At 34.6% G+C, this 288,358-nt stretch overlaps 2 long non-coding RNA genes across 2 annotated transcripts in view; both read left to right on the forward strand.

Annotated features, from left to right (window-relative positions):
* Positions 1-2,811: 2,811 nt before the first annotated feature.
* Positions 2,812-182,325, forward strand: LOC141584740 (uncharacterized). The gene is made up of 4 exons (XR_012517943.1): positions 2,812-2,884; positions 5,778-5,817; positions 75,505-75,564; positions 182,253-182,325. It is a non-coding gene; the product is annotated as an uncharacterized LOC141584740 (long non-coding RNA).
* Positions 182,326-187,276: 4,951 nt separating this feature from the next.
* LOC141584741 (uncharacterized) overlaps positions 187,277-288,358 on the forward strand; it is a 138,220-nt gene continuing 37,138 nt past the window's right edge. The window contains exon 1 of the long non-coding RNA XR_012517944.1: positions 187,277-187,359. This is a non-coding gene — a long non-coding RNA (uncharacterized LOC141584741). The remainder of the gene's footprint in view (positions 187,360-288,358) is intronic.

The raw sequence follows: 288,358 nt of genomic DNA on the forward strand, positions 1-288,358 counted from the left end.
CAGATCTCAGTCTGAATCCTAAATGTTTCTCATGACTATCTTCTGTTTTCTGGGCAGCTTCAGAGCTTCCCTTCCAGGACTCTTTATCTGAGCCTGATTTAGCACTCCAGGAAGATTTTCCCAGCAAGAGATCTCATAAAATACTTCTGACCAGCATCTCTTCCCTAAACTTCTCTCTATTGTCAGCGTAAGTTAAACTCACCCTTAGCTCAAGCCACATTTACTTTACTTACTCAAAGTATCTCCCACTGTTTATTCCTTCTACCACATACTTAATGTGAAAATTTAAAATAATTTTCCTCAATGGAATTCAGAAAAAGCAAATGCTGACCTCTAATTCTTGTCACAGGGTACTTTTCCTTAAATAATTTATCATGTTACACTTGAAAATAATTATATGTTTCTTTTTAAAATTTGGACAGGGAAGGAGAAGAAATTCAATTTTATGTCTTTCTTCTCATCTACATTTGAAGGGCATGTAGTGTATACTCTAAGTGAACTCTTATGAATAAATTGCTACTGTCTCAACAGTTTGCCTCTCTACCACTTTCCATGTTAATTTACCTGCCATAATATATGTGATGTTGCATTATTTGCCCAATTGGCAGAACTTCTTTTCGCCTGGAGAGTCATTGATTATTCATTATATTCTAGAGTCTAGCCTACCTCCTGGCCCAGTGGAATTACTGATTAATATTTGTTGAACAACTTGTTTACTACCAACCCAGTCATTCAGTTCATTAATTAATGGAAGAAGATTATGGAGGAAGTAGTGACAGAAGAACTTTTTAAGAAGACTAATCGGCTTCTCCTTCCAGTGATTTTCAGGCCTTCGTCTTAATCTTCACATCATATCCCAGTATCTTGAAACCAAACTATGGGATGCAAGAGGGCAGAAGACAGCAACACTTCATTTTCTCAGCAGTGGGAGAAGAGAGCTTAAGGGTATAAAAAGAAGAAGAAGAAAATTCTTCACTGAATATGTGATAAGATTAGTACACTACATTATTTCACAGGGTACTCATGAGTTGTCTTGAGACTAACCAGGATTTCCTATAATACATTTTATTTATCTTTTAAATAAATGTTACATTCCCCTATAGAATATAATGCAATTATATTTTAATACTTACCTTTTTTTAATTATCAGTGAAACCATGGCTCTGGAACATTTTAGATTAGAAATAGAAGTAATAATTAATGTTTTCTAAATTATGATTATCCTCAACATGACATGCTTGTCAATACACTGTGGTAGAGGGTGGTGTGTAATATGCAGATAGATAGAAACTAGTCAAAAGTAATAGATCTCTCCAAGATGATAGCTTAATGTAATATTGAAGAACAATATTGTCAGATATGATGTACTCTGTAGTAGCAAAGTTCAGTAAAGGATAGGCATATACAAGAAGTATCAAGACATTTGATACAAGAAGTATCAAACATCTAGAAATTTGTAGTTCTAAGGCAGCTAAATGCAGAGATAGATGAGCAGATTTTCCTTTTAAAATGTTAGCCAACTTTCGTGCTTTTATTTTAAATCCAGGTTTCATACAGTTTTAAACCAGATGTTAAGCATGATGAAAACTCACTAACTTCCTGCTCATTTTTATAAATGGATTAATGCATTAAAGTATATTGTAGATGGAATTATTCTCATAGGGCTACAATAATATCTGTCCAAATTATGTGCAGTGCATTAAAATGACTGCTGTTTAACTTGCTTTAATTACTTGCACTTGGTCGAATTTGTCACATATAAATTTGTCACATGGAGATAAGTAAGACCTAGAGTAGATACTTTTCAGTCTCAGTTTTCTCATGTTAAGAAAGTTAATATGGAATGTCTACCTGGAAAAACCAAGCACAGGCTTGGGATAGCTGTCTTCTCTATTTCATCATCTTCTCTATTTTAATGTTTTGTCCCTTTAACCTTGGCTTGAAATGCAGCTGCTGGTTTTCATTTTGTGTCAAACTCTTCTGCCCCTGAGAAGTGAATTGCTTTGGATAGCTGAACTCTGAAAAAACTCAATCATTCCTCTCTTAATCAATTTATCATATACTGGGGCTGACAATCAGCAGTAACAAATGCAATTATATGCTCATTTAACAAATTGTTAATCCTTAGTATTTAAAATTGTATTTTTAAGCCTCTTTTTCTTATTTTTTTCTGCTTAGTTTCTTTTGAAAAAATTGCCTGTAAGACTCAATGTATATGATTTGTGTTTGTGTATGTTTGTGTGTGTATGTGCATTGATGTACATCAGGGCACAAGGTGGAACTGCATTATTCACTTAGATTTATTCCTTGGAATGATCCTGGTGGAAGTTTCTTAAATGTGTAGGAAAAGTCACTACAGGTAAACTTTAATGCGATGAACCAGGGGCACTCATCAATAATGTATTATTTCCTTTCCTTTTTAAGCACTGGTCTATTTCCTTCCCACTGTATGAGCTCAAAATTCGTTTGTTGAGTTGAAAACATATACCCTGGAAACAGAATATCACAACTTTTAGAAGCATCTAAGTACATATTATTTTATCTAATTTTACTCAATAGTTGTTTTGATAGATTAAATAACTAGTTCCTTTTTGAAAACTAGCAACTTAAAAATGGAGAAATCAGATTGTTTATTTGGGCTGGTAACTAACAGATTTTCTGGAAACTACTCTCAGGCAGTTTTTGAGAGCCTTTCTTCAAAGCCGTGATAGAAGGCAGCTGGCCTTTGAAAATGCACTATCTGAAGTGTGCTGAAAACTCACAGGCACCTGTAGGCACAGATGATCTTTCTGTAATGTGAATTGCTGGGGACAGACATTCTTGCATTTTTTTTAGTTCTGCGATTTACAAAAAAGGAAGCTCCCTTTGACCGGGAGCACACAAGGTCAGTACCCACTTCGAGTCTTATGTTTTAGGGACTATGCCACTGGTGAGAAAGTATTTAGGTGGGAAAAGTGCCTTTAAAAAGAAGAGATTTTGATAGCCTAACAGCCTTAGATTTTGCTCTGTGTATGTTTTTGTGTGATAGGTTCTTACTAAAAAAAAAATAATAATAATTACCATATTGCTTAAAATTTCTGTATTTTACTCAGAGTTCACATATCTGTGGTGTTTGATCTAACAGAACTCAGAGGTAGATGCTTGGGGAAATGTTTTCAGCAAATTCATATGAATAAGAAAAACTGGGTTTTGACAGGTTTACTGACAGAATATAAAAAGGGACCTGAAGGAGGTAACAGTTTTGACAGATTTTGATGGAAGGTTAAGGGGGTCAAAATTTTGAAAGTTTTGTGAAAAGTCAAATTTTTACCCCCTCAGTATTACCATAGCAACTGAGCTAGTATTAAATAACAGTGGGGTGTAATCCATGAGACTGGTATATTTCAGCACAATAGTAGATGTATTTAAAAAACAGGATTCCCATGCTGAGAGTATATAAAAAGCACAAAGTTTCAAACATGCATCATAATGTAAAACTGTTTTCATGAATATTTAATGTATTTATTTTAAAATAAAATAATGGTACTTGATTATTGAAAACATTAAAGCAATAAAATTTCAAGACCATACACTTCCCACCTCCCGGTCAGCTAAAGAAGTAAATGTTAATTTGTACATGTAATATTCCAGATTTTATTCTTAACCATATTAATATATTTCAGACAATATAATAGATTTTGTATTCCATTTTCACTGGACAAAATACTATTTGCTGCGATGTTGTCACCCTGTTTGGTTTGCTACATTTTACCTTTTCATTCCCAATCCCAGCGTTTTAAATTAATAGGTATTGAGAATCAAGCATAATGTCACTCTCTACAACTTTTGTCATAAATACACAATTTTAATCATGTGTATATACAAATATACCTGTATTGAGTTACTAATAAAAGTCTATTCTACTATTTAGGTTCCCAGCAACTCCCTTTTTATATTTAACTATAAGCTGTTGATAGAAACAAGAGACAACCAAATGGCACCCAGGCAATTGTGCACAGGAGGCTTGCTTAAACATGCCCACAGTGAAAAATTCTGTTCTTTAACACATGCACAGTAAGGGAAATAAATCAATGTGGAGTGGCTCAAACCAAGGACCCTCCTGCTCTCTGGAAGAATGGGGTGGAACCACCAGGAATTTGTGCCTTATGCAGTAGGGGAGAAGCCTGGCCTCTTCAGCTTGTGTGTGGCCTAGTATTCAGTCTATGAAGTGGGATCCTGTTGGCAGGACCTACTCTTTTTTGGCTGAGAGCTTTCTTTTAATAAATTCTGCTCTCTTCACCTTTCAGTGTGTCTTCATGACTAATTTTCCCTAGTCATGAGAAGAACCCAGATTTTAGCTGAGCTAAGGAGCAAAACATCCTGTATCATTATGAACATGCTTCTGAGCAAAAGAGAAAAGGATAATTCTCTTTATTAGATGTATCCTATTCCACAGTATATGTGTAATAACATATACTGAGATGGTTATTAAAGTCAATTGTTATTATTCTTTCATTGCCACTACAGACCCAATACCTATTGCCTTACATACTGTTGCTTTTAATTCTATAGGATAGATGTTTGGAGGGTAGGATTGTTATGATATAATTACATGATAATACATAGTCATATCATATCCCCAAACTATATACAATCATTAATCTCCTAGAAGAATAGAAGAGTTCTAACTTACATTCTCGCCAGATCTTGATATGGTTATATATAAATTTCACTCTCAAATGTGAAAATATGTCTTCTTATTCATCCTTATTCAGTGTCAATATATGTCCAATTAAGAAAAATCATTAGCATAAAAATATTGTTTGGTATTGGTTACATTAAACTATATAAGTTTGATTTAAAAATTAATTTGCTTCCTGTAGAAAACTTTACAGTATCTTTTGAAAAAGAAATGTATAAAGGTAAAACTAAGAATAAACAGTTTTACTATGAAATACTGAGGCTGATTTGTAAAATATATCATTTATGTGTATTGCAGTAATGCCCATTTCTTTCTTGAAAACTGCTCTAAGAAATTATTAGTCCCAGAAATATTTTCAGGTTAATTCTTCCGTTAATTTGATGATTTCAAGCTTTCCATTAGTCCTCATATTACACATTTTGACATCACTTAATTATTCTAGAAATTACTTGTAAATGCTTTTACTAAATTTTTATAGCAAGAGACTTCTAAATGGGGCAATTAGACTATTTTTTGGAGGATCACACCAAAAAGAATTTCTCTAGTGTTTAGATTGCATTTTCCAATCCTCACCATGCTAGCCTCATTAAAAATGCACATAATTTGTCAACTTTCTTAATAGCAACATTTATACTTAACAAGGTTTGGTAGAGATGATGCTTGATGTTCGTTCATAACACATCTTTTGCGGCATAAAAAATAAATTCCCAATCCTCTCTTGCAGTAATATCTGGAGCAAGTGAAGTAATACGGTATTGACTAGAAGGTGTACAGAAGCCATGAAACTAAGGCAGGCCACTTCTAGGCTTGGCTGTTAAACATCTTATAATAATCCAGCTTCCTTTCTCTTCTGTGTCTATCTTCAAGCCCTGTATTGCAGATGGCATAGGTATGAGAAGGAAGAGCACTCTCAGGTATATGAGAGTAAGGCGTATGTGAGAGATACATTTTTATTGTGTTAGTCTATTAAGATTTCGGGTTTTATATATTACTTTAGTACAGTTTATGTATCTATTTTGACTAAGACATATGGTTTGGATTATCTTTGATGGCCTGACTTGTTTTTGTCTCAAAACTCATGTCTTTAACTTCTCAGCCCACATCACCAGGACTTGAAGGACAGCAGCACATCTTTAGTGAGTACCTACTATGAGGTGTTCACCACCTCATACTTTGCTTCTTATGATAAGTTGCTGTCATGTATAACTGTGAGGTAATCACTGCCTCATACTTTGCTTCTCATGATAAGTTGCTGTCATGTATAACTACTTATAATGTTTTAAATTTCCATTTTTGTACAGGTTTTTCTGCACTGGTCTCTATCTGGAACATTCATATTCTCTTTCACTTCCTCTATAATTTTTATTCTTTTGCTGCTATCGCTTTTATTTATTACATACTGGGATAGGGTTGGGACAAACTAATAACCAAACCTAATACAACAATAATAACTAAACATAATAAAAAAATAACAAAACTGTTTTCCTGAGAATCTTACTGTAACACTATAGAATAAGTTCAGTACCCGTTTGGGGGCATTATGAAAAGCTCCAGAGTAGTACTCTTTACATCTGATTTAATTATCTGGGTTTCCATGAGGGCAGTGACCATGTCAATCTTGTGTATGTCTGTGGAAAATAGCTGGCAAAAAAACAGACTTTCAATAAAATGAGTTGATTCATAAATTAATTTTTATTTGCAAAGATATAAAACCTCAGCATGCAGTTGTTTTGGGGTAGTTAGCTTCTGTAAAATGATTCCATTGATGTATCACTTTCCAGAGAACAGTGATAAGAAATAAACTGATGAACAGGAAACTGTTTCTTCCTTTACAAACTGGCAGAGTTAAGCTTTTATATTTCTCTTTAGCACCTAAAATTATGTTTACAGTGATAGATTAATATGTTTACTCCCTATATTTTTTCAAGAAATATTTTATTCAAAAATCTGAAAATTCTTTTTATACTCATAAATTCTGCCTACATAATTTAAAATAACTAATTGGAAAGTATTGAGTGAATCATTAATTTAACTTTTATATACCGTGTCAAAAAGTTCTGATTTTCTTCATAATGCATTTTTCTACATAACCATATATATTTATAAATTTATATATATTTTTCTGAAAAAAATAATTTATCAAGGATATCTGTAAACTGTTGATTAAAGTGAAAACCTCTAAATTCTTGTAATCAAGACACTTGTAGAAAATAAGGACAAAGGGAAACACACAGGATACATACACCACATGTCCCCCCCTACACTCTCACCCACCATTTAATAGTTTACAATACCTTTTAGCTAGACTTCAGAGGCTAGAGAACTAGCTCAGAATATAATTAGGGCTTCAGAGTCCTTATCTAGGTTTTTCACAACATTCAGAGTAGATGTCCTTGCCAGATAAATTCTGTCTATGACAAACTAGTCGGAGACTAGAAAAGGTCTGCCTTTAACAACCATAAGAACAACAAAAAGCCAACCATGTATAATACAGCTAAATAGAAAAGCAAGCAACACTTTTCAAAGTGTGTGTATGTCACAGAACATCTTTTCTGAGACTTCTAAATGCTAAGACAGTTGCCCTTTCACCTGACTGCTCTGCCATGCCTGACAATTTACTGGATGACTATTTTAATAAGGATGCTAACTGGGCCGTTTCCCTGTTATTTGAATTTATTAAGAACAATTGACACTTGAGTCTGCAATTGACTTACTTCTTAGACTTCAATAGTTTTAAATCGCATAATTTAATTTGCATCTGGATAACCCACAGATGCACTGTAGGTGACTTATATGCAACTGAAACATATCTGCAGTTTTATATATTGGTATGTTTTTAAATATATGTTGTTTTGCTTAAAAACAAGATAGTTCTTGTTAGAGTTATTGCACTTGAGTTGTTATGAATACTCTACAAAATTTGTGACATAAAACATAGGCACTCAGATATTGCTTTAGAAATAGAGTTTTATATCATGGGGAATACATTTCAGAAACTTTGCTATGAGACTCTTTTAAGTAAAGATCCACATATTGAAGATTCCTTACTTTGACTCAGTGTGACAAAAAGCAATGGCAATGTAATATTCTAAAATAACTTTGGAATCAAGAAAAATTAAACTTGAGATAGAGTAATACTTCACAAAATAATCAAAACAGAAATAAAAATATAGGATAACAGACAGTGTCTGGAAGAAGATGCCATCAAATAAATCACCTTTTCTTTAATACAAATGTACTAGGTAATAACAGACATAAAAAACATAAAAACATATGACAAGTTTTCTTTGCTAAGGAGTAGGGTTTTAACTGAAGTGCAGGAAATGAAAAAAAATAACTGATAAAAGTCATGAAAGATGGATTGCCATAGAAAAGTAAGTATGGTTTTCTTGAACATTACCAGATAAAAAGGGCATTACCAATATGCTGTTGTAACATGATGTCCAGACTGCCTGCAAGACTCTGCCCTGTGAAAGAGAGCAGACAATCTGAAATGGGAGACAGATGGTGGAATACTGAACCAGAAAGTGATGCCAAGACTGAGGCATTAGTAACACATTGCTGAAGCCTGAGACATTGAAATAATCAAGTAGAGGAGATTAAACAAAGGTGTGTTAGCATAGAAAGAAAAGAAACTGAAGAGTGAAATAAAGAGTTGAAGGAAATGTGAGAGAGTAGTTATCACAGGCACAGTTATTGAAATATTAGGGTTGTTTGTTGGTGTGTTTCTAAAGGACCAATTTTAATGAAAAAGAGATTACTAACTCTGTGATATGGATTAAATCAATGAATCAAGAAGACTTATTTTTCTCATTATAAAGCAGAGGTTGTATTATATACCTTGCTGAGTTTTGTGAAAATTAGAATTTATTTATAGCTACTCAGTATTGATAGCTATTGTGAAGTGTATGATTTCATTGATCAAAATATTCACCAAAAACATTCATAAATATCTACCATCCATCAGACACTCTGTTAAGTGCTAGGGTTTGAAGATAAATAAGATGAAGGCCTACTTCTGATAGGGTCCTAGTCCAGCATACTACAATACAATACTAGGAGTCCATATTTGGTGCTATAAAGGTACAAAAGAATAGTCAACTTTACATTGGGCAATAGAGCTTTGGAATTAACCTTCAGTGCAGTCTTAACAAATTAATTGTAATGGAGAAGGTCTCTTTACAGTAGAATATGTGCAAGAAAACCCAAAAGCTTAGAGACATGCAATGACCTCGTAAATCTGGGAACTATAATCGGCATGATGAAGATGAAGAATGAGTGTGACTGAGTAAAGCAAAAGATAAAAAAAAGTAACTTAGGGCTAGGGGTCATATTATTCAGGTTTTTGTGTGATATATTAAATAGGGCTACATTTAAAACTAATCATGGGCCAGGATCTGCGGCTCATGTCTGTAATCCCAGCCCTTTGGAAGGCCAAGGGAGGTGGATCACAGATCAAGAGATCAAGATTATCCTGATCAACATGGTGAAACCCTGTCTCTACTAAAAAATACAAAAATTTACTGGGCCTGATGCTGTGCTTCTATAGTCAGCTACTCGGGAGGCTGAGGCAGGAGAATCACTTGAACCCGGGAGGCAGAAGTTGTAGTAAGCCGAGATTGTCCCACTGCACTCCAGCCTGGGTGACAGAGTGAGACTGAGTCTCAAAAAGAAACAGAAAAATGAATCATGGTTAGCAGTAAAGACTCAGTAAGGATAGAGAAGTAGATATGCATATACAGCAACTCTACTTTCCTAGGATAGCAACAGTTTCTTTGTTCCCGTCATTAGGGCACATCCATCCAAATGACACAGAATTTGTTGTGGCAGAAGTGACATTATGTGACATTTGCCGTCACTCTGGATTGATTTAACTAAATTCACACATCTCCTCTGACTTTGTATCAAATGCACCAAGAGGGCTTCCTTAAAATGACTCGATTAACTATAGACCTACGTTTCCTGGGCAGAGATAACTTTCAAAGGGACACGTCAATGTAATTAACCACTATAAACCTACCTTTAAACATTTAGGTAGTAAATATATAATACTTGACTACAGCAATCTGCTTTGGCCCCATTTGGACATTTTCTTAGAGTTAAGGATGTAGATAAAACTCAAAAGATAAAACTTAAAAAGGAAGTAAAGTAAAATGAGTAAAAGTTTTCTGAAAAATTATAGGATACATAAACTATGGAAATAATTTAGATACATTTTTAAACTGGAAATATTAGATATTTCTATGAGTAGGTATTTTGTTAATCTTAGAAGGATTCTAATCACTCACCTCTTCAAAACGTATTCATTATGCAGCTATCACTAAGTGCCAGATGTTGAGTCATACTGATTTGATAAAACATGAGCATGCTCCTGCCTTAGACCCTCTGCTTAAAATGTACTTTTCACATAGCTACATTTGTAAATCTCTTCAGAGATTTGTAAATCTCTTCAGAGATTTTGTATCTCTTCAGAGATTTTGTAATCTCGTATGTCACCTTCTCAGAGAGACTTTTCCTGGCTACTTACATACGGTAACTGTGACCTCCGTACATACCCAGCCCCATTACTCTCCAATTCCTCTTATCCTGCTTTGCTTTCCTTCATAGTAATCATCTGGTCTTCTATATATTTACTCATTTATTTTTATTATGTCTTTCCTCCCTGGAATTGACAGCATGGATATTATTTTCACTCTGTTCTTCTTTCCTTTCTTATAGCTAAAAGGACGACCTTGGCTTTCTCCTTTCTGAGACTAGTCGTTTGCTCTGGATCTTGGGTCCCATTTTCTTTCAGAAAGTAGGTCCCTCCCAAGAACAGGTGGTCAGCTGGCAAAAGAAGGGGCAAGGAATTAAAGTAACTAAAGAGTGACAATTTAAATATGTTGTGTCTGAAAAAAGACTAGGATCCACGTAGTTATAATGGAGGGGGAATCCGACATAAATAATTGAAGTACAAATATTTTTGTGAGACCTGTATGAATTAAAGTATAAGTGAAAGAATGACACTTCATTACATTCTCATAATTTTCTTATTTTGTATAAAAGATAAAATATTTTTGTTTTTATTTTGATTAACACTTTTCTTTACCTTGTTGCTGTCATGAAAGTGTGAGATTAAACTCTCTGCCTACTCCAGACTGAACTTTCAGAGCCGATTGTTTTTGTTTTTGAGACAGAGTCTCACTCTGTCACCCAGGCTGGAGTGTAGTGGCTCAATCTTGGCTCACTGCAGCCTCTGCCCCCTGGGTTCAAGCAATCTCTTGCCTCAGCCTTCCTCTTTTTCTGGTGTTAATTAAATCAACACTCAATTCCTTTATTGTTTCTGAAAATTTTGAGAGAAGCCTTACATGGGGCACAAAAGTACAAGACATTTGGTCTGTGACTCCTAGATAATTATTGTATTCGTTAAAGATAAAACAACTGATATAGAGGGTGGCATGCTGGTGTTAACTGAGTTATCTCATGAGTGTCTTTAGCCAACCTCAACCCATCTCAAGATATATTTGATCATGAGACGTGTTGGGAAATCATCCTAAATGCTTTATGTATAATGCATTGATGCCTTAAAGCATAAGGAAAATGGGGGAAATGTCAATTGGATTTGAAAAAAAAAATAAGATTCTTGGACACCATTACTGCCTTAAGAGTTCTGTATTCAGCAAGCTGATATCCTCTGTTCTGTTTCGTCACATTGTGATTATCAGTTTATCAAGGAGTTTTGTTGAATTCCAGTGGAGCAACTACTGGAGTTGGCTCACTACTTTTGCAAGTAGACTATTAAATTATTATCAGTCTAACTAGCTGCCTGGCCATGGAAGTTCCTACAGATACTCCCTGTAGGAGAAGGCCTGGATATAGTTTTCAGCTCTGGCAATCAACCTAATCTTATCTCTCTGTCAATGTAGTAGACAATTTTTTAATCTTTGTTGGAGCAATTGTCTTTCTTCCTTCTAATTTCTTTTAAATTGTCTTTCTTCTTTCTGATTTCTTTTCCTTTAAAAGAAATTAGCAGGAAGGATTATTTTCTTTTACAACTAAATGGAACAGAATATTTCTGGAATACTGGAATGGAATAACTGGAAGGGTATTTTCCTTTACAACTAAATGGAACAAAGTATTTCTGGAATACTTAAATCCTCTGCCAGATCAGTTCTGCCTTTTCTTTCGTTGGAAAAAAAAATGCATCTTCTCTTCAATAGGTGGCTTTCCTCCTCTAATTTCTCTCATAGATACGCACAAACCTTAGGATATTTTCTACTGTTACCTTTTACTTCCATTTTTTATTCAATGGAAATCTCATTTGACTCACCTCACATACTACTTTATCCTACTAAAAGGATTTCAAGCATTTAACACATAATGCTGGCATCAATGAGCTTCTTAGGGCTATATGTTGTAGATTTCAGTTATTTCTTGCTGTACAACAACTGTCCCAAACTTATAAACAATAAACAATCATTAATTTGCTAAGAAATCTTCAGTTCAGGCAGAGCTTAGTGAATGCATCACAGCTCCTGCTCAAAATAGTGTCATAAGAGGTAGTTTGAAGACTGGAAGCCTTGCTGAGGTTCTAGGGGTCAAGATTGTCAGCTGGGACCTCACCTGGAGCCATCATCCAGAACATTTATACGCAACCTCTCCTAAAAGCATGATGGCTAGGTTCAAAGGACAAACACCTGAAGATAGAGTAAATGGAAGCTATGAGTTTCTTAAAGCCTAGGCCCAGAAAATGTCAGTGTATCACTCTGTTTCTCACAGCCCAATAATTGTAGAGCCCAGCTTCCAGGGGAGTGGAATGACAGAAAATATTGAGTCCATGTATCATAACTGGTACTTACTCTAGTAACATATTATTAATATTCCTCTTACATGCTAAACACACTCATCCAATGACATGACAATACAGTAGTCCTCCTTATTCAGCCATGGTTTCACTTTCTGAGCTATCATTTATCCATGGTCCACTGTGGTTAGAATATAGGTGAGTATAGTATTATAAGATATTTTCAGAGTAGAGGTGGGGAAGCCACATTCACATGACTTTGATTATAATTTATTATTATAATTGTTCTTTTTTATCACTGGTTATCAATCTCATACTGTGCCTAATTTATAAATTACATTTCATCATAGGTATACATATCTAGAAATAAACATAATATGTGCAGTGTTTGGTTTGATATGTAGTTTCAGGTATCCACTAGGGGCTTGTGTTGTATCCCTCATGGATAAGGGGAGACTACCATATTCCCCAGAAGTTGCATTCTGTTAAAGTACTTGTCTCAGGCTTGAGTTTCAGAACTTTGTCATTTTTTCAGGTCCAGGTACAAATAAGACTCCTTCATATGTATTCTCTGGTATAACTGCTCAAAAACACTTTCTGTTGACACTGTGACCTCAGGATCAAAGAGACAAGTTATCTGCTCCCTACATACTCATTATACACTGACATTCAAAAAGAGAGAAACCCGAGGCATGGAGCATTCTCTGACCCATTCTGAAGTGAGTAATACACAGACGTATTTCCAATTTCTTGACTTAGGACCTGTGAATGATTCTTTCTTCTGCTGTTTACAGTCTTGGTTCTACCCTTTGAATCATCCCATTCTTTGATATGAAGAGGTTGCCTTTTCAGTCTACTCATAAGAAATTTGGCATCCAAAGGTCTCTTTTCACTTTGTACTGTCTCTGTCTCTTTTAATCCAAGCTGATCATGCTTCTATCAGTACAGTTTTCTTTAAAAAAGAAAGCTTGTGGGTCCATTATGAATCTTCACTGCATTAGGAAAAAAGATAACAACCATAGATCTCTGCAAGAGAGGACTTCTTCAACACCACACTCTCTGTGAAGCTGTAGCTCAGAACCCTTAAGATTCTAAGAAGCCCTATTGTTTAAGGTGAATATCTATGGGGCATGCTCCTAAGCTTTTTAGAAGACCTTTTATGTGTAAGGTCTATGAGGCACAGCCTTCGATCTTTCTGAAGCCTTAACAAAGAGTTTCACAGTCATGCCCTTAGCTTCATCTTTAGATCATGTTTTCCTAAAAGTGCATGGGCTTGATCTCTGCTCTGAGATCTTTTCTTATTTTGAGAATTTCCTGCTGGCTGTAGAGGCTGGGAATAACAATGAGTTTTATTTTCAAACCCAGCAAGCTTTGGCTCTTTTATACTTAACCATTCTGTTTTTGGCTTACATCTCTCCTATAGAATTTTAACATAGGCAACTAGAAGAAGCAGTGTGGCACTTTAATATTCTAACTGGAAATCTCCACTAGATCATCAGATTCATTAATTGTTGCTCCTACTTTCCACATTACTGGAGGTGACACTATTATCAAACTTTCTGCCACTACCTTAAAAGTGTCCCTTTTACTCCAGTTTGCAACAATATTCCCCTACTTTCTTTGACTACTCAATCACAACCTTCTCAAGTTTCTTTAGGCCTCCGGGAGACCTTTAACTTTTTAATAAAAGGCTCCCAAATGCCCTTTCATTTTCCATGTATAACTTGATGTCAAACTCAGTGTCTCATGTTTTAGGTTGTTGTTACAGAAACACCCCAGTTCCAATTTCCAAAGTCTGAGTTACCTAATACAGCATAAAACCACCCCAAAATTAATGCCTCTAAAACAGCCAATTATTATAGATTGTATAGGTTAGGAGTTGGAAAGGGTACATTAGAGGAAACTTGTCTCATCCCATGATATCTGGGGACTCAGCTGGGCGTATTGAAGACTTGAGGGGACTCCATGGCTGCAGCTAGAACCATCCAAAGTAGTGCTTCCCAGTAAAACTTTCTGTGATGACAGAAATATTCTACATCCACATGGCCCAATTCAGTAGCCTAGCTGCATGTGGCTATTGAACATGTGACTAGCACCACATTACATTTATTTTCAATAAAGTTTAAATAGTCATATGTGCCTAGTGGCTACTATCTTGGGCATCAAAAGACTGATGGCCGTGTTCTAATATATTTTGGGGTTGATTCTGGCTGTCCTCTAGCTTCTAACCTATATGTGACTTCACTTTATGTTCTCTCTCCTTCTTCATAGCACTGTGATAAGGTTCCAAGAGCAAGCATCTCAAAAGGATCATAGAAGATTGTATCACCTTTATCACTTAACCTCAGAAATCAGGCAGCATCATTTCTTACTCAATCACAGACCCACTCAAATTCAAGAGTAGGAAACATAGATTCCACTTCAACACCATGTTTTACATACAGCATTTGGCTGGGAGATCTTGTTGAGATCATCTTGGAAAATACATTCTGCTATACCATCCATCCTAGTAAAAGGGGAGGGTGTGTATTGTATGGCTTATCCTTACTTCTGCTTTTCCAGATTCTAATTTTTATTCCTTAAACCATGTAGCTAATTCATATAGCCTGGATTATTTTGTCAATTTTGGGATTCCTAGTAGACTTGAAAGTTATTAATTCAGCAGAAGTAAAATAAATCTCTTTTCATTAAAGCGAGCTGGTATATGTTTATCTTGGGCATTATTTCAACACTTTAGAGCAAAGTTAAAAATAGATCATAGAGCATACAGCCTTCCTCAGAGACCTCTATTCCTCTCAAACTGGTGCTCCTGAATCAGTGTTCATAGTCATGAGGGATAGAAATCAGGAGAGCACCAATATCTTTTCACAGGATACTTTCTCTCTTACCAACCAACAGATCATGTTGTTAATGTGTCACATTTTTTACGAATCATTTTTTCTTCATATCACTGGAAAAATAACCAATGTCCTGGATACTGAAATGTTCACAGAACCCAAGAATCTAACAAATCATAATATAAGGGTTTAGAAGCAATAGGAAATCTTCTGAGAGGATGATCAGTTCCTGGCCTACCACCATATTACATGAAAAATGCATTATATTATAACCTGATGATACTTACCTGGCACATAATAATCAAAATAACTCTTTCCCTGTGAATCATTTTTAACAAAATAAGGCATAATTTTTACTCTTTCTTCTATGTTGTATAATTACAGAGCACTTGGTTCATATTCAATATTTAGTTGTAACATATTCTATATGGCACAATTATAATTTTTAAAATCTGACTTTCTAGTTCACAGTGAAATCATGAGAAAAACGGATGGCATCATATTTAATGTAAATCCCCAGAATCCCCAAGGTGCCATATATAGAGTAGAAACACGATAAATCTGGATTGATGTGTTTGTATTAATGAATAAGCAAGTATATCGCAAACTTATGTTTATAGCAGAATAAAAGACACTGTTCATAGTTGCCGTCAAATTATTTGTTCCTGATATATAGTAATACACATTTACTTGAATTAAATTATCAAGCAATGCCTTTAGAAAGCTCCTCTAAAAGTTAGAAAAACATCTTAAAGCAATGACCAGAGCATTAGATCAAAATATTTGTATGAGGGGCTTTTATCTGGGGCTGTAATAAATCTACAAATAAGCATTTTTTCACATAAAAAATTATCAACAGACCATGGTTAAATTAATTAGCCTTTGCCTATCATGGAGACTTATAACATAATGTTTAAAATTGAGGAAATAGGCATGTATTTATTATGTATACAACTATATAAATACAACTATATAAAATGGTTGTGGTGTTTTTACTAATAAAATACTTGGCAGAGATAAATATAGTGAAATAAATTATTGATGATACACATTTTTAGTTATTTAAAAATTTTCTCTTACTAAAATTGCCTATGCTAATCAACAATATTATATTAATAGCAAAATTAATTCTATTAATATTGCAAAAATTTTCAGCTTTCAGAATTTGAATTCTTCCTTTACTAATTTTTTAAAGCTAGAAGAAAGTAACAATAGCATCCTAAAATCTCTTCTTATTTAAACTTCACAATGTTAATTAAGTTAATCCCAGGTTCCCCCAGTACTAAGAGTTCTCTGTAGTTTTAAGTTAAATAATTTACTGTGATGCATATTGATTTTAAGCTATTTCAATAACTTTTAAAATATTATACAGAAAATCATTTAGTAAATGTGAAAGTAAACCATGATTATTTTTAAAATATGCCTTTATAAGTCATAGCACTGTAAATTCAAATGTTTTTAGGGACAAAATACCAGTGAGTTGGAGAGTAATTAACTGAATGAGTGAAGTGAATATCTCAAATAACTCAAATTTTTTTTCTTTGAACAAAAAAAATATGCTTGGTAGTAGCTTTTATCCTGTAGGTTACCAGTTTATGTTTCCTTACTTGGCTTTAAAATTTTATGTTTTTAAAGAAATGTACCTTTGTGTACATTTATGTTTGTGCTAATATATTTGTACAAGTTTTCATTTACACATATCTTCCTTTATCATTAACTAATTATTGAATTCTGTAATAATTTCTGATTCTTACCTGTAGTGCCACAAATTAAATCTACTTAAAGAGCTTTTTGTCTTTAAAATTGTCTTTACAATTAATACATGTACATATTTAAGAAAACAAATAGCGCTAAAATATTTAACATTTTAAAAAATCAAGTGAAGCTACAGTCCTCCATATCTTTAATTCTTATTTGTTTTTGCTTTTTACCTTAAAAAAACATTAATATGTATTTCTAAATGATATATCTATGTTATTATTTATTTTCCAGGTTTATATAGTATATATCATTTTCTAATCAGGAAGACTATAATAAACAACTTGTCATCCCACACAAACTTTTTCTGCTTTATACCTGAAATATGAATTCATCACATATTTTCTGAATGAATATAAAGTGTTCATATCATGAAGGTCATTAAGATTAGAAAATATTGTTTATAGCTTGTATATTTTCTTTTTTCTAAGTAATTATTACATTATTGGTTAGTTTTATGTGTAGCACAACTTTGTTTTCAGCATTTTCAAGCAGTGAAATCAACATTTGTTTCTCTTTTTCCCTTTTTTATTGATATTTTTTAAGACATACCACCCTCTAGATCTCTTTTTTTCTGCTCCAGTTTCACTAATTTTGCTTTGTGCTTGCTGCATGCTATTTTCCTGAAATTACTTCTACAAATATCTTTTCCCTTTTTTGGACCCCATGTTTTCTAGGTCGCTTGTAATCTCCTGAATCCTCTTTTACCTGATGGGTTTACAAGTTACATCTTTAATTAGCTCCCTGAGTAAAACAAAATGGGAGGTCGTTTCTTCTTTGTTCATTTTTTTTTCTTAGAACTTGTGGTTCTAATTTTATATTTTGTACTTACCTTTGATTGACATAAAATTGGTTTATGATTCTAGTTGAAAGCCATTGCATTCAGCATATGCTCTTCTTGGAAAGTTTGTTGATTTTTGTTTGTTGATAGGCTTTGATTGCTCTTTCTTCAGTTTGCTCTTTGTCGATTTCTTTGTGTCACATGTTATTCTGATGGGTAATTGTTGATCATTTTTGAAATTTATTCAAATTTGTTTAATAGATTTATTTAATAAATATTCATGTTTAGTTTTGAGGCAGGGACTCGCTATATTGCCAGGCTGGAGTATGGTGGCTAATCACAAATATGATCAAGTGCACTGCAACCTCTAACTCCTGCACTCAAGCCATCCTCTATCTCAGCCTTTCAACTAGCTGGTACTATAGACATGCACCACCACAACTGACTTTCTTACTTGTTAAAATTATCTTATGCCTTAATATATTTTCTTCTTTGGCTATTTTATTTCTTCCATTGTCTCCATCATTGTTACATCGAGTTCATTTTTTAAAGGTTTTTTTGTTTTGTTTTGTTCTTTAATTTTCCTATTGGCAGCTGTATGGAATGTGTGGAACTTGTCAATTCATACAGCACTAGAAGAATTGAACTGGTAGAAACTTAACATTTCAACTTGGGATCTGTTATTTTCGTCACTATGAACCTAGAAATAAGTTTTACATATGTATAATATAAGAAATATATAACATATATACAAAACATATTATATACAAATTATATAGAATATATATATAGAATGTGTGTGTGTGTGTGTGTGTGTGTGTGTGTGTGTATGTGTGTGTGTGTGTATAATTTCACCTGGAGGCCATAATCCTGGTACCAGTGTTCTCATTGTTGATAGAGGAAGAATCTTTGAGAGAATTAGAAGTCTTTGAATAGTTAATATACAATCCTTTGCTTGAGCCTGTTTTCAGAACAGCATCACTCCTCCTGCTTTCAGCTGTATTTGGTATCTGAAAGTACAGAGACCTCTGTATCAACCTCACAAGAACACAATGTTCTGTTTTCCTTGGGATAGAGAAAGAGTAGTCACTCACTAGAAGCTTTGGAAGAAGGAATCTGAATGTCAAATTGCTTATTAAAATTGACTTTCAAAAGATCTTCCTGTTGAAAGCAGTACCTCAAATCCCATCTTCTCAATTTCCTAATCATTCTAGACTTCTATGCAAAACTTGACTTTTTTTCTGGTGAGCTGTGTAAGTTGTAAATACTGCATTTGCTCTACAACATTCATTTTTTGTTGCTGAAATTTTACAATTTAATTATTAGTTTTGCTTAATTTTTGTTCTTGGCAGTTAAAATATCATAACATTAGTTCTCAGTCTACCATATGGCTGAAACCAGTCTGCCAAAAATCATTAATAAATGACTGCCATTCATTAATGTTTTTTTCCTAAAAGGCTAAAGTACTAGCCAGTATTTTTAAATAAGAAAATACATATCCTTGACTATCCTAATTAACTGAGAAAATAGTTACCAACTCCCTTTTCCCAGCCCCCAAACATGAACAAATTTACAACAGAGAATGATGCAAAGATAGAGAAAATGCAGTGATTATTACTGGAGAGGAAAAAAAATTGGAGGAAAACTAAAGTAGGAATAGCTATTGCAATGTACAAACATCAGTTGTACCCAATGAATTATCTCTAATAAAGAGGAAAAGTGAGGACATATTTTGTGTTTGCTCACTTACATGACATCATTTTCTTATAGTATTTCAATTAAGAATGTGAGCATTGTAATTCTTCATAACATCTTCCTGGTCAAAAAGGCAGCAAAACCTTAAGCAAGATCTGGTATGCCTCCTTTCAACTTTCTACTAAGCTTTCCATAAATATACAGAAAATCAAAAAAGTACTACTCCCTTCTCAACAGGAAAGAAACAAGCCTCATCTGACTTCTGCTACATATATAAAATTTAGTGAACAATTAACAAACTTTTCTTGAAGGGAGAAGTTGGAGAGGCCTTAGAACACAGAAAACCTGAGAAAAAAATTAATCTAGGAAAAAAATAGACGAACAAAAAATAACAGTGATATTACATATAATCAATTCGTATTAGGAGCTGTTTTTACTTGATTAAGAATATTGTTCAGGCTACAAACTCACAGAGGTTACCAAATCTCATATAACGTTTTACATATCAAAGTTAAAGCAAAAACTCTGACCAACTTCCAGGCAGAGATTCCTCAAAAATTTAAAAACAGAACTACAATATGATCCAATAATCCCACTTCTGAGTATACAACCAGATGAAACAAAATCAGTATCTCAAAGAGATATCTCTACCACACGTTCATTGCATCATTATTAACAAAAAGCCAAGATAAGAATAAAACCTGTGTCCATCAACAGATGAATGGATTTTTAAAAGTTGGTATATATAAGCTAGCTCAGGTGACACATGCTTGTAATCCCAACTACTCAGGAGGCTGTGATGGGGGAGATTTCTTGACCCCAGGAGTTCGAGACCAGCCTAAGCAACGTAGTGAGACCCTATATGTTAAGAAGAAAAGAAGGAAGGGAAGGGAAGGGAAGGGAAGGGGAGGGGAGGGAGAAGGGAGTGGGAGAGGAAAGGAAAGAGAGAAGGAAGGGAGGGAAGGAGGGTGGAAAGGAAGGGAACGGGAGAGGGAAGGGAGGGGAGGAGAGGGGGAAGGAAGGGAAGAGGGAGGGAGAAGGAAGGTAAGAAAAGGGAGAAGGAAGGGAAGGGAAGAGAGAAGGAAGGGAAGGGAGAAGGAAGGGAGAAGAAGGGAGAAGGAAGGAAAGGAGAAAGAAGGAAAGAAGAAAGGAAGGAAAGAGGGAGGGAGGGAAGGAAGAGGTTAAAGGCTAGATGATAAAATGTAATTGTGTAATCTCACGCACAATGGGATATAATGCAGCCTTAAAAACAAAAGGAGACATTGGCATGTATTACAACATGATAACATAAGCCTAAAACACCATGATAGGTAAGCCTAAAAATCATTATGTTAAGTGAAATAAGCCAGACACAATGACAAATACTGTATGATTTCACTTTTGAGTGGAATCTAAAAATGTTGAACTATAGAATCAGAGAGTACCAGGTGCTGAGCAGGAGGAGCAAATGGAGAGCTTGTGGTTAGGATGGATATGGTTAGATTATAATTAAAGGGTACACATTTTCAGCTGTAAGATGAATAAAGGCCGAGCGCAGAGGCTCAAGCCTGTAATCTCATCACTTTGGGAGGCCGAAGTGGGGTATCACCTGAGGTTAGGAATTCAAGATCATCCTGGCCAACAGGGCAAAACACCGTATCTACTAAAAAATACAAAAATTAGCTGGGCATGGTGGTGGGCACCTGTAGTTCCAGCTACCTGGGAGGCTGAGGCAGGCAGAACTGCTTGAACCCAGGAAGTGGAAGTTGCAGTGAATGGTGATTGGCACCACTGCACTGCCAGCCTGGGTGACAGAGTGAGACTCTGTCTGGGAAAAAAAAAAAAAAAAGAATAAATTGTGGTGATCTAATATATAGCCTGGTGACTATAGTTAATAACATCATATTGCTAACTTGAAATGTGATAAGCTAGTATAAGTGTCTTCCTCACAGACACAGACACACACACACACACACACACACACACATACACACACACACACAATGGTAAGTATAAGCAATGTGGATGTGTTCATTTGACTGTGGTAATCATTACCTAATGCATGCATATATCGAATCATCACATTTTACACTTTGAATATGTACAATTTTTATTCATCAATAAAGCTAAAAACAAACACCTTTACCTAAGAGAAATACACTGACATCTTTTTAAAGGTACTTTATTTGGGACTGTTTTATTATGGGAGCTTAGCCTGTACCCTAAATATACAACCATTATAAAATATTAGTTATTAAAAGTGAGTCTGATAATATTGAGAACCACTGTTTTAAATAACTAAATATGCATACTCAAATGAGAACCATCTGTATTTTATTATACATGGTAACATTAAATGAGATAAACCAAGAAACCAAAAAGATAATACAGTTAACTCCGTTATCAATTGCTGTGGTTAAAAAAAATGATAATTAATATTTTTGTTTAATTGGGATTCTCTTTTTCCAGACTGCAAGTGTCTTTGTTTCAATTAAACTGCTTTTTATTTTTTATTAATTAAATTACATATATATATAATTGTAACAAAATGATTGTACCTATCTATGCGCCATGTGACATTTATGTACAGGGGATAGTGTGATGTTTCAATGCATGTATACATTGCATAATAATCAAGTCAGAGTAACTAATACATCCATCACTTTTAACATTTATCATTTCTTTGTGATAATAATCAATATTTTTTCGGCCTTAAAATATATGATATGTTGTTATTAACTGTAGCCACACTACTGTGCAATAGAACATCAGAACTTATTTTTCCTGTCTAACTATAACTTTGTTCCTATTGACTAACCTTTCCTGATTCCTCCCTCTTCACTACCCTCCCAGTGCCTGGTAACCCACTCTTGCACTCTCTTCTAGTAAATCAAATTTTTTAGTTTACACCTATGAGTGAAATGATGAGGTGTTTGTATTTCTGTGACTGGATTATTTCACTTAATATAATGTCTCCCAGATTCATTCATGTTGCCTTAATTGACAATTTCATTCTGTTTTATGGCTGAATAGTATGCCATTGTGTGTTTGTGTATATATGTATGTAAATGTATGTATATATATGTATATATACACACATAAAACAGGAGATATTGCCATTTGTTGCAACATGATAACATATTTATGTACAGGGGCAATGAGATGTTTCAATGCATATATATCATATAATATCACATTTGTTATCCATTCATTTGTAGATGAGCAGTTAGGCAGATTCCAATTTTGGCTTTGATAAGTGCTGCAACAAATGTAGGCATGCAGATATTTCAATATGACTGATTTTATTTCCATTGAATGTATGCCCAGTAATGGTATTCTTGGATCATATGATAGTTCTGTTTTTAATTTTCTGAGGAACTTAGATCCTGTTTTCTGTAATGGCTGTAACAGTTTATATTCCCACCACCAGTGCATATGAGTTCCCCTTTCTCCACATCCTCACCAGTACTGGTTATTTTTTGTCCTTTTGATAATAGCCATTCTAACACGGGTAAGGTGATATAACTTTGTGCTTTTAATCTGCATTTCCCTGATGATTAGAGATGGTGGATTTTTTTTCATATATCTGTGGTGACTATTTCTAGGTCTTCTTTTGAGAAAAATGCCTATTCACATCTTTTGTCTGTTAGTTGAATTATTTGCTTGTTTTTACTATTGAGCTTGAGTTTTTATGTATTTTGGTTATTTATGTATTTATGTATTTATTTATATTTTTTGAGACCAAGTCCTACTCTGTTGCCCAGGCTGGAGTGCAGTGCTGCCATCATGGCTCACTGCAACCTCTTCCTCCTAGGTTCAAGCCATTCTGTTGCCTCAGCCTCCCAAGGAGCTGGGATTACAGGCACACACTACCATGCCCAGCAATTTTTTTTGTATGTTTAGTAGAGACAGGGTTTTGTCATGTTGTCCAGGCTGATCTGGAACTCCTAATCTCAGGTGATGTGCCTGCCTCGGCATCCCTAAGTGCTGGGATTGCAGGCATGAACCACCACGCTCAGTCTGTATTTTGGATAATAACACCTTGTCAGACGCATAGTTTGCAAATACTTTCTCCTGTTCTGTATGGTGTCTCATCACTGAAAACAAAGGATATTTCCTTTGCTACGTTGAAGATTTTTAATTTGATATAATCTGATTTGTCTAATTTGCTTTTGTTGCCTGTCCTTTTGAAGTCTTACCCAAAAAACTTTGTCCAGTCCAATTTTATGAAACATTTCCACCATATTTTCTTCTAGCAGTTTATTGTTTTGAGTCCTACATTTACATCTTAATCCACTTAGAGTTGCTCTTTATATAATGCTGAGAGATAGAGGTCTAGTTTCATTCTTTCCCACGTGAATATTGTTTTTCCAGGACCATTTATTGAAAATACTTTCCTTTTTCCAATGTGTGTTCTTGATAGTTTTGTCAAAAATCAGTTGGATGCAAATGTGTAGATTTATTTTGGGGTTCTCAATTCTGTTCCATCAGCTTGTGTATCTCTTTTAATGCTAGTACCATGCTGTTTTTGTTACTATAGCACTGTAGTATGTGTTGAAGTCAAATCGTGAGATGTTTCTAGCTTTGTTCTTTCTGCTCAGGATTGCTTTTTCAATCCGGAGTCTTTTGCATTTCCATTCACAATCTTCCAGGATCCCATATGTTTTCAGGGTCCTTAATTTTAAATGACAGTATTTGTTAGGCTTTGTTCCTAGGCTCTCTCAAACTATGTTCATTAGACATGTATTGTTTATTGAATATTTAGTTAATGATGAGTTTTCTTTCCTTAAAGATGTTCTTGAAAAGATGGCTGTATCTTTTGCTTGTCAATAAAAGTGGTTACATCTGGTTGCTGCCCTATATTTTTAACTTGAGTGTTGTGTAGTTTCTTCTATAGCACATACTTAATCCAGGTATTTCCCTACTCCACATACACCATAATGAATGAAAGGAAGATGTTCTAAAACCCTGTTTCAGGAAAAGACAGTCAAATTACTAGTATCTGTTTAAAATGCAAGTTAAAAACTAGCTTCCATTGAGTAACATAATGACTGTCCCTGAGAATAATTTTTATATACACTCAAAGGGCAGAAGACAAAAAACATTCATTGTAAAATTCTCACATACAGTCACCAAGTAATCTAAAGAATAGTGAATATTTTGGGTCTAAAGAAGTTCTTAAATTACCATAAAAATAATTATCAGGCTAAGAATAATTAGCCTTGGAAGCAAGACAGAAATTTCCTCCAGAAGTTTGTGATTCTTAATTGTCTATAGTCTACCTTCAGCAGGTGCAAAAAGTCACAATTGCTTTGGGTCTTTTAAAATACATTTTATATTATAGTTATACATAGTTATTATATTTTCTTTACTAAACTTTGACTAAACAGAACAACCCTCAATATCTCATCAACCATGAATAGTAGGATCAGGATTTTAATCATGGGATAGACACACCTAACTTAAAGTAAATATGAATAATAAAATTCTTGGTATGGTAAAAAAAAATACAAAAAAATGGAAATAAAATATTCAGTTTACAAAATATCAAGAATTTGTTTTGAAGAAGCTATCACTCCAAGCAGATTTATTTGTGTGTTTCCTTGATACACAGCCCTTCTTATTCAATAGCTTGCTTTGAAAGCAATAGGCTTAAGCTAAGAAGATTATTAGTAAAGTCTGAAAATCTTAGTTTTACTGGAACAGTTCATATGTTTTTGGAATTTCTTTGTAGCACTAGAAAAACACCTTTTTTTAAAGAAAACAAATGGTAGATATTTGCTTAATGGATACAGAAGCAAATGGAAATTTTTAAATTCAAGAACAAATCTACAGTCTCTTAAAAGCTTTGAACAAAAGTTGACAGAATTTGAAAATTCTTTCTAAATAAATCAAAATTACTTCAGTGAAAGCCTATCCCATTATTAGGCAATTCATTGCATGCTTAATTATAGCATTCATATTCCAGTGACATCTATAAAATGGTAAAAAATTCAACAACAATAATTCCAGTGTTGTTTAGGTTTGATTGTGTATCACAGAAATAATTCTGCCACTCTCCATATGCATTTGAAGTAAATAACAGGACTTACGTAAATGCAATGTTGTGTTGCTTTGGAAATCAACCTTCCAGATATAGTTCATAGTAATCAGCCTCACCTACTGCTTTCTCACTATGGTGGTAAGTTTCTAACCAAAGTGTTTAAAGCTCTAGCTGTTATTGACTGCTTACTGTAAGAGATGGAAGTCAGTTTAACACTTAAAAAAAAGCTTCTGGATGAAAGATCAATGTAAACTGAATTTAATTTTGTTCCTTAAAAAATGAACAAAATTTGCTTGCTCATTTCTACTAATACACATACAGCTCTGTCAACACCACAGAAAGAAAAGTGACTGTTACATGTTTTATCATGAAATAAATACTCAATCTAATTGGGAAATTTTTAAAGTTTGCATTTATTATATCTATACTTAATTTGTGCTTGTAGTTGAACAAACTCTGTAACATGTTTAAATAGTTTAATTCAATAAAGACAATGAGAATGATCATAGCCCAGGGATGATTCTCAAAGGCTTCTGGGAAAGTGTATCCTAGGTGGTGGAGTTACAGGTTGGTTTTAGACATTTCAGGGAGATAGAAGTTAGAAGCAAAGCTGTAACTCAGTACATGTAAGATACATATTGGTTCAGCCTAAAGAGGCAATGTATCTTCAAGTGGGAGCTTACAGGTCATAGGTGGATTCAAAGATTTTCTAATTGCCAATTGATTGCAAGATTTAAGCTTTGTCTAAAGTCTTAAAGTGAGTAGAAATACATTCTTCAGTAATATATTGGCATCTGTGAAAGCCAAGGTTCTTTTTGTGTTGCTAAAACTTCCAGGTCCAACTTTCAGAAATAATACATAATACATATTTTTTTGTGGGGCCTTAAAGGGTGTTAGACTCTTAGTTAATTTCTCTGAGATTTGTGAAAGCCTTAGCTGCATTAATGGAGATTCTCTACAGATGCAAATGTCCCCCATGAAAGATGATTTTGCAAGGCCATTTCAAAATATGTCAAAGAGATACATTTTGGGATAAAATATTTTTATTTCCTTCAAGGTCTTCTCTCTGTCATGTGGTGATATACCACAGTCAGGTTGAAATTTGTTACCTTATTGCCACAAAGAGTCTGTTTTGTCAGTCTTATGCTTTCTATTTTAACAATAATGCTGGTCAGTTGTGCCTAAGCTCCAAAATGGAGGAAGTATGGTGTGTCTAACCTCCTGTATTAGTCCATTATCATGTGGCTAATAAAGGCATACCCAAGACTGGGTGATTTATAAAGGAAATAGTTTTAATTGACTCAGTTCAGCATGGCTGAGGTGACCTGAGGAGGAGGAAGGAGAGGCAAACACATCCTATTTCAAATGGTGGCAGCAAGGAGAAGAATGAGAGCTGAGCAAAGGGGGAAATAAAGCCATCAGCTATTGCTAGTACTTCCTCACTATTATGAGAATAGCATGGGGGAAACTGCCTCCATGATTCAATTAACCTCCCCTGGGTCCCTCCCACAACACCTAGGGATTATGGGAACTACAATTCAAGATGAGCTTTGGATGTGGACACAGCCACACCACATCACCTCCCTTCCTGTAATGGCTGGAAATTCAGCTTTTCCAGATTCTCTGGGGTCTGCTTGGTCAAGAGGGAGCCTGATCAATCATTTAGAGACCTTAGGATTTCTATTTTTGGTTTACATGCTTAAGAATATATTTCTCCAGGCCATTTATTTGAATAACAACAACAACCAAAACAATTAGGCTGCTGGCTCTTAAATGAATACAATGAGTCACGATGATGGGAAAATGTTTCCATTAGTGTTTCTTTCATAGCATATATTACACTTTGGAGACGTAAGTTTTACATTAAAAGTAAACATGCTTTGTAATTCTTAAAAAACATTGACTATTTTATTTAAAATTTTATAAACGTATTGAGAAAACAAATGTAGCTAAACTATTGGACTAATTTGTAGATAAGGAAAGGATTACAAAATATACATACTGTAAGTGTTTACATTTCTGTAGTTGTATAACTAGTAAAGGAAATCATCATCTAAGATAAACATCTTCAGAAATATGATTGCACTTGTTTCTTTAGAATGTCTTGTCATATGTGACCATATAAATAAATAAATACACCTTTCCTAACTGTAAAGACAACATAAAAAGATGAAAAAGTAAAAACAAATAAAAGCAAACAATTTAGAACCCAAGAAATCCCACTGTAACTGTAGAAAGGAAAAAAAAAAAAAGAAAATTGGACAGTGAAACATTTAGAACTTACAAAATTCTTAAATATCATTCAATAAATATGAATGACTAATATATTAACCAGTCACTGGTCAGGTTTCTGGGGAAATAAAAAAAAAGTCAAGTAAGATGTGGTTCTTGTTCTCAATGCTGGAATGGAAAATACGTTTTCCTGGTTGGGCTTCCTAGGGCTGCAAAAGATGCCACATTGAAATTGTTATTATTTTTAGTATACAGTAGGTATAAATTGTAGTTTAAATTGAAACAGACACCCCAAGCCAAGTAGACTTCTTTGGGGGTAAACTCACCTCCTGTATAAAAGTAAGTGAATGATGGCTACTGTTTTTTGAACACCTATAGCTTGCCATACTATAAATGTATATATATTTTTTGAAAATTACACTGTAATTAGGTTATTTTTATTATTTAGCAGGTGAAAAAAGTAATACTTAGAAAAATGTAGTAACTCATTGAAATGTACTGAAATAGTAAGTGTCCAAATCAGGACTTAACCTAATGTTCTTTAATAGTAAGACTTATTAGCTTACCATCAATGTGACCAGATATATCTATCACAGGAATGGATCATCATTTTTATAAAGTTGTTAAGTATTCCCACAGTATTCATAATTGGTTTGTATGAACATGTATGGGATGCTACAGGTTAATAGATCTATAATTTTTATATGTTAGGAAGAATAGAAAAATTGTATAAATGTTTTCAATTTATTGATACTGAAAATGGGTTCATTGGGAGGAAATTTTCACCCATGTAAATACCTGCAAAGTGAACAGAAGTCATCTGCCTTGATTTCAAATAAGAAGTCAGTAACTGTAACTAATGAGGAATGAAAGTAAAGACCAAATCACTAACTGACAAATAAACACACTGGTGCATTTAAAATAAATCATCTGGCAAAATTTTGGTATCATGTAAGTTGCTATTCTTCAGTTAATGTTTCTGTTTTATTTCTATATCTAGATGAAATTTAAGTTTGTTTTTTTGTTTGTAAATGTATTTACTACTATTACTGGCTGGATTGTCAGACAAAGCGAATGTCAAGGAAAGAAAAGTAATTTTTAAGATGTGAAAAATCTAAAGTTATATATGAAATCAACAAGCATATTACATTCAATTTAGTTGTCTTATGCAAATTAATGAAGAAACAGAAAATCAAATACTTTATGTTCACGCTAAAAAGTGGGAGCTAGACAATGTGTACACAAAGACATAATGATGGAAATAGTAGACACTGGAGACTTCAAAAGGGGGAAGGAAAGAAGACAAGACAAGGGTTGAAAAGCAACCTATTTTGTACTATGTTGACAATTTGAATGATGGGTTCACCAGAAGCCCAAACCACAACGAGATCCAATGTGCTTTTGTAACAAACCTGCACATTTACCCACGAATCTAAAATACAATTAAAAAAAAAAAAAAGAAAGTGGACATTTTGTTTAATTATTGAGAAAAAAATAAATGAATCACTTAGGTAATAGTGAAGTGGAAGTTTTGCCCAGGATTTTGTTAGCTCGTAATCAGCAACTTCCCTATTTTAAAACTGCCCCTGTTTTTCTGCAAATAACTGCCTCTTTCTGCTTCTGTACCTCAGCTTACTGCTTACTAGCTAGAAACCTTAAGGAAAACTGCAGCATCATCTAAAACCTGCTGTGCTGTCTAAAGTTCTGAGTTACTTCTCCTGTCCCTTCACCTATAAAAACTGTGAACTTTTCTTAGCCGGAGTCCAGACTTTTGGGTGTGAACCCTTCTGGGCCCGCCAGTGTAATAAAGTGTGTTCCTCGGTTCCCCTGAGTGCCACTTGGGTTTCTTGTCAGGTAAAATTTTCTGCAACAATAGTATTTCCAACATATTTTAAAATATATATTTGTGACTTGTCAAGTTCCCATACCAACTGACTTTTTGGAAAAAATCATTTACCTTCCTCCATAGTAACAAAAATTGTTGTCCTTGGTTTTTTTGGTTTTGTTTTTAATTTTGTCATTGACTTTTTTTTCTTACAGTTATTTTGATATCTGAAAATAATGATGAGTAAGAATTGTTCTTTATTGGACTTTAATGTACCAATTAAAATAATTTTCAATAACTTTTAAAATGCATATCACCTTAGCCATCCTGTATAATTCTGTATGATACTATCTGATGGAGAAGAAATATGTTCAAAATATGGAAAGATAAAGCCATTTTAGTAGTTAGCATAAATAACAATTATCATAGTACAATAACAAAATATTACAGATGGAATAGATTGACTCCTGCTTCTGGAAAGGCAAACATGCTAAGAAACAACTAGAAAAAATAGGCTAAATACAAAAATTGTTTTTGAAGTCATTATAGAGCTACCATTAGAGACATGAGATTATGTGGTGCTGAAATCTGGAAAGAAGAAAAGGCAGAGAATAGAGAACAGATTTAGCAGTGCTTCTGCCCCCAAGGAAATTGTCAATTCTGAAAGTTGCAAAGTTAAATAGAGCTCTTGTCAGTCTTAGAGGGCAGAGCGGGCACTGAAGTTCAGAACGCACACAAAAGGAAAGGCCATTCTACAGCCTCCAGGATGTTGGATGATGTCTTTGGGAGGCTGCACTCATAAATTAAGAATAAATGGGAAATAAACAAATCTTTACTTAAACCGAAGCCCAGGTTCAGATCATGTCCTGGTAGATGAAGCTAACTTGCCCCCACTGCAGTTGCCTTCAAGAGAAAAATAAAATACTCTCTGGAAGACAAGAACATCACAAAAAGTCTCCAGTTATGGATATAATTTTTGTCTGACTGTCACTCATTGAAAAATAACCAGGAAGCAAGCACACAAACAATCAAAAACTGATAAAGAAAATTTAGACTTAAAAAAATTAATATGCGGGGGATCAATTTAGCTCTAGATGATAAAGACCTGAATGTTAAAATACCTATGATCAATTTATTCAATTAAATTTAAAAAGGAGAATTTCTGTAAATTGAAAATTAACAGAAAAATTCATAGAGGAATCCCAGACTACATAATACAGTAACTGAATTTAAGACGTCAGAAGCATATTAAAGATAGGTTTTTTTAAAAAAAGAGTATTATTGTCCTAGAATTCAGAGCAAAATAAAATTTCCAGATTAACACACATAGAGAAAGATGGATAAATATATAGAAATATGAAGTGTGGTAAAAATGTTTACAATATTAAATTGGAACATGAAAAATGGGGTAGAGATAGACTTGTACCTAACCGATATTTGAAGAGATAAGAAAGCCATGAAAAAAACCAAAGATCCCAGGAAAAATTGCAATCCAGAACTACTCCAAGACACCTTATGTTAATCAAACACCAGCTACAATTTCAAAAGTAGCAGACACAGACACACACACACACACACACACACACACACACACACACACACACACAGGACACACATTACCTTTAATGAAACACATTACCTTTAATGAAATACTCTGTCAAATGATTTTCTCACTGAAAGTAAATGTAGCATTTTTAAAGTGTTACAAGAAATTATTTGCCAATGTAGAAGTCCAGTAAATATAAAAAGTCTAGTAAATATAGCATAAGTTAAATACAATAATTAAGTAAAATAGGAATTTAAAATAAATAGTAAATTAAATATGAAAGTCTAGGACATATATCTAATAAATTATCCAGTAAATATAAATGTGTAATAAAAGATCTAGTAAATATATAATTCAAACATTAAAACTGAAAAGTAAGACATTTTCAAAATAAAAACCAAAAATCATTAGGGAAATTTGTCATCAAACACACATTAATAGAAACACTAAAGAACTTGTTGTGTCATAAAGAAAATATTTTTTCTTATTAGAAGAAAGCTTTATTCAGAAAGGAAGAAGGAACAAGGAAATTAATATGCAGTTAAAGATAAATGAATTTGACCCAATAACAACAGTGTGTAGTTGATGTGTGTGTGTATATATTACATATACATATATATATATATAGATAATAATACAATGAAATAATTTATAAATAAAATCAATTAATGGTAAAAAATAAAACAATAAATAATAGAAAATTCAAAAAAGAGATAATTAAAAGCACAAGTCAAAAAATAAGGGAGCAATAAAATCCCTGGAAATACATGGGGCCAAATAAAGATTAGACAGTGAAATGACAAACTTAAATCATTAAGTACACTAAATATAAACTCAAATTAAATGTAGATTGACTATATTTAAAATGTTATCAGACTAGGCATGGTGGCTCACGCCTGTAATTCCAGCACTTTGGGAGGCTGAGGCGGGTGGATCACCTGAGGTCAGGAGTTAGAGACCAGCCTGCCCAACATGGTAAAACTCTGTCTCTACTTAAAATATAAAAATTAGCTGGGTGTGGTGTTGTGTGCCTGTAATCTCAGCTATTCAGTAGGCTGAGGCAGGAGAATCACTTGGACTTGGGAGCGAGACCTTGCAATAAGCTGAGACAGCACCACTGTGTTCCAGGCCGGGCAACAGAGCAAAACTGTGTCCCAAAAATAAATAAAAAAATAAAATGATATCAGCCATAACCTGCATACAGGTGACACAGTTTACATATAAGAAAAAGGGTTTTATGAAACAATGTAGAATAGATGTCTTAACCGTAGGAAAGTGTTAATAGTTATATCTTTATCATAGAAGTTTATGTATCATAAGATCAGGCAAGATCAAGATTTGTCTGATTTTCCCAGTAAAGGTACAATAAAACACTTTTAAAGAGTGTAATACACAGACAGCAAGAAAAAAAAAAAGTTTAAAAGCATAAATGGAAGATGTCAGCTTTCCCTGATCCTTATCCCACATAGCAAAGGGAGAACACTGACGAGTGCAAAGCATATTGTGAAAAGCACAGTTGCTGAGGCGTCAATTCTACACTGCAGCTAAGCAGTTTTATGTTCTGCACCTGTTATTTGAGAAGGATAGAGGAAAAGCCCTATATGTCACGAGAACACAGGAAATAATGAATAATGGTCACATAGCCTTTTAGAGGAGAAGATGAGATGACTAGGGGATAGTCAGTCTCATTGATGTTCCGTGTGAACCTCAGGCTTCCAGAGGATCTCGCAAGGCTATGCACTAAGATTCAGATAAGCTGTGGCTGCCTATACGGGTACATGCAACATCAATAGGGCACTGTGACAGAGTCATTTCTCTACAGATATGAAGAAGCATTACTAGTGAGAAATATGAATATTTCATAGTTATAAATTATTACCAACCATCAGAAAGAAAATAAAACATCCGTATTTCTATGTGCCTAATATTTGCCATTACTATACAAATTATTTAAAGCAAAGTTCAGAAAACTAAAGAACAAAATAGATCAACAATCATGGAGTGAGATTTTACTTCATTATCTCAGGAAATTATAGAAAAAGAAGACAAAATTAGTAAGGATATAGAAGCTTTAAGCAACACTGTAAACCATTTAACCTCACATATTTGGAAAATTTTACCCAAAAATAGCACACTGCTCATTATGTTTTCATTTATATTTAAAAATGATAAAAATTGACCATATACTGGGAATTACATCAAATCTTAATAAATTTCAGAGACTTTAATTCTTCAAAATATTTTCTAATCCTGTTAAAATTAGCTAGGAATTAAAATTGAAAATACAAACACACACATACACAGGCACAAATACCTAATTTTTTGGAAATACTTAAATCACACCTGTGCCTATAGGAGCTCACAAAGAAATTAATTCAAATGCACAGTTAGCATTTGAAGTTTATGTATCATCTAAATAGGTGAAAGGGTGGCAGAGAAGTTCACATATGGGAAAACAAATGAATTTATAGAAAAATAAATAGGCTCCTATAAGAATAGGTGGGAGATATGAGAGTTAGGTAGCGTTAGACAGCATTTCAGAAACACAAAGGCCTTCAGCTCAAAATAATTTTTATGGCATAATGGTGTATTCTGGACTCCTTCAAAAACATGTAATGGACTTCTAATAACTCTTGAATTAAAGAATAAGTTATAATAAAAATTGGAAAATATTTTGGCCTAAGTGGAGGTGAATATATAATATATTAAAATATGTGGAATACAGCCAGCTAAAGCATTGCTTGGAGGAGATAAAATATTATATCAATCATGTAAACATTAATTATGAGAGGTTTAGAAAGAATATCACATTAAATTCTGGAATGCAGAACAATGTGAATTTGAAATTTTGGATTAAAACAATGAGATGGTAAAACATACAATGGAGAGAATCAACAAGTCTAAATTTTGGTAGTCTGAAAAATAAAGAGCCAAGAAAATAAGAAGGTACATATAATGTGTATTAGTAATAACATATATTAGTAAAAAAACAAGGTACAAATGTTATGTATTAGTAACTTCAAATCCAAAAGATAATTTAAAAGTTAAGATAATTTAATAAATAATTTGATAAACACAAAAATTACAAAACTTAATGCAATGACTGATTTTTTAAAATAAAAGATGGAAAGGATAAGAAAATAATAACGTATCTATTTTTTTAAAAACAGAAACTTTTCCACAAAGAAGTGCCTCAGCTCAAATGTCATCGTTATCACATTACATAAAATACTTAATAAATAAGTGATTTTATTTAAATTATTCAGGAAAACAGAGAAAGAGGAAACATTTTCCCAATAATTTTGTGAATTTAATATAATCTTCATATTTTAAAAATTCAAAAATGATATATTAAGCAAGAGTTTACAGAGAAATATCCTCAAACACACTGATATAAATTCAGTACAAATATATGAAAAGATAATTACATGCATTATTCTCTTATGATTTCTTCAGAATTTCAACTTTGATTAAAATGATCAAAAATGATCAATGCAATTTACTATCTAACAAAATCAGCTAGAAAAACTCATATATTCTAATAGATTCAGGAAAAGTGCATTTATTAAAAAAACACTCATTTATGACTTTTACAAAAGCTCACAAAAATTTTTAAAAGGGAGATTTTTTTAATCCAGTAAAGAGTATTTATTTAGAAGACTGTAGTCATCTTATTAGTATAGGGAACAAGACAGGGACAGGTACTGCATCGGATAATAGTTGGTGTCACAAAATTCAAAAGTTGAAAGTCTAATCTTCAGTGTGATAGTATTTGGAGGTAGGGCCTTTGGGAAGTGATCAAGTCATGTGGGTGATTATGGTTGTGATTAGTAACCTTATGAAAGAGACCCTAGTGATATCCCTTACCTTGTCTAAGATGTGAGGTTACAGAGAGAAGATGGCTGGCTGGCTGTGAACCAGAAAGCAGGCCCTCACCAGACACTTCATCTGCCACCCTCCAGAATATTCATAGATTTCCCACTCTCCAAATATTGATTTTTAAAAAGTCTCTTTATAAGTCACTTCACCTATGATATTCTGTTATAGCAGCCATATTGGACTGAGACAAGAATGCCTGCGATTACCACTTCTATTTGTTTCTTAATAGAGTTCTTGGATCATATTAATAAAAGAAGAAAAAAGAGTGTAATTATTGAAAAGGAAGATAGAGAAGTCTCACTATAAACATAATTTCTAAAAAATTTTGTTGATACATTTACCTACCACAAAATTCACACATTTGTTTAAAGAGTATAATGTAGTGATTTTTAGCATATTCACAAAGTTGTGTAACCATCACCACAACTTATTAATAATTCAAAAATATCTTTATTACCACAAAAGGAATCCCAGGAACTGTTGGCAGTTACTGCCGTTCTCTAGACAATAGCAACCGTTAATTTACTTTGCGCCTCTGTGGGTTTGGCTATTGTACATATTTTATCTAAATGCAAATGCACAATAGTGATCTTCTGTGTTTGACTTCTGTCAAACAGTGCTTTCATGTTTCACACACATTGTAGCATATAATGGCACTTCATTCTTTCTATCTTTCTATGGTTAAATTATGATCAATTATGTAAAAGATTTTGTATAGACTTCCCCCACCTTTTTTTTTTTTTTTGATATGGAGTCTCATTCTGTCACCCAGGCTAGATTGCAGTGGCGAGTTATTGTCTCACTGCAACCTCCCAGGTTTTCTGGCCTCATCATCCCAAGTAGCTGGGACTACAGGCATGTGACACCACTCCTGGCTAATTTTTGTGTTCTTAGTAGAAACGGTGTTTTACTGTGTTAGCCATGATAGTCTCGATCTCCTGACCTCATTATCTGCCTGCCTCAGCCTCCCAAAGTGTTGGGGTTACAGGCGTGAGCTGCCGCGCCCACCCGGTATAGACATAATTTTAAGTCTCTTGTTATATACCTAGCAGTGGAATTACTGGGTCATGTGTTATCTCTGTGAATAACATGAGAAACTCAGTTTTCTACAAGACTCACTTCATTTTACATGAAGTGTATATGAGCATTCCAATCTTCCACATCCTCTCTAAAATTTATTAATTGGTGTGTGTTTTCCAGTTTAGTCATTATAGTGTTCCTCATAAGAAACATAGACGAGCACAGACAGAAGATAATGAAGCAATGGGAACACAGATGCTTGATTGGCATGATGCAGCCATAAACCAATAAATTCATGAAGCCAGTTGACAATGGAAGAGGCAGGGGACAGAATCTTTCCATGGCCCTGCAGAGGAAACATGGCCCTACTGACAACTTGATTTAGACATCTGTCTTCCAGAATTATGAGATAGTTTTTATTTCAAAGCACCCATTTTGTGGATCATTTATTCATTAGCAGTCATTGAAAACAAACACATTTGTTGTAGGAAAATGCATATGTTAAATTTGTTCTGCAGTCTGTTCAGTAGTTTGTGTCTTTCTAGGAAATTTTCTGTTTTACCTATGTGATCTTAATTTTTTTCATACAATTGTGAATAGTATTCCCTAATAATATTTTCTTCTATCTCAAAGCCCTGTAGTAGTCTCTATGCTTTTGTTTTTATTTAAGTTTTCTCTCTTTTTCTTGGTAAACCTAGCTAAAGGTTTGTGAATGTTACTGATCTTTTCAATGAACCAATTCTAGTTGCATTTGATTATTCTCTAATGTTTCTATTTCTATTTCATTTACTTCTGCTTTACTCATTTTTTCTTCCCTATGCTTGCTTTGAGTTAAATCGGCTTTTCCTTGTTGAGATTCTTAAGATAAAGAGTTAGTTTATCAAGCCTAGTTCATTTTGTTGTTGCTGTTACTGAGACATTTACAACTGTATCACAGTTATAAATTTAACTGTAGACTTAAAAAAAAATTAAATATGTTTTCTCCCTGCTTCTTACCTTTATTAACAGCTATATCACAGTTATAAACTCAACTGTATACTTTTGTTTTCAAATTTTGAATATCTGTTTTCTCTCTGCCTTTTACTTCCATGGTCCTGATGAGAAATCAGCTGTTCATCTAGTTGAGGACCACTTGTACGTAATAGACATAATAGCTTACTTTTCTCTTGCATCATTCAGGATTATTTTTGTAAATATTTGTCTTTTGAAAGTTTGACTCCAATGTGTTTAGATGCAGATTTCATTGAGTTTGTCATTGTCAGAGAATGCTAAGCTTCTTGGATGCACAGATGAATACTTTTCATCAAACTTGGGAAGTTGTCAACCAGTTTTTGTACATTAATCATTTCCATCCCTTTCTCTCTTCTTTCTCCTTTTGAGATTCCCATTACATACATACATGATGGTATGCTTGATGGTGTCCCCAGAGGTCATAGATAATCTAATTTATTCACTTAAAAAATTCTTTCTGTTCCTCAGATGAATAATTTCAACTGACTTATATTAAAAATTGCTCATTTATTTTCCTCCCAGTTCTTATCTGCTGTTGAATCTCTTTGATATATTTTTCATTGAACTTGTAGTTTTCAACTCCAAGATTTTTACTTGGCTCCTTATTAAAATTTCTGTTTCATTGTTCTTCATTTGGTGAGAATTTGTATGCATTTCCTTAATTTTTTTAAAATGATTTCTTTTGGTCCTTTGAATATAATTATATGAGCCAGTATGAAATCTTTGTCTGGAGAGTCCAGTCAATACCTGAGCTTCTCAGTAAGTTTCTATTGACTGTTTTTGCTTGTCATGTGTTTCTTATGAATGAAATAGATATTCCTCATTCTTTGCATGTTTCAAATTTTTTTAACTTTTGATATTTTAAATAATATGATGTGTAAATTCTGGAAATAATATCTTCCTTCCATCTCAGAGTTTCTTCAGGTGATGCTAGAGATAGTTGTTTATTTAATGACTTTCCTGGACCAATTACTAATGCCTATCTTCTTTGTAGTTTGAGGTCATTGAAGTCTTTATTTGGTTTCTTTGTTGTGGGCTAATAATTGAATAGAAATTTTCCTAAATTGATAAACTAATAAGGGTTTTTGCCTTTGCTGAAATGTTCAATGTATGTGTTTGAATTCACCTTCAATTATCCAATAAGAAGTATATGTTTATGCCAAATATAATTTGTATAAAATGCTTATACATTATATTAAAAAGATCAACTAGAAGTGCCATTAGAAAAAAATTGTAGAAACTTAACTAGAAATTTTATAAAATTGTAAAATGAGAAATGCAAGCAAATCACCATAATAATATTCTGCTATATCCATATGACATTGACTAAGTTAATTAGACTGGTGATTTGTTTATTTTCCTTTATCTACGTATTTCTCTATTTCTACTTGGTTTCACTTTTCACCTGGAATTGGTTACTCCTTGATTTTCATCTGTGCCTGCCTTAGCAAAGCTCACTCTGACATTGTGATGTAAATCCATGATGTTTCCATGATTTTTTATTAAAGATCTCCTAGAGTAAATGTTGGGTCTTTGAATAACCTCTATTGTGACTGCTGTGATTGGAGCTGCATAAATTTCAGTACCAATATAGGCATTAGTAGGATTCACAGAAGCCTGTACTGTAGAAACGTTATGGTTGGTGGTAACAACTACTAACACACAGTGGCATTATAATCACCACAAATTTCAGTTTTAGTTGATTTACAGGAGAAGCAGTTGAATACAAAACATTGGGTCATCAAGTGGCCACTGCAACAAATTAGTATGTAAACAATGACTGTTATGAAGGTTTTGCTACTAGATAGACACTTATAATGGTTTTAAGGACAAAATTATGGGGGAAAAAAGGATCTGATGCTCAGACCTGGACTTGGGTATGGAGACACTAACCTGATAATCTTGGAATCCAAATGTTTTGTGAGACATTCTGACTATGAGAGAGAGCCCTTTCTTCTTTGCCAGAAAGGAAAGACAAACCTAGCTTTTTCTGTGGACCATAGAATACTGCATTGAATTAGGCAAAGGATATTCCTAACTCTTTTCAAAAGTCCTCTGTGAGATACTGTGTTTTCAGTTGACAGTAATTACATTATAATTGATATGATTTTGCTCTGTGTCCCCACCCAAATCTCATCTTGAATTTTAATACCAATAATCCCCATGTGTCTAGGGAGAGACATGGCAGGAGGTGATTGGATCATGGGGCAGTTTCCCCCATGCTGTTCTTATGGTAGTGAGTAAGTTCTCATGAGATCTGATGGTTTTATAAAGGGCTGCTCCCCTTTCATTCCTCACTCTTATCTGTCACCTACTGCCATGTAAGATGGGCCTCTTCTCCTTCTGCCATGATTGTAAGTTTCCTGAGGCCTCCCTAGCCATGTGTAACTGTGAGCCAATTAAACCTCTTTTCTTTATAAATTATTCAGCCTCAGGTATATCTTTATAGCCATGTGAAAACAAACTCATACAATAATCTTCAGAGTGAGATTTACAAAGGTTGGGTAGGAAAAAAAAAAAGTTTGGACTTAAGCCCAGTGAGTCATGGATAATTCTGGTTATGTTCTTGGCTTTGATTTCAGAATTGGGATAGATCTAAATGGACATTGATAGACACTCATATTGGTTCCCTATATTTGGAGTAACAGGCAAATGAAAGTTTTTGAGTGGTCTCCACTGTCTTGTCCAACATTTTAACTCAAAAGGAATATTACATGTAAGGAGAATTGCAACATCAGAATCATCATCAAACATACAGGTGTAGTAGTCATAATATCCATGTTTAGTTCACCTTTTTGTTCTCCCCAGATATCTAATGGAATTTGGTTATTGAACTGCCTGAGAGAATAATGGTAATATAATTTTTTAAATCTTAAAGTTCCTTTGAGTTGACTTCCATAAACTTATCCAGTATGTGGTCACCATGGCAGTTGCTATGGCATAATAATGAAGAAGCTAAAGATTTCACACAGCAAAACTGAATCTGCTATTTCAAAACATGACATTGATCAAGATAAACTAAACGTTATGGAAGTATAAGATTCCATTTACATAATGTTCTAAAATAGGCAGAATTCTTTAGTGGTATTAGCAGGATAATCATCACTGATGAGAATCAAGGATGTTGAAATTGAGAGTGTACACAGAAGTGTTTCAAAGTTTCTGTTAATATGGTTTTGCCTGGGTGGTAGATAAATGGGTATGCTTATTTTGTTAAAATTAATATATTGCCATAATATACTTTTATAATGGGCATAAATTTATTAATGAATATTTTGCTACTATTAAAAACATGTGTATTAAAATGTACCTCAAGGATAAAATATTAGATTGTTCTAATTCTGTTACAGACCACAATTAAAAGATAAATCATTATTTTCTCATGTTACAGTTACTGATAATAAATCAAATTTAAGAATTTTGCTACACTTAAGATTTTTTGTCTTTTGTAAATTTATTTATAAGATAATCTTAAATTTAACGCTAAACTTAATACAGAAGTTTCAAAATACTGAGCAATCTTTCACAAGAGAGATGGAAAGCCAGTAAGCAGGTTACGGGCTTGGTATCAAATGAAAGTTTTTGTTTTTCCATTTTACTTTGAAATATATCTGAGGTGAAAGTAATTATTTTGTCTTAAGGATGAATTAAGTTTCTTTGAGTCAAAGTATACTTTTTTTGGTTAATTCATGGGTCTCCTGCCTATAAAACTATTTTATAGATGGACTTGACCTTGCAAATTACTATTTACACTCAGGAAGTGAAATCCTGCACAATTTATTTTTTTCCTAGAGATATTGATTACAATGGTGTATATTTTTTAGAAAGGAGTATAGCAAGTCTGTCACATAGGAAGATATTGTGTATGATATAAGTTATTTTCCAATGTCAGATTTTTAATACAGAAGAAGCAAATTAAGGGTGCTGGTGGAAGCATTTGTATTTACCACAAAATTGTAACATGCGAAACAGCTTTCATATCTGCTTTTCTGTAATCTTCACAATAACTTTATGAGATGGGTATAATTATTTACAGTTTACAAAAGCGGAATTTGACTTAGAAATTATACCACTTGATGTGAGAGGTTGAAACAATTTGAATCTAAATAGGTCCCTGGGTAAAGCATATATTCCTTCTATTATATATAGCAACAACTCCTTCAAACAAAAACATAGAAATCAAGTGTTTCATTTTAATAGACTTTATTTATTGGAGCAGTTTTATATTCACATCAAAATTGAGCTGAAGGTAGAGAGATTTCCTGTATAACCTCTTCCCTGAAACATACCTAGCCTTCTCCATTATCAATATCCCTTACCAGATGAGTGCATTTGTTATCATTGAGGAACCTACATTGACACATCGTTATTACCCAAAGTCCGTAATTTGCATTAGGGTTTTCACTTTTGGTGTTAGTCTGGCTAAAGGTTTGACATTTTGTTTGTATTTTCAAAATACCAAGTTTCTATTTTGTTGGTATTTTATTTTATTTTTTTCTGATTTCAATTTCATTTATTTCTGCTCTGATCTTAAATATTTGTTTTCTTCTACTAAATTTGGTTTTGGTTTGCTCTCGTTTCTAGTTCTTTAAGTTCAGTCTTTAAAGGTTGTTTAGTTGAAAGTTTTCTACTGTTCTGATGTAGGCACTTACCAAAATAAACTTCCCCTTACTACTGCTTTTGTGTATTTCATAGGTTTTGGAATGCTTTGTTTCCATTTTCATTTGTTTCAAGAAATCTCTTAATTTTCTTCTTGATTTCTTCATTGACCCTCTGGTCACTCAGGAGCATATTATTTCCTTTACATGTGCCTATATAGTTTCCAAAATTTCTCCTGTTACTGATTTCTAGATTTATTTCGTTGTGTTTAGAAAAGATGCTTGCTTTTACTTCAATTTTTGAAACGTTAAAGACTTCTTTTGTGGAGTAACATATACCCAATCTTTGGGAATGACCCATGGGCTGAGAATAATGCAGATTCTGTAGTGAGAAGATGAAATGTTCTGTAAATACCTAGGTTTATTTGTTCTTTAGTGCAGGTTAAGTACAATACGTCTTTGTTGATATCGTCTGGATGATCTGTCCAATGCGAAAGTGTGGTGTTGAATTCCCCTGCTATTTTTATATTGGCTTTTGTCTTTCTCTTTTGCTCTGATAGTATTTGCTTTATATATCTGGGTGCTCTGGTGTTGAGTGCATACATATTTATTCTTATTATATCCTCTTGCCAAACTGACCACTTTATACTTATATAATGACATTCTTTTTATGGTTTTTGTGTTGAAATCTATTTTATCTGGTATGTTTAGCTTTTCTGGCTCCTTTTTGCTTTCCAGGCTCCTTTTTGCTTTCCATTGACATACAATATCTTTTTCTATCCCTTTATTTTATCTTTATAGAGACAGTATATTTCTTATAAGCAACAGGTTATTGGAGCTTTTTTTTTTTAAGAAAAAAAAGTCTATTTAGCAACTCTGTCTTTTGATTGGAGAGTATAGTCCATTTACATTCAATGACATTGTTGTTAAGGACTTAGTCTATTCTAGACATATTGGAATGCTTTTGCATGTTGTTTGTTTTCCCTTGCTGCTTTTAGGATCTGTATTTATTCTTGACCTTTGGCAAGTAGTCCTACATGGGTTAAGTCTGCTTGGGGTTCTCTAACCTTCTTGTACTTGAATACTGATATGTTTCTCTAGGTTTGGGAAGTTCTTCATTGTTGCCCCTTTGACTAAATTTTCTACAACAATCTCTCTATGTCCTTTTTAAAGACAAAACTCTTAGATTTCCCCTTTTGAGGTATTTCCTAGATCTTCTAGGCATGCTTTATTCTCCTTTATTCCTTTTCTTTTGCCTCCTTTGACTGTGAATTTTCAGATAGCCAGCCTTCATACTTAATCTTTCTTCTGCTTGGTTAATTCTTCAGTTGAGACTCTGATGCATTCTTCAGTATGTCCTTAGCATTGCTCTACTCAAGAATTTCTCCTTGATTATTCTGAAGTATTTCAATCTCTTTGATAAATATTTTTAACACGATTCTGAATTTCTTCTCTGCATCACCTTGAATTTCACTTTCTCAGAAAAGCTATGTTGAATTATCTGTCTGAAAAGTCTCATGTCACTGTATACAGCCATATAAGCTTCAGAAGACACCCAAAGCCCAGTGATGCTGTGGCTCTTATAGACTCAGAAATACTACAATGGTGGTCTTCTGTATAATCTGAAAGAATTACCAGACAAAGACTCTTGTTCTGCTCCTTTACTTTTCCCAAAACAAAGAGAGTATATTTGTCTGTGCTGAGCTGCCTACAGCTGAGAAAAGGGTTAGAATAGCACCTGGGTGGCCGCCACCATTTAAACTGTGCTGAGTCAGACCCAAAGCCAGTACAGCACTGGGTCTTGCCAAAGGTCTGCAGCGACCAGTACCTTGCCATCATCTGTTTGTTGAAGGCCCCTACAATCAGTAGTTGACCAATGGAGACAGGCTCTTGTCCTTTCCTTCAGGATGGCAAGTTTCTTCAGCCCTGGATAGGTCCGGAGTTGCCTCCTAGAAGCCAGGGCCTAAAACTGGAAACCTTCAAACTCTACCTGGTACTGTCTTCTACTGCAGCTAAGCTGGCACTGATACCTTGAGACAAAGTCTTTCCCGCTCTTCTTTCCTCTTTCCTCAAGATGATTCTCTTCATATGAACACTTAACCCAGGCCCACATTTACCTCTCTGCTGCTATTCACTTAACACCCAGGGGCCCTTCAGTCAGCTTGAGGTGAATGCTGTCTATCCTGAGTCTCTCTCTCTTGAGGGCAGTAGGTTCCACTCTGGCCAGGGAAGGTCCAGTAATGCCATCTAGGAGCCAAGGCCTGGTATGAGGGACCTGAGGATCCCACTTCATATTCTGTCCCACTGTGGCCAAGCCAGTACCTGACCTGGAGATAATATCCCCTTTGCTTTTCCTTCTCTTTTCCTCAAACAGCAGAGGAGGTCTCTCCCTGTAACCATCTCAGGTGGGAATGTGCTGAGTTACACCTGAAGCCAGCATAGCTCTGAGTCTTGCCCAAGGCCTGCAGTGAGTACTACCTGGCTACCAGTACTGATTATTCAAGGGCCAAGGGCTCCTAAGTCAGCAGGTGATAACTGCTGCTAGAACTGGGTGCTTCCCTTCAAGACAGTGGCTTCCCTTATGATCCATAGTGTCTCTAGAAATTCCCTTATGGTCTGGGTGCTAGGGTCTGGAATGGGGGCCTCAGAGCTCTACCTGCTGTTTTCTTCTACTATGGCCGAACTGGCATCAAAGCTGCAAGACAGAGTCCTCTTTACTCAGCCTTCTCCCCTCCCCTCCCCTTCCCTTCCCTCCCCTCCCCTCCCCTCCCCTCACCTCTCCTCAAGCAGAAGAAATGAGTGTCTCCTGGTGCTGGGAGCTGCATTGCTGGAGTTAAGGGAGGGGCGATGCAGGCACACTATTGGCTGCCCTAGCTGGTACCTTACTAGGTTACATGCACCACAAGTCCACTGGCTTTGAGCGCAGCACAACATCACAACTTACCCAGGAATTGCAGTCCTTATAGCCTATACTGCCCTTCAAGTTTATTTAGGACTCAAGAGTACATTAGTCCACAGTTGTGGGGCTTACCAGAACTCAAGTTCAGACTACTAGGCTGGGCAATTCCTTATTGGCTAGGGCTGATCCAAATGCTTCTTCCATACCCTGGCTGAGTTCCTCTCTGTTTTACTTTCTGTTTTGACAGGGCAGCACTGAGTTTCAGGGCAATATCCTACAATCACTGTGCATTCCTTCTCCCAAGCACAGAGATTTCCTTTCAGTGCCACAGTGACAGGAATAGAGAATGGATGATGCAGATGATTCAGGACTATCTTTCCTATCCTCTTCATTGCCTCTTTTCTGAATATGATGTTAAAACCAGGTACTGTGATTGCTCACCTGATTTTTAATTCTTACAAAGTTGATTTTTGTGTGGATAGTAGTTCAGTTTGGTGTTCCTGAAGACAGGGTGATTACTGGTAGCTTCTATTTGGTCATCTTGCTCTGCTTGCAAACAAAAATTTTTAATTTTAGTGATGTCCAGTTTATCAACTTGTTCTTTCATGGATTATGCCTTTGGTGTTGTGTCTAAAGCCGTATCACCAAACCCAAGGTAACCTAGATTTTCTCTTATGTTATCTTCCAAAAGTTTTATTGTGTTTTTGTTTTACACTTAGGTTTATAATCTATTTTGAGTTAGTTTTTGTGAATGGTGTAACAGTAATATCTAGATCATTTTCTTTTTCCGTATGAATATCCACGGTTCCAGCACCATTTGTTGATAAGACATCCATTATGTTTCCTTTCCTCCTTTGCCAAAGATTAGTTGACTGTGTTTATGCGAATCTGCTTCTGTCCCATTAACCTATATGTCTTTTTGTTTTTTCAGACAACACACTCTCTTTTATAATAAGTCTTGGAGTTATGTAGTTGGAGTTATGTAGTATCAAGTATCTAACTTTGCTATTCTTCTTTAATAGTATTTGGTTATTCTGGGTATTTTTCTGCTCCAAAGAGAATTTACAGTTTGTTTGTTTATAGCCAAAATAATTTGCTGATAAAAAGTTGTTTTTGTTTTATTGTTGCGTAGTATTCTGTTCCTATTAAGTTATAAACTATATGTAATTAATTTCTTCACTATAAAGTGTTTTCTTGCTTTACTGAGTTTATTTTTATATTTTATACACCATAATGCCAATACCAAGAAAATTTATGATTTACATATTCATGTGTAAATTATATTCTATTGTTTAAATTAGTTTTGAATAATTTTGAATATGAGTCACAAAATAACAAGTGTTCAGGAAGTTTTTCTGATAAGGATAAGTTAAATGAGAAGCACAGAAATCCAACTGGACATACAGCAAATCTAGGGCATAGTAAAGGCACTGTGAGTCAAGTGAGAAACTGAAAGTAGAAAGAAAATGAGTTAAGTACACTAAAATTAACTCCAGATAGATTAAAGACTTAAACATAAAACCTAACACCATAAAAACCCTGGAAGAAAACCTAGGCAAAACCACTCAGGACATAGGCATAGGCAATGACTTCATGACTAAAATACCAGAAGCATTGGCAACAAAACCCAAAATAGACAAATGGGACCTAATTAAACTCCAGAGCTTCTGTACAGCAAAAGAAACAATCATTAGAGTGAACAGACAACCAACCGAATGGGAAAAATTTTTTGCAATCTACCCATCTGACAAAGGGCTAATATCTAGAATCTACAAAGAACTGAAACAAATTTATGAGAAAAAAACAAATAAACCCATTCAAAAGTGGGCAAAGGGCCGGGCGCAGTGGCTCACGCCTATAATCCCAGCACTTTGGGAGGCCGAGGCGGGTGGATCACGAGGTCAAGAGATGGAGACCATCCCGGTCAATGTGCTGAAACCCCGTCTCTACTAAAAATACAAAAAATTAGCTGGGCATGGTGGTGCGTGCCTGTAATCCCAGCTACTCAGGAGGCTGAGGCAGGAGAATTGCCTGAACCCGGGAGGTGGAGGTTACAGTGAGCCAGGATCACACCTTTGCACTTCAGCCTGGGTAACAAGAGTGAAACTCTTCAAAAAAACAAAACAAAACAAAACAAAAAAGAAAAAAGAAAAATAGGTATTGTGAAACGTGAGTCAAAACACCAAGAATCCATTGCTGTACCACTCATATAAATGTTCAGTTTTTTGACAATAAATTTTTACAGTGTAGACTCTTTTTCCTCACTGATAATTTAAATTCTGTGCTCCTATTTGTACAACCTACCTCTGAGATGTTTTGCTAATCAAATATGTAAAAACACTATGTGAAATACATTATAAATATAACAGCAGCATTTTTCTTGATAACCTGGAATAATCATTAACTATATGTGTTAAAGCCCAGTGTGACTATATTTGGAAGAAGGACATTGATGGGAGTGATTAAGGTAAAATGAGGCTCTAGGAGTAGGGCCCTGCATAGATAGAATTGTGTAATTATAAAAAGAGGAAGAAAGACCATAGTTCTCTCTCTCTCTCCATGTGTGTACACTGAGGAAAGGCTGTGAGAGGACACAGCAAGGACATCAAAACTGAATCAGCCAGGGTCTTGATCTTGGACTTCACACTCTTCCATATTGTGAGAAATAAATTTCTGATGTTTAAGGTAACCAGTTTATGGTATTTTGCTTTGGCTGCAAACAAAGACAGTAATTTAAAAAATTTTCCTTTGTCTCCTACCCAAGAGTGTGTTACTACATTGATCTTGTTAAGAAAAACACATTAAATCATTGCTACCTGGTGCTCTGGACTATGCTACCTATCTCCTGTTACTCCCACTGGCGTGGAAGGTGAACTCGTAAACACCATGATGCTTAAATTAAAGGTCATATTTTCTGAAATACATCTAATACATCTTCCATACAAGGCAAAAATCTGTCCCCCCTTTTCTATGATTCAATATCAAAAAATATGTTTATGTGTAGACTTGTAGCAACAAGATTCTCAATATCATGTATTCTTTCTTTTGCTAAATTTCCTAGTGTTAGGGGAACAATGAAGGATTTTAAGCCTCTATTTTTGTTGCTTTCAAGAAATAGAATTTTTTTCTGGTACACTTAAGTAAACAGAAATTCATGGAAAGATAACTGAGGAAGTTGATAAACTAATAAAAATCTAGGCATTTGGGAGACCAAGAAACAGGGAGTTCCAACATAATCTTACAGCATTAAGGCTTTGCAGGATGCTTTTATCTTTTCCAATGCCATTACTTATTATTTATTGATGTATTTAACAAGTATCTTTTGGGGAAATACTATACACTGGTGACTTTTCTTGGTACTAGGGATACATCAGTGAGGAAGGCATGCCGGTGTACTCATGGAACTTTTATACTAGTAAGGGAGTCCGAAATAAACAAATAAATGTGTAGTCTATACAGTTGCAGCTTATGGAGAAAGAGAATTATGGACAAATAAGGGAGTTTTAAATAAAATAGAAATGACATGCCAAAACTCCTCCATGTAGAGTATTTCTAACTAATCAGCATTAAGTCATGGGCCTGTTCCATAATAGGACAGCGGTGAGTAATGGAAGAACTGGCCTTTTCAGTTTCTGTACTTTGAGATTTTAATCTTTCACCAACGTTAACCACCAAATGAAACAGATAAGCATGTAGAAAATAAAAAAGAATATGCTCAACCAAATATATGTCAAATGTACATTATGCCTGGACAATCTGTTGCATTTCTTAGATATTAAATTGAGAGTAATATAATCAGCTTTTAGAAGCCATACAGTTTCTCAAAACCAGCTATAGAGACTGAAGGCAACTAATAGCAAGATACCCATGAGTATATTGCAGTAATTTTTGTTGGATATTTTTGTAAAGTCAATTTAACAAGAACTTATGGAACACTTTGTACAAAGTATTGGACATTTTGTACCACTCTGTTCAACAACTTCCAGAGAGGCAGGATATTTAGGTGTATTTAACATAATGAACATTGATGCTCAATTTTCTGAATAAGTCAATTCTGATGAAAATTTATAAATCTGGATAATACCACCTTACAGATCAAAATAACCGGTAAATACAAAACAAGGCTTGTTATGCATGCTGAATGAGTCTTACTTAAGTTTTTAAAATGGTACTGACATGCAACAGAGTTAGGCATTTATCTCAATAATCTTGTACCTTTTTCAAATAAATATTTGCACATAAATTGCTTTGAAGACTATCTTACCAACTAAGAAGGTAAGAAGACTGAATTAATTTTAATCCTACTTAAGCTTTGCAGGTCTAAAGTTTACTACTAAAACAGGATCTTTTGAAACTTTCAATTTTGTGAATATAATTATTCTCAGTTCTTAGGCTTTAAAACTTTTAGCAGGTTTAGTGCACAGAATAATATGCACCCTAAAGAACTTCATATTTATGTACTGCTCTCTTTCCCTGGAAAACATATTGCCATAAATTCTGATGTTTGGAGAGAAATAATACTCTGTTAATGTTTTCATTTAGGTCCGCCAAACTAAGTAAGAGTATTAATTGTAAAAAACTTGTATTAAATATAACAAACTAGCATTTTAAGATTGACCATTTGAAAATGAGTGACATTGCTAATAGTAATACAAGTTTTAAAATAGCTTGTTTTCTAAAACTCAAATTTTCTTAAGTCTTCATACTCTTCTGCATTACGTTGTAAAGTTTAAAATAAGACTATATTTCCTTTGCAGATACTAGTTCAAAAAATAAAAAAAAATTGCTTGAATTTTGTTTAAAATATATACTTCCTTTGGAATAAAAAGAATGAATTAATTTTATATCTTTAAGGCAAAAATTATATAAGAAATAGTAAGAATTAATGTTTTCACAGTACCCATACTTCCTAAAGTATTTCACATATTTTATCTTATTTGATCCTCACAGTAATCCTGTGAGGGAGTATTAAAGTGAGTCTCTATAATCCCAATAATACAGATTATCATATTAAGGATCATAAGTTAAATAATTTGTCAAGGTTCTCAAAGCTATTAACTGGTATTTTCCTTTTTATATTTTTCTTTCTGTTTAAAAATAATCTTACAATGTATTGCTTAGTCTTTGTGTTTTAAATTAATATTAACCTGGTTTATAGATGAAGGAAATACTGAATTCTCCCTTCAGAATCTGTACTTTTAACAATTTACTCTTTTATTGTGCATGTATAGTAAGACATCAAGACCAACTTTTGAAGACAAAATTCTCTATAAAATGTCAGGTGGTTTTCCTCAAGGTTCAAGCTCATTGCAATTGAATAACCCCAACCAAGTGATGCACATATACCCAGTGATCAAAATGCAAACTTTTCCTTATAATATATAGCATCTGCCCCTAAAGTAACATGAAATTAGTTATCAAGTATAAAATCATTTGTATTTCTGAATTTTGATATATTATTACTTAAAAATAAGCTTTATAATTTAAACAACACTATCTTTATCTCATGCATTCAATTAATACAGTAAATACAAATATAAGAACTATATATATTTGTGAATGTTTAGTCCAAATTTAGACTCACTTTACATTAAATCTAAAAGGAGCAGTAACCATGAGTAAGAATAGTGAATTGTTATAGAAAAATAATTAAATATTAGAAGAAAGATCAATGCATTGTGAGGTGAAAGTGAGCTTTGAGAATAATAGAATGAATAATCTTAAAAAATAATAATAATTGAAACTGAAAAGAGAAAAAAATACCCAAAAAGTATTGAATAGAAGTATCAGTACCAGTACTACTCAGCAAACTCTGATCACCAAAGAAAAGCCTGGCATAGGAAATGCATTTTACAGATGGTAGAACTACAATGCATGGGAAAGTGACTAAGATATAAGTGTATCAAATACATACAGAAATGTTGCTAAGGTTTTACTTAACCCATGAATGAGATTTCTGCTCCAATGCAAGAACCACTTTTTTCATGATAGAGAAAAAAGGTGACATGGAATATAAATAAAAAAACAAATCATTTAGTAAGTTTAGATCAACAGAAACCAAAATTATTTCAATTTTTCTGACTAAAAATTAGCATTTCTGATTAACATATCTAATATTTTTAAAATCCATTTTTTGGATTTTAAAATCCAAAAAATGGATTTTAAAAATATTAGATATGTTAAAATGTCTTTGAAAATTTTAAAAAGGCAATTGTTTTTCTAATATAATTTATAAATGAATGAATGAAATAGATATTTCAGTAATAATCTCTAGATTTACACATTACATAATGATAGCTACCGTTAAATAATGAAACATGTAGAATCAGCCAAAATATTTACTAGATAAGTTCTTATACCATTTTATTATTGCTTATGTATTTTAGAAGTGCTTTCATTGTTTTTACTTACTTAAAAAGTGTTTTGGAAAAAAAACTTCTTTCCCCTTTCCTTTCCCCTCCCCTCCCCACCCCCTCCTCTCCTTTCCTTTCCTTTCTTTGGCTCACTGGAACATCCACCTCCCAATTCAAGTGATTATCTTGCCTCAGCCTCCCATGTAGCTGGGATTACAGGAATCCACCACCACACCCAGCTGATTTTTGTATTTTTAGTAGACACAGCATTTCATCACGTTGGCCAGGCTGGTCCCGAACGTTCAACCTCAGGTGATCTGCCCACCTCGGCCTCCCAAAGTGCTAGGATTACTGGCATGAGCCACTGTGCCTAGCCAGGGTTCTCCTTTCTATAGCTTCATTTTCCATTATTTTATTCTGTCTGCCCAAGCTGCTTCTGAATGCCTATACTCTGTACCATAATTCCGTAAGCAAGTTATACTGTGACTTTATGCTTAAAGTCCAGTCCACAGTTTCACATGAAAAATGTCTCCAGGTGAAAAGCCATACACACAGGAACTTTATCTAGTAAAGTTTAGTATCTTCAGAAAATATAGAAACCTAAGCAAGGTAATTTAACTTAGATAGTATTAATATGTATCAAACTTTGCATATATAAATAGAAGTATCTGTTTCTCAAGAAAACATGGGATATTTCAACAAGTGATCAAATATTTGATCACAATGTAAGCATCAGTAAATTTAGAATTATTGCAAATTGTTTAAAATATTACAAACAGTATCCCTCACAATGCATAACATAGAAATTAGTAACAAAATCTAAAACCAAAAACTCTTCTAACTAGAAATTAAAAATAAAAATATTTTTATAGAAAACCTTGTAGTATAAGACACTTGAATACAAAAAAAAATAGAAGCCAATATTACAGAAGGTGTAAAATACAATTTTCACTAATCATGGAAATTATTTTCTATTTCATCATTAAGATTTTCCTTCTCAGTTAAATTATAAATATTTAAGGATAGAAAAAATATATACAATTATTTTGAAATTCCTTTCTCTACCTTACATTCATTCTATCTCAGGCTGGTATGTAATAAGTATTAAAATGAATCTATTAAATCCCAGGGGTTCCATTTGTAGATATTTCTTTAAATTTAATAGACAATTTTTAATTGATATTTTTTGTCAATTATATGTCAGTAGACCTGTAAAATAAGGAAATATCTCCAGTGAACAACTGATAACTACTGACCAGTCTTTTCTTAATTATTAGTTCTTAGCTAAGAACATTACTTTTTCTCAAAGATAGAATTGCATTTATTGTAAGAACTTTGTTTTCATTTTCTCATTCCCCAGTATGAATCTGCACAATTATATAACCTTTCAACCTCTTTTTGTTTTCTTTTTAATTTTTCAGAAACAGGTTTTCACTCTATTGCCCAGGCTGGAGTGCAGTGGTGTGATCATATCTCACTGCAGCCTCAGTCTCCTGGACTTAAGCAATCCTCCTGCCTCAGGCTCATAAGTAGCTAGAACTGCAGGCATGAGTCCAAATTTTTTAAATTATTTTTGGTATAGATGGGGGTCTTTCTGTGTTTCTCAGGATGATCTTGAACCCTTCAAGCCATCTTCCTGTTCCAGCCTCTGCAAAATACTTGCAAGTTCTTATTCTCTTTTCTTTCTTTTCTTCATATTTTACTAATCTGAATAACACTATATTCTTTGGGATTATCTGTATAACTTCTATATTAACTCAAATTCTAGTCCAAATTTTCTTTTATTTGTTTCCTTATCTGACAAGTATATATAATTTATTGTCTGAATAATTACTAATCTGCATATTATTCTTTATAATTTACAAATCATTAAAATCTTCAAAGTATTTTTATCTTTATTTTACAAAAAGTGAAGTATATTGAAATGTAATAACTGTTTAGGTGAAGTGACTACTTCACAATGATAGTGTGTTGCTGATCTGAGACATTAAGCTAGTTTTTCCCTGTCAGATTTAATGCTATATTTAACACAACACAGCATTACTTGGTGAATAAAGCTTTATACTTTGAATATATTTGTTTCCCAATATCATAATGGCAGATTAAAAAAATATTTCAGTACCAATAATGTTGATTTATTTCACTAGTCATGTGCAATAACAGGAATTCATAAAGCTGATCAGAATTGGGGGAACAATTGTGACCCTAAACTTTGCAACAGCCTAATGGAGACCATAGTCCTTATATCCTAGTTTAAAAAGAAGTCATTTCTAAGTTACAGAGATTATCGACTGTAAACCTGTTAAAGCTTTAAAATAAAATCAGAACCCATTTGTTTTCTCTCACGTTTCACAGCTCCTTCTACTTGATGTATTTCTTTTACACTAAGTTAATTAATTATAATATTCTTAATATTTATAATTATTTCTCTCATAGTGATATTATTGCTTCCATGTGAATTATTTGAAATATGATTCCTTAAAGAATACTTTAAATTACATATGTATTTCTAGTGATGTTACCTTTATGTAAGATAAGCAAGAATAATTAGGTCAAAATTTTTCACTTATGCTGCCACAAGTAGAATTAATAAATTTGCTTTTAATTAGATTGAGTGGCTCTAAGGTTATGTATGTTTTAATCACTCAAACATTACTTTGCAATTAAAATAAAAATTGTATCTGTGGACAGTTGCTGTTTGAAACAAAGAGGTAAGCTAGATAGAAAGGCAGAGAACTATGAAAATCCTCAGGGACTTCTCAGCTGACTTTTTTTCTTTAGTGGATAGGTGGTTATAATTTAAATTTTAGAACTATTCAAATTAAACAAAAAAATGTTACTTGTTTGCATATTTAGACTGCTTTTATGCTTCTAATAGGTATTTTCTTTCTTTAATGGTCTGGCTGGGTATATCAATTATAATCAGTTCCACTAGACCTAACTGGGAATTATATGGAATGACAGTCATTTGCAATTAGAGGTTTGCCAAACACTATTAATATTCATTTCACAAAAATCATCTTTAATTGTTGAAAGGTTTTCCTAAGAGATAGCCCTGCTCCTTTTCTGAACATGCATACCTACTCTTTTCATATGAGACTAAAGAGGAGCAGATAGATGAGAGAAACTGCCCCGAGTCTCAGTCACCCAGTGACTGGAAAACTTGGACACTGAATTGTATTTCATTACTGTTACACAATGTCTTTGAAACTTTTATTATAGAAGAGTGACTCTCACCCCCATTTGATGTAGAGGAAGCTTGCATAATAAGATAACTAATGATTTCTAGCAGACAAATTATAACAAAGAGAACAACAGAAAAAAAAAAACATAGAACACTAGAAATAAATAAATATACTTTAACCAATACCAAAGGAAAGGCATACTTTGGAATTGAGGGGGAAAGTCCTCATGGCTCACACAGGTGAAGGGGCATAAAATTGGAGAAGAGCAAACAAACAAAAGAAGAAAGCATGAAAGAAAATTCAAAGAAGAAGGATGGCAGAGTAAAAGACAGCCAACACTATTTCAAGGAAAACAAATCCCAAAAGCAAAGTGAATTAAAGTAACTGTGCACAGCAGGGAACAAAACATAAAGCCTTTATGAGGGGTACTTATGTTAAACATAGTGGAATTGGCAGCATTCATACTTGGCTTTCTGAGCTGATTGTGAAACACATTGAATAATAGTTTAATGAGTATGCTCCTTGGAATTTATAAGGAAGTGTGTCAACAGGAGTGCAAATATTATTAACCTGCTTAAATATGTTAGCATAAACCCAAGGATATCTGTGACTGACAGCCAGTGCCTAAATCTAAGATGGCTTCCCCTTCTAATGAGAGAGTTCAATTATAGATGGAAAGAATCTTTCTTTGTCTCACATGAGCAACACAAGTCTCTTTAACGAGTCATGCAATTGGAGTAGTAGCAAACCTGGGACGGGTCAAACGTGGTATATTTATTTTAGGTGACGTCTATTTAAACTTTTAAAAAAATCACACAATTACTACTAATTTAGTGCTTTTAGAAATGGGAGTACAAGCTTACAATAAGAATTCCATGGAAAAGCATGTAAAAAGTAGTGCTTGAAAAGGAGCTCATGTAATCAAATGGCATCATTTTTATAATGTAATATTTGAGAACCCTTGATTATAAAAATATACAGTACATAATGGTATATTAGTCTGTTCTTACACAGCTATAAAGAATCACCTGAGACTGGGTGATTTATAAAGAAAAGAGATTTAATTGACTCACAGTTCCAATGGCTATACAGGAGGCATGGCTGGGGAGGCCTCAGTAAACTTACAATCATAGTGGAAGGGAGAAGTGTAAGCAAGCAGATATTCAAATGGCAGCAGAAGAGGGAGGGAAAGAAAAGGAGGAAGGACCACACATATTTAAACCAACAGATCTCATGAGAACTTAATCAGCACCACAAGAACAGCGAGGGTATAAGGTCTGTGTCTTCCCTTCCCTTCTCTCCCCTCCCTCCTCTTCCCTTCCTCTTCTCTTCCCTCTCCCCTCTTCCCTCTTCTCTTCCCCCCTCCCTTCCCCTCCCTTCCCCTCCTGTCCTTTCCTTTCCCCTCCCTTTTCTTCCCTTCCCTTCCCTCCCGTTCCTTCTCTTACCCTGCTTCTCTCCCCTCCCCTTCTCTCCCCTCCCTTCCCATATCTTCCTTTCCCTCCCCTCTCCTCCCCTTCTGTCTCTTCCCCTCCCTTCCACTCCCCTCCCTTCCCTTCTCTTCTCTTCCCCTCCCTTATCCTTCCTATCACTCCTCTCCCCTCACCTTTCCCTTTTTCCCTTCCCTTCCCTCCTTCCCCTCCCCTCTTCCCTTTCTTCCCCTTCCCTTCCCTCCTTCCTTCATTATTTTCTTCTCTCCTTCCCTCCCTCCCTCCTTCCCTCCTCCCTCTCTTCCTCCCTCCTCTCTCCTTTCTTTCTTTTTTTTTGGTCATGTGGATGTCCTGTTGTTCTGGCACCATTTTTTTAAAAGACAGTGTTTTTTCCCAATCATTATGATTTTAAATTTTAAAATTTCTATTTGGCTTTTTCTTAAAACTTCAATTTCTTTGCTAAAGCTGGATATTTTTACTTTTAATTATTTATTTGTTTTTTATTATACTTCAAATTCTGGGGCACATTTACAGAATGTGCAGGTTTTTTACATAGGTATACACTTGCCATGGTGGTTTGCTGCACCCATCAACTCATCGTCTACATTAGGTATTTCTCCCAATGCTATCGCTCCTCTATCACCGAACCTCCGGACAGGCCCTAGTGTGTGATGTTCCTGTGTTTCTGTGTCCATGTGTTCTCACTCTTCACCTCCCACTTATGAGTAAGAATGCGCTGTGTTTGGTTTTCTTTTCTTGTGTTAGTTTGCTGAGAATGATGGTTTCCAGCTTCATCCATGTCCCTGCAAAGGACATGAACTCATCCTTTTATTTATGGCTGCATGGTATTTCTTGGTGTATATGTGCCATATTTTCTTTATCCAGTCCATCACTGATGGGCATTTGGGTTAGTTCCAAGTCTTTGTTATTGTGAATAGTGCCACAATAAACGTATGTATGCATGTGTCTTTATAGTAGAATGATTTCTAATCCTTTGAGTATATACCCAGTAATGAGATTGCTGAGTCAAAAGGTATTTCTAGTTCTAGATTCTTGAGAAATCACCACACTGTCTTCCACAATGGTTGAACTACTTTATACTCCCACCAACAGTACAAAAGCGTTCCTATTATATATTTACCTTTGTTTTAAGGGAATTCATAATTACCTATTGAAGCAGTTTTGTAATGTCTCCTTTAAAACATTTCTCAGAGACTTTCAATATTTGATTCATCTCAGTATTGGAATCTGTTGAATATCTTTCTAACTCAAGTTGTAATCTTACTTGTTCTTGGTATAATGAGTCATTTTTATTGTATTGTCTGTCATTTAGAATATTATGTTGGGAGTCTCCTCATACTGTTTAATTCTATTTTAGAGTCTAGCCTTCTTGTTTAGATTTAGATTGTGTGTTGTGACCTATTACTGTGGAGTGCAGTTACAATAAAAATAATAAGTTTTCTGAGCCTCTGAAATGCTATTCTGGTTTGCTTCATTCTTCCAACTCTGCTCAAATTCTTGATAGATCCGTGCTCCCTCCATCTACAAAGACAGAAGACAATTATTAGCCACCGAATATCATTAGGTGGGTTTGGGGATATGGGACCCATGGATGAAAAGCATTCACTCTAGCCTGTGTTTTGACCACCTGTTGTGGGGGTGTTCCCATTCTATGTCTGCTGGTGTCAACATGGTGGGAGAAGTGCCTGCTTAGGCCACCTTTTGCCACTAGGTAAAGGGCTACGATATGCTGATCCTGAGTTGCCTTCTACTATGTATCAAAGAACTGGGAAAATTCCTGGCCTTGATTTTTCGCCACTTCTAAGTGGAGAACGATATGTAGTCAAGTCTGGCTGGCTCTATGCTACTGGCTAAAAGACTGTGAAACTCAGGCCATAGATCTTCTGATCTTCTGCTGTTGTTTAGAGGACAGGTGCATGCAGGCTTGCCGGTGCCACCAGTGTATGCAGATGGGCTCCTCTTGCTTAGTAGGTTTGTGGGACAAAAGTTGGGTAAGGCTGTCTGGGTCCTGGTTGCCACTGCTGTGGGTGAATTGGAACTAGTTCAAGTGGTTGTGGGAAGGAAATGAGCTTGCTGCCCAGGTTACATTTATGCCATTGCTGTTGAGAAGGGAAACGTTTCCTTGTATCCCTCTCAGGACATGTGATAATGGTGTAGTTCACTTCTTTGATGTCCAGCTTCTTAAAATGCCTAGGGGATGCAGGCAGACAGGCAGGTCATGGGGAGCATGAGCTCTGACTCCACAGCGGCATCTAGGGTTGAGTGCTGACAGCTTTTGAAGCTCCATTAGGAATGTGTTACAGTGTGCTCTTTCAGTTTAGACATCCTCAGGGGGCTTGTGTTAATTAGCTCAATTAGACCCTCTTCCTTATGGCAAGGACAGAGGGCTTTCTGTATCGTGGGTTCTTGCCTTAGTGTACTGAAAAAATTGGATCATATGTGGGCTTGGAGAATTAAGCACAACGTTGGATTGAGTGGAAGTATCTGTCTGCAAGGTGAATGGGAGGCCAGAAAGGATATAGAATGGGAAGGTAGTTCCTTGGAGTCAGGCCGCCCATCAGCCAGACTCTCTTCAGACCACCCCTGGCTGAATTCCACATTGTTGTCATCATTCTGCCATGGATGGCCTGCCAGAGTCTGTAGGTATGTTCTTCTGTTGAGGTGTTCTTCCATTCCTCTCCTTCTGTCGATGTCCAGCTGCTTGTGTCTGCCTGCCAGGGCCTCAGGGTTTTTAAAGGTACGTTGTGGGGGTATGGTGGCCAGAGTGGTCTTGGGAAATGCAACATTTGGGAGTGAAAACAGGAGTGCCTGTCCTCATCTAGGTCTGTGGGAATGGATCTGAGGGTGGAGCCCTAGCCAAGGACCCCACCTTTCTCTACCCAGCACTTCCCTGCCCCCTCCTGTATCACTGTGAAAGACTGGCCTGCTGCAGCCTGTAGATGTGAGGGAGGGATGGGTTAGCACACATTACTCTACTAGCACTGCTGTGGCTTGGCTTTCCTTTTCCTAGGACTTTTAGCCAGAGAACATAGACATTTCTTCTCTCCCTCTCTCTCTTCCCCCTGCCTCTTTCTCTCTCTTTAGAGAAGTGTGTGTATGGGTGGGGGGTTGTCTATACCTACTAGTATTCTAGTATTTCTGGACTGTCATTCCCTTTCTTGCCTATATTGTCCAGCCTGGATATTTAGGAGATAAAGATAAAATCAAGAAAACTCATCATGATGTCTTTCTTCAAGTCCTGAAATCCTTAGACAGCAGACTTTTAAACCTTTCAGATTCCATTTATGATAGTCTATTAAATTAAGTAAAATTTTTCCAGAGTATTTAGTTGTACTTAGAAGGGAAAAACTGATAAATTTAAGTTTATGCTATTATATCCCAAAAGATAAGCTGGTATTTCTGTAAAATTGAAAAAAAAAATCATTCAATGCCTTTTATTACCTAATGTTTAAGGTATTAGAAATTTCTACTATATGAGATGTTAATGATACACAGTATGTGGTGTAAAATGTGCAAAATTAGTGAGCTTTTTCCTCCTTTTTAAAACTAAGAATATCTTTTTAGCCAGATGGTCTTAAAACAAAAGGTACTTGAGATTACCTTACCTTTCTTCAAGTTAATCTTTATATTTTCAATTTTTTCTTAATTCACAAAAGAAAAAAAAAACTTAGGGCATTTATTTTAAAATTAGGTTCAGTCATTTGAAATTAAATATATGTTGTAAATTAGTTGTAATAATTTGTGATAATAGAGAACACTGAAAAGGCTAAAACAAAAGATGTAATTTGGAGAAAAATACAGACTGAAATACAATTTTGCACAAGAGTTTTGAAAGAAAAACTTGCTGAATATCAAGTTTAATTACTGAGTAGTATGTCTATAACATTATCAATTACAGACATAGAAGTTAAAATTGTTACACACGTTTGTTTAAGGAGACTAAGAGAAATACAGTGTTATATCTAGGAAGTGTAAAAAGTATAGCAGAAAAGTGGAGAAACATAAGTGATACGTAAGGTTTAATTGGTAGTATTTGATCAATGTGTGATTGTGATATAAGATGGCAACATCAGAAGGGGGTAGGTACAGAGTAGATATGAAAGCACTCTGGACTATTTTGACTCTTTTTAATTTATAAAATTATTTCAAAATAAAGAGTTTAATAAATACTCCAAAAATCTTTAGTAGGATATTAGGTTCTTTCTTATTTATTTTATTTTGTATTATAAATCTTTAAAAAATGAATGAATAATTTCCAAGGTAGTGGGGATTACAGGTGTGTGCCACCACACCTGGCTAAGTTTTATAGTTTTTGTAGAGAAAGGGTTTGCAGTGTTACCCAGGCTGGTCTCAAACACCTGGGCTCAAGTAATCCACCCACCTCAGCATCTCCAGATGCCATGATTATGGGGATGAGTCACTGCACCCAACCATTCTGTTGATTTTTAAAGTTACATTTGGCTTGGCTTGGTTCTTCTAAAAGTTTCACTGAAAGTTTATTGGGAATATTAGTTCTATGTTGTTAGCAGAATTGAAACTATTTTCTGTTGCTTTTATGTACAGTTATGCATCACATAAGGGTGAGAATACATTCTGAGAAATGCATTGTCAGGTGATTTTTTTCTTTGTTCAAACATCACAGAGTGCACTTACACAAGCTTAGGTGGTCCAGCCTATTACACACCTGGGTTCCATGGTAGAGCCTACTACTTGTAGGCTACAGACCTGCATAGTATGTAACTGTACTGAATAGTATATGTAAACTGTAGTCTCAGCTACTCTGGAGGCTGAGGCATGGAAATCACTTGAAGCCAGGAGGAGGAGGTTGCAGTGAGCCAAGATTGTACCACGGCACTCCACCCTGGTGACAGAGTGAGACTCCGAACAAAAAAACGAAAAACAAACCAAAGCAACTAAGACAGGAACACACATATCAGGTTAGGGCTATATGGGGTCAGGATAATCAATATTGTTATCTTCCACCTCCACATCTTTCTCCCACTGGAAGGTCTTCAAGGATAATAACACCCATGAAGCTGTCATTTCCTGTGATAGCAATGCCGTCTTCTGGAATACTTCTTGAAAGACTGCCTGAGACTCTTTTACAGTTAACTTTTTCTGTAAGCAGGTGTAAACTCTAAATTAATGATGAGAAGTGTAGTATAGAAACTATATAAACCAGTAACATAGTTAACTGTATGTAATTTTATATGCTGTAATTTTGTATGACTGCTAGTACAATAAGTTTGTTTGCACGAACATTACCACAAACACATGTATCACTGTGCTATTATGGTAAAATGGCTAGGGTACCACAAGATAATACATATTTTTCAACTCCGTTATAATTGTATGTGCCTACTGTTGTATTCATACTCTGTTGGTGACTGAAACATTGTAATGCATTATATGACTATACTTACTAATGTATAAAATTCTTAGGTTACTTTTCTCTTCTCCCTGAGAAATTAAAAGAAACTGTTCCATTCTCTTGAGCTTTGACCATTGTTCCAGAGCAATGTCAGACCAGCATTCATTCTTTTTTTTTTTTTTTTTTTGAGACGGAGTTTCGCTCTTGTTACCCAGCCTGGAGTGCAATGGCACGATCTTGGCTCACCGCAACCTCCGCCTCCTGAGTTCAGTCAATTCTCCTGTCTCAGCCTCCTGAGTAGCTGGGATTATAGGCATGCACCAGCTAATTTTTTGTATTTTTAGTAGAGACGGGGTTTCACCTTGTTGACCAAGGTTGGTCTCGATCTCTTGACCTTGTCATCCACCCGCCTCGGCCTCCCGAAGTGCTGGGATTACAGGCTTGAGCATTCATTCTTTTAATTCTTTTTAAGTAAAATAGTATTCTTGCCTTGCAACATAGGTTTCTATTGATATGTCTTTGAAGCCAATTACCTTTAATTACCTTTACTGGCATGTTGCTTAGGTTTGACTCCTCTGGATCTTTGTACGTTCAAATTGTCTTTATTAAAGGAAGCCTTTTTTGGGAGGGTTAAATCTGCAAATATTTATTCTGCTTCTTACCTGAAGTTTTTAATAGGTTCTCCAATCATACAGTGATAGACTACTGGGGTCTCTACAATTATTCAGTGTATACAAACTGTAAAATCATGGTATTAATATATTTTATTGCCCTATTGCCATGCTACTATAAGGACATACCTGAGACTGAGTCATTTATAAAGGAAAGAGGTTTAATTGACTCAACAGCTCAGCATGACTGGGAAGGCTTCAGGAAACAGGATCATGGCAGAAGGGAAAGCAAACAGGTCTTTCTTCGTAGGGTGACAGGAAGCAGAATTTGAGAAAAGGTGGGAAGGTAATCCTTTTATAAAACTGGAACATCTGGTGAGAACTCACTCACTATCATGAGAACAGTGTGAGGGTAACCACTTTCATGATTTAATTACCTCCCACTTGGTCCCTCATATGGAGATTATGGGAACTACAATTCAAGATGAGATTTGTGTGGGGACACAACAAAGCCGTATCATATATCTAAATTTATCTAAAAATAGAAAAGATACCATAAAAACAGTATAAAATACATAGTATAAATGATATGTGTGCTTGCCTCTAAATTTCTTCATGCTACAGAGATTTATTTTTATCCTAAGTCATTATTTTTTAGGTCTTTGTTGTTCCCAAACTTAATGCTAACTGGTCAATTTCTATTATTCTCTTTACTTAAATATGATAGTTGTTTTCATAATGAACTATTTATTTTAATAGTTATTCAATATAACTGGCAGTGATAATTTATGAGACCATCAATTTACAGCAACATGTTTCAAGGATTTGTGAAGGACTGTTTCAGGAGAGGTTGAACTATTCTTATGATCCTAGGTTTTAGGTGTATGATTAGCCTTCATTCTAAACTTGAAGTTAGTGTTCAGGAAAAAAAAAAAAAAAAAAAAAAAGTATGACTTCATGTTTGTAAGTAAATGAGACCGATTTCCTCCCCTCTACCCCCACCCCACACTAAGAATGCTTCTTCCAGATAGGAATTTGCCATTTGATTAATCATTAACTTTACTTCCTTGGATTTTCAGTATCAGAGCCATGCTCAGCCCTCCTGTCATCTGTGTCTCCTTTTTACAATGACAACCAGAGGATTTAGGATGGGCGCAATAGACTTTATTCCTCTTGTCGAGGGTATGTGTTTCTCAGGCTCGGCCTGAACTTGGTAGTCACATTACCGTTTAATGTGGTTGAGAAAACATACTCCACTGGAACATAGTTGCCTTTTTCCTAAATTTGATGTCTTGGGTTTAGCTATTTCTTATTTTCATAAAAATAATTTTACTATTTCTGTTTTCTTATTTATTTACAAATTCCTTTCAGAAAATAAAGAGAGAACTGCTGATTTTTGTAGTCTTGATAAAAATTACAAGCTGAAAACTGCTACCAGAGTTGCTTTTACTTTAACTTGAGACCAGGAAAAACTATCATAGTAAACTAGATTATACTCTTTTCCTGAGTTTATGAAATAAATTTGGGATATACTTGACAAGATATTACATAATTCAGTTAATTATTTTTAAAAGACTTGTTTATTCTGTGTATGATTAACTTCTCAGCATACACAAAGCAATCTAGGACTTTCTTGCTAAGCTGATTAGATAAACTCTGGAAATGCAGATAGAAGAAAAGCCAACTGAACTCTACTGTTGGTTAGACTGTTGTTATTTCAAAGGAACTCTATTGGAAGACTCACCTTGTCAAAATAAATGCATGTTTCATTTACTTTTTACTCTCTTGATTGCTGTGTAAACAAGCAGCCTAATTTGACTAAATGCTACCTATATTTTAAGCATGAACTCTTTTATTTCTTGTATTTTCTCTATTATTCTGTATCACTTGATTTTAATTCTTTTTGTTGACCAAAATTTTGATAATTTTACTCAAAATTTTAATTTAATTAGTATTTTAAGACATTTCTGTATGACACAGTCTTGATCAAGACTTTGAGTCTTATTATAGTGAGAAACCCCCATTTTCTTAAGATCCCACCACATTCTTCCTGGGAATTCTCTCCTGTAAGAGAAATATGAAAATGCTTTTTATGATGAAAGGATGTTGCAAATGTGAGACATAATTATGATAATTGACATTTTCTCCAGCACTGGATAGTTTACAAAAATAAAAATGTATCTATCTTCTCTGTCATTATAGAAACATAAACAAGGAGATTTATTCATTCAGCAAATATATATTTATTATTTCCTATATGTGACTCACTGTGTTCAGGATTTATGATATACTGAAGAGGAGGCCCTTTCTCTCTCTTGATATAGTTCACCATTTGGTAAGAAAGAGAAACATTAGTCAGACAGTTATTTAAATTATTGGACATGTTTAATTCTGAAAAAATATGCAGAAAGACAATAAGTGAGAGGGCATTCACATATAAATTTGAGTTACTGTAGGGTTAAAGAAGATTCACTGAAGAAATTATTTTTGAGCTAAAATCATGTAGGTAATTAGATATTAGGTAAGATAAGAACATGGTGAGATGAAGAAAATCGCGTTTTATTATCCACACCTCTCTATCTTTCTGTAGATTCATGGACTCAGACATTCCTCTAAAACAATAAAATATCAATCAAATTTATTTGATTATTTTATACTTTATTGAGTATATTGATTCATTGATATTTTATTAAAAATTCAAAAACGATTTGTAACTTGGACCACAGTCATGGTGTTATTAGCCTTCAAATATGTTAAAACATGCAAATAATCCATGATTAATAATTGGTCATATCGCCAGAGACGTTTGAATCAGAGCAAGTCCATTCTGAATAGGGATTTGGTAAAATAAGGCTGAGACCTTTTGGGCTGTGTTTCCAGCAGGTTGAGGGATGCTTAGTCACAGATGAGATAGGAGATCAGCACAAGATACAGGCCATAAAGACCTTACTGATAAAACAGGTTGCAGTAAAGAAGCTGGCTAAAACCCACCAAAACCAAGATGGCAATATGAGTGACCTCTGGTCATCCTCACTACTGTGCTCTGGCCATGGCCATCACAGTTTAGAAATGCCATGACAACATCAAGAAGTCACCCTGTGTGATCTACACAGTGGAAGCATGAATAATTCACCCCTTGTTCAACATGTGATCAAGAAATAACCATAAAAGTCAGCAACCAGCAGCCCTCACAGCTGCCCTGACTAGAGAGTAGCAATTCTTTATTTCTTTGTTGTCTCAATAAACTTATTTTCACTCTATGGATACACCTCAAATGTTTGTGCAAGATCCGAGAGCCCTCTTTTAGGGTATGGATCTGGACCCCTTTTCTGTTAACATTTATCTCAGATACACGATTCCAAAAAATGAAAGAGAGAGAAAGAGAATGATTTTAAATTACACATTTAATGAAAGAAATTACTTCTAGCCCTTACTACATCAAACTCATAAAAGTAGTTCTAGGTATATCCCAGTAGCTTTGCTTTTGTTTAAGCATCTCTTTTCTTGTCTTCTCTTTGCCCTGAAAACTGATCAAGTGGTTCACTAGGTGAAAATGGAAGGTTCCCAAGAGTGTGATCAAAAAATGACTTTTGAAACTTCACTGTCTGAGGTCACCAAACAATAAAAGAGGAAGGAGTGTGGCAGATTGCTTTATTTTACCTTCTCATGTCACAGCAGTGCAGTTTTTTGGTGGGGCTGGGGGAAATCACTTTCAACGTTTACTCTGAGCAATTGATTTTATGTGTGACTTTTTGTCAGAAGATTCTCGTTTTATATATATTAGATTGGTACATGAGTATATATGAGGTTATTTTTTATATTCCAGGCAAGGAATCATTGAATATCTATCTATCTATTATCTATCTTTACATTTCTGTTCTCTAGCTACACAAAAATTTACGTCTTTCAACTTTGTGATAACATTTTGAAACAAGTAACTATAAATATATATATATATATATATATATATATGTATATATCTATCTTACCAAATAAAATGAGTTATACAAAATAAAATAAATAGTGGTTTTATATATTGAAATGGTTTAATAAAAGGATGAATTTCATACCAAATAATAAAAGTCAGCAATTTAAGTAAGTGCAATAGAATGAATTTTGTTCTGTATTTTGTTCCTTGTTCTCACTGTCTCTTCCAAAATTTGTACTCCAATAAGTATTTAATATAAATGTATTATGAGTATAATAACCTGTGCTGAATTATAAATTAGTACGTAAGTTTAAGAAATCATTGGTACTATTTCTGCTTCATATTTCTTGATTATGAAATGTTAAGTAATTCCTTAAAATTTCTTTTTATAATCTTCTGAATTTATCAGTTATTTTGTTACAAATATAAGTTATTATAATGTCTAGGAGAAAACACACTACAATATTAATAGACAATTATTTTCTTTATTGTTAGAGAACTATAATGTTAAGCTTACATTCCCTTCATAATTATGTGAACACTTTGCTATAATAAAATAAAATAAATTGATAACAGTTTATGAATGACATTGGCAAAGAAGGTTTTTTACGAAGTCAGTAAGTTCTGGAAATGTGACAGAAAATTAAAGATTAAAATAGGTAAGATTAAAATATTTTTTAAAATCTCAATTATAAGTTGATACAATAGATATTTCCTGGTACCTAAGAAATCTAGAAGAGTTTTACCAACACATGGATAAAGCATGTAATTAATTCTTCTCATTAATGCAGATTGTATGACCTCGCAGTTTTAGTCCTTGGTTTACTCTGTGTGTTTGTGTGTGTATGTGTGTGTGTGTGTGTGTGTGTGTGTACCTAAAAACAACTTTTTGAATGTTAATAGCAGTACTATTTGAAATAGTCACAAACTGGAAAATCTCAAAGGCTCATTAACAGTAAAATGGTTATAAATATTGCTGTACATTCACATAATAAAACAATATGTGTTAGTGATACAGTATATCAAAACTACATAGTAACAATGTTATTAAGTTTAATAAGCAAAAGTAAGGAAAGCTGAATACAAACATATAATACTCAGTATGTATAAGGTTGAATTCAGCAAATTTAGTCTATATTATTAGAGGTCAGAATATTATTTATCCTTGAGCCATGTGGGATAGTAACTGGAAAAGGATGCAAGAGAGATTTTTGGAAAATTGATATTTTGTTTCTTGACCATGATGCAGGTTTGTGGTATTCTTCCACTTGTGAAAATTTATTGAATTAAATATGATACTTGCATATATTTTATCTTCAATGAAATTTCTAAATAAAATGTGCTTTCCCACAGGTATGCTTTCAAGTATTATTTTTATTGATAAAACTCATTATGTATGTAAAATTCTCATTTTCCTTAAAGATGAAAACAGAAGAAAACACAGGAAAAGGTTCTAGTCAAGATCATTAAAACCATATTATTTTTATGATATTAGTGATTATTTAACTGTGAAAAGGAGCATAGAATATTTCTATTTTCATAAAAAGATTAAATTAAAATATCACAAAAATATCATGAGGAAATGACTACCTTAAGGCATTTTTGTGTCTTATTTTGTAATGAAAGATATTTCAAACTAAAAATCCATACTGGGTTCATTTTGTTTGATTTCCTCATCTCCATGGATTAAATAAACCAGACAAATGTAAAATCTGATTTTGTTTGATGCTAATGAATGTTACCTAAATGTCTAAATTACATTGCATCAGTGGAAGTAAGAATATATAAATGGATCTGGAAATGAGGTCATTAGCCTTCCAATTACCCCAGATGAATTACTCCTTATACATTTTTCTTGGCTGTCCATTGTGCTAAACTCACATGACTGACCAACATTAAAGTCTGTTTGTTTTATTTGAACCATTACCATAGTTTACCTGAACCTCTGATATAGTAGAGATCTCACTCTAGCTTCTGTTAGGGCTATTTTTGTATTGCTCATCTTCCTTGTTGTATTGGTAAGTTTTTGTGGTCAGGGACTGTGCTTTGCTTATCATTTTTATCTCTGTTAAGAGCTGACCTCAAAGCCTCATGTTTAGGAAGCATTCAACAATATTTATTAAATGAAGTTTGTTTTATTTTTTTCTGTAAATGAAGTATTTTTAATTCACACAAGAAAACCCAGATCTTATTGAAGACTTCAGAATTTATATTTGGAGTTTCCTGGGAGCTACAACCTAGTTGAAAAGGAGATTGGTCTTAAAGCTGCTGTGTTTATATTGCATTTTTATTAGAAGCAACTTTGGAGATGCTGATAGATATTTTTATGCTAAAATGTGATTCATAAGAAGCCCCTTGGCAATTCAAATTGACACCTATTGTCCTTTTTAAAAGCTTTTATTAAAAACACATATTTTGGCCTGGGGCTGTGGCTCAGGCAAGTAATCTCAGCACTTTGGGAGGACAAGGTATGCGGATCACTTGAGCTCAGATGTTTGAGGCCAGCCTGGTCAACATGGTGAAACCCTGCTTCGACTAAAAATACAAAAATTAGCCAGGCATAGTGACATATGTCTGTAATCCCAGCTACTGGGGAGGCTGAGGCAGGATAATTGCTTGAACCTGGGAAGTGGAGGTTGCAGTAGTCCAAGATTATGCCACTGCACTCCAGCCTGGGTAAGGAAGCGAGACTCCATCTCAAAAAACAAAAACAAAAACAAAACCCATAATTTTTCAGGGCAGACTAGCTCACACCCATAATCCCAAGTGCTTTGGCAGGCCAAGGTGGGAGGACAGCTTGAGAGTGAGAGTTCCAGACCAGCCTGTGCAACATAGCAAGAGCCTGTCTTTAAAAAATATTTTAAAAAGCTAGGCATGGTGGCATGTGCCTGTTGTCCCACCTGCTGGGGATGTTGAGGAAGAATCACTTGAGTCCAGGAGTTTGAGGTGGCAGTGAGCTGTGATTGCACTCCAGTTTGGGTGGCAGAGAACAGAGTGAGTCCCCAACTCAAAGAAACCAAGAACAAAAATGAAACACAAACACCACTTTCCCACATATCTATTTTTTGAAAAACAAATAAAAGCTCGAGGTCAAAATAATATGACCTTAAAATCTACATAGTAGATCAACAAATATAGGTGTCTCAGAAGACACTGCAACAATTCTGCAGATAACTGACAGTTGTCTTTGGAAGCTTCTGAGATGTATTTACCCCTGAGGATTCTGGTCAAGCTCAAGGACATAAATTATAGCTGGTGAAGAGAACCTGCATGACCAATTCTTGATATTCTGCCACTAGCCTAAACATTAGATAGCTTTCCTTGACAACAGAATGAGAGGGAAAACATGATTCTTTAACTGACACATTTGCTAGAAGTTAATCCACTCTGGGACTGAAATTTGGTGACAACTGAGTCAGCTAAAATTTTAGATAAAGCATTTGCTTATACATAATTTGCTAAACATGACCATATATTCAAGATACATGATCTTTAATCAAAAGCACCAGTGTTATCACCAAGGCAATATTAATCAAATTACCATTGATTATTGACCTAGTCTAGTCCTAATTTTAGTTTAAAAACTAATATTTTTTCAAAAATCTTGTGTAACTCATGAATGTTTGGCTATGTCTACATAGCCAGAAGAAGATCTGATTCATCAATTCTGAAAGCAGAGCCCTATGACTGTTTCTGAGGTTACTTGTAAGTAATCTTTGGCCTCCTGAAGTGCTGGGATTATAGGAATGAGCCACCACACCTGGCCCTGATTACAATCTGAAATGTTAATTATCTGTGCAGCCTTATCAGTCCTCTTAATTACCTTATCTGTGCAATCTTACATCTACTTATTGGTAAATGCAAATTTTTCCCATAACCAAAAAGGAGAGATATGCATCTATAGTCTATTTCATTTTTGGCAAACTTTGTGATCCATAGCACATCCACAAGTTCATTTGAACTGACTTAGGTCAGAAAACTCACAATGATACCAATTCAGTATGCAAATCATTTAAATTTATGGAAAGTCATGTTTTACCACCAAAAAGCTCTGTGAGATATATTGCCAAATTTTGTCTTGTTACAAGTTAGGGATTGTAAAGGAGATTAGATTCCTTTTCCTCCTCAGTTTTATAACAAATTCAAAATACACACATAAAATCTAAGTAAAAACCTTACCAAGCTTCTAGCCTCCCATTTCAGCTAGAATGCTGCTTCTAAGTCACCTGCCATGTAGAATTTATCACAACTGATAAACAAGGAATTTTCTGCTTTCCTCCATTAAAAACAAAGACTCAGGAAATTGAGGTAAATTTGTTAACATCACAAAGTAGTTGCCCAAACTCTTCTTTATATAACCTAACCAATGTAGATTCTCTAATGATAGCTTCCAATAAAAGCTTAATGAACATTAATGTTATTTTAACCTGCTATTCATGTTAAGAAGCTCATACATTGAAGTACTTGCATTTGATAAATAATATTTTTAATAACAGAAAGCATAATTAACTGGATATATTTAATAACTTAGTAATTCTGCAATTGAAAACTGGCTAGTTAATGAGTTCTGTGTTCAGTCTAAATTAGTAATAGTTACATGCACCTCATTTTCTTTTCAATTCGTTCCTCCCTAGTAAAGTTTGATTATTTATTTTCCTGAATTTTGTAATAGAATAGGTTCTATTTTATTTTTCTAGTATGTGAAATGATAGCTCAGGTGGAAAATTAAACAAGACACAAAATATTAAATATTAAATTGGTCTTAGTCTATTAAGAAAAATCAAGATAGAGGTATGAAAGAAATACCAATATTGCTACCTGAATTTTTAGCTTTTAATACACTCCACAATATCTGTCAGTAGTTTTTCAGGAGACGCCAGATTGACAGGTTAATTATAGAAGATGTAAAACTATATGTACAGATAGCAAATGAAACAAGTATTCATTCATTCACTTGGCACTCTACCAGAAAGCAGCAGACAACTTTTATTTGAAACTATTTGAGGATACAAATCATATAATGTATGACATTGAAGATTCCCATAACAAATGCATGGTGAGGCTGCCAGTATGATTACTGATTCACATCCAAACATAAATTTATGGGGAAGAAAAACACCTCAATTCACTTCAAAGTAAATGAATTCTTCTATTAGGGTGTACTGTACTGTAGTATGCTGCACAATATCCTTCATCCTGAATGAGATCACCTTCAAGTTTTACCATTACCACACTGATGTCTTGACATAACTTGAAAGTTATATTATTACCTTTGTCATTTTGCACTGAAAAGATGCAGACACACTGGGAAGGAATTTCTTGATACAGTACATTTGGACCAGTGAAAGTAATTTTTTATCCACATTTATACAGAGGCGTTCACCTAGCTTTGAAGGCAGTCTAAACTTCTGAAAGTAGATATAAGGAATACCTGCTTGAATATATCTATCTTGAAATGATAAACCTTCCAGAAGACATTTCAATATCAGATGATGATTTTCATATATGCCATGTGGAACTCCAAGCTGTGTTGCTTATTGGTCTGGGTAGATATAGCCTTGATATTTCATGTTATTTTGGCTATGAATAAGTTTTAAAGAAATGCAAAATATATTTCACAAGTGTGAGAATTGTTCTGCTCTTCTTCACCAAAATCATTCCTCTCTCCACTGTTGTGCCATATGTTCTGTGCAGATTGTCTATTTGGCTGCTGCTATCAGCCCTGGAAATGGCCTCATTTCAGTGGTGAAATGATCCCTGTATGAAAGAAGTTTGCAGGACACTCTGGGGACTCACAAAATGAGTGAATCTATGTCACTCTAAAATGCTTTAATTAGTATGTGATTGCTTTCATGTCTTTGGCAAATCCACAAGCAGGATAAATTAATGCATTCTAATATGGAATCCGTGGCAGAGACGTGGTTTGAATATCCTCTTCCTTTATTATATTGTTTAATTCTGAAACAGAAGAATCTGGGTAATTTTCTTTGGGGAACAAACAAATTAACCAAAAACTTTCCAATTCTTCTATTTGCCTAGCCTCCAAAGACATCAGTAACTAATAATTCATTGAGGATTGAGCCTGTTGCAGTCCCTTTCCTTAGCCTCTTTCATGTACTTATTTGTATTTGTCTCTCAATGTTTCAATGGAACATGTTATTTTGCTATTATTATTATTATTATTTAGTTTAATCTGAGGTTTAACTAACTTGAAATCATTTATTCAAACAAACATTTGAGTGCCTACCAAAGATGAACGTATTGGGCAGCTAATTAAGAGTATGCCTTATGGCCATTCACTTATAGGGACTTCTTTTAATACCTAGTTGGAGACTTAGGGTTGTGTTCATATTGTTGAACCTCATTAAGTATTTCCAATTTTGTATTATTTTTCTTAGGGTTACCCAATTTATATAAGATTCAGCTGGAACAAAATTTGTATCATTATTCTATAATCATCAGAAATAATTATAGAAAAAAATTTATTCACTTTGTATCTTACTCTGTTTGAGCCTCCATTAAAAAAAAAAAAATCAATCAACTGAGTAGTTTATAAACAACAGAAATTTATTGCTCAGAGTTTCAAAGACTAGGAAGTCCAAGATCAAGGTACTGAAAGATTTGGTATCTGGTGAAGGCCCACTTTCTGGCTAATAGATGCTGACTTCTTGTGTCCTCACATGGTGGAAGGGGCGAGGTGTCTGTCTTGGTTCTCTTTTATAAAAGCACTAATCCCACCCATGAATGCTCTGCCCCAATGATCTCATTACCCCTTAAAGACCCACCTTCTAATAACATCATGTTATGGGTGAGGATATCCAAATATGTATTTTGAGAAACATAAACATTCAGACCATGCCAATGGGAAAGTTCAATTGTTAAATGTTTTAGAAAACCTACAAACCTTAAAAAAAAAAAAAAAAATTAAATGGCATAAAATGTAGATCTTGCTGTCAAATAAATCATAATCACATCCGAAAGATATTACATACATATCTAGATACATGGCCATAGGAGGAACACAGTCTTATTGCCCATTACTTTCTAATTTTGGATCTCAAAGATGATAAACAGAGTGTTTCCAAATTCTTCCTGGAAGAGTTGTAGCTAGAGATGAGCTTTGAAGAATCAGTAAGCTTTGGATAAAGGAAAAAGACCTTTCAGGAAATGAAAGTTAGTTAATCACCAGATTTCTACCTCAGTGCTCAGGTTGCTGTCCTCACTACCCAAAACATTGTTCTATTATTCGTCAAAACCTTTTAGATTTAATTATTTTAGAATCATTAAAAATGTTTCATCTCCCAGCTATTTGGGAATGCCTGAGGCAAGGAAGATATTTTGAGCGTCCGTTTATCATGTCAGCAATCCTAAAAATTTGGAGCAGTCTCAGAATTTGGCACAAAGCTTGTTATATTTTAGGCTAATCTATGAGAAAAGGCATTACTCTTGCATCCTGCAGTGAACTCTTTCATTCCTTATGAGCACCAGCATACTGAAGTGTGTGTGTGCATGTGCATTTGTGGGTGTGTGTGTGTCTTACATTTCTTCAATTCAGAAGATGTGCTCTGGCCTTTTGGCCTTTTGAATTTAGGCCAAATTCAAAAATCACACAAGATATAAACCATAGTAAACAGATTTCTACTAAGCATTCTATATGGAAATTATGGTTTTGTTGTGTAATAACTGATTAATAATTATGTTAATGGCATAAGGCCTTACACATTCATAATAAAATTACCACTTCTATACTTAATTATTAAAGCCATGAGTGCATCAAATCCTTTTTTATGGAATGGTTGACTTCATTCTTTAAAAAAGCATCCATATAAATTTGTCAGCAAGTAAAACACTTTTGATTATCTGCTGTATGTAATGCGGTAACCAGCCTCCATTTGAGGTAGCCACCAAGGATTTCCAGCTTTTACAATCTATAACACTGTGTAATCCAGTGCTTCTCAAAAGCAGGTGATTTCCCTCACCCCCAGAAACATTTGAAAATATTTAAGGATAATTTTAGTTGTCTCAATGTGGGGAAGGGGGTGTTACCCTATAGTCTCTTGAACTGCCTGCTCTGAGAAAAGCTAATTGCCATGTTGTGAAGACATTAGCTATCTAGGGAGGCCTATGTGATAAGGAACTGAAACCTCTTGCAAGACATGTGAGTAATCCACATTGGAGGCAGATCCTGCAGCCAGTCAAACCTTCATGTGGTTGCATCCCTAACCATCCTGACTGCAAACTCCGGAAATACCTTGAGCTAGAACTACCTAACCACACCATTTCTGAATTTTTGAATCATAGAAACTGCGAGATATTGTTTATTGATTTAAGCCACTAAGACCTGGGATAATTTTTATACAGAAATAGATGACAAATGCATAAATTAATTTATGTATATCTGTGTATGTATTGTGGTTATTAAAGCTAAGTACAGCTATCCCATAATCTGTTCAGAGGTAGCAAAATTTTAAAATCATTTCTATAAAAATATGGCTCACGACAAAGAAAAATGGTACCACCTTAGAATTTGTTGGCAACACAGAATCTCAGACAATATTTCAGAAGTGCTAAATCAGAATTTGGAAATTTAAAAAAATCTTCAGGTTATTTCAAAGTCCTTTATACTTTAAATGCTATCTTAAAAGGCAAGAAAAAGAACTAAAATAAAAAACCAGGCATTGCTACTTGGTTGAAATAGAAAATTAGGTCAGATGGATGAAGTAGTGCTTTATATTAATAATTTAGGTTATGCCTTTGTAGAACTTTTTATGCATTTTGCAAAGATAAATGAGTTAAACAGTTATTTTATAATAGTATTAGATTTGTTTGTGACTGAATTTTTCTATGTCTTCAAACCAAATATGTTACATTACTAATTGTTTCTTTACAAAGAAGCTTATATCATGGGTGGATATATGTTATATGTTTGTGTTCTCACTGTATAAGGGAATTAAGACTAGCTCCATTGAAGGAATAAAGGATTATTTCTCAAAACAGTGAGTTTTTTAAAATGCCAGTTAATGTCATCAACTTGGCAATTCTAGTCCCTAAGAGGTGTTGGTAATTTGGTTCTGAGGGACTGTATTAAGGAACAAAAAACTTCTCTTCAGGAGTTCATAAGGGGCGTGGTTTTAAAGGCAGGAATTTCCCAGGCCAGGCCTCCATCCATGCCCCCATCCTGAAATGTAAAGTTCTTTGTCTGACCTAACCCTCAAGGCAGCTAGGAATTCCAGGTGAAGTTCTTTGTTCACAAAGACAACTGAAAGCTCTGGGAGGAGAAGCTATGATTGTGGGCCAAGCAGCCAAACTAGTATTGGAGTCAAGGATTAATCACTCCACAGGAAGTTTGAAAGAACTCCTCTCATTGGAGAAGAACATGAATGGGGCGGGAATAACTTCGGGGTTAAAAACCTGATGCTCCTTAACTATATGGATGCCTCCCATGGATCCACTGCTATGGCAGCATGGGAGCTCTCTGTCCTTCTCTCTCCCTCTCTGACTAATAAATCGTTTCTCTGCTAAAGTCTGGGTCCACGAGTGCCTCCAGGGACCCTTCCCCATTTCTGGGGTAAGAGAGGTCAAGGACATGGGCACATAGGAAGGGGAAACTGGGAATGTCTTCAGGACGCCCAGCTCCCCTCCCCTCCGCCCACAGTTCTGTGCAGGTGATATCTTAAAAACTTGTGCCTAGTAACAAAATTGAAATTTCCTTTTATCTATAAGCAAAAATTACTGAGAAGTACTAAATTAAGAAATATGTTTTAAGTAAAACTCTATTTGTGTTTTTGAAATGGTTCCTTTTTCTGGTTCAAATATCTACCCTCTCCCGAACTCCTGCTGAAATTTAATTGCCACAACTTCATACTTAATATAAGTATTAAGAAGTAGTACCTTTTAGAGGTGATTAGGTCATGAGGGTTCTGGCCTCATGAATGGATTAATGCTGTTATCATGGGAGTAGATTTTTTTTTTTTTCAATAAACAGACTAGTTTTGCTCACTTTTCTCTCTCACCCTCTTTTTGTCCTTTTGCATGGATCAGTGCAAGAAGTCACTAGCCAGATGCCAGCCCCTCAACCTTGGATTCCCAGACTTCAGGACCGTAAGTCAATGCATTTCTGTTTGTTGTACAGTCTGTGGCATTTTGTTAGGGCAGCACAAAAAGACAGGTGCCTTTACTATTTTTTGATATCAACCATATCCTTTTTTTCTTGCATTTCTAAACGTAACCCATTCCTTTTATCATTCTGCCTTGCTAACTGATACTTTTTTACTTACCGTGCAAGGGTTTTTCTCCTCTACTATACCTCTAATGTTGGACTTTCCTGGGCTGTGCTGTCAGTTTTCTTCCCTGTACGATTTACCCTAAGTAGTTACCATTTATATGCTGATAATGCCCTGCTGTAAATCTCCAGTTTAGACCTCTCCTCCAGTTCCAGATAAATTTTGTCTACTTTCATCTATTTAAAAACCTCATCAATATCTGACATTAAACATAGTCAAAATGTAATTTTAAGTCCCTTTTCATCAACAAATATCTGTTGTTTCTCTAGTGTTCCACATCTCAGTGAACAGTAACATTATCTTAAGCCAGAAAGCCAGTTCACATATTTTCTTTTATTTTCCTCTGCTCAAATCCATATGTGTGCTGCAGTGAGGACTTACTGGTTCTGATTTGGAAATACATTTATAATCTATGTATATATTTTTATACTGGCTTACAACACTGTAATTACTCACCTGCACTAGCCTCATAAATGACCCGCTACTTGCACTAATGAAGGGTTACATGATGACCTTATGGAAACACATATAATATAGTATAATTTCATATCATATCATATAATGTAATATAATAAATGTCCCTCTTTGAATTCTTCGTGAGTGGCATCTCTTCACACTATAGTTGAATTCAAACCATATGGGATTAGCTACTTAACCTCATGTCAGCCTCTTTCTAGCTTTTTCCTCTGCTTCAAACTATGATATTGTTTCCTCACTAAATGAAATAATACGCACCTATCTTCTAAACAAATTATTTCTTGAACGGTGCAAACATATTATTCTACTTTGGTATTTATTTTCAAATACAAGACAATAATTGATCTCGTGAATTAAAAAGTACTTCATGTACAACTAAAAATATACATCATGCATAGTGAATATTATTGAGACTCCTATTTGTCAAGTCAAAGTGTTGTTTTTAACTGGAATGCTTAGTCCTCAGTGATTTATTTTAGGGAAAAAAATCATGTCAGTGTTATTTTGGAAATTCCTTTTTTGCCAAACTCAACATCTGTCTTTATTTGAAATCGTTAGCATAGTTCTTGGGTTGAGTTGAAGATCCCTAGTTCTGGATAGGCCATGTTCTCCCTTTTATGAGAAAGGCTTCCCAGGATGTATATGCCAACCTTCTCTCCATTAAACTTCCCAACTGTGTACATGGAGGGAAGATTAGTTCTGTGTCAGCAGGATGAAATGCCAGTAGTTGCTTATTCTCTAGGCCGCTGCCTAAAAATTATAAATGCTGTGGCTATGCTCCTTTTACCAAGTTTGTTATAAGGCTTCCATCAGTCTAAGCACAGACAATCTCATCCACTTCTTATAAGGGTACGATTTAGGAGGAGAAATATATCGCTAGAAGAAACTTTATTTCAACTGATATTTCTGAGTATTTTGAGGTAGAAATGTTGGATGGGACATGCCTCTGGCCATGTTTTGTGTTGTTTTTCACGTAAATTCAGTCATTGCTTTGGCCAAACTAGAAGAAAACTCAAGACTAATGTTTTTCAGTTTCCAATATACTTAGGAATAGTGAATGATTTTGACAAGGAGTCTAAAAGAACAAACTTTTAAAAAATGTCAGTAAGGCTAATAATGGAGAACTATAAAACATACTGTCTAAATTTCCTGTTGCTTCTTTAACATGCCACATAACTACTACCTCAATTTTACAGAGAACTTAGTTTAAAAAAAATGAAAATATTTCTTAAATCTAGGTTTCTAATTTTTCTTTTTGCAAAATAGCCACAGTTCTCTAAATCCATTTTGTGTTAAATTCTTTAGGCACTCTCTTATTATAACCAATAATTCATTATCATCATTATCATTATCACAAAACAGTCATTGAACAAGAAGAGTGTACTGGTTTCAGATGCCTTTTTAGTTATTTTAATCTTATTAGTATAATAATGTATAAATCATAAGTTTAAAAAATTACTCTCTATTGATATGAATGTTTAGTCTTTACACGATTCCTAGAAATTATGGTTTATAAAGTAACCAATTAAGCATTAAAATGAAAATTATCTCTGTACCACATCTCACAAATTCAAGCAATGTCCATGCTAGTTACAGTTTGATGTTGAGTCACTTGAAGGGGTGTGGCATGTACTTACTTATACTTTCAGCATTAGAACTTTTGACAATACCCAAGTTTATGTGAAGAGAGTAAAAAACTGAGGAAAGCAGACAATGGAAAAATTTAAACCAGGATGTGGTGGCTCATGCCTATAATCCCAGCACTTTGGGAGGTTGAGGTGGATCACCTGAGGTTAGGAGTTCGAGACCAGCCTGGCCAACATGATGAAACCCCATCTGTACTAAAATTACAAAAATTAGCTGGGCTTGGTGGCAGGTGACTGTAACCTCAGCTATTCAGGAGGCTGAGGCAAGAGAATCACTTGTACTGAGAAGGAAAGGTTGCAGTAAGCTGAGATCATGCCATTGCCCTCCAGCCTGGGCAACAAGAGAGAAACTCTGTCTAAAAAAATAATTAATAATCAGCAATAGAGTCCTGAAACCAAATATATTTTTCTAATAGCCACTTATTACTTTTTCTAATATAGTAATACTTTGTTTTAGAAGCTATCTCAGAACATATAGCTAACTACATATATGATGTCACTCAATTGATCTGTAATTAAATTCCGTAAGATTCAGTAACTCTAGGAAAAAAATAGTTTTGTGATACCCTGTTCTCTATCCAGTTATGAAGATTGGAGAATGTGGCTTTCTGCATACCAATTGCATATAATCTATTTTACATATAATAACTATTAGATAAGAGAAGAATATCTATTTCTGATTTTCAGGGCAACAAATTTGCTCTACATAGATTTGAGTTGAATGCTATGGAATACATTAAACAAATTAAGAGTGTAGCAGCTCCAGGAAAACCTATGAACTCTCAGGAATGGAGATTTCTGGTTTGGGAGTCTCAGAAGGCAAGTTAAGATGTGATGTTTGAGCTGCTCTCCAGCCTGCCCAGTCACGTTAGCATGTAGTTATAAAGACAGGCCAGAGTATTGGCAGAAGTGAAAGGGAGAGAAGTTTCCATATTTTTTGTCTGTTCATTTTCTCTACCTAAGGAGAGGGTCTGTCTCCTCACATACTTTCCAATGTCAAATGTTGCTAATTTAGATTCATTATTTATGCTTTTTTTTTTTTTTTTTTTTTGAGACGGAGTTTCGCTCTTGTTACCCAGGCTGGAGTGCAATGGCGCGATCTCAGCTCACCGCAACCTCCGCCTCCTGGGTTCAGGGAATTCTCCTGCCTCAGCCTCCGGAGTAGCTGGGATTACAGACATGCACCACCATGCCCAGCTACTTTTTGTATTTTTTTGTAGAGATGGGGTTTCACCATGTTGACCAGGATGGTCTCGATCTGTTGACCTCGTGATCCACCCGCCTCGGCCTCCCAAAGTGCTGGGATTACAGGCTTGAGCCACCGTGCCCGGCCCATTATTTATGCTTTTAAATTTTCCCTCAGTGAATTCTTTTAACCTTTACTCTGTACACTTTAAGCTTTTTATCAGATTTTATATGGAGATCAGTAGCATCACACCACCTCCCGGCAAAACATTTCAAATGTTATATAATAGAAACAGAATTAAATTGAAGGCAGCTAGGTTCTTTACAGGATCTTTGAGCTAAGAATTCAGAGTTGGTGTATGGACTGAAAACTACAAATGGGCAGAATAAAAGCCATAACCATTGTTTATTTTTACCCTGTGATTTGCCAGCCTTTCTCAGTTCCCTGTCTAGTCCCTGTTGTAAGACATGTCCTAATTTTTGATTACTGAAGTGTCTATGACAAGTATAGAAACAAGTAGAGTTACTTCCATTATTTTTTAGCACTGGCTTTTCCTTCAAGGAGCTTACAACTAATCCAGTGGTGGAGATACTTGACAAGGTTGTATGGTAACACAAATCCAACTCTGGAGTAAAAAATGATTTCTTGTATGAGGTGGCATAATTAGAAGTTTTGAAAGAAGATAAGGCTAAAATTAAAGAGAAGTTTATTCTAGGCACAGGACTCACAAGGCAGGAGGATATATAATGAATGAAATATTTTAGGAAGAAATGTAGGGTGGTAAATGGAACTTTTTAGAGAGAAAAGTGGGGATAAATATATTAAAGGGCACTATGTATTATGCTAATAGGTTTGAATATTGTTTTGAATATTGGGAGGAGACTTGGGAGAATGTTAGGCAAAGATGAATATATCAAATGTGGAATTCACAAAATTTTCCTAGGATTAAAGTAGAAGGTGTACTGCAAGTGAGCAAAAGGTAAGAATAGCAAGAGTGAAACCAGTTATTCATATTCATGGACATTGAAGCTTAGATTTGACAGATAGTAAGGGCTGTTCCTTTTCAATGTCATAAAAGGTTCTTCTTGAAATGGCTTTCCCATTTCCCAAAATGTCGCCCAGAATGTTTCTTCGTTGTGTCTGATCTAAGTCCAAATTTGTGAATTGCCTCCCAGGAAAATTAGGATTATTTTATATTTGAATTACCGTGTAAAGTACCTGTAGAAACATTTTCCCTGCTAAATTATTTCAGCCTAGATTTACTGACCACCTGTGTAGGCAAGATTGTATTAATAGATTTGTAGTAAAAAAAAAAAAATCATAAGCCATGACAGGATGAAATGCTTGTTTGCACTTGTAAGCCTTAAAATATAAGAAAGAGATGTGAGGCACATAGAAAACATGTTTCACATGTATGGAACAGATTTAAGAAGAAAATTCAGAAGAGAAGTGATCTCTATCAAGGAATCCATCCTAGATGCTCTGTTTTAACATGACTTAAAAAGTAAACCAGATACAAAGAAGCGAAGAAAATCAAGTGTTCTGTAAACAGACAGAAACAAAAAATGTGCAGGGGAAAACAAAGTACTGGTAGAAAAATTAATTGATTAGGTATACAGTTGTGATGCCTCACAACTCATTTCCTTCTGAAAAACTACACAAAGATCTATGTGTACTACTGTATATGCAATGATACACTAGTAAGGTCAAATTCAAGTTTTGCAAAAGCATGTGGGAGTGACCATTTAAAAAAATGCTATCACCAGGCATAGTGGCTCATGCCTGCAATCTCAGCACTTTGGGAGCCCGAGAGGAGTGGAACATGAGGTCAGGAGATCATGACCAACCTGGCTACCTTGGTGAAACCCCATCTCTACTAAAAATACAAAAATTAGCTGGGTGTGGTGGCGTGTGCCTGTAGTCTCAGCTACTTGGGAGGCTGGGGCAGGAGAATTGGTTGCACCTGGGAGGTGGAGGTTGCAGTGAGCTGAGATTGGGCCACCACATTCCAGCCTGGGTGACAGAGTGAGACTCCATCTCAATAAACAAACATAAATAAATGAAGCTAAGAACATCTTTTTGTTCCATAAATTTCTGATGGAATCTTTTTTTTTTTTAATTAGCATTTTCCCTCTAGCCAAGACAGTACCTACACAGTAGTAAAAACACTTAATGAAGGATGAGAAGAAAGTACTAGCTAAACCACTGTATGTCTGTCTAGGCTTCTACAGTAGTGAGTTATTCCACTGTCCTAAACAAAACAGCATCACTATGTCAATAGCTTTAGTCTGTAAATTTATGCATTTATACACTTTCACAAATATCCCTATTTTGGGTTAGGAAATGAGCACTTCAGGGTCATCTAGAGGACACAGTGTTCCTTAACTCCAGCTATACAGGTTAATATGTAAGATAGAAGACAGAAAGAAATATGGTGATTATTTTGACTTCCTTGCCAAAGGATATTTAAGCCCAAGGGAGAAAGAAATTGGGATTTCACTATGTTGTTTATATATCATTTAAATTCTTCTCAGGAAAAAAATGCATTAAGAAACCAATTTCTTTGCATCTCATTCATGTTTAAATACTCTGCCAACCATTTACCTCATATTTCATTTAAGGTGAAGTTGAATATCTAAAAGAAAATCACTTCAGCATGGGTTTGATGCGAATTAACATCATTTTGTTTCCTTCCTTTTTTCCTTTAGCTAAAATGATCAGAGGTACTAGGTGCATACCAAGTCAGTCATATACAAAAACATCCTTTGTTTTTGAACAACAATTTACTCTAGCTTTAAAAAAGAACATACTGTTAATAGGCTTTGCCAGTACTGCTTCAGATGTCATTAGGTTTACATGGGTAATGGCAACATGGATAATGGCAAAGTATATTTGGATTAAAATAGCAAATCGAGTGTGTATCATTATTTCTCTACATCCATGTTTCTAACTTAATTTTTTTCCTTTACTGTAACAACAAATTGACAATGCATTAATTTAAATGTTCAATTTAAAAACCAGCCTTGGAGTTAATGCACTTACATTGGTAAAAGCATAGATAACAGCAGGCTAAAAGCTTTGTGTAAATTGAAAAGCTATCAACCCAATTTAAATAATTTTGGTTCTACCATGATTTGTCTTCCTTATTCTAAAAAAAGACTTACCTGCTTTAAGTGTTGCAGATTTAGAAAGTATAATGGTTCTCTTATGATGTTATGGAGAAGGCTTGGAGAGGTTCCCAAAATTTGTTAGCCATAAGTTTAATATCCCCCAAAAGAAAATATGTCTATATTCTTTTTGAATCAGAGATTCAAGTTATGCTTTAACAGTTTTAGATGATTATTTTTATAGGAAATTTCAAATATGATAATTTATGTTGTTAAGAGATTTATGAAAAATATATAATATGCAAATATATGTGATAAGTAAACTTATAATAAGAACAAAGCCTTTTATATAAATGATATATTCTTAGTAGAACACAAAGTGTGGAAACTCCTTAGTTATAGGTGTATTTTTTAAATCAAAACAATGAGAGGGAAATCCATTGGTAAAAATCACTTAACCTGATATGACTTCTTTCACACTTCAACTCAAGCTCCTATTAAATAGGTACTCTAAAATATGATACCTACTACACATCACTAAAGTAGTTCATTATGGTCCCCCCAGCTTCCATAGTCCTGAGAACACAGACCGTTCTTTTGTTATATTAAAATAAATAAATACTAACAAGAGAGTCAAGCTAATTTAGAGATACATTATAGCCGTTTAATTTGAACCTTAAAGATTGCTTAAAATCTCTCCCAATATAGAAGAAGTTAGGCTTTCTGGCTTTGGGATCACTGTTCTTTTCACTCCTTATAGAATTAGCATTTCTTTTTTCTTTCTTTTGTGTCTCTGTCTTAACTGTTTTGACTGTATACCCGCTCTATTTCCCGTACACATTCTTTACCTCAAACACTTAAACGATTTTATTACCCCTTCCTATGAAAATGTACTCTTAGGAAAAGAGTACATATCCTTTATTTCTATAAAAATACCACATCCTAGTTTTTCTTCTGAAATAATTCCTTAAGAGAAAAATTAAAGAAGAGTTCTGATTACCAGTAAGATAGAATAAGTAGCTGAAGATTTTGTAAAAGTAAAAATAGGTGGATTGACAATGAAGACCAGAAATCAATGTGTCACTAAACTGACACGGTGTTTCTTCACCCCTCTCCCCTCTACTATACTCTGGGCAGAAGCACCTGGAAATGGACAGTAGGGTGCAGATAGGGCACTAAGAGAAGCCCTCTAGTTTTGGCTTGAAGAGCAGAAAAGAAAACTTCCATTCTAAGGGAGAATAAAGACTCTCTTTTATCCCCACATACTTTTTTTTTCCTTCTGTTCTCTCACTCTAGCTCCAAAGCAATCTTGTGGAAAAAGTAGCAATGACTTGGATGTCTCTGTCTCTAAATTTCTTCATCTTGTAAGGATGACAGTCACATTGGATAGGCATACACTAATAACCTCATTTTAACTTAATTACTTCTTTAAAGGCCCCATGATTAAGAGGAGTCCCATTCTAAGATACTGGAAGTTAGGACTTCAACATATGAATTTTCTGGCAGCATAATTCAGCCTATGACAATCATAAATTGCTAGATGTAATTTAAGATAAATAGATAATCTGTATAGTACAATAACTATAAAAGAAATGAAGTTTGTAATTAAACATCTGAATAAATAAATCTCAAGGCCCAGATAATATATATGATGGATTTTATTAAAGATTCGAAAAAGAAAAACAATTTAATACAGTCTCTTCTGGGAATTATTAATAGAAACAGAGGGACTACTTTATAACTAGAACTGTAAGGTCAGGATTAGCCTAATATTAAAATTAGAAAATACAACCAAAAAAAGATAGGTAAAGATCAGACTTCCTATTAAACACAGATGTTAAAATCCTGAACAAACATATTTGCAAATTATATCCAGCAATATACATACAAATAATAATGTTCCACCACCAAATATGTTTTGGTCGAACAGTGTAAGACTACTTTTATAATAGAAAAAGCAATCAATATAATCTACCATATCAACAGTCTAAAGATAAAAATCTTCACAATCTTAACAATTAATAAAAAAGAGAAAATTGACATAATTAAATATTCATTCCTGGTTAAAAATAAAAAACCTCTTAGGAAACTAGCAAACTAGGTAAATTCCTGAAGCTGGCAATAGGCATCTAATAAACAAACAAAAACTATAGGTAAGACTATACTTAATGGTGAGAGAGCATGAATGCTTTGTCTCTAAGATCTGGAACAAGGCAAAGATACCCACACTATCCACTATTATTCAACATCATAATGGAAATCCTAGTAATGAAATAAGTCAAGAAAAATGAATAAAACATACAGATTGCAAAGGAAGAATTAAACTTCTACCTATTTATAGACAAGATTGTCTGCTTAGAACACTTCACAGAATCTATAGAGAAGCTCCTAGAAGTAATACGTAATTTTACCAACGTTGCAGGATATAAAGTTATCCCCCAAATTAAATTTTTATATACTAACAATAAACTGTTATAATCAAATAAAAAAATTACCATTTAAAATTGTTTCAAAATTAGAACACATAGCTATAAAGCTAGTTAAACAGGATCTGTGTCTGAAAACTGCCAAACACTGACTTAGAAAACTGAAAGATCTAAATAATTAGAGATATACTCTTTTTATGGAATTATACCCCCGAAATATTAACCAAACCAATTATCCCCTAGTGTGATATGTAGAATTCATATAATTCTTATCAAAATTCTACAGTAAATATTTTAGATGTGGACAATCTTACTCTAAAATTTATATAAAAAGGCAAAGGAACTAAAATATCTCAAAGCTTTTTTAAAGAACAAGTAAATGGAACTACTCTCAGATTTTAAGACTTACCATTAAGCTTCAATAATTGAGTTAGGGTGGTTTTGGCAAAATGCTATACTCATAGATCAATGGAACATAATAGAGAGTTCAGAAATAGACTAGTAGAAATATGGTCAATTTATTTTTGAAAAATTTGCAGAAGCATCGATGTAGACATAATTTTTTTAGGAAATTAGGATGTAGTAATTGGACATTCTTGTACAAATAAAAGTACCATGACCTAGAAATTGTTAACCAATGTATTTTTATATGAATATTAACCAAAATGGCTAGTATTTCTAAATATAACCTATAAATCTGTAAAACTTTTAGAAGAGAATCTTTGTGACCTAGTGTTAGGCAAATAATTTTTAAACACTATTCCTAAAGTAAAATCTATTAAAGAATAGAAAAAAATTGAACATCAGAAAAATTAAGAACATTTGTTCCTTTAAAGACACATTAAACTTATGAAAAGATAACCCATGGCATGTGATAAAATGTCGGCAAATCACATCTGCAACAAAATTATTTTATCCCAAGTCTGTAAATAATTCTGAAACCTCAACTGTTAGAAAACAACTAATTTCAAAAAAGACACAGGGCTTGGACACTCCACCAAAGCAGATACAAGGTTGGCACATAAGCACATGAAAAGATATTAAAATAGCCTTTAAAAGTACAAATTGAAAGCTTGATGAGATATCACTACATATTTATTAGATGGGCTAAAATATAAAATGCTGGCAATACAAAGTGCTAGCTATATGAAGATATGCGAACTCTTACAAATTCCTTGTGCAAAAACAAAATGTTATTCACGCTAGAAAACAGTCTTACAATTTCTAATAAAGATAACCATACATTATGTGTCCTAGTAATCCCACTCCTAAGTATTTACCCTAGAGAAACACAAATTTATATTTACACAAAATCCTACAGCAATGTTTGTTGTAGCTCTATTCATAATCCCTACAACTGGAAGCAGTAATATCTTCAACAGATAAGGGAACTCAACAAATTATGCTATATCCATATAATGGAGTGCTACTCAGTAATTGAAAGAAACACACTATTGATACATACAGTAACTTAACTTGAACTGTAAAGGTTGTCTGCTGAATGAAAGAAGCCAGTCTCAAACGATTGCATTTCATATGATTTTATTGCTAAAGCAGTCTTGAAAGAACAAAATGATCTGATAGAGCACAGGTCAGCAGATGTCCGAAGGTTATGGAAATGTGTACTGAAAATGAGATAGCATGAGGGAGCTTTGGGATGATTGAACTCCTCAATTCTGATTGTAGTGGTCATTACACAAATCTTTATGTGTTAAAATACATCAAGCTGAATCATCAAGCAGTATCCATTTTACTGTATGTAACTTAAAAATATGGGAAAAATTTGATTTAGAGCATCACATTCCAAAATAGTAAAACGTAACTTAGATATGTTAAATTAATGCAATTTTCCAGGCCAAAATGTAACATACCAAGTCATTAATAAAAATTAAGTTAATGTGAGTTGTTCAAAAAAGATTGGCATTAAATAAAAAAGGTCCCAAGGTTTTGAATTGAATGCATACAGTAATGATAATTATAGATTGTTAAGCTTGATATTAATGCTCCATGTAATTTGAGGAGCAAAATTAAAGAGAAACCTGATTACAAATTATTACAAAATGCATTATCAGTGGATGATTTTATTTAGTTTAAATACATGTCACACCAGAATATTTTTAATTTATTTTTTGATCAGATTTCTAGGCTAGTAGATCTGAGAAATGTAGTAGATAAAGTATGTATGTTTAATGTTCATTAATAGAAGTGACTGTGAGAAATCTACAGTATTCTATTAGTACAGGAATTCCTGGATTATAAAATCCTGTCTCAACACCACATTTCGACAGAAAAATAATACCAAGTGTGAATTTAAAGTAATGACTTTAGAAAGCTATCAACTAATTAAAAAACCTGATAGCAATAAGCAATTCAAGTATTGTCAGAAGCAAATTTGCTACCAGATGTAAAGTGTATAGTTCGGCATATGAGTATTGTATTGCTGAATGCTTTGTTCATATGCTGAAATCCTAATCCCTGATGTGATCTCATTAGGAGTTGGGGCCATTTGGAAGGTGATTAGGCCATGAGGAAGAAACCTTCATGAATAGGATTAGTTCCCTTATAAAATAGATCCCAGGGAGCTTGTTTACCCCATCCACCATGTGAATACACAGCAGGAAGTTGTCATTTATGAACCAGAAAATGATTCTCAACAGGCGCCAAATCTTCTGGTGCCTTCATCTTGGACTTTTTAGACTTCATAACTGTGAGAAATACATTTCTGTTGTTTATAAGTTTCCCAGTTTATGATATTTTGTTGTAGCAACATTTTGAGAAATGTTTAATGAGTTGCTGTAGGTTATGCTTGATTTACAAGTTGGACTAAAGCCTGATTTCAATGTGCTTTCTGTTAAGGCCTGCTTACATATAATGATGATTAAAAAAACAGGTATATTTAAACCAGAAGGTGGAAATACGATTCATAGGGAGAGTCGGGCACATAAAAGCTGTTTTAAGATATTTGCAGAAACTAAACATTTAAAAAAAGATTTAGTCAGATGAGTACTGATTCATTCAAAGAATGATATTAAGTACCTTCAGGTACTAGACTTGTGGGAGACTTTAGGAACTAGGAATGAAATAATAAATAAGGCAGCTGCCATTTCCCAAGGTGCAGAAATAGGAAATAAAAATTAATGTTTCTGGAAGAGTTTTTTTAGTTGATATTAAGGTTTACCTCTAAAAAATTGATTACACAACAATAAATATTTACCTTTTAAAGTTACTAAATTACCTATATGATCTACTAGAAATTTAAGTTCAAAGGAAATAACATATAGTCTTGCTCATTCCTTTTGAAGATGAGAAAAAAATCGTGTTGTGCAGTTTTAAAACGATGCTGTCTGTGAAAGAGTGATCACACAAGTTTCAATCCAGCTAGAATAAAACTTCAAGTATTTTCTTTCATATGTATTAATAATTTCAGCACATACTTCTAAGGGACTTATGTCTGTTAAACTTAGTTAAATACTATGGAGATGATACCAATGACTTAAATAAATTGAAACATTTAATATAAGTTAACTGGCATAGCCTTTAACAGAACAAAAAGTTTTCAATAGTCATGTGCCCTTTCAGTCAAGGAGAGACCACATATAAAATGGTGGTCCCCTAAAATTATAATATTGCATTTTTAATAGACCTTTGCTGCTTAGATGTGTTTAGATACGCAGATACTTACCATTGTGTCATAATTCCCTACATATTCCGGACAGTAAGATACTGTGTATGTCTGTGGCCTATGGGATATATAGGCTATGCAATATGGCCTAGGTTTGTAGTAGGTAATACCCTCTGGGCTTGTGTAAGTATGCTCTGTGATGTCTACAAAATGACAACACCACCTAATGACACATTTCTCAGAATTTATCCCCATTGCCAAAGATCACATGACTGCATATTGAACTGGCTATTACCATTGTTATTATTTATTTTCAGAAACTGAGAGGCAAACCTAATAATAAAACCACTACAACTAAATATACAGAAATCCTGTATTATCTTTGAATTTTTGTAATATACTGAGGTAATAAAAAGTATGAGATTATGAGTTCAAATGATCAATATATTGACAACTTGGAATTAAAATAATTAATTAAAGTAATACTGGTCTTCAAAAAAACACCTTTTTCAAAAGTATGAAGGCTCCTGAAATAGATAAAAAATAAGTATTTGCATAATTTGAAGAAGTATATTGATTTATTACATTTCTGGAGCATTCCTGGAACCTTCCCAGGAGTCTATTTAATGACACCAATTGCTTCTCCTCTCCGTCAAGGCACACTCCATAAACTGCGTGGATTAATATGTTTGCTCAAGGTCTAAATATCTAAAGTTAAGCTTAAATTTTGCTATTATTCATATAGCTCTAAGGCTGCTTGAAGTTAACTGTGATAAACTGTCCATTTTAGTGAATAATCTGAACAGTATTCTCAGCAGTATTGGGTGCAAATTTATTCAAATTGACACTAAGGAAGTCATAGATCTCTGATTTGAAACACACTATAGTATTTTTTTGTGTGCCAAGAAAGTTAAAGAAGATAAAGATTTGTCTAGCAAGCCAGCATGAATGCAAAAATCAACAGCAAAGCAGCAATTTATGAGCTGTGCTTGCATGATGTAGGATGGGTATATCTAAATTTTCAGAAGACTGGTTTCTTGTAATGGATTTGAAGTAATCTGAGAGTCTATGGCCCATAAAAGGAAATGAAACGAGGAGAAAAACTTTGAGGAGACAAACAGAAAAAGCAGTATAATATGAAATGAAATAAGGAAAACTGACAGAAATGACTTGAGAAGAGCAACATTGTCAATGCTGACACATGAATTATCTCAATAATCACTGCAGCCCTTGGAGTAGGTTTTCTATTATCTCCATTTTATAGAGGAAGTGAGGAAGCTACTTAAGAAGTAATTTGCTCAAGTTGCAGATTTAGCAAATTATAGACATAGAGTTTAAGCCAGTCATGTTTCTGGATTAAAAATCATTTGATGAAAAAACATCATGTCACCCCCTTTATTATAGGTTAATTGGACAGCCAGCTCCAGAAAGTGCCCCTGGAAAATGGAGATTCTTGTTTTGGAATGTAGAGAAAGAGATATTGCTGTTTACTGTCTTTTTATTTTATAAATATAAAATTAAATACTGCTGTTTATTAAATGAGGGACATCTACGTTTTAGCAGCCTCCTGCTCTTATCATTTAGGTTAAGCCTGAAGGTAACCAGGAGAACTACTGGTTGAATGAGAAAAAAGAAAAACACTTCCAACAAGGAGGTAGTTCAGATGACTGCTCTGATTGCAGTTAGACACTGGAATCCTACAGCAAAATGCAATAATTCAGATGTTTCAGGGAAACATAAAATAAAAATGATAACACCGTTTTATATCTTGGGATAATGGATTGTGTTGACAGTGTTTATTAGTTATCAATCACCAAAGCAAAACGAAAGCAAAAGAACAACGAAAAGGGCATAGCAGAGGAAGGCACTTAGGAAGCATTTGTTTAAAGCACCACAAGTTGGGATTCCCTAACAAAACATGTGTAGGTCAAAAACATGGTTTTGTTGTTTTTTTTGTTTGTTTGTTTGTTTTGTTTTTAATTACCAACTGGATAAAAGGAAGGCTCTTACCCAATAATAAAAGATCTCCATTATTTCGTATGATTTTCCACTGAAATCATGTTTCATTAGCTCTTTATTCTATATCATATTGGGCCAAACATACCTAATTTGCCCTTTCCCTTAATTTTGTTTCTTCCTTATTTGTCTTTTCCATCCCTTCCGGTCACCTACCCACACACCTGAATATGTGCTTACACTATATAGTCCGCTTCTTTCAGTGCCTATATTGGGGATGTTCCTTTCATCCAATTTGCATGTTGACTTCTCTCCTTTTCCAACTATTTCTGATGCTCTCACACTTCCCAGTATATCTATAAACTTACGTCTTTAAAAAACGACTCTCTGAATTGATCTGAAGGAATTAATTTTATACGTATTCTACTAAAGGGTTATAAAGACAAGATAAACTAGGCCAGTTAGATATAGTGCATTTTTTCTGCTTTCGTTAGAATTTCAGCCTAAGAAAATTTATGTATCAGGGTACAGGTTCGCATATGAACACACACACAAGCACACATTGACACATTTATAACACACACATGCAAATACCAAACAGACATAGATACAAGCACATTCAAGCTAGAGACAAGCAGTCTATTTTATTACATCATTTGTTGTTTTTAAAGCAAGAACCAATTAACTATTAAGTGTGAAAAATGTTTCATTAATGTTTTAACCCAACCAACAGTTATTGAGATTCTGGTAAACCAGTAGTGAAATAAACATGGAAACTTATCCTTCAAGGAACCAGTAGCAAAAGGCTAGTTTGAAATAACAAACAAAATTAACTTTTGATAGAAGTTAAAATATTGATTACCTCTGGGAGTTAAGGAGTAACTGTGAATACTGGATTTATTATGCATCTTTACACTGATGGTGATTGTATGCCTGTAAATTTAATAGTTTTATGTACTTATGATATGTGAACATTATGTAAATTATTCTTAAAGACATGTTTTAAAGTAAAAAAAAAAAAAAGATGGATCCATAGAATGTGCATACTATCAGGTATTAATTTCCAAAAGTATCCAAGTAATTTATACAATTTTCCCAAGTCTCTTGATTTCCTTGAAATGTATAGCTTGCCCTCTTCTTTTATTTATTTATTTATTTATTTTTATTTACTTTTTGAGATGGAGTCTCACTCTGTCACCCAGGCTGGAGTGAAGTCACAGTCTCGCTAACTGTAACCTCTGCCTCCCAGGTTCAAAGGATTCTTCTGCCTTAGCCTCCCAAGTAGCTGGGACAACAGGCATGTGCCACCACAGCAGGCTAATTATTGTATTTTTAGGAGAGATGGGATTTCACCATATTGACCAGACTGGTCTCAAACACCCGACCTTGTGATCCACCCACCTCAGCCTTCCAAAGTGCTGGAATTACAGTTGTGAGCCACTGTGTGCAGCCTTCTTCTTTTAAGGAAAGTCATTGTAACACAGCAATTTTATAAAGCTGACATAGAGCTATATAATATTTATAATGTTAGAAAATCTCAAAATTGAAATCATAGTTAACAGTTCAACAATTAGTCTACTATTAAGTATTGCCAACAGAAATCATATTCATCAATTTATTTCATTTCCGTCTTGTTTCTACAGCCTGTCACACAAGTTGAGAGCAATATATTCTTTTCTAAGTAGAAAACAAGCTACTTTAATATAGTGTATATTCAAATAATCATTGAATAGTTATTATGAGTAGAGGCAAATTCAAATTTGGAACTAGACATAGAAATGTGAAGGGAAGGATTATTTTAAAATGAGGATATTTATAAATATTTACAAAAACATGTATTTATAATGGAGAAATTATATCAAATTTCACATTTTAAAAAAGTTAATAGCAAAATCACAAATCTGAAAAAAATGTAATTATCTGACACAACTCTAAAAATACATATTTATCTTGACTTCTGTCTACATCCTCTTTGACTAATCATTGAGTCTTTAATGATTAGCATATGCTTTACATACTATGGTATCATCTTTTTTAGAATGAAAAGAAACTTCTTGTCTCTAGTGCAGTTTATGGAATGGTTTTTTGTTTCTTTAAAAATGCTCTTTTCATTTTCACTACTTATTGGCAACTTCAGTTACATTCATAGGATTGTCAAACTGGGAAACTGCTCTAAAGTATGTTTTCAGATAAACTAAAATTTTAAAATTTTCAAATTTTTTCATGTATTTGCTTAAGTTTTTTTGAATTATTACTTATTAGACAGTTTGTTGTCGTGTACATAACATATGGTAGTATTTGAGTTTTATCTTACCTTTGTCAGTTTGTCAGTTCTACTATTTTGTTTCATATAAGTCTCTTTGTTTTATCAAGAGATTTAAAATGTTTCTGGTGTCCATGTGGTCCATTCCTCTTAGTTGACATTGTTATCAACCATGCAAAAACACATCCATTCATTCAAATTTACTTTAATGAGTTGCTGGACTGATAGTATCTATTATTTTGGTTAAAATTTATATATAGATGTCAAAATAATTATTGATTGTTTCTACTTATTTGTAATATTTATTTCATAATCATAGAAATCTGAATTTTCTGTTATTTAATTATTTAATGAATACTTAACTGCTTAATACATTATCTAATAGAGTTATTTTTAAAAACTGCTTAATACATTATCTAATAGAGTTATTTTTAAAAGTTTCCTTCTTATGTCCAAATCAGACATCAGTAATTTCTCACTCGTTTTATTGAAATGCATCAAAACATCTTTCCAAATTGCAATTGAAATGGCTTATCAATAAGCTTAATAAATAATACACTTCTATCAAAAACAAATAAATATTTAGTACGTGTTATAACTGGATGTGCTACATGATCAAGTACATTTATCAAAGGTGGAAATTTCCATGTTAATATCATCAATGAATATTAACTCTACTGCTTACACTTTTACACATCTGAAAATAGAAAGAATTTCCATAGACTGTCTTCCAGGACCATGCATTTCAAATACTTTATTCTTTTACATCCTACAATTTCCAAAGAGCATGTTTGAATCATACATCTGTCTTTGCATTTCTCCATCTTAATGTTGCTTGAATCAGCAGAGTGGGAGCTACATGTAATCCTAGAAGCCATTTTAATACCAGGATGAGTAGGAATCCCTTAATTATACAGGAAACTGACAGCAAAGCAAAAGAATATATCCTATACAATTTAAACGAAATATTTCAGCAAGTGAACTTCTCCATAGCTAGATCATAAAAATGCCTGCAGCCACTTGATGTTACCCAACATGTTTGATAAAATGAGAGTCAGAAAGGAAAGCGGCAGCAGTCTTAACTGAGTGTGATTAAAATATCTCACTTAAAAAAAATTTACAAAAACATATGATTTGGGGAACAACTTTCTGGGTCCTCTCTTAAGAAATCAAAAGAAGCCCCCTTTTTTTCAGTATTTCTGAAGCATAAGCTTCACTACTTTCATGGTTAATCTGCCTGTGACTATAAAACAGACACAATAAAACCATTTACCTCTTTTCTGTTAACCTCTGGATTTATGTTCATTTACATTTTGACTGTTCCTTTATACTTGCATACCACACCCAACCATTTGTCAGTGATGCACATTTTGTAACTGAAATATATTTTAAACTGATACCTATCTTCTGTGTTCTTCTAATTTTAACTATGCTGATCTGAGACATTTGATTGTCACCTATTCTATTATAATATTTTTCTGATTCACGGCTGCAACTCCTATTCCTTCTCTGGCCAATTTTGTTTTATCACATTGAGCTTCTAAAAGAGCAGTGCATATATTTCTTCCTTCCTTTCATTGTCCTTTAATGCTCCTCATTGTCTGCTAAATTAGGTACAAACTTCTGAGCCAGAATTCAAGACACTCTTTTATTTGACTTTATTCTGTCTTTGCAAAATAAGTAATCACAAAGAATAGATATTTCTAAAGCTATAAATAGTTTACACTTTCTCAGAGACCAGAGATTGCTATTTACTCAGTGAATCTTTAATGATTAGCATAGTGCTTTACATATTCAGTTTTTATATTTTGTTTTGCTTTGTTTTGTTTTTTGAGATAGAGTTTCACTCTTGTTGCCCAGTCTGGAGTGCAATGATGCAATCTCCGCTTACCACAACCTTCGCCTCCCCATGTTCAAATGATTCTCATGCCTCAGCCTCCCGAGTAGCTGGGATTACAGGGATGCACAACCACACCTGGCTAATTTTGTATATTTAGTAGAGATGGGGTTTCTCCTTGTTGATTAGGCTGGTCTTAAACTCCTGACCTCAGGTGATCCACCCATCTCAGCCTCCCAAAGTGCTGGGATTACAGGTGTGAGCAACCACACCTGGCCTTACATACATACCCAGTTTTTATTGTTGTGGTTGTTGAATTGAAGTTACAGCATAGGGGAGAAAAAATAATTTCTTACACCTTATGAGTTCTTAATTAGAAAAAAAAAACAGTAAATTTTTAGAGAAGTGACAAGGAAAAGAAAAAGGAGAGTGAGTTTCTCTTGGCGCAGCAAATTGTGACAGCTAAATGGCAGATAAAGGCTTGTTAGTGAATATTGTTAATGTAGATTCCTCTGGGTCATCTTCAGGCTTATGGGGGTCTGAAGTTGCCTTGAGTGGTTAACCTTCTTCCTCCTTGTAGGAGGTGGGTAATACCTTTTGTCTGTGTAAATTCATGTCTTGATTTTAGGCAAATGAAGGTCAGAGAGCTTTTTTGCATCTGCTTTTTCTTAATTGCTTTCAGCTCAAAACAGTCTTCATGCAAAAGAGGCATATTTCGGGGTAGCATATTCTGGTCTCCTACACTAGCAATATACTGAATTGATATACTGACAATAAATTTTCAAAGGTATGTCTCCCTGAAAATTGTATTTTATATCACCCAAGTGTCTAGACATTTGCAGATAAAAAACATGCTAATCCCAGTTCAAAAGTGATGAACACTTTACCAGTGTTCACTTAAGAACATCAAAAAGTATTCAGAAATATTCAGACCTTACACATAATTATATCTTACTCAGGGAATACCTCAGAAAATAATTAATGTTCAATGTAAAGATTACTTTTGGATTATTATAAATGATTTGACTTCCATCATTACATCTTATTGATCCTCTTTATTTTCTATTTGCTCTGATTCATCTCTCCATAGCTACAGTCCCTCCATTTAAAGGAATCATTAAATATTTTCTAGAATAATGCCAAAGCAGCACATACCACTATCGCTAGTTTCTTCCATGTCTAATACATACTTTTCATTATTGTTGTGGTAGTTGTTCACAAATAATCCTTTATCATCCATGCTCAAAAATGTTTAAAACCTTCCTATTGTAAATTGGTTCCAAAACATACCTGTAATACAGATTACTTGCTTATTTCTTGAGATTCTGATACAGTAGGCCTAAAATAGAACCAAAATGATAAATATATTAATGTGTTTCCCAGGTGTTTTCTATTATTAGTTTTTGAGTACCACTGTGTCTTATGTCAGGTTCAGATAATGTATAACGTATTATATCACATATTGAATAACCCTTATCATACTTGGGAACAGAAATGTTTCAAATTTTGCGTTCCTTTGGATTTTTGAAATATTTGCATATACATGGGGTATCTTGGGGATCATACCCCAGTCTAAAGAAAAAACTTATGTTTTATATTGCTCTTATACACATAGCCTAAAGGTAATTGTATATAATACTAATAATTATGTGTATTAGGCCAGGTGCAGTGGCTCATGTCTGTAATCTCAGCACTTTGGGAGGCCAAGGCGGGAGGATCACTTGAGGTCAGTAGTTCAAGACCAGCCCAGCCAATATGGCGAAACCCTGTCTTTATTAAAAATACAATAATTATCCCAGCGTGGTATAGCAATCATCTATACTCCCAGTTACTCTGGAGGCTGAGGCAGGAGAATTTATTGAGACTGGAAAGTGGAGGTTGCAGTCAGCCAAGATCTCAGTGAGCCAAAATTGAGCCACTGCACTCCAGCCCGGGTGACAGAGCAAAACTGTCTAAAAAATATTAAAATAAATAATTATGTGCATTAAACTAAGTTTGTATACATTGAGCCATCGGAAGGCAAAGGTATCATCTCAGCTACTGATTAGGACAAACTGGTTTTTTTGACATCACCATCATTCCTGATTCTGAATTTATATGCTACTGATAAGCAATTACTTTCTTATTCACTCGTAAGTACTTAATTTTAAAAAATATGACATAGCATTCTTAAAATAAAAAAAAATGTGTTCAGGATTACTTGTGGCATCATGTCAGAACTTATATATTTTTGAAGATATGTATTTAAATATATATTATGTACATATGTATATGCATATATAATATTTAAATATATATATCAAATTTGGGAGGCCAAGGTGGGTGGATTGCTTGAGCTCAGGAGTTAGACCAGCCTGGGCAACATGGTGAAACCTCATCTGTTACAAAAAAAAAAAAAAAAAATCAGCTGAGTGTGGTTTTATGTGTCTGTAGTCTCAGCTACTTGGGAGGCTGATGTGGGAGAATGGCTTGAGCCCAGGAGGAGGAGGTTGCAGTGAACTGAGATTGTGCCACTGTACTCCAGCCTGGGTGACAGACACAGACCCTGTCTCAAAACTAAATAAATAAATAAAATGCAGAAGTTGATTATATGTTTATATATCTGTACTACATTTATCCATCCATCAGTAATCTATTATTCTATATATGCATATCATCTCTCTATCAATCTATCTGTCTATCTATCTATCTATCTATGTATCTTTCTTTCTTTCTTCAAATATACACCAGAAATTGCACCACTTTCAGTGGTCCGTAACCGTGAATTATTAATTAAGGTCCATTGTGTTGGCACACATTGAGCCTTTTCAATCTGGATATCTGTATCTCTCAGGATTGGGCTATTGTCTTACATTATCTTATTTATATAATAATCAGTGAGCGTGTGCTTGTGCATGGTATTTCCTATCTCTCTTTCTAAAATTCTTCTCTATTGTAATCAGATTGTATAAACTCTATTTTCTAAGGGAACTATTAATCTCAGAGAGATTTAAAAATTATTTGAATTTAGCTTTTTTAATTAATCTCATTCTTTTTTCACCAAGTAACACATCTTTGAAGTTATTTTACAAGTTTTTTTAAACTGAGTTTTATAAATTTGTTTCAGAGAAAAGAAATATACTCATTTGACAACCAAAGCAATTTAGTAACCAGCAGGAAGCACTCATGTGCTTACTTAATATACATGAATTTTAACTGTATAGTTTATAAGTTGAATAATTTGATTCAGAACACATCTGGTTAATTGAGGTTTCTAAAAAATTCTGTCCTTTCAAACATACTTTGAATGATACGTATCTAGCAGTTAATAGTGTCTTCTAAAACACTATTCAAAATCACGTTTTGTTTGAGATGTTCATTTTATTTTCATTTTAAATATAAATTTTCCTTTAAATATATATGGCTCCTTAAGTGATCTATCATGTTTTTTTCTGGGTTGCTGTCATTGACTTATCCATAGAGCCATCCAGATTCCCATTTGTTTTTCATTTATTCAAAATCTATGTTTTGCTTAGTCATTATTTGCCAGACATTGAACTAAGTACTCAGGAAGCAGAAATGAAATATATAAATCTTACTCTTTAGAAGTTCTCTAGCAATAAAATGAGGTGTTACTGTCAATTTTAATATGGTGTGATAAATAGTATAAAATACATAGAGCCTAAATGACTGAAATGTGGGAATAATAATGAAATTTTGTATTGTAAATCCATGATAATTGAGGCCTGAAAGTTCTGTTTGGAAAAAAATATTTGGCAGCATAATGATACATGTACTGCTGCATTGTTCAGTACTTACCAGTCAGATCTCTGCTTTCATGATTTTGTAGTAAAATTATTTGTATCTCTGTTGCGCTCATCTTTCAATATTTTAAAAAATAATTTTGTCATGAAACTTCAAAAATGATATTCCAGATTTTTGATAAGCAAATCATCAAACCCTTGCAATCTAAGGAGTCACAGTTTGGAGACCATATTCTTTCTTTGACAATTACCTCATATGGATTTTCTCTGTCCTCTGTTTCTAAAAGCTCTATTAATGACATAAAGAAAGTTGAATTGACCAACCCTGAAAAATGAGGAAGTGGGATAAGGATTTTTTAAATCTTTATGCTCTAAAAATATATTTTGTAGTAAGAAGCTAAAATTGCAGAGTGCAATAAAAAAATTCACAATTATCACTAAAGGAAAGAGAGTAAATAAAGATTATGAATGCTGTTATGCACATGTACCTTACATGTGGTAGGTCATTTAATTCCAACAACAGCCTCATAAGCTTTGCATCACTAAAATTTGCTGGATGGACAGTTATTCCTCAGTTTTAATTGTGTGTGTTCAATCTTAAATTGAAAGAAAAATACGGTGCTGAAAATCAATTTCTTGTCACTAGATACAGGATTATGTTTGAAATTGAATTTAAATTACTGCATTTGTATTCATTTAACTTAATGTTTTCTTCCCTTCTCCCTCTAACACACACACATGCACACATACACATACATACATACACACACAATTAACAATTAAGGACTCACATGTATGATCAATGTGCTAAGCACATTAGTTCTACTAATATAATCATCCTTTAAATTTCTCTAGGAACTGTCCTCTGAGCCCACTATACAAACAGGGCCAACTACATAGTTTGTGTAACCCAGTGCAAAATAAAAATGTGAGCCTCCTTGGTTAAAAAAAAAAAAATTGAAAATTTAAGATAGTGACAGCAAAGCACCACACAAATCCCAGGACCCATCTAAAAACAAAGCTTTGATTGCAATGACAGCATGTTTATAAAGCTGCCTCTATGTCCTCTAACTATCCCTTTTTGTTCAGCCTATGGCACTCTGTATTTTACCTAGCATAGCAAATATCACATTCTATATACTTGTATTATTTTTCTAGGGCTGCCATACTAAGATTCAAGAGAATCTACTGTTTATGCCACAGTATTTCTACTAAACACTAGAAATTCAATTTCTCATAGTTTTGGAGACCAGAAGTTTTAGATCAGGGTGTTAGGAGGGTTGGTCTCTTCTGGGACCTCTCTTCTTGGCTCATAGATGGCTGTCTTCTCCCGTTATCTTTTCTCTACCTGTCTGTGTACAACTTTCCTTATCTTTTAAAGGACACCAGTCATATTGGATTAGGGTACACCTTAATAAAGTCATTTTAAATTATTACCTCTTAAAAGACTCCATTTCTAAATATAGTTACATTCTGAGGTACTGGAAGTTAGGACTCCAATGTACCTTCAGCCAATAATGCCCTGTTATAAATAAAGGATATCTTGGTCATGAAATTCAGCATTTGTTGGTCACTACAGTAAGTGCAGCATCTATCACATTCCAATAATTACAGTAAATGTCTACTGATTAAATAAATATATACAGGCATCTTGTTTTTATTGTGCTTTATTTTGTTTCACAGATACTGAAGTTTTTACAAATTAAACGTTTGTGACAACCTTGCATCAAGCAAGTGTAAGGGTGCTGTTTTCCTAACAGCATTTGCTCACTTTCTGTCTCTGTGTCATGTTTAGAAAATTCTTTCAATATTTTAAATTATGATTAGATCAACAATAAATTATTATTGTATCTGTTATGTTTATCTGTGGTCAGTGATCTTTGATGATACTATTGTAATTGTCTTGTGATGCCATGAACTGCCCCCATAAAAGACAGCAAACAGAATCTATAAATGCGTGTGTTCTGGCTGCTCCACTCACAAGCCATTCCCTTATCTCTCTGCCTCCCCTTGACCTTCCCTATTCCCTGAGACACAACAGTGTTGTCATTAGGCCAGTTGCTAACCCTACAATGGCCTCTAAGGTTTCAAATGAAAGAAAAAGTTGCACGTCTCTCACTTCACATCAAAAGCTAGAAATAATAAAACAGTGAGAAAGAAATGTCAAAAGCTGAGGTAGGCTGAAACTGAAGCCTCTTCTGTCAAACAGTTATCCAGGCTGCAATTGCAAAGCAAAAGTTCTGAAGGGAAATTAAAACTGCTACTCCAGTGAACACACAAATAATAAAAATTCAAATAGTCTTACTGTTGATATGGAGAAAATTTTAGTGTTTTGGGAAGATGAAGCCTGCCACAACATTCCATTTAGTCAAAGCCTAATCCAGAGCAAGGCCTTTATTGTCATCAGTTATGAAAACTGAGGCAGGTAAAGAAGCTGCAGAAGAAAAGGTGGAACCTAGCAGACGTTGGCTCATGAGGTTTAAGGAAAGAAGTTGCTCCTATAGCATAAAAGTGCAGGGTGAAACAGCAGGTGCTCATGTAGAAGTTACAGCGAGTTATGCAGAAGATCTAGCTCGGATCATTGATGAAAGTGGCCACACTAACAGATTTTTGAGTGTAAACAAGACAGCCTATTATAGTAAGAAGATGACATCCAGGACTTTCCTAGCAGGAGAGGGGAAATTAATGCCTGGCTTCAAAGCTTCAAAGGAAAGCCTGTCTTGTTTGTTAGGGGTTAATGTATTTGGTGATTTTAAGTTGAAGCCAATACTCATTTACCATTCTGAAAATCCTAGGGTCCTCAAGTATTGGTCAAGTCTATTCTGCCTGTGCTTTAGAAATGGAACAATAAAATTTAGAAGATAACTGTTTACAGCATGATTTCCTGAATATTTTAAGCTCACTGTTGGGATTACAGGCACAGGCCACTATGCTTGGCTAGTTTTTGTATTTTTAGTAGAGACAGGGTTTCACCATGTTGGCCAGGCTGGTCTCACACTCTTGACCTCAAGTAACCCGCCCACCTTGACCTCCCTAAATGCTGAGATTACAGAGGCGAGCCACTGCGCCCAGGCCTAGCTGCTCTTTCTCCTGGCCCAGTGGTCATTTGGGGATACAGCCTATCTAAGCAAGATGGGGAGACCAGGGGAATGGACCATTGTGGCCTACTTTTCCAGAGCCACCCTGAGCACAAAAGCTCCTGGACTCTCCTGGCCAAAGCTGTTTTTGCCTACATCCCAGGAAGATGCTCCTTATGGCTCACAGGTCTGTGAGTGGGGTGTGGGAAAACCTGCAGCTAGGATCCCAGAGGTCCATGGCGAGAGTGGGCTGCTCCTTAGTGCCCTCACACATCTCTTCCCAGGATCCATTCAGGGCCAGGAACTAGACTTAGCATTCAGATATTTCATGCAGGGTTCCCAGAAACCTCTCTTTTGCTGTGGTGTCAGTGGTGTCATCTCTCCTTGCACTCTGTTTTCTCTCTGAAGATCTGCCCAGATAGTGTTGGTGTACTCAGTAATTCGGTCTTTCTTGGTGGGAGCTATACTTTTTTTTTTTTTTTTTTTTTTTTTCAGATGGAGTTTCGCTCTTGTTACCCAGGCTGGAGTGCAATGGCGCGATCTCGGCTCACCGCAACATCCGCCTCCTGGGTTCAGGCAATTCTCCTACCTCAGCCTCCTGAGTAGCTGGGATTACAGGCACACGCCACCATGCCCAGCTAATTTTTAGTATTCTTAGTAGAGACGGGGTTTCACCATGTGACCAGGATGGTCTCGATCTCTTGACCTCGTGATCCACCCGCCTCGGCCTCCCAAAGTGGTGGGTTTACAGACTTGAGCCACCGCGCCCGGCGGGAGCTATACTTTTTCGTTGCATGTAGTTGGACATATTTTCAGAAAATGCATTTGGTTTTTAACTTGCTTCTGTATAAACAAATAAAATATAATTATCTTAAATATTCACTCTGTGTACAGCAGAAGCAAAATACATATTTTAGATAATATCATTAATTTGTTCCAATAAATAGTAATAATTATCAAAGGCCACCATTATTCATTTCAAGTAGTAGACATAGAAATAGTTTTGAGGTGGTCAATGAACTTTTAAAAAATAATGTAACAGTGACTTAGACATAATACAAGATTGTTTCTCCCTGTTAACTGGTAATCCTTACTGGAAAGCCCCTAGAGATTTTATTTTAGAATACGATACATTTTCAGATACACTTAAGATGTGTAAGTTGATTAAACTAACTCATTATTATATTGTTATTGAAATTGTTGCTTCTGTTAAGCTCATGTTAAACGTGTGAATAATGTATTTAGCATTCTGACAGCCTTTCACATGAAATTCTAAGAATATGGATCTTCAAACTATTGCATAATTCACTAAAGATAGCTATTTTCTACTAAAATGATAAACTCTTCCACCATTTGGCTTCTGAAAGCTATTATTCTTATAACAGAGTGATTGCAATAGATAATAAATATAATTTTTTAAACTACAGTTCAGAATTAAAATCAATGGTACATAATTTTATACATTTTTAACAAAGAGCCTGATAAATTAATTTGGGCTAGAACATTACAGCTGAAGTATATAATATACAATATTTTATATTTTTGCTCAATACTATTGAAGAGATTTTATGATTCTAATTATTCTAAATCTAAAACATCTGGTAAATTATCATTTTTTTCATTAGGAAACACTAGGAAGAATTCTCGTTATACTGGCTTTTGGCATGTTTTAAAACAGTTAAATTTTATATTCACTTTTCATACTCACTGGGACCATATGCTGTAATTATCCAAGTGAGGTCACCAAAAGGCGAAGAAAAGTAAAATTTCACAGCAAAATATTTCATTAGAACTTTTTGCACAATGGTTAGATTGTTAATAAGAATTGGGAAAATCAGCATCCATATGTAACCTTACTTGCATTAGTTATTTCAACAGTTTTTGCAAATAGATAAGTGTGCATTTTCCTTACTAATATAAGATGTGAAAAGGAGGAAAATAACAGAACAGAGGGCAAATATCAGAAACAAGGTGAATAACCTTCAAGGCACTGTAGGTTGCCTCTATAGAAATAAACAACTGTATGCAATTAAGGGATTATCTCCTTGGTAAAAAAGGATACACAGTCAACATTTGGGAGGGCACAACTGCTTTGAAAGGCTGCCTTTTGAGATTTTAGAGAGTAATCTTAGAAATGCATCAGAAAACTAAAGATCTTTGCTTTTCCTACTCCCTAGTTTTCTCATTTGATCCTAAATATTAACTATGCCACAGAACTCTGAAATATTTTGGAGATATCTAAAATGCTAGGGATCCTAATGAACAGTAAACAGTTCTGAAAAGTCATCTATAAGAAATAGCAAAACACAGTTCTGTTAAAATTAATAATCTATGCTTAATTATATTTTCTATAAATAAATAACTTGAGGATTTCAAGTGCAAAACAGCTTTGCTGCAGTATTGAGTTTTAAATGTATGAAATTAGGTTGCTTAATTTTAAAAAACATTTTCACAAAACTTAGAGTAACTATTATATTTATTCTAATGTACTTTTTCTCTAATTTCGGCCATTTTAGTAATACATATCTGGCAATGCAATTTGATTTTTACATTAAGAGAGAATATGTTTTGTTTTAGGTACTCAAATCATTTAATTTCTGACTCCATTCCATTTCTTTCTGCCTTAATTGTTTTTACTGCTGTTCCTTCCTTATATTAGGCATTATGAGCACAAAGTTGAATAAATATGGACATTTTACAATAAGTTTAAAATTCGGTAGATCAAAAATAAGATTTAAGTATGAGTTGGAGTTGGTTATTCAACAAACTTCAAAGTAGAATTTATCATGATTATGTAAATATAATAAAGCAGCATATGTAAATTATGTAAATTCATCATGCTTTTCATTTTCTTAAAAATATTTATACCAAGATAGCTCATCAAAACCTTTGCTCATCTCTCTCAGGCTCTTTATCATAATTAAGTTCAAGTGTTCATCTACAAAAAGTGATAATCAAAAAAGCTATACAGTGGATGACTTCATTTTCTCTTTTTTATTTTTAATTTGTGTGTATATAGTATGTAATTATGTGTTGCATGGGCTATTTTGATATAAGCATGCAATGTGCAATTACCACATCAGGGTAAATGAGGTATCCATCCCCTCAAGCATTTATCCTTTGTATTACCATCAATTACAAACAATAAATTATACTTTTATACGTATTTCAATGTGCAATTGAATTGTATTTTACTTCAGTCACTTTGTTGTGCTAACAATGTGAGGTCTTATTCATTCTTTCTAACTGTATTTTTGTACACATTAACCATATGAATTTCCTCCTCACACCCACCTCACTACCCTTCCTAGCCTCTGGTAACCACCCTCTGTCTCCATGAGTTCAATTGTTTTAATTTTTAGCTCTCACAAAATAGTGAGAACAGGCAAAGTTTATCTTTCTGTGCCTGGCTTATTTTGCTTAACATAATGACCTCGAGTTCCATCCATGTTGTTACAGATGACAGGTTCTCATTATTTATATGAAGGAAGAGTATCCTATTGTGTATATGTACCACATTTTCTTTATCCATTCATCTGTTGATGGACACCTAGGTTGCTTCCAAATTTTTGTTATTGTGAATAATGCTGCAGTAACCATGGGAATATAGGTCTCTTCAATATATTGATATCCTTTCTTTTATGTATATACCTAGCAATGAAATGTAGATCATATGGTCACTCTATTTTTAGCTTTTTCAGGAACCTCTGAATTGTTCTCCATAGTGGTTGTACTAATGTACATTCCCACATATCAAGTCATTCTAATTAAAATGGCTTTTATCCGAAAGACAGGTAATGGCCATAGTGTACGAAGGTTCCCATTTCTCCCCTTCCTCACCAGCATTTGTCATTATCTTTTTAACTGGGATAAGTTGAACTCACTGTAGTTTTGATATGTTTTTAACTAATGATCGATGATGTTGTGTACCTTTTCATATATGCCTGTGCCATTTCTATGCTTCTTCTGAGAAATGTCTGTTGAGATTTTTTTGCCCAGTTTTAAACCACATTGTTATTTTTTTCCTCTTGAGTTATTTGAGTTTCTTGTAAATTCTAGTTACCAGTTTCTTGTCAGAAGGGCAGTTTCTAAATATTTTCTTTTATTCTATGGATTGTCACTTCACTTTGTTAATTGTTTCTTTTGCTGTGCAAAGCATTTTAACTTAATAGAATCCAATTTTTCCAGTGTTTTCTTTTAGTAGTTCCAGAGATTGAAGTCTTAGATTTAAGGAGTCAATCCATTTTGATTTGATTTTTATATATGGCAGGAGATAAGGGATCTGGTTTCTTCTGCATATGGATATCCAGTTTTTCCAGCATCATTTATTTATCAGACTACTTTTCCCCAGTGTATGCCCTTAATACCTTTGTCATAAATAAAGACAGAAAGGAATGAAGGAAAAGTAGTCAGCAAAACAACCAGAAAACAAATAACAAAAGGTAAGGAATAAGTCTTGATTAGTAATATCATTGAATGAAAATGGACTAAACTCTCCAATCAAAAGACAAAGAGTGGCTGAAGGAATAACATAAACAAGAACCACTCATCTATTGTCTACTGCCTGCAAGACACTAATTTCACCTGTAAAGACACATGTAGACTGAATACAAAAGATTTGAAGAAGATATTACATGCCAATGGAAATGAAAAAAGAGCAAGAATAGCTACACCTGCTATCAGGCAAAATAGATTTCAAGGCAAAAACCCTGAAAAGAGACAAAGAAGGTCAATATATAATGATAAAGGGGTCAATTCAGCATGAGGATATCATGATTAGAAATATGCATGCACTGAACCCTAGAACACATAGATACATAAAGCAAATTTTATTAGAACTAAAGATAGAGATAGACTACAGTATAATAGCTGGAAATTTCAAATCCCACTTTCAGCATTGGGCAAAATTTCCAGAGAGAAAATCAATAAAGAAACATTACAATTAATCCGTGTTTCTTTTAGTCAAGGTAATTTTGTCTACTTAATTTCTTGCTTTTTATTTTTTGTGTATCCATTGTTTGCCTTTTGATTTGAGGTTACCATGAGGCTTCCAAATACCCTCTTATAATGTATTATCTTAAGCTGATAACAACGTGGTTTGCAGTAACAAACAAGCAAGCAAAAGAAAACTAATAAAAACTCTACATCTCAATATCCTCAACCTGCTTTTTAACTTTGTGTTGTTTCTATTCATATCTTTAATGTACAGCCTATGTCTTGAAAAGTTACTGTAGTTATTTTTGTTTGAGTCAACATTTAGTCTTTGTATTTAAGAGAATAATAGTTTATCCACCACATTTACAGTGTTATAATATTGTTTTTTTCTGTGTGCTTATTATTGCCAGTGAGTTTTGTATCTTCCGATGATTTTGTTCTTGATCTTAAATCCTTTTGTTTTGATAAAAGTACTCCCTTTAGCATTTCTTGTAGAACAGATCTGGTATTGATGAAATTCCTCAGCTTTTGTTTGCCTGGGAAAGTCTTTAGTTCTCCTTCATTTTTGAAGACTATTTTCACTATATATACTATTCTATGGTAAAAGTTCTTTTTTTCTTTAGCACTTCAAATGTGCTAAAAGCCACTCTCTCCTGGACTGTAAGATAGCCACTGAAAAGTCTGCTGCCAGACATACTGGAGCTCCTTGTATGTGATTTCTTTCTTTTCTCTTGCTGCTTTTAGGATCCTATCTTTATCCCTGACCTTTGGGAGTTTGATTATTAAATATCTTGAGATAGTCTTCTCTGGGTTCAGTCAGCTTGGTGTTCTTGTACTTGATTATTAATATGTTTCTCTAGGTTTGGTAAGTTTCCTTTTTTAAAAAAAATCCCTATCAATAAACCTTCTATCCATATCTCTTTCTCTACCTCCTTTTTATGTTTAATGACTCGTAGATTTGCCCATTGAGGTTATTTTCCGGATCTTATATATATGTTTCACTGTTTTTTTGTTCTTTTTTATTTTGTCTCCTCTGCCTTATATATTCAAATAGCCTTTATCCAAGCTTACTAATGCTTTCATCTGTTTAATCAATTCTGCTTTTAAAAGACTCTGATGCATTATTCACTATGTCAACTGCATTTCTTAACTCCAAAAATTCTGCTTCATTCTTGTGAATTGTTTCAATGTCTTTGTTAAATTTATCTCTTAGTATTCTGAATTATTTTTCTTTATTATCTTGGATTTCCTTGAGTTTCCTTAAAACAGCTATTTTGAATTCTCTGAAAAGTCATGTATCTCTGTTTCTCCAGGACTGGTCCCTGGTGCCTTGCTCAGTTCGTTAGATGAGGTCATGTTTTTCTGGAAGATTTTGATGTTTATGGATGTTTGTCAGTGTCTGGGCATTGAAGAGTCATGTATTTATTGTCATCTTTGCAGTCTGGTCTATTTTGTACCAGACTTTTTTGGGAAGGCTTTCCAGGAATTTGAAAGGACTCGACTGAATTAATCTGAGCGATATCTGCATGAGAGTTCACTTCAAACCTAGTAACACTATTGTTCTTGCAGACTTGTAGACATTCTGCCTTGGATGGTCTTTGATAAGATCTGGAAGAATTATATGGATTACCAGGCAGAGACTTTTGTTCTCTTCTTTTACTAATGGGATCTCTCTCTCTCTCTCTCTCTCTCTCTCTCACACACACACACACACACACACACTCTCTCTCTCTCTCTCTCTCTCTCTCTCTCATTCTCTCTCTTTTGGTTCTGAGCCACCTGGAGGTAGGAGTGGGGTGACATAAGAAACCCTCTTGCCACCACCACTGGGACTGTACTGGGTCAGACCTGAAGCCAGCACAGTACTGGGTCTCATGCAAAGCTGGCTGTATCCTCACCCTGAATATTGACTGTGATTCTTCATGGCCCTTTGAGTCTATAATCATCACATGGTAAATCCAGCCAGTCTTGTGTCTTTTCCCTTAATGTGGTGGGTTATGCCATTGCCCTGGGCAGGTCCAGAGGTACAGTCCAGGAGCTAAAGACTGGAATTAAAAAAAAAAAAAAAAAACGTAGAAATCTATATAATTTTCTTTTTTTTTTTTTTTTTTTTTTTTTGAGACGGAGTTTCACTCTTGTTACCCAGGCTGGAGTGCAATGGCGCGATCTCGGCTCACTGCAACCTCCGCCTCCTGGGTTCAGGCAATTCTCCTGCCTCAGCCTCCTGAGTAGCTGGGATTATAGGCACGTGCCACCATGCCCAGCTAATTTTTTGTATTTTTAGTAGAGACGGGGTTTCACCATGTTGACCAGGTTGGTCTCGATCTCTCGACCTTGTGATCCACCCGCCTCGGCCTCCCAAAGTGCTGGGATTACAGGCTTGAGCCACCGCGCCCGGCTGAAATCTATATAATTTTCTAATGTAATTCAACTGAGCCTTGACTCAAACCATTAGATGCATTCCTTCCTACTGTTTCCTACTCTTTACACAGAAGACAAGCTTCTCATAGCTAATACCACCACCGGACCAGAAGGAGTAGTGCCTGCCTGCCACAATGATGTTTCCTTAAGGCTCAAGGACACTTAAGCCAGCTCGTGGTAAATGCTACTTGGCCTTAGACTCACTATTCATGGCAGTGGGCTCCCTTCTGGCTGAGGGCAGGTCCAGAAATGCCATAGAAGTACCACGTCTTAGAATTGGGGATCCCAAGGGCCTTCTGGTAGTTAAAGTGTAGGACAAAGTCTCCTTCACCTTTTCCTCCACTTTTCTCAAGCATAAGGCATCTCTCCCCAAAGCCACCTCAGCTGGGGATGTGTTGACTCACCTGAAGCCAGCAAGTCTGTGTTTCATCCAAGACCCAAGTTATGCTCTGGGTGTCACTCCTGGTTATTTAGGGCCCGAGAGCTCTTTAGTCATCTGGCAATGGGTCCTGCCAGGACTGGATTCTTCCCTTTGTGGCAGTAGATTCTCTTCTGGCCAAAGATTTGTCTAGAAATGAGGTAGGTCCTAGAAAGGGGGCTTCATGAGTCTAACTGATGCCCTATTCTATAATTGCTGAGCTTGTATCCAAGATTCAAGACAATGTCCTCTAACTCTCCCTTCTCTTCTCCTTAAGGGAAAGGTAGGGGTGTTCTTGGGAGGCATGTAAAGTGCAGCTTGTGTTTGGGGTGGAGGGATGCAAACACTCTCTTAACTGGTTGGTGTCTCAGTTAATTGAATGCCCCCTAAGCCCACTGACTCGGAATCTACTTCTGAACTACAGCTCTCCCAGTAGTTGAAGACCTTCTGGACTAAACTGCCTTTCAAATTTATGTAAGAAGCCAGAGTCCTTTAGTCCACAGATGTAAGCCTTGTAGGGACTCCTATTCCCACCAGTGGAATGCGTGATTCCTTTCTGGGTAGGGCTGAATTAAATTCTCCCTTGGTGCATGGGTGTCAGCTGAATTCATACCACTTTTGCTTTTTGGTGTGACAGAGGAGAACTTGAGTTCAATGCAATATCTGACAATTGCTTTGATCTCACTCTCTCCTACATGCAGCCAAGTCCAGGAGGTGGTAGAAGGGTGATATTGGTCAGACAAAACAGGCAGAGGCTGGAAGAGTTTGGAGGGATCAGAAGAAGACAGGAAAATATGGGAACGTTTGAAACTCCCTAGAGATTTTTTAAATGGCTTTGACCAAAATGCTGATAATGATAGGGGCAATGAAATTCAGGCTGAGGTAGAATCAGATGGAGATGAGGAACTTTTTGGGAACTGAGCAAAGGGATTCTTGTTATGTTTTAGCAAAGAGGCTGGCAGCATTTTGCCCCAACTCTAGAGATTTGTGGAACTTTGAATTTGAGAGAGATGATATAGTATCTGATGGAAGGAATTTCTAAGCAGCAAAACATTCAAGAGGTGACTTGTGTGTTGTTAAAGGCATTCAGTTTGAAAAGGGAAAAAGAGCATAAAAGTTTGGAAAATTTGTATCCTGGAAAGAAAAAAATCCCATTTTCTGAGGAGAAATTCATGCTGGCTATAGAAATGTGCATAAGTAACTAGAAGCTGAATGTTAGTCACCAAGACAAAGGGGAAAATGTCTGTAGGGTATGTCAGAGGTCTTTACAGTAGCTCCTCTCATTAGGAGCCTGGAGATCTCGGAGGAAAAAATGGTTTTGTGGGCCAGGCCTAGGGTCCCTCTGCTGTGTGCAGTCTATGGACTTGGTGCCCTGCGTCCCAGCCACTCCAGCTATGACTTAAAGGGACCAAGGTACAGCTCAGGCTCTTGCTTCCCAGGGTGGAAGCCCCCTTTGAAACTTCCATGTGGTGTTGAGCCTGCAGGTACATGGACGTCAAGAATTGAGGTTTGGGAACCTCTACCTAGATTTCAGAGGATGTATTGAAATGCCTGGATGCCCAGGCAGAAGTTTGCTGCAGGAGTGAGGCCCTCATGGAGAACCTCTGCTAGGGCAATGCAGAAGGAAAACATAGTGTCAGAGCCCCCACACAGAGTTCCTAATGGGGTGCCACCTAGTGGAGCTTTGAGACGGTGGCCACTGCCCTCTAGACTTCAGAGTGGTAGATCCACTAAGAACTTGCACGGTGCATCTGGAAAAGCTGCAAACTCTCAGCCCATGAAAGCAGCCAGGAGGGGTGCTATACCCTGCAGAGCTACCGGGTCAGAGCTGCTCAAGGCTGTGGGAGCCCACCTGTTGTATCAGCATGACCTGGATATGAGACATGGAGTCAAAGGAGATCATTTTGGAACTTTAAGATTTGACTGCCCCCCTGGATTTCAGAATTGCATGAGGCCCATTATCCCTTTGTTTGGGCCAAATTCTCCCATTTGGAATGGCTGTATTTACCAAATGCCTGTACCCACACTGTATCTAGAAAGTAGCAAAGTTGCTTTTAAATTTACAGACTTATAGGCAGAAGGGACTTGCCTTGTCTCAGATGAGATGTTGAACTATGGACTTTTGAGTTAATGCTGAAATGAGTTAAGACTTTGGGGTCTGTTGGGAAGACATAATTGGTTTTGAAATGTGAGGACATGAGGTTTGGGAGGGGCTGGGGTGGAATGATACAGTTTGGCTTTGTCCCCACCCAAACATCATCTTGAATTCCCCCATGTTGTGGGAGGGACCTGGTGGTAGGTAATTGAATAATGGGGGCAGATCTTTCCCGTGCTGTTCTCCTGATAGTGAATAAGTCTCATGAGATCTCATGGCTCTATAAGGGGGAGTTTCCTGCACAAGCTCTCTCTTTTTTTCCTGCTGCCATCCATGGAAGTTGTGGTCTCCTTGTCTTCCATCATAATTGTGAGGCCTTCCCAGCCGTGTGGAACTATAAGGCCATTAAATCTTTTTCCTGTATAAATTACCCAGTCTCATGTATGTCTTTTTAAGCAGCGTGAAAACAGACTAACACAGTGTGATGTAAGAATAAGCTAAACATTATATTAAACAAAGGAACCTGCAATCTCTGTGTAGTAAACATCCCAAAAAGAAAAATTTAGTTAAGCAGAAAAAGAGCTAAGAAGAATGTTAATGTAAATAGAGTCTAGGGTTGAACAACAAGAATTGGGATTCAGTGCCTTCCCAGAGAAAGGATACGAAAAAACAATGTAAAATTAAAGAAAATACTAAGTTTTAAGCTAGAACTCCAGAAGAGCTATATTTTACTTTAGGAGTAAGGCAAATGAGAAATAGAAGTTTTTATACTTTTTCATTTTTTAAATTATATTTTAAGTTCTGGGATACATGTACAGCATCAAATCAGCTTAATATTATTGGAAATTATGTGGTTTGCCCTGATTTTTACTGATTTATAGAAATAAAAATAAATTCATCAATCGCGAATAAATATTCATCTTTAACAGGAGTCAGAAAATGTTTTCTATAAAGGAAAATGTTATATGTAAACTTTTATGTATAATATAAGTAAATATATAATGTTCTGTGGGTCAATCTCTGTTGGAACTATTCACCTCTGCTTTGTACACAAAAGCAGCCACAGATATAGGTAAAAAGTAACATGCTATGTTTTAATAAACTCTTTTTACATAAACAGGTGGTGGCTTGCAGGCCGTAGCTTTTCAATCTATGATCTTAACCCTCACATTGTCCCTGTGGTTTTCATGAAGAATGTTTGTTATTTAACCAAAATTATTTGGCATAAAGTAAAGGAGAAAAACCCAGATATCAAAAAACATTCCCACTGGAAATACAGATTAAAGAGTTACACAGTATTAGAGAAATGAGAAACAAATCGGCAGAAGTTTACTGTAACTTTACAGAAAGGAGTAGAATAGAAACATGTAAGAATGTGTGTATTAAAGGTCCTATCATATATATCATTGTTGAATATATGCGGAGAAAGAGTAGATAAAAATAAGGCAAAAATATTTTTCAGTGGCGAAAATTCTGAGAATATAGAAAGAATAAGGAAGGTTGGCAAATCAGTTTGAGTAGTTATTATAAGTCTACAGTGGAACTAGTATACCTTTGTATATTTTTTTAGTTTCATTGAGATCAAAAAATTTGTTTTTTTTTTTTTCCTGAGTTAGAAGGCAGCCATTATGCAATAAATAGACATTCAGCTTCTCTAAATCTCAGTTTTCTTTATTTCTATATTTTGAATAAAAATACACATCTATCTTAAGTTGTAGGATAAATTCAATAATTGTCGTAAGAGAAATTTCAAGCATATAAGATTTTAAAATGTATAATCAGGTTTTATGTGATTTAAATTAATGTTAAACACATAAATATTAGAAAAAGACTAATCAGAAGATTTTTAAAAATAATTCCATATATTAGTGCACATTTTATAAATTAAAATAAATATGTATTTAAAAAACGTTTAATTTTTTTTTCCAGAATCACTATTTAACTTTCTTAATGTCTGCACATTCGTTTTCTAAATTAATTTAATATTTTAAATGGAAAGTAATTTTTTTTTGAGACAGATTCCTGCTTTGTCACCTAGGCTGGAGTGCAGTCGTGCTATCTTGGCTCACTGCAAACTCTGCCTTGTAGGTTCAAGCAATTCTCCTGCCTCAACCCCACCGAGTAGCTGGGATTATAGGCACATGCCACCATGCCCAGCTATTTTTTTCTTTTTTTTGTATTTTTAATAGAGACAAGTTTTCACAGTGTTGGCCAGGCTGGTCTCAAACACCTGACTTTGTGATCCACCCACCTCGGCCTCCCAAAGTGCTGGGATTAAAAATAATGTAATCTTTGTTAGCCACTGTGCCTGGCCAACAAATAATAATTTTATACATTTCTGGGTTAAAATTTGATTTCATATATGTATATACTGTAGAGAGGTTAAATCAAATGAATCAGTGAGTGTATTAATCATCTCACCCAATGTTTTGCATTTGTGTGTGTGTGTGTGTGTGTGTGTGTGTGTGTGTATGTGTGTAGTGAGAATGTTACAAACCTACTCTTTCAGCAATTTTTAAATATATAATACACCATTGTTAACTGTGGTCACCAGGCAGTGCATTAGATCACAAAAACATATTTCTTTAGTCCACTTTAAACTTTGTACCCTTTAATCTCCTCTTTCCCCATTCCTACCTTCAGCCTCTAGACACCAGCTTTCTACTTTCTGTGTTTATGAGATGAACTTTTCAAGATTCTACACTTAAGTGAGACAATGCAATATATGTCTTTCTGTGTCTGGCATATGTCATTTATCATAATGCTCCAGGTCCATTCATATTATCAAAATGAGAAAATTTCGTTTTTCTTAAAAATAGAGAATGTATGTCTATCCCTAATATTTTTAGCTGCTCATCCATTGATGGTCACTAAGGGTGGTTTCATATCTTGGCTATTGTGAATAATGCTGCAGTGAACATGAATGTGTAGATATCTCTTTGGCACATTACTTTCTATTCCTTTAACTAAATACCCAGATGCAGCATTGCTGAGTCAAATGGAAATACTCTTGTAGGTTTTTTGAGAACCTCCGTATCCTTTCCCATATGGCTATACTAATTTTTGTTCTAATCAACAGTGTACAAGTGTTTCCTTTTCTCCACATCTTCAACACTTGTTATCTTTCATTGTTTTTAAAATAGTCATTCTAACAGGTGCAAAGTGATATCACATTGGGGTTTTAATTTGCACTTCACTGATAATTAGACATGTTGAACATTTTTTACCTGTAAATTTAACTTTTAGGTACCTGTCAAATGGCATAATTTTGTGGAACCATATGAGGAATAGAGGAGCCTTATCATTTGTCAGAAAATAATGGTATTAAATAATCATGTAAGATGTTTACCATCTTTTGTCTTAGCAGATTGTGCACCTGTCTGTGTGTGTATGTGTGTGTATCTCCCTCAAAAGAAGCAATAAAACAGAACATGTGATTGCCCTGTGGATGAAATATTCTAGGTAGACCAAAGATGTAGAAGTATTTATTTAGGTATATAGTGGTACATGTACCCGAGAACATCAGTGTGAGCTAAAATTTAAGATAGAATTAGAGTAGTATTCCTGAGGTGTTTATAAAAACAGGATCCCGGTCTTCTGCAGTAGGAACACATTAGTAAAGATGTAAAATGTGGACAACTAGGAGAGATTAGGTATTAATAATGAGTAGCTACTCACAAATTAAAATGGTCTGTACTAATTCTATAAACTCAGGCCAATACCTTTAGCTGATTTCAACGTATGTCTTTCTTGATGCTTCATTTCTATTTATGAGAAGAACGAGAAGGACAAGACAAAACAAAAACAATTCGAAAGCAGAAGAATTCACATTTATTTTTTGAGACTTCATGAAAATTCCTTGAATGAATCAAGGACACTGAATTCTGCCTCTAAGTTTGACATGGAATAAATGGTCTCATGAATTTAGGGAATTTACTCATCAGATATGGAAAATAAAATTTATATCTAGCCTACTAGGTCTTTGTTACCCTGATAATCAAATGAGGCAACATCTACATGATTGACAGGCCCTATTTCAATTTTTAAAGTTTTGCTTTGCTTCTTAGAAGATTACCTACTAATTTTCATAGAAAAATTTTCAAAGGCTATGCTCTGTGCTTGCTTATGTTAATTTTGAAAAACTCTAGACATTTAAATAGTTAATAGTTATATTTGTTTGTGTAAATTTTCTTCTATTTAATTGATGTTGTTTTTCTTTTAAAGAAGAAACCAGTGAAGGAGTTCAGAGTATGCTATCTGAAAACATGCCACTTTAGCACAAGAATTATTTTGAGCTAAAAGACAATTAAGAAACAAGTACAACAAAACCTCTCTGTCCCCCTCTATGTACCAGGAGGGCAAGATGAATCTTAATCACTGCAGAAAACTCTGGGCCTTATCATTCCAGAGAAGACACCAGAAGAGACTATAACAAACCTTACCAACCAGGCCTTTCTTCTGTTAGTTTCCCCATGTATTTGCTTTCCTGCTGCTTGCCACTCCTAAAAGTCTTTTCCTTTGTTTTTTCACTTCTCTATAAATATATTGTTCTTTTGTTAAGATGTAATATAAACCGAGTCATAACCTCTCCTTTGAGTTACTTATTATTGAATACTCCTGTGAGTATACTGGATGTAGTCATTAATAAACTTTGGTTTGTTTTTCTCCCATTAATACCTTTTTTGTAAGTCTAGTTCACAGTGCTCCAGCCAGTGATCCCAAAATGTGTAGAGAATAGAGCTTTTTTCCTCCCCTATATTAGTAAGACAAACTATTGGTTTTCATCTTGATATTTAGGGAATACTAACTATATATTGGTACAGTGCCTCAACCTGTCATTTGTGAGTTCCTTCTGTAAGTCATCTTATTAAATGCCTCCTTATCCTCATCATTCTATTTTTCCTTAGCACTTAGAGTTTGATATCCATAAGATGAACTCTATCAGATCACCTTCTCTTCCATCAGTGCACTAAATAGCACATTTTGGATTTTAAAGATTAATCGTCTAGTGTAACGCCACAGATAAAATTTAAACAATGAAATAATTTTATAAAGAGCCTATCTTCATCCTTAGAGAGAAACTTGATGTTATATAATGCCGTAGAGCATTATTTCATGCAATAACTGAGCTCTTTTATCATATGGTGAATGTGCTTGCCTAGGCTATTTTGGTACACATAATCAATATTCTATTTATTTCATAAGCCAATGGGTAGATTTGAAAATGATACAATTTGAAGATAGAATGTATAGATACCTCAGAAATATAAAATATAGTTCTTTATTTTAGAAATTAGAAATCTGATTTATGGGAAAACTGTAACATACAAATATATACACAGAGAGATAACTACAGTATAGTATTTAGTAAAAACTTGTTATACTTCTGTTTTTCAGATAAACTGAAATTCAATGTAAACTAAATCTCACAAGTAAGAATTCAATAGTTAGTAGATGAATGGCTTATAAATGGGAACAGGCATGAAATATTCATAGATAGTAAGAATATACACCTCATTCTACATAAGGGAAGATGCTAACAAGTAAGTTGTAATGTTGATTTTTTTTCTTTTTTTTCTTTTCTTTTTTTTTTTTTTGAGATGGAGTTTTGCTCTTGTTACCCAGGCTGGAGTGCAATGGAGTGATCTCAGCTCACTGCATCCTCCACCTCCTGGGTTCAGGCAATTCTCCTGCCTCAGCCTCCTGAGTAGCTGGGACTACAGGCATGTGCCACCATGCCCAGTTAACTTATTTTGTATTTTTAGTAGAGATGGGGTTTCACTATGTTGACCAGGATGGTCTCGATCTCTTGACCTTGTGATCTACCCACCTCGGCCTCCCAAATTGCTAGGATTACAGGCGTGAGCCACCGTGCCCGGCCCGATTTTTAACTATTAGTGGATAATACCTGTCTAATCTGGGAGTCAGTACTACTATGTTGGTGCAAAACTATTCCAGTTTTTGCCATTAGGATTTATGGCCAAGAAACACAATTACTTTTGCACCAGCCAAATATAAGATTCAGATGCAAACAAATATAAGTCACAAGCTCTGATATCCACTTTGTTAAAATAAAATGATAATTTGATTTTCCAGAGTCTTAAAAATCTTTCTCTCAAATAATACGGTTCCCAAGTAGAAAAAATAATCAGTTATTGTTTTTTTTTTTTAATACACCAACATGTGACAAATTGGCAGTTTCTGAAAAAACAGAGTTTAGAGAGCAAATTAATATTTAAGCAATGAACCTTTTTTGGGGAAGTCCTAAAGGATTTTTTTTTTTTTTTTTTGAGACGGAGTTTCGCTCTTGTTACCCAGGCTGGAGTGCAATGGTGCGATCTCGGCTCACTGCAACCTCCGCCTCCTGGGTTCAGGCAATTCTGCTGCCTCAGCCCCCTGAGTAGCTGGGATTACAGGCACGTGCCACCATGCCCAGCTAATTTTTTGTATTTTTAGTAGAGACGGGGTTTCATCATGTTGACCAGGATGGTCTCGATCTTTTGACCTCGTGATCCACCCGCCTCGGCCTCCCAAAGTGCTGGGATTACAGGCTTGAGCCACCGCGCCCAGCATCCTAAAGGATCTTGACCAAGATGATTCACAGTACCACTTTATTTCACAGTGCAGCTATGAGTTAACCAGTGAGTTATTATTGTTGTTGTTTTATAGTTTTATTTTTCCTTTAATTTGCTGTTCTCTGAGTGTTGAAGTTTTCAGTTTTTGACACCATAGTGTTTTCACCTTAGTGATCAGAGTGGATGGTATTTTTAATGCAATTTTTATAGATAACTTTTCTTAAATGTTTATGACGACCATACCAAAGAAGCATGCCTTGAGGACCTTAACAAATTTAAGGCTTCAGAGTGAGGTTATTGCAGCTTGACCTTGAACTACACAGACACACTTAACTTTGAATTGTGGGGTAGGCTGATGCAGAATTAGATTGTTGTAACCAAGATGGATAAAACAATATTTGCTGTGTTTGAACTGTAAGACATCTATGTTCAGTATGTTTATAGAGCATTAATGAATTTATGGTTTGAATTACATCAAGTCTAGGTGGGCAGTATATGTAAGCTTGCCCAAATTCAAGTTTTGATTATTTAATGGCAATAAAGATGTGTAAGTAAAAACTAATTTGAAATTTGAGTGATTTAACTGTAAAATAAATTTTCAGCCAACTCAAGGTGGTCTTAAATTCAATCGTTCTTTAAAGATGTGAATTCTAATCATTGTTTTAGAATACTGAGATGTTTTTGGTACTGAGATAACTTTTTGATTCTAGAAGAATGATGTATTTTTTAATAAGCTAATAATAATGAATATTTAAACTTATTATTAAACAGAGTGGGCAACATACTTGGGTAAAAGAAAGTAAATTCATAATATTGCTGATACAAATCCTAGAAACACAAATAAAACCGCATATAAGAATTAATTTGCTCTGAAAGTCAAGAATTTACTAGATTTGTAAAACAACAACAACAACAACAACATGTTTTTGTTTTATTTTAAACAGAGAAACAAAAAATATAATAATTTTTTTTCATAAATATTTCATCTTACTCAAGGATGAAAATAGTGTTTTCATCCTCCTAAAGAGGGAGATTAAACTTTTAGAAGATATAAACTTAACAGAAATTAAAGAAAAGTAAATTCTAAAAACATATATATATGTATATATACATATACATATATATATGAGAAAAATTGATCCAGGTTTAACTCATATTAAGAAAATATAAAAAACAAACATAAATATCTTATTGTTTCGAATAACAAAACCCAGACCAAGCCTGATGGAATCTAATAGAGGGAAATTAACAAGATATCTGGGAATGCTGGAATTATCTCAGAAGAAAAACTAGCATTCAAGAACTATTTAAAAGTACCATAATAAAATCTGAAAAAAATAAGTTCATATTAACATATTAGAGACAAAGTTGGGCTAGTAATATCAAGTCATTGTAAAAATTCATACCTTTTTAAGAATACCAAGAAGACTAGCATATATTATTAAAATAATAAATGAAAGAGTTCTTTGGTAATACAGGATTTTTTAAAATAAGGATCATAGTATTGTGAGTGAATTTAGGGGGATGCTTAAGAAAATTTCAGGATTAAACTCTAAGGAATGCTAAGCAAAGATGCAATACACTAAAAGGGATTGAGGAAAGAGTATTGCTTATGGGTACGTCAAGTAAGATTTTTTTTAATTGACTAGTTTTCAGATAACAATTGTAAACTATAAATGAAAAACAAAAATACTTGAATGTTCAATAAAGTGAACAAAGTAAAGCAAGTTTCTTAGGGGGTCATGTCATGAACCATTATTGCATAAATCCTCTATTTGTGCAATTCGACCCCAGGATGAGCTCTGTTCATGGTATATGTAAGGCAGTTAAAGATCTAAAAACAAAAACAAAACTGTGATCTTTCTGGTCTCAGAAATGAGATGACCCAAGATTATCACAGTTCAAAGAAACTGAAGTGGGAGTTACAAAAGCATGGGTTTGGAGATTTCAAAGCCTCCATTCATGTCTCTCATTTCTAGATCACACATGGAGGTAGGCTAAAGCACATTACAGATAAGGCTAAAAGAACTCAACTGAGAATTTAGCTGTCATCCTCTAAAGGCTGAGTTTAATGTTTAAATCTAACCAAGGTAATTGCCTGATAAAACCAAAACATTCACACTCTGTTAAGGAATGCAATAGAATCCACAGTCTGTAAAAGATAATACACACAGTATCTGAGATACATAAAAAGTTAGTAGGCCAGGCACAGTGGCACATGCCTGTAATCCCAGCACTTTGGGAGGCCGAGGTAGGCAGATCACCAGGTCAAGAGTTTTAGAGCAGCCTGGCCAACATAGTGAAACCTCGTCTCTACTAGAAATACAAAAATTAACCAGTCATGGTGGTACGTGCCTATAGTCCCAGCTTCTCAGGAGGCTGAGGCAGGAGAATATCACTTGAACCTTAGAGGCTGAGGTTGTGGTGAGCTGAGATTGCGTCACTGTACTCCAGCCTGGGTGACATAATGATACTCCATCTCAAAAAATAAAATAAAATAAATAAAATGAAAAAAATGGTAAACCTGGCTGGCACAGTGTCTCAAACCTGTAATGCTAGCACTTTGGGCGGCCAAGGCAAGTGTATCACCTGAGGTCAGGAGTTTGAGATTAACCTGGCCAACATGGCAAAACCCATCTCTACTAAAAATACAACAGTTAGCCGGGCGTGGGGGTGCACACCTGTAGTCCCAGTTACTTGGGAGACTGAGAAAGGAGAATTGCTTGAACCTGGGCTGAGATCACAACACTGTACTCCAGCCTGAATGACAGGAGCAAGATTCCATCTCAAATTAAAAAAAAAAAAAAATCAGTAAACATACAAAGAACAAATTAAGTGTGTTAGGGTCCTGTAGAAGGACAGAACTAATAGGACATATGTATATGTGAAAGAGAGTTTGTTAAGGAGAATTGACTCACATGAGAAATGCCTAAGCAAGAAGCAGCAGAGGCAGTCACTGTAGCTGAAAAAAAAAAAAAAAAAAAAAAAAAAAGCTATTTATAGTAAACGGTAGGTATTATGTCTCTAGATTTTGAAGCAGGAAGAGTGCCAGATACATGGGGTCAAAGCGAAATGTAAACTGAGAGGTTTTGAATATCCTGGGTAACAGAGAAATAAGCAGTTACGTTATAGCTGGTGAGTAGGACTGTCATCATGGAAACATATTTATAATTTGCAAGAAGGCATATTTTATCCAGTGCACCTCTGACAACTGTTCCCCAGATATAATCATTCCAATGATCACACTCCACACTGAATCTCTGAATCAAGTTGAAGTTCACTAGTTATAGAATAAGGATAACTGCAAATACTGATGAGGTTTCTCATGAACTTAAAATCAAGATTTTTTTTTTTCCATCTGAACATTTTTTCACATACCATGTTATTTCTGTTGTAAACATTAATATATGTTCTGGGGATGTAATCTTGACCAGGTAACTACATTAAGGGTTTGGAATGGCTTGTATTCCAAACTGGGCAGGGCTGTAATAATTCCACTGTTGTCTTAGTCCTTAGCACTCATAAGGTGAGGCACATGAGAGTACCTAAGATGTTCCATCTCTTTGAAAAATTCAAACCATATCTACTGCAGGACTCGATATAGACATTGAAAAACCCATCTGGCTGAAAGCCAGATTAATAAGCAATTAGAGAGGATAACTTAATGATTCTGGTCTTTGATATTCTCAACCTTTTATTTATTGCGAATAATTTTTTTGATTTAATAATTTAAATTTTGTGGGGTTTGGACTTTTTAAAAATATCAATTTTCTAAGAATTTTAAAATTTGAACTTTATCTTTTCTGGAGAAGTTAATTAAAGGGAATTATTTATTAAACTTTGAGACATTATTTTGGTAATTTTGTTATTGGACTACCTTACAATTTTTGATTGAACTTCATTGTATATCTCCTAATAATCTGTCTGGGATAATGTGGTTGAGTAAAGAGATCTGTAAGTCTAAATGTTGAGAGATCTGGGCTGGAGAGATAAATATTAAAATTGTTGACATTTACAATGTGTTTACAACCAAGAGCTCAGGATCAAGAGTTGTATAGGGAAACATAAGGGAGCACTAAACTCATGACTTTTCCAACATTAGTGATGAGAAAAGGAGAGTGAGAAATGGCAAACAGTAAGAACAAGGCAGGGAAGAGAGGTGATAGAGTTTTGGGAAAAATTAAGAAATTATGAACTTTCTATCTAGGAACATGAAAGAATAAGTAAAGAATAAGTAGGTAAGGAAAGAAGAGCATAATTGTTGTGCTCACTTTACGTTACTTGTTATGAATTTAAAAGGAGACATTGTGCTAGCATGATTTTTCCTAGGTGTTAAGTTGAAAGAAAAATAAATTGTATTGAAACCTGAACAAGTTGAATTGAAGATTTAATATGAAGAAATCGAGTTTGGGGAAAGAAGATATTTTTAAAAATCATTTTTATTATATTCACAGATATGTGCAACCGTCACCACAGTATATTTTAGAACATTTTCATCAGTTCAAAAAGAATATGATTCCACTTACATATGGTATTTAAAATAGTCAACGTCTTAGAAGCAGAACGTAGAATGGTGGCCCTCCAGGGGTTTGGAAGGAAGGGAAATGGAGAGTTGATATTCAATGGCTATAGAGTTTGAGGTTTGCAAAATGAATAAGTTCTAGAGAACAGTTATACAAGAATGGAATACTTAACACTACTGAACTCTACACTTAAAAATGGTTAAGATGTTAAATTTTGTGTTAATCATTCTTACCATAATTAAATAAAAAAGAATTCCATATTCTTCAGCTCTAAACAACCACTAATCTACTTTCTCTTTATAGATACTCTTATTCTAGATATATGAATGGAGTCATATAATAAGTGATATTTCTTGACTCTCTTTTCTCACTTAGCAGTTGTTTTCAGTGTGTATCTACATTGTAGCATGTATTGGCACTTTATTTTTGTGGCTAAATAATATTTCATGGTATGTATGGGCCATATTTTATTTATCTATTCCTCAATTGATAGACATTTGTGTTGTTTCCACTTTCGGGGTGTTACAAATAATGATGCCATAACGAATCACATGCAAGTTTTTGACTGTATGTTTGTTTCCATTCCCTTGAGTGTTTAGCTAAGTGTGGAGTTGTTGGGTCATTTGGTAGCTATGTTTAATCAGTAGAGGAAATGACATATTGTTTTCTAAAGTGGCTACACCATTTTACATCTTACCAGAATTGTTTGCAGATTTTAGTTTCTATACATCTTCATCAATCCTTTTTGTTATCTGACCTTTTCGATTATAGCAATCCTAGAGGTTATAAAGTGGAATCTCACTGTGCTTTGATTGGCATTTCTCTGATGACAAATCATGAGCATCTTATCATTTGCTTAATGGCAATATATGTATATTGCCATTAAAAACAATGCTTTAAAAATATTGATATTGTATTCTACAACCTTGCCAATTTTATTTATTAGCCCTAATAGTTTTTTTAGTGTGTTCTTTAGAGTTTTCTATGAAAATAATTATATATAGATAGATAGATAGATAGATAGATAGATAGATAGTTTTGAAGAAATGTCTATTCAGATTATTTATGGATTTTTTGAGTGATTTGTGTTTTTATTGTTGATTTGTAGAAGTTCTTTATACATTCTGAATAGAAGTTCTTCATCAGGCACATGACTTGCAAATATTTTCTCTCTTTCTGTGAGTTGTCTTTTCACTTTCTTGACTGTATTCTTTAATGCACAACATTTTTAATATGAAGAATTTAAATTACATATTCTTTCTATTGTTACTTATACTTTTGACATCACATCCAACAATCCTTTACCAAATTCAATGTCATGAAGATTTATCCACATATTTTCTTCTAAGAGTTTTATAATTTTAGCTCTGGCATTTAGATCTTCTTGATCCATTTGAGTTAAATTCTTGAAACTATGTGAGGTAAGGATTCAATTTCATTTTTTTCCCATATGCTGTCTAATGGTCCCAACACCATTTATTGAAGCAAGTCTTCTTTTCACATTGAATAGCTTTGGTATGCTTGTCAAAAATCAGTTGACTATAGACATATGGTTGCATTTCTGGATTCTCAAATACATTTCATTGATCTCCCTGTCTATCTAGACAGTATGACATTGTCTTTATAAATGTTACTTTTTACCAACTTTTATATTTGGAAGTGTAAACTGTTACTACCTTATTCTTTTGCAAAATTGTTTTTACTTGTCTGGGTTCCTTACAATTTTATATATATTTTATCATTAGCTTGTCAATTTCAACAAAGAAAGCTATAGTTATGAAGGTGATTGTTGAAAGTGTTGAATCTGTACATTAATTTGGGGAGTATTGCTATCCAAAAATATAAGTCTTTTAATCTATTAAGATGAATTTTTTTCTACCTATTTAGAACTTCTTTAATTATTTCAATGATTTATAGTTTTCACAAAATATTTTACCTTTTTTGTTAAATTTATTTTTGTTACTTCATTCTTGTTGATATTGTAAATGATATTGTTTTTTCTTATTTTTTTAAGTTATTTGTTGACAGCATATAGAAAAACAATGCTTTAAAAATATTGATATTGTATTCTACAACCTTGCCAATTTTATTTATTAGCCCTAATAGTTTTTTTAGTGTGTTCTTTAGGGTATTCAATGAAAATAATTATTTGTTAATAGTGATAGTTTTACTTGTTCTATTCAGCTGGATGGGTTTTACTTCTTTTTCTGGCATACTTGTTCTGGCTAGAACTTTCAGTACAATTTTGAATAGAATTGGCAAGAGTGGACATACTTGTTTGCTTCTGATCTTAAGAGTGAAAACATCCATTCTTTTACTATTAAGAAACACGTTAGGTGTGGTTTTTTTGTAGATTTTCTTTATCAAGTTGATAGAGTTCTTTTCTGTTTCTAGTTTGTTGGATGTTTTTATCATTAAAAAAATACAGGATTTTTCTAATTTCATGTCTTTGTTTATTGAGATAACTATATCCTTTTTTGTTTTTTAAAAATGATCTATTCATAGAATGTGTTACATTAATTGATTTTCAGATGAGAAGTCAACCTTGCTTTTGTGAGATCAATGACACTGATCCTGGCATATAATTATCTTTATGTTGTTTTGGATCTTGTTTTCGAGTACTATGTAATAAGTTGGAGAGTTTTGCCTTCATATCACATGAAATTGTGATCTGTGGTTTCCTTTCCTTGCAAGGTCTTTGTTTCTTTGTTTAAAATCACTAAATACAGGCCTCATAAAATGAGTTGGCAATTATTCCCTTTTCTATTTTTTGGAAGCATTTATGAATGATGAATATTAATTTTTCTTCAAAATTTGCTAAAATTCAGTAACAGATTTTTACTCTGTTGATCTTTCCAAAAAACCAGATATTATGGTTGTATTTCTACTTTCTTTTTTTTTTTCTGGTTTTTCATTATTATTCACTCAAATCCTTATTCTTCTTTCTCCTTCATTTCGTTTGCTTTTAGTTTGCTCTTTTTCAGCATCTTCAGCTATATTTTATGGTTACTGATTTTAGATCTTTAATAAAGGAATTTGTAGCTGTAAACTTCCCTAAGAGCACTATTGAAACAGTATTACATACATTTTAATGTGTTTTCATTTCATTTTCCCTCTTCTCAGAGTATGATCTGCATTTTCTTTATTTTTTCTTTGACCCATTTTTTTTTAGAAGTATGTAGATTTTTCCACAAAGTTTTCCAATTTTTATTTCTTTTAAGCTCCTACTGACAAATATATTTCAAATATATTACATTTCTCTATGTAATAAGCCTAATAGTATGTTCTACAGATACTATTTTATACAATTGCTTTCTGAATCAGTTAAGATAATAAATGATTAAAATATTGATTATACCATGCTTTATAAATTAGTTACCAGTTCTCTTTGTTTTCTTAATGTGGATTTAAATAACCATTTTTGGTTACTTGTGCTCAGCCTGGGGAACTTTCTTTAGTATTTCTTGTAAGTTAGGTCTGCTAGACACGAATTCTGTCACTGCTGTTGGTGCTCAGACAAGATTTGAGCTTTGGGAGCTTCTGTCTAGATTTCAGAGGATGTATGAAAAAGCCTGGTGTCTACCGTCTTTTTTGAAATAACTTTATTGGATATGAGATTCCTGGTTGACAATTTTCATTTTCATTTTATTTTCCTGTGAGGATTTTGAGTCTGTTATCCTACTGACTCTGAGACCTCCATTGACTTTACTGAGAAGCCATCTATTGGTGTTTTCTAATAAGTGCCTTTTTGTGTGTGTGTGGCTTTCAAAGTTTTCTCCTGGCGTGATTTTTAGCATTTGACTATGACATATTGCTTTGTGAATTCCTTTGTATTTACCCTAATTGGAATTTGTTGAATTTCCTGGATATATTTTTCAATAAATTTAGGACATTTCAGCCATTATTGCTTCAATTATTTTTTCTCTTCTCTCTTCATTTTTTGGTACACCCATTAGGCATATTAATTTTGTGATTAATGTCTCGCATTTCTCTTGAGGCTTTGTTCACATTCTTCATTCTTTTTTTGTACATTCTTCAGATTACATAGTTATTCTATCTATCTTCTGGTTCCCTAATTCTTTCTTCTGTCAGTCAAATCTACTGTTGAGATCTTATAGTGAATGTTATTTCACTTATGTACTTATCAATTCCATAATTTCTATTTCATTATTTGTAAAAAAAAAATCTCTTTATTGATATTCTCTGTTTGGTGTCACATTGTTATAATTCCTTATTTTACATGTGTATTCATGTTTTTCTTTAGTTCTTTATATATATTTGTAATGATTTTGTAATGGTTATACTGAGTTTTATGTTTTGTTGAAACTGTTACCTGATTACTCTCACAGGCACTGTCTTTTGTCTACATTTTTTCCAGATTAATGGTCATACTTTCTTACATTTTGCATAACTCACATAATTCTTATTGTTATTGTTTGAAGCTGGGCATTGTAGGAAATATATTGTAGCAACAGTAGTTACTTCTTTTTTTCTCAAGGATTTGTTATTTTTATTCCTTTTATAATTTGTTTAATCCTTAGCTGTAATATGTTTAAGAAGTTTATCCCAGTCCCCTTCCCCTGTAAAGTTAAGTCTGTAATGTTGCCCCTCAAAGAGACACAGCTTTGGGTATGGGCATGGTCGTGCTTGCATGACAATGAATTTAGCAAGGCTCTCTTTTATCTTTTTCTGGTCTATAACCAGCTGAGAACTTTTATTAATTGCTAGCTGATTTATCTTTTTAAAAAAATAACAACAACAGCAATGCTTTAGGAAATAAATTACAAACAAATTCAATCAAATTCAGGGAATCAGAGGTCAGTGTTTGATATTAATTTTGACTTTATAAGAGTCTCTGTCAGCTGCTACTCATCTTGTTTTATCCTGCAAACAAGTTGGCTTACAATTTAGCCTGTATCTTTCTTGAATCTACAACTCTACTCCTAATTGCCTTTCAATACTACCTCCACTATTTTTGAGATCACCCTTGGGTTTGAACTCTCCTACACTCCATTGCAAGTACAGTGAGATATATTAGGAAAAAATTAGGAACTATGTATTTTACAGCATATTTTTTCCTTTAGGCAAAATGTCAAACCAGAGTTCTGGTTAGACCCTAGTTAAAAACATTAACATGCTTCTCTTGAAATGAGACTTTTACATTAGGAGCTGAACTCTCAGAGGTAAGTGATATGATATGGTTTGACTCTGTGTCCCTACCTAAATCTTATCTCAAATTGTAGTCCCCATACATTGAGGGAAGAACCTGGTGAAAGGTGATGGATCATGGGGGCAGTTTCCCCCGTGCTTTCTCACAGTAGTGAGAAATGATATTAAATGGTTTTAAAGGTAGCAGTTTCCCCTGTGCTCTCTCTCCTGCCACCTTGTAAAGAAGGTGACTGCTTTTCGTTCTGCCATGATTGTAAGTTTCCTAAGACCTCCCCAGCCATATGGAACTATGAGTGAATTTAAACTCTTTGCTTTATAAATTACCCAGTCTTAGTATCTGTATAGCAATGTGAAAATGAACTAGTACAGATAACTGGATTGGCATAGTGGGGGCACTGATAGGAAGATAACCTGAAAATGTGGAAGTGACTTTGGAGCTGGGTAACAGGCAGAGGTTAGGGCAGTTTGGAAGGCTCAGAATAAGACAAAACGATGAGGGAAAATTTGGAACTTCCTAGAGACTTTTTGGTTGAATGGTTTTGACCAAAATAGTGATAGGGACAATAATGTTGAGGCTAAGGTGGTCTCAGATGGAGATAAGAAACACATTGAAAACTAGAGCAAAGGTCACTCTTGCTATGCTTTAGCAAAGAGACTGGTGGCATTTTTTCCTTGCCCTAGAGAGCTGTGAAACTTTGAACTTGTGTGTATCTGGCAGGAAAAATATTCCTAAGCAGCAAAGCATTCAAGAGGTGGCCTACCTTGTCCCAACAGTATACAGTTATATGAATTTACAGAGATAATTTCAAATTGGAACTTATGTTTAAAATGGAAGCAGAACATAATAGTTTGGACAATTTCCAGCTTGACTGTGGGCAGTAAAGGAAACCCCATTTTCTGGGAAGAGATTCAAGACTGCTGCAGAAACTTACATACATAATAAGGAGCTGAATGTTAGTAGATAAGACAATGAGGACAGTGTCTTCAGGGCACTTCAGAGATCCTTGTAGCAGCCCCTCCTATCACAGGCCTGGAGACCTAGGAGGGAAAAATTGTTTTGTGGGCCTGGCCAAGGGCCCTGTTGCTTTCTGTGCAGCCTCAGGACTTGATGCCCTGTGTACCAGCCACTCCAGCTTCAGCTGTAGCTGAAAAGGACTTAGGTGCAGCTCAGGCTGTTGCTTCATAAGGTGCAGTTGGTGCTCAGAAAACAAGAGTTGAGCTTTGGGAGCCTTTGCCTAGATTTCAGAGGATGTATGAAAATGCCTCAGTGTCTAGGCAGAGGTCTGCTGCAGGAGTGGAGCTTTTATGGAGAACCTCTACAAGAGCAATGCAGAGGGAGAATATGGGGTTGAGTCCCACACGGGGTCTTAAGTGAACATCCTTCCAACGCAAGAATGGCAGATCCACCAACAGCTTGCACTGTGCACCTGGAAAATCTGCAGGCATTCAATTTCAGCCTGTGAAAATAGTCATGGGCTGTAACCTGCAGAGCCAAAAGGGTAGAGCTGCCCAAAGCTGTGTGAACCCACCCCTTGCATCAGCATGCCCTGGATGTGAGAAATAGGGTCAAAAGAATTTTGGAGCTTAAAGATTTAATGACTTCCTGGTTGGATTTCAGATATGCATGGGGCTTGTGGGCCCTTTGTTTTGGCCAATTTCTGACATTTGGAATGGGAAGATTTGCCCAATGACTGTACCCGCTTGTTTCTTGGAAGTAACTTCCTTGCTTTTTATTTTACAGGCTCATAGGTGTAAGGGACTTGCTTTGTCTCAGATGAGACTTTGGACTTGGACTTTTGGGCTATTGCTGGAATGAGTTAAGACTTTGGGGGACTGTTGTAAAGGCATGACTGGTTTTGAAATGTGAGAAAAACATGAGATTTGAGAGGGGCCAGGGCAGAATTATATGGTTTGGCTCTGTGATCTCACTCAAATCTCATTTCAAATTGCAATCCTCACGTGTTGAGGGAGGGACATGATAGGATAATTGGATCATGGGAGAAGTTTTCCCCCCTTGCTCTTCTCATAATGGTGAGGGAATTCTCATGAGATTTGATGGTTTTATAAGTGGCAGCTTCTCCTTCACTCACTGTCTCTCCTGCCATCTTGTGAAGACAATGCCTGCTTCCTCTTTGCCTTCTGCCATCATTGTCATTTTCCTGAGGTCTCCCTAGCCGTGCAGAACTGTGAGTCAATTCAGCTGCACTCCTTTATAAATTACCCAGTCTCTGGTGGTATCTTTACAGCTGTGTGAGAACAGACTAATGCATGGTAGTAGCCTTATTTCCTCTCAACTTGCCTCTCCTAGCTAAAACTTAATCAAGGGCAATCAGGATTTTAGTATTCTCAATAGTACAGTTTCTTAGGTAGAACCTTCACTCTGAGCAAAAGATAGGCAGACAAAGGGATTTCTCATTTAATCCCACACTTGCCTGGAACTTATGCTTAGCAATATGTAGCTAGGGATAAGATGATGAGTCTTGACATTCTGCTTCTTCCAGGAAAAAGACCTCAAACTTGGAGCTGGGGGGATAAACTGTCATATGTTATTTTTTATACCAGTCTCAAGTGGAAATTGGACTTCACTAAGATGGAATGATGGAGGCAGGGAAGGAGTGTGCTCAGTTCAAATATCACAGGCACAATTTTCTCATCAAATATTAATAGACAGTTTTCTTCAGATGATTCCTCATTTGCTGTATGTCCTCAGGACCATTTCAAAAGATTTCTATGAATTTTTTTTACATCTGCAAAGCTTCTCACACTATCATGTGAGTAGTCTCTCTCAGCAAACACTTAACGCTATGAGAAAAAAGATTATTTTTATTTACTGATATATGTGCATATATGTGTGTATATATGCATACACGTGTGTGTGTGTGTGTGTGTGTGTGTGTGTGTGTGTGTATACATATATAAAAGAAGTTTGGTTTTGGTCTAAGAACAGACCAAAAGACCAATGATTCCCTATAGAAAGCTCTGAAACAGACCCTAGTGTATATGAAAGCACCCTCTGTAAAGGTATAATATTATATTATAAAGTAATGATGAAATGAGTTAGTAATTAACTGTTGTAGCCTGGTAGCAAAACATATTTAACAATATTGTTAGAAGTCTTTCTTGCAAAGCAAACTCTCAAATACTTTGGGTTAATCTTAAGGCTAAAATAGTAATAATAAAAATTACCAAAAGTGAATATAAACATAGAAAAAGGCACCACAGAGCAAGAAAATCTATCTGTAACACAGCCAAGAGTCAAAATAGTTAGACTTAACAATATACAAAAGAAAAACTGTAAATCTATATGACAACTCTAGAATATACATAGGAAAATTATAGGAACAGGTAATACACATAATAAAAAATCAAGTGTAAATTATTCTGTGAAACCTTCCAAATATTACTACTGAATACAATCCAAATTTTTTAAATGGATAATGTGTATGTTTTTGTGTATGTGTATGCCTATTAAATCTTATAACTATGAAAAATATTAATATATTTTGTTGGTGGTGAGAATTTGGTGAGGCTTACATATTCTTGGTTTAAGAATGAATTGGTAAAACCTGATTTACAATGAGCTTTTGTTACATGTCAGCACATAAAACATTTAAATAACATTTATTTTTAAAGATTATGTCTTATAACATTGCCAGCATTCATAAGTAAAGACATTTGGGCTCTGATGTTAATAGACGATATTTGGGCTCTGCTGTTAATACGCACTATTTTGCAAAGGTAGAAAAATCAGAAGATTTATAAATGGCTTATACCTTCTTTGTAGGGAAATTAGAATATGATAAATGCATATAATGAGATGGAATTTAACAATTATAAAATTATGAAGTACAATATATACACTATTCTAGAATATATTTATCACATATCATTATGTAAATTATATACAACAATTCAGTTTTTGTTTAAAATATGTATTTGAACACACACTATATATATATATATATATATATATATATATATATATAATAGTTTTTCTTTAATGACATATATTTTCTGGAATAATATGAATAAGTCAATAAAAGTCATTAGGGAATAAAAATTGATTGCCACAGTGTAGTACTAGTTGACTGGTTTCTACTGTAAACTCATTCATCTCTTTTAGAGAAGACTGGCTCTTGGTTTTAATAAGAGGCAATCAAAAAAATGTATTCAAAGACATTTACCAGGTTTTTATGTCAGGCAATTAGGCTTATGATGTTGATATTCACTGAAAGAGAAAATATAATAAGAAAAACATTCTAAAGGGAGAGCTGATTAATTTAGTTTTAAACCATTTTTAGCTTGAATTATCTTTGTAACATTTAGGTCTTGAAGTTTACCACATCCATTGGACAAGGAATTTAGGCTTGATAATAATTATATACAGATTAAGATAGGACTTCTGGAGTCATGAGCCATTCAGAAAAATCTTACAGGGCAATGTTTACAAAAATGGAATTATTGATGCGTTGGGGACAATATTCATCATTGTAAAGTACTATCCCAAATGTTTTAGGGAAATTACTATCTTAATTCCCTGATCAGTAAATATCAATAGTCTTCCAAGTTAATTTTAAGCACCAAAACTTACTGCAAACACATTTGCAAGTAACTCATAGGTTATATTTCTTTCTTTGGTTACCAATTACTTGGGTCAAGAGAGAAGAGTGATGTGGATTTCTGGAAATTATATATATATATATATACACACACATACATATACACACACACCATATATGTACCACTCATATATAATATATAGAGAATATATAATAGAATATATAATATAGAATTATAGAATATAATAGAATAATATACAATGTTACATATTCTATGTTATATAGAATATAGAATATATATATTATGGCACACCTTATATATCATATATAATGTTTTATATATGTATATGAGTGATATATATATATATATATATATATATATAGTAGAAAAATAGACCATGAAGGAGACTGAGAATGATTTATCCAGGGGAATCATAGAAAGTTAAAAGCCACAGTAACAAAAGGAAAAAAAAATCTATGGAAAATAAAACAGAATTGGCAGTAGTATGTAAAAATTACAAAATATATAAATAAAGTCTGAAAAGTATTGATTCATTTCAGTAACAAAAATTATTGTATACGTAGGTAGGACTTTTATGGCTCATTAGATAATGAAGAATGAATAAGTGTTATAACTCTGTCAAGAATATAACATTCTCGAGAAGATGTGACAGGGCAATAGGTGAAGTAAAGCTCAAAAACATAAAAGTTTACAAATGACATTGTTGTTGTTTTGAAGTGATGGGAAAAACTTACAAACTCAAGAATAGAGAAATTGCCAGTAAATAAATATTTTTGAAGTTACAAGATAAATGGATCATATTTTAATTTTCATATTTTATAGATATTTTCTCTATAGTCATCATGGAAATTACATATAACAATGCAAAATTATAACAATCTGCTTTGCTTAGATAGCAACTTAACTTTAATTGCATGCAAAAAATTTACTTCTATATAGTAGTGCCTCCCTCATTTTATATTACTAACGTCACCGTTTCCATATTTTATGTTGTGTACCCATTAACATAGCCCTATAATTATTTCATACATTGGTCTTTAAGTTCTGTCTTTGCCAGGACTGCTCTCCTTTTTACAGTTAGATGCCTGAGGCTTTTCCAGGCTGAGGTGGCATGCTTTCCCTGGCTTATAATTCTGGTGTCTGAAGGGCAGCAACCCTGAACCCAGGTTTTCACCATGCACTCCCCTAGTGGAGAGTCTCTCCAGTGAGCCTGTCCTTGTGAAAAGGTTATTTCTAGACAACCAGGCTTTCCAATACATCCTCTGAAATCTAGGTCAAAGTGGCCAAGCCTCCACCACTCTTGAATTCTGAGTGTCTACAGACTTACCAAGGGATGGAAACCACCAATGCTTACCTCCAATGCTTTTACTCTTCAGAACTGTGGCTTTAACAGTACTTGAGGTCCTTTAAACCCTCACTGGAACTACAGTGGCTAGTCAGGATGCATTGAGTAACATCCCAAGGTGGTATGGGGCAACAGTGCTTGTTTCTAGCCCCCAGAAAACATTCTGTCCTCCCAGGCCTCTGGATTCTAATGGGAAGTGTAACCTTGAAGATTACTAAAATGTCTTTGACACCTGTTTCCCATTATCTTCACTATTAGCATCTAGCTTTCTTTTGGTCATGCTGATCTCTCCAGCAAGTATTTTTGCTGTAGTACTCTTGGATTTTTCTCCTAAAAAGATGTTCTTTCATTCTTTACCACATAAGCAGGTCACAAAATTTCAAATTTCTACATTTTTCTTTTCCTTTAATTATAAAGTATACCTATAGGTTATTCCTCTGCTGCCCTATCTGATATTAAGCTGTTAAAAACAGCCATACCACCTCTTGAAGGCTTTGGTGTAGGGATTTCTTTTATTTGATAACCTAGGTCATCACTCTTAAATTCAGCCTTCTGCTAAGCCCTAGGGCAGGCGTCCCCAAACTTTTTATACAGGGGGCCAGTTCACTGTCCCTCAGACCGTTGGAGGGCTGCCACATACTGTGCTCCTCTCACTGACCAGCAATGAAAGAGGTGCCCCTTCCTGAAGTGCAGCGGGTGGCCGGATAAATGGCCTCAGGGGGCCACATGCGGCAGGCCGTAGTTTGGGGACGCCTGCCCTAGGGCTAGACAACATAGGCAAAGTGCTTCCAAGCTCTTTGCTTAGTTGTTACTGGGTGACTTTTTCTCGAGTTTTCAGGAAGTTCCTCATTTTCATCTGAGACCACATCAACATGGCCTTGACTCTCTATATTTCTATTCGCATTTTGGTCACAACCACTTTGTCTCTGAAAATTTCCATACTTTATCTCATGCTTATATAATTTTTTTAACCCTCCTGACTCTTCCAATGTCTTCCCATTCCCAAGTTCCAAAGCCACTCCTACATTTTCAGTTATTCTTATAGCAACACACAATACTCAGTACCAAGGAATACCTAAGGCTGGGTAATGTTTTTTTTCCCCCTTTTTTTTAATTGCATTTTAGGTTTGGGGGTATATGTGAAGAACATGCAAGATTGTTGCATAGGTATACACATGGCAGTGTGGTTTGCTGCCTTCCTTCCCCTCACCTGTATCTGTCATTTCTCCCCATGCTACCTCTTCCCACCTCCCCACCTCCCCGTCCCTCCCCTATTTCCCCCCAACGGACCCCAGTGTGTAGTGCTCCCCTCCCTGTGTCCATGTGTTCTCATTGTTCAACACCCACCTATGAGTGAGAACAAAGGCTGGGTAATTTATAAACAAAAGAGGTTTATTTAGTCAATGATTCTACTGCCTGGAAGATTGGCCATGTGGTTGGTGAAAGCCTCAGGCTACTTCCACTCATGGCAGAAATAGAGGGGAGCTGACAAGTGCAGAGGTCACATGGCAAGGGTAGAAACAAGAGAAAGAAGGGGATGGTGCCAGATTCTTTTAACCCAGTTCTTGTGGGAACTAATAGAATGAGAAAGCACTCACCCCATATAGAGGGAGGCTATTAATGTATCCCTGAGGGATCTGCCTCCATGACTAAACACTTCCAATTAGACTCCACCTGGAGCACTGGGGATCAAATTTTATCAGGAAATTTTAAGGAGACAAACATCCAAATCATAGCAGTGGGCTTTTGCATTTCCCAGTATGCAAGGCTACTTTTAAACATTATAATTTGCCGAAAAGTTATGAACTTCTCCTCTGGACCTTAGATTGTCTATTGTAAGTCTCTACCAGTAATCTCTTCTGGCAGACATCTGTGGGTTTGTAGTGTCCCTGTAGATTTCCTGAGCAGCAGATACTGTTTCTCCCTGTCCAAGATGTGAGTTAAGAAAAGCAGTCTTTCCACCAGCCCCAGACAGGTTAAAACACAGCAAAGAAAGTCAACTCTGCCCTTCTTTTCATCAGAGAATAAATTAAGAATTGGGCTGTTTCCTCCTCCAGACCAAAACCGCATCGTGCCATCGATAAGACAAGGCAACAATGAAGAAAACCACTGTAAAACCACTGTAAAATTTCCTGCCATTTTAAATGTTGCTTTTTTCTGATGTGGTGTTCTCTTGATTGCTATAGTCCTTTGAATGTTTTCCAGAGTTCATATGAGGTTACTTCAGTTGATTTTTATGGATGTTTCAAAATCTTCGTAGGAAACAAATATTTGAAACTTTCTAGTCAGCTATTTTGCCAATTAGACTACACCATTCAACTTTAAGTGTCATTCTATTATTCCATTTTGAAAAAACATTAGGAGAGCAATACTTAATGTTTTCAACAATATTTGTATTACCTGGCTTCCCTGTATACATTCTTTTATTGATATTCTGAATTTCTACATAGATTTTGTACATCAGTTTCCAACAGAACACTTTTATTTTGTATTCTTGTATGTATTCTGCAAAATAAAATGTGTATTGATATTGAAATGTTGAAGCAGACTATGCATTTCAGCATTCAGTAGCCATTTTACCTAACAATACACTAACTCACAGTGATAGTTCGGTCACTTTCCAGTGTGGGTGAATATTTATTTTCTCATAAAATAATCATGATATGTTAGTAGTTAATGAAAACTTTTCAAAAACATTTGTGTTTTAAAATACCATATCTTACACACTTTTTATATATATCAAGTAGAAGTAAATTACCTACTTAGCCAGTTCAAACATCATTTTGTTTGATGTATCCTTATACGAAAACTTTCTAAAGCTTTTATTAATCTGTTTGTCTCTAAAAATACATTGGCATTTGCAAAATATCAGAATTTATTGCATACCAGTTTTTAATATGTCACTAAATATTTAACACAAGATATTTATGTCTTCTAATTATGCAACATTCTCTGGAATCATTGGTGCCCATTGACATGTAAAACCTTCCAGAACGTTTAAGTAAATTTGAAAAAAGCAAAATGATGTCTTTTTATTTATTTTTCTTTCTAAGCAATATTTTATTCATGATGGGTAAAATAAGTATACAATATGTTAAGCCTAAAGACACTGATATATTGCAGAGATTAAACACAGTAATTTTAAATCTCAATCAAAATACCTAGTACCAAACTACCACTCCTTGGATAGTAATTGCTTAAGGTGAAAAGCATTTTTAGGCTGTCTTTCATATGCAGAAACGAGTGTGAGTAATTTAGTGAGAATATGAGGTCCAATAACTTGACTCTGTGGCTGACAGGGACATTGTTTTACCTTTAGCAAGTTTACCCTTCTTATGTGTTTATCACCTTCTCCAATTTTTTAGTTACAGGGAAAATTATACCTTTCCTTTGTGTGCAGTTTGACATAAGATTTATGTCAGTGCCTCTTGTGAATAATTTCTGTAGTTCATTTTGTCTTCTTTCATTTAAATAAACTTTGGGATTTTGCCTGTCAAATAGCACATGACATCTGTACAGGTATTACATTGTTAATAAATTAACAGAAAAGGCATTTCTAGCTAAACTAATCTACTTAGCAATTAAGAAACTACATTGATTCGGACAATCAATGAGATTCCTATTTGCTGATACAAATTCACTGTGTCTTCAACCTCCAGTAAAGATGTCCTGCCAGTATCTTCTTTCTCCATTGAAAAATAATATTTATTTATTTTAGTAAAAGAGGAAGAAAGCTGTTTTAATAAAATAGTCTCAAGAGAACTGAGTAAATATATATTGTGTTTATTTGATATTCAATCAAACTCAGGTTAATATTTCCACTCCCCAATCTCTTACTTAATTTCCCTCTGACCCTCACTTGCACTATACTATATATTTCATTTCAAACTCGGTTAAATAAATAAGTCAAATTTTCTAAGCCCATGAATTTCATAGCTATTCTTTGTTGCCAGTAAATCTTACCTTTTATTTTCGCTTGTCAGATCAGGGCCATAATCAGGAACTGGGACACAGGGCTCTGCCCCTTTTCAGGATCATCAGTAATCTTTCACCCACACTTACATATGAATTATTAAGATAACCCTTGGTTAAAAAAGGAAAACTATTTCAAGTGTAATGCTGCAAATGGTTGAAACAATTGAATTTCCTATTTAGCAAATACAGAATTGTTTCTAGCTCTCAAGTGAACTTCAATGACAATGAAAATGAGAAAACAAGTTGATGCAAAATAGGAAGTTGTCATCTTAATGTAGAGCCAAATTAGAAGAAAAGTGCCAGGTATACTTGAAACCATATACAGAAGAAGGCCAAGTCAGATCAGTGACTTAGTGTGCTGAAGAGACATCATGAGTATTCATGCTAGATCTGTAAGGTATCTGTAGACTTATGGGTCAGAGAGTGGAAGAAATCTTTGATAAATCATGTAACCACTGTACAATGTTGTGTTTCACATTCCAAGTAGACGCGTGTATGTCTTGTTTTAAATATATGATTCTAAAAGAACTTCAGAATTAGCTTCTGTTCATTTTAAGCCTTTCATTTGAATATTCTAAAGTCATAATTTAATATTTGCCTGTAGACAGTTACCAGATATTTCTTTTAACCATCATTCTTTTCTCTCCATTCAGTTTATCAAATATTGAATATTAATTCAGTATCATCATGCACTGAAACAAGCTCCCACCAGGAATAAAAACATAAAAATGTATATTATTTAAGTAAAATTAATATTTGAGTATAATATACTATATTACTTTAAATGTTAATTATATAAAAGCCAATATATATTTTCTCCAAATTATATATATATTTATATATAAATATATGTGTTTATACATCTAATATATAAACAGATGTATTGAACTGATCACTAAATAAAAAATCAAACAGTACAGTTTCAAAGAACACCGTCTTTTCTATTGAGATATACTGCCTTTTTAAAAAATATGAAAAATATCTCCAAAGAGATATTTATGTTTTAAATATACGATTGTTTTATATATTTACATATTTTAATTTTAACATGTGTACACATATCACAGTTTGCATGTGAATGTGTTTTGTGTGTGTCTTTATTCAGGCCTCTCAGAATAAATAACTGACACCTTCATCTTAGACTTCTAGCCTCTAGAAATATGAGAAAATATATATTTTGGTGTTTAAGCCACCCAGTCTATGGTATATTTGTATATATTTGTCTATGGTGTATTTGTATGCTATATATACATGCACACACATTCAAGATCTTTATACATATGTTATGGGCTGAATTGTGTCCCTGAAAATTTATATGTTGAAGTCTTAACTTTTAATATTACAGGAGATGACTGCATTTGGAAATAGAGCCTTTAGAAGGGGTTTTGATAAAATGAGATCAAATTGGTGGGCCTTAATTCTGTATGTTTGATGTCCTTATAAGAAGTGAAAATTAGAGGTATCAGGAATACATCCGCACAGAGAAAATACCTTCTGGTGACACAGTGAGAAGTTGGCCTGCGGCCAGCTAGGAGAGAGACCTCAGAATACACCAATCTTACTGACACATTGATCTTGGACTTCTAGCCTCTAGAATGTGAGAAAATATATTTTTGTTGTTTAAGCCACCCAGTCTATCATATATTTGTTATGGTAGTCCTAGCAAATTGTGGAACATATGTCTGCTAACATTTTCTCTATGGAAAAATACACACATATACAAGCACAACGACTTCTGCTATCCTGTGGAAAACAGGGCTTCACATTGCATGAATTAATCATCTTACTAATAACTTGCTACTGAAAAATAAAATTTTGTTATTTAAGTGGCTGCTATGTAAAATATCCCTAACCTGGAACAAGGGCTCTGAGATTAAGTTTTGAGTGATCTATTGCTACTCAGTAAAAATAAATGAAAATTAAATAATTTGCAGGCCTAATGTCAATGACTCACAATCTTAGACATCAACACTCCCCTCTTACAGAAAACATAGATATTTTATTTGGATTTATCAACTAATAATAAATCTAAAAACACAAAAAGGACTATTAAAAACTTTGGGCAAGTATGGAGAAAATAATCCACCATATGTACTCCTTATATATGATTATTAAGAGAATAAATGGTATTTGAATGTAAAGCTGGGCAAAACAATGAATCTTGACATCATTTGTCCAAATTTAAGACATCTGATTTTTAGTGAGTGCTCAGTATACAGCAGCTAATGCACTGATGTTTTATACACATTTTCTCATTTATTCTTCAGCAAAGGCAAATGGAATTGGTATTATTGTTATTTTCATGTTTTATGTTTTCTCTATTTCTCAAAAGTCTAAATATATTAAATCTATATTCTCCCTGTGGTTATCTGATGCTTTGAAGGTTTTAGATGTTATATAAAAGAAATATGCTAGCAAACATATTCAGTCCTTAGAACTAGGCAAAAGAGATTACTTTGGGTTCTTTCACTGAAGGACAGGACTTGATATTTTCTGGGTTATTTTACAATTCTATAGACAGAGAGTTTAATTTCTATAATTTTAGAAAAATTCACTTTTAAGGATTTTATTAAATATTATACTTTAAGTTTGGGGGTACATGTGCAGAATGTGCAGGTTTGTTACATAGGTATACATGTGCCACGGTGGTTTGCTGCATCTATCACCCCATCATCTACATTAGGTATTTCTCCTAATGCTATTTCTCCCCTAGTCCCCACCCCTGCTAACACTCTTCTACCCCTCTACCCCCTGACAGACCCCAGTGTGTGATGTTCCCCTCCCTGTGTGCATGTGTTATCATTGTTCAATACCCATTTATGAGTAAGAATATGTGGTGTTTGGTTTTTTGTTCTTGTGTCAGTTTGCTGAGAATGATGGTTTCCATCTTCATCTATGTCCCTGCAAAGGACGTTAATTCATCCTTTTTATGGCTGTATAGTACTCCATGGTATATATGTGCCACATTTTCTTTATCCAGTCCATCACTGATGGGCATTTGGGTTGGTTCCAAGTCTTTGTTATTGTGAACAGTGCCACGATAAACATACGTGTGCATGTGTTTTTATAGCAGAATCATTTCTAATTCTTTGAGTATATACCCAGTTATGGGATTCCTGGGTCAAATGTTATTTCTAGATCTAGATCCTTGAGGAATCACCACACTGTCGTCCACAATGGTTGAACTAATTTACACTTCAACCAATAGTGTAAGAGCATTCCTATTTCTCCACATCCTCTCCAGCATCTGTTGTCTCCTCATTTTTATACTTTTGTCCAACAGAGATGCACAAAGTTCTATTCAATGGAGCAGAACACCCCAAAAAGCAAATTTATGGTACTATGAACATTAATCAATTTTGTCTCAAATTCAGGAATTTATTAGTAATCCACACTAATTATTTTCCTTATTATTAAGTTGAATTGAATCTTTAGTAGTTACTCATTTTTATTTGCATGAGAATCATGGTTTTGCCTTTTGGAGAATTATAATTTTAGCAGTAGTAATTTTATGATAATTGATTTGAGAAAAGGTTGTTATGTGATGATCATAATCTATAGCCATTATTTTGATTTTTACCTAAAGATACACTGTTTAGTTTTCATAAAACATTTAGACTAATTTCCTAATTTAGAAAATTAAAAAATAGAATGTCAAGCCCTATTAATCTTAACCTAGGAATATTTGGGCAGAAAAGACACACAGAAGATGATTGCTCAAAATCAATTCTTATTTTAAAGAAGGATTCCTTTACATTATAAGCTATTCAGTGCAATTGAATCCTCAAAATTAAAATATCAATCATGTATATTTTTTAAGAAATATTATTCCTCATTCAAAGAAGAAAACAGAAAAAGGATGAAGTATTGAATGGAAGTTTCTATTTATATGGAAATATAGTAAGATTTTCTCATCCTAAACTGTCCAGGGTTAACAATTTAAGCACCCTACCTACTTAGAGTCACTAATCAAGGCGAGAGATTAGCTTCTAAGGAGAATTATAACAATTTGCTTTGTGTCTACAGTAGACATTAAAACATAATGAGAGCAGCCAACAGCATCAGTTGTAGCCATGGAACATAAATTCTTCCCCTAGAGCTAAGGATTAATTGGATCTTGGAATGAAAGCTGCATTATCCTCCTCACCAAAGACCTCCACCCCTCACCTCTTGAAACTTTCTGTTTAAAGGAAATAACTACTCCCTTTTCACAGTGGGGAGGGTTGCCAGGGGGAGAACAAGCAGAGCTGAAATATTAGTACTCTGCTGCTTAAGAAATAATCAGATGTCAAATATCATATTCTTAATTTCATCAGTATCATCAGATAAAAACTGAGAGTAAGCCAGCCATGGTGATTCACACCTATAATCCCAACACTTTGGGAGGCTGTGGCAGGCAGATCACGAGGTCAAGAATTGGAGATCATCCTGCCCAACATGGTGAAACCCTGTCTTTACTAAAAATACAAAAATTAGGTGGGTACAGTGGGGCGTGCCTGTAATCCCAGCTACTCAAGTGGCTGAGGCAGAAGAATTGCTTGAATCTGAAAGGTGGAGGTTGCAGTGAACCGAGATTGCACCACTGCACTCCTGCCTGGCAACAGAGTGAGACCCTGTGTCAAAAACAAAAACAAACAAAAACAGTACAATTGGTTTGAAAATAATGAATTATTTTTTTCACGATGAATGAGAAAAGGCTTTGTTTTGATTTAGGTTTCCGGCGTATGAGACCCTATGTGGCTTTTCCATGCCTCTAAGAAACCACTGGTATCTAAGATTAAAATAAAAAGATGCCACTGTTTAAACAAACATTTAAGACCTAAGCAAATAAAAGTTGCTTAAAAGAGGTGTAGTTTGCATAGTGGGATGATTGTTGAGTGACCTGGTCATGAACCACACTATCTTGTTCCTCTTTATACTTCATACAACTTCTACTTCATATTGGCTTTAAGAAGTTGTTCTTAGTCACAGTAGGAGTGAACTTCCACAGTATTCTTCTGTTCAAGCGCCTGTGCTTAAATAATACTTAACATTAGCAAATGAGACCCAATTTCTTGATTCATTAAAACCTGAAATAGATGACTAATGGATATTTTAACAAAATTGTTGGAAATGGAATTATTTCTTATTAGAAGGACAAAATGCTATTAATATGAACTAATATGGGCAACTTGCTTTCATTCTAAAACTATAGGAAATTATGTTTTCTATTCTTTCAAAAATGTTGGAAATGATCAATTATATGTATGCTTAAATAAATGTGTACTTCTTCAGTGTATAATGACTGAAACTTTTTGGATTTTGAATTGGTCATTTTGTTCCTGGGAGATAGGTGAAGAAAAAATGAGAAAAAGGAAACTAAGACAAGAATATATTATAAAAGGTTTACAAGTTGTAAGATTTAATCATCTCCCCAAAAGTTTTAGAAATAATGAGATGAAGGCACTATGGTTGCCTTGTATTTTTTTTTAATTCATAAAACAGATGGTCTCATTTTGAAATAATTATAAATTAGAGTATATTTGACCAATTAACAAAACAGTTCAAACTACAGTCGTCAGACGGTTGGCACAAAATTTATCTTCAGATATTCATTTACAAATTTCACTTGATTGCAATTGGTTTATTTACCAAATTCCATAAGGGATGAACAACAGGACAGAGTGGGATATAGACATAGAATCAAACAAATTTGGCTTTGAATTCTATCTCGAAAATTACATGCCTCGGTGAATGTGAGGTCTGGTTGTGATTTTAAAGATCATCAAGCTAAAATCTACATTTTACAGATAGAGGAACCAAGATGCAAAGATGTGAAATGCAATGCACAACATTCCACAAGGGTATTAATGCTCCTCCTACAACAATAAAATAATTCGAAGTTTAGACCTGCACCTCCTGGGACAAACTATCTTATACTGTGCTGTACTGAAGCTTATGTTTACTTGGCCCCATGAGGAAGGATCAGTAAAGGAGAAAATAAATTTGATTTAACTACTTAAACTCACACATTTAAGAGCCTTTACCCCTAAATTTTTCTTTTAAGAAAAGCTTTAAAAATGTATCAGTACCACATTTTCCCTATCCAGTCTATCATCAATGGGCATTTGGGTTGGCTCCAGGTCTTTGCTATTGTAAACAGTGCTTCAACGAACATTCGTGTACATGTGTCCTTATAGTAGAATGATTTATAATCCTTTGGATATATACCCAGTAATGGGATTGCTGGGTCAAATGGGATTTCTATTTTTAGGTCATTGAGGAATCACTACATTGTCTTCCACAATGGTTGAATTAATTTACACTCCCACCAGCAGTGTAAAAGTGTTCCTATTTCTCCACATCCTCTCCAGCATCTGTTGTTTCCAGATTTTTTAATGATTGCCATTCTAACTGGTGTGAGATAATATCTCTTATGACCAGTGATGATGAGCATTTTTTCATATGTTTGTTGGCCTCCTGTGTGTCTTCTTTTGTAAAGTGTCTGTTCATATCCTTCGCCCATTATTGAATGGGCTTGTTTGTTTTTTTCTTGTAGATCTGTTTTAGTTCTTTGTAAATTCTGGATATCAGCCCCTTGTCGGATGGGTAGACTGCAAAAATTTTTTCCCATTCTGTTGGTTGCCGATTCACTCTACTCACTGTTTCTTTTGCAGTGCAGAAGCTGTGGAGTTTGATTAGGTCCCATTTGTCTATTTTGGCTTTTGTTGCCATTGCTTTTGGCGTTTTGGTCATGAAGTCCTTGCCTACGCCTATGTCCTGAATGGTTTTGCCTAGATTTTCTTCTAGGGTTTTTATGGTGTTAGGTCTGATGTGGTACATATACACCATGGAATATTATGCAGCCATCAAAAACGATGAGTTCACGTCCTTTGTAGGGACATGGATGAACCTGTAAACCATCATTCTAAGCAAACTGACACAGGAGCAGAAAATCAAACACCACATGTTCTCACTCATAGACGGGTGTTGAACAATGAGAACACATGGACACAGGTAGGGGAGCACTACACACTGGGCTCCGTAGGGGAGAAATGGGGGAGGGACGGGGGGTGGGGAGGTGGGAAGAGATAGCATGGGGAGAAATGACAGATACAGGTGAGGGGAAGGAAGGCAGCAAAGCACACTGCCATGTGTGTACCTATGCAACAATCTTGCATGTTCTTCACATGTACCCCAAAACCTGAAATGCAATAAAAAAGCCCCCCCCAAAAAAATGTATCAGTAAGGTGGAAATATCCCTATCAGTATTCATAACCAAATATATAATGACCATCATTTTTCTTTCTTTCTTTTTTTTTTTTTTTTTTAATAGAGACAGATTCTAGCTCTATCACCCAGGCTGGAGTGCAGTGACGTTATCTCGGCTCACTGCAACCTCCACTTCTCACCTCTCCAGTTCAAGTGATTCACCAGCCTAAGTTTCCCATGTAGCTGGGATTACAGGTGCCCATCACCATGCCCAGCTAATTTTTATATTTTCAGTAGAGATGTGGTTTCACTGTGTTGGCCAGGCTTGTCTCAAACTCCTGACCTCATGAGCTGCCTGCCTTGGCCTCCCAAAGTGCTGGGATTACAACCATGAGCCACCGTGCCTGGCCAACCCTCATTTTTCAGGAAATTTAAGACATGGGCCTGAAATTGTTACCTGAAAATCACCACAAGAAAAGAAAAGCCCTACCAGAGAGTAAGTAGAAGGGACATTCACTGTAATTCTGTGAAAACCCTCAGGCTGAAATCAGCAAGGGCTACAAAAAAAGGCCACAGGTTCCAGTCATGCTCTGATTATCAATTGTATAAATCTGCATATTGGTATCCTTCTTTCTCATCTTTCCTCTGTTTTTTTTTTTTAAAGATATGATATCTGTCCATCTGTGTAAAGACAACTCCTTCATTCCTTCATTTTTGATTTGTATACCGTTTTCTTTCAGACCCAACCAAGATAACTGCCATTCAGTTACCCTCATTCCTGCATCATATATTATTCTTTTTTAAAAAGTGTTTTTAACTGCAGGAATGTAAAGAAATTCACTGGAAGCCAAAAATAAGAAACAAAAAAATCCCTGTGGAGTTACCTAGTGTTGAAGCCAGTTTTCTGTGTGTTTCTCTTTGGACTGTCTAACAGTCTTTCTTGGCCCAGAGCTGTGGTTTTAACTAGCTAAGTATTTGGCCATGCTATAAAGAGTAGGCCTGAGATTTGGAAGGCAGCTAAGTGACCTAAAGCTGAGATCCTAGAAATTCAATATACATGCATTTCTATATTGTTAATGAAAATAAATTTTAAACCTGCCCTTACTTGCATATTGTATGATCCTACAGATACAGAAAAGCAAAGGGGATATAAGATCAAGTTATAACTAATGACAAATCTTAGCAAATTTTAATGAAATTTCTGTATTTCTATGCCCTGATAACAAACAAGAAACGTCTACATACACACACACACACACACACACACACACACACACACTCACACACGCACACATGCACACACATCTACATATATGCCTTTCCAGTAGAAAGTGGGTGCATCATACACATACACAGATACACACATACGTATATAAAATTCAAAATATCAAAATGAAATGAATGGTAGATAGGCATACCTGGAAACCTAGCAAATATGTGTGAAACAGTATAAATGACTTATAATTACAAAACCTTAAAAAATCAGAGATGTATGATATTCATAGAGTAGAAAATGCAACATCATAAAAATCGAATTGCTATTTGCCTATATGTCAAAATAATGTACAGATTTAATGCAGTTTAAAAGAAACTACCATTGTATTTTGTATGGACTTAGATAATTAGATTTTAAATTGCTATGGAGTATCAAAGGATTATAAAATTTCAAAGTATTCCTCCCAAAAATGAACCAGGAGGGGAAAATAGTTCTATTAGGTATAAATGTTTATTATATAGGGTCATTTTAATTAGGATAATGTGCTATTAATGAAGCAATAAAAAGATAAGTACAATAGATCTAAATTCTGGAAGTTTTGTGTGTATGTGTGTTTGTGTGTGATACATATTTTGATACATTTAAATCAGAGACAGTCATAGTGCAATAGTGGAAAAAGGCAAGGTGTCAAATTATAGTGGGTTTTTTTAAACTTATATGGAAAAATTTAAAAAGAATAATGACCATTATAACTTCAATCAAGATACAAAAATAAATTCTTGAATGACCACATTCTTACATGTGGGTAGCAACATTTTTAAATATTTAGAAAAATTCTAGAGAATGTCTTTTAATTTTAATGTAAGGAAACATTTTTAAGAAGACAAAAATATGCATGTTAAAGAGTCTGCTAAATATATATATATATAAAATAAATATAAAAATTTATTACACTAACAGATATCATAAACAGAGTAAAGAATAAAGGTGCAAACCAGGAGAAGATATTTGCAAAAGGTAATACTCTTCAAGAACTTTCATCAAACCCACAGACTGGGAGAAAATATTTGCTAACTAATCTGATAAGGGATTAGTAACCCAAATATATAAGGATAACAAACAACTGTATAGGAAAAAAATACATAAAAATCTGATCAAAAATGGGTGAAATATTTGAATAGACATTTCTCAAAAGAAGACATACTAATGGAAAACAGGTATATGAAAAGGTCCTCAACATCGTTTGTCATCATAGTTATACAACTCAAAACTGCAATGAGATATCATCGCATTCCAGTTAAAATGATTTATATCCAAAAGACAGATAATAACAAAACCTCAAACACTGATGATGGAAATGTAAATTCATACAACCACTATAAAGAACAGCATGGAGGTTTCCCCCAACAATTAAAAAAAAAAATGTAGAGCTAACAGATGATCCAGGGATGTTACTGCTAGGTATATGCCCAAAAGAAAGAAAATCAGTGTATCAAAGAAGTGTCTGCACTCCTGTTTACTGCAACACTATTCACAATAGTGAAGATTTGAAAGCAACTCAGGTGTCAATCAACAGCTTCCCCTTTATAATCAATACATACATCACAGATGTTCTCATCATGTCACATTGCTTAAAGGCTATTGTAGGCCAGGAATGGTGGCTCATGCCTATAATTGTAACACTTTGGGAGGCCAAGGTGGGCAGATCACAAGGTCAAGATATCAAAACCATCCTGATCAAAATGGTAAAACTCCATCTCTACTAAAAATACAAAAATTAGCCAGTTGTGGTGATGCATGCCTGTAATCCCAGCTACTCAGAAGCCTGAGGCAGGAGAATCACTTGAACCCAGGAGGCAAAGGTTACCATGAGCCAAGATCATGCCACTGCACTCCAGCCTGGTGACAGAGTGAGACTCCATCTCAAAAAAAAAAAAAAAAAGGTTATTGTATTAGTGTGTTCTCACACAGCTATGTGACCAAACCGTGGCCTGGATAATTAATAAAGGAAAGAGGTTTAATGGACTCATAGTTTAGCATGGCTGTGGAAGCCTCAGGAAACTTAAAATCATGATGGAAGATGAAGCAAACACATTCTTCTTTATAGGACAACAAGAAGGAGGAGAATGAGAGATGAGCAAAGGGGACAACCCCTCATAAAACCAAATATCTCATGATAACTTGCTCACAATTGTGAGAATAGCATGGGGAAAACTGCCCTCATGATTCAGTTCCATCCCACTGGGTTCCCTTTAACAACATATGGGGATTGTGGGAACTACCATTCAGGATGAGATTTGGGTAAGGACACCGCCAAACCATATTGTTTCACTTCTGGCCCCTCCCAAATCTCCTATCCTCACATTTCATAACATAATCATGTCCTTCCAACAGTCCCCAAAAGTCTTAACTCATTTCAACATTAACTCAAATGTCCAAGTCCAAAATATTATCTGAGACAAGGCAGGTCCCTTCTGCCTATGACCTATAAAATCAAAAGCAAGTTTGTTACTTCCTAGATACAATGGAGGTACAGGCATTGGGTAAATAACTCTTTACAAATGGAATAATTTGGCCAAAACAAAGGGGCTACAATCCCCATGCACATCTAAAATCAAATAGGGCAGGCATTAAACCTTAAAGTTCCAAATTATCTCCTTTGACTCCAGTCTTACATCCAGGTCATGCTGATGCAAGACATGGGGCAGAGCTACCCCAAACCTCTGGGTAGCTCTGCCCTTTGGCTTTGTAGCATACTGCCCTATTCACAACTGCTTTCACAAACTGGCTTTGGGTGCCTTTGTCTTTTCCAGGTGCACAGGGTAAGCTGTGGGTAGATATATCATTCTGGGGTCTGAAGGATGTTGGCCGTCTTCTCACAGCTCCACTGGCAGTGCCCCAGTGGGGACTCTAAACCCACATTTCCCTTTTGCACTGCCCTAGCAGAGGTTCTTCATAAGGCTGTGCTCCTGCAGGGAACTTTGGCTAGGTATTTACATACATCCTCTAAAATCTAGAGAGAGGTTCCCCAATGTTAATTTTTGACTTCTGTGTAGCCACAGGCCCAATACCACATGCAGGCCATCAAGGCTTTGGACTTGCACCCTCTGAAGCAATGGCCCAAGCTGTGCATTGGCCCCTTTTAGCCACAGCTGAAACTGAAGCAGCTGGAATGCAGGGCACCATGTCCTGAGGCTGTGTAGGGCAGGGGTTTCCTGGGCCATGCCCAGAAAACCATTTTTCCTCCTAGGCCTTCCAACCTGTGGTGGGAGGGGCTGCTGTGAAAGTATCTCACAATGCCCTGGAGACATTTTCTCCATTGTATTGGTGATTAACGTTGGGCTTCTTGTTACTTAGGTAAATTTCTGCATCAGGCTTGAATTTCTCCACAGAAAATGGTATTGTTTTGTTTTCTATCATGTTGTCAGTCTCCAAATTTTGAAAACTTTCATTCTCTGCTTCCTCTTGAATGGTTTGGCACTTAGAAATTTATTTTGACAAATACCCTAAATCGTTTCTCTCAAGTTCAAAGTTCCACAGATCTGTAGGGCAGTGCTGAAATGTTGCGAGTCCCTTTGCATAGTAAGGGTGAACTTTACCTCAGTTCCCAACAAGTTCTCATCTCCATTCGAGGCACCTCAGCCTGGACTTCATTGTCCACATCACTTAACCTTTTGGTCAAAGCCATTCTACAAGTATCTTGGAAGTTTCAACCTTTCCCATATTTTCTGTATTTTTCTGAGCCCTCCAAACTGTCCCTATCTATGCCTGTTACCCAGTTCCAAAGTCCCTTCCAAATTTTCAGGTATCTTTATAATAGTGCCCCACTCTCTGTAATACCAACTTATTTTATTAGTTCATTCTCACACTGCTATAAGAACATATCCCAAGACTGGGTAATTTATAAAGAAAACAGCTTTAATGGACTCACAGTTCAGCATGGGTGGGGAGACCTCAAGAAACTTACAGTCATGGCAGAAGGGGCAGCAAACATGTCCTTCACAAGGTGGCAGGAAGGAGAATGAGAGGTAAGTGATGCAGAAAGCCTCTTATAAAACTATCAGATCTTGTGAGAAGTTAATATAAGAAATAGCATGGGGGAACTACACCCATGATTCAGTTACCTCTCATCGGATCCCTCCCATGACCTGTGAGGACAATGGGAACTGCAATTCAAGATGATATTTGGGTGGGGACACAACCAAACTATATTAGCTACTGGATTAATAATTAATATGTATGTTCTTAAACTAACTCTGACCTCTGGATTTGCATGCCTACTGATTAGCCAATTAGTCAACATCTCTGTTTTGCTGTCTAATAGGCATCCTAAAATTACTTTATTTAAAAAAAAAAGTTTTGCTGTTTCCCTCTTTAATAACTAACACACACATAAACACTAACTCCGATAGTGCATCAGGAAATGCCCTTTTATACTTTCAAAATGTTTCTAAAATCCAATCATTTCTCCTCATCTCCCTCATTTTCACCCTCTCAGTCACCATTATCTCTCTGATACACTATTTCAGTAGCCTTCTTGCGAATCTCTGCTGAGTATTTATTCTGTTTGTGATAGATAAAATAATGCTTCCCCCAAATAACTTCACATCCTAAATCTCAGAATCTATGAACTGTTAGATTACTTGTTAAAGAAATTAAGAATTAAGATAGTAGGTAAAATTGAGGTTTATAATTAGCTGACCTTAACATAGAGTAGGACCTTTCAAGGGTGGACCCAATGTAATCACAAGGGACCTTAAAAATAAAACAGAAAAAGGTAAGAGAAACTGAGAAAGATGGCAATGTGAGAAAGAGTTGGTCCAACATTACTTACTTTGAAGATTGGGGCAAGATTCCATTAAAAAAGAAATGTAGGCAGTCTCTTGAACCTGGAAAAGGTAAGTAAGCAAAACAGAATCTTCCTTAGAGCTTCCAGAAAAAAAAAAAATCATTCTAGCAACATCTTGATATCAGCCCAGTGAAATTAGTGTTAAATTTTTATGGTTCTGCAGAACTATAAAATGAGAAACATCTTTGGTTTTAAGCCAACGAATTCACAGTAATTTGTTACAGCAGCATAAAAAACTAAAACTAATACGGTGTCCTACAGTTGTCTCTCAGCATTTTAGTCTAACATTAGTTTTTAAAAATTTTTTTATCATGTTATTTCTTGCTCAATATCTTTCAATGACTGTTCATCTTTTATTTTTTCAAATTAAAAGGCGGTTTTCAAGATGTTTAGAAATTCCTGCATAGTCTGCCCCCACCTTTCCCCACTGTTACTCTGAGCTCACTTCTTTCCCTGTACTTCTCGTTAACTCCACTCTCCCTTGACCTCTTAAGTGTTTGGAAAACAGAAGTCAGGATCCCATTTTGGTCTTTTTCAGTTGCTACCTATACTGCCAGCCTTCCTCTGAAGCCGTGCATTTCCCCCTCCTGTTCTTTAGTTCTCTTCTCAGAGATCATTTTATCAGAGAAATCCTCTCTTACCACCCAGATAAAATCCCAACTCCTCCAAATGTACTATAAATCCCCTTAGCCTAGTTTCCCTCCACACAAAATTTTTTACCACTGACATAAGGTTTACATATTTTTTTACTTATCTTCTCTTTCTCCACTCCCTTCTCTTCTTCATTGTAAGATCCGTGATGGAGATTATCTGATACGTTCACTGCTAGGTCACCAGTTCTTAGGAAGATTACTGGTGTAACAGATTTATAATGAATATTAAAACAATGAATTAATAAATGAACAGTAGTTTTGATCCTGAGAAATACCCAAGGTGTATTTAATAGGATTCATGACCCAGCATTCAATTTTATCAAATGACTTCATCTGGAAAGTGGGTACATTGGTAGTGTTTACCATTAGCATTTGAAATCCTTACACTCAAAAAGGGGTTTACTGTAACGGTCAATGTCAGGCTGTGTTCAAAAACATAAAACACCAGTGGATGCCCATAACAATTGTAACAGTGATATATTAAAGTTGTGAATCTCTACATTCTAGCTTCCTGTTCTGCCTTCTCCCTATAAATGCAGGACAACTTTATATTTCATTTATGTTTATCTATGACAAGGAAAACAAAACTTTAACAATTTTAAAGAGTGCCAGTATTTCTTACCTGTCTCTGAAAATGTTGAAACAAAACTCCTTTTAATTTCTCATTAAACTCAGCTCAACCCCCAATATTAAGAATAGTTTTGGAAATAGGTAGTCAACAGTAAGAATGAAAAATATTACTGGACATGTAAAAATGCTTACTACAGAATATCAAAGATTAATCTGAACAAGTGTAAATATCTTCCAATGTAACAGACTTTACAAAAAAGAACTCCAACAATTTTATAAATATCTCATTTATATATCAATGATATTATAGATCATGTTGTATTTATGAATATTTTATAATTCTAAAATCACTTCATGGTTGTAAAAATGGTCAAATTTTTATACAACTTGTGACATCAAAAATGGCAAGCTGTTAACTTTAAAATCCTCCTTTTTTTCCTAAAAAAGTAATGTTTAAAAAATAAAGGTTTACATATAAAAGGTATTATGTCATAGTATGTTTAGATTATTTCATTTATTTTACCCCTAGAAAATAAACATTGTAATTCACTAAACATATGAGCTCCTCAAAATTATATATTTTATATTGTAGAAATCAGTTTATAATATGTGTAAATGAATAATTAAGATAAAATAATATCAATATCATTGTCCCTTTTCCTGGAAAATGAATATTCATAAAAGTATATTGGATGAATGAATCTGAAACTGAAATTTCTACTTTTTGATGAGAGAAAGAAGAAATTACTTTTTATCAGAAAATCAACAAAGCTCAGAAAAAGGATAAAAATAGCTTGATGTATATATAAAATCTTTTTTAGATGATACAATTTGCATATCTAATCAAGGAATATGGAAATATATACATGATACATGATAAAACATAAAAGCTGGAAAGCAAAGCATTGCCATATTTATGTAACTTTTTTTTTTTTTTTGAGACAAAGTTTTACTCTGTCACCAGGCGGCAGGCTGGAGGGCAGTGGTACAATCTCGGCTCACTGCAACCTCCCCCTCCTGGGTTCAAGCAATTCTCCTGCCTCAGCCTCCTGGGTAGCTGGGAATACAGGTGCGCACCACCATGCCCAGCTAATTTTTTTATTTTTTTAGTAGAGACGGGGTTTCACCATATTGTTCAGGATGGTCTTGATCTCTTGACCTCGTGATCTGCCTGCCTCAGCCTCCCAAAGTGCTGGGATTACAGACGTGAGCCACTGCACCCAGCCTATGTAAAATATTTTTAAGAAAATAAACATTTGTAGTTTGTATAACTCTTAAGCATAGAGCAAAATTTTTTATATGTAGTCAGTTAACTCCCACAGTACTTTTTAAATTAACTTTATAAATACACTCCTTATTCTCTGGGTGATAATTTCTAATTTTGTTAGGCTTTGCCTATGAAGAGTTTTTCTAAAAAGTAATAGTATTTAACAAACAAAATACTACTACTACTACTATAGAGTCCTATCTATATTGCTGGGAATAACTAATGACAATTTTATTTACCCATAAATAATAAGAAAGCAAAGCTAAAAATAAGAGGACAAAACCTAAACAGTATTGTCAGACTACTTCATAAAACCAAAATTAATTGAATATTATATTCGAAGCATTTTCAAATATTAATTCTCACCCTCAGAAATAACCTTACATGTTAAATATTATTTTTCCCATTTTATAGTTAATAACACTTGCTGAAGGAATTTCATAAGGGCAATTAATCCAGAAAATAATATATCCAGGGTTTTTATTTTATTTTACTTTCAGTTCCAGGATACAAGTGCAGAATGTGTAAGTTTGTTACTTGGGTGTATTTATGCCATGGTGGTTTGCTGCATCTATCAACCCATCATCTAGGTTTAGAACCCCACATGCATTAGCTAATTGTCCTAATGATCTCCCTTCCCCCACCCCCTACCCCCTGATGGGCACCAGTGTATGCTGTTCCCCTCCATGTGTTCTCATTTTTCAACTCCTACTTATGAATGAGTACATGCAGCATTTGGCTTTCTGTTCTTGTGTTAGTTTGCTGAAGATGATGGCTTCCAGTTTCATCCATGTCCCTGCAAAGGACATGATCCCCTTCCTTTTTTAGACTGCTTAGTATTCCATGGTATATATGTACTACATTTTCTTTATCTAGTCTATCATTGATGGGCATTTGAGTTGGTTCCATGTCTTTGCTACTGTTAATAATGCTACAATAAATAAACATATGTGTGCATATACCCAGTGTATATACCCCCCTCCCCAAAATATAAATCATTTTACTACAAAGATTATAATCTTTGTAGTAAAATGATTTATATTTTGGGGAGGGGGGGGTATATACCCAGTAAAGCAATTGCTGGGTCAAATGGTATTTCTGGTTCTAGATACTGGAGGAATTGCCATGCTGTCTTCCACAATGGTTGAACTACTTTATATTTCCACCAACAGTATGAAATCAATCCGATTTCTCCACATCCTCTTCAGGATCTATTGTTTCTTGACTTTTTAATAATTGCCATTCTGTCTGACGTAAGATGGTATCTCGTGGTTTTGTTTTATTTCTCTAATGATTAGTGATGTTGAACTTTTTTTCATAGGTTTGTTGGCCACATAAATGTCTACTTTTGAGAAGTGTCTGTTCATATACTTTGCCCACTTTTTGATTTTTTTTTCTTATAAATTTGTTTACGTTTCTTGTAGATTCTGGATATTAAATCTTTGTCAAATGGATACATGGCAAAAATTTTCTCCCATTCTGTAAGTTGCCTGTTCATTCTGATGATAGTTTCTTTCGCTGAGCAGAAGCTCTTGAGTTTGTTTACATCCCATTTGTCAGTTTTGGCTTTTGTTGCTATTGCTTTTGGTGTTTTATTCATGAATTCTTTGCCCATGCCTATGTCAGGAATAGTATTGCCTAGGTTTTTGTCTAGGGTTTTCATGGTTTGGGGTTTTACATTTAAGTATTTAATCCATCTTGAATTAATTTCATATAAGATGTAAGGAAGGGATCCGGTTTCAGCTTTCTGAATATGGCTAGCCAGTTTTCCCAGCACCATTTATTAAACAGGGAATCCTTTCCCCATTACTTGTTTTTGTTCAGTTTGTCAAAGATCAGATGGTTGTAGATGGGTGGTGCCATTTCTGAAGACTCTATTCTGTTCCATTGATCTATATAACTGTTTGGCACCAGTACCATGCTGTTTTGGTTACTACAGACTTGTAGTATAGTTTGAAGTAAGGTAGCATGACACCTCCAGCTTTGTTCTTTTTACATAGGATTGTGTTCTCTATATGAGCTTTTTTTTTTTTTTATATGAAATTTAAAATAGATTTTTTTTCTAATTATTTGAGGAATGTCAATGATAGTTTGTTGGGAATAGCATTAAATATATAAATTACTTTGGGCAGTATGACCATTTTCAAGATATTGATTCTTCTTATCCATGAAGATGGAATGTTTTCCATTTGTTTGTGATCTCTTATTTCCTTGAGCAGTGGTTTCTAGTTCTCCTTGAAGAGGTCCTTCACATCCCTGGTTATCTGTATTTCTAGGTATTTTATTCTCTTAGTAGCAAGTGTGAATGGGAGCTCATTTATGATTTGGCTCTCTGCTTGTCTATTATTGCGGTATATGAATGCTTGTAAATTTGGACATTGATTTTGTATTCTGAGACTATGCTAAAGTTGCTTATCAGCTTAAAGAGTTTTGGGGCTGAGACAATTGGATTTTCTAATAATAGAATAATGTCATCTGCAAACAGAGACAATTTGAATTCTTCTCTTCTTATTTGAATACCCATTATTTCTTTCTCTTGCCTGATTGCCCTGGTCAGAACTTCCAATACTACGTTTTATAGGGGCAGCAAGATAAGGCATCCTTGTCTTGTGCCATTTTTCAAAGGAAATGCTTCCAGCTTTTGCCATTTTAGTAGGATAGTGGCTGTCCATTTGTCATAAATAGTTTTTATTATTTTGACATATAATCTATCAGTACCTAGTTTATTGAGAGATTTTAACATTAAGGGATGTTGAATTTTATTGAAAGTCTTTTCTCCATCTCTTGAGATAGTCATATGGTTTTTGTAATTGATTCTGTTTATGTGATGGATTATGTTTATTGATTTATTTATGTTGAACCAACCTTGGCTCCCAGGGATGAAGCTGACTTAATTGTAGTGGATTAGCTTTTTGATGTGTTGTATTTGGCTTGCCAGTGTTTTATTTAGGACTTTTATATCCATGTTTATCAGAAACTTTGACCTGAGGTTTTTTTGCTTTGCCTTTGCCAAGTTTTTGTATCAGGATAATGCTAGCCTCATAAAATAAATTAGAAAGGATTCTCTCCTTTTAAATTGTTTGGAATAGTTTCAGAAGGAATGGTACTAGCTCCTCTTTGTACCTCTGGTAGAATTTGGCTGTGAATTCACCTGATCCTTGTCTCTTTTTGTTGGTGGGCTATTAATTACTGCCTCAATTTTTAGAACTAGATAGTGGTCTATTCAGAGATTCCATTTCTTCTTGATGTAGTCTTGGGAGGGTGTATGTGTCCAGGAATTTATCCATTACTTCTAGATTTTTTAGTTTATTTGAATTGAGGTGTTTATAGTATTCTCTGACTGCAGTTTGTGTTTCTGTGGGGTCATTAATAATATCTCCATTAGCATTTTTTTTGTTGTATCTATTTGATTCTTTTCTCTTTTCTTCTTTATTAGTCTAGCTAGCAGTCTATCTGTTTTGTTAAATTTTTTTCAAAAAACCAGTTCCTGAATTCATTGATATTTTGGAGGAGTTTCATGTCTTCATGTCCTTCAGTTCTACTCTGATCTTAGTTATTTCTTGTCTTCTGCTAGTTTTTGTATTTGTTTGTTCTTGCTTCTCTAGCTCTTTTAATTGTGAGTTAGGGTGTCCATATGAAATCTTTCTACCTTTCTGATGTGAAAATTTAGCCAGTATTTTAAATATAACCTGGGTCCCCTGGATTTTTTATTCATCTGAAAGTAAAGCTTGCAACTCAGTTAACACTTTTTGAAATATCAGTGTCATTGAATATCTTATAAATATCTTAGACTCCAGGTTCAAAATTATTTTATTATTTTATTTTATGTTACGCTAGTAGATAAGTATATTATATATTGCTTAATCTGTTTTGAAGACCTAATCCAAGAAAATGATACAATTTTTTTAGCAAAACTGGAATCAATATTTTTCCTAACAGTTGAGGAAGACGTGAAATTCAGTATTCTTAATGAGGAAAAATACAATCGTTAACCAGAAGCCATCAGATAAAATCTTGTCAATTTATGGAAATTTATATCTAAATATTTTACACTTGCCTTGGTTGGGGGAAAATTCTACTTTTGTAAGAAAAGTTTGCAGTGTTTATAGAAATTTTTGGAGTTTCCTGCATATCCATAAAAGTTTTGTTGTTGTTGTTTTCTTTGACTTTATGTTAATTTTAAGAAAATCAATGTAAGAAAATGGAAATATCTATAGTTTGGCTACAAAAATGCCTCTTTTCAATAAATGCTTTCCTAGAAGAAATAAGAAAAAAAGAAATAAATAAATAAAAATAAAAGAAAGAAAGGTATGTAGGTTATTTGCAGTTGTACAAAATTGTTCCTTTTTGCATTATTTATATTAGTATAATTGCAAACACACATTAATGTATGCAAACTAATAGAAAGTGACATTCTTTTACAACCTTCCCTAGTTTCACAAACAGAATCTTTAAAGAAATAATAAAATACTTTTTCTATAATATGATAACAATCATTGCATGCATAGAAAGAAAAGGATATTAGTAAAATTAATGGTTGGTAAACATATTTCAGTGGCCTACATTAAAGATAAAGTTTATTAGCCAAAGGATACTTGAAGAGAAAGAACACAAGGTAAAGATAAACTTTTGAAGAATGAAGATTATAGAATAAATAGAAAAATTTTATTCAGTAAAGCTTTATTAAACTTGTCAATGTAAACAGCAGAATTTGAAAAACTCGGTTTAACTGTTAACTAAATATATTTCAATATTTTAACAAAATATTTAAATAGTCTGGAAGTGATTGAGTCAATGCATCCTTTTTTCCATATTTTGTATTTCAAAGTAATAAGGTTTCATTTTATGATTCTGATAAGGGCAAGAACAACAAATACAATCTTTGAAATATTAAAAAAATGAGTGCAGAAAATGTCTAATAAAAATTCCAATTGAAAATTATGCCCTAGAATATAAACTAATGGACTATTCAGTGAACATAACTGAAAGCAGCATGCCAGAGAATGAAGTGTATTTTCATAATCTTTGATCATGTTTTTCAGTATAGTTTGTTACCTATTAACATACCAATTATTTTTTCCCTTTTCATGTGACATATAACCTGAGAGATTAATTATATTTAATGTCTCTGTTGTCATCTTGAAAAACTGTTCATTTAAACAAGGTTTAGTGAATAATCATCAAATGCCTATAACCAAAAAGTTCCTCTATTCTGTGCATAGAAAGAGTCTGCTTTGCTTTTGATGGTGGTTTCTATCTTTGCTGAAAAATATATTGGAACTGATAGCAGGAGTGTAGCTAATAAAAGCTACAGACTTACATGATTAATGGCTGAGGATTAAAATACTTCAACTTCAGGGGCCATTTAAAGCATGAGGAAGACCTAATGAATTTTTATAATTTTTAAAAGTGTATTTTTATTATTTAAATTTAAGGTGTACCACACGGTTATACACATACGTAGTAAATAAATCACTGCTCTCAAGCAAATTAGCATATGCATCACCTCTGTAGGTGCGTGCCTGTGTGTGCGTCTGTGTGTGTGTGTGTATGCATGTGTGTGGGTGGTAAGAGCTTCCAAAATCCACACTCAAATAAAACTTCCTGTATATAATGCAATATTATTGACTATAATTTTTATGGTACATATTAGATTTCTGGATTTATTTGACTTACATAAATGTAAGTTCATACCACTTGGCCTACTCTTCTTCTCTCTCCTTATCTGTGGTTACCACTGTTCTACTTTCTATGTTTTCAATTTCTTGTTTTCTGTTTTTTTTTTTTTTTTTTTTTTTTTTTTAAGATTTCACATGTAAGTGACATTATGCAATATTATTCTTTTTTTTTTAATTTCACATGTAAGTGACATTATGCAGTATTATGTTTTTACAGGACAGTATTTTTTTTCTCTAATGGCTGAATAATATTTCATATTATATATATTATAATTTTGTATCCATAAATTCATCAAGTAACCATTGTTTTTATATCTTGACTATTTGTATAACACTGCAATAAACATGGGAATGCAGATACTTCTATGAGGAGCTGATTTCATTTTCTTTTAGTATATACTAAGAAAATTTATTTCTGGATCATATGATGGTTGTATTTTTAATCTTTTGTGGAGTTTTCATACTATTTTTTATAATGTTTGTACCAATTTTTATTCCCACCAGTAGTGTGCAAGGATTGCTTTTCCTCCATATCCTTATTAGAACTTCTTTTTTCTTAACTTTTTCATAACAGCTGACTTAGACCATGTGCCATGGCTCATACCTGCAATCTCAGCACTTTGGGAGGCTGATGTGGGTGGATTGCTTGAACCCAGGAGTTCAAGACCAGCTGGGCAACAAGGCGACACCCTGCCATATTAGTCAGCGTTTTCCAAAGGGAGGAATTAATAGGATAGATGAATATATGAAGGGGAGTTTGTTAGAATTGACTCATATGATTACAAGGTGAAGTCCCATAATAGACCATCTGCAAGCCGAGGAGCAAAGATGCCAGTCCAAGTCACAAAATCTCAAAAGTAGGGAAGCCACCATTGCAGCTGTCAGCCTGTGGCTGAATGCCTGAGAGTCCCTAGTGGTCCAAGAGTCAAAAAGCTGAAGAACTTGGCGTCTGATGTTCAAGGGTAGAAAGCATCCAGCATGGAAGAAAGATGGCAACCAGAAGACTCAGCAAGTTCCTCTGCCTACTTTTATCCTAACTAAACTGGCAGCTGATTAGATGTTGCCCACTCAGATTGAGGGTGGGTCTGCCTCTTCCAGTCCACTGACTCAAATGTTAATCTCCTTTGCCAACACCCTCACAGACACACCCAGAAACAATACTTTGCATGCTTCATTCCAATCAAGTTGATGCTCAATATTAACTATCACATTATCTCTATAAAAATTCAAAAATTAGCCAGGCATGGTGGTGTGCACCTATATCCCAGATACTTGGAAGTCTGAGGTGGAAGGATCACTTAAACATGGGAGGCAGAGTTTAAAGTAAGCCAACATTGTATCACTACACTCCAGCCTGGACAACAGAGCACGAACCTGTCGTAATTAACAATGATAATAAAATAATGATAATGTCTGATCTAATAGGTGTGAGATGATATATCATTGTGATTTTGATTTGCATTTTCCCAATGATTATTGATATTAAAGAAATTTTCATATACCTTTTAGTTATTTGTGTGTCTTCTTTGGAAAAAACAAATCTAATCACTTCATTTTTCATTTTGTAGGATTGTTTCTTTCCTGCTGTGAGTTGTATGAGTTTCTGATATATTGTACATATTAACCCCTTATCAAATATATAGTCTCCCCACTTCTATTCCACATACTACTAGCAAGAGCAATCAGACAAGAAAAAAATAACTTTTAAATTGAAAAGAAAAAAATTAAATCTATTTCTGTTTGCAGACAACTTAACCTTATGTGGAAAAAACCTTAACAATTTCAGACAAGACTGCTAGTACTGATGAATGAACTCAATAAAGTCATGGGATACAGTATCAACATATAAAAATCAGTCATTAATTTACCAATCAAGATTTATGAAAAAAAGAAATAAAACAATTCAATTTATAATAGAATCAGAATTAAATACCCAAGAATAAATTTAACCATTAAGTACAAGATATGTACACTTAAAACAATAAAACAATGAAATAAATTGAAACACCCAAATGAATAGAAAGATATCACATGTTGTGAATTTGAAGTTAATGTTATCAATATGTCCATTTTACTCAAAGTAATCTACAAATTCAACAAAATCCCTATCAAAATTCCAATGACATTTTTTTTTACAAAAATTAGAAATAAAACTAATTCTGAAATTTGTATGGAACTACAAAACATCAGCTATAGCCAAAACAATTTTGAAAAAGAAAACAAAGTTTGTTGCATCACATTTCCTGATGTTAAATTGTATTGCAAAGTTATAGTAATCAAAAGAGTGTGGTACTGGCATTAAAACACACATGTGGCCCAATGGAACATAATAGAAAGTTCAGAAATAGGTAACAAAATATACAGCAGCTAATTTTTCACAAGGCCACCAAGAAGACACAAAGTGGAAAAGACAATCTCTCTAACAAATAGTATTGGGAAAACATGATATTCACATGTAAAAGAATGAAACTGAGTCCTTGTTTTACACTATATACAAAAATAACTGAAAAAGGACTGGAGACTTCAACCTAAGATAGGAAACCATAAAACTCCCAGAAGAATACATGGAAATAAAACCCATTGATACCGGTCTTGAAAATGACTGTTTTGTATATCACATCAAAAATTCAGGCAACAAAGGCAAAAATAAACAAATTTGACTAAGTCGAATTAATAAAGACCTTCTGCACAACAAAGGAAACAATCAACAAAATAAAAGGCATCCTGCATACTGGGAGAACATATCTGAAAACCCCATATCTGTTAAGAAGTCAATATCCTAATGTATATTTTTCTTTTAGTTCACTATTTTGAATATTATGCAGTTCCGATGTCTTGGTAAGATATTACCATCTAATGACTAAACATTATGAGACTGGACACATCCTAACAGCAATGGCAATGTATGACAAATAGCATGAGTAGTCCCAAATTTTTGGTATTCACGCACATTTGATGTATCTGTGAACGTGAGGTATGGTGAACCTCATGACATTACAATTTAAAAAATTAAGGTTAGACATAAGGTAGCAAAACATAAATGAGTTAGTAACAGAAATAACTAGTACTGAAATTCTGAAAACCTAGTGGAGACCATTAAACAACTGGTGGTTCCCAAGTCTTAAGCTGAAGAGTAAAAGAAACCTCTTTTTTTTTTTAAAAATTGCATTTTAGGTTTTGGGGTACATGTGATGAACATGCAAGATTGTTGCATAGGTACACACATGGCAGTGTGCTTTGCTGCCTTCTGTCCCCTCACCTGTATCTGTCATTTCTCCCCATGCTATCTCTTCCCACCTCCCCACTCCCCGCCCCTCCCCCATTTCCCCCCAACGGACCCCAGTGTGTAGTGCTCCCCTCCCTGTGTCCATGTGTTCTCATTGTTCAACACCCGCCTATGAGTGAGAATATACGGTGTTTGATTTTCTGCTCTTGTGTCAGTTTGCTGAGAATGATGGTTTCCAGGTTCATCCATGTCCCTACAAAGGACGTGAACTCCTCGTTTTTGATGGCTGCGTAATATTCCATGGTGTATATGTACCACATTTTCCCTATCCAGTCTATCATCGTTGGGCATTTGGGTTGGTTCCAGGTCTTTGCTATTGTAAACAGTGCTGCAATGAACATTCGTGTGCACGTGTCCTTGTAGTAGAATGATTTATAATCCTTTGGATATATACCCAGTAATGGGATTGCTGGGTCAAATGGGATTTCTATTTTTAGGTCCTTGAGGAATCGCCACACTGTCTTCCACAATGGTTGAACTAATTTACATTCCCACCAACAGTGTAAAAGTGTTCCTATTTCTCCACATCCTCTCCAGCATCTGTTGTTTCCCGATTTTTTAATGATCGCCATTCTAACTGGTGTGAGATGGTATCTCAATGTGGTTTTGATTTCCATTTCTCTGATGACCAGTGATGACGAGCATTTTTCCATATGTTTGTTGGCCTCCTGTATGTCTTCTTTTGGAAAGTATCTGTTCATATCCTTTGCCCATTTTCGAATGGGCTTGTTTGTTTTTTTCTTGTAGATCTGCTTTAGTTCTTTGTAAATTCTGGATATCAGGCCCTTGTCAGATTGGTAGGCTACAAAATTTTTTTCCCATTCTGTTGGTTGCCAATTCACTCTACTGACTGTTTCTTTTGCCGTGCAGAAGCTGTGGAGTTTGATTAGGTCCCATTTGTCTATTTTGGCTTTTGTTGCCATTGCTTTTGGCGTTTTGGTCATGAAGTCCTTGCCTACACCTATGTCCTGAATGGTTTTGCCTAGATTTTCTTCTAAGGTTTTTATGGTATTAGGTCTGATGTTTAAGTCTTTAATCCATCTGGAGTTAATTTTGGTGTAAGGTGTCAGGAAGGGGTCCTGTTTCTGCTTTCTGCACATGGCTAGCCAGTTTTCCCAGCACCATTTATTAAACAGGGAGTCCTTTCCCCATTGCTTGTTTTTGTCAGGTTTGTCGAAGATCAGATGGTTGTGGGTATGTTGTATTTCCTCTGAGGCCTCTGTTCTGTGCCATTGGTCTATATCTCTGTTTTGGTACTAGTACCATGCTGTTTTGATTACTGTAGCCTTGTAGTATAGTTTGAAGTCCGGTAGTGTGATGCCTCCTGCTTTATTCTTTTTGCTTAGAATTGACTTGGCTATGCGGGCTCTCTTTTGGTTCCATATGAAGTTTAAGGTGTTTTTTTCCAGTTCTGTGAAGAAGGTCATTGGTAGCTTGATGGGAATAGCGTTGAATCTGTAAATTACTTTGGGCAGTATGGCCATTTTCACGACGTTGATTCTTCCTAACCATGAACATGGAATGTTTCTCCATCTGTTTGTATGCTCTCTTATTTCATTGAGTAATGGCTTGTAGTTCTCCTTGAAGAGGTGCTTTACGTTCCTTGTTAGTTGTATTCCTAGGTACTTTATTCTCTTTGTAGCAATTGTGAATGGCAGTTCATTCTTGATTTGGCTCTCTTGAAGTCTATTACTGGTGTATAGGAATGCTTGTGATTTTTGCACGTTGATTTTGTATCCTGAGACTTTGCTGAAGTTGTTTATCAGTTTCAGGAGATTTTGGGCTGAGATGATGGGGTCTTCCAGATATACAATCATGTCATCTGCAAATAGAGACAATTTGATTTCCTCCTTTCCAATTTGGATACCCTTTATTTCTTTTTCTTGCCTGATTGCTCTGGCTAGAACTTCCAGTACTATATTGAATAGGAGTGGTGAGAGAGGGCATCCTTGTCTAGTGCCAGATTTCAAAGGGAATGCTTCCAGTTTTTGCCCATTCAGTATGATATTGGCTGTTGGTTTGTCGTAAATAGCTTTTATTGTTTTGAGATACGTTCCGTCAATACCTAGTTTATTGAGGGTTTTTAGCATAAAGGGTTGTTGAATTTTGTCAAAAGCCTTCTCTGCATCAATCGAGATAATCATGTGGTTTTTGTCTTTGTTCTGTTTATGTAGTGAATTACGTTTATGGACTTGCGTATGTTGAACCAGCCTTGCATCCCCGGGATGAATCCTACCTGATCATGGTGGATGAGCTTTTTGATATGCTGTTGCAATCGGTTTGCCAGTATTTTATTGAAGATTTTTGCATCTATGTTCATCATGGATATTGGCCTGAAATTTTCTTTTCTTGTTGAGTCTCTGCCGGGTTTTGGTATCAGGATGATGGTTGTCTCGTAAAATGATTTGGGAAGGAGTCCCTCTTTTTGGATTGTCTGGAATAGTTTCAGAAGGAATGGTATCAGCTCCTCCTTGTATGTCTGGTAGAATTCAGCTGTGAACCCATCTGGACCTGGGCTTTTTTTTGGGTGGTAGGCTCTTTATTGCTGCCTCGACTTCAGACCATGTTATTGGTCTATTCAGGGTTTCGGCTTCTTCCAGGTTTAGGCTTGGGAGGATGCAGGTGTCCAGGAATTTATCCAATTCTTCCAGGTTTGCTAGTTTATGTGCTTAGAATTGTTTGTAATAATCTCTGATGATGGTTTGGATTTCTGTGGAATCTGTGGTGATATCCCCTTTATCGTTTTTTATTGTATCAATTTGGTTATTCTCTCTTTTCTTTTTTATTAATCTGGCTAGTGGTCTGTCTATTTTGTTGATCTTTTCAAAGAACCAGCTCCTGGATTTATTGATTTTTGGAAGAGTTTTTTGTGTCTCTATTTCCTTCAGTTCTGCTCTGATCTTAGTTATTTCCTGTCTTCTGCTAGGTTTTGAGTTTTTTTGATCTTGCTCCTCTAGCTCTTTCAATTTTGATGATAGTGTGTCAATTTTAGATCTCTCCTTTCTTCTCATGTGGGCACTCATTGCTATATATTTTCCTCTAGAGACTGCTTTAAATGTGTCCCAGAGATTCTGGTATGTTGTGTCTTCGTTCTCATTGGTTTCAAAGAACATCTTTATTTCTGCCTTCATTTCATTGTTTATCCAGTCAACATTCAAGAGCAAGTTATTCAGTTTCCATGAAGCTGTGCGGTTCTGAGTTAGTTTCTGCATTCTGAGTTCTAACTCGATTGCACTGTGGTCTGAGAGACTGTTTGTTATGATTTCTGTTCTTTTGCATTTGCTGAGGAGTGATTTATTGCCAATTATGTGGTCAATTTTAGAGTAGGTGTGATGTGGTGCTGAGAAGAATGTATATTCTGTGGATTTGGGGTGGAGAGTTCTGTAAATGTCTATTAGGTTTGCTTGTTCCAGGTCTGTATTCAGGTCCTGGATACCCTTGTTGATTTTCTGTCTGGTTGATCTGTCTAATATTGACAACGGGGTGTTAAAGTCTCCCACTATTATTGTGTGGGAGTCTAAGTCTCTTTGTAAGTCATTAAGAACTTGCCTTATGTATCTGGGTGCTCCTGTATTGGGTGCGTATATATTTAGGATCGTTAGCTCTTCTTGTTGCAGTGATCCTTTTACCATTATTTAATGTCCTTCTTTGTCTCTTTTGATCTTTGTTGCTTTAAAGTCTATTTTATCAGAGATGAGAATTGCAACTCCTGCGTTTTTTTGCTCTCCATTTGCTTGGTAGACCTTCCTCCATCCCTTTATTTTGAGCCTTTGTGTATCCTTGCATGTAAGATGGGTTTCCTGGATACAGCACACTGATGGGTTTTGGCTTTTTATCCAATTTGCCAGTCTGTGTCTTTTGATTGGGGCATTTAGTCCATTGACATTTAGGGATAGTATTGTTATGTGTGAATTTGATGCTGTCATTTTGATACTACCTGGCTGTTTTGTTGGTTAGTTGATGCAGCTTCTTGATTGTGTTGATGCTCTTTTACCATTTGGTGTGTTTTTGGAGTGGCTGGTACTGGTTGTTCCTTTATATGTGTAGAGCCTCTTTCAGGAGTTCTTGTAGAGCAGGTTTGGTGGTGATGAAATCTCTGAGTGCTTGCTTGTTCACAAAGGATTTTATTTTTCCTTCACTTATGAAGCTTAGTTTGGCTTGATAGGAGATTCTGGGTTGAAAGTTCTTTTCTTTAAGGATGTTGAATATTGGCCCCCAATCTCTTCTGGCTTGTAGGGTTTCTGCTGAGAGATCTGCTGTGAGTCTAATGGGCTTCCCTTTGTGGGTAACCCGACCTTTGTCTCTGGCTGCCCTTAGCATTTTCTCTTTCATTTCAACCCTGGTGAATCTGACGATTATGTGCCTTGGGGTTGCTCTTCTTGAGGAATATCTTTGTGGTGTTCTCTGTATTTCCTGGATTTGAATATTGGTCTGCCTTGCTAGGTTGGGGAAGTTTTCCTGGATAATATCCTGAAGAGTATTTTCCAGCTTGGATTCATTCTCTTCATCACATTCAGGTACAGCTATCAGACGTAGATTAGGTCTTTTCACATAGTCCCACATTTCTTGAAGATTTTGTTCATTCCTTTTTGCACTTTTTTTCTGTTCTTGCCTTCTCTTTTTATTTCATTGAGTTGATCTTCAACCTCTGATATCCTTTCTTCTGCTTGGTCAATTCGGCTGTTGAAGCTTGTGCATGCTTCATGAAGTTCTTGTGTTGCGTTTTTCAGCTCCATCAATTCACTTATACTCCTCTCTATGCTGTCCATTCTCGTCAGCAGTTCGTCCAATCTTTTTTCAAGGTTCCTTTTTTCTTTGCGTTCGGTTAGAACATGTTCTTTTAGCTCACTGTAGTTTCTTACTACCCACCTTCTGAAGTCTGATTCTGTCATTTCATCACCCTCCTTCTCCATCCGGTCTGGATCCCTTGCTGGTGAGGAGTTGTGATCCCTTTTAGGAGGAGAGGTGTTCTGGTTTCGGGAATTTTCATCCTTTTTGTGCTGGTTTCTTCCCATTTTTGTGGGTTTATCCACCTGTTGTCTGTCTGTGTCCCAGGGAGTTGGAGCTTTATGAGTTTCCCTTGCACTACTGCCTTTTTTGATTTTTCTTTCAGGTCGGACCCGCCCAGCTAGCAGCACGCCTAGCCACTGCCTGCCCGCAGGGGCTTTGCTGAGCTGCTGTGGGCTCCGCCCAGCTGCCCTGAGCTCTTCCCAGTAGTCCTTTTTATATGGGCGTAGTTAGAACTGTCTCGGCAATGGTGGCCCCGCCTCTGTTATGGCGGACTCTCTCTGTTGTGGCAGGTTGCCTCGGCAGCCTGCCTCCCTAGCGGTGGAGAGTCTCAGTAATGGCGGAAGCCCCTCCCCCACCGAGCTGGACCGTCCAGGTTCAGCTGTGCTTGGTTTGAAGGGCTCAACCCAGAGGGTTTCCAATTACTGTTTTTGTTTTCGTTGTTGTTGGGGGTGGAGGGGTGGGACCTACTGAGCCTGATCACCTGGCTCCCTGACTCAGAGTCTTTTAATTTGAAGGACCCTGCGTTCCGGTCGCTTGTTGAAAAGGCACCGGGATCTCCCGTGCTGCGACTCACGGAGTCGGCTCGAATTGCAGCGCTGGGTCCTGGCGCATTTTTTGCCTAGGATTCTCCTGGCCTGGCTCGCTATTTCAGATGAATGGGCAACGCTGCCGTCTCAGGGCTCTGCTCGCCAGCTAAGAGGGCTCCCAGACCAGTGGCTTTTGTACGGAGAATGGCAGCAACAGGGAGTGGTCACAGCAGCCGCGTGGGCGGAATCAGCCCCGCGGGTGCCAAAACAGCCGCACCGGCTGGGACTGCGACGCTGGCGACCCCTCTGCCTGGGTGTCTCCTGGTTTGTGGGCAATAAGAGTTCGTCTGGAAATGCGGCGTCCACTCACCCTCTGCACTTTCACTGGGAGCTGAAGTCCTGAGCTGTTCTTGGGCTGCCATCTTCCCAGCATCCAAAGAAACCTCTTTTTTATACCATCCAAAATTTTCTTCCCATGGCATAATATAAGGTGAAAATAAACACATTCATCCATATCTATTCAAATATATATGGGATTAACAGATTTAGAAATGTTTTTAACCAGATAAAGTTAATTATTTATCAGTGATATGTCCAATTGAATTCAGAAGATATTGTTGAACACTTAAAATACACTGAGATAAAATAGTAATAGAATAAGTATTGGAATACTAATTAGAATACTAGAGTTACTAACTTTAGTATTCTAATTAGAATTACAAGTATTAGAATGCTGAGTATTACTAAGTATTACTTAGAATACCAATAGAATAAGTATTTTATTAGTAAGACTCAAGCCTCAGGAATCAAAAAGTTCATATATTAAATAAAAATATGAAACAACTCCATGAAAAATTGGTAATTCTGTTAATAAATCTTATAATGCACTAAGGACATTTTAAAAAATAGCCGTGATTTATTAGCAGATTAGCAGATCAGGAGATATAATAATATCTATATCCTCTCAATTACAAAGCAAATGATAACTTGCTAATTTTGTGCCTTATCTGTGGCTTCTTTAATCATGATTGAAAGTTATTTAGTATGGATCTCAACAATTTCTCATGGAATATTATTGTTCCAGCACAAGTAAGCAGCCAACATGGGAAAAATACATTCAAACCTATTCTAACGAAAAAGGATGAGCTATACATTAACACAGCCACAACCAATTTTAAATCATGCCTCAAGATTGAAAGAAATTGAAAGCCATGAATATTTCGTTACAGTGTCTAATTTTCACTGTTATTTTCGTTGCTATTGTTTTCAATCCAGAATCAGATTAGTTCTCAATACTAAATTGCTATGAATCCTAAGAAAAAAAGTTATATTCATTGTACCAATACAAGTGTCAATAATTTTTCTTAGGAATATGTATTTTTAGAAAATAAGTGACAGTTTGTTTGAATTCAAGTTTCTGATGAGCTTTAAGCAAATGAAAGACCATGAGCTTCACACACTTTTTCCTAGTGATCATTTCCTAAGTGAAAGTTTCACATTCGACCTGATGATCACCTTGTAAAGAACAATTAGCAAATGAGTCACACGGAAAGAGGTAGGAAAGAATGAAACTAGGGTTTACACTACCCAGTCACATGTTATACTGGTTAGAGACTAATTTTGGAAACTTGAAACTGTCAACTTGAAAAGGTCAGAAAGCATACATGTATTTATGTGAATCTGTCTTAGGTTTAATACCCTCTCATTCAGTAGTTTAATAAAAAGTTCACAAAGCTTTTATATGATCTCATCTGGCATTCTTACTATGTATATATATATATATATATGCATATATATGTGTGGTATTATATATGCATGCCTTTATTTCTGTGCATGTACATGCTTGTGTGTTTCCTTAAATGACACAGGCAGAGTGATCTTCTTAAGAAAGCATATCTCATATATTCTCACCAAACTCACACGGTACAAAAAATTATTCCATGGCTTCCAAATTACAGTAAAGTTGTCTTCCAAGGCCCTTCATGACCCTTACTTAGGTCATTAGTTCTATTTTGACACAATTTTTTCCATCTTCCTTTTTAAAGAATCAATCAAGCCTTTTTCCTCAAAGAGCAAGTGGAATGATGTTTTGAGATTAACTTGAGACTTGGGGAGGAGTCAGCTCAAGTATGTGGGACCAATTCTTTTGGTCTTGTTAATTTCTGACCATCTGCATTATCCTACTCATGTTTATGCTCTAGAACTGGTTCAAGCATTACTTCAGAAATGTCTCTCTTTAGCCTCAGTCTTGTTCAGATTGCTTTATTAAATTTTTCATTCTTTCCCAGATAATTTCACAATTTTAAATTGTACATTCTCTTGTGAGATTATTTATTTATTTGTTCCCTAATAAACTATAGTGTGCACTCATTGAAAGGAGAAAGCTTAAATCATTTTGCTCACCATTAAATCCCCAGTAATATTTATGGACAAAAAGCAGGTACCAAAAAACTATTTATTTAGTTAACGGTTGAACAGCATATATATATATGAATAGCATATAAATATACATATATATGCAGAGAGAGAGAGAAAGAGAGAGAGGGGGAGGGAGTTTCCTTCTGTCACTCAGTCATGGTTGGAGTGCAATGGCATGATCTTGGCTCGCTGCAAACTCTACCTCCTGAGTTCAAGCTATGTTCATGGCTCAGGCTCCCGAGTAGCTGGGATTACAGGTGGATGCCACCATGCCTGCCTAGTTCTTTTGTATTTTTAGTAAAGACAGAGTTTTACCTTGTTGGCCAGGCTAGACTTGAACTCCTGAGCCCATATGATCCACCTGCCCTGGCCTCCCAAAGTCCTGGGTTTACAGGCATGAGCCACTGCACCTGGCCTTGAATAGCATATAATATCGCTTCCTCTGTTCTCCAATCCTCATTATTTTTTCCTTTTTATGCATCTTTAGGCTTTCTAAATCTATATGATAGATTAGTTGCTCAAGCAGTATTGTTCACTGAGTTAGCAAACAGTATTCATAAGCATTAATATCTGCCTGAATATTAAAAAATTTTATTAAAATGAAATTATGGTGATGATATACCCAACTTTTCCTAAGCAGTAAGGATAGTCTTTCATATATTTTAACAGCTTTACGTTGTCTCCGATTTGCATGAGAAAAAATCATCTTGAAACAGATAATAAACGTGGTATTTTTATTCATGATGGCCTTTACATTATTTTCCAGCTCTGAGATTCCATGAATCTGCAATCCACCTTAGGTTCATGATGTGCTCTTCCTTCATTCCTTGACAGTTTTGATTTTAATTTGCCCCGAAACTAAAATGTCATCATCTTTCACAACTTGATTCAACAGCCACTCGAAAACTCTAGGCTCATGTCAAGACCTATAAACCAGAGTAGGAATCAGCTGAATCAAGTTAAGCAATGGGATGTATTGGAGATTAAGTTCTTTCCTCTTCTGGTAGTTTATCCAAATATCTTGTTAAAGAATTATTTAAGCTGTTGAGGCTTTTAAAAATATGTAGTATTACCACACTTTGAGTGTGCCCTCTCAACTATTTGAAGATGTTGAGAGCACAGCAGGCAGCCAAATGCCTAGGCAGATATTGCTGGGTCCCCGATGAAACCCCACCTCCAAGCCAAAGGCAGGTTAGACCCTGAAAGTCAAGCTACAAGTTAAAACCTCAGACCAAATTGAGAATTTATCTTCCTGTTTGGCACGCTTTCCTCTGATGGGTCCTCACCTTTCACCTGTTTTACATGTACCTCCCCTTTCCTAATTGGTTTTTCTACACTGTTGTGCCTACCTTTGAGTGGTGTCTTTGCTTTAACTCTTTTATGCAAACTCGCAAATCAATCAGCATGCACTACCCATTCTGATTCCTTAAAAGACCCCAGACCCAGGTACATGGGGGACTTTCCCGCCTTCACATAGGGGAACTAATCCCTGTATCCCATCTCTGCTTAGAGCTGTACCGTTCTCAATAAAATTCTTTTCTGCCCTCCTCACCCTTCAATGTCCAGTGTATCCTCATTCTTCTTGGGGGTGATATAAGAGCTCAGGAACCATCAAATGTGGGTACAAGCTGTAACACAGGCAAGCTGGGGTACGCCAATGTGGTCAAGTGGGGCCTCAGTGGAGCATCAGTGGCTGGAGGTCCCCAGCCTGTAAAGTGACTGAGAAGAAAAATCCTACATCAATGTAACTTTTTGTGTGTGAATGACTATAGGATTTTATATGCAGAAATTTCTAGCAGATACAGAAGCATGAAGGGGTATTTACAAGCAGATTTGGATTTTCAAATGACAAACTTTTGATATTCTGTGTCTTGTGAGACATCGTTAATATACTTCGTTTTTATTCTTTAGATTTGGTTTCCTTTGGTTTTTATAAACATGTTTATAATAGCTATTTTATAGTCTTTTTTCTACTAAGTTCAACATCTGGCCCCTTGGTATGTTTGTTTTGGCTAAATTTTTAATATGTTACATACTTTTTTGTTACTTTCCAGGTTTCATAAGTTTTTTTTAATTACAGTATGGCATTTTAATTAATTATTGTAACAATTCTGATATTAGGGATCCCCACCCTCCCACTACCTGGCCAGTGATTGTTGTTTCTGTTGTGTTCTTGACTGTTGCTTTTTGTTAATTTTGCAACTTTGCTGGACTATTTTGTAGATTATACATTCCTTGCAGTTTGAGGCTGCTACATTCTCTGCTAGCGTTTTTTGTTTTGTTTTGTTTTCAAGCTCTTATTCTTTAAGCCTGACATCCTTTGCATAAAGATCAGTATAATTTAGTGGTCCTCTAGTAGCAGGTTAGATGATCTTCTTAGATCCCTTAAGTGTGTAACTTCCACCCTTTACTCTAAGGTTATGTGTGAAAAGGCATACCTTCAAGCTTCAGGTAATTTATGATACAGTTTTAGCTTTCATTTCCTGCTTGCACAAGGCCTCTATGTCAGTCAGAAGTGAGTGACTGATGACTTCACCATTTATAAATCTTGGGCATGAAACTAGCCTTGAGCATGTACACAGATTTTTCTATCTCTAAGAATGTCAAAACTTTTCAAAGCTTCTTATGATTGCTGAGTTTACCAGGATGTCATTTTAAATAAGATTTTGCCAGAATCTTATTTCTCCCAAATGAAACTGCAGCCTAAAGCAGCTGTGATATTGTCAACATATTAACAACAGTATATGGTAATACCCTGAAGGTAGGCTTTTTTGTTTGTTCATTTGTTGCCTGTTGTTTTTTGTTTGCCTGAACTGAGCACTGAGTCAAAATAAATAACCAAAAAATCTTGCATGTGGAAATTTTCCTGAGACCTTAAAATATGGACTAAGTATTGATTATTTCTGGTCATGGAGCTTTTAACAGAGCTCCACAATAGGTTATTTTTTTCTATTAGGTGCAAAGCTATCACTTTTTCATAGCTACCACACCACTGACCTGGGCAAACATCATAAACCCTGCTTTCTTACTGAGGCTCCATAGTTTCTCTTGGTAGAAGATTTTCAACTCCTTCTGTGGCATTAATTAATAGAGTCCTGAAAGAGTTTGTTTTAATTGTTTTGCCAGTATTTTCTTATTTTTGCAGGAGAGAATGGTTCACTGATATCTTTAACATTTCTGAGGTTAATTTCATCTTTTTCATTGTGTTTCATTTATCAAGTTATTCCTTGTAGGCAGAACATACTTATGTCTGTCTTTCTCAATGTGAATTAACAATCTCAAACTTTTAATCAGGATGTTTAGACCATTTGTATATAATAAGAACCCTGAGTGATTAGGATTAATTCTAGCTTCTCATTACTTGTATTTCATTTATTGCATCTTTATTTTCTTCCATCAGGCATAAAATAAAATTTATTTTATTTCCTTTTCTTTCCTTATTGCACCAACTAATTTTTTTTTTAATACTGTGTTGAATAAAATGGAGAGAGTGGGCATCCTTGTCTTATTTTACTGAGGAAATATCCAGTCATTCATCATTATTATTTTAGTTGAGATATTTTTTAGATGTTCCTTATCAAGCTGAAGAAGTTGTCTCTAATCCTAATTTGCTGAGAGTTTTTAAACCATGAATGGGTATTGATTTTTTAAACATATTTTTATTAATTGATATGAAAATATGATTTTTTTCTCTTTAGTCTTTTAATATTCTAGAGCATTCAATTTCTCAGTATTCAACCAAAGGCAGAACCAGTAAGATGTTGCAATGGCAAATTACCATTTAGAGCATTGTATTCTGCTTAATTCATTCATTAAAAATTTATTGATTTCTTTTTCTATTATGCCGTAAGCACTTAAGTGTTAATACATGACCTCTGTTTTTGGTTATATAGTTGTATTTGTATATATGTATGTGTGTGTATATATATATATACACACACACATACATATATATAAATATATATATATATATATGTATATATATATATGTTTCCCTCTTGTTGCCCAGGCTGGAGTGTAGGTACTTTATTAATGTGTACTTTCTAGGAGTCCACTTAAAAAAAAAAACTCTATTGGCTTATAATCTATATTGCGACTATAATATATAATTGTGACTGTAACAAGGTTCATTGTCACATGGCAAGTAAATACACCAAGACATTGAATTGCAACAGATAAAGAGGTTTAATGATATAATTCCCAAATGGTATAACCAGCCAAGACAGAAATGAAAAGAAATCTCAAATCTGCCTTCTTGAGAAGATTTGAAGTGGGACCAAGTGTGGAAACTTGATTGGTCAAAGACTGCAGGATGAAGTCATGGAACGGGGAGATGAAGAAATGGTATACTCATGCTGATTTGGTCGCTCTCTGGCGGTCTTCAAACTGGTTGGGGCATCAGCTGTTCCATTAGAATCCAGAATCTGAAAAACATTTTAAACAATTCATAAACAAAAGCCTTATGATTCTAATGTCAGAAAATCCTATTTATAGGAAAAACGGGATGCAAATGGTCAGTATCAAATGCTATGTGACTTTAATTACAAGGAAGTGGGGCAAAATGCAGCCTGATTAATGTTTAATTATAACTATGTTCCTGTCCAGAAATATTGTTAACCTTGTGAGGAGAACTTCATTGTTTATATTATATTTATTATTTTAGCTATTATCATTCTTATTATACAACTTTAATCATAGTTTACCTTAAAGTGTTATTATACCCTTTATGTATATCATAAACACCTTACATTAGTATATTCCCTCATTCAACCTCCATTATGGTATTACTTTTTACACAAATATTATAGAACCCATATAACCTTGTTCTTATTTTGGGCTTATCCAGTACAAAGTCTTTGGAAGACATTTAAATAAATAGAAGAAAATATCTGTATATTTAACCACATTACTATCGTTTCTGGTGCTTACTGTTATATAGCTTTGTTTAACATCATTTTTTTTTCTGCCTGAAGAACTTACTGTAGCATTTCTTTCAGGGAATAATTCCTTCAGTTTTGGGTCCCATACAAAAATCTTTAAACTTTATCTTTGAAAGCTTCTCTCTGAATATAAAATTTTAGGTTAACAAGTTTTGAGTGATTTCAAATGCTATTGTGTTTTTAATTTTAGTATTCATGCATAGAAATACAAATAATTTCTGTGTGTTTATCTTGTATCCTGCAACTTTTTGAACTCACTTAGATTTTCTAGCTTTTTACAGAATTCTTTAATTTTCTACATAGACTATCATGTTACTTCCACATAGGGAGTTTTTAATTCCTTGCTTTGTAATTAGAATGTATTTTATTTCCCTTTCTTTCTTTATTGCACTGACTAAATTTTTTAAAATACTGTATTGAATAAAATTGAGAAAGAGGGCATCCTTGTCTTATTTTACTGGGGAAATTTCCAGTCATTTACCATTATTATTTTAGTTAAGGTATTTTGTATATGTTCCTTATCAAGTTGAAGAAGTTTACCTCTAATCCTAGTTTGCTGAGAGTTTTAAACCATGAATGGGTATTAATGTTTAAAAAATATTTTTATTCATTGATGTGAAAATGTGTTTTCTTTTTCCTCTTTAGCCTGTTAATATAGTAGAGCATTCGATTTTTCAGTGTTCAACCAAAGACAACCAGTAAGACATTTTTCACTGGCAAATAACCATTTATAGCATTGTATTCCGCTTAATTCATTCAGTAAAAATTTATTGGTTTCTTTTTTTTATTATGCTGTGAGTACTTAAGTATTAATTAAGACATGACCTCTGTTTTGATTGTATGATTGTATGTTGTTTTTTGTTTGTTTGTTTGTTTTTGAAATGGAATTTCACTGTTGTTGCCCAGGCTGAAGTGCAATGGCATGATCTTAGCTCACTGCAACCTCTGCCTCCCAGATTCAAGCGATTCTCCTGTCTCAGCCTCCTGAGTACCTGGGATTACAGGCATGCACCACCACTCCCAGCTGACTTTGTATTTTCAGTAGAGTTGGGGTTTCTCCATGTTGGTCAGGCTGGTCTCAATCTCCCAACCTCAGGTGATCTGCCTGCCTTGACCTCCCAAAGTGCTGGGATTACAGGTGTGAGCCATCATGCCCAGCCAATTGTATTATAATAACATATGAAAATACTATAATAGAAACACATAAGAGAAGCTGTCATCAGAGGGTTTCTTAAATTGCATTCCAAAGATTTTGTTGTCATCAGAATCATCAGTGACTTTTTAAAGAATTGCAGATTCATGATCTCTACCTGGCCTGTCAAACATAACCTTTCAAAAAGTAAGGAACTGGCATGTTTAGTAAAAACTACTGAACTATAAAAGATAATAAAACAAGTATTATTTCTTGTAAATCTAAGAAGTTGGAAAATGATGAGAATAAAAAGAAAATAAATAACAAGAAGAGTTATTTATTTGCTGGAGTGGATGTGTGCATTACTGGAAGAGATCTTTCTTCGTAAAGCACACTGTTACGAAAGTGCAAGGGAACCTCTGAAATCCCCATTAAATCCCCGTGGCAGATGTTGGTAACTCATTTTACAAATGAGAAGGCTCAGAAACAGGTATTTCTAAATTACTCTAGTAAGCTTGCATGGCCACTTACAGGTGACTTAAAACGAAAACCACTTCTCACAAATCAAGTAATGCTACAGTCTCTCCAACATTTTTATTGCTTGGTAGCATTTGAGCAGCAGCATCATTGTCAAAAACACCTTCATTTCCCCAAAAGGTTGACATAAAATGGAATGTAATGATTTGTAAGGTACTGTGACTTCTGGCAGGTAACAAGGAGTACCACATTACTTGACACTTATATTTTACATCTTCAGTCCAACCTGATGTGAAATGGAAAGCCACTAATAAAAGAGTTATTTTATACTAAAACAATTTTGAAAAATGTCTTTATTGGCTCTATGTGCCTCTATAAGTCTGAGATGCATGATGAAGTTGTGCTACTACCAAATGCACAAGTAGTCTAAGGAAAAGCTCTTCTAGTTTAAAAAAAAAAATGGCATCTTGGCATTTCCTCAAATTTCTCCTCTCAAATGTATTATTTCCTGGTTTCTTTTTATTATGCATCTGCCAAGGTGTTTTCATTAGCATTCCTGCTTCTGACAAGCCTAAGGACGGCTGGGAGCCTGCTGGCTTCGGGTTGATGTGGAGACATTTTCACAGAGTGTCATCTCTAGACCTCAGTGCTGTAAATCTCAGCATTTCATGATCCCTCCTCCCTGAATTCAAAATGAGCATGGAGAGCAGCAGAAAGCACTCCTGGCGTGGAAATACAGTTGAAGTTCCTGGGAGGAGAAGCAGTTACAAGAAAGAGAAGTGAAAGTTGCCAATGTGTAATTACAGCCTTTGAATAAGAACCTGTTCAAAACACAAGATTATCACCCTTCCTTTTCAAAAAGGTTGCTCCTGTGATTGAGGGCCTTGGCACGGTACGTTGCTGGCAGCAGATTACTCGCTGGAGTAATCAGGGGAGAATCGACTTTTAAATGAGGCTCTAATTTCTGTAATATCTTACTTTTCACTTTTATTTGTTCCCTGAGCTCTACCAGTTTACGTCTCGTCTCCTTCTGTGTTGTTATAATCTTCTCTTTGAAACCTAGCCTTTCATTTTTGTCTTATAGTTTGGGATACACCATTATTTTCTTTGATAAAATAAAACTCATTTTTAAAGAAATATGTTCTGATCCTTTATAGAATTTATAGTTAAGTATTAAGAGACATTGGTTGTAAATAAGAATTCCCATGCTAGTTTCCTTCTAATGTAACCTATTTTGAAATGGGGACCTTTTTTTTTTAATGTTGCAATTTTCAAAAAAAGTGCTTGAGGGGAGGACCTGCAGGAATGAAGCAGGGTCATCATTACAGGGCTCCAATAGGAGATGCATTCGTGATCAAGGTAAATTTATTCCACTTTTGTTAATGTGCATTTTCACCTTTGTCAGTTACTTTTCTTTTATATGATGACTTAAGTATTACCAAGTAAGGGTAGACTTTGCAAACCTAACTGGTTAAAGAGCTTACTGGTTTGCAGGCTTACAGCATAGTAATGCATGAAAGTTCATTTCTTTTACTGAAATGTTAAAGCTATTGGAAATGTAGGATCAGGTATTACTTGCAAATACTCTCAGATTTAGATTAACTGTAAAATTAGGAACCGTCAATTATATTAATTGATTATCAATTTAATGAACATTTATTACAAATCATTCTTTACCAAATATAAGCAGCATATAGACTTTTTGTCTTAAAAATGCAGTAACTATTTCATTGTGTACAAGAAGGATGTTTTAGAGATGTGCATGTTATCTTAAAAGTAGTAATAAAATATATTTCAGCTTCTAATGTTTTATTCAAGAAAATATTAACTCACCTTGAATCCAGGCATGAATTGCTCTCAGTAGGGAACGAATATTAATTAGGAAGCACATAGCAAATAATCTGTTTCATATTTCAAGGCATTTTAAAGAAGGAGGAAATAATTACAATTTAAGTGATTTATAAGAAATAAGTGGGTAATATATGTAATAATAACAAGAAATATATGTTTGGCCTAAGAATTTCATAGCCTCACCTCACACAAATAGATGTTTCATTTCTGATTTGGTGAGGTGGCCCATTTTGGGGTTCTGGGTCACTGTCTGATGCATGATTCTGATCCTGGATTATGCACAACTCCAGAAACATTAATTTCTGTGCCATGGTAAAAGTATGGCTCTGGCTCACATCCTTATTTCTGTGGTCCAATTTGAATTCCAAAACCTTAGACAAGGCTGGACGCCATGGCTTACACCTGTAATCGCAGCATGTTGGAAGACTGAGGCAAGAGGATTGCTTGAGGCCATGATTTCAAGACCAGCCTGAACAACATAATGAGACTCTCTCTACCCAAAACATATATAAACATCAAAATAGCCACATTGTTTCTGCCTGTGCCCAGTTACTCAGGAGACTGAGGTGACCTTTGCCGGGGAAGTAGAGGATACAGTAGCTATAATCATGCCAGCCACCGTGCTGCAGTCTGGGAGATAAAGTAAGAAACTATCTCAAAACAAAACAAAACAGCTCAAAACCTTAGACAATAGGGTGAGGCATTATCTGTAACTGTAAATTGCCAATTGTTTCCTTTCTTTAGCATTTCAACACTATTTCTGGCCTACAGCTTTCTGTGTCTAAAGTTAATATATAGTATAATTATGAATTGATTAATATTTAAAATGATCCATGCAATTTCTAAAATCAGTGTGCGTATAGACGTGTGTGTGCATGTGCATGTGTGCATTGGTTGGGGGATGGTCTCACATATATGCAGTCTACAATCTAGCAGCTAAAAGATACATTATTTCTTAAAAATATTAAATGTAAAAATCACATTAAATTTAAAATCCCAGAAATTGTTGAATTAAATTGTTTGTAAAATGCTATGATTTTTAACCATCCCACAGGTTTACAGTGTATTTTGATGAGAGTCTTTTTGAGAAAGAATATCACTTTCAAGGCCTCAATGGGATGTTGCCAATGCCTTTGGGTCTTCCAGTCCTCAAGTATTCAATAAATTGTATTTAAAAGCTACTGGTCCTTTAAGTTGAAGAACAATAGGCTTAGAAAGGCTTACAAATCTTCACTGAATTTTCCAGATCAAAAATATCTGGGTTATAATTTGTATAGGATGAAGAGAAATCATTTATTACATTTCTTCACCTTCAAGTTGATTTTTTTATCTTTAAGTACAAGTTTATAATTGTAAAATATCCCAGTAAGTTTCAGTTTGAATGTATTAATTCCTGAATGTCAGATATGAAATACATAGTACAAATTTAGTTAGGTTCAAAATCGTTCTTGCCACATTTCTTTTGTTGTTGTTGTTGTTGTTATTGCAGAAAGGTTGAGAAAAGAGAAGGAAAGGAGAAGAGAAGGACTTCCACGAAGAGTGTGGAAGGGGATTCCAGAGGGGAAGTCCCGGAGAGAGCTCCCACCATGTGGGAGGGAATTCCAGAAAGCTGGAAATCCCCATGCCACATTTCTATCATGAAGATCTTTATGTTTAAAATCATCTCTATCTCTATAACCATGGTTTACATTACTTTAAATAGTATGAAAGTAACGTATGCTTTAGAAATGCTATAGGTGATGTGGGTTTGCTATTAAAATATTCTACTTAAAATATCAATATTTCAAAATCATATTTTTAGAAAGCTATTGCGTACATTTTATTCTTTCAAAAATGATCCACAAAACAAATCTCTAATTATGTCTAAATATTATCTACCTTAGAAATTCTGTCCAATGCAAGTCAAATTTTATGAATATTATGCAGAAAATGGTTACACAGCAGTTGTATGCAACTGCTACAGAGAAATATTCTAATAAAGAAAATGAGCTAGTCAAATAACCTTGTAAGCATGCTAATGTCAGACCTCCTAGAAAACAAATAGTGTTTACTGCAGAAGATTCCTTATCTATAGAATACTTTTAGAAAGCTGTACCTAATTTGTCTAGTTATTTTCATAATAGACAAATCTGGAATCTATGGATTTCTTGAATACAGCTTTCTGCAACATTATCACATATGCTCTATAACTCAGCATAAAATGGAAGGGTTTATTGATCAAAACAGATCACCTTTTGTGTGAAATGTAGCTGCATTGCAATAATCTGGGGACTTCATATACAAAGTAGCAAAAAAGATAGATAAGCTGACAGTTCCTGACATCTCTTAGCTGCATTTGCCTCAGGGTTATATGTGTATCCTCTAATTTGTAGTAAACCTTGCTGTTTTATAAGCTCTTTGATTTGTGCGATTTGTATGAGTATGAGTTGAGCCTTTGCTTTTAAAGATAATGCTGTTAGAACCTTTGTTTTCTAAACATTTAAATATATTTAAATTAAATGCTTCTAAAGAGGCATACCACATTAACTTTTAAGTCTTGTCTTCACTTGGAAATATATTTCGGAAACAATTTGGTTTAGTTTCCTGTTTTCAAAATTTGTAATAGTGCATAATGTTCTTTCCTACGAGTTCCTCTTGCATTTTGATAACATCAGTTTAATTTCACATTATTTTCTAATGTTACATAAGTATCTTTTTAAATTTTTTTTCAGCATAATGAATGGCAAGATTGTAGTTGAGGTGAAAGGGCTTCTTGCAGACCTAAGGATTTTGAAGTGCTCTTTTGAAACAAAAATATTGGGGCAGTTGAACCATGGTTTATAAGCTGAATTTAGTTTTTGGAATTTTGATATATTAATTCAAAATTTGAATTTACTTTTACATTGCTAACAAATGAATGGAAGCTTATACCTATGTGTGGGCCCCATAATAAAAGAAACTGCTATCTCATTTAACAAAAGTATCATGTGATCTTCTAATTATACAGCGAATTCCATTTTCCTTTATGAAAATGGAATGAATACTACTTTTCTGTTGTTTTATTCTTCTCTCATTATTATTCTGTTGTCTCTTATATCCCTATTATGTATGTGTGGGTCTTATAATTTTAAAACGCTATTTCATTTAATAGAAGTATCATGTGATATACTTTCTGATTACTCCATTATATAAAATCATCCTGTTTCTCTCCAGTGCTTTCCAAACATGCTTTTGCCAATCTAGCATATTAAACACTAAGGAAAATTAACAAATTATAGCTATAAATAACAATTAATTAGTAACAAAGATAAGCAAAACCAGTCATAAACATGCATGGACACCCACATATGCATACACACGCATGTAACAAAGGAGTAATTCCAGGTAACTAAAGACAAAAAAATTATTTGATAAATGTTTCTAGGACAACTTTTTTGTTGTCCATATTGGGAAAAAACGATGTTTTATCCCTATGCCATATCATAAACATAAAGCAATTATAAATAAAAAAAGACATAAAAATGAAAAGCAAATGCTAAATTGATTAATTATCCTGGCAATTACACTTCTAAATATCTTAAGGAAAAATATGTTCATGTTGATCAGAAGATACACACAAAAATGTTCATCACAGATTATTTGTAATAGCAATAAAAACGAAAGGAAAACAAACCTGAAGACAATCAATAGAAGAGTGAATATATAATGATCTATTCACCCAAGTAGCAGTTCACAATAGGTAGAAATGAATGAAGCAGTGCAACACTTAGCAATGTAAGGCATATAGTTAGATTCAATGTTATTAATAAAAATCTATTTGACAAGTGGAGTACAAAACCCATAGGTGCTTTTTTTGTTTTACAACCCTCATTTGGTTAGATTTTTTTTATATGCATATAAAATTTTATTTTAAAAAGAAAGAGCTAAAAGAAAATTTAGGCACTGAGTTTAAATAACCCAATACATTTTGCTAAGAAATGGGCAGAGGAATGAACATTTCTTGAAAGGGAATGAGGAGTCAATGGTCCAGTGCAATTCTCAGGGTGGCCTTGGACTAACCCAGTTTGCCTTCCTTTCTTGCTCAGGGCTCTCAAGAATTACTACATAATTTCTTGAAAATGCAACATCTTGAGATAAGGAAGAGCTGGCTAGAGCAGGTAAGGCTCTGTTCCAGGTACCTCCACATCAACTCTATGGCCCAGTAACTCGTGCGACCTTGTAGTCTGTAACCTGGGGCAGACTGCCTTCAGCGTCCCTTAGAAGGTTGGTTCTGCACAATCAATACTCCCAACACCCAGGTCAGCTTTTCTGTACCTTGACAATCTGGCTCATAATGAACCCTAGATTTCTGTTTTCCTTTGTTCTCTATCTGTAAGTTAAAAAAAAAAAATCATGTCAGTTACTTGTCGCATATAGAGTTCTGTCTCTGTCTCACTGGACTCAGATATGTTGGTAACCAGTACATAGTGAACTTGCTTCACAAATGGTTTTCTTTTACAAAGATGATAGACATCACTACATACAGTAATCTGATGGAAATCGTCAAATAGAAAGGGAAGATAGATGACATGCTATGCTTTACTTTGACATGAGAGAGTAAAGGACTAAATACTGAAGTGATTTATTTTAGCAGAGTGGAGAGGAGGACCTCATAGTGAGGCACAGTGTTAGACTTCTCTTACTGGCTCCATGAAGGGCATGGTCCCATGAAGGGAACCCAGAAGCCCAACAGTGGCAAAAGGGTAAAGTTTTTTAACCTATTGGGATTTCGCCCTCCCTCTCCCTTTGCATACTGGTAGGAGGCCTCAGAATTTTCGAGCTGTCCTTAGTCCTCCCTTTTTTCATTTTGATACAGATTTTCTAATGACTTGGTTTGTCTGTTCTTGTCTTCAGGCCATCAAACTTCTTAAGGTCATGCAACCAGATCCTCTGAGGATGGCCCCTTCTGCTGGGCTTCTGAGGGAGCTTTGGCTGCAGTTTCCCCAAAACAGTGCTCCCTGTCAGCAGGAAGCAGTTAATATTGGTGTTTATCCTTATCCTTAATCTAAAGACAGATGTACTTCTTTAGAGTGGGCAGTGAGACAGCCAGGTGGGAGGGGGTCCCTGGAGGAACTCCAACCAGCCTGCCCACTGAGTTGGAGCCTCAGAACATTCACAACACTTGCAACAGGAAAGAACCTGGCCCTTTCTCTTCTCCTGTGGAATCTGGGATTCAAGCTCGGGGAGGGAAGTGCCCTAGCACAGAGACTCTGGCTTTGCAGAAGTCCCTGTTTCCCAGTTTTCTTCTTTTTCACCCAATAAAACCCTGCTTTATTCACCTTCTCCAATTGTCTGTGAGCCTAAATTTTCAAGGCCATGGGATAGACAAGTACCTCGTCTTTAGCTGAACTAAGGGAAAGTCCTGCAACATAAAAAAAAAAAAATCCAGACGCACAGATATGTAGTTAAAAAATAGATATATATTTAGATAGCCCTTTTTTAGAGCATGATGGATGTTGTACTTTTATACTACACCAAAATTCAACAAGTTTGTCAGTAGTGGTTTCTTAAAAATTAGGTAAGATGTAGAATCTGGTATCTGAAATTTTTGTACTATGTCTTTCTTAGGAAGCTGTCAAATTCATTATGACAAAGATAATTGTTTTAAATTACAGCTTTTTCTCAGAAGCTGTAATTTAATCTTTAGTCACTATACTATCAGTGTGTGTATGTGTGTGTGTAAAGACAAGTTTACTTCATTTGTTTTCAAGAACATTTCAGCTGATTACCCAAATCTGAATAATTGTGGTTTGACTCTTAGTCATTATTTCAAATAAAAATGTTATTGTATGAAAAAAGCAACTAGTTTATCCCACAACTCAATCAAACAATTATTGGGGAATAATATTGTACTCTGGTTTGCAACAGATGTGCTTCCTCTGCATAGATTTCCCGTTTTTCACACAGAATGTTAAAAAAGAAGTGCTCAAGGGTCAGTAGTTGATATAATTAATACATTTTTCTTGCTTTATCAGCTTATGCAAATTACAAGTTGCTTTTGCTTGTTTAGTTAGCTGTTTATTGATTTATTGGTTATTAATATTATTTTTACTGTTAGCATGTAGAGGTAAGGAATGCAATGATATATAGTTTGATGGTACCGTCTAAGGCACCAATCGTTTTTTCTACAATGCTTTTGTACCATTACGCAAATGCTAGCACAGTGAGAAAGACTAGTAATGTCTTACTGTTATTTTGAAAAAAATTTCTGACAAAGCGTTTCTCTGAAAGTTTCTCTGAAATCCCTGGAAGTCTGCTGAACATACTTTGAAAACCACTTGTCTAGTGGAACCATACTAAGTTATTTTTGATTGAAAAAAAGCACATTGAAGAAATACGCACTTTGACTAAATGCTGAGAAGCTTACACTACTACCAGAAAGATAGTGTAGTAGATGATACATTTACAGTGAGAAAACCAAGGTCTGATTTCCAGCCATGTAACTTATTATCTGTAGGTATATAGATTAGTAACCTTGTTGTTGCTATTCTTTCATCACTAAAATCTTTTGGTGTGAGTGTAAGAATGAAATGAGTACACACAAATGCATGCATGCACATACAATGCCTGGAATATATAACAATTTATACTAGTTTTTATTGCAAACTAGGCGTATGATTACTGGTATACTATAACTTTTGATCCTTTTACCCCACATTTAGTAAGATTAATTATAAATGACTATAGTAGCTTGCAGTAAAAGAGCCAATTTTAACATATTGGCCTTGACAAGTGATTCATTCTAAATACAATAGCACTGGAAAATTAATGCAGATAAGATTATATTGTTCGACTGAAAAAAAAAGAATATTATCATATTTCATCATTGACGATCCTTTTTGGGCATCACCATTTCAGTCACTGACTTTCATGTGTGAGTCACTGTGACTTAAGTCAGAGTAAAATGTCCCAGGAGTTGGGAAAGCTAATTAGCAAGTCTTTGACACCACAAAAGAGTAATGAAAGAAATGGGCACTTGTTTCTTATTTTAGGATAGTATTCTTCACATATAAAAATGACTCAACTGTTGCAAAAATTCAAGAAAAATTGAATTTTTATCTCTGTCCTACATAAGAACCTGAAGTGTGAAAATGAGAATAGTACAGATGTATCAAGATCAGGCTTCCATTCTGCTTAGACCTATTTCAGTTGCTATTAGAATTAAAAGAAGAATGTAGAAGATAAGGAACATTTGAAGGTATAGTGAAAAGGTCATTAACTTTAGAGTCATGTAGGCTGGATTCATGTTTCAGCCATGTTACTTAATCTGTATAACTGTAGACAGTTCCTTAACTTCCTTGAAACCTGATTTCCTCAATTGTAAAAGGATTATAAGATAATTACCACATAGCAATTCTGAAGAATTAATGAGATAAATTACTTAAAAGTATATAATATTTCTACATGACATGATTGTTCACTAAATAGTAACTTACTTTCTGCTTATTATTGTTAATTATTAAGTTGATGGGAAATTCAGATATATTTATAAGTAAGTAATTATTAAGTTGATAGAAAGTTTAGCTTGTCCCTCCTTGTCTATTCCCTCACAGAGTTGATTGTGGGATATGACGTTTTCAATACTATTTAAAAGGGTTAGTTGATTCGATCAATTCAACCAACATATATCTCATTTAAAAAGCTCAAAAAATTTAATAATAAAAGCAGTTATTTTATTCTCTACATACATATGGAAGTACAGAATTGAGTTCTGATTAAGATAGCTTTAATATTTTAGAAAAAAACTTAGCAAGGTAATGATTGTGATTTTGTGTATAGTAAATATTGTCAACCAAAGCAGCACAAAAACACCCACAGATTTTATATTGCAACCTGTTCCACCCCACCAGCTTCATTCCTAGTAATTGCTCCTACTCTGCTCTTCATTTTCATATATCCCATAGTTTTATTACTATTCTTATGCTTCATGTAATTTACTAATGTGTATGTTTATTGATAAAACTCTTTTTGCTAGAATGTGACTTCTTTAAGAAAGATCTTAGGGATTTTGTTTCTTGATACACTATGAGAGGAGCATCTGACTCATGATGAGTTCTCAGTAAATGATTTGTGAGTGAATGCTTTGAATGAAATGGTAGTAAAAACCATATGGAATAAGATTAATGCTTTATGCCTATTCTCTTTTAAGAATGTTATTTACTATTATTTAAAAAAATCATTATATTTTAACAATAATAAAAGCTGCACTGTATTGCATATTTAACAATTAAACTAAACAAAATTTGCCAAACACGTAATCTGTACTAGGCAATATGCTTAAGGCACATCAAGTTTTCTTATATAGAGGCTATATGAGGATATACAAGTAAATATGTAATATAAATACTTGTCAGGACTCATTCTTTCTATGTTATTTAGAATAGAAGAAATATATTTTATTCCTATTCCTCAGTTGAATAAAATTGGAGAATGTGTGCCATACTTTGGAGAGACCACTTATATAGGGCACTAAACTTTCAACCTCCGCATATGTGGAAAAAAAAAAACTTTTATAGCCTAAAATCACTTTTGTATAGATTAGGCAACTATTGTCACTCTACTTTTGAAAGAGAATCTAAGTAAAGAATGTTGAAACTGAATTAATCTGAAAATTTTACGTTAGTATAGGTATCATTCAAGTTGTAATTAGGACTCAATACAAAGTTGTCTGCTAGATTTGATGTCTATCCCACCCCAAGGTGACACTATATACATTGAGAGACAGTGACTATCCTAGTGAAGTTTTCATCCCCTAGTGCCTGTCTTGTTCTGTAATATTCTGAAAGGATTTTGCCTTCCTATTATGTATTAATTCTGCAAATATTTATTGAATGCTTCTTGAATAAATAGTCTGTTTGGAAATGAAAGTATTACCAAACCGTCAGGGTTTGGTCTAGGTCCTGCTGTTCACCATACAGAAAGCCAACCACTGAGATGACAAATATTGCCAAGGAGGAAGGCATTAATCAGATGCTATCGCTGAGGAAATGGGAGCTCAGTCTCAGATCCTTTTCCCTGCCAACTAATATTAGGGGTTTATATAGTGGGGAAGAAATGTAACAATGTGTAGGAAAACAGGAACTCTGGAGGCCTAAGAAAGCAATCATGATGAATGATGGGCCTGGTGTCTCACTGTCTGGATGAAATGATCTGGTGAGTTTCAGTTCTTTGTTACTTTTCGAGAGACTTGGGGGTCCTTTTCTGAGGAAGAAACTCAGATAAAACAAATATAAATTTCAAGTCTTAAGAACAGAAGAGTTAGTTTCTATGTTTATACAAAAAATTGATCTATTGGACTATTAAGTCAATTTCAAAGGGAAAAATAATAATATTCTTAACGTCTAGGAGCTTGAATTCTATGGAGCAGACAACCATAAAACATTAGCACAGATGTAAGATAATTCCTGCGATAGTGGGGAGGTGGGAAGAGATAACATGGGGAGAAATGACAGATACAGGTGAGGGGAAGGAAGGCAGCAAACCACACTGCCGTGTGTGTACCTATGCAACAATCTTGCATGTTCTTCACATGTACCCCAAAACCTAAAATACAATAAAAAAATAAAAAAGAAATTATGTTCAAGCACAGACACTTCAAACTATATAGGGGAAGTAAGCAACACTTAATTCAAAGCAGAGATCCATTCGGAGCAAAGATTCAAGTGACAATCATAGTATTTTCAGATTTCCAGAAATTCTAGTGAGGATAAAACATTTCAAATGGAGAAAGTAGTGTGTAATTAGGTATACAAATATACACAAATAGACAACCGCAAAGCATATGTGTACTTTTGTCATGTGTGACTAAGTGGAAGATGAACTGGGATATTGAGGTAAGGATCAGACTGTGAAGGGCATTGAGTGTCATAAAAAGGAAAATAATAATGAAAGTGTCTCAACAGATTCCACTGATTCTCAGATACTTGCTAAGTACATGAAAACCTGATGAGACTATATAATCAAAGTAACTGAGCTGTAATAAGATTTTTTTTTTTACGTGTTCTGTAAGAGTTCAGTCATTTTAATCCAAGTTTAAATTGAATTAATTTATTTTGGGAAATGAAGCTCTGCTAATTAGGTTTAGCCCTCAGGCCTATGGTAAGTTGTCAATACGGATTTTGGTGTAGAAAGCAAGGGACTCCTTATTCTACTAACCTATGGGAAATCTTGCCTTAACTGCTGAATTGCAGAAAAGTTAGCCAAAACTTCCACCAGCCTTTGGTGGACAATTAGCAAGAAGGGAACTGTGTTAAAAGAAGCAGATTTTGTAACGTACTAGCAATTTACATTTCCAGATGTTTTACTATAAAAGAAGAATCTCAAAATATTTTTAAGCCATAGAGAAAACATTTTAACTAAATTGTCAATGTACTCAACAGTTTTTAAACATGGTTTTTAAATTTTTTAAAAAAAATATTGTATAACAAATATGTGAATTAACACTAAAAATTATTAATTTTAAAGATATATGTAAGATGTTCTGCTAAAACGTAGGTATTCACTATGTACTTTGCATCTTTAAAAATGATTTATAACATTCCAAAATAAAAACTGTGTCCATAGAACTCAAATGCAGATGTCAGGAACTATCTTCCCTCTCTGTCCTATTATTTTATTTCAACTAGGTGTTTTTAATTACTCAAGCTGTACACTTTAATCAAGTCATTCTTGGATATTGCCCAGTTATCTTTCCAAGAAGAAACTGATCTATGAAACTCTGTGGCCTTAGTTAAATGTATTTCATTGTCATTGAGGCCTAAAACATAATCCCACAATTCTTGAAGATTATTTGGTCCCAGAGTGTTTATATACATTTTTACCACTATATTAGATTTCTCCTGGTTTTTGTATATCTGGCTTTTGACCCACTGATATGGTTTGGTTCTGTGTCCCCACCCAAATTTCATGACAAATTGTAATCTTCATTGTTGGAGCAGGGACCCGCTGGGAGGTGATTAAATCATGGGGATGAACCGTCCCCCTTGCTGTTCTTCTGTTAGAGTTCTCAGGAGATCTGTCCTCCTGGTTGTTTGAATGTGTGTAGCACCTCCCACTTTGTGCTGTCTTTCTTGCTGGCCATGCAAAGTTGTGCTTTCTTCCCCTTCTGCCATGATTTGAAGTTGCCTGAGCTCTCCCCAGAAGCAGAAGCCTGTACAGACTGCAGAACCATGAGCTTATTAAACTTCTTTTCTTTATGAATTACCCAGTTTCAGGTATGTCTTTAGAGCAGGGTAAGAATGAACTAAGGCACCCACTCTTTTGAATTAATACTTGTTTATATTTTATCCTGAATTTCTCATACTTTCCTAGCCAGATCTTATTTATAACTATTATTCTATATATAGCATATATATATATATATATATATATATATAATATAAAACTGTGGGGTGCTTCCTGACTTCAGATAATTTCCAGGTGGCCTTAACTAGCTGTTCCTATGCTAGGATAGCATGCCAAGCTAACCTAGCATAGGTTTGTTTATTTGTTTTCCACCTAAGTATTGAAGAGAGGTTAAGTCCAGATTTATATGTAAATCAGATTTGCTATAAATCAGCTTCAGCAAAGGTCATTAAATAAATCACCTGGAACACTTAAGAAAATTGTTCAATAGTTTGTGAGTCAAGCTGTGAGGAAGGCTCCACTGGGCATTACTTTTTCTTATTCATGTAGAGACAGCTGTTGCTGGATAATTTTCTTCCAATGGCTTACTTCACCCTCTAGCCTTTCTTGTGTCTTGGCATAGCATCTCATTCTTCAGTGCCTTTCCAGGTAGCTTGGCTTTACACAGCATGGAGGTCTCAGGTGGCCTGACTTTAAATATGACAGAAATTTTCCATGTGGCCCATGAAGAAGCTGCAAGTTTTCTGTAAATTAACCTTGAAAATGGCAAAATATTCCTTCCAGTGCATTTTGTTGGTTTCTAAGGCCAGCCCAGATTCAAGGAAACAAACACATAGAATTGATCTCTAGATGGAAAAGTGACATAGACATACTAACAGTAAAAAATAAATGATGTGTGATGAGCAGTCTGAAGGTGAGAAAATAAACTGGGGGAAAAAAGGCTGTATAAACTTCTTTGTTGAGGACCTTGACTATTAAAGAATAAAATATCAAACAATAATAGTAACTAAAAGGAATTGTTGGATTGAGGGAGGCTTTTTGTTTGTTTGTTATCCCACACCCACTCTCTATGTAGAAGATTCTGGGAAGTCTCAAGGCATAAGAAGTATTAAAAAATCTTCATAGCTAGTACAGTATGAATAAATGAACGAACAAATGAAACATGGAATAACAGACAAACCAATGTTTTGAGTATGAAATAGTTCATATGAATAACAAATATTTTAAAATTCCAAAGACTCAGGATAACCAATGCAATATTAAAGGAGAATAACAAAGTTAAAGGACTAACATTAACTTTAAAGCTTACTATAAAGCTCCAGTAATCAACACAGTATGGTATTGGGGAAAGAGTAGAAAAATGGATCAGTAGAACAGGATAGACAGCCCAGCAGATGAACACAAATGTTGTCAACTAATCTTTTCACAATGGAGCAAAGAAAATTCAGTGAGGAAAGGATAGTCTTTTCATTAAATGTTGCTGGAACAACTGGACATTCATATTTAAAAAATAAATATAGACTAGGACCTTATACCTTTTATGAAAATTATGTCAAAATGGATAAAGGGCCTAAATGTAAAATACGAAACTATAAATTATGTCTTATCCAAAAAACACGGAAAAGAAACTGGATGATCTTGTGTTTGGTGATGACTTTTAAAATATAACACCAAAGCACAAAGCATACAAAATTTGTAAATTGGATTCATAAATTAATTAACATTAAAAACCTTTCTGAGAAAGACACTGTTAAAATGATAAAAAGATAAAACACAGAATAAGAAAAATCTTTGCAAAATACAGTGAATTTACAATACAAAAAGTAAATCTAAGTCAATAATAATGTATTGATATCAGCTTATAAATTCAAAAAATGTGTAAACTAATGCAAGGTGTTAATAATATGGAAAGTACGTTGGAGTCAGTAAGGAATCATATGGTTGCTCTATGATTTCTGCTCATTTTTTCTGCACACCTGTAAATTCTATAAGAAGTAAAGACTATTATTTATATTAAAAAGAAATCTCTAGCAAACAAGTAATTAGAAAATTGCCCAACTTGTTGGAACTCATACAATTTATTTCCAATAAATTGAAATAAGAAATCAATGTGGCATTTTGAAAATGTTTGAACCAGAATAAAATAAAAGTTGACATCTTTACATTTTATCAATGCTGCCAAAACAATGTTTAGAGAGAAATATATATCTATGACTTCATATAATAAAAAGAAAAAAGTGGAAAATAAATTATCTAAACTTTCACATGAAGAATCTTAAACAAATTTAGAACTGTAAAAAGGAATAATAAAAATGTTAAACACAGAATAAAAAAAAATAATAAAATAGAATTTTTACCCACATTTAAGAAATCAATTTACTTTTTAAAATGTTTATTGTTTTAAATTTAAAAAAATTAAATTTATCAAGATTGATAAATATACAAAACAAGAGTTTTATATATTGACACAGAGAGAAAGAGCATGGAGAATTACGAGGTTGATGAAATACAGCAACCTGATGATACACAGACTCGAAGAATATATGCTACTTTTTTTTTTTTTTTCTGAGACAGGGTCTCACTCTTGGTTAGGCTGGAGTACACTGGTGCAGTCTTGGCTCACTGTAACCTCTACCTCCTGGGTTCAAGTGATTCTCCAGCCTCAGCCTCCTGAGTAGCTGGGATTATAGGCACCTGCCACCACTCCTGACTAATTTTTGTATTTTTAGTAGAGATGGGGCTTTGCCATGTTGGCTAGGCTGGTCTTGAACTCCTGATCTGAGATGATCCACCTGCCACCTGCCTCAGCCTCCCAAAGTGCTGGTGTTAACAGGTGTGAGCCACCGTGCCTGGTCCTTCTTTATTTTTATACACACTCACGGAGGACTCCAGTGGACAGCAGCAGGGCAGCACTTCTGGGAAACACCTGAATCAACTTGTTTTTGTCTGTGTATGTCACAGGTAACAAATACAATTACAGTGATTTAACCAAAACTGGGTTAACTTTTTAAAATAATAATAAAATAAAGCTTAGCAGTTGTCTTTATCTGGCATTATTATCCTTAGAACTATCTAACAATAAAGAAAGTTGTATTGGGATATGGCTATTAGATGTAATTCTACTTTTAATATGCTTAAACACCTGCTTGAAAAGAAGCAGTGTGAGTTTTTTGTTTTGTTTCGTTTTTTCCACTAAGGATATAAACAACAGCTTGTTAATTCCCTTCTGTAGAAACCAGAAATGCACCTAAGAAGGCTGTTACCATCATTTAGTCCTGTTAAAATTTTAACGAAATAAAATCTTTGCCACTATAGTTTTGTTGTAGCTAGAGGTTATTTTCTAAAAATGCATTTAAAGAAAAATTAAACAGGATGAGAAGTGAACATTTTTAAATGCCTATTAAATTTGGAAACAAAACAAAATGCATTAAGGTTGTTATAATAGAGTTTTTCTTTCTTTGAGAGGACGAGGTTAGTACATTCTATTTTACTCTGAGCATTTGGAAGCTATGCTATATGATTGTTTCTATGGGACACAGTCACCTTCTTAATTTGAATTTTTATTTCTTACTGTGTAATTTTATGGTTTGACTGCTAGTTACCACAGGCATGGAATTGTTCACTAATTCTAGGCTCTCCTCTAGGCTCGTACCCTGGTATGAACTGGTAAGCCACACAAACTTTCTGCTATAGTTTGGCCATTTCTTTGCTAAGATATCTCGTGTCTTTGATCCAGTACTAAAGTCCCTGTCCGAACCCATGACAGCTTTGTCAAGACAAAGGAACCCGGGAGACTTCTTATGGTCTACTGATTTAACTTAGTGAATAAATGCTTTAGTGAAGAGATGAAAACCAGCTAGTGATAAAAACTAATTTTGTGGTAGTTCTGAATGCAAGTCACAGAAATTACTGTAATTTCATTAAAAATCGTGATTCTTATGGTTCAGTAAGTCAAGTAAATCTCACTATTGAAAGAAATTTGTCTGTAAGTGATAAATTACAGGTGAGAAATGATTTTGTAAATCAACTCTTTGAAATAATGCTATTAGTGAAAAGAAAAGTTGAACTTTTTCTGTCTTTCCCTGCTAAGATTTTGGTTTGACGACAGTATGTAAAGGTGTATGGGAGGTTAAGTCAAAAACTTAACTACCAAAGACTCCTGTTCTTTAAAATACCCACAACTGCAACCTTACTCACTCTTTAAAGAGAAATACCCTGGAAAATTATGGAAAACATGTAGGTGCTGGAAAACATTTAGATAGCCGAAACAGAGACTGTAAATGTAGTCAACAGTGGACTCATGAACTTTTATTGTCCTGAAAACGTATTTCCCCTGACTGTATTTTTGCTCTTTTACCTAACCTGAAGTTGTTTTTAAAGCTCAATGGCAGGTGTGTTCCTTAATATTTGTGTGTGCATGCATGTGTGTGTATGTCTGTGTGTGTATGTTTTCATGTAATTCATTGGGGGGAGTTTCTGCTGACAGTCTCAAATATTTTTGCTAAAATCATTTTTACAGCAAATTAATTATAATTTTAGGTCTTTGATGATTTAAGTTAAGCAATCTGAACAGGTAAGATCATGAAATCACATGTAGGTGTCTATGTTCATTTGGTTTCTAGAATACTATGACAGACTGTGGCTGCTTCATAAATGAGAGACTTTCTGTCTCACATACTGCACCATCAAGGCTCCATTTCTCTAACAGCAAAATTTTGCTTCATGTTGCTCTATTTCTATTATTGTATTCACAATGAAAAATCTCTTCAACCTTTGAAAAATGCTTCTCTAAAGACGATTATCTAAGTCAGAAGGAGCTGAATCATGCTTTGTTTTACATCTGTAAATGAGAAAACACTATAATATTTCAAAAAAAAAAAGTACCAAAGGACAAAGGAACTTAGATACTGACATGCTAAGAAATATTATGCTGTTAAAAACTTTAAAAATCTTATGTCTCCTGAAAATGATCATTCCATTGGTGACCATGCTATAAAATATCATGGGTAGTGCCCCAATTTTCATTTTCCATGTGCATTTAATAGTTGTTTAGTCCATCATGAAAAGAAATTTAAAGTGGGATTGAAGTAGCCACCTAAGACAGGCTACTAAAATTAGCTGAAATTATTGGTGGTATCTAACCAGCGTGCTTCCCAATTCTCATCAGAACATATATTTTTACACTGCAGTTTCAGGTTAATTATACAAATTCATTACCAATTCTACAATAGTAGAAAGTTTACTTGAAAATGACCAGTGGCACCATGCTGTGGTATAAATAAGTAAAAAGAAAGCATAAAATGTTAAAGACACTCTCATTATTATACAGCACAAAGGAAGAGAAGTCTTTATGGACAAATAGAGTGAGAATGACAGATTGAAGGGGATCTAATTGGGCCTAACAGTATAAGAAGATACATCAGTGAAGAGAAAATAGTCTGAAGTACTAGATATACAAAATTTCATGTTTTCTCATATCATGAGTTTGGCAGATTTACAGACTATTTTAGTAATGTTTGTTTAATTCCAAAAAAGCACAAACTTTCGCAGATGATGCTACATCTAAAGAGATACAAGAACAAAGTGAGAAGAAACAGTTAATTTTTGCAATGTCATACTTCTGAATCAAGTCTTTTATGAAAGTTTAATTTATTAGCTGGCAAAATTGATATTAAACCAACTGAAAGGGAGAGTGATAATACAAAGATGATAGTGTTTCACCTCCCTAACAAATAGTTTATAGTGGATAAGGCAGTGAAAGTCTTAATCTCGAAACATTGAATTGATTACAGAGGGTAGGTATTTGTGCATGACTTTCCCAGTGTCTGCTGAGAAAGCATAGTGTGTGTAGTGCTCAGCAGTTTCCTTTCTGGAAGCATTCTGTGGATTCATTTGTTTCCTGACTTGCTACAAGCTGTGAAATCATTGGCAAATTATTTAACCATTTCATAGCACACATAGTTTTCTCACATGTAATATTTATATAATCATAGTACTTATCTATTTTTGTTTACTGTCAAAATAAATGAAGCAGTAAATCTATAGTACTTAGAATAGTAACTGGTCTATCATAATAACATAATAAATGTTAGCTATGACTGAGGTTTTCTAAAAAGACTCTGTGCCATCTGTCACCCATCCCACTTCATAAACATATTCTATTGTCTGTACCATAGTTGCAAGCTAATATATACTAAGTAAAATATTGCTGTCATTTTTTGTACCTTGGATGTATCAAGTGTTTTATACACTCTAAATGTTATCATTTCAATAACACTGCAACAGAGATATGTGCACCCACATTTTAAAGATTAAAAAAAAACCTGAGGCACTAAAAACAATTACTTTCTTCTAGATCTCACAGCTATTGCATGGCATTTTCTTTGACTGAATTAGGAGTTACAAATAGAAAGTTTGAGTCCAAGTATTGCAATTACAACCAGCGATATGGCTTTATGCAAATCATTCACATTTGTGAACCTCAGATTCATCATATAAAACAAGATTATATTTCATGATAAAAAACATTCAAAAGCTAAGTATAGAAGGACTGTATCTTCCTACAAAAAGGTCCGTATGCAACAAAGCCACAGTTAACACCATGCTTAGGGAAAAGTTGAAATCATTTTCTCTAAGTTCTAAAACAAGAAAAACATGCCCACTCTCTCCACTTTTCAAAATAGTACTGGAAATCCAAGCCAGAGCAATTAAGCAAGAGGAGAAAAAAAAGCATCCAAGTTGGAAACGAATACGTTGAATTGCCACCATTTGCAGGAGACATTATCTTATACAAAGAAATCAGTAAAAATGCTAAAAAAACTATTGAAAATAACAAACTAAAAGTGCAGGATATGAAATGAACATAAAAAATTAGTAGTGTTTCTGTACACTGAAAACCTTCTAAAAATTTTTTTAAAATTCTATTATGCAGCCATCAAAAACGAGGAGTTCGTGTCCTTTGTAGGGACATGGATGAACCTGGAAACCATCATTCTCAGCAAACTGACACAAGAACAGAAAATCAAACACTGCATGTTCTCACTCATAGGTGGGTGTTGAACAATGAGAACACATGGACACGGGGAGGGGAGCACTACACACTGGGGTCCTTTAGGGGGAAATGGGGGAGGGACGGGGGTGGGGAGGTGGGGAGAGATAGCATGGGGAGAAATGACAGATATAGCTGAGGGGAAGGAAGGCAGCAAATCACACTGCCACGTGTGTACCTATGCAACAATCTTGCATGTTCTTCACATGTACCCCAAAACCTAAAATGCAATTAAAAAAAGTAAATTCCTATAATAAAAAAAATTCTATTTCTGAAGCTATCAGAAAAAAATAAGAATAAATTTAGCAACAAAAATGCTACACATTTATGGTCAATTGATTTTTGACAAAAAGGCTGAGAACACACCATGAGAAAAGTATGGTCTCATCAGTGAATGATGTTGGGACAACTGGATATTCACATGCAGGAGAATGAAACAAGACTTACGTCACACCATATGCAAAAAAATATAAAAATAGATTTAATACTTAAATGGAAGACCTGAAATCATAAAATGACAAGAAGAAAGCAAAGAAGAAAAACTCTATGACATTGGTCTGGGCAATAATTTTTTGGATACAAACCTAAAAACATAGGCAACAAAAGTAAAAATGAACAAATGTACTAAATTTGATTAAAAAGCTTCTGCACAGCCAAAAAAGTCAATCAAGAGTGAAGAGATGGCCTAACAGATTGTGATAAAATGTTTGAAAACTATATATCTAGGTTTTAGATATAAGCAGTTAATGAAATAAGGAATTCAATAACAAGAAAATAAGTTACTTGATTATAAAATGGGCAAAAACATGAGTAAACAGTTCTCAAAAGAAGACATATGAATGGCCAACAGATATATAAAATAAAATGCTCAAAATCCCAAATTATCAGATAAATGCAAATTATAACCATGGCAAAATACCGCCTCAAACCTATTATATTTGTTATTATAAAAAAAGATGAAAGCTAAATGTTGGATAGGATGTGGAGAAAAGGGAACCGTAGGATATTATTGGCAAGAATATACAGTACCAGCATTATGGAAAATGATGTAGTGGCTTCCAAAAAAAAAAAAAAAAACTAAAAATGCAACTACAATATAATCCAGTGATTCCGCTTCTGGATATATATCACAAGAAATTGAAATCAATATGTCAAAGGGATGTCTACATTCCTATGTTCATTGCAGCATTATTCACAATAACCAATATATGAGATCAGCCTAAGTGCTGATTAATGGATGAGTGGATGAAGAAAATGTGGTATGCATACCGGGGAATACTATTCACTGTGAAGTGGGAGCATGGGAAGATGTTGCCCAGAACATACAAAAATTCAGTTAGATAGGAGGAATAAACTTAAAAGACCTATTGTATAATATGGTGACCAAAGTTAATAACAATGCATTATATTCCTGAAAATTACAGAAAGAGTCGATTTTATGTGTTGTCACAACAAAAAATGATACATATTTGAGGTAATGTATGTATTAATTAGCTTGTTTTAGGCATTCAACAACGTGAACACATTTCAACTCAACATATTTTACTTGATAAATATATACAATTAAAAATAAGATTATTGTCAGAAAATATATTTTAAATATAAGATAATTATAACTTATACACTGCCTACATGAAATTTAGTGTATTATAGCATGCCATATTGCCTTATATAGTGTGTTATAACTGAATAGCAATTGCATTGCTTTGTACTTCTGTCTAAAAGATGATTCAGAAAATGAGCATGCCTTCTTATCAAATATGCTAGCTTCAATATTGTATCAAGTCAAATAGCAATATAAAATGGACTTTATTTACTTACCCCCCTATTCAAAGTAGACACATCGTTTTGCTGTAATATGGGGAAAAATCCATATTTGATACGTGCTTCTTTACTAACACTTAGTGTTTAACATATTCCATGCTTTGTTATAATCATTTCACTGATACTAACTCATTTAATCCTTGTAACAATCCTATGAGATAGGTACTATTATTTTCCACATTTCAGATAAGGAGAAATGAGGTATAAATGGGTCAAGTAATTTGCTCACGTTCCAGTGGCAGGAGAATGGCAGAGCCAGGATTCAGGTCCAGAAAATCTCAATCCAGACTCACAGAGTTGTCACTGTGGCAACACTGCTAGCAAAGCTCTCAGAGATAATGCTTTTCCAGTGGAAATAATTACATTTTTTTTTTTTTCAGATTTGAAGCACAGTTTACCTGCATACTTTCTATGGCGCCCTATGCAAGTTTTATTAAAGTAATAGTAGTGCTCAGTACATACCATCACACCATTAATATTTGCTATCAGTTTTTATTGCTCCAATATTTTATTTTTTTAGTGCAGTTCATGTCTATTTAAGGTGAAGGTAAGACTAAGAAGTTATAATGAAGCTTAACTAGGAGGCAAAGTTACTTTATAAAAACTGTTACAGGAGATAAGAAAGATCATTATTCAATAGATTTAGTTTTGTAATCTGTCACTTGGTTGAAACCACTATGCATATACCAGGTGAGTCATGCTATTTTCCCACTATTCAATATGGATTATTACAATCAATTATTAGTACACCTATAAGAAAAATGAATGGTTTTTACATCATTATTCTCAAAGATACATTATTTATTGAGACTAAACAACAAAAAAGAATAAATATACTACAAAATTAGATATAAAGCACATTTACATGATTTCTATAAATCTTCCACTTAGTTTTAAATTTTTAAAATATCCTTTCTCGAATGTTAAAAAAAAATAAAACCTATTGATTATTGTGGCAAAATGGACAATGCTTTTTGTTAAGGTTTATGCAATTATCATATTGGTTCAGTGCAAGATGGATATTAACTGCTAGGTACAAATTTTTATAATTGTGTCTAAGGAATAAACATATTGAGATAATTTCTCATCCTTTTTCTCCATCCAGTTTTTGTGGGTCAAAAATTTTCTGCTGTCAACAAGCCCCTGTAAATTTAAAAAAGCACAAGCTAAGTGATGTGTATATAGGCTACTTTAAGGAATATATAGAAAGTGAAAAAAAGTGTATGGGTAGGTCAGGGTAGCTGTGGAATCAGCAGTTTCCCAGGTACTCACTGAAGGAAGAAAACATGATGCACACATTTATTGTGTCCATTATATACTCAGTACCCAATTATTATGAAGAGTTAGGCAATACCATTGGTTTAATGAACTTCTTTGAGATCAGTTCTCACATTGTTACCTGCTTTACTTTGTATTCTTGTTAAACTATTAAACAGTGCAACTTTTTAGCATTTCCAGAGTGTTCCACAAGCCATCTGCTCTTTCCTTACCAAAATATGGAAATATAAATACTTTCCTTTTAGCTTTTGCATCTAATTTGCTTCTTTTATTTTAAATCTCCCAGGACCAATATGAATTTCATGTCAGCTGCCAAATGTTCAAGGATCCTCTGAAATTGGGTGACTTTTAGCAATGGTAGTTACATTTTTGAAACCCTATTCTGTTTCATTTGGGGAAAAAAAGGAGCTCAGCAAAGCCATCAGATTTTGCCAAATCCCCCTTTAAAGTTTACATGCAAAGAGAGGATAATATCTGTAGTAAACTTTACTATAAAAAGTGAACCAAAAAGATGAGAGTTTCAGAGAGTAATGTAACAAAAGGAAATCTAGTATTTGGGAGGTATAAGCTAATTGGATCCCAATGGCTGTATTAAATAAAGTGATTTCACATATATTGGAGTGTTGAAAAACAACTATAATTTTTGCTTCATGTATATATATTTATGACTATGCAGAAAAAAAAAATCTTTCCACAGTTAGACACCCAATGGTCATCAATCACAGAATGACCAATCAAAATCGTTTAATTCATTACAGAAACATGCTTAGATTCTACACTTGAAGTCCATATACCTATAATTTTCATTGTATGAGTGAGTTGGATCCAGGCCTGTTTAGAAACATTACTACTTTGGCTGCTATATTTGTATGGACTCAAAGATAAATCTCTTGAAGGGTGTTTTACCCAAATATTCAGCGTTACAAAGTTTCAGGATATTAGGAAACTCCACTAGTCCTGTGATTTCTTTCAACTTTTAAAATGAAAATTTTAAATCTTGTTACATGTCTTTGATCATTGAATCACCTCCTGCCCCCAAACCTGAATTTAATGAAGGATTTTGAGTTCCGTTGAGAGGTTTATCTACTTTCAAGCTCTTTTGTGTTGAGAGCGCAATTTGCAGTTAGAAAAGTCCTACTTTTCACCAGCTTGCCCTATCAATAAACTAATTTTCCACTTAATGGAAAGAATTGTGATGACTTAACTGTTTCATGAGGCTAAAAATTTAGACCAAACTGATGTTAAATCTCATTTTCAGAGAAAAGTGATTATGACCTAAAAATTGGTTTTAAAAGTAAACCCAGTTTTTAAAGCCATGTTTAACAAAACTGAAAAATAGAGATTTGTTTTGTAGTTTCCTGGTTGGTGATGAAAAGAACAGTCATGCCATCATATGAATCGTTTTCCATGGTTTGTGCACTGAGAGATTGATGCTAAAGTCAAAATTCATCTATCACTGAACTCACATGAAGAATAGGCACTTAAATTTTGTTGTGAATTTATCCCATGATAACATGCAACTCACTATGCAATTTAAAACTAATTCTAGCTTCTAAACGGTTATCTTTAGCTCAACTGTACCTAAATAATCAGAGGCAATAGTAAACACAAGTGTGCTTCTACTTTGTAACACGATGTCATTGAGAATAACAAGAGAGTAATAATTTATTATTTAAAAATATGTTCACTCTTACCTGTATATACATAATTTATTTTGAATTACATTTGTAATCCCTTTAAATAGATATTTATGATAATTATTCCTTATAGTGATATTTAAACCAACCTCACTTTAAAATAATTGATTTCCAGTTGGACAGTAGTGGGACAGTAAGTAACCACAGTGTGTTAAGTCTTTTTTTTTTTTCAAAATATTTTTTAACAGGACAAATTGTAATAGCAGTATGTGCATTGACTACTTAAATACGGTCATACTGGGCCTATATTAAATGATGTTCATTCCAAGAAATTCAGGCAAGAAGTTATAAATATATATTTTGGGGACATACTTTTAACAGCGTTATTTAAATATATATGTGGGGAGAAAGTATGTTACCAGAATAAGTCCAGCACTTCTTACTGTTTTTCTAAGCAAATCCTTACTTTGAGATAAGGTAAAAACAAACACACAAAAAACACAATCAACCTTCAACTTTAATCCAGAAGAGCATGATATAATATACACAATAGTCTAGCAGTGGCAAAAACTCTACAACTCCGTTGTTACTACTTTTTCATTCTCCAGTTGTTATGTAACAAGTGTTACGTGAATCTTTTGCCGTTGTTATGTAACAAGTGTTACGTGAATCTTTTGCCGTTTATCATTTGCGTGACCCTGGTAAGATTTTTAACATCATGTATCCCCTTATCTGTATCAGGAAACTAGATATCACAAAGATTAATTCATTTGTAAGTATTAAAGAAGAAATGTACATGAAAGTGCCTGAAATATGTACTCAATATAAGTATGAAGTCTGGTAGAATCAACATATCTCAGGCCATAAATGTTTATTTGCTCTTTTCTCTCACATTAGAACCTAGTTTAGTCTGCATTTATGAAAATAAGCTGCAACAACAACAACAAAAACACAGTGCTCATGTGACGTAAAAAATATACAAAAAAAAGGCAAAAGAAAAAAGCTATATTACATTTGTGTATTTCATTTATAGGAAATTTTATGTAATTTTACCTCTAAAACTAACTCGCAACTCGTATTCTTTGTAGATAATCTGAAGTGTAAACAGAATTATAATAGGTATATAAACAAATGTAGTCTGCTATAAACATACAGTCTAGATCAAATCCATACTAGTAGAATTTCAAAGGCTTCATGTGGGTCATATTTGTGCAGGGCTTTGGAATATAAATAGAGTTTTAATTATCAGAGAAGGAGATTTAAAATTTTCATACAGAGGGAGAACCATGAGCAAAATTATAGAAACATATGGATAGGCTCGCCACATTTAAAAAAGAAGGCATAATAGATTAAGCTTAGATTTGATGGTATAGAGTGACAATAAAAAGCCATGTAAGTAAGATGTTAGCATTTCCATACGTTGATATGTTATGTATCCACAAAAACATGTAATAGAACATCCAATAGTTAATTAAATGAATTACTTTTGTTTTATAACAAATTAGAATTAAATAGCTTTGAGTTTTTAGCTTACACTTGTTTATAATACATTAAAGATATTAATATCCACCAATATGAATCCAAGGGAGGATATAAACACACATTGGCATGGAAGAAACAATAGTCACTATTTTTAAGAATTCAATTTTAGGACATCTGGCAGGAATTTAGTTTGATTCCTTATTAACAGTATTTGAATAAATGATCTGCAAACTTAATAAGCTTATGCCAGTGTAGATATGGAATGGTATCCCATTGTTTATAGTGAAATAGTAATTAGTAAGAACTTAAAAAATATTAGATAACTAGATTTTGTAATTAGAATTTAATTAAAGCACTGGGTCAAATAGCAGATGAAAATAAGAGATTTTTCACTTCAGATTCACCTCAGCCCAATCAAATTCAAATTATTATTATGTTGGCCCTCAGTGAAAATTATATTTCTAGAAATTATTGAAGAAGGAAATGTGCAATTAAAAGCAAGCAACCTAGTTCCAGGGAGCATCCACAGAATTGTCTTTTTGTGGCATGCATTATAAATACAATTTATGTTCATTTAAACGGAACCGTTTTTGTTAAGCTTTGCTTACAGACAAATAGGAAGTATCTTATGTTACTGTGATTCTACAAAATTGAGCTAGTTGAAGTTTTCCATTACAGTCATTACTAGCCTCAAGTGTCACCACTACTCATTTTCGTAGTCTAACAGATCAAATTCACCTTGAAGTTCTTCTCTTTGGAGAAATATCTCTAGATAAGACAATTCTTTTCTACTGTTAAGAAAAACTGGCCTGCCCAGACAAAGTATGATAGTTAGTAGAAGATTGAAGTAAAGTGTTCTTATTTAATTTTATTTGTTTTATATATTTTTTTGGCTTTCCTTGGTACTCATTATTATATCAATATTTTTCTTTGTGGATCTGAAGATTAATGAACAACATAGTATTTTAATTAAATAAATGCAAATGAGAGTTTGAAACAGATACTAAAAATCATTTTTCAATGAGTAGAAATATCTGTTAATGATCCCCAGAATTGTCCTTAGATATAATGATTATAATGTGCTTACTCTAATGCTATAATGATCTGTTTAAATTTTCATAGATCTCTTAAGTTTTGTTCTTCTTGGGTCTAGATGAATATTCACATTAAGTTGTACACATGTGCACACACATACCTGAGCTCATATATTAAAGTATATTTTACATATGCACAGGCAAGTATATAAGAATACATATGCATGTATTGAAATGGATATAACATTTGTAATGTATTTTACATTATATATGACATTTTAATGTTATATACATGTTCATATAAAATGTTAATGTATTATTCAACTAATTTCATCCAATATTAATACAAACAAGTCTTTTTATTCTAATATTCATGAAAATACTGGAGAAGCAATCTTTCCAGAAAGATGTAAGAATTGGCAGCATTGAGCATTTAGATAGGGCCCAAGGTTCCAAGGTTAGTACGTGGCTCGAAATTTTTGCCAGGTCAAAATCTCTGTCTATAGATATATTTCCATAGCTAGAGGCAGGCGTATCTTCTTGGCAATATAACCAAAGATCTTAGTATTGGCCATCATTTGCAATTTATCTGGGAACCACAGATGATACATCTTTATTTTCTGTATTCAGTCATCAACAATACAAATTTGTCCTTCGACTATTTGTATATTTTTATTTCTTTTCTTCTTAAAATTTCATTTTAGGTTTAGGGTTACATGGGCAGGTTTGTTACATGAGTAAATTGCATGTTACTAAGCTTTGGTGTATGAATGATCCTGTTATCCAGGCAGTGAATTTAGTACCTGATAAGTAGTTTTTCAGCCCTCACCTCCCCGATATCAGTAGTTCTCAGTGGATACTGTTCTTATCTTAATGTCCAAGTATATTCAAATGTTTAGCTTCCACTTATAAGTGAGAACATATAGTAGTTGGTTTTTCTGTATTTATTTACTTCTTGCATTTATTTGTTTAGGATAATGGCTTCCAGCTACATCCATGTTTGCTTCAAAGGACATGGTTTTGTTCTTTCTTATGTCTGCATAGTTTTCCATGATGTATATGTACAACATTTTCTTTAATCCACCCTTGATGGAAATCTAGTTTGATTCCAAATTTTTGTTGTTGGAAACAGTACTGTGGTAAACATACAAGTGCATGTGCCTTTTTGGTAAAACACTTTATTTTCCTTTGTTTTATACCTAGTAATGGTATTGCTAGTGTAAATGGAAGTTCTATTCTAAGTTCTTTGAGACATCTCTATTTCCAATTTGCCCTCCACAGGGGCTAAAATAATTTACATTCCCACCAACAGTGTATAAGCATTTGTTTCTTCTCACAACCTTTTCAATATCTTGTTATTTTTTAACTTTTTAGTAATACCCATTCTGACTGGATTGACAAGGTATATCATTGTGGTTTTGTTTTGCATTTCTCTAATGATTAGGGATTTGAGTATTTTTGAATGTATTTGTTGGCTGTATGTATTTCTTCTTTTCAGAAGTGTCTGTGCATGTCCTTTGCCCACTTTTTAATGGGGTTACTTGTTTGCTGCTTGTTCAATTGTTTATGTTCCTTATAGAATCTGGATATTAGACCTTATTGGATATATATAGTTTGTGAATATTTTCTCCCATTTTTTAGGTCATCTGTTTTCTCTGTTGATAGTTTATTTTGCAGTGAAGAAGCTATTTTGTTTAATTAGGTCCCATGCTTCAATTTTTGTTTTGTTGAAATTGCTTTTGGATACTTAGTCATAAATTCTTTGTGACAGCTGGTGTCCAGAGTATATTTCCTAAGTTTTTTTTTCCCTTAGATTTTTCTAGTTTTAAGTTTTACATTTAAGTCTTTAATTCATCTTGCATTCATCGTTGTATATGCCGAAAGGTAAGAGTTCAGTGTCATTCTTCCGCTTATGACTAACACGTTATCCCAGAACTGTTTATTGAAAAGGGAGTCCTTTCCTCATGCATGTTACTTGAGAGTCGGTAGCTGTGCAGCTTTATTTCTGGGTTCTCCACCCAGTTGCATTGGTCTATGCATTTGTTTGTTTGTTTGTTTCTACCAGTACCATGCTGTTTTAATCATCTCAATAAATGTAGAAAAAGCTTTGAATAAAATTCAGCATGCATGATAAAACCCTCAACAAAATAGCCATCAAAGGAAGATACTTCAAAATAATGGGAACTGTTTAGGACAGATCCATAGCCAGTGTCATACTGAATGAGCAAAAGCTCAAAGCATTTCATTTAAGAACTAGAACAAGACAAGGATTCCCACACTCACCACTCCTAATTAGCATAGTACTAGAAGTGCTACCCAGAGCAATCAGGCAAAAGAAAGAAATAAAAGGCATCCAAAGAGGAAAAGGAGAAAAATTATCTCTCTTTATTGATGATATGATTCTATACTTACAAAACCCCAAAGACTGCAAAAACACTTACAGCATTGATAAACAAACTTCAGTAAAGTTTCAGGATACAAAATCAATGTACAAAAATTAGTAACATTTCTATACACCAATAACATTCAAGCTGAAAACCAAATAAAGAATGAAGTTTTATTTACAGTAGACACACACACACACACACACACACACACACACACAAATACCCAGGAATCAGGAATACATCTAACCAAGGATGTGAAAGTTCTCTATTAGAAGAACTACAAAATACTGCTTAAAGAAATCATAGACAACATAAACAAATGGAAAAAGAAAACACCCCATGCTCATGGATTGTAGGAATCAATCTTGTTAAAATGGCCATACTGGCCAAAGAAATATAAAGATTCAGTGCAATTTTGATCAACCAATTTATTTTTTCATAGAATTAGCAAAAACAAAATACAAAAACTAAAATTAACGTGGAACCAAAAGAAAGCCTGAGTATCCAAAGCAATCCTAAGCAAAATGAATAAAGCCAGAGGCATCACACTACATGACTTCAAAATATACTGCAAGGTTACAATCATCGCTTCTAAATATTCAAGCTGGGTCAGGTGATACCTATCTAATTGGAAGGCTAAGACTGGAGGAACTCTAGTGTACAATGATCATGCCTGTGAATAGCCCCTGCACTGCAGAATTCCATTCCAGGCAACATAGTGAGAGCACTTCTTCAGAAAAATAAAAAATAAAAATAAAATAAAAATAAAAAGAACTATCCATAGACAAAAAGTACAAGGAAACTAGTTTTTTTTAAATGTTGTTATTGTTTGTGTATGTATATGTGTGTGTGTATGTGTGTGTGTGTGTGTGTGTGTGTGTGTGTGTATGTTTTTAACTTTTCCCTACCTTGATGTTTATTGTGTAATATTTACCTGGAAATTTTTCTCAATCTACCTCTACTAATTGGCAGCTATTTTGGTTGATTTCGTGCTACTCAGTGTGACATTTCCCTTACCTATAGCCTTTAAAAAACATTATTAATGTTTTTCTTGCCTATCTCTAATGTTTGAACATGTATAAAGTAACCATCGACTTTTCTCGCTTTTGACAGGCTACATATAGAATATCCTTTCTATACCACACCTTTTGCTTAAACCTTCAAAAATCAATGTATACATTTTTTTTTTCATGGCATATTTCTCTATGAGATTCATGACGTTAAGTATGGCTACTTTTTATGTTAACTATACCCTGCATATTCCTCTAATTTAGAAGATACAGCAAAATTTAAAACTTACTTTCTTTCTTAAGACAGTTTTATGAACCAAGCTATATATTTCAAAATGCACTATGTATATTGTTTTACACACACACACACACGCACACACACAACACACACACACACACACAAATACAAATCCATCTCCTCAGTCAAGATGGTGAACATATACACCATCTTCTGGTGTTCCCTGTGATCTTTGGAAACCGTTTCTTGCCCCCTTAGTGCCCAGTCTGTACTACCCCCAGGCAAAACTTGATTATTACACATTAGCTAATAATTTCTATAATTGTATATAAATAGAATTATAGTGTAAGTTCTGACCGTGCAGTGAATGGCATGGTAATCTCTGTGGCCTGCAAGTACACCCCAGATGAGTACCCGGAAGAAACCATGAACCCCTGCGGCGCCTAACTAACTTGAGACATTCTTCTATTGTTTCTTATTCCCACCTCAATTGACAAGGACATTGGACTTTGTAACCTAGCCTACAACCCCCTCCAAGCTTGGCCAACCTCATGACTCCACACCCTACGACCCCCTCCCAACTTGAAAGCCTATGACCCCCTCCCAGCTTACAAAAAAATTGCCAACTGTAACTTTTGTAACATTCCACTACCTTCCCCAAAACCTATAAAACCAACTTCTATCCCATCACCCCTTGGCTGACGTCCTTTTTGTCTTCAGTCTGCCTGCACCCAGGTGAATAAACAGTCATGTTGCTTATACAAAGACTGTTTGGGAGTCTTTTCATTCAGAGCATGTGTTTTAACATATAGAGCATGTCCTCTTTTTTTTTTTTTTTTTTTTTTTACTTTGTTTTATTTCTGTGCCCGAGGACAATGATTTTGAGATCCACCACAGTGTTTTCTGTACCAATAGCTCCTTTCTTTGTATTGTTGAACAATAGTCCATTAGATGAATAGCCACAATCTGTTTGTTTATTCACTTGCTGATGGCCATTTGTATTGTTTGCAATTTGGGGCCACTGCAAGTAAAGCTGTTAATAATATTTATGTGCCTGTCTTTCAAGTGTTTGCATGGGCATGTGCTTATGTGCTTTTATTTTTTTTTAATCTTGAGAAATCCCTGGATCTTATGGTAGACATATTTATAACTTTTAACAAAAGTAATAAACTATTTTCCAAAGTAGTTTTTCTGTTTGATCATGATGGCTCATGCCTGTAATCCCAGCACTTTGGGAGCCCAAGGCAGCCAAATCACGAGGTCAGGAGTTTCAGACCACCTGGCAAACATGGTGAAATCTCATCTTTACCAAAAATACCAAAAAAAGAAAAAAAAGCCAGGCGTGGTGACACACACCTGTAATCTCAGCTACTAGAGAGGCTGAGGCAGGAGAATTGCTTATATCTAGGAGGCAGAGGTTGCAGTGAGCCAAGACTGCACCACCACACTCCAGCCTGGGTAACAGAGCAAGACCACAAACAAAAAAGAAACAAAGTAGTTTTTTCCAGTTTCTATTCTGATCAAAAATCTATGAGTATGTTTGTCCCTTCACATCCTCAGATTACTGATAGTTTTTTCCTTTGGTTGCTTTTTCAACTCATATGCTATTTAAAAAGCTTTATATTTAGTTTGATAATATTCAAATTTTGTAGAGATACTTCTGAACTTATAATTTAATACCATTTTGGTCAAATAACATACTTTGTATGATTTGAATCCTTTTTAACTATATCAATAATTGTTTTATGTCCCAAAATATGGCCTATATTGATAAATGTTTTGAATGTACTTGAAATGAATGTGTATTCTGCCGTTTGGTGGGTAGAGATGCATGAATATATAAACGTCAATTAACTAAAATTACTTCATTATGCAGTTCAACTTTTCTATGTACAGACAGTCCTCACATTGCAAACTAGTCTAGAACCGTTAAAAGCACGATGCAAGCTGAAATTTCTGAAATGAAGAAGCCAGCCTTTATTGGAAGTGAAATTTTCTTCTTCATTCTTCTTGTAGCTACCATTTTCTTCAATATGACAACTAGAACATTTCTATCTGAATTCTAGCCAAACTGAGTAGGAGACATCTGAAGCTGCACTGAAACTAGAAGTTTATCACAGACTACTCATGTAATGAAGATAGTACTAGCTACATTAGATTTTCTTGTCATGTGAGTGTACCTAGAATTTCTTTTTCCTGCTAAATGAATCTTGAATCCTCTAAACTTGCTTCATATACCAACATGAGGTGATCTACTGTGACTTATAAATATATATAGATTAATATTTAACTTTCCCTTAGCTTATAATAATAAAATTTACTGTAATCTTTAAATCTTTCTACTCATTTCTCATATCAGTGCTATACATATCCTGACACCTATACCACTGAATCTGAATTATACTAACTCCCAGATACTCTCGTCATCTTTTTTTGTATTTAAGCCCTCTAAATATATATTTTTTTGCATTTAAAATATCGTATATACTATTCATACTAGAAATAATAAAGTATAGAACAGATCATTAGATAGGCAGACTTTGTGTGTGTGTATACACACACACACACACACACACACACACACATATATATATATATATATATATATATATATATATATATATATAAAATACTCATGTGTATTTGAGACTGAGTGGCCTACGGGGTGTAGACAATGGGTTGGTTGTGGCAACAGTGTAGGGCTATTTGTTTTATTTTGATGTAGATTTCTTGAGGATTAATAAAATAATATACTCGACTTACAGTCAGTATAATTACTAAAAATTGATGTTAGAAATAATCAGAAGTTAATAATCTTATTTAAGATATAACCTTCCTCTCCATAATTCTATTTACTTATTTTCTTATCAGAAGTTACAGACACAAGAAGAAAATCTGATTTGTTTATTTCCCAGTATTTCTCTGTACAATCTTCAAAGAAACATGGAAAAAGTAAAAATTTGAAAAAAATGAAGAAATGCAAAAGTATTTCAAATGAGGTATTTTTCAAACTAATTATGCTAAAGAAATCTTCAATACCTGAAAAAGAGGCAAAAGTAGTACTATAAATCTTAAAAACTCTTATTATTTTAATCATTAAGCCTTGCTATTGCAATGCTATGCCTAGTAGAATTAAATTCGGGTAATATGCTGCCAGAGGAAGGAAAAGAACAAAAAAGTGTTACCCTTTAATCAGTATCATTATTTATACTTTTGTAATTATCAACTCTTAACACCCATGTCATTATTTGACCATTAAAAACAAAAAAATAATGGACCATGGAACCAAGAGAGATTTCCTTTGGCGGAGAAAAGGTAAGCTGAAGATCCCCAGTAGACTACCTTTCTTCCATAGGTGCCTATAATTATAGCTACAGGATATCCCCACAGCCCTCACAGGCCCTGAGTTTACTATGGGCAGTTGCCTATAGTCAATGGGAGTGTATCTTTCTAGAGAGAGAATTCATACTGAGTGTCCCCCACACCCAGGACCCAAGTTGCTGTAGCATAGTGCCACAATAAGAGCAAAGCCAACAGCAAACTATCTATTTCCATGGACCTCAATGTCTCTTGCAACTTCACCTTCCTAGGGCAATGCTGAGGTGATCTCACATCAACCCAGAGGGCTGGAGTATCTTGCAGCAGCTAGACTAGGCAGTGCAGTCATATTCCTAGTACCCTAACCCATGTGGCATCCTGGAATCCTAGGAACAGGCAGTAGAGTAATTAGGAAAGCTTCCCCTAGGACAAAATAGTTGAAGCATGTACTTCCCAGAGCATGAGTGCCACATGCATGGGCCCATCACTACCAATGATTACTTTGCTTCCTCCAGCAGTGGGCTACTGAAGGCCCACACACCATATAGAAACTCAAGTACCAACCTGTGCCAGGTATACTGCCACAAGAAATAGAATGTTATATTCAAAGTACTCAAAGGAAAAATATGCCAGCCAAGAATATTTTACCCAGAAAAGCTATCCTTCGGAAATGAAGAAAAAACACAGTCTTTCTCAGACTTGAGCAAAAACTGAGGAATTTAATTACTGCTAGACTGGTCCTACAAGAAATGCTTAAAGGATCCTGCATCTGAGAGAGGACAATATCTACAATTGTGTAAACACATGAAGTTAAAAAACTTAATGGCACAGCAGATATGTAAAAGATAAAGAAAACAAATGTTATTATTTTATAAAACCACCAAACCACAAAGATAAAGAATAAGAGAGAAAGAAAGGAACAAAGGCTATCAAAACAATAAGAAAAAAAAAGCAAAATGACAGGAGTTAAGTTCTTACTTATGAATGGCAATCTTGAATCTAAATGGTTAAAATTTGCAATTAAAAGATAAAGACCCACTGAACAGACTAAAAAAAAAAAAAGGACTTAAGCATATGCTCACTATAAGAAACTTCCACAGTAAAACTACAGGCAGGGATAGGTGAATCATGTAAAAAAAAAAAAATATTCCTTCCAAATGTAGACCAAAAGAGAGCAAGAGAGGCTATGCTTACATCAGATAAAATATAGACCTCAAATCAAAAGTTGTACAAAGAGTCAAGGCAGGATATTACATAATGATAATGATAAAGGAACAATTCAGTAAGATGATATAATGATCATAAGTATATACACAGCCAACACTGGAGAACCCAGTTATATAAAGCAATATTGGAGACCCTTGCTCTATGGGAAAAAATGGATTCAAAAGAAAGCAAGCCGTATATTGAAGAGATGCCTGAACACTCATGTCTCTTGGAGCTCTGTTCACATTAGCAAAGATATGAAATCAACCTGTTTATTAACATGAATGTTTAAGGACAATATGGTATAAATACACAGAATACTGTTCAGCTATAAGGGTAATGAAATCCTTTTGAATGGGATTGTTTGTGTTTTTTCTTGTAAATCTGTTTTAGTGCTTTGCAGATTGTACTTTTCAAAAGAAGACATATATGAGGCCAAAAAATATGAAAAAAATGCTCATCATCACTGGTCATTAGAGAAATGCAAATCAAAACTACATTGAGATACCAACTCACGCCACTTAGGATGGCCATCATTAAAAAATCCGGAGACAACAGATGGTGGAGAGGATGTGGAGAAATAGGAACACTTTTACACTGTTGGTGGGAGTGTAAATTAGTTCAATTATTGTGGAAGACAGCGTAGTGATTCCTAAAGGACCTAGAAATAGAAATTCCATTTGACCTAACAATTCTATTACTGGATATATCCAAAGGATTATAAATCTTTCTATTATAAAGACACTTGCACATGTATGTTCATTGTGGCACTGTTTACAATAGCAAAGACCTGGAACCAACCCAAATGCCCATCGATGATGAACTCGGTAAGGCAAATGTGGCACATATACATGGAATACTATGCAGCCATTAAAAATGATGAGTTTGGGTCCTTTATAGGGACATGGATGAATCTGGAAACCATCATTCTCAGCAAAGTGACACAATAACAGAAAATCAAACATCACATGTTCTTGCTCATAGGCTGGTGTTAAACAATGAGAACACATGGACATGAGGAGGGGAGCATGACACACTGGGGTCTGTTGGCGGGGAGTAGGGGAGGGACATTGCAGGGTAGGGAGGTTGGGAAGGGATGACATGGATGCCAGATATAGGTGAGGGGGCGGGAGGCAGCAAACCACATTCCCGTGTATGTACCTATGCAACAATCCTGCATGTTCTTCACAGGTACCCCAGAACCTAAAGTGCAGTGAAATATATGTATTTAAAAAAATGAAATTCTGTAATTCATAGCAACTTGGATGAACCTCTAGGATATTATGTTAAGTGAAAAAGTCAGGTACCGTAAAATAAATGCTGCATGTTCTCACTCATGTGGGAGCTAAAAGGAATTAAGCTCAATAAAGTAGTGAGGAGAATTAAGGTTATTAGATGCTGAGAAGGGTAAAAGGGAGGGGAGGATAGGGAGAGATTGGTTAATAGATACAAAAATACAGCTACCTAAAAGGAATAAATTGTAGTGTTTTATAGCCCTGTAGGATAAATATAGTTAATAGTAAGTTACTGTATATGTTCATAATGCTAAAAGGGAGGATTTTGTTCTCAACAGAAATAAATAGTAAATGTTTGAAGTGATCGATATCTGGATTACCATGATTTGATCATTACACATTTTGTACATGTATTAATATATCACTCTGTAGCGCATAAATCTGTGCAACTATTATGTGTCAACTAAAAATGGGAAAAACCCTCAGAAAATGAAAATATTGATAATGACAGTGATAGTAATAAATAGAATAATAAAAGTGATATAAACTTTATAAAACTATTTACAAACATTAAAAAATCTGTTCTCATTTTTACATGCCAAAACTCATACAGCTAGTATTGATTGTCTGCTGCTTGTATTGACAATTAATTTTGTAAAATAAAGTAGACCTCAAGGAATCAAAATAGCAAGAGTCAAAAAGTTTTTTGAAAATGTCAATTTGTATTCCCAATGGGACAACATTATTTGTCAAATACAAGGAGGATATTAGGAAGAATTTTCTATTTTCCCATGGAAAATGCTGAGGTTATAATAAGCAGTCTCACCAAACCCTTGCATTCAGGTCATGCCAGAGTTCAGTTCCAAAGTTGCTTTTTATGTATAAAATATATCAGTACAGTCTTCCTTCTCAATGATTACATCACATCTGACTGAATAATACGGTGCCATTATTCTTAGTGAATTAAGCACCTGCTTCCTCAAAAGTCTATGGTTATAATTGCATACTTGCCTGAGAACACAAGCAAAAGAAATCTAAAGCCTATGTGAAAAATATTTCTCTAATTCAGACAAAGTGTTTTTTTGGATACTTACCAAATTTATTAAATAGTTAAATTATTTCATTAATTTTTTTCTTCATTTATTAATTTCTTTACACTCATAACTTCTTGAAATTTTTCTTCCCTTCATTATTTTTCTCCTTGCAGACTTTCTCCTTTGATCAAGATATGAAGAAATTAGAAATTGCAACTCTTTTGGCACAATGCTAGTTTTTTCTGACACATATAGTTTGAATTAACAAACTATAAAGCTGTCGAATTTTATTCTGACTAATGTATTCTTAGGTCAAATGCTGGGACATATAGCGGTATTCTCTCAGACAGGCTATTTTGGAAAGTAAAGACCTCTGGATTTTATGTCCAGTGAGATTTAGTGTACATTAAATTTTGATAACTGCCCTCTCAATTATAGGATATGCTTAGAAATGGTAAGTTTCAAGGACATATGGTGGTGTTTAAGAATTGCAGACCCCAGAGAATATTTTCCAGAGGTCAGCACTATCCAACAGAAATATAATGTATGACACATGCATAATTTAAAATTTTCTAGGAATCACATACAAAAAGTAAAATTCGAGGCAAATTTAACTTTAAACGTTTTACCTTATCTAATGTATACAAAATATTGTCTGTATGATTAATATAAAATATGTGTTGAGGTATTTCCTTATTTTATGTACCATATTTTTCATTAGTCTTTGAAACTAGTATAGTCTTACACTTACATTACATATCATTTTATACACAGAAACATACCAATTTAAACACAGAATTTTCACTGACTATAATATAATCTTACCAAACATTACACTTTGATTTATAAGAAAAATATTATATACGGCTTCACTTTATAAATTTAAATTTTAAATTATGTTTTCAAATTATTAGTTGCACTAGCAACATTTTAGGTGCTTGGTTGTTTAGGGGACACATGACTAGTGACACAAGTATAGATGCTTTCACAACCTTTTTCATGAATGTGCAATCCCATAGTGCTCTCCCTTTAGAAAGGTGCTCCAGTTTAGTTTAATGCTCTGCTTTATCTGTCCTCAAATTCATAGCCATTTTAAATCAGATGCCCTAAATTTTTATCTTACACTGGGTTCCACAAATTATCTATGTGGTCCTGTCCCAAGCAAGTATCTGATGATCTTATACTTTAACCAGCAACTAAATCTAACAGTCTACTTTATAAAAACAACAACAAAAAAAAAACACCCAAAAATACATGTAATTTTTATGTGAAAACTGCTTCAAGAGGACTCAGTTCAGGTTTCTGACAAATGGATCTGAGAAGTATAACTTCCAAAGAAATTATCCTGTGAAGGTAGTACATAGTAGTTTTAAGGGCTTAGCATACAAAAGTAGAATAATGATTAGCGAAGGAATTCTGCATTTAGGAAAAGAAAATGCTCAATTTTATTTCAATGAGAATGCTATTTTCTTTCTCTCCTCTTCTATTCTTTAAGTAACCTCTTTTTAGTAATGAGCAGAGTTAGAAATATTCTATTTTTTTTTTCTTCTGAATTGCCTTTCTCTTTCTTCCTGTGGCTGTTTACTTCAACAACCTTCTAAATCGTTATCTGAAATAGTTAATCTCTTCCAAAGGCATGATGCTCTCTGATAAATTTGTCCTCTTAATCCGTAAGATCATTGAGAGTATTACCAAATTTTTCAAGTTTTGTTATGATTTGGCTTTTGTAACATTCTACCAATAGTGGTTAAATGCTCTCTGGGGTAACTGAAAATAATTTTTACTTTTGTTGACATTTCTATCAAGGGTTGTTGATTTATGAGTTAATATGAATGTTTTTAACTTGTGGGCTTTTATCTTATGACATCTCCAGTAATCAAAATTTCTCAATGTGTAAAGCCACCATAAGAAGTCTCTGATTATATATATATATAGATAGATAGATAGATAGATAGATATAGATATATAGATATATAGATATATATATAGATATATTTGTTAATTATGTCTTATATAAAATAAAATATGTAACATTTTTATTTTAAAGCTTTCTTTTTCACAAAATTAGTGGAGAAAGTTAAACAAATTATCTCTTAACTGTCATTACTCCTTTGTTTATAAAATAATAAATTAAGTGAAACTCAATTAACATAACAAAGTAATGTATTGACTGTTCCAGAACTCAGTAAATCTATTAAAATCTGCATTAGATATAAGTGCGTTAAACTTACCTAATCATCGTATGTAATTGTTCCCATCTCTACATTATATTAATTTCTTGACTGATTAAGAACTCAGTTAGAAATTTTAGAATTTGTTAATGGAGAGAGGTTTATGCCGGGTGCGGTGGCTCAAGCCTGTAATCCCAGCACTTTGGGAGGCCGAGGCAGGTGGATCACGAGGTCAAGAGATCGAGACCATCCTGGTCAACATGATGAAACCCTGTCTCTACTAAAAAATACAAGAAATTAGCTGGGCATGGTGGCACTTGCCTGTAATCCCAGCTACTCAGGAGGCTGAGGCAGGAGAATTGTCTGAACCCAGGAGGCAGAGGTTGTGGTGAGCCGAGATCATGCCATTGATCTCCAGCCTGGGTAACAAGAGCAAAACTCTGTCTCAAAAAAAAAAAAAAAAAAAAAAAAGAGAGGTTTATATTGGCATTCATTAAGCACAAACATATATTGAGACATGGGATAGTGATGATATAGTTTAGAATTCATGAGTAGAGAAAAATTATAAATTCTTGATGGAACGGGTTTTCTTTTCAAGCTGTGACATAGAATAATAAAAGAGAAAATGGAAAGAAAAGGGAGAAATAATAATAATAAACGTGATTTAAACATTTTTATCTGCCGTAAGTAGTTGTACATTTCTACGTGCATTGTATCTTTCTCATGACAACCTTGCAATGAAGAACCAATGTTATTCTCATTGTATTTGATGACCTGCTTTAGTGGTAAAAATTAAGTAACATTCAAATTTGCGTAGATAGAAAATGGTAGAATTGGCACTTTAAATGAAGGAAAATTAATGTAGATTACCATTACTGTTTTAGAAATCCTTGTGGCCAAATATAATCCCGAGTCCTGATTTTTTTAGTTTTTCCTAAAGATAGTACTGTGCATATATTCTATATTTGTATATGTGAAATTTATTTTTGTATCATTTTATTATATATTTATCATATAAAGATGCAATATTTATATCAGATATTTGTATACAGTAGAATATGGTACTTTATAATTACACATTTCTGTAGCAAAATATAAATATTCTTTCTTACTGAGAAAAATGAATAAATTTATATCCTTTCATAATATGCTTTGTCATCAAATGAGGTTTGGAGACAAGCTTAAGGGAAGTGGCTTTTGTCTGTTTTCAGGTGCTTCTTGTGTATTTTCAGAATGCAAATAGATGATTGTGACTGTACTATAAGGAGATAAAATTTTAGTGATGTAACAGGTTAAATTTTAAAACTGGGTTAGGGCAGATGCCACAAACATAATGCCAAAAATATATGCACTTTACTCAGTGGTATGTTTTATAATTATAAAGAAATTGTATTGTCAGTGATTTTATCTAATCAGTAGATAAGAGATGATATAGAATGATTATGTTAAATTTGAGGTTTGGGGTGTAAAGAAGATGGAGCACACTGATTTAGATTTCATGCACAAAACACTAACAGTAGGAGCTGATGAAGAAATCAGTTGAGTCAGAGTTGTTCTATGGATACCTACTGAATCCAAAGATGACCGAAATTAAGGAATGAAAATTGGCAGCTTCGAGAGTCCAGTATATTTTGTAGACCTATCATGTAAATGAAGTGCTTTCAAGTATAACATGTCTCTGCAAATAGACTGTCACCACGTACACAGAGATGGTGTATTTATATACATTTATTTCTCATTTGACACTAATTTTCTACACAATCAATAATTATACTTAAAAAAGAATGAGCTCTCTAAGCATTTGAAAATTTATTTTACTACATTCATAGTTAAAATGTAAATTCAAGCTATATATTTTTTTGTTGCTGATTATATTGGTGAAGAGTCACCAAAGAAAACTCAGAAAATAGGCAATTTTTGCACACTGCTGGTTGAATTTTTTGGGGGGGTGCATTTTAACATTACAAATAGAAATGGCAAATATTTTGATAGTATAATAGCTTTTAATTATTTCCTCAAAGAAAATATGTATGTGAAAATCATACTTACCTGACACTTAAATTATGAGTGAAAAAATGTATGCAGGATATAAGTAAGTATATAATGCAAGCATATCATTGAATATTAGAATGTCATCAATAGTTTGAAAAACTATAGATCATGTGAATAATTGCTATATTGAAATGAGGAAGGAAGTGAAAGGAATGTATGCTCATGTATGGGTATATATTGAGTTAATCAAATAACGTATTTTATACATACAAACACACATACATACACACATAATACATTAAATATATCAAAGCTTTCAGTTCTGTATATTATAGATGAATGTATATAAATTAGTATAATAAATACCCATGTAATCACCCTCTAGCTTACTAAAACAACTGAAGTAATTCAATATAAATTTGTGAATTCTTCCTGAAGAATTGCTAGGTAAGAGAACATATCCTAACAAGATACTTAACCTTATAAGTAAATATTTTTAAATTAACAGAGCTAAAACAAAGATGTAAGGAAGTCCTGATTGAATCTCAACCATGAATATTAAAAAATTGATATATGCCAAAAGTGTCATTAAGCTTAGTTGGGAATTTGTGGATAAATTATATGAAAAGTAGTGCTGATGGAATTATCAAACAGAAAAAAGAGGAATCTGAAGCCTTTAGTCATTCACAAAAATCAATTCCAGTCATATGAAATGTTTAATGGAAAGAAAATTGATTAGAATCTTAAAAAAATATTTTTGGTCCTAGAAAAAATGAAGTAGCTTCTCAGGCTGACATAACCACAGAAGAATGATAGCAATTGGTCAGGATACCATAGAATAAAGATGTGTGAAACAATGAGGACATAGGCATATAAACCAGGCATGTAGGATTGAAGACTGTGAGGAATAAAAGGACAACGACTGGGCGCCATGATTCACACATATAATCCCAGCACTTGGGCAGGCCGAGGTGGGCGTATCAGGAGGTTAGTTCGAACCCAGCCAGGCCAACATAGTGAAACCCTGTCTCTACTAAAAATACAAAATTAGGCAGGTGAGATGGCTAATCCCAGCTACGTGCCTGTATTTCCAGCTACTCAGGAGTCTGGGAGAGGAGAATCACTTGAAACCGGGAGGTGGAGGTTGCAGTGAGCTAAGACCGTGCCATTGTACTCCAGCCTTATCAACAGAGCAAGGCTCTATGTCTCAGAAAAAAAAAAAAAAAAAAGTCTGAAATAAGCTCCAGTTTCATATCTACTTTTCTTTTTTTTAACCTCGTGTCATAATTTCTAAATGTCGGCATAACAGGAAAGGTAATCCATATAGAAAGCAGCAGTTTTACTGGACTTAACAGACTTTGGAAATTGCAAAGTGGCTGGAATTAAAGGGCAAAATCCTAGAGAAAACAAAAATGCAGAAAAGTTTTAAGAATGCTGCTTACAGACCACCTGCACCACACAGCTATAAGCTCAGCCATGTACAAAGCAAGTATTTATAAAGCATATCAGAAAAATCCAGCTGGGAAGCTGAAGAGTAAAGACATTTCACATGTCCTAAGGGGGGAAAAAAAAAAAAAAAAGTATTGGAAACCTGACAAAGTGGCAAGGACTTGTTAAGAGCAGCTGGCTTTGATTTGAGTCTCCAGAAGGAGGAACGCCTAGAAAAAAATGGCCAGTCCCTATACAGAAGGACCACATCACAAAGTAAAGAGTAAAACAAAGCCTAAATCCAAAATTTAAGCCTCATCAGTTAAGAAGAATTCATTTAACCTCTTTTTCATTCATTCTCTCTCTCCCCAAACCCCACCACCCCATCTGTAAGAGTCAAGATCTATTAAAAATTATGGGAATTTTTTTTTTGCTTTAAAAATTGGGTTATATTTTTGTTCAGATTGTGCACATGAAATACATATTATAAAGTCTCAAAAACAAATAGTTACAGGAATCAGTAATATGTACTTCTTACAGTAATTTTACATTTCCAACAGTCTTATCTGGTTCTTTATGATGAAAAATCTTTTGTGTTGTGAAGCTTCCCTGAATTGTAATTACATTGACATCTTGCTGTGAATGGCACCCTTTACAAGTTGAAAGTAGTAGACAGAAGGCTAGGCATGGTGGCTCAGGCCTGTAATCACAGAACTTTGGGAGGCTGAGGCGGGCAGATCACCTGAGGTCAGGAGTTCGAGATCAGCCTGGCCAACATAGTAAAACCTGGTCTCTACTAAAAATACAAAAGTAGTTAGGCATGGTGGCACATGTAATTACAGTTAGTTGAGATGCTGAGGCAGGAGAATTGCTTGAACCCAGGAGGCAAAGGTTCCAGTGAGCCAAGATGGCACCCTCACACTCCAGCCTGGGAGGTAAGAGTGAAACTCTGTCTTCCAAAAAAAGGTAGACAGAATACATTACATTTCATCTTTCCACTTCTAATCTTTCTCGTTTTTCTGTTCACGTGGTGAAATATATTTTCAAGGAAAAATTTGCCTACAATGTCTCTGGTAGGAAGACTGTATGGAAATGAAAGAGAGAGAACCATTTGGAAAATGAAAAAACATGGTAATATTTTTCTTGATCTTTGGAAATAACTTGGAAAGCATTTCAATGTTGATATTAATAATAGTCAATAATATAACATACTTTGTTTTGGATGACAGAATATTTTCATATGGAAATCAGTCTTTATTTGGTGAGGTGTGGAGTCAGTGGCCCATGCTTTCTATTCCTCTGGACTAGTTTACTTTACTCTCAGATTCATAGTTTGAAAATATTTTCTCTCATTCTGTACGTTGTCCGTTTACTGTGTCAATAGTGTGTTATACTGTGCAGATGCTCTTTATGCCCATTTTTATTTTGTTACATTTGCTTTTGAGGTCTTCATAATAAATTATCTGCCTAGATGAATGGCTAAGAGAATATTTCCTAGGTTTTCTACTAGGATTTTTATACTTTGTGGTCTTACATTTAAGATTTTAGTCCATCTTACGTTAATTTTTGTGTATGGTGAGAAGTAGCAATCCAGTTTCTTTCTTCTGCATATTGCTACCCTGTTTTCCCAGCATGATTTATTGAATAGGGTGTCCTTTCCCATTGTTTATTTTTGTCTGCTTTGTTGAAGATCACTTAGTTGTAAGTGTGTGGCTTTATTTCAGGAGTCTCTTCTGTTTTATAGGTGTTCATATCCATTTTTGTACCATTGCAATGCTGTTTTGGTTACTGTAGCTTTGTAGTATAGTTTAAAGTCAGGAAATGTGATGTCTCTGGCTTTATTCTTTTGCTTTAAATTGCTTTGCCTATTCAGAGTCTTTTTTGGTTGAATATAAATTATTTTTTTTCTAATTCATTGAAACATGATATTGTTAAACTCATAAAAATAGTATTGAATCTGTACATTGTTTTGGGCACTATATGCATTTCCTGATACAGATTTTTCCAATACATGAGCATGAAATTCTTTTTCATTCATGAGTGTCGTCTGTAATTTCTTTCAGCAGTGTTTTGTAATTTCCCTCATACAGATTTGTCACCTTATTGATTAAATATATTCCTAGATGTGTGTGTGTGTGTGTGTGTGTGTGTGTGTGTGTGTGTGTGTGTGTATAATGTAAATGGGATTACCTTGTTAATTTGCTTGAACATTTGCACTTGAACATTTGCACTTGAACATTATTGGTGTATAGAATTGCTGCTGTAGAGTCTTAATTATGAGCCTTCATTACTGAGTCTTTGCTGAAGTAATTTATCAAGTCAAGGAGTCTTGGGAAAATCATCTTGGTTTTCTATAAAATCATATCATCAGCAAAGTGAGAAAACTTGACTTCCTCTTTTCCTATTTAGATGCCTTTTATTTCCTTCTTTTGCCTGATTGCTGTGGCTAGCACTTCCAGTACTATGTTGAATAAGAGTGGTGAGAGTGAAGACCTTTGCCTTCTTGCAGTTCTTAGTAACAATGGTTCCAACTTTTGCCCACTCAGTACAATGTTGGTTGTGAGTTTGTCATAGATGACTCATTATTATGAGGTACGCTTCTTCAAAGCTAGTTTCTTCAGGTTTTTGTATTAAAAAGGATGTTGAATTTTATTGAATGCTTTTTCTGGATCTGTAGAGATGATCATACGGTTTTTGTTTTTAATTCCATATAAATTTTATTTCTTAATATAAACTTGGTCAAGGTCAAGAGACTTTTATGAGTGATGATACCAGCTATTTGGTTATTCCTAAAAAGATAAAAATTTAATCACATGAATGCAGTCTTCTTTACATTATTAACTGAGAAACAATGGGTGCCCTTTCAAATGTTTTAAATATTAGGAAACAAAAATAAATCAGAAGGAACCAATCATAACAGTAAGGTGGATGGCTACAGTATATGGTAGAAATTCTCACAAAACTGCCCTTGTTAGAAGCAAGGAATGAGCAGGATCATTATTGTGGTAGAGAAGGACTCTTTAGTGAAGTTTAGCTGAGCATTTCTCTGCTAAAGCTTTGGCTAAATTTCTCAAAAAACTCTCAAAATGAGCAGATGTTACCATTCTTGGGTTCTCCAGAAAGCCATCACGGTAAATGCCTCCAGCATACTAAGTAAACTATTTCCATATCCTTTGTTCTTGACCAGTCCACTTTTGCATTGACTTAACAACTTCCATTCTTGGTAGCCATTGCTTTGATTATGTTTTTGTTTTCAGGATCATACTGGTAAACCATATTTTACCTCTTGTTAGAGTTATTTTAAAAAATTCTGAAGGATCTTGACCCTATTTATTTAAAATTTCAACAGAAGTCTCCACTCTTGTCTGTGGCTAATTTTGGTTTAATAGTTTTGGCACCCATCAAGTGGACAGTTTGCTGAACTTTGATTTTTTTTCTTTTTGATAGAATTGTGTACGATGAGCCAATTGAAATGTCTTATGTTGTGGGTTATAATTTGTGCTGTTGATCATCTGTTCTTTTCAATTAGAGAATTACAAATATTATTTTCTCCTTCAGAAATTATTGTTGATGTTTTCTTCCATTTTGCAGGCTGTCCTTTCATTCTGTTGGTTATTATTATTTGCTATGCAATTTTGAAGTTTAAGTACCGTTGTTTATTTTTCATTTAATTTTTTATCTTGTCCTTTTGAGGTCTTAGTCATCAATTCTTTGCCTAGACCAATGTCCAGAAGTGTTTTTCCTAGATTATCTTTTAGGATTTTTATATTTTCAAGTCTTACATTTAAGCCTCTAATCCATTTTGAGTTGATGTTTGTGTGTGGCAAGAAGCAAGAGTCCAGTCCATTTATTCTTCTGCATATGGCAATCCAATTTTCCAAGTATATTTTATTGAAAAGATTGTTCTTTTCCCATTGTATGTTTTTGTTGAGTAAAATATGACTTTATTTCTGGGTGCTCGATTCTATTCCATTGATCTATGTGTCTATTTTTCTATTTTTATAGTAGTGCCATGCTGTTTAGTTACTCTTGCCTTGTACTATAATTTAAGTTTAGGTAATGGGGTGTCTTCAGTTTTTTTTTTTTTTTTTTTTTTTTTTTTTTCTTTTTTTACTTAGGATTGCTTTAGCTAATTGGGCTCTCCTTTTTGGTACCATGAGAATTTTAAAATTGTTTTTTCTAATTCTGTGGAAAATGTCTTTGGTAATTTGATAGCAATAACAATGAATCTGTAGGTTGCTTTGGGCAGTATGGTCATTTAAATGATGTTAATTCTTTTGATCTGTGAGCATGGGATGTTTTTCCATTTGTTTTTGTGTCAGCCACAATTTCTTTCATTAGTGTTTCATAGTTTTCCTTGGGGAAGTTGTTCACCTCATTGGTTATATATATTCCTAGTTATTTTATTTTTATAGTTATGAAAATGTGAGTGCCTTCTTATTTTGGTTCTCCATTTAATTGTTATTGGTATATAGAAATATTACTGATTTTTGCATGTTGATTTAGTATCCTGAAACTTTAATGATTTTATTTATCAAATCTGAGTTTTTTTGGTGGAATCTTTAGGGTTTTCTAGACACAAGATCATATCGTCAGTACACAGAGATAATTTTACTTTCTGTTTTCTGACTTGAATTGTTTTTATTTTTTTCAACAACATGCTCTTGAAGAATCTTTTAGTCAACAATGAAAATCAAGATGGAAATTAAAAAAAAAAAATGAATGAATGAAAGGGGAACGGCAATACCAAAACCTGTGGAATACAACAAAATTAATGCTAATAGGGAATATTGTATCATTAAATGCCTACATTTATTACATATTTTAAGATTTATAGGTTACTACAGGTTAAATAAATTTATAAGTTTGTTATTTCTTTTTTTTTAATTGCATTTTAGGTTTTGGGGTTCATGTGATGAACATGCAAGATTTTTGCATAGGTACACATATGGCAGTGTGATTTGCTGCCTTCCTTCCCCTCACCTATATCTGTCATTTCTCCCCATGCTATCTCTCCCCACCTCATTTGTTATATGGTAACTATCATTTTGCCTACATACTTTTGAAAATGTTTCAATTTAATATTCTAAAGACATCCCTGGAATCTACAGCCTGATACCTGACTGAATAGGCTTTGTAGATTGTGGTCTCTTTTAACTTTAATACTTATGGAAACAGATAATAGATATCAATGGATTGAGTTCCAAAGCGCTGATTGGTATGCATTTGTTAGGGGATGGAGCCAATGTGTCCTGAGGTTCAAACCTCTTCTAACACTGAACAAAGTCTTCTACTTTCTTTTTCTTTGTGTCTACCTGATAAATTTGAATCATTGCCTGTTTTTCTGGCAAACTGTATTTTATTTTTCTCTCTTTTTTGTTCTCTCCTTCTTGTAATCGTATTATATTTATTGTTAGATACTATATACATAAAAATTCAGAAATGCTATGCTTCCGAGCATTCGGTTTTATTACTTTTCTTAATACTTTTAAATTTTATAGTTTAATATTCCCATTCTTAGTACATTTTAATGTTATAGTTGTCTACAGTGAAATTTGTAATACAACTTAAGTTTGCCTTTGGAACTTGAACCACTGACCAGTTTGTATATCAGACTCAGAGCAGAGATATACAACTGGATAAAATATGAAATTGTAAGATGAGGTGGTTCTTATTTGCATCAATATCCATAGTTTTAATATTGTTCTTGGAAATAGGCTTTAGGTAATACTATACATAATCCACACTTTCATAATAATTCCAGTGTGTATTTGGAAGCCCATCCTGCCAGCAAGTGATTTCAGGGGAATAAAAGTCAGTATTGTAATATAAATAATTTAACAAAAAATCTAGTCATATATATGGGTCTGTGACTGTATTCATTATCAGGACTTGGATGATCATGAAAATAGACATGAGTGACCACAACAGAAAAAAGATAGAGGAAAAGCAGCCTCAACCATAGTGCGGTGATTGTGCCATTTAATTGTAATACCCTTTCTAAAGTAAGTGGCCCAAAACCTATTTCAAAACCATAAATAAATAAATAAAATTCATTTTATAACTACACCTGTCAAAACACTCAATCCTTGATTTTTTGGCAGTGTGGCTATGAAAATAATTATTTATTTACTTATTTAAATTTCGGGAACATAGAATCCATTGGTTTCATATGTGTTTTATCGCATAAAATTTGCACGTAGTTTGGAGCTTTTGAAGTTTAATTACATAGGTCTTGGCCTTTGGTTAAAAAAAAAAAAATACTCCCTGACATACCATTTTAAAATACCGAGTTTATCCTATTTTGTTTTCCTTTTAGGTGAATGACTTTCTCATTTTATATGATTAAAAAAAATATGGACTCTAACTTTTGTTAATACTGGAAAGGGTAGGCTAACCTGTAGATATTTGCTTCTCTTGTTTAATGCTTCTGTTTTCTCTGCTTTTTTATTTTTTAATTGGCTGAATTCTTTACATAGCAAGTACTTTTAAACATCTTGGGCTACTGAATTGCTTGAGTAGTTGATGATAGTCACATTTCATTTGGACAGATGTTAATTCTTACCCATGCTTAAAGTACTCCCACACTGTGGTTGCTGGGTGATAATTCTAAATATTTGTATCCTAAAAAGGAGATGAATATTTGCATTTTGTGTTGGTACTCACAAATTATGTAACTAGTCCTGATTTCAGGCATCTCTACAATGGGTCTAAGCCTTAAGTATTTTGAAAAATGTTCCATTGGTTTAGATGGATATTCCTTATTATGTAAAAGAAAGTATCTATACTTAGATAGATAGCCAGATAGATACTTGTTATGTAGTACTGACTCAAACTATAGGCTCACAATATTGGTATAAGCATAGTAGTATATCCACATACAATCCTGTGAAAGAAGAAAAAAAATACTTTTCCTACAAATATAAATGAACACATTTATAAATGCATGCAAAAAAGAATGTAGGTATTAATTAACAAGAAATTTTAAGAAGTAACTAAAAGATCAATAGATAAAGAGAAACAGGAAAATCTACAATTCTAATCATATGATGAGGTAAATTGCTGCTGAATTGGTTATGAACCTCAAGCTACAAGTTCTTTGAAAGAAAGAAGAGTCACTCTATGGTTGTGTGAGTTTGTGTATTATCCCAGGTGTGGGAAATGTAGAAATATGCTGCTCATATCTACTTCTGCAAGAAACATTGTTGACTGACAGCTCTGCTCTTGCCCTCTTGGGTTCACAAATGTGTCCGGTCTGAGATCCTATTTTCTGCAAGTGTTTGCAGCTCATGTTTGAGCATAGCAGAGGTATTAGGCCCATTATTGTCTAGAGCAGGACTCCTCCATGAGATGATACCATTTTAAGGACTTTCCATCAACCTTGTTAAATCTTTCTTGGAACTGCGCTGCAGTCTGTGATCCACCTGTCTCTTCCATCTCTCTCCTCCATTATTGTCAGACCTGCTTTGCACTTTTTAGACTTACCCTACTTTCTCTAGTTCCTTCCCCAGTATCCTTCACGAGTATTTTCCTCAATAAATTACTGAATGTCTACTCCTGTGTTGGTAGTTCTGTCTCTGAAGTAGCTAGTTATTGAACTTCAAGAAACAGCCCTTCTCCTCCGGAAAAATAAAATGCTGATATCTTAAATTATTAGGCTACTATTAAAAAGCCATAATTCATATATGTAAAATAATATAAGACTAAGAACTACAGTGCATTTGAAGAAAATCAATACATATATAACTATAATATTCAGAATTTATGTCCTAATAGTTCAAAAAAATAAAAATAAAATGAGAGGATGGAAGAAAAGAATATAGAGGATAGTCCTGAAAGTAATAAAGAAAAAAAAATTAAAATGCAAAAGTAAAACAGCTTCAAACAAATTTCTAAATGCCTATAAAAATTAAAAAAAAGTTAAAATTCCCAAGAGAGAGGAGAGAGAAAGACTGAAGAATGAACATCATATTGACAGTATAATTAACACTGGTATTCTTATGACAAAGGAGTGAAACTAAAAATCCACAACAGAAGAAAACTGAAAAATTTAAAAATATGAGAAAATTAAACAGCTGACACTTATACATGTAATCAAAGAATAAATCATAAAGGGAATTAGAACATGTCTTGAGACAAAGGAAAACACTATATCAAAAAGTATGAGTTGCAATGAAAATGTCTGGTTTTTGGGGTGCAGGGGAGCACTCAGCTGGCTCTCCAGTGGGCTGTTCTTCCAGGCTCTTAGTTCCTCATTCACTCTAGAATGGGAGAGGGGACCACACCGGACACATTTTGCTCACAAGTAAATACTGGACCCAAAAAGTTTTTGCAGAAGGTAATTTATTAGGCAAACAGATTGAGAGAGAAAAAAAGGAGAAGGAGGAGAAAGATAAATGGCTAGCTCTCACACTGAGTGAGAAGAAAGAAAAGCCGCTCTCACACTGAGTGAGATAGGTTCCCAAAGGGGGAAAATCAGGGAAGGAAACATCCTCTTACACTGAGTGAGAGAATTCATAAAGATGAAATCCAGGAGAGAGAAAGCAGCTTCTACACTGAGTGGAAAATCCTGGAGAGAGAAAAACATGAGACAGAAAAAGCTTCCACAAAGATTGTGGAAGGGAACCCAAATATGGAATTCAAGGAGGTGAGAAAGAAAGGGACTTTTAACCTGGGAGGAACTCCCACCTTCTCCAAGCCCCCTGGCCAATGAGAAGAGTTCCTTTAAACTTCTGCTGGAGTGATTGATCTTTGATCCTTTTCCCATGGGAGACAAAGTTAAAGACTTCTAATCCCCAGATTGAGAGAGGGGAGGAAGAAGGCATGGCGCTGGGAAGTTCTTGCCCTGGAAACGATGCCCGATTGTGGACCTCAGAAGAGAACACATTCCCTCAGTCACCGCTCTGAACAGGAAAGTTCAACTTCTGTTGGAACAGGGGTGTCAATCACTCTTTAACTACTTCCTGCTGAGATTGGCATAGAATGGGCCCTGCAGTTGAGGTTTCTTCCAGACTGGAGTCTTTCAGGGGAGCAGGTTGATCCTGAGGTCCACTATAGAGCTCATGAACCAACGACATTCAGGGTTCCAGTGGCAGGATTATTTGTGACCCTATGTTTTTAGAAGAAATGAGTATGACAAGAAGGTTAAAGATAAAAAGCCCAGAGGCCTACAAATATAAAATGGTTATAAACAGGCCTAGGAGAGGATATAGCCAGAACGGTCAGTTGTTAAACAAGCTTCATGGTACTGTTTCTTGAAGGTTTTTAGCCTTGTGTTTGATTGCTTCCAAAATTCTTTAACTTTGTTTAAAACAACACTTACCGGATTTACAAAATAGCAGCATTTCTTCCTAGAAAGGGACAGGTTCCCTTCCTCTCTGTTTTTAGTGTTTAGGGCTCTTTAACTTTGAAGAGCTATGGTAGCTAAAGAGTTAAGTAAGCTGTTTTGCAGAGTGAGTTTCCCCCTTAGAATCGGCAAACTTTTAATATTATTAATTAACTCCTGAGATAATTTATAGTAACTGAATAAATGTAGTGACTTTCCTAATACCAGAACCAAGTTTTCCTATTATTCGGCACTACCACTCCATGAAAGGAATAATTGGAGTTTGAGAGATGGCAAAGTTGAGAGTTATAATCCTGTTAATGCCAGGATATAAATTAGATTCATGTGTGGTTACTTTACCTGGGATCTTGTTGGAAGAGCAAAGGTAGAGCCTCTGAAGGGTCGCAAGTGTATGAAAGGTTGTCTCCTGGAACTTGAAGCTGTGGAATGGAGGGTCTATGACTTAATTCAGGAGATGCCCAAGGCTTTAACCGAGTGCGATGAATCCATGAGTCGATTCCCACCACCTTAACTGCTGTTGGGGTAGACAGAATAACCAAAAATGGTCATTTCCAAGATGGGCATAGAAAGGGAGAGTCTGAGAGGAGAGACATAAAAAGCACCAAGTCTCCAGGGCAGGAGAGAAATACTGAGAAGGCCATGCCAGTGTCCAGGAGTAGCTCAACTTCCTGGACCTCTGTGGTCGGCTTTACCTGGAGCTCTGTAAGGGTGATGGCTTGTGCTGGCACTTGTTTCAGGTGCCTTCAGTCCGGCCATTGGGTCATCTGATTAGACACCTCAGGCCCTGGAACCTTTGTTCCCTGGGACAATGTGCTTTTCAGTGATTCACTTGGCACAGCAGGTATGGATGAGATGGTGGTTCATTCCTTTGGGGACAATTTCTTAAAAAATATCCCTTCAGACTGCACTGGTAGAAAGTTCTGCCAGACTGGCAGCTAACCTGAGCCTTTCCCTCATTTGAGCCCCTGGGGTCTGCTTGCCTGAAAGCCATGACTAAGGCAGTAGCTTTTCTCTGATCTCTCCTCTTCCTTTGAGTCTGCTCCTCCTGGTCTCTATTATAAAACATGGAGGCTGCCTAGTTCAGTAATGATTCTAGACTCTGTTCTGGCCCCAAGGCCAGCTTTTGGAGATTCTTCCTGTTATCTGCTGCTGACTGCATAATAAACTTGTCCTTTAGTGTTAGCTGACCCTCAATGGAATCTGGTGACAGGGGAGTATACTTTCTTAAAGCCTCCCACAATCACTGAAGGAAAGCTGTTGGGTTTTCTTCCCTTCCCTGAATTATCGTGGATAACATTGCATAGTTCATGGGCTTCTTCCTAGATCGCCTTAATCCCTCAAGTATGCAGGTTAGGAAATGCCTGCGGCTCCAGCTCCAGTCCCCCTCTTCTGAATCCAGATCCCAGCTGGGATCTGTGCTAGGGACTGCTTGTTTATCTGTAGGATACTACTACTATGCCCTCTAGTGAACCAGGGAAGAGAACACATGTCCTCAAAAGCAGTGCCAACATCATCCTAACACCGAAACCAGGCAGAGACACAAATAAAAAGAAAACTTCAGGCCTATATCCATGATGAACATCAGCGCAGAAATCTTCAATAAAATACTGGCAAACAGAATGCAACAGCAAATCAAAAAGCTTATGCATCACGATCAAGTAGGCTTCATCCTAGGGATGCAAGGCTTGTTGAACATACTCAAGTCAATACATGTAATCCATCACATAAACAGAACCAAAGACAAAAACCACATGATTATCTCAACGGATGTAGAGAAGGTCTTCAACAAAATTCAACAGCCCTTTAAGCTAAAAATCCGCAATAAACTAGGTATTGATGGAACATACACAAAATAATAAAAGCTCTTTACAACAAACCCACAGCCAATATCATCATGAATGGGCAAAAACTAGAAGCATTCCCTTTGAAATCTGGCACAAGACAAGGATGCCCTCTCTCACCACTCCTATTCAAAATGGTATCAGAAGTTCTAGCCAGAGCAATCAGGCAAGAAAAAGAAATAAAGTGTATTCAATTAGGAAAAGAGGAAGCCAAATTGTCTCTATATGCATATGACATGATTATATATTTAGAAGACTCCATCATCTCAGCCCAAAATCTCCTGAAACTGATAAGCAAATTCAGCAAAGTCTCAGGATACAAAATCAATGTGCAGAAATCACAAGCATTTCTATACACCAATAAAACATTCCATGCTCATGGTTGGGAAGAATCAACATTGTGAAAATGATCATATTGCCCAAAGTAATTTATAGAGTCAATGCTATCTCATTCAAGCTTCCAATGACCTTCACAGGACTGGAAAAAAACAAAAACAAAAGCAACAAACACTTCAAATTTCATATGGAACCAAAAGAGAGCTCGCATAGCCAAAACAATCCTAAGCAAAAAGAACAAAGCTGGAGGTATCATGCTGCCTGACTTGAAACTATACTACAAGGCCACAGTAATCAAAACAGCATTGTACTGGCACCAAAACAGAGACATAGACCGTTGGAACAGAACAGAGGCTTTAGAAGCAACACCACACATCTATAATCATCCGATCTTTGAGAAACCCGAGAAAAGCAAGCAATTGGGAAAGGATTCCCTGTTATAAATGGTGTTGGGAAAACTGGCTGGCAATGTGCAGAAAGCAGAAACTGGACCCCTTCCTGACACCTTACATTAAAACTAACTCAATGGATTAAAGAGCTAAACATAAGACCTAGCACCATAAAAACCCTAGAAGAAAACCTAGGCAAAACCACTCAGGACATAGGCATAAGCAAGGACTTCATGGCTAAAACACCAAAAGCTATGGCAACAAAAGCCAAGATAGACAAATGAGATCTAATTAAACTCCACAGCTTCTGCACAGCAAAGGAAACAATCATTAGGGCAAACCAGCAACCAACAGAATGGGGAAATTTTTTGCCATCTACCCATGTGATAAAGGGCTAATATCCAGAATCTACAAAGAACTAAAACAGATTTACAAGAAAAAAACAAGCCTATGCAAAAGTGGGCAAAGAATATGAACAGATACTTTACAAAAGAAGACATATATGAGGCCAACAAACATATGAAAAAATACTCATCATCACTGGTCATTAGAGAAATGAAAATCAAAACTACATTGACATGCCATCTCACACCAGGTAGAACGGTGATCATTAAAAAACCTGGAGACAGCAGATACTGGAGAGGATGTGGAGAAATAGGAACACTTTTACACTGTTGGTGGGAGTGTAAATTGTTCAAACATTGTGGAAGACAGTGTGGCGATTCCTCAAAGACCTAGAAATAGAAATACCATTTGACCCACCAATCCTATTACTGTGTATATATCCAAAGGATTATAAATCATTCCATTATAAAGACACCTGCACATGTATGTTCATTTCAACACTGCTTACAATAGCAAAGACCTGGAACCAACCCACATGTCCATCAACAACAGACTGGATAAGGAAAATGTGGCACATATGCACCGTGGAATACTACACAGCCCTAAAAAACAATGTGTTTTGGTCCTTTATAAGGACATGGATGAATCTGGAAACCATCATTCTCAGCAAACTGACACAAGAACAGAAAATCAAACACTGCTTGTTCTCACTCATAGGCAGATGTTGAACAATTAGAACACATGGACACAAAGAGGGGAGCATCACACACTGGGGTCAGTTGTGGGAGACTAGAGGAGGGGCAGCGGGTGATGGGGAGGGTGGGGAGGGATAACATTTGGAGAAATGCCAGATGCAGGTGATGGGGGGAGGAAGACAGCAAACCACCTTGCCATGTGTGTACCTGTGGAACAATCCTGCATGATTTGCACATGTACCCCAGAACCTAAAGTACAATAAAAAAGATACCCATGGTACAAAATAAAAGAGACCTCAAATCAACAACCAAACTTTATAACTTAAAGAATTATGGAAAGAACAAACTAAACCCAAAATTGGCAGAAGGATGAAAGTAACAAAGATTGTACACAGATAATAAAATAGATATTAACAAAAAATAGAATTTAAAGTCAGTTCTTCAAAATATCAATAACATAGACAGTTAGGCATATTGCCTGAAACAAAAAGAGAAAAGACCCAAATTGATCAGATCAGAAAAAATATGGAGCTATTAGTACCATTTTATACAACTAAAGATCATGAGAGTGTACCATGAACAGTTGTATGCCAACAGATTGGATACTTATCTTCATCTCTTTGTGCTCCATAACAAAATACTGAATATTGGGTTACTTATAAATTATTGAAATTTATTTCTCATAGTTCTGGAGACTGGGAAGTCCAAGATCAAAATACTGGCAGGTTCAGTGTCTGGTGAGAGGCCAGTCTGTTTCCAGGATAGCATCTTGAGCCCTGTATCCTCATGTGGCAAAACAAATGAGCAAAAAGGAAGCTGCCCTTTCTCTACAGCCTTTTTCTCAAGGGACTAATCCTATCCATGAGAGCACAGCCCTCCTGGCCTAATCACTCCCTAAAAGCCTCACTTCTTGATAATGTTGTATTGTAGATTAAGATTCAATATGAATTTTGGAGGGGCAATATTCAAACAATCCAATAACCTTGATGAAATAGCCATATTCTTAAGAACACAAAACCCATTAAAACTGAGTCTTAAATAAATAAAAATAACTTGAATATACCTACAACTAATAGATTGAATCAGTAATTAAAAATATCCCAACCAAGAAAAGCCCTGGACGACATGGCTTCACTAGTAAATTTTACAAAGCATTTAAAGAACTAACACCATTACTTCTCAAACTCTTCAAAGAATTTAAAGAGGTGGTCTATTTCCCAACTCACTTTATGAGGTGAGCATTACCCTCTTACCAAAACTAGACAAAGATACTACAAGAAAACTAGTGACCAATGCTTCTGATTAATATTGATGCAAAAATCCTTAACAAAACACTAGTAAAACAAATCCTGCAGCATCTTAAAAGAATTATACCTACTCACCTATTGGGATTTATTCCTTGAACACAAGAATATGTCAACATATGAAATTAAATCAATTTAGTACATTATGCAAATGGAAGGAGAAGTAAATGACATGGTCAGCTCAAATGATGTATAGAAATTATTTGACAAAATTTAATACTCCTTTATCATAAAATCACTGAATGATATAGAAATAGTAACTATTACCTCAAGATAACTAAGGGCAACTCAAAGTGAGCATCATACTCAATGATTAATGACTGAAAGCTTTCTCCTCTAAGATCAGGAACATGACAGAGTATACTCACTTTCCCCACTTCAATTTGATACTGTATTTGAAGTTCTAGCCAAAGTAATTCAGCCAGAAATAGACATGAAAGGCATTCAAACTGAAATGGAAGAAGTACAATTATCTCTGTCTCCAGATGATGACAGGAGCTTATATTTAGAAAACCCTAAATAGTCACACACACACACACACACTCTCTCTCTCTCTCTCTCTCTCTCTCTCTCTCTCTCTCTCTCTCAAGTGTTAGAACTATAAACAAATTTGACAAAATTGCAAGATACAAAATTAGCATACAAAAATCACTTGCATTTCTATGCATTAACAATCCCAGAAGGAAAATAAGAAAATAATTCCATTTATAACAGCAACGAAAAGAACAAAATATTGAGGATTTAACTTAATCAAGGGGATGAAAGACTTGTACACTGAGAATTATGAAGCATTGCTGAAATTAATTAAAGACATAAATAAATGGAAAGATCTTCTGTGTTCTTAATTCTATTAAAATATCAATACTAACCAGAACAATCTGCAGATTCACTGCAATTTCTATTAAAATCTCAGGGACATTTTTTGCATGAATTGAAAAATCTACCCTAAAATTCATATTGCACTTCAAGGGATTTCAAATGATGAAAACAATTTTGAAAAAGTAGGACAGAGTTGGAGGACTTGCATTAATGAAAGTGAATAGAATATAGGAAACATTGATGAGCAAATAAACTGTTCAAATTAATGTCAATTCTGTATGATTACTAATCTGTAATAAAAATATTTTTGAAATATTTTTTAAATTACACAATTTAAAAGATTAAATTACTATGACATAGAACTAAATTTACAGAATATCTCACTTTGGAGATAGCAAGGTTGAAATATTCAAAGGGCAAATGTAAAAATATTCTATAGTTCTGAATGAACTATAGTTACTTATAAAATTATAAGTAGAAGTTTGTTCTTTTCTTAAGTAGAGAGTTTAGACTTTCTTTTGTCTTTGTATTACCCTTTTTCTTGAAGACATGTATGTTTGTGTCTATCTAAGTCAGTGTACTTGTGGACGGCTGAGTGCCTGTGTTTTCTTGTTAGGATGATTTGTCATACAAAATATAGAAAAAAATAAATCAGATAGCAAGCCAGTGTTCCCTTTTGTCCTTGAGCTCTACAAATAGTTAAAGATGAAGCAAAACAGGGCTAACTTGGTTTACACATGCTAGATTATTGAAATACCGTTCTCTGAAGTACTTTTTAGGGAACAAGGCAAAGCAACAAATCTATGAACAGAGAGAAGTTGCAACAAGTATGATTCCAAGACAAAAATAATGAATTTTTCTCTTGCTCTGCACCATCCAGGAGTTTTCTTGGGCTTTGGGCATATATGGAAAACTCTCATTACCTTTCTGTAAATTGACTTTGCCGTTGCTGGATGACAAGAGTCATGAAGGAATAGGATCCTCACACCAAGACAGAAAACATGGTGTAAGAGTCACATAATAACACTTTAAAATTACTTCTTGTTTTGTTTTTCTATTTTTTTAATCTTTCACAAATTGTTAAGAAAATTATAGCCTGCTTGGTCAGTGTTGTATTATGGGGAGAAAAACGTCTATATCATAACTGGGGAGAGGTGGCAATACGTTTACTTACCACCTCTTCAATGTTAAAAAATGACATACACTCTTCAGATATGGTTGGACTTTGATTTCTCTCAACTTGCATAAACTTTGGATATCCCTTCATTTGTTTCTTAAATTTATTTTTTATTTTTAATTAATCATGTTTTCAATTATTTTCTTATCTCAACTGATTATGATTACTTTGAGTTTAGAGATATTGTCTTTTTGATTTTGAAAACACCTGTATTTTCTCAATACCCAATAAAGTTTCTGACATATCTATAGAAGCTTAATGATTATTCTCTGAATGAATAAATAAATTTATATAATTGAGCAAATAGCACACAGATTACATATTTTATGAATGAAAAAGTTGACGTCAAATAAAAACACTGAACCTTGTGTATTTAGCACAGGCGTGGATAGAAGAGCATTACTAAATATCTGTTATTCTTAGAACACTTTTAGAAAACACATAGGAATCGAGGAAAGATAGAAGTCAAACACTAGTAAAGTGTTCTAAATTCCTGGCTTTGGAGTTTTTATTTTATTTTAAGTTCCAAGATACATGTGCATGATGTACAGGTTGGTTACAAAGATAAATCTGTGCCATAATGGTTTGCTACACCTGTCAACCCATCACATAGATATTAAGCCTAGCATGCATTAGCTATTTTTAAGGTGGATACTAATACTTTCAGTGGTAAAGGAACTGGCTGAATATAGGCCGACAACCTTGTTTCACTCCTGTGAATTTTACTACATGAGCGAATGTCAGTCCCCTCACTGATATCATCATGGAGACATGTTCATGATGTGTGGTTGTAACAACACAATGTTGTAGAAGCATGACTTCACATTCTATTTTACCACTTCACTGTTTACAATTCAGAGAATGTGAGTCACTGCCCTAGTTCATGAGGAGACTAATATACCAGTATTCTCATTGCAATTATATAGTAATGTAGATTGCTTACCCCCTTTCTGGAAGGCCAGCATGCAGAATATGCATCTTTAATGACTAACTTCCATCTCCCAGATATTTACAAGCACTTTGATACAGACTTAGGAAATAAGATAGTCTTTTTATTTCAGTCAAGTTTATGTGAGCACCTGATGACTCACGTGTAATAAAGCACATAATTATCTCTGAAAAACTGTTAGTGAAATGGAATTTAGCTATGTTTATTGTAGGGGGGACGATGATATAAGGTACAGTTAAATTGAAAGTGCTCTGAGTAAATCTGGAAATGAAGCTTACTTTTAAAGTGAAGAAATTGAAAAATCCCTCAAAGGAACTAGAAAATCTTCTGAAATGGCATAGCTTTGATAGTACCAAAGGACTCATTTGGCTAGTCCTTAGTGATCATCAGGTTTCCTAGAAAATAGCCATTCAAAATAGAGTAGAACGAGTCTCAATTTTAAGAGGCATACACAGTACGAAAGAATCTTATTAAAATATGGTTTTCTATTCAGTATATATGGATGAGACTGAGAAGCTGTCATTATATCAGACTCCTAAGTAATACTAATGCTACTTATACTTGGACCACATAGCAAATGATAGAGAGAGAAGAAAGGTACTCTGTATTCCTAAAGTCATTCAAAATGTCCTCTAAAAAACAATGTTTTGTAAGGTTATTTAAGAAACACAAATGATGGGATGGGGAAATGTAAGCATATTGCTTAAAGGTTGTTACATTATATATGATGTAGCATAATATCATTGAAGTTAGACTATAATAATTTAATGATATATATTATAAATCCGATAGCTACAATAAAAAATAAAATAAGATACAGCTAATGATAATATAAAATATCAAAAATCTGCTGTTAAACAGTTCTCAATCCTCAATAACACATACACATAAAAAATTATAAAAATGAGACAGTATAATCAATAGCAAATGGTAGTATTAACTGATATAAATATATTTATGAAACTAGTTTTAACATTCAATTAAAAGGTATCATCAAGCAGAATATAAACAGAAGATCAAACAAAATGCTTTCTACAAGGACACTTTACTAGAAAGGTATGAAATTGGAAAAGAAAAAGAATTATCCACTAACTACTAAAACACTAATTTTTAGAAAGCTATCTTGACAATAGATAATGTAGAATTTGTATCAAATAATTTACTAAAGGTAAACAAATATACGTTATAGCCAAAATGTCATTTCCTAAAGAAGACATTGCCATTTAAAATGTGTCTACATCTAATTTTAAGGCTTCAGAAAATGCAGGACAAAACCTGATGGAATTAAAGGAAGTAACAAATCAATACATGTATTTGAAGATTTCATTGCTCCTCTCTTAACATTGATAACATTAAAGAGAATGTCAGTACGAATAAACCAGAACAATAGTGTCAATTTTAATTTGTCTTTACAGAATATGAGACAAGCAATAGCAGATGTACATTATTTTAAAATGTGCATGGAATGTTAACTGATGTATATAATATACTGAGCCATAAAACAAGTATCAATAAGTTTTAAGTACTAAAATTATATACAGGATGTTATTTTACCAAAACAAATTTGAATAGAGTCAGTTTAAAAATCACAAAGGATAGGCTGCAAAAATTTTTTCCCATTCTGTTGGTTGCCGATTCACTCTAATGACTGTTTCTTTTGCCGTGCAGAAGCTGTGGAGTTTGATTAGGTCCCATTTGTCTATTTTGGCTTTTGTTGCCATTGCTTTTGGCATTTTGGTCATGAAGTCCTTGCCTACACCTATGTCCTGAATGGTTTTGCCTAGATTTTCTTCTAAGGTTTTTATGGTATTAGGTCTGAGGTTTAAGTCTTTAATCCATCTGGAGTTAATTCTGGTGTAAGGCGTCAGGAAGGGGTCCTGTTTCTGCTTTCTGCACATGGCTAGCCAGTTTTCCCAACACCATTTATTAAACAGGGAGTCCTTTCCCCATTGCTTGCCCTTGTCAGGTTTGTCGAAGATCAGATGGTTGTGGGTATGTTGTATTTCCTCTGAGGCCTCTGTTCTGTTCCATTGGTCTATATCTCTGTTTTGGTACCAGTACCATGCTGTTTTGATTACTGTAGCCTTGTAGTATAGTTTGAAGTCCGGTAGAAAATTTTTGCAGCCTACCCATCTGACAAGGGGCTGATATCCAGAATTTACAAAGAACTAAAGCAGATCTACAAGAAAAAAACAAACAAGCCCATTCAAAAATGGGCGGAGGATATGAACAGATACTTTACAAAAGAAGACATACAGGAGGCCAACAAACATATGAAAAAATGCTCATCATCACTGGTCATCAGAGAAATGCAAATCAAAACCACATTGAGATACCATCTCACACCAGTTAGAATGGCGATCATTAAAAAATCGGGAAACAACAGATGCTGGAGAGGATGTGGAGAAATAGGAACACTTTTACACTGTTGGTGGGAATGTAAATTAATTCGACCGTTGTGGAAGACAGTGTGGCGATTCCTCAAGGACCTAAAAATAGAAATCCCATTTGACCCAGCAATCCCATTACTGGGTATATATCCAAAGGATTATAAATCATTCTACTACAAGGACACGTGCACACGAATGTTCATTGCAGCACTGTTTACAATAGCAAAGACCTGGAACCAACCCAAATGCCCAATGATGATAGACTGGATAGGGAAAATGTGGTACATATACACCATGGAATATTACACAGCCATCAAAAACGAGGAGTTCACGTCCTTTGTAGGGACATGGATGAACCTGGAAACCATCATTCTAAGCAAACTGACACAAGAGCAGAAAATCAAACACCGTATATTCTCGCTCATAGGCGGGTGTTGAACAATGAGAACACATGGACACAGGGAGGGGAGCACTACACACTGGGGTCCGTTGGGGGGAAATGGGGGAGGGGCGGGGGGGTGGGGAGGTGGGAAGAGATAGCATGGGGAGAAATGACAGATACAGGTGAGGGGACGGAAGGCAGCAAAGCACACTGCCATGTGTGTACCTATGCAACAATCTTGCATGTTCATCACATGTACCCCAAAACCTAAAATGCAATAAAAAAAATAAATAAATAAAAAATAAAATAAAATAAAGAAAAAAAAATCACAAAGGAAATTATAATACATTGTAAACTAAATGATAATGGAAACAGCATATTTTAAAAAGGCTAATCTTTTCAACATTTGGTGTTGAAATAATTGGATAACTTTATAGAACATATGGTGTTCAAAATATGTGATTTTGAAATGAATTATAGACATAAATATGAAAGCTAAAATAATAAAGTTTCTGGAAATAATATAGTAGAATGCTTCTGTAACCCTGGAATAAGTAACATTTTCTGTGAACAGCACAAAGGAAAACACTGAAACATTAGAGTTAATCAAAATGAAATAATTCTATTCTTTAAAAGACACCATTAAGAAAATGAAGATGTGGCTGAGCATGGTGGCTGATGCCTGTAATCCCATAACTTTGGGAGGCCAAGGCAGGCAGATCACTTGAGGTCAAGAGTTCAGGACCAGCCTGGCCAACATTGTGAAACCCCATCTCTACTAAAAATACAAAAATTACCCAGGTGTAATGGTGCTAACCTGTAGTCCCAGCTACTTGGGAGGGTGAGGCAGGAGAATCACTTGAACCTGGGAGATGAAGGTTGCAGTAAGCTGAGATCATGCCTGGGTGACAAAATGAGACTCTAAAAAAAGAAAAAGAAAAGAAATTCAAATAAATTCATCTTCCTTCTCTTTTTTCATCCTGTTTCTTCATCTATCAATTTTAACATAAAATGCTGAGATATTTTTATTGTCTGTATTATTTTATGATACATTGATTGAATCAAGCATAATAGTACTTGTTCTTTAAGAAGCAGATGCATAAACTCTATAATTATTTTTCATTTTTCCTTAAAAAATAATCCCTTCTGTAACATTTTATTTTGTGGCCTTTTAAATTTCCTGTATGTAGTAGCTCTTATTAGGAATATATATAATATCTATCTCATATAATAAAACTATTGATGATATATTTGTTAAACTTTAATAAACCAATTGAACAATTTCCAAGTTAATACATTTTTATTTTCTATTTAATAAAATACTAGCAAACCATTTGATAAGCTAAGACAAAATTAAAACTTCTCTATCCTTTAAATATGCAATTATTTCTTCATGAAAAGCCACAAATCAAGCACACATTCAGCTTAATACAAGTAACTCACTAACTTTTCAATAATTTTACATTGAGCCATTATTAAGCCATATTTTATATCTTTCAATCAGTACATGAAAGGTACAGAGTTTATCATCTTTTGAGGGAAAAAAATGTCATGAAAATCAATGTTCTTGCTTATTGCAAAGGAAAGAAGAAAAATCCATCCCATGTCAAAATTTTATTGGTTTTATTTAAACAAATTTACACAAGGAAAATTAGTGCTTTTAGGAGAAAATCATTCTTGTTCATTTCTTACACAGTCAATGACTTTAGCTGAACATATTAATAGAAAGATTATATTGCCTCTGCCTATTTCTCTAAATTTCTTTGTTCTGGCATTTAACTTCAGAGATTATGCAAGGAGAGAATTTCCTAAATTAAAACTAGTTGTTAGAAAAGAGTTTCATTATGTAATATTACAAAAGTAATTTAATGTATATCTTTTCATGGCTAGCAGGTCTTTTTAAATATTGTGTATGCTAGAAATATCTGGGAATCTGTTGAAGATTTTTTGGATATACATATTTATTTCTTATTGATTATCATAATGAATATGTCAGCAATGTGTTGGTCTTAAAGAATGTACGAGCAGACATATTATGCCATAATATTGAAAGAAAAGAGAGAGTGACAGTGACAGACAGATTTTTGAAGACTGTATGTCACAACGTACAGCAATCAACATGTCAATAGAATTAAAGAAGACGGTTTTTGCATTTGAGTTCAATATTTAAATACATTTTATAAAATGAGGAAATTAGTCTGAAAATTGACTTAATTTTTCCCAATTAAAAAAACAGATCAACCAAACATAAAATGTAATATATTGAACATATTGCACCCACTTTCAATGCCCTAGCTTTTCAGTGTGTGCTGATGGTTTCTTTCCTGACAGCAGCTGTGAAACTTTATCTGAGGACTTTGTTCTTGCAAGCTTATTCAAGTATCATCACTTCTGCTGCAATTGACTGGTCCTCTCATTTACAGTATAGTTTACACATTTTGATGGAAAGAGCTTCAAAGTCACAATGCAAGTGTGGATATAGAAGGTGGGGAAAGCTACGACTGCATTTAAAACCATGCTATCAAATCCAATCTCTAACCACAACAACTCATGAATCTCCAACAGCTAATAATGCTCAGCCCCATCTCAGAATTCTCTGAAGTCATGTCCAATTATAACAGGAGTCTCAGTGAACCTGCATATCATGGTCTATATCAGATCTGAATATAGTTCTTCAGGTATAGCTCCTTCTGATTTAGACTCCTGTAAACTTAAAAGACAAATTATTTTTCCCATATTCTAATACTCTATATACGATAGTGAGGTGTGAACAGGTTAGCAGCCGTAGACACTTTCACTGAAAAAGCCAAGCAGAGGGAAGCACCAAACTGTCACTGATCCAGATAAATTCTGAAATTTTACTAGTCGATATCATCTTGTCTCTTTTCTCTGGTGGAAGTTAACAGCCATTGGTGCACCCTGGTCCTCTGAAGTGTCCTTCAGTGGTTCTCTCCAATTCTTGGCTCCACTCTATGGGGTATTTTTCCTTTTCTACCTTAACCATTTTTGAAGTGGAATTGGGAAATAAACCTTTTGAGAAAGTTTCTCAACCTTCTGGTCTATAGAAAATTGAAGGTCTCAGGGTTTTATTGTTTCTTTTTTATTGTTTAACTTTTCACTTTTTGGATTTTGAACAACTGTAGTGCCTTTTACTACAGGTGGATGACACATCTAACAGTTATCCCCAAAAAATCTTATCTTCCTATGAGTGTAATTCAGCCTCACAGTTTATTTTAGACTATTATTTTTCAGACAAGCTACCTTAGGTTTAAGTGAAGTATCTTTGGTTGTAAGTCAGTGGACATTCCTACACGTACTTGTTTGTAAGAGTTTCTGGGAGATACCACCTTAATTACTTCAGAACTTTAATTAAAGAGAAAGATCCTATTTTAACATGTTTTATGTAAGTTTTAGGCTGACCTCATATCTTTCAAGCAGCACCGTGGATAGGATGTTGTATTTGAAAAGTGTTTTATTCTTCAACTCACTTAGCTCTGAACCCTCTATATTTCTTCTAAATTATGTTTGTAATTAGGGCAGTTTTTCTTTAAATCTGCTGTATGTTTGGGAAAAAAATATACAGACTTAGAATACAGGTTGACCATTCCTAATATGAGCATCTAAAATCTGAAATTCAAAATGCTCCAAAACCTGAAATTTTTTGAGTGCCAACATGATTCCACAAATGGAAAATTTTACACGTAAGTACTTAATAAAACTTCTTAATGCAAAAAAAACATTTTAAATATTGTATAAAGTTACCTTTGGACTATGTATATAAGGTTTATATGAAGAATACATGAACTGTATGTTTAGACTTGGATTCCATCCTCAAGTTATCTCATTATGTATATGCAAATATTCCAAAATCTGAAAAAAAATCAAAATCCAAAATACTTCTTGTCCCAGCCATTTTGCATATAAGATACTCAACCTGTTCAAACAACTAGATGCTACTTTGAACATTCTGCTTCAGCATTTTATTGGTCTATTTCAAAAGATCACTGAATTTATTTCCTACATTTTAAATTACAATAAGTGACTGCTTTACAAATTTTTTTCAGCACGATATAATATGGGTGGCCATTTTTTCTAGTACTCTTATCTGGGCCCTATGTACTGCCCAAAGCCAATGCCATATAGTTTATGTTTTACTCTAAAAATGCTTCTTTCTAGATTCCAAATTTATATCAGGTAGCTGTTGCTTTATAACAACCAGCCACAAAACTTAGTGACTTAAAGCAATTTGTTTGTGTAATATTCTAGTTTATTTAATTTGTGTAAAATGTGCATTTGTTGTTATCAGACTATCATAAATGTTTTTGCATAATGTAAAAAAAAGTGGTTCAACATTCTAGTAGATCTAACAAGACATAAAGAATTGGCTAAAGGGAATATTTCAGTAACTATTAGTATAAGGCTAGTAACCAGTACTAAAAAGATAACATGAAATTCTGGACATCTAAAATCTGGATTATTTTTTCCTGTTATTTATATTATGTGTATATGAACACTCACAATCATATTGTATGTGTGTGAATTATAGTGTGAATTATCATATTATATGTGTATGAATTATAATTCAGACTGGTGTCAGGGTCCAGGGTAACATATTAATTATAATAATAATGGAGCAGCATAAGCGAAAGTATATTTTGCAAAGGAATTGGTCCTACTATAATTTATCTTTGGTAGAAATAGGGAAACTGGAGAGAGAAAAATTTAGATTCTAGCCCTGACCAATTTTTTGAGTTTTTATTATTTGTCTAAAATTTGGGCTAAATCCTGAATTATTTCCTGGCTATAAGAAGTCTCTAAGGAAAAACTGAGTTTTAATTCTCTTCATGATGCTTTTAGTTGCCTCCCTAATGTAATATTTTATTTTTTAATTGTTGTTCTGGCATAAAAAATGCTTGATTGTAATCCTTGTGTCCATTACATTTCTACTATTTAATTTGTTAATATTATAGATATTTCACTGTTTTACTTCTGAGGAAACTAAAGTCATGCATGGTATTTAAAAGACTAGAGATTATTTAACAAAGTCTGTGAATCTCTGATATTTGGAATCCCATGGGACCCGATATGTTTTTCATTGCCAACACACTATTGCTAAAGCTATATGATACAAAGCATATTCCTTAAATACTCAGGGACCACTGTGGAAGAGGAGGGTGCATGAGATTGTAAAAGCTGGACTGAGGCGGGTGGAGTATGGAGGCCAAAGCAACTCCATCTTGGATGCTCATCTGCCATGTTAACTTCTGATTAATTCCAGTTCCAGGAAGACCTCTAAGATTTCTGTTTTATCTATTGTTTCTTGTGTAAGAGCATGTGCTTGCTGTAAAAAATGGCCTTAGGTCAAAACAACCTTTATATTATCATATTTACCATAAATCCTGCTCATAAGCAATTGTCCTACATAACCTTTTCCCTATGGCATATAAATCCTGGGTCTGGAGTTAATGACACAAAGATCTACTGTATTGACTTGTCATGCTGCAAGACCCAGACCTGTCTTCTGTTTGTTAGCCCTTATTCAATGTTTCTTTCTGGAAAAAAAAAAAAAAAAAACAGTATTGATGGTGAATATTTAGTATAGCTACTGATAATACTAAGACCAAATAAATATGAAGACAAAGATAAATTTAAATGTAACATGCTCTGGTGAAGTTGAAATAATGAACATTAAAAAATAAGACAGGTAAATAAACCGTGAAAGAGGATGGTAGTACCTGCTCATTGATTGCTGCAAAGGCAAAATGAAAGATGCAGACAGTAAAGTTGAGAGCGCATTGTGCCATTTTCCTGATTGTTTCTTCAGTCATCATGTGAATAATTCATTTAAAAATATTTAGATATCTTTCAGAGACTTAGTACTTGTTCCCTTTATACTCGTTCCCAATGTCTACAAAGACATTGTTGAAAGTGCCAATAGAAGACCCTGATATGCCTCTCTTTAAAGCCCAGCCAGGATTGTTTGTATGCCAGAAGCAATACTGCATCCCAGGAAGAATTTTAGAGATTATCACCACTCTGCAAGAGGAAAAGAGATAAAGTGGGTGGTCCCATTATACCTCCATTCAATTCTTTGTTTAGTTCCTTTAAAATCCAAATTGATAATGGAGTATGGCTGCTCTGCTTAATGTAGTATATGCACACAAACAAATCAATATAGCTTCTGTTCCTTAATACGTGCCTATTTACTTGGCAAATGCCTGTTTTACAATTTCCATCATTAATACTGGTCAAATAAGTTCCCTATTACATAGGTAGTAAAGTGATGAACATTATGTCTTTTGCCTCAGGGACAGTGGAATTTGTAATCATTTTTAAATTGTGTGCATGTGCAGTACAGTGATGCACTATAGTCATGATATGATAGCTGAACATAGTATATATAAATTGGGAAATACTCTGGATGACCTTTAAAATATGTGTGCTTGAGAGTGAATATATAGGGAAGAAATAGCAAAGATGCCCAAAAATTCTGCAGGAAAATCATGCTTTGGGAATTTATAAAATAACAACCATTTGAAGAAGAGCTCTTGAAATAATAATAGGCCTTTGCAGAGGCTGAAAACTTGACTATTGGTCATTAACTGATGATGTGCCCAGGGCTGCAAATTATAAACCTAATATTGCCAATTTTCTGAGCTATAAGATCAAGTAGGTGAAATAGCAGTGCATTTTATGATGGAAATAGTGCATTTGATATAATTCCTCAGTTATTTTAATGAACATCAAAATTTTCCTGAGCAATTGGGCCAGATTCATACCACCGATCTCCATTATAGAAACAATCCTGCTTCAGGGTACATCACTTGCCTTATTACATGTTCTCCATGACCAGTTTCTGGAGGATATGACACATTTAAGCCTGGTTGACAATGGGTTGTATTAATATATTGGTATGGTAGACTACTGCCTCACTCAAAATATGGTCATCCTATTCAGGGGCGTCCGTAAAGGACATAGTGAAGGAAATGTTTCCCATGTAAGTAGAGCTTTAAGTACTTCAGTTAGCCATTTATTATATATGGAGAGAGAATAGTTTGAGGGTGTGTGTGTGTGTGTGTTGTGTGTGTAATTCTTTTCAGGGAAAATGGGCTGGTGGATCAGTAGTCTGGATGAAGGAAGACTGAAAGATCAAAGATGAGAACATATGGGGAAGAGGCAAGTTAATGGACCTATGACAAAACAATATGAAATGTGGAGATAATTAAACCTCACATTGTTTAGCATCAGAAAGCATCTTTCACAAAGGAGGTATCTAACAAGGAGGTAGGCAGGATGACTCAGTCTGTGGATAGAGAAAATCCTATGTCCTCAGCCTTTCCAGTGCTGGCTCAATGAGCCCATGAATGGAGTGCCTATGGTGGCAGGGATGGTGAATATACATCGTCACAAAAGCATAAGATTTTCTTTCTCAGTTATGGAAACACATGTTGCTCAATGCTCAGCCCATTAGAAGTCAATTGCTTTGTATGATTCCAACCCTCAAGGAGACAAACTAGCTAGTTAATAGCAAACATTATATTATACCTCTCTCAAAACAAAGGAGGCAATTAGTCCTTAGTCAATTCGTACGCAGTGTTCAGTAGTCCTTGAGATGTTTGGGGATTCCCATTGATTTGATATATAATTACAAGAGTATATGGCCATAGTTCTCTTTGGTAATTAGGATAATTAACATGTATAGTTGTTATGGCATTGGAGACATTGTGTCTGCTTTCAATGGTTCCTATTTTGAAAACTGGCTCAGGGCTGGAATATGCAAAAGAGATAATGACCTGTTGCTGGGATTACCACACTCAGTCTCCTAATCCTGTATTATTTATTCCATTTGGTTAAATAGACTGAACAATAAATATTATTATGTATCCACCAATAAATATCATAAACATATGGAATGTCCATCTAGGTCATTCTTTGGGGTGCTGTGTTTCATCAGCCATAGCCATAGCTTTCAGTGGGTGATGTACCCTGGCTGCCAATCGAACCTTGCTACTTATTATTATAATAGCATCCAAATAACTACTGATAGTCCAGTACTGCTACCTGACCTCTATTTTCAGATTTTATTATCTCCATTATTATCAGTGAGCCAAGTTCTATAACAGCATATTTGCCATGTGCCCTTTTCTGTTGATTAGAGCCACTGCTTCCCTTCGTTTCACAGTGATGCTTGTGTGCCTCTTGATGCTTTGGTAAATGTGATGTCCTCTAAACTCTTCTGTGAAACAGTACTGGATGGGGAAAGGAGATAGTTGGTTTTTCTCATAGACACTCCAGCGTGTTTAATTCTCTATGCTTGATCGCTTCTTGTAATTTTGGCATTTCAGCTTCACTTTGTCTGTCATCACTTGTTTCATGTCTCTAAGAGATATCGTAATCTTCTTTTATCACTGTCTCCTGGAATTCATGCCAGAATTTGAAATTCCATGTACCAGGAGAGAACTCTCATGTTAGAAAGTTTTTCTTATATAAGTTTACATTCTTCTTCTTCTTCTTTTTTCTTTTTTTTTTAAGATGGAGTCTTGCACTGTAGCCAGGCTGGAGTGCGATGGTGTGATCTTGGCTCATTGCAATCTCTGCCTCCTGGGTTCAAGCAATTCTCCTACTTCTGCCTCCCAAGTAGCTGGGATGACAAGCATGTACCCCTACACCCAGCTAATTTTTGTGTTTGTAGACAAGACGGTGTTGCACCATGTTGGCCATCCATCTCCTGACCTCGTGATCAACCTGCCTTGGCCTCCCAAAGTGTTGGGATTATAGGAATGAGCCACTCCACACCGGGCCACAAGTTTACATTCTATACCCTTTGATTGTGCACTCTCTTATCATGGTCTTATATATTCTCCCAGGGCTCCCACCAGCAGATGTGTTGGGTCCTGCAGCTCCCTCAAACTATAAATCCATGGTCCTCTAGCAATTCCAGCACTTCTTCAGTGGGGTTATGTTGTGACTCAACCTTAGTTATAAAGAAAACTGGCCTGAGGGGTTGTCAGAATGCCAGATTACACTGAGTGGATGCATACATTTTTTGTTTTGTTGTTTGGTTTGTGGGATCATTTTTACAGAGTAGAAGATTCTAAATATATTACATTGAAGTTATAGTAAAGTGCTAGCCTCTGACTTGGAAGAATGCACCAAAAGTATAACTTCAGTTAAAAAAAAATCTAGGGATTGAAGATGTTTTATTGTGTCAATTTCTTTACCCATATTTTAGGGTTTCACTCTTTCTCAATCAGTGCCTTCACCTTGGCATATCAGACATATGCATCCTACAAGTTTATCTGGAGCTCTGCTATATTGATGATTTAGTTCTGGCGCTAAATCTTAGCATTCTCTGAGATACAGCTGCATTAGAGAACATCTTTATATACTACCATCAAGTTTCTATGACTTTTACCTTTGAAGGCTAATAATCAACATTTAATTAGCTCTCCTCAAAACATCGGTTGACCCTAGGAACAGCTATTCAATTCAATTAATTCCATTGTCCTTTTAATTACTATTTCCCCTACTCAGTAGGGTAGTTCCTTCCAACAGAATACATTCTAGTTTATTACAATAAAGGTTTGGAGATTCTACTGATAACTTGTCCCAGGTACTATATGAACTCCTTCTACAACCAGTAATATGGCTCCTAATGCTAGCTGCACAATATATGATTCAGCTCCCAAATCCCATTCTACCGCTATTGTTTTGGACCACCTTGTATCAATTACCACAGATTGGTTCCCAAGGAAACACACTGAGTTGGAGGTTAGTGTGGAGCAGGTTTAATAAAATGTGTTCTTAAGATCAGTAGTGTCTCCAGAGAAAGTAATGAAAAGAGAATTTTGTTCAGAATGAAAACATGACAGATAGAGAAATCAGGCTACAGTGCTGTCATAATAATGCCTTAGCATGTTCCATGGAGGACTGTGAAACTAGAACTTTCTTCAGAGTTGTCACAATTTGAGGTGAGGTGGCTGGAACTTTTTACCTCTGCATTGACCCACCTGGAATACAAGCTTTCTCAGAAAGAAAGCCTAACCTTTAGAAGATAGCTCTCCTTTTAGCCAAGAACCAAGTCCCTAAGAAGGTTGGCTGTTAGCAAATAAACTTCCTTGAGCTGCTAATATAAATCCTTTACTCATAAAGAGAGATCTGAGTGGAAAGCAGAACATCTATGATAAATCTAAATCTGAACCTAAAACTACCACCTGTTTACTTTTGTGTATCAGGCCATTGGACCAAAAACAAAGAAAGAAAGTGCTCCACAGGCAGAAGAAATAAACTGTGAGTCCCATGATGAATTAGGATTTGTAGTGTATATTGATGTGTTTGTGAACTTGTGGCATTTCATGTGGAATTCCTTGTTGCTTCCATGCCCAGTGAATATGGTGAGTGCATAATTGCAGGAAACATGGTGTAATAGGGCAAGTGAAGTAAGAACTCAAATCCTGCAAGCATGAAGATATAGGAAACAAAACTGGGCAAACACATTATTGCCAGCTGTAGTCCTTATTAAAAGTGATGGCAAACTAGAAGAGGTAGTAGAAATGGCAGGTGATGACTATCAATAGCAGTTGCTGCAGTAGGGTTCATAGCATGTCTTTCTAATTCTTGTGTACCAATTCTTCTGCAGAGATTTCACCCCCTTAAAGTCTCATTGGCATAGGAATTTTTATATGTAAAACACAAGCATATAAATATTTTGCATGGTAGACTGCTTCAGATACATTTGGTATTTGCTACCTGGAATCACATCCTCTCAATCCCACCTCTGATTTCAGGCATTTTGGAATAGACCATTCCTTGGAGGCTTGAACTCACTTTGGCTTGACAGCATCTTGTCTCTGGTTTGTGAACTGCCTCTCTGCTTCTTGCATTAGGGCTTTCCAGACACTTCAGAGAATAGTAGAACTTATAGATAATACCTGCAGAGGTATTAATTTCCCAAGTGTCAAGATTCAACCAAGGGGAGATGATTAGTAACAGATAAATGTTCCCACCTCTCATTATTTAGTCAAACAATTCTAAGAGGCCTTCTTTATATATTCAAGGGATCCCAGAAGAATTGAACCTTACTACCGACATACCTATTTGTATAATGCATTTTGATATTAGGGTCTATATTATGAATCTCAAGTTAAAAAGTTCTGAGAGTTTTTAACCCTATGACAATCCGAAAGCTATTTTCATGATTTCTGTGACTGAATCTAACTGTATTGTTTTGACAGTAAATAATACTGAAATTTCTTTTGCTTAAATGTAACCCTCCCCCACCCCAATTTCTAATGTGAGAATTTTGCTCAATTACTTCCTTGGTCTTTTCTTTGATATTCTATGCTTTGAACTTAAGTCTACCATTGAAAGGAGAGACTTTGAAGACTGAGTTCTTTGGAAGGCAAAAGACTTCTAGTGTTCACTCCATGTGCTGAACTCTCATTGCTTCTGTACTCTCTTATATCACTGCATCACAAAGAACACTCATTGTGTTCAAAGAAAGCTTTATCACATAGATGAAGAAGAGGAGACTATCATGAAATGAGAATCAAGTGGATATATGTGCTACTCCTGTTTTTCTGTCTTTTCTGGTGATAACAGTGAGAGCTCTGTCATCCAGTGAACAGCACACATTAAAAACAAAGCAGGCAGTTAAGAAAATTCTCCAGAAACTTTAAACCATAAACAATTAAAAAATTAACTGATCAATTTTGGATCAATTTATTTAATTAGAAACAAAAGTTGCCTGTTTATTGACACCTTTAAGATATTTGGCATCTTTAGTAAAACATGTTATTTAACAGAAATATTTTTAAAATCTCATAACATTTGAAAAATGATTTTAAGTAAATACTGTAGTTACTTCTAAATATTTTCCAACCACTATTATTTTAATGTTTAAAAATAGTGTTTAGTATAACCCTGCTATGTAGATTTAGGGTACATAAATAATTTATATAATTTTATTTGAAATAGTCTCCTTCAGTTTATTTTTTAAACAATAATAGCTACAAGTCTTCTTTAGTTTAAATGTTAAATTTTTAGAATTTATTTTCCACTCCTCCTTCCTAAAATTATAGCTTTATCTTCTGGGCATGTCATGTGAGAGGATGTCTCAAATCCAAACACACTTATATTGTTATTTGACTCTTCAGATCTATAGTATTTCACTTATGTTTGTACTTAGTATGTAGCTTCCCAGTACCCAAAGCTAAGGTTAAATGTACCTGGGGAGTTTGAAGGTATTTTTGTGTGAGTACATTTATATAATTGTGAGTTGTAGTTTGCATGTGTGTGTGTGTTTGTGTATTTTGTCTGTTTAGTCAGAAACTGTAGATTTGGCCCTACTCCAGCTCTCAAACATTCTTGTGATATGTGTTTCTGATTCCTGTTTGTCATGAATTGAATTCAGTTCTGAATTCTATCCTTCTTCTCCCAGAGAAAGAAAAATTCACATGTTGAAGCCAAAGCCTCCAGATCCCCCAAAATGACTGTATTTGGACATAGGGACTTTAAAGGGGTAATTCAGTTACTATGGGTTGTTGGGTTGAGCCTTAACCTAAAATCATGTGTATTCTTGGTTGAAGAGACTAGGATACACAGAGACATACACCAGACATGTGAATACACAAACTAAGAAGCAATTATGAGAGGACACAGTGAGAAGTCAAACTTTTGCAAGACATGGAAAATGTACTTCCTTGTCTTGCAAAACGTTGACCTTGGTCTTCCAGCCTTCAGAAATGTGAACAAATGAATTTTAATTTTTTAAGCTACCCACTCTGTGGAATTTTAATGGCAGTTCTAGCAAACCAATATGCCTGATATTTTGATTGATACTCATTAGGTGAATGCAATTTGAACTCATAAGACCCTTATCAAAGTACAAAAACGTATAAATCTGACAGTACCAATTTTTAAAGACAAAGTTGATAAATTAGTGTTCTTATAGATTACTGGTGAGCATATCTATTTGAGCAGTATCTGAAGAATCAAGGATGCTAAGCTAGAGGAAAACAAATTATTTTCAACTCAGAAATTCTACCTCCAGACATTTACTGGAGAGAAGTACTTGAAATTAAAAACAAACTCAGAGATGTTTTATTACAGCAGAATTGTTTCTAAGAGCAGTGATGGAAAAATAACCTAAGAGTTCCTCAGATTATCATCAGAATACCCTCCCAGGAATGTCATCAGCAATTAAATTGAATACAGTAAATCTATGTGCATCAACATAGATAAATTTCAGCCAATACTGGAAGTGAAAAAGGAGATAGCAAAATCACATGTATCAGGTGATACAATTGCTATAAATTTAAAATATACAAAATGGCACTTTATATTGTTGTTAACTATTTAGTGATATATTTAAGATACATTTCTTAAAGAAAAAAGTCTTCTGAAATAAGGATGGTTAAAAACATGTACATATATTTGAACTCTATGGAGGATACACACTTGTCTTTTATATTATTTTATACATTTTTCTTGTAAGTTTGAGATGATTTATTGTGTAAAATAATTATTTAAAAGAGATATCCAGCCATTTTGCCAGCAGAGACACAATATAGGTGTTGTGAAACTGCCTAGTAGAAGATAATGATTCTCCCCTCACTTAGCATCTGTACTTTTAGACCATTACCCTGTCATCTTATAATAAACATAATACATGTTTGAACTGCAAGACATTGGATTATACAAAATGTTTCCCTCCTGTTTACTATTTTTTTTTTTTTTGAGATAAGCCCTAGCTCTGTCACCCAGGCTGGAGTGTAGTGGTAAGATTGTCATTCACTGTAGCCACCATTATTCAGACTGAAGTGATTCTCCATCCTGGTACTCCTGAGAAGCTAGAACAACAGGTGCATCCCATCAAGCCTGGGTACTTTTTATTTTTAGTAGAGACAAGGTCTCCTTATGTTGCCAGGTTGGGCTCAGCTCCAGTCTCAAGTGATCCTCCAGCCTCAGCCTCCTAAAGTCCTGAAATTACAGGCACGAGCCACCAAACCTGGCCTCCTGTTTACCATTAACTATGGCCGACTTGGTTTTTAAAGATTATATATGCTATGAAATAATAGTGTTAAACGCATGGCTGATTGTAGTTTGAAGAAATGCAATGTTACACAATAAGTGGGCCAATATGAGAGCCACTCAGGGGATAATGGACAAAATTTCTGGATCCGATTAGGAGAACAACTACCTCATATCTGGATGTGACAACTTGAGGCAATTTGGTGGGCCTCTGATCAGAGATCCGACAATTGTATTTTCTGTTGCATTTAGAACAGCTACATTTTGTTCGGCAGGCGTATTTTTGCCTGTGTAGGAGAAGGGCATATATATCCATAAAGTAAATACAAATTATAATACCTCCCAAATCTGTGGCTGGTTTTTGGCTATTTCATCCTAATTTAGAGACACTTACCTAAATCTAAGCCAATCAGATTGTTTCTTTGTTTTTTGTTTTGTTTTGTTTTGTTTTGTTTTTGTTTTTGTCTTTTTAATATTTCAAGTATACAGAGAAACTGTTGGATCCTTTCCTCATTGATGCTTTGTAGAGTCCCTGATTCAACAAATTTATTATCTGTCACCACCATAAAATGCAAGTTTATGAGAGCAGAATTTTATTCCTGTTTTTAAGCTACCATATCTACAGCACTTAAAATAGGACATGCCACATAGTAGGCATTTAGGAAAAATATGTTGAATGACGAAGAGATATTTATTAAATAATCATTAGATACATTAGTGTAAGTCTCAGTAATTAAACCATGGAAGAGCCAAAGAAAGAACCTGTATCCGCGTGACTTGTAGTCTGTTAGCCAGAAGTAATAGTAAACCTAAAAGCAAAATAAAAATGAGAAAGCAATGAGTGTTAGCCTGAGATTAAAATAAGTAATAAGATCTTGAGTGATAAAGGATAGGATATCATCTACTTGCATGGGTAGAAAAGGTCTGTCTAAGATACTGTGCTTGGGCTGATACCTAGATAATGAGAACGAGTCAGTTTTATGGAGATCTATGAGCAGAATATTCCAGAAAACTGGAATAAAATGTGCAAAAGCGTAACATGAGAATAAGACAGAGATTTTCCAGCAAGTGAAAGCATGTCAGTATTGATGGTGTACTATGATTGTGGAGAAGCAATGTAGCCAGGGAGGCAGAATGGAAGTGAGGTATTAGCTATGTAGAACAAGTAGATTTTCTTCTATTTTTAATAGGAAAACACATTAATAACAGTTTTAAGCACAAGGGAAAATAATTGAGACAGACAGCAAAAATATCAGTCTTGATGTTATTGCAGTGTGGTGACTGAACTGTAGTGTGGGGAACAAGTTTGAGGACATTACTGTTTATTATCTAACTTTATGAATTACTCTTATACAGTTTCAGTTAACTGTCTTTCACATCTAAGTTAGATATTATCTGTTGCTTTCAAATAAAAACACTTGAATTTATACATTTAATAAGTTACTTTTTCTTAGTTTAGAAATATACATACTATTAATGGTTTTCAGATGAACAACTCAATTCTTTATACAATTATTAAAAACTGAAACTCAGGTCTTTGAAGTCGATTTTTAAAATCTCATTTCAGGGTATATTTGATCATGAACTTATACTTAATGAATTATTTATTATACATATACATGTATATACATGTAATGTATATACTTACAGTATAAAAATATTTTACCTCCTCCTGCTTGTATAATGCTAGTATGTTGTCTATTTTATTGCTGGACAAAGACATTCTGCATTAACTAATCCCATTGACCTTGCTGCAAAGTCAGCTTTTGAGGGGGAGACTGAGGCACTTTTGCTGCCCTGATGCATTTATTTCTTAATTATTATTTTTTTCCTAATGCAGTTGCTGCTAGTGAAGGAGGTTTGCAGGCAGTTAAGAGTTTTAAAGTCTCCTCTCTAATGTTCCTATGATACAATGTTCCCAAGGTTTACTAAATGTATATTTAAGATAAAAATTAAGTACCAAAAACAGTTTGCAAAGGAACATAAGACTCTCTGCCACAAGTATTTTTCCTTAAAATAATATCTTTTCCTCGATTCAACTCAATTTTATGGTCTTATGAATTTAATAATACCTACAAAAATATTTACAAAATGCAGTACTCTAAGCCAGAAAATAAAAATGTAACACTGGAATTACATTTACATACACAACCACACTCACAAAAATAACATATTTACTTAAAATTGCTTCCTATAAAATATTCTTGCATTTAAAGCAAAGGAGAATTTATTACGTGGTTAAATCAATGTTAAGATGTATTCATAAAGCCATATATTGGGCAAATATAATACATCTAATGAAATTCAACAGCACGAACACCCTTTGCCTTGTACCAATATATTATTTAAGGTCTGTGGAAACTAAGTGTCTTAATGCACATAGCACTGTTGATCATTATAGGTTTTTGACATCTTAAAAACAGGTTGTGTTTACATCATAGGGAAATGGAGATAAACAAACATTGAAAACACCAGCTTTCATTTTATAGGTGTTTATTATGAACAGTAAGCTCTTTACAAATGATTAGAATCAGGCTGAAATGATATTGAATGACTTTTGCCTGAATTTACAGGGCTGTTAAAACTGTTTACAGCTTTGTTCACTAAAGATACAATGGTGTTTAAGGAGATAACAGGATGAATAATCTCTTTTTTAATTCATAAATTCTGCGATATATGTGTAAAAAAAAAAAAGAATTACCATACCTTAGTCCAAACTCCATATTCCTTAATGCTTACACAGAATTGCCTCTCTTGATGCCATTGCCCTATTTAAGGTTGACCTTGGTTTCTGACCTCAGTATAAGGGATCAACCTATTTTGTTACCACCCTCTAAGTGATCTTTATTTAAATAATTAAAAGCTAAGGACATATTATTTCTAAAACAAAATGCTGGACACTGAACTTCAAAAATAATTAGCCCATCAACCCTGTAATTAAGTTTTCATTTAATCATTTAAATATACACATACACTCACAAATATTTTATTTATACAAAATGGTGAAAGGCAAAATGAAGCAATGCATCAAGTATATGGGAATGCAAATATTACTTACTCTAAAGTATTGACAAGAGGCAAAGTAGGTAATAAAACTGACATATCTATAGGAAGTTCAATGCAGTCTCCATTTTGGGTGACCTGTTTCACTAGCAGGCCTGTTATGCTCCATGACTAACTGTGTAAGTGCTTAAAATGGAATAAATTGCTTTTCTACATAAAAAAGAGAAAGTTTCTGTGTTTCTTTTTAAATTTTAAGTTCAGGGGTACATGTGCAGGTTTGTAATATAGGTAGACTCGTGTCACAGGGATTTGTTGTATAGATTATTTGGTCCCCCAGGTGTTAAGCCCAGCATCCTTTAGTTATTTTTCCTGATCCTCTCCTTCCTTCCACCCTCCACACCCTCCGATAGGCCCCAGTGTCTTTTGTTCTCCTCAGTGTGTGCATGTGTTCTCATCCTTCAGCTCCCATCTATAAGTGAGAATATGCAGTATTTGGTTTTCTATTCCTGTGTTAGTTTCCTAAGGATGATGGTATCCAGCTCCATTCATGTTCCTGCAAAGGACATGATCTCATTTTTTATGGCTGTGTAGTATTCCATGATATATAGGTACCACATATTTTTTTAATTGTACTTTAAGTTCTTGAGTACATGTGCAGAGCATGCAGGTTTGTTACATAGGTATACATATGCTATGGTTGTTGGCTTCATCCATCACCCTGTTATCTACATTAGGTGTTTCTCCTAATGCTCTCCCTCCCCTAACCCCCAACCCCTCAACAGGCCCTGGTGTGTGATGTTCCTGTCCCTGTGTTCATGTGTTCTCATTATTCAATTCCCACTTCTGAGTGAGAATATGTGGTGTTTGGTTTTCTGTTCTTGTGTTAGTTTGCTGAGAATGATAGTTTCCAGCTTGACCCATGTCCCTGCAAAGAACATGAACTCATCCTCTTTTATGGCTGCATAATATTCCATGGTGCATACATACCACATTCATTTTATCCAGTTTATCACTGATGGGCATTTGGATTGGTTCCAAGTCTGTGCTGTTGTGAAGAGTGCCACAAAAATCATACACGTGCATATGTTTTTCTCATAGAATGATTTATAATTATTTGAGTATATACCAAGTAATGAGATTGCTGGGTCAAATGGTATTTCTGGTTCTAGATCCTTGAGGAATCACCACACTGTCTTCCACAATGGTTGAACTAATTTATACTCCCACCAACAGTGTAAAAGCATTCCTGTTTCTTCACATCATCTCCAGCATCTGTTGTTTTCTGACTTTTTAATGACTGCTATTCTAACTGGCATGAGATGGTATCTCAATGTGGTTTTGATTTGCATTTCTCTAATGATCAGTGATGGTGAGCTTTTTTTTCATATGTTTGTTGGCTACATAAATGCCTCCTCTTAAGAAGTGTCTGTTCATATCCTTCACCAACTTTTTGATGGGTTGTTTGTTTTTTTTCCTGTAAATTTGTTTAAGTTCTTTGTAGATTCTGGATATTAGCCCTTTGTCACATGGATAGACTGCAAAATTTTTCTCCCATTCTGTGGGTCGCCTGTTCACTCTGATGTTAGTTTATTTTGCTGTGCTAAAACTCTTTAGGTTAATTATATCTCATTTGCCTATACTGGCTTTTGTTGCCATTGCTTTTGTTTTAGTCATGAAGTCTTTGCCAATTCCAATGTCCTGAATGGTATTGCCTAGAATTTCTTCTAGGGTTTTGATGGTTTTCAGTCTTAAATTTAAATCTTCAATTCATCTGGATTTAATTTTTGTATAAAGTATAAGGAAGGGATCCAGTTTCAACTTTCTGCATATGGCTAACCAGTTTTCCCAACATCATTTATTAAATAGGGAATCCTTTCCCAATTGCTTGTGTTTGTCAGGTTTGTCAAAGATTAGATGGTTGTAGGTGCGTGGCATTATTTCTGAGACCTCTGTTCTGTTCCATTGGTCTATCTCTCTGTTTTAATACCAGTACCATGCTGTTTTTGTTACGATAGCCTTGTAGTATGGTAGCATCATGCCTCCAGCCTTTTTTTTTTCCCCTTAGAATTGTCTTGGCTATGTAGGCTCTTTTTTAGTTTCATATGAAATTTAAGGTGGTTTTTTTCCAATTCTGTGAAGAAAGTCAATGGAAGCTTGATGGGGATAGCATTTAATCTATAGATTATTTTGGGCAGTATGGCCATTTTCATGATACTGATTCTTCCTAATCATGGGAGCATGGAATATTTTTGGATTTGTTTGTGTCCTTACTTCCTTGAGCAGTGGTTTATAGTTCTTGAAGAGATCCTTCACATCCCTTGTAACTTGTATCCCTAGGTATTTTATTCTCCTTATAGCAGTTGTGAATGTGAGTTCACTCATGTTGTTTGTTACTGGTATATAGGAATGCGTGTGATTTTTGTACATTGATTTTGTATCCTGAGACTTTGCTGAAGTTGCTTATCAGCATAAGGAGATTTGGGGCTGAGATGATGGGGTCTTCTAAATATACAATCATGTTGTCTGCATAGACAGACAATTTGACTTCCTGTTTACCTACTTGAACACCCTTTATTTTTTCTCTTGCCTGATTGCTTTGCCTAGATCTTCTAATACTTTGTTGAATAGGAGTGGTGAGAGAGGGTATCCTTGTCTTGTGATGGTTTTTAAAGGGAATGCTTCCAGTTTTTGCCCATTCAGTATGATATTGACTGTGGATTTCTCATAATTAGCTCTTTTTATTTTGAGATATGTTCCATCAATATCTAGTTTATTGAGAGTTTTTAGCATGAAGTGTTGTTGCATTTTGTCAAAGGCCTTCTCTGCATCCATGGAGGTAAATCGTGGGTTTTGACTTTGGTTCTGTTTATTTGATGGATTACATTTATTAATTTGCATATGTTGAACCAGTCTTGCATCCCAAGAATGAAGCTGACTTGATCATGATGGATAAGCTTGAGGTGCTGTTGGATTTGGGTTGCCAGTATTTTATTGAGGATTTTCGCATCGATGTTCATTAGGGATATCGGCCTGAAAATTTATTTTATAGTTGTGTCTCTAACAGGTTTTGGTATCAAGATGATGCTGGCCTCATAAAATGAGTTAGGGAGAATTTCTTCTTTTTTTTGTTGTTTGAAACAGTTTCAGAAGGAATTTTACCAGCCCCACTTTGTACCTTTGGTAGAATTTGGCTGTGAACCTGTCTGGTCCTGGATTTTTTTTGGTTGGTAGGGTATTAATTGCTGCCTCAGTTGCAGACCTTGTTATTTGTCTCTTCAGGGATTTGACTTATTCTTGGTTTAGTCTTGGGAGGGTATAAGTGTCCGGGAATTTATCCATTTCTGTTAGATTTTCTGTTTTATTCACATGGAGGTGTTTATTATTCTTTCATAGGAGTTTGTATTTCTATGGGATCAGTGGTGAAATTGCCTTTATCATTTTTTATTGCATCTATTTGATTGTTCTCTCTTTTCTTATTTGTCTGGCTAGTGATTTTATTGAGCTTTTCAAAAATCCAGTTCTTAGATTCATTATCTTTTTTGAAGAGTTTTTTGTGTCTCTGTCTCTATCAGTTCTGCTCTGATCTTACTTATTTATTGTCTTCTACTGGCTTTTGAATTTGTTTGTTCTTGTTTCTCTAGTTCTTATAATTTTGATGTTACGGTTTTGATTTTATATCTTCCCTGCTTTCTCCTTTGGGCTTAAATGCTATAAATTTCCCTCTATACACTGCGCTAAATGTGTACTAGAGATTCTGGTAGGTTGTGTCATTGTTCTCATTGATTTCAAAGAACATCTTTATTTCTGCCTTCATTTTATTACTTATCCAGTAGTCATTCAGGAGCAGGTTGTTCAGTTTCCATGTAGTTGTGCGGTTCTGAGTGGGTTTCTTAATCCTTAGTTCTGATTTGATTGCACTGTGGTGTGAGAGACTGTTTGTCATAATTTTCATTCTTTTGCATTTGCTGAGGAGTGTTTTACTTCCAATTATGGGTACCATGTATTTTTTATCCAGTCTACCATTGATGGACATTTAGGTTGATTCCATGTCTGCTGTGAATACTGCTGCAGTAAACACACATGTGCATGTATAAGTTCTCATTTTACAATGAGATGTTCTATGGCATATAGAGATTTTTAAAAATGTGTAGTCCTTAGATAATAAGATCATAGATAAATACTAAGAAATTGTACAAATGTTAGGAATGTGGAATTAAACAGAAATTCTTTCACATTCTGACCCCATATCCTCTGACATACATATTTTTAATTTTTAATTTATAATTTTTAAAATTTTTGTGTGGATACATAGTAGGAGTATAGATCTATGGGTTACATGAGATATTTAGTCACAGGCATGCAATACATATTAATCTCAACAGGGTAAATGGGTTATCTATCACCTCAAGCATTTATTATTTTTATGACAATCTAATTATACACTTTTTCTTATTTAAAAATGTACAGTTAAATTACATTTGGCTATAGTCAGCCATTGTGCTAGCAAATACTAGGTCTTATTTATTCTTTCTAACTATTCCTTGGTACCCATTATCTCCATTTACTCCTGTTCCCCCACTACTCTTCTCAGCTTCTGATACACCCTTCAACTTTGTCTCCATAAGTTCAATTATATTAATTTTTAGCTCTGGTAAATAAGTGAGAGCTTATGAAATATGTATTTGCATGCCTAGCTTATTTCACTTAACATAATGATTTCCAGTTAGATCCTTGTTGCTGCAAATGACAGGATCTCATTCTTTTTTATGGTTAAATAGTACTTCATTGTGTATATGTAGGACATTTTTTTTTTCTTTTTGAGATGGAGTCTTACTCTGTTGCCCAAGTTGGAGTGCAGTGGCAGGATCTTGGCTCACTGCAGCCTCTGCCTCTTGGGTTCAAGTGATTCTCCTGCCTCAGCCTCCTGAGTAGCTGGGATTACAGGTGAGCACCACCACACCCAGCTAATTTTTGTATCTTTAGTAGAGATGGGGTTTCAGCATATTGGTCAGGCAGGTCTCGAACTCCTGAAATCGTAATCCACCTGCCTCGGGATTACAGGCTTGAGCCACTGCACCCAGCCAGCACGTTTTTGTTATCCAGTTATCTATTGATGGATAATTAGATTGCTTCCAGATCGACTATAAGGAATAGTGCTGCAATAAATATGGAAGTGTACTTAGATATTGCAATTTCCTTTCTTTTGAGTACAGACCTAGGAGTGGAATTGCTGAATGTTATAGAAGCTCTATTTTCACTTTTTGGAGCAGCCTCCGAAATGTTCTCCATGGTGGTTGTACTAATTTACATTCCCACCAACAGTGTACAAGGGTTCCCTTTTCTCCACATCTTCCCCAGCATTTACTGCGTGACTTTTCAATAAAAGACATTCTAATTGGGATGAGATAGTATTTCATTGTAGTTTAGATTTGCATTGATCTGACAGTCATGTTGAGCACCTTTCAGTATGACTGTTTGTCAATTTTTATGTCATTTTCTTAGAACTTTCTATTAGATCTTTTGACCATTTTAAAATCTGATTATTAGATTGTTCTCTCTTGAGTTACTTGAACTCCTTGTATATCCTGGTTATTATCCCTCATCAGATGGGTAGTTTGAGAATATTTTCTCCAATTCTGTGGGTTGTCTTTTCACTTTGTTTATTGTTTCCTTTGCTGTGCAGAAGCTTTTTACCTTGTTGGGATCCCATTTATTCATTTATTGCTTCATTTGCTTGTGCTTCTGGGGTACCACTCAAGAAATCTTTGCCCAGCGTCCTGGAGAGTTTCTCCTGTTTTATTTTTAGTACTTTTCATTGTTTGCGGTTTCAGATGTAAGTCTTTGATCAATTTTGATTTGGTTTTTGTATATAGGAAGACATAGGGATCTCCCTTTATTGTTTTGCATATGAATATCCAATTTTTACCGCACCATTTATTAAGGAGAGTGTCCTTTCCCCAATGTATGTTCTTGGAGACATTGGCAAAATTGAGTTCAATGTAGATTTATGGATTTATCTCTGGGTTCTCTATTGTGTTACATCGATTATGTGATTGATTTTGTGTTTGTTTGTATTCCAGTACCACATTGGTTACTATACCTCTGTAGCATAATTTAAAAGTAGTTTGAAGTCCTCCAGTTTTCGTGGGTTTTTTTTTTTTTTTTTTTAACCTGGGGTTGCTTTGACTATCCTGAGTCTTTAATAGTTACATATATGTTTTAGGTTTTTTCTATTTATATAATGAATATCAGTGATATTCAATAGGGATTTAATTAAATCTGTAGATTGGTTTGAGAAGTATGTACAGTTTAACTATTCCTTATCGCAATATATGAAGATGAAATATCTATCCATTTTACTGTGTTCTCTTCAATTTCTTGCATCAAGGTTTTATGGTTTTTATTTATAGAGGTATTTTACTTTTTTGTTTAATGATTGTTTTTCATTTCTTTTGTATTTTATTTTATTTGCATTTATTTTATTATATTTGTATTTATTTCATTTTATTTTATTTGCTGTTATCAATGGGATTACTTTCTTATTTATTTTTCAGATTGTTCCCTTTTGGCATATAGAAACACTGCTAAATTTGTATGTTGATATTGTATTCTGCAAATTTATTGCATTTGTTTCTCATTTCTAATAGTTTTTTTGTGAGCCTTTAGATTTTTCCAAATATAAGATTATGTTATCTGTAAACAAGGATAATTTGATTTCTTTCTTTCCAATTTGTATACTCTTTATTCTTTTTTTTTCTGTGTGATTGCGTTACCTAGGGTTTCTGGTACTATATTGAATAATAGTGGCAAAATTGGGCATCCTTGCCCTGTTCCCAATTTTAGAGGCTTTCAGTTCTACCTCCTTAAGTGTACTAGCTAAATATCTGTTGTATTATGGCTTTTATTATGTTGCAGTATGCTCCTTCTGTACCCAGTTTTTGATGGTTTTAATTATGAAGGATGTTGAATTTTATCATATTTTAAAGCAACAATCAAAATGATCATACGGTTTTTCTCCTTAATTCTGTTGATATGAAGTATCATATTGATTGAGTTACATCTGTTGAACCATCCTTGCATCTCTGGGATAAATCCCACTTGGCCATTATGAATGATATTTTTGATGTATTGTGGAATTGGATTTGCTAGTATTTTTTGAGGATTTTTGCATCAATATTCATCAGAGAAATTGATTTGCACTTTTCATTTTTGATGTGTCTTTGTCTGGTTTTGGTATCAGGGTAGTACTGGTCTAGTAGAATGACTGTGGAAGTATTCTGTCATCTTCTATTTCTTGGAATACTTTCAGTAGGATTGGTATTACTTCTTTATAAATGTTCAGAGTAATTTAACAGTAAAGCCATAGGGTCCCAGGGTTTCTTTACTGAGAGACGTTGTATTACAGCTTCGATGTCATTACTTTTTATTGGTCTGTTCAGGTTTTCAATTTCTCTATGGTTTAATTTCAGTAGGTTATATAAATCTAGGAATTTATTTCTTCTATATGTTCCTATTTGTTGATGTATAGTTGCTCATAGTAACCACTAATAATCTGAATTTCTGCAATATCCATTGTAGTGTCTCTTTTATCGTCTCTGATTCTTTTTTTTTATTTTGGTCTTCCCTCTCTATCATTTTTTTTTTTTTTTCGGAGACAGAGTCTTGCTCTGTGAACCAGGCTGGAGTGCAGTGGCATCATCTCAGCTCACTGCAACCTATGCCTTTTTTGTTCAAGTGATTCTTGTGATTCAACCTCCTGAGTAGCTAGGATTACAGACATGCATGACCATGCCCAGCTAATATTTTTGTAATTTTAGTAAAGACAAAGTTTCACCATTTTGTCTTGCCTTGAACTCCTGGCCTCAAGCAATCTACCTGCCTCAACCTCCCAAAGTGTTGAGATTACAGGCATGAGTCACCATGCCTGGCTTCTATTTTTCTTAGTCTTCCTAAAGATTTGTCAGTTTTGTTTGTTAGGAAAAAAAAAAAAAAACACAGCTTTTTGTTTCATTGATTTTTGTATATTTTTTCCTTCAAATTAATTTTTTCTGCTCTGATCTTGATTATTGCTTTTCTAATTTTGGATATTGGTTTGATCTTCCTTTTCTAGTTATTTAAAATGCACTTGTTAGATTATTTGAAGTTTTTCCTCTTTTTTGTTGTAGGCATTTGTAGTTATGAACTTCCTTTTTAGTACTGCTTTTACTGCTTCTCATAATTTTTCTATGTATGTTTCCATTATAATTTGTTTTAATGAATTTTTCTGTTTTCTTCTTGATATCTTAATTGACCCGCAGGTTGTTTAGGAACATAGTGTTTATTTTTCGTGTGTTTGTATAACTTCTAACATTCCTCTTATTGCTAATTTTTAGTTTTATTCCTTTGTGGTCAGAGAGGATGCTTGATATTATTTCAATCTTTTGAATGTGTTAAGACTTGTTTTGTAAACTAACATACAATCGATCCTTGAGACAAATCCACATGCTGAGGAAAATAATGTGTATTTTGCAGCCATTAGATGAAATTTTCTGTAAATATCTTTTAGATCCATTTAGTCTATAGTGTAGGTTAAATATGATGTTTCTTTGTTGATTTTCTGTCTGAAGATTAGTCCAATGCTGAGAGTGGAGTGTTAAAGTCTCCAGATGTTATTGTTTTGGTGTCTCTTTCTCTCTAAAGAGCTAAAGCTCCAATACTACATGCTTTATATATCTGTGTGCTCCACTGTTGGGTCCATATATATTTAAAATTGTTACATTTTCTTGCTAAATTGAGCCCTTTAGTGCTATGTAGTGTCATCTTTTTCTCGTATCATAGTTTTTATCTTGACATCTATTTTGTGTGATATAACTATTACTGCAGTTTTTTGGCTTCCATTGGCGTGGAATATCTTTTTCCATGACTTTGCTTTCAATCTATGTGTGTCTTTTTAGGTGAAGTATGTTTCTGAAAGGGGACAGATTATTGTTTCTCATTTTTATTCCATTCAGCCACTCTATGTCTTTTGATTGGAGTGTTTAGTCTATTTACATTTAATGTTATTTTGACTATGTAAGGACTTACTGCGACCATTTTGTTATTTGTTTTCTTGTTATTTTAAGGTCTTCTCTTCATTGTTTCCTTCCTTCACAAAGGTAATTTTCTCTAGTGGCATTGTTTAATTTATTTTGTTTTATTTTTATGTAGCTGTTGTATGTTTTTGATTTGAGGTTGTCATGTGGCTTGGAAATACTATCTTGTAATCTATTAGTTTAAGCTAATAATACCATTGTTTGCATAAACAAACATGCAAGCAGATGGAAAATTAATCAAAATTTTTTATCTCCTCACTTTTTAAATTTTTGTTGTTTCTATTTATATCTTATTCTACTCTCTGTGTCTTGAAATATGGTTGGACTTATTCTTATTGATTTATTATTTAGTTTTTCTACTTAACAGTAGTTTACAAACAACATTTACAATGTTATAATATTCTGTGTTTTACCCTGTACTTTCTATTACCAGTTTGATTTGTACCTTCAGATGATTTCTTATTGCTTATTAACATATTTTCCTTACTGAATGAAGCATTCCCTTTGGTATTTCCTGTTGGACAGGAAATCAGCTTTTCTTTGGTGGAAAAGCCTTTATAAATAAATATTTCATGTCTGAAGCTTAATATCATCAGATATACTAGTCTAGGGTAAGGTTTTCTTCTTCACCACTTTAAATATGTCATGACACTCTTTTTTTTTTTTTTTTTTTTTTTTTTTGAGACGGAGTTTCGCTCTTGTTATCCAGGCTGGAGTGCAATGGTGCGATCTGGGCTCACCGCAACCTCCGCCTCCTGGGTTCAGGCAATTCTCCTGCCTCAGCCTCCTGAGTAGCTGGGATTACAGGCACGTGCCACCATGCCCACCTAGTTTTTTGCATTTTTAGTAGAGACGGGGTTTCACCATGTTGACCAGGATGGTCTCGAGCTCTTGACCTCGTGATCCACCCGCCTCGGCCTCCCAAAGTGCTGGGATTACAGGCTTGAGCCACTGCGCCCGGCCGACACTCTCTCTTGTCCTATAAGGTTTCCACTAAAACATCTGCTGCTTTACGTATTGGAGCTCCATTGTATCTTATTTGTTGTTTTTCCTCTTGATGCTTTTAGGATTATTTTTAATCCTTGGTCTTTGAGAGTTTTATTATTAAATTCCTTGAGGCAGTAGTCTTTGGGCTAAATCTGCCTGATGTTCTACAATCTTTCCATACTTGGATATTGATATATTTCTCTAGTGTATGCCTTTGAATATATGTTATATTCCTATCTCTTTCTCTATCTTCTCTTTATTCTCACTAACTCTTAGATTTGCCATTTTGAGGCTATTTTCTAGATCCTGTAGGCATGCCTTTTTTTTTTTTTTTTTTTTTGAGACGGAGTTTCACTCTTGTTACCCAGGCTGGAGTGCAATGGCCTGATCTCAGCTCACTGCAAGCTCCGCCTCCTGGGTTCAGGCAATTCTCCTGCCTCAGCTTCCTGAGTAGCTCGGATTACAGGCATGCACCACCATGCCCAGCTAATTTTTTGTATTTTTAGTAGAGACGGGGTTTCACCATGTTGACCAGGATGGTCTCGATCTCTTGACCTCGTGATCCACCTGCCTCGGCCTCCCAAAGTGCTGGGATTACAGGCTTGAGCCACAGCGCCCGGCCTGTTTTTATTCTTTGTTCTAGTCAGACTATATATTTTCAAACGGCATGTCTCCAAACTCACTATTTCTTTTTTTCTTTTTGATGAATTCTGCTAGTAAAAGACTGATGCATTCATCCCTATATCAACTGCATTTCTCAACTCCAGAATTTCTGCTGGATTCTTTTTGATTATTTCAATCTCTTTATTAAATTTATCTGTTAAAATATGGAATTCCTTCTCTTTGTTATCCTGAATTTCTTTGAGTTTCTTCAAAATAGCTATTTCGAATTTTCTGTCTAAAAGCTCACATAGCACTATTTCTCCAGGATTTGTCCCTGGTTCGCATGTTTAGTTCATTTGCTGAGGACGTGTTTTTCTAGATGGCCTTGATGCTTACGGATTTTCATCTGTGTCTAGCCATTAAAGAGTTAGATATTTATTGTGGTCTTCAGAGTCTGAGTTTGTTTCTACTCATGCTTCTTCAGAAGGCATTCCTAGTATTATAAATGACTTGGGTTTTGTATTCTAAGTTTTATCTATATTAGGGGTCATACCAACCTCAGTAATCTTGTGGTTCTAGCAAACTTCTAGAGGTACCATCCCGAGAACCTTAAATAAGATTTGGAAGAATTCTCTGGAATACCAGGCAGAGTCTCTGTTCTCTTACTTTCTCCCAAACAAATGGATTCTCTCTTTTCAGAGCTGGAAGTGAAGTAACACAAGCACCCCATGGTCATCCTCACTGGGTCACTGTGCTGAGTTAGACTTGAAGCCAGAACAGCACTGGGTTTCATGCAAGGCCTACTGTAATCAATATCTGGCTGCTGCCTATGTTTGCTTGACACTCTGGTGATCTACAATCAGCAGGCACTGAAGCCAGTGAGGCTTATGTCTTTCCCTTAAAGAAAGTAAATTTCCCCAGGTCTTGTGTAGTTCCAGAGATTCTGTCCAAGAGCTTAGGTTGGAGTCAAACACCTTAGAAGTCTACCTGCTATTCTCTTTTACTCTGGGTAAGCTGACACTCGAGTCACAAGACACAGTCCTTCCCACTCTTCCCTCCCCTTTCCACAGGCAGAAGAGCTTTACCCATAGTCACTGCCACCACTGGCCCATGGAGGGTATTGCCAGGTTGCTGCTGATATTTATTTAAGTCCCAAGCACCCTTAAGTCAGCTGTGGTGAATGTTGCCTGGCATGAAACTCACCCTTCAGGGAAGTGGGCTCCCTTCTGACACAGGGCAAGTCCAGAAATCCCATCCAAGAACCAAGAGCCAAGACCTGGAATCTGGAACCCCAAGAGCTGTCTTTGTGCTCCACACCTCTGTAGATGAGCTAGTTCTTAAGGTGCAAGGCATAATATTCTTTACTCTTCCCTCCACTTTCTTAAGCAGAAGGAATTTTTCCTATAGCTACAACAGCTGGGAATGTGCTGAGTCTTACGTTTTGAAGACAGCTAGTCTCAAAGTCTCACACAGTGCCCACAACATGCCTACCTGGGTATTGCTGCTTGTTATTCAGGGACCAAGGTTCTTTAGTTGCAGGTGATGTGTCCTTCCCTTCAAGGTAGCAGCAGTTCCTCTGGCCCAGGGTATATCTAGAAATGTTATATTGGAGTTAGGGCCTGGAAAATGAGCCTCATGACTGTGACTGATGCTCTGTCCTTTTGTGGCTGAGCTGGTATCCAAATAATAACGTCTTATTTTCTCTCCATTCCTCAACAGAAAGGAAAGGGTCTCTTTTGAAGCCACAAGGTATGCAGCATGGGGTTGTGAGAACGGTGGGGCATAAGCAATTCCTTAGCCACGCCAGCAGGTTCTCAGTCCTCTGGCTTTGAGCATATTTCTGCACTTGGACTTACCTAGGAGTTGTAGTCTTGTAGCCTTGACTGTCTTTCAAGTGTATGTGGAGCCCCAGAGTACTTTAACTCATGTTGGCAAGTGATGCTGGAACTCAAGTTTAGAACCATGGGATTAGTTATCCCCATCTTGTTAGGGCAGGTTTAAATACTGCCTTTTTGGGTGGGCATCAGCTGTGGTCAGCCCGCTTTTGCTTTCTGCTGTGACAGGGGAGCACTCAATTCAATGCAATGTCTCACAATCCCTGTCCTCTCCATCTGCCAAGCAGAGTTTTTTTCTCTATCATGTGGCTGCTTCAGGGGAGGGGAGAGGGGTGGCATTGGCGGTTCAAGACTGTCTTCTACACTCAGTGCATCTTTCAGCAATATGAAGTTAAACCCAGGTAGTGTGAGTGCTCACCTGATTTTTGGTTCTTATGAAGGTGCTTTTTCTGTTTAGATGGTTGTTAAATTGGTGCCCTTGCAGTGGGGATGATCAGTGTGGGGTCTTTTATTTGGCCACTTGGCTTCACCTCCTACATATATAATTTTGACCATATTATTTAACCTCTGACCAACAGACTTCTTATTTGAAAAAGAACATAATAGCAACTGTTTCAAGTAAGTTGAAATTAGTGTAATCTATACTAAACATCTATTAAAACCAGGTGACCAATGGCAATTAGTTCCTTTTACTTCCCTCACTTTCAGGGAAGGTATAGTCCAATAAGGAAAATGTAACTTGTATTCAAGTAATTAATATACAAAATAGAAGGTGCGTAATGCTGTAAGAAAAGTTTTGTTTAATATTTTGAAACGAAGCTTTTCCTAAAAATTATCTGGTTCATATGACTATAGAAAATTTCTTTATTCTGTTAGATGGTTGGTAGGCTATGTGTTTTTTTATATACTATACATTGTTTATGGACATGTACATTACCTTACATGAAGTGAATTATTTCTGGGTTTCCATGATGCAGATTTTAGGTTCTAGTCCAAAGTCTGAAATTCTCCAACCACTGAACTACAAACTCTATATTTTCTTTCTCTGCCTTAATTGTCACATAAGTAAAATTTAATTGATTTCTGCCAAATTTTATTCACAGAGATTTTGAGGAAATAAGTAAATTATTATAAAACATTTAGAAAATTCAAAAAGTTGGTAGAACTATTCATATGTTATAGTTACTGTTAATAAAGTAATTCTTATTTACATAATAGCACCATAAATATCTGTTTTTTTTTTCTTTTGTGTGTGTGTGACAGGAGGTCTCACTCTGTCACCAAGACTGGAATGCAGTGGCTGGACCATGGCTCAGTGAAGTCTTGGCCTTCTGGACCCAAGTAATCTTCCCACCCCAGCCTCCTAGGTAGCTGAGACTACAGGCGCTCATCACTACACTGGGCTTTTTGTATTTTTGTTATAGATGGTTTTTGCCATGTTTCCCAGTGTGTTTTCAAATTCCTGATCTCAAGTGATCTGCCAATCTCAGTCTCCTAAAGTGTTAGGATTACAGACATGAGCCACTACATGTGGCCATGAGCGTCATTAATTGTTAGGTTGTCAAGTTAACTGTAACTAAAATTTAATCTTGAAATGTGCCTTTTAAATTCTTCAAGAAAAATATAATATCCTGCAGCCAAGTACTTTACCCCATGTCTACATATAACATCAGAACAAAAAATAGTCCAAAAACTTTAAAAAATTTAATTGAGAAAATATTTGACTACTGAAAAGTGAACCTGATCTTTCAAAAGAGGCATGCAGCTCAGTATTTAAGGGGAAATATACTGATGTATGCAAGTTGCTTTGGACATTTGACAAATGAGACAGATTAATAGGAGGATGGAGTGCTAAATAGATGAATGCATGTGAGAAAAACAATGTTAGCAAAAATGTTAAGGGTAGAATCTCTATAATGCTTAAAGTATTTATTGTTTTCAACATTTGGCAGCATCCAAGAATCTATATTCCTCCCACTGCACCTAACCCACAGCACCAACCCCACATCCCTGCTTTTTCTATGGCTTTAGTTTTCTAGGTTCTGTTTCATTTCAGAGTTATGGTAGTCTAATTTGCCTGGTTAGACTGATTTTCTGCTGCCAATTGTACTGTATTAAGCTCTATACCTACCTCCAAATTGGCTCCAACATGAACACCCATCATAATTGTTTCAGCAATGTTAAATCCATTCACCCCATGAAGAATATATGAGAAAAATAAAAACAAACAAAATAAGATAAAACCAAAAACAAAGTGGTATAAATATTTTTTATTCTGTAAGGATTTTTTTTACAAATAAGAGAGAAAGAGAGAGAGAGTGAGTGTGTGTGTGTGTGTGTGTGTGTATGTATGTGTGTGTTTTTCTATATGTGTGTGTATATATATATATAGTATGTATGTATACACACACACACACACACATATAACAGTAATGACATATAATAAAAATATTGTAATAACTATTTACCAGATGCTGTCTTTCAGAAATTTCAAAGTTTTATCACACCCTTCAACAGCCCTGTCTGGTAGTGGGCTCATATTTATTCCAATTTTAGGGAAGACAAATCAGTCAGTGGTAGATTGCTTTAATTATTGTTATTTGTTGCTCCTATTATTGCAATTGTTACGATGATTAACATTTATTAAGGGTCTGCCATATGGTAGGCTACCTACTCAAAATAATCAGATATTTTGATGTATGTTAGTGACATATTTTTATTTTCTTCTCTGTTTGATGTTATTTCTCTTTTTTTTCTATTTAAACCAAACCCTGTATTTGACACATATAATTTTCTAGTTGTTATCTAAAACTATAATCAATGGTGTGTGATAAAAAAGAGCTCTGGAATAGATGCCAGAGATAGAATTTCTAGGAAATAACCATATACTTTTACAGTGTGTGTGTGTCTCTGTGCATGTGTGCACACACTATAGAAGTATTTTAACATCTGTACTCATTTGATTTTCATTGATAAATCGAGAAGCCTAAACTATGTGATTTCTAATGTTAATTGCATTTCTATAATCTTACACATCTGTTTATTTCAATTGACTAAAATCCTTAACTGTGTGAGGCAAATGTTAAATATGTAGAGAAAAACAATACAAATCAAATTTCATTTTAACAATAACTTGCAGGTTTCTTAATTTGAATAAGTAGTCTGTTATTTGGTATTTTCTGACTGTAATCTAGTTAGCAATATAGCCATACTAAAATTTTACACCGGGTATGGTGACTCATGCCTGTAATCCCAGCACTTTGGGGTGCTCAAGCATGTTGATTTCTTGAGGCCACGAGTTCAAGAGCAGCCCAGCCAACAAGGCAAAACCCTATCTCTGGTAAAAATACAAAAGTTATCTGGGTGTGGTGGTACATGCTTGTAATCCCAGCTACTTGGCAAGCTGAGACAAGAGAGTCACTTGAACCTGGGAGTTGGAGGTTGCAGTGAGCCAAGATTGTACCACTGCAATCAAGGCACTGTCTCAACAATAACAAAAAAAAAAAAAAAAGTTTTCAGATGATCATTATGTTTTAAGACTGATATTTCTATAAATTATTAAATTTTATTTTGACAGTATTGATAGATGCAGAAGGCAGATCAATGCCTAAGTAGATAAAGAAGGGTCCCTGGAAAATCTCTAACCTGCCTGGCAAGTGTTTACACTATATATATATTTTTTTTCAGATAAGGGAGCCTGCACAAAGTCTTGCAGGGGCATGCCCACTACAGACTGGAGGGCCACATGCACTGGGGGAATAGGTGGGGCCACCAGGATTTCACACCTTATGCAGTGGGAGGAGCATGACCTCTGCAGTTCATGTGTGGTGACTTGGTATTCAATCAGTGAGGTGGGAACCTGTTGGTAGAACCCCCACCTCTATCTTTGCTGAGAGCTTTCTTTTGCCTAATAAATCCTCCCTCCTCACCCTTTGGTGTGTCCACATGGCTAATTTTTCCTGGTCCTGAGACAAGAACATGAATTTTAGGTGAACCTCAAGGAACAAAATATCCTGCATCAGTATTATGGAATAAGACATATGCCAAAGGTACATGTAAATAAAACCTTAATCTAGAGGCTAGCTGAAATAACACAAGTCTCTGCCCTGCCCCTTTCCATATTGCAAAAAAGAATAAAACACTGCATAACAAGGTAAAAGTACAGCTTACCTTCAAAGCCTAGTTAAGAATAATGATGGAAATAATAAAGAATAGGAGCAACAGAAATCTGTATCCTTGTCTAGACAAAAACTGCACAGATAGAGTTTGTCTGATGTATCCACTTTGGAACTATGGAAATACTGAGGACTTACAACTTTCAGGGGAAGGCTTGGAAGGCTAATTGTTAATTTCCATCAATTTTAGTGTTAGCATAGCAGAAGCCACTGATGCTCCATGTCCAGCCTTGTAGCAGGAAGCTGTGAGTTTGTTCCTAGAGCAACCTAAACATAGCTTAATGAGGACAGATAGGGCAAAAAGAACTTTGCCCTTCAAATACTAGTGATCTGTGCTGTGATCACTGACTGCTGTTTCTGATCAAAGAGTTACAAACAAAAACGTGGGTAGACTTCACCTTCCTCTATGTTTTGCAAGTGACTTTGAGGGAATTTAAAGGTCTAGCATACTTTATGCTCCATCATAGAGTTTTATTTTTTTTCTATTTAGGCAGCAAGAGTGTAAGAAACAGGGCATTCAAAAGGAATGGTATATATGGGGAAAATTAGAGTTTGTCTCTGCATGCCCAGGGAAAGACACAGGCAAAAAAACAAAGATCTTAGAAAATGTGAAATTTACAACTGAGGCACAGAGACCATGTACAGCAATTAACAAGAAAACAAACCAACAAAAAAACCTGAAGCTGAAAAGTACAGCAACTGAAAAAATAATGCATTGCAGGGATTTAACAGCATATACAAACTTTCAGAAGCAAATATCCACAAAATTGAAGACAGTACAAGAAAAATCAATGTCTGAAGAGCACAGGAAAAATGATTGAAGAGAAACAGAATCAAAAAGACCTGTGGGACACCATCACGTAGACAAACATATTCATTGTGGGAGTCCTAGAAGAACAGAAAAAGGAGAAAAGAGAAAGTGTAAAGAAATAATGGTGAAAACTTTTACAAATTTGATGAAAACATGCATATATACTTCCAAAAACCTGAAGAATCTCCAGATATGATGACATTAAAAAGAGATCCATACAAAGATACATTAAAATCAAACTTTGAAAAGCCAACCCAAATGCCCAACGATGATAGACTGGATAGGGAAAATGTGGTACATATACACCATGGAATATTACGCAGCCATCAAAAACGATGAGTTCACGTCCTTTGTAGGGACATGGATGAACCTGTAAACCATCATTCTCAGCAAACTGACACAAGAGCAGAAAATCAAACACCGTATATTCTCACTCATAGGGGGGTGTTGAACAATGAGAACACATGGACACAGGGAGGGGAGCACTACACACTGGGGTCCGTTGGGGGGAAATGGGGGAGGGGCGGGAGGGGTGGGGAGGTGGGAAGAGATAGCATGGGGAGAAATGACAGATACAGGTGAGGGGACGGAAGGCAGCAAACCACACTGCCAAGTGTGTACCTATGCAACAATCTTGCATGTTCATCACATGTACCCCAAAACCTAAAATGCAATAAACAAAAAAAAAAAAAAAAAAGAAAAGCCAAAGATGGAGATAATTTTGAAAGCATCAAGAGGAAAGCAGCTTATCACATACAAGTGTTCCTAATAAGATTATCAGTAAATTTCCCATCAGAAACTTGGCAGACAAGAAGGTAGTGTGCAGATATATTTCAAATCCCAAAGAAATTTTCAAACAAGGATTTTATATCTGGCAAAACTGTCCAAGAAAAGTGAGGAAGAAACTATGATATTTTCAGTTAAACAAAATTTTGAGAGTGTTTGTTACAACTAGAATTGCCCGCGCCAAGAAATGGTCAGTGAATTCCTGCAGGGTGAAATGAAAGGACACTACATGACAACTTAAAGCCACATGACAAAGGAAACACCCCAATAGGGTATGTATATGGGTAATTATAAAAACTGGTTTTATTCTAAAAAAGAATTTGAAATGTACTCCTTATTCACTACATATCTAAAGGAATTAATACATTAGAAAGCAACAATTACTAGTCTAAAAGCTAACATTATTTTAACTTTGATTTTGGACTTCACATTTTATTTATACATAGTTTAAAAGACTAATGATTTCAAATCAATTGTAATTTTGGAGCATAGAGTGTATAAAAATATAATTTTGGCATCAACAACCAAAAGGGGTGAGGAGAGAACTATTAAAGGAAGAGTGATTTTGTATGTTATTGAAGTTAAGCTGATATAAATTCAAATTAGGACATTATAACTTTAGAATGCTAAATGTAATCTCCATAGTAACCACAAAGAAAATAACTGTAGAATATACACCAATGATAAATGAGAAAGTAATTTAAATATTTCACTGCAAAAAAAATCAGAAAATGAGGGGGAAAACATTTAATGTATATAGAACATAAAGAATAAAATGATTTAAGTAAGTCCCTTCTTGTCAGTAAATATTCAAATGTAAATAAGTTAGCATTCCCAATCTAAAGATAGTTTTGGGACCCAGAAAACAAACAAAAAAAATACCCTAAAATGAGGGCCTCAGAAGCAGCCTCAAAAGCAAAAATTTTTCTCTGACATTCTTCTGCCCTCCTGTCTCTCAGTCACATTCTTTCTTAAGGCTAGCCATAGAAACTAGAATCCCTTTCCCTAACACAGGTCATAGAAACCAGAACCTTTTTCCCCAAAGCCAGCTATAAAACCTAAAAAGATTACTTTCCCTTTGCACTGCTGTGTAAAAAAAAAAAAAAAAAAAAAAAAAAAAAAAAAAAGGTCATAAAGAATAATCTGACCTACCTGGTTTGACAGCGGTCATAAAACCATCATGCCAGATAAGGTCTTGTCCCATACCCAGAAAAAATGCCTAGAGAGACCAAAAATCTAGACAGAGAGGCCTTGCTGTGTTTCCTTGCTTAGTTCATTAACATTAGATTATACTCTTTTGGTGCAACAGTATGTATACATGGCCACACCTTACTGAACTAAACATAAAAATGGACATTTTCCTTGTATCTGTACAAGGCCTTCATTCTGAAGTCTTTTTTATACACATTATGGTAATATGTTAGCTTTTTCACTAGATAATCTGTCTTTTGTGAATTTTTTTTTTCAACAAACCTTCAGAGAGAGTTTTACAATGGCCTCTACAGCAGATTGACAGAATAGATTTAAAAACAAGCATGATACAATGATATTCTTTCTAAAAAAGACTCAATTTATATCCAAAGACACAAATAGGTTAAGAGTGAAATAATGGAAAAATACATTCCACGCAATAGCAACCAAAAAGTGCAGCAGTGCCTTTACTAATATCAGGCAAATAGACTTTAAAACAATAATGGTTACAGGAAATAAAATACATTAATAAAAGTTCCAATATGCCAAGAATATATAATTACAAAAATATAAGCAGCTAATGCCAGATCATCAAAATATATAAAACAAAAGCTTACAAACTAAATGGAGAAATAGACAGGTCTATGATTATAGTAGGGACTTTAATATCCCATACTCAATAATGAATAAAACAAACCAAACAAGGTAAAGAAGGAAATACAGGACTTAAATGAGACAGTAAACGAGCACTTCAGATCTATAGTTGGAAATGATATTAAGTCCATCATCAGAAGTCTTCTGAACAACAACAACAGAAAAACTCTTGGTTCTAATCTCTTAACTGAAATTTTGCCAAACATTTAAAGAATAACTGGTACCAAGCCTTCTCAAACATTTCCCAAAAAAACACAAAACAGAAAAACACAAAAAACCAGTAACAGAACAGACATTTTTCTCGAGTGCATGAATATTTTCCAGGCTAGAACATTTGTTAGGCCAAAAATCAAGTCTCAATATATTTACAAAAGTACATATTAGATAAATTGAACTAAGCATAAATATGGGCATTTTTCCTTGTATCTTTACAAGGCATTCATTCCGAAGTCTCTTCTGTACACATTAAGATAATTTGTTTTCCTTTTCACCAGATAATCTGTATTTTTTTAATTTTTTTTCAACAAACCTTGAGAGAGAACACACACACACACACATACACACACACACACACACACACAAATGAAATTAGAAAAAAAAAACTGTAAAATTTACAGAATAGTGGAAATGAAACAACACTTTAAAAAACAAATGGATCAAAGGAGAACAATGGTAATCAGAAAACAGAGAAAAATGGAAAACACAGCGCAACATTTATAGGACGAAGTGCAAGGAATACCAGAGGAGAAATTTATATCTCTTAATGCTTACCTTAAAAAATAAGAAAATTCTCAAATCAGAATATTAACCAAAAAAAAAAAAAAAAAAAAAAAAAAAAAAAAAAAAAAGAACAAACTGGACTCAACTCAATGGTAGAAGAAAGAAGGAAATTATAAAGAGAAAAGAGATAAACAAAATAAAAAAGTATAAAATAATAAAACTGAAAGCTGATAAGATCAACAAAACTTTCAAATCCTTAACTAAATGAAAATATGAGAAACTACTGAAATTGCTAAAATCAGAAATAAAAGTGGGGAAATTACTACTGATTCTACAAAAATAAAATAATTATTAAAGTGTACTATGAACAATTATATGACAAATTAATCTAGATGAAGTCAACAATTTCCTTGAAGCACAAAATTTACCAAAAAATAATTAATGAAGAAATAGCAAATTTGAATGGACATAATTAGTAATAAAATAGTTTCAGTAATAAAAAATCTCCTAACAAAGAAAAGTCTTGGAATTGATAGTATAACAGATAAATTCTACCACACATTTGAAGAATAACTAGCACCCATCCTTCTCTAACATTTCCAAAATGTTGAAGAGGAGAGAATGCTTCTTATCTTATTCTATGAGGCCATCAACACTATGACAACCAAGGTCAAAACAGACAGCATAAGAAGAAAATACTGAAGATCAGTAACTCTTATGCACATCTTTGTAAAAATTCCCCCCAAAAATAGGAAACAAAATTTAGCAGCTTGCCAAAAGTATTATATAGCACTGTCAAGTAGCATATATTTTTTGAACCCAATAATGATTCAACATACAGCAATTAATCAATATATTTCATCACATTAACAGAATAAAACAAAAAGAAGAAACTCATAATTATCTAAAATTACGTAGAAAAAGCAGTTGACAAAATGTAGCACACTTTCATGATCAAAACAATTAACAAAAGTTTAAAAACCTACACAAAATAAAATATATATAAATATAGCTATATATAAAAAATCCACAGGAAATATTACACTCAATAGTGAAAACTGAAAGCCCCTCATCTAACATCAGAAAAAAAAAGACACAGATACCTGCTTTAGCCACTCTATTCAACGTAGTACAGAAAGTTCTAGCCAGAAAAAAAATAGGTAAGCAAAAGAAATATAAGTCATTCAGACTGGAAACCAAAAAGTTAAATAATCCTTTCTGAAAGACTGGCATAAAGAAAGAACAGAATATCCAAGGACTGTGAGGCAACCAGAGAAAGTATAACTTATATTTAATAACTATACCAGAAAGAGAAGAAAGAAGGATATTGAAAGAATAATAACTGTGAATTTTTCCAAATTAATGTCAGACACCAAATCACAGATTCAAGAAGCTCAGAAAACATCAACTGGGATTAATAAACAACAACAACAACAACAAAAAAACCCCAAAACTTTATACTTTAGTATATTTTAAGAAAAACATCCCAAAAGAAGCCAGAGGGGAGAAACAAAAATAAGAATTATTTTACTTGTAACAAAAATAGAATTATATTCAAATTCTCCTTAGAAATTGTGCAAGCAAGAATAGACTGTCATTTTAATGTTAACAGACAAAAAAAAAAAAAAAAAAAAAATCAACCTAGAATTCTTTACCCTGTAAAACTGCTCACCAATTGTGAAGAAGAAATAAAAACATTTGTAAACACAAAATGATGGAATTTGTTGCTACTAGATCTGCTTTGGAAGATGTGTTAAAGGAAGGTCTTTAGAGAGAAGACAAATAGTATGATTTAGATATTCAGATCTATATAGAGAAAGAAAGAACACCAAAAGAAACAAATGAATGTAAAATAAAAACTCTTATTTTCTTTAGTCTCCATTAATCTAACCTATAACCTATAACATAATCTAACCTATAACAGTTTATTAAAAATAATAATAGCAACTATATATTCCATTATATATGTTTACATGTGTGTATATATAAGTGAAAAGAATGACAGCCATGTTACAAGGAAAAGGAGGGAGGAATTAGGGTTATTTTCCTATTATAAGGCACTAAGACTACCTATGAAGAAGCACTGTATTATTTGAAAGTGTACATGAATTACTTGTAAATATATATTGCAAACATTAAGTAAAACTAAAAACATAAATAAAGAAGTACATCTATTACACCAAGAAAGAAGAAAAACAAAACGTGAAATTCTCAATTAAAATCATAAAAAGCAGAAAAAGTGTAGAAGACAAAAATAGAAGCAAAGAAGAAGGACAACAATTTAAAAACAGTATAGAATATGGTAGAAGATAATCCAGCTATATCAATAATCTCTTTGGATGTCAGTGGTCTAGATTTACTCCTTTTGGGGAGCTTTATTAAATTTATTTTTTAGAGACAGGATTTCACTTTATTGCCCAGGCTGGAGTGCAGTAGTGCTCACTGGCAGTCTCAAACTCCTGGACTCAAGGGATCCTCCTGCCTCAGCCTTTCTAGTAGCTGGGACACAGGCACAAGCCACCATGGCCAGGTTTTTGTATTATTGTTATTTTGTAGAGATGGAGGTCTCACTATTGCCCAGGATGCTTGTTAACTCCTGGCCTCAATGATCCTATGGTCTCAGCCTCCCAAAATGCTGGGATTAAGAGGCATGAGCCACTGTACCCAGCCTAAATGCACCAGTTAAAAGATAGAGTTTTCAGAGTTAATCAAAATATATATTGTATATACTGAAGTATATGTTTTATAAAAAACCCCACTTTAAATATAGAGGGACATATAATTAAATGTAAATGAATGAAGATAAATATAATGTACTACTACTACTAAAAATTATTATTGTAATATAGCTTCATAATTATTATTATAAAGCAGTAGAAGCTATAGTAGTTTGAGATAATGCACACTTCAAAGAAAGGAAATGTATCAGTAATAAAGAAGGGCACTCCATAACCATAAGTGAGTCAATTCTTCAAGAACATATACAATACTAAAAATCAGTGTCAAGATATGTGAAGCAAAAAGTGGTAGAAATGCAAAGAAAAATCACTAAATTTACTATTAACATTGAACAGTTCAACAACACTCTATCAGAAATTAAGATATCCAGCAGGCAGAAAATCATGCAGGAAAGAGTTGAACTAAGAAATATTATCAATCACATTAATGTACTGCACATGTGTCAACAACTTTATCCAGCCATCACAATAAATTCTCAAGTTCACATGAAATGTTCACCAAGATAGATCACTTCTGGACCATAAAAACACAAATTTAAAAGAATGAAAAACATCTGATTTTGCTTTCAGACCATGTAATAATTAAATTGGAGATCAATAACAGAAAGTAAGCATGAAAATCTCAAAATAAATGAAGAGTAAACAATATACATAATATACTAAACATTTGTGAAAGAAATTAAGTCAAAACTCTACAATCTCTTCCAGGAAGTAGATGCAGGGAGAATCCTACCTAACTCATAATATGAGGACAGCATTATTACAATACCAAACTAAAAAAAAATATGTTAGAAGAAAAGAAAACTAGAGATTAATATCTCTCATGAATATAGTTACAAAAGTTCTCAGGCAAACAGGATCCACCAATGTATAAAAATAATTATACAACATGACCAAATGGGATCTCCTAGGCCTACAAAGCAGATTCAACATTTAAAAAAAATCAATTAATCTTTACACTAACAGGTTAAAAATAAACATGCAGAAAAAGGATTTGAGAAAATTCAATAATCATTATTAATAAAAACCCTAAGGAAACAAGGAATCGACTGGAACTTACTCAATTTGATAAATAATATTTCTAAAATACCTCTACAGTTGACATCATGCCTTATGCTGAGAAACTAGAGGCTTTCCCACAAAATTAAGAACAAAACAAATTTTCCTCTTTCCACTGTTCTTTTCAACATCATAGATTTCTTAGCTAATGCACTAGGACAAGAAAATAAAATAAAAACTACATACAGACTGAGAAGGAAGAAACAGAAGTGTCTTTGCCAATGACATCACCATCAATGTAGAAAATCTGAAAGAATTAAAACTAAATGAACAAAAATAATTCTCAGAAGAAATAAACAATTATAGTTAAATTACAGAGTCTTGATGAATAAACAAAAGTCAATCCCTTTTCTATAAACTCACAGTGAATAATGGGAATTTGAAACTAAAACACAATAACGGTGACATAAGTACCCTCAAAATGAAATAGATATAAATATAACAAAATATGTTCAAGATTCATATGAGGAAAGTAAAACTTGGATGAAAGCTATCAAAGCAAAATAAAGACAAGAATATTATTTAATATTAAGAATAATATCAAAATATTACCATTTGATCTATAAATTGAATTTAATACCAATCAAAGTAACAGCAAATTATTTTGTCAATATCAACTAATTTTAACTTTGTGTAGAAAGGAAAAAGACCAATAACAGCCAACTGAATACTGAAGGAAATGAACAGAGTTGTATGATTGACACACCCTGACTTCAAGACTTACTATAAAGATGAAATGATCAAGACAGTGTGGTGTTGATTAATGAATAGTCAGATAGATCAATTAGACAGAATAGAGATGTCAGAAATAGACCTACATAAGTATAGTCAGCTTATCTTTTATAATGGATCAAAGGTAATGCATAGATAAAAATGTCTTTTCAAATACAGGTGCTAGAATACTTGACATTATCATAAAAAATAATGAATCTAAAAGCAGATCTTATATTCTTAACAGCAACAACAATAATTGACTCAAAATGGATCATGGACCTAAGTGTAAAACAAACATCTGTAAAACTCCTAGAAGATAACTTTGGGGAAAGCCTACATAATCTTTGGGATAGCAGTGCCTTTTTACATGAACACCAAAGGCACAATCCATGAAATAAATAATTGATAAGTTGAATTTTGTTGAAATTAAAAACTCCTGCTCTGCAATGTCAAGAGAATGAAAACAGCCACAGACTTGGCAAAAATATTTGTAAAAGATACAGCTGATAAAATATTGTTATTCAAAATGTATAAAATACTTTTAACATTCCAAAATAAGAGAACGAGCAACCCAGCTACACTATGAGCAAAATAGCTAAATAGACACCCAGAAACTTTACCAAGTAAGCTGTAAACGAGAAGTCATCATATACAAATATGTCTCAGAATATATATAATTAGAAAATTGCAAATCAGAACAATGAGATTCCATTCTATATCTATTAAAATGACAAAAAAAAAAAAAAAAAAAAAAAAAAAAAACAGAGTGCTGAAAATACAAAGTGCTGGTGAGGCTATGTAGCCGCAGGAATTCTCATTTATTATGGTAATGGAAAATGATAAAACCACTTTGGAAGAAGGTTCAGCAGTGTCCTACAAAACTACACATACTCATTTTTTTGCAGGGATGAACAGGATCTCAATCTGTTATCCAGGCTATAGTACAGTGGTGTAATCACAGTTCATTGAAGCTTTGACCTCCCCAGGCTCATGTGAGCCTCCCACCTCAGCCTCCTAAGTAACTCAGACTATAGGCATGCACCACCACCCCTGATACACTTTTGTATTTTTTTGTAGAGATAAGGTTTCACCATGTTGCCCAGGCTGGTTGCAAATTCCTAGGCTCAAGCGATCCTTCTGCTTTGGTCTCCAAAAGTGCTGGGATTACAGGCATGGAGCCATGGCACCTGGCCTAAAACTATACATACTCTTACTGTTTATACATCAACAGCACTTTTTGTATATATATAAATACTTTGAAATATTTTATCCACATAAAATCCTGCAACAGGAAATCTAGTACTCATATGTTACATTCATACGTGGAATTCTAATGAATTATTATGTCAAACATAAGCTTAGAATTGTATAAAATGATACTGGATTTGCATTAATGTAAGCCAGTAAAAAAGTACCTTTTTAAAAAGTTTACTGTGAGCCCAGAATTTAGATTTTGGTCATATGCACAATAAATTTCCCAGTGGAAACAGGTAGTATATTAGTCTGTTCTCATACTGCTATGAAGAAATACTTGAGATTGGGTAATATGTAAAGAAAAGAGGTTTAATTGACTCATAGTTCCATATGACTGTGGAGGCCTCAGGAAACTTATCATCATGACAGAAGGTGTCTCTTCATGGGGTGACAGGAGAGAGAATGATAACCAAGCAAAGGGGGAAACCTCTTATAAAACCATCAAATCTTGTGAGAACTCACTATCACAAGAACAGTATGGGGGAAATTGTCACCATGATTCAATTATTTCCACCTGGTCCCTCCCATGACACAAAGGGATTATGGGAACTATTATTCAAGTTGAGGTTTGGGTAAGGATACAGCCAAACCATATCATTCCACCCCTACCCCTTCGAAAATCTCATGTCCTCACAGTCAAAACATAACCGTGATTATCCAACAGTCCCACAAAGTTGTAGTATTGACCAAAATGCCCAAGTCGAAAATGTCATCTGAGACAAGGCAAGTCCCTTCTTCATATGAGCCTATGAAACTACCTAAAAGCAGGTTAGTTATTTTCTAGATATAGTTGAGGTACAGGTATCGGGAAAATATATCTGTTTTAAGTGGGACACATTGGCCAAAACACAGGGACTACAGGCCCCATGCAAGTCTGAAATCCAGTAGGGCAGTCATTAAACCTTCAAGTTCCAAAATGATCTCCTTTGACTCCATGTCTCACATCCAGGTCACATTGATGCAAGAGGTGGGCTCCCATCGCCTTGGACTGCTCTGCCCCTGTGGTTTTGCAGGTTACAATTACAACCCAGCTGATTTCACAGGCTAGTTTTGATTGTATGTGGCTTTTCTAGGCACACAGCACTAGCTGTCAGTGGATCTGCCATTCTGGGGTCTGGAGGACGATGGCCCTCTTCTCACAGCTCCACTAGGTAGTGCCCCAGTAGAGACTCTGTGTAGGGCTCCACTCTACATTTTCCTTCCACACTTCCTTACCATGCGTTCTTCATGAGGACTGCACCCTTACAGCATACTTCTGCTTGGACATCCAAGCATATCCATACATCCTCTGAAATCTAGGTGGAGGTTGCCAAACCTCAATTCTTGACTTCTGTGCACCCACAGGACCCTCACCACATGAAAGCCACCAAGGCTTCAGGCTTGACCCTTCTGAAGCAGTGGCCTGAGCTGTAGGTTGGCCCATTTTAGCCACGGCTGAATGTAGGGCATTAAGTCCCAAGACTGGACAAAGCAGCAAAGCCCTGGACCCAGCCCATGATACCATTTTTTCCTCCTAGGCCTCTGAGCCTATGATGGGAGGGGCTTCTGTGAAAATCTCTGACATGCCCTGAGGACACTTGCCACATTGTCTTGGCAATTAACATTTGGCTTCTCATTACTTACGCAAATTTCTGAAGCAGGCTTGAATTTCCCCTCAGAAAATGGTTTTTCTATTGCATTGTCAGACTGCAAATTTTCCAAACCTTTATGTTCTGCTCTCCTTTTAAGCGTAAGTTCCAATTTCAAACCATATCTTTGTGAATACCTAAAACTGAATGCTTTTAAAAGCGCTCAGATTAGCTTTTGAATGTTTTGCTCCTTAGAAATTTTCACGATTAGATACCCTAAATCATCTCTTTCAAGTTCAAAGTTCCACAGATATTTAGGGAAGCAATAAATTACCATGAGTCTCTTTGCTAAAACATAATGGGAGTCACCTTTATTCCACTTCTCAACAAGTTTCTCATTTTCATCTGAGACCACCTCATTCTTGACTTTATTATCCATATCACTGTCAGCATTTTGGGCAAAGCCATTGAACTAGTCTCTAGGAAGTTCCAAACTTTCTTGCATATTCTTATCCTCCTCTGAATTCTTCAAACTGTTCCAACCTCTGTCTGTTACACAATTCCAAAATTGCTTCCACATTTTCAGGTATCTTTACAGCAGTGTCCCACTACTGGGTACCAGATTACTGTATTAGTCCATTCTCATGCTGCTATGAAGAAATATGTAAGACTTGGTAATTTACCAAAAATAAAAATAAAAAAGAGATTTAACGGACTCATGTGTCTGGTGAGTCCCCAGCAAACTTACAATCATGGTGGAAGGCACCTCTTCACAGAGTGGCAGGAGAGATAATGAGAAAAAAAGTGAAGGGGGAACCCCTAGTAAAATCATCAGATCTTGTGGGAATTCACTTTCACTAGAACACTATAGGCAAAACTGCCCCCATGTTTCAGTTACTTCCACTTGATGTCTCCCCCGACATGTGGAGATTCTGGGAACCACATTTCAAGATGCTATTTGGGTGGAGACACAGCCAAATCATATCAGGTATATTTACTTTTGGTAGTAGGATCTTCTACAAAATATATTATGCTTAAAAAGCAAATTACTTTTTTTGCAAAAACAAAATAAGATTATTATTTTTTTTTAATATACTACTTTTGGTGAGGAACTTAAAATCTTGGTAAGTATACTAAAGTAACACTAACATTAACATAATTATGACAACTTTTACTCCTTTAAGGAGTAAATTTTCTCTAAAATTTAAATATGACATATATAAAACTTATCATTTTCTTAGACACCATAAAGTGGTAGTATTTATGGTAGACATGTGTAACAACTACACTAATTTTTTTTTTTTTTTTGAGACAGAGTTTCGCTCTTGTTACCCAGGCTAGAGTGCAATGGTTCAATCTTGGCTCACCACAACCTCTGCCTCCTGGGTTCAGGCAATTCTCCTGCCTCAGCCTCCTGAGTAGCTGGGATTACAGGCACGCACCACCATGCCCAGCTAATTTTTTGTATTTTTAGTAGAGATGGGGTTTCACCATGTTGACCAGGATGGTCTTGGTCTCTTGACCTCGTGATCCACCCATCTTGGCCTCCCAAAGTGCTGGGATTACAGGCGTGAGCTACTGCACCTGGCCAACAACTACACTAATTTTTATATCAATTTGCTACTTTAGTAATAATGTCTAATTTCACACAGAATTTTTTATATTCTCAATGGCTAAAATGATTATTTTTCATGTTAGAAATAATGAGTAACAAGTACCCATATAGCTGTTTACTGCTGTATTTTGTTGCAAAACTTTATAAAAAATATCTCCAGAGAGAGGAGTGAATCAAGATAGCCAAATACAAAGTTCCACTGTTTGTGTTCCCCACAAAGACACCAGTTTATCTACACATACAAACAAAGCACTTTCATAAAACCCAAAAATCAAGTGAGCACTCACAGTACCAGGTTTTAACTTCATAATTTAGCCTCAGTGAAAGAGGCATTAAAGAGCGTAGAAAAGACAGCCTTGACTTAATAACAGCATTCTTCCACTATTCTCTGCCAGCAGCCACGTTGCAGTGAGAATCTGTGTACTTAGGAGAGGAATAGAGCAGCAATTGTGAGACATTTCATTGAAACTCAGAGTGCTGCTCTGTCACAGCAGAAATCAAACTCAGGCTAGACTCAACTGATGTCTGCCCATGGAAAGAGTATTTTAATGAGCCCTAGCCAGATCGGGGTCAATGATTCCAGTAGCTGGAACTTGAGTTTAGACCAGCCTTGGTATTGCATGCTTAAGTACTCTAGACTTCCAAATAAACTTGAAATGCAGTCTAGGACACAAGCACTACAACTTCCACGCGAGTCCCAGTGTTGAAGTAGGCTCAGTCAGTGGACCTGAGGGGCATGAAAAATACTGAGACATCAGCTGTGGTGACAAAGGGGTTAAGCACCAGCTGGGCTCTTGGGATCCTTGATTCCAGACCTTGGCTCATGGCTAGCAAATCTGGGCCTGCCCTGGGCCAGAGAGGAGCCCACTGCTCTGAATGCAGAGTCCCAGGCCAGGCAGATATTTACCACATGCTGACTAAATATACCTTTGGCTTAAGGGAACATGGGTGGTAGCCTTGCAGTATTTCCTGCTGGCCTATGGTGGTGATGACCATGGATTGAGGCTCTACTGCCTGTGGAAAGAGGAAAGTGAGAAGGACTGCATCTCATGATATGAGTATCAATTCTATCATCATTATTTTGTACTGCTAGAACACCAGGCTGAATTATAAGGTTTCTGACCCCAGGACCTCTCTCCCAAATTGCACCTCTGGACCCAGCTGGGGCCTGGTGGCTTTTCTATCAGGGCTCAAAGCCTTAGAAAACACAAGAATTTGCTAAGTAATGGTGACAGTGGGCATTGAGCAAGACCCAGAGCTCTGCTGGCTTTAGGTCTGACCCAGTATAGTCACAGTGGTGGTGACCACAAGGGAACTTGTGTTACCCCACTCCCAGCTCAAGATGGCTCAGAACAGAGGAAAAGAAAGTGTTTGTTTGGGCAAAAGTAGAGGATGAGAACAAGAGTCTCTGCCTGGTAGCCCAGAGAGTTTTTCAGATCTTATCCAAGACCATGAAGATGGCACCTTTAGCAGTTTGAAAAACCACAATGTTGCTGGGCTTGAGTTGACATCTATAGCATATATGGCTTAAATCACAATACCAAAGTCATTTCTAATACTTGGAAAGTAGGCTTTCAATGCGGACAGTTACAAATAAGCCCAGACGGTGAAAACTGTAATAAATAGCTAACTCTTCATTGCCCAGACACAGATGAAAATTCCTAAGCATCAAGACTATCCAGGAAAACATGAACTCACCAAATGAGCTAAATAAATAACCAGATATCAATTCTGGAGAAAAAGATATATGACCATTTAGATAGAGAATTCAAACAGTTGTTTTGAGAAAATTCAGAATTTTATAAGATTTTACATCTGATGCCCACAGCAGATGATATATATCCAAAGGTACAAAACTCACTGATAATGGTAAGTACACAAACACAGAATATTATAACACTGTAACTGTGGGGTGTAA

This window comes from Saimiri boliviensis, chromosome 6, assembly GCF_048565385.1.
Source record: "Saimiri boliviensis isolate mSaiBol1 chromosome 6, mSaiBol1.pri, whole genome shotgun sequence".
NCBI lineage: Eukaryota > Metazoa > Chordata > Mammalia > Primates > Cebidae > Saimiri > Saimiri boliviensis.